Genomic DNA, 231,419 nt, shown 5'->3' with positions numbered 1-231,419 from the left:
AGTACTTATAATTTTGGTATTTGTAGTTAAAGTAATTATGAAGCTGTCTTCATTTTGTTGTCTGTATCATGCAGAATTCATTTTGAAAAGTACTATTGTAAAAAAAAAGCTTAAGACCTGACATGTTAATATAATAAATAATTATTTGTATAAGAAATTGAATTTCTTCTCAAAATAAATTAAACAAGATAGTATATAAGTATGTCCCATGCAAAAATCACAGTGGTTTCTGAAATTAAAATTTAATTGGACATCCTATATTTCATCTGCAAACTCTACACTAGTTCCTTTTCTGTCGTATCCTAAGCATATGTTTATTAGCCTCTAGATGACCATTTTTGGTCACTGATGAGGTATAACAAATTGCTATACTTTCTTTTGGTTTCCAAGGATTTTTCACGGGCAGATTATGATTGAATTTTAGAATTGGATTGGCCCTGTATATAATTGAAAACTAAAACTTTTCTGGAGGTGTTGTGTTCTTTTGATTGGACCCTGTTCCCACAGTGGTTAACTGCTTTCAGGAGTTCCCTCATATCTATCCAAACTTACTCTCAAATAAAAACATAAACTTGCCTATGACAAGCCCTTTGCAATTATGAATAAAGCCACTATAAATATTCACATGCAGCTTTGTGTGTGAGCATGTTTTCACCCTTCTTGGTTAAATACCTAGGAGATTGCTGGATTATACCACTGTTCTATCTTACATTCCTACAAGCAGTAAACGAGAGTTCCAGTTGCACTGCACCCTTGCCAGCATTAGATACTGTTTAATGTTGGGTGTGTGTGTGTGTGTGTGTGTGTGTGTGTGTGTGTGTGTGTGTGTGTTTTAGCCATTCTAATAGGTGTGTAGTGGTATTTCTCTGCTTTTAATTTGTATTCCCCAAATGCAGTGATGTCATGTTAGGTTTTTTAATGTCTGACACCCTCGAGGGTTGAAAAGTATGTAAAGAATTGCCCCCCCAATGAACTGCAAGTATAAAATTTATACATCTATTTTGAATCTGAAAGAATTTAATACACTAAAGAGAAGGCTTACCTTCTATAAATACAGTTCATTTGCCCTGTAGAAAATCTATGTATGTCTAAGGAGATTCGTATTAAGACTATTCTTTGCAGCATAGTTTGTGTCATCAAAAACAGGTTGGGGCTGGGGATGTGGCTCAAGCGGTAGCGCGCTCGCCTGGCATGCGTACGGCCCAGGTTCGATCCTCAGCACCACATACCAACAAAGATGTTGTGTCTGCCGAGAACTAGAAAATAAATATTAAAAATTCTCTCTCTCCTCTCTCACTCTCTCTTTAAAAAAAAAAAAAAAAGAAAAACAGGTGGGGGCATACACCTTTAATCCTGTCAACTTGAGAGCCTGAAGAAGGAGGATCTCAAGTTTGAGACTAGTCTTAGCAATTTAGTGAGACCCTGACTCAAAAAGACTGGGGTTGTAGTACAGTGGTAAAATGCTCCCGGTCTCAAGACCTAGAACCAGAAAAAAAGTTGGGGGTGGGGACCATCTTATGTGCCCATCAATAGGAGGATGGGTAAATAAGTTGTGGCATATTAATTAAAAGCATACTAAGAGCAGTTAATGGGCTAGAGGTAAATATATAAATATAGAGTGAGTTTCAAAAAAAAAAGCTAGTAGAAAAACCAAGTTGCTAAATAATAAATAAAAATAAATTATTTCTACATCTTCTTCCAGAAGATCAATAAAATTGATAAATCTCTAGTCAGATTGGGAGATAAAGAGAAAGAAAAAATTACCAATATCAAGAGTGAGGGACGTGGCATACTACAGAAGCTATTATAAAGTTGACAAAGGAATATCATGAATATATTTATGCTAATAAATTCAACAACTAGCTGAAATGGAGAAAATCATGATTACCAAAAGGAGGAGGAGAGAAAAAAAAAATTCAAGGTGTGCATGGCTACACTGATAAAGGAAGATATGATACTAATTCTATCCAAACTCTTCCAAAAAATGGGAACTTAGTCTACAAGGCCAACCATTATCCCCTCAGGAGCAACACCCCTAGTGACTTAACTCTTAAAGACTCCAGCACGCGCTGGGGATGTGGCTCAAGCGGTAGCGCGCTCACCTGGCATGCGTGCAGCCCAGGTTCGATCCTCAGCACCACATACAAACAAAGATGTTGTGTCCGCTGAAAACTAAAAAAAAAATATTAAAATTCTCTCTCTCCCTCTCTCACTTTCTCTTTAAAAAAAAAAAAAAAGACTCCAGCACCTCCAGATAGGGCCACAGTGACCCAGTCTTTAACATAATGGGCCTTTGGGGGACACTTCCAAACCACAGCATGTAAAATAACCAGTCAATGTAATTCACCATGTTAAAACAACCTTAGGATGCAGAAAAAGCATTTGACAAAATCCAATATTGGTTTCTAATAAAAGAAAACCTTGGCAAAGTGGAAAGTGGACTAAAAAGGAACAACCTCAACCTGATAAAGGAAAACTATGAAGAGCATACAGTTGACATCATATTTAATGAGGAAAGACTGAATACTTTTCCCCATGATTTGGAATGAGACAAGGAGATCCACTCTCATCGCTTCTATTCAACATTGTACTGGTGGTTCCAACCAGAGAGCATTCAGATAAGAATGCTCAGGTGCCTGGACTGGTGAGTTTAGCAAGATTGCAAGAGGTAAGATTAATATACAAAAATATCAATTGTAAGAATCACAGGTGCCTGGACTGGTGAGTTTAGCAAGATTGCAAGAGGTAAGATTAATATACAAAAATATCAATTGTTTTCTATACAGTAACAATAGTCAGCAATTGAAAATAAGGTAGACCTATTTAGACTGCATTTTGTTTTTTCTTATAGATAATTAAGGATTCATTTTTACATAATTATAAAAGCATGGAATATAATTTGCTCTAATTCAGTCCCCAGTACTGAATTCCCCTTTCCCTCTCCTCTTCCTCTTCCCTCCTGTTTCCTTCCCTCTACTCTACTGATTTTTCTGCTATTTACTTATAGATTTTTGAATTTATTGTCTTGTGCATTATCACTCTATGATTATACTAGTGGAGTGACTCTCTGAAACATGTGCAGCCAGAGGAATAAGAAGTTGTGCTCCATTTGTGCAATATGTCAAAATGCATTCTACTGTAAAATTAATTAATTAGTTAATTTAAAAAAATTTTTAAATAGTGTCTTGTGGATATACATGATAGTGAGATACACTGTGGTATATTCATATATGTACATAGGAAAGTTATGGTCAGATTCATTCCATTGTTCTTCCCTTATGAGGTCCCTCCTCCCTTACTGTCAATCCCTTCATTTACTACACCAATCTTCTGTTTTGATGGAATTCCCTTATTCTTTTTATCCCTTCTCTCTTTCTCTCCTTATTTTGGACTAGCTTCCACATTCATCCTTTGACTTTTTTGGGTCTGGCTTTTTTCACTTAGCATGATAGTCTCCAGATCCATCTATTTGGCAGCAAATACCATAATTTTATTCTTTTTAAAAAATTTTTTTGTAGTTGTAGATGGACAGCATGCTTTTATTTTATTTGTGTATTTTTTTATATAGTGCTGAGGATGGAACCCAATGCCTCCCACATGCAAGGCAAGCACTCTGCCACTGAGCTTCAGCCCCAGTCCCTAATTTCATTCTTCTTTATAGCTGAGTAATACTTCATTGTGTATATACACCACACTTTATACATTCAGTGTTGAAGGGCACCTAGGTTGGTTCCATAGCTTAGTTATTGTGAACTGTGCTACTATAAACATTGAAGTGGCTGTATCCCTGTAGTATACCAATTTTAGATCTTCTCAATATATACTAAGGAATGGGATAGCTAGGTCATATGGCGGTTCCATTCCTAGTTAGTTAAGCAGTCTCCATACTGCTTAACCAGTTGCATCAATTTAAAGTTCCACCAACAATGTATGAGTATACCTTTTCCCCCATATCCTTGCCAACACTTTTTAATTATTTGTTCTTAATAATTGCAATTCTGACTGAGGTGAGATGAAATCTCAGTGTAGTTTTGATTTGCATTTCCCTAATTGCTAGAGATGTTGATCATATATTCATATGTTCTCATATATTTGTTGGCCATTTGAATTTCTTCTTTTGAGAAATGTCTGTTTAGTTCTTTTGCCCATTTATTAATTGGGTTTTTTTAAAAAATATTTATTTTTTTAGTTTCAGGTGGACACAATATCTTTATTTCATTTTTATGTGGTGCTGAGAATCGAACCCAGTGCCTTACGCATTCTAGGCAAGTGCGCTACCATTTGAGCCACATCCTCAGCCCATTAATGGGGTTATTTAAAAAAATTTTTTAATTGTGGTTGGACACAATACCTTTTATTTTATTTACTTAAGTTTTATGTGGTGCTGAGGATCGAACCCAGGGCCTAGATAAACACTCTACCACTGAGCAATAAATCCAGCCCAAGGGTTATTTGGTTTTTGATGTTAAGTATTTTGAGTTCTTTATGTATTTTGGATAGTAATGCCTTATCTGAGGAGCAAGTGGCAATGATCTTCTCCCATTCTGTCAGATCTCTCTTCACATATTTTTTCCTTTGTTGTGCAGAGCGTTTTTAATTTGATGCCATCCCACTTAACTGATTTTTAGTTTTATTTCTTGCACTTTAGGAGTCTTATTAAGGAAGTCAGCTCCTGTGCTGATATGCTAGAGGGTTGGGCCTACATTTTCTTCTAGAAGTTGCAGTTTTCTGACTTTGATCTACTTTGAGTTGATTTTTATGTAAGGTGAGAGATAGGGGTGAGATTTCATTATTCTACATATGGATATCCAGTTTTCCCATCACCTTATTGAAGAGGCTATCTTTTCTCCAACATATATTCTTGGAACCTTTTTGTGGATAAATGTGATTATGTGGTGTCTTTGTGTCTTCTCTTCCATTGGTCATCATGTCTGTTTTGGTGCCAGTACCTGCTGGTTTTGTTACTGTAAATCTGTGTTATAATTTAATTTCTGGTATAGACAATCTGCAAGATAGTGACAAATTCCTAGACACATATGACCTATCAAAATTGAACCATGAAGATATAGAAAACTTAAACAGATCAGTATCAAGAAATGAAATTGAAGTAGCTATCAAAATCCTTCCAACAAATAAAAGCCCAGGATTGATGGATCCTCAACCAAATTCTACCAGGTCTTTAAAGGAGAACTAATAGTCAACTCCCTCAAATTAGTTCATGAAATAGAAAAAGAAGAAATATCAAAATTCATTCTCTGAAGCAGGTATCACCTTGATACCAAAACCAGTCAAAACACATCAAGGAAACAAACTCTGGCCAATATCCTTGATGAACACAGATGCAGAGATTCTTAATAAAATACTTGCAATTCACATATAAAAACACATTAAAAAGATAGTGCACCATGATCAAGTGGGGTTTATCCAGGAATGTGAATTTGGTTTGACGTATAGAACTCAATAAGTATAATTTACCACAAAAATAGAGTTAAGGACAAGAATTATATGATTATCTTAATAGATGCAGAAAAAATTTGACTAATGAAGCACGCATTCATGCGTAAAATATTAGAAAAACTAGGGATAGAAGGAGTTTACCCCAACATTGTAATGGCTACTGTGACAAACCCAAGGCCAACATTATACTGAACAGAAAAAAAATGAAAGCATCTCCCTAAAAATAGAAACAAGGATGCCCACTCTCACCATTCCTAGTCAACACAGTCCTTGAAACTTTAGCCAGATCAGGCAAGAGAAGGAAATTAAAAGGATACAAATAGGAAAAGAAAAGCTCAAATTGTCTCTGTTTGCTAACAATATGACCCTGTATTTAGAAGACGTAGCAATTGAAAATTTAAGAACACCATTCACATAAAATGTGAAATACACTGGGATAAATCTGACAAGGGAAAAGATCTCTACAATGAAATCTTAATATACTGATGAGAAAAAATAAAGACAATCTAAGTAAATGAGAAAATATACTTTGTTCATAGTCTTAAAACTTAATATTGTTGAGTTTCTTTTCTCCCTGAAGCTATTTGAATGAGTCCCTCAAAATTTAATGTGTTGGGGGCTGGGGCTGTAACTCAGTGGTAGAGTGCTTATCTCACACGTGTGAGGTACTGGGTTCAATCCTCAGCACCGCATAAAAATTTAAATAAATAAAGATATATATATATATATATATATGTATATATATATATATATATAAATTCATGTGTTAGAAACCTAATCCTCAAATTCAGACATTAATCATATATGGAAGTAGGGCCTTGGGAGATAATTAGGATTAGATGAGGTCATCAGGGTGGGGTCCCCACAATGGCATTAGTGGCTCCATAAGAGGAGATGGAGCTACCATGCTTGCTTGCTCTGCTGTGCCATGTAATATCTTTCACCATGTTATGATCATCCAAGAAAAGCACCCTTCAGATGTTGAACAGATGCCACCACCATGCTCTTAGGTTTTTCAGCCTCCAGAACCATGAGCAATAAAGCAATTATCTTTATAAATTACCTAATCTTAGATGTTTTGTTATAGAAAAATAAGTGAACTAAGACAATCCTCAATTTCAGTGAAATCCTAATAAAAATCCTAGGTGGTGGGGCTGGGGTTGTGGCTCTGTGGTAGAGGCTTGCCTAGTACAGATGAGGCACTGGGTTCAATCCCTAGCACCACATAAAAAAAATAAAATAAAATAAAGATATTGTGTCCACCTACAACTAAAAATAAATAAATAAATAAATTTTTAACAAAGGATTCTTCCCTCTCTTTAAAAAAAAAAAAATTCCAGGTGGTATTTTTGTAGAAATTAACAAGGTAATTATAAGACTCATATGGAAATACAAAGGAACTAGAATAACCAAAACAATTCTAAATAAGAGAATTAAGTTAGGGGCCTACCACTACCTAATTTCAAGAATTGTTATAAAGTTATAGTGATCAAAACAGTATGCTCCTGGAATAAGAAGCTATATCAGTGGAACAAAATAAGAGCCAAGAAATAGCTCTCATATATGTGGCAGAAAAGTAGTTTTTGACAAAGCTCCAGAGGCAATATAGTAAAGACAGGACAGCATGTTAAATAAACAAAACAAAACAAAACAAAAAAACAGTGCTGAAATAATTGGACTTAACATATGTTTAGAAAACGAAATCTAGAGGTTGGGGATGAAGCTCAGTGACAGATGATTGACTCACACATGCATGAAGCCCTGGGTTTTATCTCCAGCACCACAAAAACAAACAAAAATTTGGATTCCTACATTGTACAATATGCAAAAACTCAAAATAGATCACAATTTTAAGTAGATCACAAAATATATCCAAACTCTAAAACTTATAAAAATCTAAAATAAAACATGGGTAAACTTTTTTGTGACCTCCTGCCAAACTGGGTTAGGCTCAGATAGAACACCAAAAGCTCAATCCTTAGAATGAAACACAGGGATAAATTGGACTTCATCAAAATTAAAAACTTTGACTTCTTAAGATACTATTAAAAGAATGAAAAGACAAGAAACAGACTCTAAGAAACTATTTGCAAATCACATGTCAGATTGAGGATTTGTATCAAAAATATAAAAAGAACTATCAAAGCTCAATAGTCAAAAAACCAAACAATGCAGAGCCAGGTGCAGTGGCATACACCTGTAATCCCAGCGACTCAGAGGGCTGAGGCAGAAGGATCAAAAATTCAAAGCCAACCTTAGCAACTTTAGCAAGGCCATAAACAACTTAGTGAGATCCTGTCTCAAATAAAATTAAAAATAAAAAGGGCTGGGAATGTGGCTCAGTGGTTGAGCACACTGGGGTTCAATCACTGTACTTCAAAAGTGGACTCTTTAGTCCATGTTCTTCATCTAGGAATATACATAGATGGTAAATAATCATTCTAAAAAATGTGTTAGAAAGAGAAAGAGAAGAACCACAGACTGGGAGACAATATCTGCAAAAGATACATCTGTTAAGGGATTGTGTTTTAGTCCATTTTCTGTTGCTGTAACAAAATACCTAACATTTGGTAACTTATATAAGAAAAAGGTTTAAAAAGGGGAAAAAGGCTTATTTTAGCTCATGGTTCTGAAGGCCAGGAAATCCAAGAACATGCCATTGGCAAACCATTGGCATTGTGTTGCTTCAATTCATGATAGAAAGTGGAAGAAAAAAATAGGCACCTGCAGAATAGAGAAAATTTGAGCATCTCTACCTTATGTAACTAATGCAAGGTATCAAAAGCAAGAACTCACTAGATGTGAAGCTAGTCCCACAGGAGTGGCATTAATCTCTCTCAAACACCTAATCAACACATAAAGGCTCCACCTTCTCATACCACCAACATGGGAATCAACTTTCAACATGAGTTTTGGTGGGGGGAAAAAATCACACCCAAACAAGCAGGCTTATCCAAAATGTACAACTATTAAAATAACACTAAGAAAACAACCTGATTTTAAAATGGGGAAAATATTTGAATAGGTACCTCATCAAAGAAGTTATAAAGATTGAAATAAATATATGAAAAAAATTTTTCAACATCACATGTAATTTGGAAATGATGATTAAAACAATGAGGTACTACTATACATTTACTAAAATATAAACAAAAATCCCTAATACTGACAATATCAAATGCTGGTGAAGATATGGTGCAACAGGAACTTTCATTCATTGCTGGTAGGAATGCAAAATGGTATAAACACTTTGGAAGACAATTTGGCTGTCTTTAGTTTCCTGCTAAATGAAACAATTTTACTACACAATCAAGCATTTGTTTATTTTTTTTAATTTTTTTTTTAAAGAGAGAGGAGAGAGAGAGAGAGAGAGAGAGAGAGAGAGAGAGAGAGAGAGAGAGAGAGAGAATTTTTAATATTTATTTATTTTTTTAGTTCTCGGCGGACACAACATCTTTGTTGGTATGTGGTGCTGAGGATCGAACCCGGGCCGCACACATGCCAGGCCAGCGCGCTACCGCTTGAGCCACATCCCCAGCCCTCAAGCATTTGTACTCATAAGTATATATTGAAAACTTATGACCACACAAAAACTGGCACATGACTATTTTTAGCAGCTTTGTTCATAATTTCCAAAATTTGGAAGCAACTAAGATATACCTCAAGAAGGTGAATGAACAAATTGCGGTATATATAGGTACTAGGGTACTCCTCATCGAAAAAAACGAGCTATCAAGCTATGAATGGAGGAGACAAATGTACATTACTGACTGTAGGAAGGCAATCTGAAAAGGCAACATACCGGATGATTCCAACTGTGTGGCATTCTGGAAAATGCAAAACCATCATGGACTGGGGATGTGGCTCAAGCGGTAATGTGCTTGCCTGGCATGCGCGGGGCGCTGGGTTCGATTCTCAGCACCACATAAAATAAAGATGTTGTGTCCACCGAAAACTGAAAAATAAATATTAAAAAAAAAAATTTCTCTCTTCTCTATCTCTAAAAAAACTATCAAATCAGTAAATATCATTGTTTTCAGGGGCCCCGGGGAGTGGGAGGGATAGTTAGAGAAAGCATGGGTGATCTTTAAGACCAGGAAACTATTGTCTATTATACTACAATAATGGGTATATGTCATTATACAGTTTTTCAAACCATTATACATTTGTACACCAAGAGTGAACTCTAATACAAACTGTGTGTTCTGAGTAATAATGATGTGTCAATGTAGATTTATCAGTTGTACCAAATGTACCATGCTGATGGGAAGTATTGATCATGGAGTAGGCTATGCATATGTGTGGGGTTCATGTATAAACTGTACCTTCCAGTTAATTTTGCTAAGCCTAAAATTGCGCTAAAATTTAAAAAGTCGCTCATTGGGCATGGAAGTACATACCTGTAATCCCAGATACTGAGGGATTACAGTAGCTGAGATAGGAGGATTGTAAGTTTAAGGCCAGTCTGAGCATCTCAGCAATACCCTGTATCAAAATAAAAAGGGCTGGGGATATAGTTCAGTGGTAGACCATCCCTGGATTCAATCCCTGGTAACAGCCCCCCCTCGAATTGTTCATCATTTGGCATTAGGGAAACCATAGTGAGAGTCAACTACACACTAGAATAGCTAAAATTAAAAATATTGAGCATACCAAGCGTTGGCAAAATAGGGAGGAACTAGAATTCATATGTATTGTTGATGGGAATGCAAAATGGCATAACCAGTTTAGAAAAGTGTTTCTTATAAAAAGATACATACCCTTACCATATATTTACTCAAGGGAATAGGAAAAAGATGTATAGATGAAGCCCTCTGTGTGTGTGGGGGGGGGGTATAAGTTTGTACTATATATTTATAGTAGCCTTATTTGTAATAGTTTAAAATGGGAACAATCTAAATATCCATGAACATCAGATGAATGGTGGAACAAATATGGATATACTACTTACCGATGAAATTAAACTATTAAATCAGCCTGGGTGAATCTCCAAATAATTATGCTGAGTGAAATAAACCAGACAATAAAAGATGGAATTATATAATTCCATTTATATAATACTTTGGAAAATGCAAACTAATTTACAGTCAAACAGTGGTGGTGGCATGGCCAGGAAGGCAGTGGGGAGGAAGACCTTACAAAGGTTGGAGGCTGGGGATGCAGCTCAGGGGTAGGGCACTTGCCTTGCACATACAAATCTGGAAGTGCTTAAGGAGGTGCATGAAGAAAGCTTTAGGGATGATGGATATTTTGATTTTAGTGGTGTTGTCAAGATGTATGCATGTCAAAATTTATTAAATTTTATGCTTTAGATAGATTTAATTTATTGTATATCAATCATCCCTCAGTAGAGTCATTTAAAAGAAAGAGCTATCATCCAGCATAGCATGCTTTGGGTACAACTATTAAACTCTCTCAACTTGAACATGGCAAGTAGTATGGATACACCAAATTTGTGGCCTGCTGATCACCAAATAAGCTGAAGTGGTGTCTATATCTAAGAAGAGAATATCATTTACAGTGGAAATTTTCCTGAAAACATTTCAATTACTTTTATTCTTCTCTCTCTTTTTTAAATTTGGTAGCAGGGATTAAACCCAGGGGTGCATAACCACTGAGAAACATCCCAGCCCTTTTTATTTTTTGAGGCAGGGTCTTTCTAAGTTGTTTAGGGCCTCACTAAATTGCTGAGGCTGCCCTGGAACTTGTGATCCTCCTGACTCAGCCTCCTGAGTCACTGGGAACACAGGTATGTGTCACTGAGCCTGACTCAATTACTTTTCAAGGTCTCTGTAGCCATTTTAACCTCAGTAATGTGTTTAATTATAACTGCTGTAATAATTCTCCTCCCTTTTAATTCCACTCTTCACTTTGTACCTGAACATTGTCCCTGGCTCCAGTTTCTTTAGCCTCATTCCTCCCTTCGGACAGAGATTGATAAGGATCTCAGAAAAGGTTGAGAATTGAAGAGGGCAGTAGAGAGAAGACATATGCAGCCAGCCTAAAAAGCATGATCTGGAGCTGGATACACCCACTGCCAAGATTCTGAATCCAAAACTAGTCCCAGATCACCAGAAACACTACAAACTTCTCAACAAGACTAAGTTATCATAAGAGAAAACATATCTAAGAAAGCAGTGATCAACGACACCTGCTAACCCTGAAATGATATTTAACTTACACCTGCTAATTCTAATATCATGAGGGCAACAGCTACTTCTCAGACACACTGAAATTCACAGCAGTGAGGAGCACCTTGCTGTGCACACTATTAATATCACAAATGAGTAAACAACAATAGAATGATCCAAGAAAACGAAATAATTTAGTTCTTTATTTTTAAAAATAATTTTAAGGTGTTGATGGACCTTTATTTTATTCATTTATCTATATGTGATGCTGAGAATTGAACCCAGTGCCTCATACATGCTAGGCAAGCGCTCTTTATTGCTGAGTCACAACCTCAGCACTAATTCTTACATTTTTACTTTGCTTGCCTTAGTTATAAAAACTCTGGGGGCTAGGGTTGTGGCTCAGCGGTAGCCCACTCGCCTCACACATGCGGGTCCCAGGGTTTGATCCTCAGCACCACATAAAAAAATAAATAAACCAAATAGAAGTATTATGTCCAACTACAACTAAAAAAAAAAAAAAGAAAAAAATATTAAAAAAAAACTCTGGCACTGGGGGCAAGGTTTTACTTCCTTTCTTTCTGCTGTATCTGCTGGATAAGGTAAATATCTCAAAGAAAGACATCTAAGCAGCAGGTATCACAGGTCTATCTGAGCCCCTTTTGCTCTGGGACCTTTTGACTGTCAGGCCTAGCTCCGCCTAGCAAATTATCCGGTTTTTTTCTAGGCCAAATATTGCTTCAGAATGGAATTGACCAAATTATGCTGTGTTCATGTACCAATGTGTAACAATGAATCCTATTATTATGTACAATTATAATGCACCAATAAAAATATTATTACTTGGGCTGGGGCTGTAGCTCAGTGGCAGAGTGCTTGCCTGGCGTGCATGAGGCTCTGGGTTCGATCCTCAGCACCACATAAAAATAAACAAATAAAGGTATTCTTTCCATCTACAACTGTCAAAAAAATTTAAAAAATATATTATTATTGCCTAAAAATTCCTCCCTCTTCCCACTATTGGGTTAAGGTAGTTGGAGGTTTGCTGGATCCTTTCAGATGATAAGAGAGACAAGTTTGGGAAGTATGGGGTAGTGTTAAAAGCTGTTAACTGAGATGATCAACGCTGATGTCAGAGTCTATTAAGGTTTGTAGGTGAGGGAGCAGAGGTCTAAGGAGGTCCCATGTCCCCAGAAGCACCATGCCCAGCATACTGTGATTTGCCTCAAATAGGCATAGGGGCAGGGTGTGTCTGGAGAGGGGTTCAGAATTTGGAGTCCGATACACCTGGGTTGGAACGCAGCTCTGCTACTCGCTGGCTGTGGGGCCTCGAACACTCATCCTCTAAGACCCCCGGTTTCCTCATCAGTCCACAAGCCTAGCTGCAAGGAGTCAACGCGCCGCTGGGCGCGCCTGCATCGGGGCGCACGGAGGCCCCGGGTCGGGTCGGGCCGACACTCCTCCACCGCCCGGCGCGCGCCCAACGCCTGGCTCGCGAACCCCACGGCCGATGCCGTGCGTCCGCTCCTTCCTCGGCCTCCTGGGGGCCCTGGCGGCCGGCGGCGCCGTCGCCTTCCTCTGCTACTGTGTTTACTTCGACCGGAAGCGGCGTAGCGACCCCGAGTTCAAGCGCCGCCTGCGGGACAGTGAGTGCGCCGGCGGCCGAGGCGTCGCCGGAGGGGCCGAGCGGCCGCGGGGTGGGCGCCGGGCGGGCCGGGGCGAGCTGGGCCTAGGGCCCCGGGGCCCCACGCCGGCCTCGCACACCCCGCCAGCACGTGCTGCGTTGTGTTCGCAGAGAGAAGAGCCCAGCGGCCGAGGGCCGTGGAGCCCTGCGCGCAGGTGAAGAGCGTCGGAGCCCGGGCTGGCGCCGTCGGCCGCGCCGCGCCCCCACCCACCCGTGCCGCGGCCGGACGTTTAGTTTTTAATTTCTTACAGAACCGAGGGGAGGAAGGGAAGGAGGACACCAAGGGGTTATAAAACGGCAGCTGTGACACTGTAGGGCCACGCGCTTCTTTTAATTGAAGAGGGAGAAGGCGCTGTGGCCGGCCCAGAGCCCAGAGCTGCACGTCCCGCTGAAAAGGCGCCGAGGCCTCGTGATACCAACTTCCAGAGCCCGCCTCGAAGGGCCAGTCTTCCAGCTGGTTGCAGAAAGCATCTTCGTCTCTCTAGGAGAGAATTTGATTTGTCGCTTTAAAAGATAACCATTGCAGTCATCTCGGTGATTGGCTCAGCTTCAGTTAACTCCCATCAGCTGTAAAAGTGCCACTGAGCGTTCTTAGGCTTCTTGTGTCCAACTTAAGGAATTAAGCTCACCTTCATTTTTAAGAAGTACTTTTAGTTGTAGACTGGAACCAATGCCTTTATTTTACTTAACTTATTTTATGGTGCTGAAGATTGAACCCAGTGCCTCACACATACTGGGCAGGTGCGCTACCACTGAGCCACAACCCCAGCCCTCCACCCGCATTCTTTCTTTCAGTCAGTCAACACCTGTTTGAGAGCCTCTTAGGTATGAGGCATTCTCCTAGGCGGGGCAGGGATCTGCAATAGGGGAATAACAATAACCCCCAAAGCAAGGCCGTGGAGAGAGCCAACAAATGCACCAAGAGCTCAGAGGAGGAAAGATCATTTTCAGGGTAGGATTACTGTGGAAGGTGTGCAGTTCACTTATTGTTCTGCTTTAAAGTAACACTTTGCACCTGAATCTCTAATTTAGGCAGGGCTGGTGGGTGTTTTCCTGCCCCATTCAGCTTCAGTCAGGTGACTCCAGGGCACCTGGCTAGGATCCTGTGAAGACTCACTCCCTCACATTTGGCAGTTGATGTCTGCTGTTCCTTTACCTGGGACTCTTGGCCTGAGCACCTGAACATGTCCTCTTCATGTGGCCTGAGATTCCTTATTGTATGCTGGGCTGGGTCCCCAGGGGCGAGCAAGGACATACACATAGAATGTTACAGAGAGTGAGGGGAAGAGTGCCAGAGCATACAGGGGCATGCATTGGGGGATTTCTTGCATTATTGAGGCCTGCTTCATTCCAGGCAGAGGAAATAAATTCCTCTTGATAGGAAAGGTTCCAAAAGCATACGTGGAAGTGGGAATATTACTATGGCTATTTTAAATAAATGCAATTTTTCTGCAGAAGACTTTGGAGAAAAAAATGCCATTGAACTGAACTAGGAATTAAGTTTGGGAGATGGCATTGGAGGAATTTGGGTTGTGGGTTCAGGGATGGAGGGAGCTAAAGGCGCATAATGAGAAGTGGGGAATCTGCCAGACCTATCCAGTAAATCAGCTTGGCAAAGGAGCCACAGTGAGGAAGAGTGGGAGGTGAGGTCAGGGATGGAATGAGCTGAGTAGGGATGGAATGAGAGGCAAGGCTGGCTTGAAGGCAAGGTTAAGGAAAGACTCAATGGAGGGAGTTACTGAGCAGTTTCTGAGCAGGATTTTTTTTTTTTTTTTTTTTTTTTAAGGAGGAAAGAAAAAAATACTTGGATTGATCAGGCAGGAGTGTACTAGATGGTTTGAAAGAGAACAGGCTATTTCAGTAGTATAGGTGAGAAGTAATAAAAATTCTAAGTTATAGTGGTGTCAGTGAAGACTGGGAAGAATAGTTCATGCTGACAGATAAAAGGATCTGGGGGAAGCAGGAGTCACAGACTTCTGAGGTTTAGAAGTGAGTCATTTACAAAATAAAGGCCCAGATGCCTTGGTTAAGGAAACTGGCTGGGATTAGAGATGCCTTTCCCAGCCTGTTTGGGACAGAGTCTAGAATAGCTCCATGTCCTTCTCCTCCGTTGCCCTTATTCATGGTTGACCTTGAACCTTTGTGTGTGTGATTATTTAATGGTTTTCATTTTTTGTACAAAGGAGGGCTTTTTTTTTTTTTAACTGTCCATTCCCTCTGTGTCTACAGCACTGTTTGGCATATATTTATTGAATATTATTCATGATAGGCAGAAAGAAGCAGCTTGTCAATGCACAGACTGTGAAATTGCAGTCTTCAAGATGTGCTGGAAAGATAGCTGAGTGGTAGTTTGGTATCTTCTAATGGAGGCCTTAGAATGTCAAACTGTAAAGTCTCAACTTTTCTCTGTTATAGTGGATAACCAATGATGATGACTTTCAGAGAAGAGATGAAAAAACATTTTGGGGGGGATTGGTCCTAAGGGTGCTTTACCACTGTTATACCCCTATCCGTTTTTATTTTTTATTTTGAGACTGTCTTGCTAAATTGCTAAGGGATGGAATGAGGGAAAGCTGGCCTTCAACTTGAAATTCTCCTGCCTCAACCTCCTGAGTATCTGGGAGTAGCCCCTGCACCCAGCTTGTTTTGCTCTTTTTTTTTTCTCCCATACTGGGGATCAAACCCAGGAGTTCTCTATCTCTGGAGCTACATCCCAGTCCTTTTTATTTTTTTTTATTTTCAAGACAATCTCACTACGTTGCTTAGGTCCTTGCTAAATTGCTGAGGCTGGCCTCAAACTGGAAGCCACCATGAGTTTTTGAATAATATAAAGAAAGAAAATTTGAATAATATAAAGAATAACTGCATTTCTCATACGTTGGAACCAAGGAGTGCTGTACCACTGAGCCATGCCCCAGCCTTTTTTGTTTTTTGAGACAGGGTCTCACATGTAAATCACTGGAATTACAGGTGTGTGCCACCATGCCTGGCTTGTTTTACTTTTTAAAAGAAGGTTAGTCTGGTGCCACTGTGGAGATTGGAGAGGAGGAGAGAAGTTGAAGGCAGGAAAATAAGTCATTGGCAATCAGGAGGGGAAATAATGAAGATCTGCATTATTTCAGTGAAGAAGATGCAGAAGCAGACTTTTTCAAATGTTCTTTCATATAATCTTGCAAAAACTTTTCTTGTTTTGTTGATGAATAGCCCCCAGGCAGAAGAGAGATGTCTTTTCCTATTTCTTCTAGAATTTTTCTTCCTTCTCACCTCAGGACCTTTTGTTTCCGAAAGTATGTTCCATGGACCATCCTTATTAGATTCACCTGGATTATTTGTTAAAATATGCAGATATTTCTAATCCTAGCACCAGCAATTCTGTTTCAGCATGTCAGGGGTGGCCCAAGGAATTCTTATGGGCAACCAGGTATTTTAGACTTTTATTTTTATTTTTGCAGTGCTATAGGTGTTACTGATCCTTAGCATGTTTGCTGATAAAAGCTTAAAAGGTGACCTTTCTCCAAGGTCATCCCATTTAAAAAATATTATTCTTGGGGAAAACAATTACCTAAATCCTCTGGATATAAAAGACTAAAGGTGAAGTAACTGGTAGTGTAGTTGATATTTCTGGGCCAGGGTTTGCCTTGAAACACCAGCCCTAGGCTCAGTACCAATGATGATGCCATCTTATGGCTATGCTTACCTTAATGAACCAGGCTGCAGCAAACCAAAGCATCCTTCTAATAGTTACCAACTGCCTGCCAACCCCTCACCATGTCCTTGTGAGCCTGTGAGTACAGAATCCTTACTATAGCTTCTTGCCTCCCTTACTAGAGAGTTACTGCTACCTGAACAGACATCAACCAAATGACCAAAGTGACTCCACAGGCCAGAAAAATAATTACAATATAATCAATAGTCACTGTTGATCCAGGCAAGAAAATAATATTGCAACATACAAAGCTACCTTTGTTATACTCATTGTAGTAGTATTTCTGCTGTGGATTTAGTAGTTAAGATAAAATATGGATAAGAGTTATTGCAAGCATCTCAACCTACTTTGATACATTGCTGTGTATTTTTATCACTTGAAATTACAACTCCATTTTAGGAAATTGATTTGAATACAATAAAGAAGAACTGCATTTCTCAAAAGTTGGATTTAGAGACTAGGTTCAAGTTTTTTTAAATAAAAATCAATTTTGATCAGTAACCATATACTTTACAATCTTTACTCATTGTTAAAACATTTTAAAAATCTTTCAGTTTTGGGATCCAGCACCAAATGAAAAACTACAAGAACGTTTTTTTCAAGAGATACAGATGGGAGAACTTTGGCTGTCTAGAGGTAAGAATGTAAACATTCCTTTGTGAGTTATTTATGATAATTTATGTTCAGGAAATATTATTGATTAGGATTTGTATGTCAAATAGCTAGCTAGATGTGTTAATCAGCTTGTTGCAGTTAAATGGCCCAGCATTTTCACTTCATTACACTAACACCTCCCCCCAATCACACTACAATAATTAGTGTTCAAGTTTATGTTCTAGTCTGAGAAGTAGACAGGCAGGGAAACAAAGCCATGCATGTCTCATTTATTTTTATGTACAATTCTCAATATATGAATTTTCAAAATGACTTTTTTTTTTCTTTGCACCAGGGGTTGAACCAAGGGGTGCTGTGCCACTGAGCCATCCCCCAGCCTTTTTTTATGTTTTGAGACAGGGTCTCATTAAGTTGCGTAGGACCTTACTAAGTTGCCAAGGCTGGTTTTGAACTTGGAATCCTTCTGCCTCAGCCTCCCATCACTGGGATTATAGGCATGCACTACCTCACCTGGCACCCTTTTAAATTTGAGACAGGGTCTTGCTAAATTGTTCAGGATGGCTTTAAAATTATAGTCTTGCTACCTCAGCCTCCCAAGTAACTGGGATTACAGGTATGACTTAAATAATATAAACAGGAGGGACTTTTACACAAGGTAATAAAGCTTAAGACTTTCATTTACATAGCCCTTTCCCAAAACCCACTAACAATTTTTTTATTTTTAACTTTATGTACCTTTTCTTAAATTGTGTGTGTGGGCTCATAAAATCTCAATTCCTCTCTAGATATGGATACTTACTGAATATAGGGGCAATTAAAATATATAAAACCTTTCAGCTTTAACTGTTATTATAGTAGGATAGATGTAGGGAAAGAAAATTAGAATTATAACTTGAGAGAAAAAAATTCATAATTCATGGTCCACATAATGATGTTTAAGTCAACCATGACTGCTGGTATAATGGTATATACTACATAGCTAGGTATGTAGTAGGCTATATTTTCTAACTTGGTGTTAACTACACCGTATTTTTCACTAATTGTATTATTTTTGTATTTTACACAGTGATGCAGTAGTCTAATGGTGATGCATTTTTCAGAATGTATCCCCTTAGGATTGGAGGTGTGGCTCAGTGGTACATGCTTGCCTAGCATGCAAGAGGCCTTGGATTTGATCCCCAGCAGCTCAGGGGAAAAAAAAAAGTATCCTCCATATTAAGCAACATACAACTACTTATTTGATCATATTTTATTCCTCTTTATGTTCAAGTGCTACCATGTAATAATTTAGTTAGATTTAGAGGTGGATAAGTTATTGATGTTATTAGAACAAAAATTGCAAGGGTTGGTTTTACAATTTTGTCCCTCTCTGTGATCCCTAAAGTGATTGACTCTTTAAGATTATATCATATACTTCTGTATAATGTAGTTTGCAATTTTGGCTGCTAGTTTAAGTATCTTCAAACCCCAAACTGATTAAATCAGTCTCTGGAGGTGGGACTCTGGCATCACCATTTTTTAAATCTCCCTAGGTTAATACAGTATAAACCCAAAGTTAGAACAAGTGTTCTTTTTTAAAAAAAAAAATATTTACTTTTTAGTTGTAGTTGGACACAATACCTTTTTTTTTAATTTATCCATTCTATGTGATGCTGAGGATCAAACCCACATGTTAGGTGAGTGCTCTACTGCTGAGCCACAACCCAGTCCTATAGAACAAGTGTTCTAGTGGTAAATTTTCGCCCAGCTTTTTGCAGTTTTCTCAACTTTTCCCATTTTCTCAGCCACTAACTCCAATTTTCATTACTTTGCTGTCAGATAGAACATGCAGGTTGAGTACCCCTTATCCAGAATTCTTGGGACCAGGTTCTAACTGTGGAATATATACATATACATAACAAAATGTCTTAGGGATAGGACTTAAGTAAAAAAAATGGAATTCATTTATCCCATATACACCTTATACATAGCCTAAAAGTAATTTTATACAAAATTTTTAGTGCACCAGTATTTGAAATGTGACCTGCTACATGGAGTTAGGTGTGGAATTTTCCACTTGTGGCCTTATGTTGGCCGTCAAAAGTAACTTGATTTTGGCTGGGTGAAGTGGAGCATGCCTGTAATCCCAGCTACCTGGGAGGCTGAGGCAGGAGGACTTTAAGTCTGAGACCAGCTGTGGCAACTCTTCAAAATAAAAGCAAAAAAAGGGCTGGTGATGTAATTCAGTGGTGAAGCACCTCTGGGTTCAGTCCCCAGTACTATTAAAAAAAAAAAGTTTTCAATTTTGGAGCATTATGAATTTTCAGATTAAGGATGCTTTACAGTTCTACAACTATTTTATTTGTGGTTGTCTATGGAGCCAGAAATTTTGATTGGTACTTCTGGGGAGCTGGTGTAATTTAATTTATTGGCTGGTTGACTTAATTGACCAAATTGTTTTTGTATTCTATTAGCACCTCAATCTTGAGAGCAGGTACTGTATGTTTTTTCTTGTGGTATTGGCGATTGAACCCAGGGGTGCTTTACCACTGAGTGACATCCTCCACCCATTTTTTAGAATTTTTTGAGACAGAGCCTTGCCAAGTTGCTGAGGCTGGCCTCTGCCTCCCAGGATGCTGGGATTACAGCACTACGCTACCACACCCAGCTTTTTTGGTTAAAAACTCAATACAATAGAATAATTTGATTTAATGCATCACCTCCATAAAGCTATATTGTTATAAATAATAAAAGCCTTAATGGAAATTTCTAATGTTGGAAATGTAAAATTAACTATCTGGAAAGGCACAAAACTTGTCTTGCAACCTACATATTGCTTGTATCTACGTCAGGTCATGTCTTTGTGGTCTTTCAGTTTAAGCTTCTTGGGAATGTATTTTTACATGAATATGCTTTGTGTAGTTTTTATATGATCATTTATTTCAACCAATAAATGGAAAATTTGTTTCAGTTAGTGGGAATCTATTATTATAACTGTAGGGAAATGTATTTTTAAGTTTCCAAGTTGTATGAAGTGTGTCAAATTTCATTCCTTAGGATTATATAATACCTGAAGACAGGCAGCATACTGCCTTCAAAAGTCAAATTTAGCTTCTATTCCTAACTGTGGCATAAAAATAATTTTGAAACCTTAAGTCAGTTCACTGATCTTTGCATTTCCTAAAAGTAGAACAACAGAGTGAAACCAAGTTGTTCCATGTTCTGACTTGCACAGAAATACTACGGTTACTTTCCAATCTTCGAATATAAGCCAATCTTCCTTAATGCATTTAAAAACAACTACTTATACATTAGAGTTTATAAATCTCTTATTCTTTTCCCTCTAGATATTACTTCATGTTATGCTGAATCTTGCTTGAAGTCTTTGATAATAGGATCTGTTTTTAAAAAGTTTAATTTAAATCTCCATCAAATCCTAAAACAATTAAATCAGAATGTCTGGAGGTTAAGACTTCAGGTTTAGCAGGAACATTATATTTCATATTTTAATATTTCACCCGTCACACAGATAACTCATTAATAAAAGATCACAACACTACAATACTCATCATCCATCCCTTACATGTACAATATAAGAATGCACTTCCAACAGAAAGAGGACACTTGTTATAGTTTGCCTCACAAAATTATTCCTATTGCAGCTTTAACATTGTGACACTCAATATTTCTCCTCACACTTGAACTCTATTCTTCATGGAACTTGTCTAAATATTATTGATGTTTTTAAATCCAAATTGCTTTTGTTAGTAGTTTGTAGAATGTGTATTTTGAAGTACATTAATACTTTGCTGAAAACTTAATGTGTTTCAGGGGACTGTAGAATGGGAGTTGAACATCTTAGCAATGCCCTTTTATTGTGTGGGCAACCACGGGAACTTCTGAAGGTTTTCAGACATACACTCCCTCCTCAGGTATTTGAGATGCTGTTGCAAAAAATCCCCCTTATTTGCCAGGTGAGCACATTTTTAACTATCTTTGTGAAATATACACAGTAAATAACCATGTAATTACATAGAAATAGCAAAGTACGTGAGTGAATTGCCTGAAGTTTAAGAGTAAAATATCTTAAGTTTTGGTTGTTTCCTTTGCTTTAAGATGAAGCCAGCCTGTTTTTCATGTTTTGACTATAATGAATTACATATTTTTTTAGTATTTATTTTTTAGTTATAGGTGGGTACAATATCTTTATTTTATTTTTATGTGGTGCTGAGGATCCAACCCAGTGCCTCATGCATGCTAGGTGAGCACTCTACAACTGAGCCCCAGCCTCAGCCCTGAAATACATTATTTTGTTATTATACTTGTTTCAGCATTTCTGCTTTAAAGCAGAACAAACAGTATTACTTTACTTCCCACAAACATGATAAAACATATAAATCACTTTGGTAAATTTAAACATTTAGGCCAATTAGTGTTCCCTTAAATACAAGTTTATATTGGTAACAAAATCCATTTATAAGCCAATTGATTAAGATATTAGTTCTCTTACATTTACCAAACTCTTTGGTATATTTCTGTATCAACTAGAATTTCCTGAAAATACTGGGCTGTTTCAGGATAAATCTCAAGATACTACTTTAACTCTGGTTCGCTTTTTTATCTACTGATCCCATGTTAAGACCTGCAATAAAGTATATATTGTTGGTTAGATTCAGAACCATTCATGTTGGACTCTCAGCTTTTGAACAAGATACACAACAGTTCAGATTCCACTAAACTCAAGCTAGTCTTGGAATGTTTCTTGAAGATATATGAAAATGTAGCTAGGATAAGAATGTATGATGCCCATCCTGGCAAAGGAAGGGAGGCAAGAAAAGGATCATGAATTGAAATGATTAGCAAGTAACTGTTTTATGTATTTACCAGCAACTTGAGGCAGAAATGAATGAACAGGAATGCTTGGAGGATGGATGATCCTGATTGAAAAACATTTCAACGTATCCACAGTCCAGTCAGAAAACTATGGTTCTATATAGCATAAACAACTGCTTAGTGATATTTCCATTTATTTCACTTTTAGAATAAAAATTTTTCTATCTCATACATGATTGGACACATATTTTGCTTTAAAATTAACAGTCACAATGGAAGAAACAATGGTTTATTTTTCTAATCAAAGGACCAAGCTGCAGAATCTTAAGGCCTCAACAAATGTATCTTATTATTTTCTCTGAACAATAAGATCTTCTATTTTATTATTCTTGGTGAACAGCGATGTTGTTTCTTCATTGGTTTCCATTGCCAAAGAGTCACGACAGGTGGTTTAACATGGTGCCTACTGCTTTCAGGGGATTCCATCACATGAATCCTCATTTCCAGTGCAACAGCTGTTGGCAATCTTTCATTGAAAGTCCATCCATCAGGATTTCTCTTTATCGTGGTTGACCAAGGAGTCCTGCTTTGGCTGCCAGGGCTTCATTCTGCTGAATATGATATTCTTGAAATCTCATGGATATTCTTTGTGTCATTTTTAAATATTTCTGTAAGCAATGTTCTGAACAGGTGATCTAGAAAAGGGAAGATCCAAGAAGCAATGCAAAAATATCAGTTTTTAAAAATGTACATATTCTAAAAGAACAACCAGTAGGAACTTTGCTTTTCTTTAAATATTGGTGAACTAAGTAGCACAAATGGGTAGCAAGTGACCATAGCTTTAAATTGTTGATGTAAGAATTAACATATACTAAATGCCTACCAGTTTGTAGGCATTAAGAACACTGATAGGTCCTTGTCTTTATGAAGCTTCTGAACTAGATTTTTTTGTCAGTATATTTTAATATTAACTGAAAGCCCAAATTCCTATCCTCTTAGTGAATATATACTTAGTAGCAGGTTTGTTCCTTTTTAAATAAGAAACCCCATTCTCAACATTTTTAATTCTCAACCTTTTTACTTTTTAACAAGAATATTACATTAGCATCTCTCCTAAAATGTCAGTTATTTTAAGAAGTACTTATTGATGGCTGGTTATATGTTAAGTTCTTGTCATGAATGTTACCAATATAAATGTTTTAATGAGGATATTAAATGTTAAGACTTCTAATAGGATTGGGGTTCAGAACCCACCTATGCAATATGAACCACCACATTTAAGCTTTGCTTTTTCCAATGCCAACCTGAGTTGTCAGGGACATAGAAAGGCTGTATTGTTTCTTTAGCCAGGCCATCTCTACTGAAAGGTAATTATTGAGAATCTTTGTGGTAGAACAGTAACTCAGCAACCCCAAGTATCTTCTCTAAAAAGGTCTGTCTTGGTACAATGTGACTTTCACATTAAATTTGGCATCATGAAACATTCTATGCTCATAGATTCTTGGCAGCTTCAGTTCCTCCAAGCAGTGGCTCATAAAAGGCACATAAAAGGCAGCCCAAATTCTGTAGTAAGTAGGAACAAGTGAAATGCTTAGGGGCATCCTATTGTTATGACAAACTTAGAGAAATTTAGTGAGCAACACTTTTCATACCTCTTCAGGTTTTACTTCTCTTGTTGTAAAGTCTTTTACACAGTCCAAAAAGCAGGTTTCTGTAAGTTTATTGTAGGTTCCAAGGAATTCCCTAAACTAAAATAGAAAGTTCTTTAATACCCAGTTTTTGCAACAAAGATGCTTCGAAACTTTACCAATATTTTGTATTTAAACAAAATATCTTGTCACACTTGAAACCATAGATTCTCTTGCTAACTTAAATAGGTGTAATATGATCTATAAAATATTGTTTACTTGTACATTTCTGCTGTCTGAATATTGACCAGAATAAAAATATAAATGTGGTGGTACACTCCTGTAATCCCAGCTACCCAGGAAGATGAGTCAGGAGGATCACAAGTTCAAGGCCAGCCTGGGTAACTTATTGAAACCCTGTCTCAAAACAGAAAGGGGTAGGGATATAGCTTGGTGATTGACTAGCATGTGTGAAGCCCCGGGTTCAATCACCAGTAATACACACACACACACACACACACCCAGGTGCAGTAGCCAGTTGTACATGCCTATTGTCCCAGTTACTTGGGAGGCTGAGCCAGATCACTTGAGCCCAGAAGCTGGAGACCAACATGGGTAACATAATGAGACCCTGTCTCAAAAACAAAAACAAAAAATGCTTCATATAATATCTGTTCTTAGAGATGAAATACAACACTTATTTTGTGAAATCTCTGACTAACCTGGTTGCATCCAGTAGTGCTTTACATTTTGTTCCCCCCAAATCCTGTTCCCTTAATTATAATATCTTACCTGTTTTATCTGATCAGATTCTGGTATTTGTGCAGCCATATTCTTTTGGAATGTTTATTAGTCACCTGATTTAAAAAAAAAAGGTCAATCTACATTTTTTTTTTAAGTTAGGTCAAGAGTTAGCTAATCATCGTTCATATTTTATAAATTTCCAAGTGTGTACATAAATTATATGCCATCCCCAATCTCACAGATCATTAATGACAATAGAACCTCACAATTTACAGTGAAAATTTTCTAATGTTAGCTCTGGAATTCAGTTCTTGTCTTACCTAAATCTACAGCTTTAAGACAGTTTGCTCTGAACTCTAGTGTCTTCTTAAAATTTCTTAATTCTTCCACTGGTTGACAATTTAACTCTGACCTGAGCTGCTAATGATTCTTTTACTATATGTAAATGTGAAGTTTCAATTAATTCTTAACAAACACCACTCACTTTTAAATCAACAATGCTCAAGAAAGATACTCAGAATTCCAGGAAAATTTCTGAAGTTATACATTCTGGAGTTCATAAAGGGCAATCACAAAGACTTACTAGAAACTTACTAGAAACTTCTGATATAACTTGGGGGCAACAGAAAGGAAAAAAAAAACTTTCTAAATTACTGAGGTTTACACATATCCTAAATGTAGGACTTCAGTTAATCTAGATTCAAGAATGTGTATATTGTTTATTTACTGTATTCTAGCTAGTTCTAAAAAGTTTGAGCATATCATATGAAAGGTTTATATAAAATAAAGCTGTTTAAAACAGAAATTAGGGCTGGGGATGTGGCTCAAGCGGTAGCGCGCTCGCCTGGCATGCGTGCGACCCGGGTTCGATCCTCAGCACCACATACCAACAAAGATGTTGTGTCCGCCGAGAACTAAAAAATAAATATTAAAAATTCTCTCTCTCTCTCTCCTCTCTCACTCTCTCTTTAAAAAAAAAAAAAAACAGAAATTAAACATCATGTAAAAGGAAGAATAAGCAACTACTGATCAGATGCACTGTAATGTTATGCGTTATATTCAGCTTTGAGTTCCCTAATAAACAAAGCAGAAAAGATAAACTGTATGTATATATGTTTCTTATTGGATCGTCAATTATTTAGTTGCCTTGAAAAGCACAAAAACTAGGAAATAAAAGTTTAAGGCAAAGCATATGACACTACTATCAAAAAATTAACATTCTCATTTTTAGTAAAACATATAATCAATGTTAATTTCACTTTAACCACTCCCAATCATGTATATAATTTCCCCCCTTCTGTATTTACTTTTCCCTCCTCTTTTTTCCTTATCCTGAATATTTGTGATAATTACTGATATTTTAAAAGTCATAAGCAAGGGAAGGCATTAGTTCTTTTCTATTTGGAATGCTAGTCTCATTTTAGATGTTATAGTTCATAGTTTTCTTTGGAGTAATGATTAATAAAAGGTGTAACTGTGTCTATCAAAGAACTTTGGGTTTAGTAACAAGACAGACAACCCTTCCAAATCCCCTTTTTTAAAAAAATTTTTAATATTTATTTTTTAGTTCTCGGCGGACACAACATCTTTTGTTGGTATGTGGTGCTGAGGATCGAACCCGGGCCGCACGCATGCCAGGCAATCACGCTACCGCTTGAGCCACATCCCCAGCCCCCAAATCCCTTTTTATCTGCTGTTGAACAAACACTTAGTAGAAATTTTAAGTGAGCCCAAAGTTTAGGCAACTAGTGTTCCATAAACGCCTTGCAAGTTAACAAGAATGCTCTTTATTTTATTTCACAGTGTTATAAACAATATGTACATATATTTTACTGTAGAAACTACTTGGATAAACACCAAGAATTAATTGAAGGTAACCATTTTCAGATATTGCTGTATCACCATATGTTCCAGGTAAGGTACTATCCATTATATTTCCCCTCAGTTGTATGTAAATGATCAAACATAGATTCCAACCCCTCCAAATAGGCTTGCACAGAAATCCAAGCCTATTTAATCATCTTCCAGTATCATCATCAAACTTACAGTTTAGAATCTTGGCAGTTATGATTCTAATTAATTAATTGGTATATGTTCATTCAGTAAACACTTGGTGAATGTACTGAAGACAGTGGTAGTTATGAAACTAGCTTCTGACACTATGCTTCTGAGACAGGATGCATTTTTATGGCTGCTATAAAACACCATTACCCAGTTAAAGAAACAGGATTCCATACGTATATCATGCAGTGATATTGTTTAGGACATGTGCTTCCAGGAAGATGGCACAGCTGTTCCTTTCCTCATTCCTTTAACATGTACAACTAAAAATCCTACATTATATGTAAAGCAAATATAAGAAGACTTTTGAGAGGTGGATGGAAAGTAGCAGACTGGTTAGGACCTTGGATTCAGAAACACAGGGGTAAATTTTCTGTATTTTTTAGTTCTTTATATAGACTTAAAAGCTGAAGAAGCTGGCCACCTGCAAATGGGGGCAGAAAAAAAAACAAACAAACCCACCCACCACACACCAAAAGCTTGGTCTCTAACCAAAATTGCAAGACAGAAGACTAAATTTAGGCAGTAACCACTATATACCTAGAAAAGTCCACAGAAAAAACTGTCACTTTTATCCCTTCACACATCAGCTTAGGTCAACTGGGAAGCCTAGATTTCCATCTACAAGGAATGTAATGAGGTGCTCCAACACCTACACTGTAGTGCTGCTAGAAAAGGCTGGTTAGGGAAAGGGTCATTCATCCTACCAGGCAGTAAAAAGACCCCCATCCCACAACTAACACCAAGTGTCAGTGAAACCAGACAGGGAGACTAGCTTCCATCCCAATTTCTTTCCTCTGGGATAGTATCAAAGAAGGTCTACTTGAGATTCAGGACTTGCATTACTGCCCCATGAAGATTAGGCCATATGCCCTACTGTGGTATCAGTAGAGGCCACTGGGGAACAGTAATGAGGTACTCCAGTCTTTCCCAGCTAGGAATGCCTGAAAGCATTCCAAAATTCAGCAAAAGACATAAACCCAAAAAATCTGAAAGCAGCGAATGAAATACAACATCTTTCTATAGGTAAAAACTAATCAGGATAATAGTACATTTCTCATCAGAAACTATGGAGGCGAGAGGAAGAGGAACAAAATTTTTCAAGTGCTAAAAGAAAAGAATGGTCAAACCAGACAAATGTATTTAAGTATCCTTCAGAGATGAAGAAGAAACCAAGACATTCTCAAATGAAGGAAAACTAATAAGAATTCTTTGTCCACAAATCTGCCTGAAATAATGTTTAAAGATTTTAAACAGAAAACAATAAAAGTAATGTTGGGACATAAAGAAGAAAAATACAGTAATAAAAAAAAGTTCAGTATAATACATTTTCCTTCTCTTCTTGAGTTTCCTATCTTATTTTCATCAATTATAGCAAAAATCACAAGACCATTTAAGGTGGTTCTAAATATATGTATGCAATAGCTGGGTACAGTGTGCATGCCAGTAAATCCTAGCGACTTGGGAGGCAGAAGGATCACAAGTTCAAGGCCAGCCTTAGCAATTTATTGAGACCCTCAGCAACTTAGTCAGACCCTGTCTCAAAATAGAAAATAAATAGAGCTGGGGCTGTAGCTCAGTGGTAAAGTACTCCTGGGTTAAATACTCAGTACAGATATTCATTCAGAAAACTGTAGGTAAATCAAAATGGGTCACAGGACTGCAGGAAAAGAAACAAAAACAAAAAGTAACAGGTTTAAACCCCTAGTAGATGGAAAAAAAAAAAAACTCAATCTAAATATACCAGTTAAAAGACAGACTGGGAGTGAATTAAAAAATATCATCCAGGTATAAATGGTCTACAAGAAAGTCTTCATATTTAATGATACACACAGGTTGAAGACAAAAGGATGGGAAAAGTTATACAATCACAAGAAAGCAGGACTTTAGATTAGACAAAGGGGAATGAAGGAAAGAGAGAGGGGATAGGAATAGGAAAGACAGTAGAATAAATTGGACATCACTTTCCTATGTTCGTATATGACCAGAGTAACTCCACATGATGTACGACCACAAGAATGGGAAGTAATTACTCCATGTTTGTATGACATGTCAAAATATACTCTACTCTCATGTATATCTAAAAATAACAAAAAATAAAAAAAGAAACAAAGCTATTCTAGTTGTAATTTAAGTGAATTTCAATAAATGAATTTAATTAAATGTTTAAAATATATTTGTTAACAAGGAATAAATACTCATGATGTTACAAAAAAACAAAGAAAGCAGGAATAGATAATATCAGAGAAAGTAGGTTTTAGAACAAAGAAAATTATTAAAGACAGAAAGAGACACATAGGGGTTGGAGTTGTAGCTCAGTGGTAGAGTGCTTGCCCAGCTAGTGTGAGGCACTAGGTTCAATCCTCAGCACCACATAAAAATAAATAGATAAATAAATAAATGGTATTGTGTCCATCTACAACTAAAAATAATAATAAAATAAAAAAGGACATATAGACCAATTTATCAAGAGATACAGCAATCCTTAATATGTATGCATTAAACACAGCTATAGTTGGGTGGGGTGGTGCACACCTGTCATCCCAGCTACTAAGGAGGCTGAGGTAGGTGAATTGCAAATTAGAGGTCAGCCTCGGCAACTTGAGAGATATTTCTGTCTCAAAGGAGAAAGAAATAAGAGAGGACCGGGATGTATCTTAGTGGTAGGTGCTTGCCTAGCATGTGTAAGACCCTAAGTTTAAACCCTAGCACTGAAAACAAAACAACAACAACAAAAAACTGCATTTCTGTATGTTAGCAATGAATATAAATGCACACTGAAATTATAACACCAATGACAATTACTAAAAAAAACCCCTCAAAAACGATATGGATAAAAGTATGTTTATGTATAAAATGCTAATAATTAAGACATAATAAACAGACGTATCATGTGTTCACAGATTAGAAGTCTTTTTTTTTTTTTTTAAAGAGAGAGAGAGAGAGAGAATTTTTTAATATTTATTTTTTAGTTTTTTCGGCGGACACAACATCTTTGTTTGTATGTGGTACTGATAATCGAACCCGGGCTGCACACATGCCAGGCGAGTGCACTACTGCTTGAAAGAGTAAGGATGTCATTTTTCCCAAGACTGATATGTAATTTTAACCTTGAATTAAGTCTGTCACCTTATATAAAAATCAATTCAAAATGGATTAGGGACTTAAAGTAAAATATAAAATTATTAAAATTTTTAGAAAACTATGAGAACTCCTCAGACATTAGTGCTTGATAACATCAAAAGCATAATCTGTAACAGGAAAATTTTGATTAAATCTGATTTCAGCAATACTAAAAACTTGCTTTGTAAAAGATACTATTAAGAGGACAAAAAGATAACCACAAGGCAGGCATGGTGGTGCACACCTGTAATCTCAGCTTAGGTATTTTACCAAGACCCTGTCTCAAAAAAAAAAAAAAAAAAAAAAAAAAAAAAATATATATATATATATATATGTAGGGAGGGAGAGAGAGGGCTGACACTGTAGATGTAGCTCAGTGATACAGAATCCCTGGGTTCAATCCCCAGAATTTAAGCATAATAATTACATATCATTCACTCTACAATTCTGTTCCTAGGCATTTAGTTTAGAGAAATGCAAGCTTATATTCATACAAAAATCTGTCCCTGGTTATTTATAGAAACTTTATAACAGTTGAAAATGGAAACAACTCAGATGTTCTTTACTGAGTATTTGGCTAAACAAACTTCTATCTATACTATGGAATACTATTCAGCAACAAAAAAGAGGCATGAATACATACAGCAGCTTGGAGAATGATGCTGAGTGAAAGTCAATCCGAAAAGGTTACATACTGTATAATTCCTTTTATGTAACATTTTGAAATGACAGAATTAAATAAATGAAGTCCATATTAGTGGGTGCCAATGGTTAAGGGGAGGGGGGTGAGACTGGAGTGTTGCTTCAAAAAAGGTAACATGAAAAAGTTTTATGATGGAATGTTCTGAATCTTGACTGTATCAATATCCATATCCTGGATGTGATATTGTACTCCAGTTTTATACAGTGTTACCATTATGGAAAACTGGGTAAAGAGCATAAGATCTCTATATTATTTCTTATAGCTGCATATGAATTTACAATGATCTCAGAATCAAGAGTTTAATTTTAGAGAGAGAGATTGCATAGTATTATAATCCCTGCCCCCAAACAAGATGCAGCAAGGTAAATGTTGTTAGCAAGAGATCCAAATTGGGCTAGAGTGGTGGTGCATGCCTGTAATCCCAGTTACATGGAAAGCAGAGGCAGAAGGATCACAAATTTGAGGCTAGCTTGAGCAACTTAGCAAGATCCTGTCTCAAAAAAATCAAAAAGGGGGCCGATGTTGAGGTTGTAGCTCAATGGTAAAACGCCCCTGGATTCACCTTCAGTTCAGTGTACCTGTCTCTGAAATTTACAGAACATTTAAAAACTTTATATGTTCTCTATCTCTAACTTTTGTACTGAAGTGGGTGGGTAGAATTCCAAGTTAGACTTCTTTTGGATTCCCACTCAAAAAACAGTCTGGAAAAGATGCAGGAAATGGTAAGACGACTTTATGAAATTAGTATGACATGAAACTTTTTTGTGGGAACTTAAAAAATACAAGGACAATAAAATATGTATTAAGGAATTTGCTTTACCAGCAGGAATCTGGCTCAAAGTACAAAAGGCCATCCACCTGACCTGAGCTTTCTCACTGTATCTAGGACATGAGGCAAACTGGATTTTCCACACACACAAAAAAAGAGATCTGATTTCCTTAGAATTAAAATCTTAGAGGGCTGGAGATGTGGCTCAAGCGGTAGCGCGCTCGCCTGACGTGCGTGCAGCCCGGGTTCGATCCTCAGCACCACATACCAACAAAGATGTTCTGTCCGCTGAAAACTGAAAAATAAATATTAAAAAATTCTCTCTCTCTCTCCCTCTCTCTTAAAAAAAAAATAAATAAAATCTTAGAAAATTTATACGATGACTAACAATAATCTAGTTCTCTTATTCCTATCCTTGTATTCCCTCAGGTTAAAATTCATGTTTATTGATTTTTTCATCCAGAATTTAGAGATAGAGAACATTTGAAGTTTTTAAATGTTCTGTAAATTTCAGAGACAGGTACACTGTGCTGTCAGTCCTCCCAACCCCCTTACTATGCAATTCATGATGACAAATAATGGATATCATTGGGAAGTCTTTGGCAAGATATAGATGAGGAACACCCCAAATGATACTGGTATGAATTTCTTTTTTGAAATTTTTTTTTTTAGTCATAGATGGACACAATACCTTTATTTTATTTATTTACTTATTTTTATGTGGTGCTGAGGATTGAACCCAGTGCCTCACACATGCTAGGCAAGTGCTCTACCACTGAGCCACAACCCCAGCCCTTGTGGTTTGTTTTAGTTGTCTTTTAATGTACATTCCTTAAACAATCCCCTCCTTTAAAAAAAGTTTATTATACTATAAAAGTAATATAATCTACTGATTATACTGAAAGATCACTGCTAACATTATGAGTTTTTCCTAGAATCATTTGATTATGTATTTTATTTTTTTAAACATTTCCTGGGCCTACACTTAAACTCAATATCAGCTAATAGTCAGCATTCCCCCCCCCCCCATGTTTGGAATGGAACCCAAAGCTTTGTGCATGCTAGGTAAGTGTAACCACTGAGTACACCCCCAACCAGCAATTTTCTTTTCCTTTTTTTTTTTTCTTAAGATGTTGATGGACCGTTATTTTATTCATTTATTTATATGCGGTGCTAAGAATCGAACCCATGCCTCACACATGCTAGGTAAGCGATGTACCACTGAGCTACAACCCCAGCCCCAGGAGTTTTCTTAACTCTGCCTAAATCTCCATAGCTTATTTATTCTCTGTAGTGTTATTATTATCAAGATTATGATGAAACTAACCACAGACAACTATTCCTAGTAAACAGTGGAGATGCTCAAATGAATGATTTTCAGATTCACTCTATAGTGTAAGGTCTTCTAAATCTTTCACCATTCATTGTGTAGTTTTTTAATCCTGAGGTACACTGACTGACAAAGACCAATAGCCACACAAAACTGCTGATGGTGAGAACAGGTTGCAGCAATGTGGCTGTCTTTTTAATTGATTCTTTGTTTCTTTTCTTACAGAAAAGGCTTTTAATTCTAGAGGCAAATATCCAATCAGGAGTTAGTGTCAGGCTAAATCCCTGAAAGCTGGTGTAGGAGAGAAGGGATAGAACTCTAGCTTACCTCTTATGAATGATGATAGCAATGTTTAGTTTTGTGCCAAACGATATATATTATAGAACCAGCGAACTTAATAGTAAAGGGAGATCTTATCAGTCATCGAGCTCAAACCTTTTCTGATGCATGAGTTTCCTTTTTGTTCTGGAAAAGTAGTTGTCCAGCCTTTGCTTGAACGCTTGAACGTCTGTCTCCAGTGAGGCCTGATTTCTTACCTGAAAAATTAGGGTGTTATAGTATGACTGCTGAGGCCCTTTGGAGCTCTAACAGTCTTTCTGATGAAATCTAAAGTTCTGTGGCGATGTTATTTTTAAAAAAGCTTCTTCTTTTTTATTACCAAGTTAAATGATACATCAGGTATTTTTCCTTCTTGCTGTAATGGGGATCAAACCCAGGGCATTATGCATGCCAGCATGCACTCTACCACTGAGCTACATCCCCAATACCCCTCTTCCCCTCTATTCTGAGACTACAATTCTTTAGCATACTTAATGTCATCCTACATATTATTACTTCTTATATGATTCTTCTAATAACCCTGGGAGGGAAAGTTTAGAAATGTCTACATTTTTAAGAGACCACTTTACAAACAGTAACTGCAACAGTAGGGGCCTAACTAAGGTGTTGTTCAAACTTTAAGCAGTATTTTCCCTCTTACACCTTAAGACCTATGTTTCCAATAAGCTGTTATTTAGAATACCATTTATCTAAAATATATTCTCCAAATAGACAAACATGCTGTAAGCTCTTCAGATCCTTTCTTCAGCAACTGTTATTTTTGCTTACATTTTTTCACATTTATTAACCATGTCTATTATCTTTTCTTAATGCATCTAGTAACTTCCCTAAATTATTTTCCTTTCCTTCTCAGAAAGGAAATCCATTTAGCAAAGAACAAAAGAGATTTCAAAGGCCCCAGAAAAATTTTATTTCAGGTGAATATCATCACATAACAATTTCCAGAAATGCATAATACTAAATAAAATAAATTAACCAGGACATGATGGGGAGATACCTTCCATTTCTTTTTAAAAATCATATGCAGATTTGTACCAACTTTGAAGCCAAATCCTAATTCTGCTCAAACTTAGTTTAAAATAAATGATTCTTCTGATGTCCTTGGCCCTATCAATATAATTGCTCCTGGTCTTTGAGGATTGGTACTGGTAATTGGGATCTTATGGTTCAGGCAAAGATCATATAAAACCACTGAGTGACAAGTAGTTGAGGAACAGGATATATCTATGATCTTAAAGCAGCTCCATATCACAGAAAGAAAAGTACTCCTTCATGTTGGAAAGATCATAGTCACTAGTCATATTAACCAAGTAATTAAACCTAGCACCACATACATTGAGTCGTGGCATTAGGTATTTTATGATGGGACCCACTAAGGCACAGAGCATTACTTATGTGGCATTCTTTAAAAAAAAAATGCTCTTTGATCATTAGGGAATAATCAGGAAAATCCACAATACGCAATAACTGAAGAAAACTGGGCTGGTCTTTTAAAAAAAAGCAATAAAGAAAAGGTTGATGTAGATTAAGAGACTGAAGAGTGTTGAGAACTATACATAGTGTGTGAACTTTGATTGGAACCTGATCAAAGAAACATTAAACACTTCCTGGATAATTGAGAAATTTGAATGTTATCAAGTATGATAATTTATTGATGTTGTGTAATACAATGTCCTTAAGGAGACACATGCTGAATAAATTGTGGTTAAAGTTCATGTTTGCAACTTACTTGCAAATGGTTCAGCAGAAAAATTTTATCTATATATGCTTGGAGAAAGCGTGGGAAAGAAAAAGCAAATACATATTAAAAAAAGGAAAAAGGGGGGAAAACGCCCTTCTGACCCATTTTTTTTTTTTTTTTGTATCAGAGCTATCAGTGTCTTTGAGGTCAAATGTCTAAACTGTTTTTACTAACTTGTTTAATATAACCTAATAGATATCACATGACCCTTTAAATTATTTGTAGCAGATTTAGGAAGTTATTTTAGTCAGATTTAGGTTGTCTAACAATAACTCTAATAACCCTAACAATGATAACTCATTGTTAACCAGAGCAGTTTTGAGAGATAATCATACTGCTTTCAGACTGGAAAGACTGGCTTCAAGAACTGAGCCTTGGGCACTGGAGGATGACATTAAAGGGATTTTTAAGATCCAAATTATTCAAGTCGTATTAATAAATGTCTTTGTTTAATAAATGCCTTAGAGATAAGAGGGGCAAGATAAGGCCCCCCCCCCTTCAAATTCACACCCAAGTTTCATCCAGAAATTATGGAAGTTAAGTGATCATAAGGTCTCTGGCAGCTCTGACACTGTTATTCTTTTAATACACTTATGCAAACTGTGAACAAATAGGTTCAACAAAAGAGACCAATGTCAACGGGGAAAATGTAACTGACATAATAGTTGTTAATTACTGAAACTCATCAAGATGCAAAAATAAGTGAAATGTTCTCCAAAGCTGTCCCGTAGGTCCATTTTAATTCTAGACGTCTATGAAAGTAGGCAGCTTTTCCATCGGACTACATATTTTACTTTGATTAATCTATTTTAAAGCCTACACACAGCAAGGCGAAAAGGGAAGGCTCTAAGCAGTGCGTCTTCGAAAATGAGCAGACAGCCCTGGTAGTCTAGAAAGGACTGGAGTCTAGAAAGGATTTTGCAGTTAAAGGAGGGACTCCAGCATGTCAGCGCAAGGTCGCGGCACAGAAAACCTTACAGCCTAATTCTCTGTCCCCGCAAAAGACCCAGACTCCCAAACCTGAGCTTGAGGTGGCTCGGGGCCTCTGCTTCCCACCCTGGCAGGCTGACGAGGCCGCCGCGTAGGTCCGCACCGGGCCGGACGCGCTGCCCGGGTCTGCAGCCCCCGCGGCCCACACACATCGCGGCCGCTTTCTCGGGGACCCTGCCACCGTTCTGAAGCTGACCTCCGCCCCCCACCCGAGAGCCCAGGATTCTGAGGGCAGAGAAAAGAGACCATACTTAATCACAGGCTCTCGCATCCGACTGGTAAGAGGCTGGGGGGCTGCAATGCAGGCGGAGTCTGGGGGCTGAGAGTCGGGGTCAGGGTGCCGCCGCCGCTGGATCGCACAGAACACGTGGGAGCGGTGATGTCAAACAGTACTTAAACTCTTTGACGCAGATTCTTTACAGCGTGGGGAAATCTAGGGAAAAAATCCAGTACCATAAATGAATTCTGAAATCCACTAAAAATTAACTTCGTGGCTGTATGCTTAACCAACGTCTCTATTCCTGACTGACTCTCCCTACGACCCGAATCTATTGAAGCTGTTTGAAAGACTAATTTACTTAATCCCACGGTCCTAACGGTCTTCAGGAACTACAGTGAAAATAATCCCTAATAAACACGAGTAGTGTTACCAGTCAGGTCAGGAGCGCTTCAGTCGAAGATGAGTCCCTCGAATTTTAGCCAATATCTTAATCTTGTAGGGAGATGTGCTGTCTTTAAAATAAAAATAAATTCACATCTCTTTTAAGGTTTTAACAGTGTAAGTTTGTTTCCACCCGGACTGGGATGGAAGGGCACGGGAGAGTACTTGCGTTTTGGTTGGATGTTTTGGACGCTTTTCTTGGCGCGCATGCGTGTTGTGTCTCAAGGGCGGGCTTAAAGGGAAGTGGGTGTTGAAGCTGTTGTCAGATCAGACCACTGACTGCGAGGTTGCCGGGTTTACTGGAGACGCAGAGTGAATTTAGGCGTCCGGTGATTGCATCTGGAGGCGTGTGTAAGACTGTCGGTGAAGAAAGCTTTTAATCTTATGTGGGTGATTTTTTTTTTTTAAACAGCATTTCGATTTTGCCTGCTTGACTCCCTCTTGAACAAATTTTAACCCCGTTTCCACATTTGTTTGTCGTTGCACTGTCAGCCCCCAGGTTGGGGAGGGCATTAACTTTGTTGTTGCTCCGTGGCCATTCTATTGTCATCCCCTTTTAGATTCATTGGCTTGGTGCATTAATAGACTCAGTGAGTTTTATGGCTAAATATGACCTAGTCGTCTTTGGTCCTGGATTAAGTACCAAAAGTTAAGTTCCAGCTTTGTGAGTATTCTCCTTAGACATTTTAATTTTTAAGTTAATGACTGCATATTCATAATCATTTTTGGAATTCACGTTCTTCTTTTTTTTTTTTTAATATGCCCCTTTTCTCTTCTTGTATTCCCTTAGTCCTCAAAGAGGTGGAAGTTTTATTCAGGAGTCTTATGAATACAGAAGAAAGTTCTTCCATTCAGAATTGTGGGACTAGGTTTCTTGCTAACAATATGAAAAGCTCCGAGTTTAGCCCGGGAAAGAAAAAAAGGGTTAAAATGCCCGCGAGGAGACTTCGTGAGGTCCTTTCTCCGAATCAGGAAGACAATTTGGCTTTGTGGAAAGATGAGTTGCCCCGTGTTTGTCCAGTGTTGTCTGCAAATAAACGTCCTCCTGTTCGAATGGGGACTAACATGAATGGAACATTGCATGGTATGTTATTCCATATACTGTAGTTTTTCAGCCAGTTTTCTTTTTTGTAAAACTTAATCTTTATTTTGGTTATTGTGCATCAAAATATAGGGGATTCTTAATGTTTAAAATCAAAAGTGTAAGATATTTCCGGCTTATACCGATGTTTAAAAACTGACCCTGTTCCCTGGGAAAATGGCCAGGCATAGAGGGTCCACAAAATGAATGGTTTCGGTAAATGAAACTTTAACTTTTCCTATTGTGCTTTTTCTTCGTGTCATGTTTGCACATTATTCTTGTTCACATTTATGTTAGACATGCTTAACTTGTATAATAAATTAAATTTCCCCCAGTAGTGCTCTTTACCAAGTGCTCTACAGTACTATCCACTTTGGCATAGCATAAACACAACTTAAGTCATTTGATGACTTCTTTGTTTCAATTCATTTATCCTGTCTGGAGCTCAGAGAAAATGAAAACATTATGCTTTTACACACTTTACTATAAATTCTACTGGTTATTGTAAGGATAAAATTAATGAATATAAGCTGGGTGCAGTGGCACACACCTTTGATTCCAGCCTCTCAGGAGGCTGAGCAGGAGGATGGCAAGTTTGAATCAGCCTGGACAATTTAGCAAGACCCTGTCTTAAAATAATAAAGGGCTGAGGATGTAGCTTAGTGGTAGAGCGTCCCTAAGTTTAATTCCCAGTACTGCCAAAAATAAATAAATAAATAAATAAATAAATAAACAACAAAGTGCTTTAATTTTATTTTTATTTTTGCAATGCTGAGCATAGACAGTTGCTCATCCCAGGCAAGCACTCTACCACTGAGATATATCCTCAGCCCTTCAAAACACTTTTATAATGCTGGGGTTTTGGAGGTACAGCAATGGCACCATAACAGGCTTCTGTTAAATCAGGCTTTTATATCATGTTCATATTTTGCTCCTGGTAAATCCCATAGTTTGCCCATATCCAATAGTGAACTGATTTTTTTTTCCTTTTTGTACTGGTGATTGAACTCAGGGGCTTAATCACTGAGCCACATCCCCAGCTCTTTTAAAAATTTTATGCAGAGTCACGGTCTCACTGAGTTGCTGAGGGCCTCACTAAATTGCTGAGGATGGCTTTGAACTCGTGATTCTCCTGCCTCAGCCTGTGGAGCTGCTGGGATTACAGGCATGTGCCATTGCTCCCAGCTTAAACTGATGTATTTTAAAACATTTTATACTTATGTCTCTTTATTGTTCATACGGACTCCTATTTTCCCTAATTATTTTTTCATCTAAAGTATCTGTCAAATATAGAGCTTATAGTTCTTGAATCATGCCTATAATTATAGGTAAGCTACTGTTTTTAAAAACACTCAAATTGATTCCTTTATTTTGTTAGGTTCTTCGGATATAACTTCTTCTAGAAAATATCACAAGCCTCCGTTAGAAAATTCTGCTATATCAGAAAGTGTAAGCAAGAGTCCTTAAATATGTTAATCATGTTAAAATTTTCATTATTGTCAAACAGTATGTTCTTATGTTCAGTTAGCAACATGCCTTGTTTTTCTTTATCATGTCTGAAGAGAAATGTTTTATATACTACAATTGGAACTTGAATATGTTTGAGATATTAAATATGTCTACTGGATTGTTAGCCTCATTGTTTATTTTTTAGAAAGTTAACACCTGCTAACTTTCATCAGTGGCTATCCTTGAACAATTTTTTTTGTATGATATTTTTCCTTTCCCCTTTCTGATTTATCAGGAAAAAAAAAAAAGGGTGAAGGACAATACTGAGTTAATCTAGTACTGTAAAAGGTCATTGTGTTTTAATGCTGAATAGAGTCCTAGAGATGAAGTCTAGAATTGCACACATGAGCAGAAAGCTATTTGCCAGTAGGTGTCAGAGAAGCTTTCTGAGACTACATAAGAGCTCAGTAAAAAAAGAGATCAGTGATTAATTTGTGATGTTTTGTCATTCATTGATCATTCTTATCTACTCCATTTGATTAACAAAGAGTCAGATTTTCACATTTGAACTGAAGCAACTGAGATGTTAAATATTTATTTATTTAGTTGTAGTTGGACACAATACCTTTATTTTATTTATTTATTTTTATGTGGTGCTGAGGATTGACCTAGGGCCTCACACGTGTTAAGCAAGCACTGTACCACTGAGCCACAACCCCAGCCCCAATAATTTATTTTACTACAAGTGGCAAATCAAGAATTGAGTCTGGATCTCAGTGCCACATTTGCTTGTTTGCCCATTTGCTCATTTATTCACTTCTCTGACAGTATATTACTATTTTTTTTTTTAAAGAGAGAGGGGGAGAGAGAGAGGGGGGAGAGAGAGAGAGAGAGAGAGAGAGAGAGAGAGAGAGAGAGAGAGAGAATTTTAATATTTATTTTTTAGTTTTCGGCGGACACAACATCTTTGTTTGTAGGTGGTGCTGAGGATCGAACCCGGGCCGCACACATGCTAGGCGAGCGCGCTACCGCTTGAGCCACATCCCCAGCCCCTGACAGTATATTATTGACTCATTGAACAAATCCTTGGGTAGCTTCAAAGTACCTAAGCATTGTGTAGTGCTGGGGATGAAATATACAAAACACACTCCCAGAGCACAGTAATCACAGTTAGTAAATGGTATTGGTAAGGAATAAATCGTAAAGTTTATTTAATTTTTCACTTTTTCCTCTTATATCCCAAAGGATTTTTCTAAAGATGTTGTAGTGCAGAGGTTACCTTTGGATAAAACAGAAGAGAGCAACAGACAAAACGGTAAAAGAATAGAATTGACATTTCTTACTGTGGTAAAATATACATAAACTTTCCATTTTAACCATTTTAAAATATATAGTTTGTGACATTAAGTATCTTTACATTGTTGTGCAACCATCGTCACTGTCTATCTCCAGGACTTTGTTTTTTTAATCTTTCCCAACTGAACTCTATGGCCATTAACTACTAATTCCTGCCTCTATGAATTTGACTATGCTAGGTACCTTGTATAATTGGACTTATTCAGTATTTATCCTTTAGTGTTTGGCTTATTTCTCTTAATGTATTGTCTTCAATATTCATTCTTTTTTTTTTTCATGTGTCAATATTTTCTTTTTAAAGGTAAAATTGATTTCTGGATATTCATTCAACAAACAGGTTTTTTATTACTGTTACTATTATTATTATTTTGAGTGCTGGGAATTAAACTCAGGGCCTCATGTATGCTAGGCAAGCACTCTACTACTGAGGTATACCATGTTATTTTAATTTTAATTATTCTCCCAAATTAAGTTATTAATACACTCAAAAATCCAGAAAAGTGTCTGCAATAGTAAAGATTATTTTAGTATTACCAATCTATTATACAGGTTTGGTATTGGATATACATTTATTATTATTTATTTATTTTATTTTTTGTGGTGCTGGGGATTGAACCCAGGGGGGCTTTGTGCATGTGAGGCAAGCACTCTATCAACTGAGCTATATCCGTAGCCCCCATTTATAATTTTTTTTTATAAATTTAGAACTCAGGTTTTGTAGGGTCAGATAATAGATTAAAAATGTCCTTCAAAAAGTTTTATTTATTGACAAATTTTAAAGCAATTTTTTTTTATTCTAAGTAATATTAAAATTTTATCAAATTTTCCTTGGTCTTTTGTAGTGGAGATTGAACCCAGGGCGCTTTACCATTGAGCCACATCACCAATCCTTTTTTTTTTTTTCCCAAATGTTTTTTAGTTGTCAATGGACCTTTATTTGTTTTATTTTTAAAGATTTATTTATATGTTGTGCTGAGAATTGAACCCAGTGCCTCACACGCTAGGCAAGTGCTCTACCACTGAGCCACAACTCTAGCCCCTAGTCCTTTTAATTTATATTTTAATTTTTTTAAAAAAATATTTTTTAGTTTTACCTGGATGCGGTATCTTTAATTTTTTTTTTCTTTTACTTTTATGTGATGCTGAGCACTGAACCCAGTGCCTCACATGTGGGAGGCTAGTGTTCTACTGCTGAGCCATACCCCAGCAGCCTATATTTTAAATTTTGAAACAAGGTCTCCCTAAGTTGTTGGGGCTGCTATTGAACTTGTGATCCTTCTGAACCTCCTGAGCCTTCTTTTTCTTTCTTTTTATTTTTAAGAAATCTTTTCCATGTGTAAGATTTAATTCTCAAGCATAATAAAAACAATTCTCTATAACACACGCTCTTCTCTATATAAATCTGGTCGAAGGAGAGATTCATATAACGTAATATCAAATATTTACTTTGGTTTGCATAACAATTATAACACCTTCAATTTTCTCAGCATTTTCTTTTTTTAAAAAAATGTGGCAAAGTACATATAACATGACACATCTCATCTTGACTATTTGTAGATGTCCTTGTTTCTCAGATATTTTTGATACAAATTTTTCTAGTGTCTAGGGTTATGACTATTCTTGCCTTTTTAAAAAAATATTTACTTTTTAGTTGTAGGTGGACACAATATTTTTATTTCATTTTTATGTGGTGCTGAGGACCAACCCCGTGCCTCATGCATGCCAGTCGAGCGCTCTATCACCTAGCCACAACCCCAGCCCCTATTCTTGCCTTTTTAAATTCAGAAATCCTATTATTAAATCCTAAACATCCCCCCACCCCCAATAAATACTTATGATTGAACCTAGGATATCAAGCTTGCTAGAATGAGCTCTTCATTGTTGAGTCTATCCCTAGCCCTTTCAGAAAAGTTTGTTTTTAGTTTGGGACAGGTCTTATTTAAGTTGTCCTGGCTGGCCTTGAACTTGCAATCCTCCTGCCTCAGACTTATGAGGAGCTGGAATTATAGGCACATACCATTGCATCTAGTCCTAAACATTTTTTTTTAAGTTGTTGATGGACCTTTACTTTATTTATTGATATTTGGTGATGAGAATCGAATCTAGTGCCTCACAAATGCTAGGCAAGTACTCTACCACTGAGCTACAACCCTAGCCCCCTAAATATTCTTTTAGTTTTAAAAAGTGGGGTTTTTAAAGCTGATTATGGTGGCATACCCCTGTTATCCCAGCAACTTGGGAGCCTGAAGCAGGAGGATCACAAGCAGGAAGATCACAACCCCAGCTCCTTTGTTATTTTTTTCATCAGTATGGCTAGAATGAGACCAGCCTAGGCAATTTAGTGAGATCCTGTCTCAAAATAAAAATAAAAAGACTGGGGGTGTGCCTTGGTGGTAGATGGCCTCTGTGTTCAATCTCCAGTACCAAAAAAAAAAAAAAAAAAAAAAAGGTCAGGTTTTGTGAGTGGCTTATTAAAATTTAATGAATTTTTGTTATCTTAATTTTGCAGCAAATGATATCTGTATTTCTCAGTATACCATGGGACAGAAGGATGCTCTAAGAACAGTTTTAAAGCAAAAGTAAGTTTCATTTACAGAAAATAGTTGTACCATGTTTGTGTTTCAAATCAACTTCCCTTATACTTTGGAAATACAAAAACCTCTTCACTACATAATGTATTGTGTGATGATATATAAAGCATTTCTCATAGTTCTGGGCACTTAAGTACTCAATAGCTATTAGTTGTTGTTACAGAAGAGGTTCTGTGCTAAGTGTGTTATTATATTAACTCATGTAACACTCTCAAATCCCATGAAGTAGATTCTGTTATAATCCCAATTTTATTGAACACGTGAATATGGATAACATAAATCCTGTGACAGAGATTCTGTTACATCCCAGTTTTACAGAATCCCCATTTTATGGATGAGGAAACTGAGACATTGAGCTTTTCCCAGGGTCTGGCAAATTGTTACTGGGCTGGCATTTAAACCCAGGCATTCTACCTTTAGAGCCTGTATTCTTAACCAAATCATGATACTGCTTGTAGCAGTGGTAAAGTAGTTCCTTATACATAATACTTATTATTTACTATCAAAGAACCTTTAGGTTTTTTCGTGATCAAGATCTGAGGAAGAAGCAAACTTCATACCTTGATGGAACGAAATACAAAACCAACCTGACGAGAACTCATGATAAACATGTAGCAAGAATACATCTACTAGTATGAAGGCAGTTTTTGTTATTTTATTTTGTTTATTTTAAAAAAATTTTTTAGTTGTAGATGGACACAATACCTTTATTTTAATAGGTGCTAAGGATTGAACCCAGGGCCTTGCACGTGCTGGGTGAGCACTCTACTGCTTAACCACCAGGCTTGCTCCCCAAATGCAGCTACTTTTAACTGTTACCTATTTCTTCTAGATAGTATTTCATAAATTAAAATTATATGCCTATGTTCCTATTCTTGATTTATTAAATTTAGACTATACTCATCCTCATATGATAATATTTAGCTGTCTTAAACTACTCTCTCCCATCCTTTTATTGTAGTTATCTAATACTTTTAATTAAATCAACCATTGATTATGTGGACATTACGCACTATATTAAGTGGAACAAGAGCCACAGATTTACAAATACTGTTTTGTTTAAAAAGTTTTAGTATTTACAAAAGTAGAGAGGATAATTTAATGCACTGCCATACTCCTATTGTTTAGCTTTAGTTGTTAGCATTGTTTCATTTTAACTTCCCCTCACTCCCCTACCCAAGTATTATTTTTAAACCTATCTCAGAAGTAATTTCATTTTATCTGTATTTTAGTAGGTGTTTCTAAAAGATTAGTATTTTTTCTTTTTCTTTTTAAAGTTTGTTCTCAGGCTGGGGTTGTGGCTCAGCGGTAGAGCACTTGCCTAGCATGTGCGAGGCCCTGGGTTTGATCCTCAGCACCACATAAAAAGGAATAAAGGTATTGTGTCCAATTACAACTAAAAAATAAATATGAAAAAAAATGTTCTAATTAGTTATACATGACAGTAGAATGTATTTTGATGTAAAAGATTAGTTTTTAAAAAGGCAATGCCACAATACTATTAATATACCAAAGACATAATACTGGCTATTTCTTAATATTATCAATCATACAGTTAATATTCAAGTTTCTCTGATTGTCCCATAATTTTTTTTTTGTTCATTTCTTTGTATCAGGATCTAAAAAAGGGCCACATGTTGCATTTGATTGATGTGTCTGTTTTTTTTTTTTTTTTTTTTTTTGGTACTGGGTATTATTTCAGGAGCACTTGGCTACTAAGCCACATCCCCAGCTATTGTGTCACATGACTAAACTGGTCACTCCAGCTGAATTTGGGGAATAAATAAAGATACAGACATAGAAAGTACCTTTTCTTTAAGTTCAATGACCGCTCCTCAGCCACAGCTCCCACAAGGGCAGTGCAGGCAAGAAAGAGAGCTAGGAGCACATGCTGAATCCTTTTATTGGGGAGAAGCCATTCAAATGAGGCAAGGGGTCAGGCAGCGTTGGTTCAGTCCACTTTGTGTGCTCAATGCTCATAGTTGACACACACACAGCCTATGGCTGGTTTGCCAGTTCTCCACATTCTCATCGATGAAAGCCAAGGGGCACTTGGTTCCTATGTGGCATTTATTTATTTTAGCCCTACTTTGTATTTTATTTAGAGACAGGGTTTCACTGAGTTGTTTAACACCTCGCTTTTGCTGAGGCTGGCCTTGAACCCAGGATCCTCCTGTCTTAGCCTCTTGAGCTGTTGGGATTACAAGCGTGTGCCACCACTGTGCCCAGGGATAAATGTGTCTTTTAAGTCTGTTTTATTTATTTATTGCTTTTGTGATGCTGGGGAATTAAACTGAGGGCCTCATGCATACTAGGCAAAAAACCTGAATAAGCTGGGTGAGATGGTGCACTCCTGTAATCCCAGCCGCTCTGAAGGCTGAGGCAGGAGGATCTTAAGTTCTATGCCAGCCTCAGCAATTTAGCAAGACCCTAAGCAACTTAGCAAGACTATGTCTCAAAATAAATAAAAAGGGAAGGGGTGTGACTTAGTAGTTGACCACGTCTGCATTTAGTCCTCAGTACCATAAAAATTAAATGAACAAACAAAACTTGAACAATAGAGAAAAGGCAGGGAAAAGAGAAGAAATCAATTATACCAGATAAAAATGAATCCAATAAAGTAAAAAACATACACAGTAAAATGTTTTTAACTGGTTCTTAGAAGTTTAGAAGTATAAGCAACTTCCTGATAAATTTAGGTCAGAAAAATGATGGTAGAATACATGAATTAGAGATAAAAAGAGGACAAATAATAGATTTAGAGGAGACAAAAACAAATGAGAGTACAATGTAGTTATATGCCTCAAGTTTAAAATTCTAGATGAAATTAGATGATTCACCAAGAATAATCATAGAGCTAGATTTTAACAGACCAATTGCTAAAAAAATTGAAAATGCTTTAAAGAATAAGCCTTCTAAAACAGTGATGATTCTGTTTGAATTCTTGGAAAAATATTAAGAAACAGATTACACTTATGCCATTCTGCTCCAGTACAGAGAATGCTATCCATGTCATTTCCTGAGGCTAACCTAACCCAAATACCCAAAGCTAAAATTTAGTTTTATCCTAAGTGTTTTTGTTTCTATCATGGTAATTTTTCCAAAAAGTTCTTGTAATAAAATCATTAAATCAACTATTCATCTGATAGCTAAAGATAACAATTTTATTGATGTGTTATTTCTCAAGTTATAAATAAGGTATGTCTTTTGTGTTAGAAGATCAAAACATAATAATGAAATAGAGTTTGGCTCAGAAATGCAGCAATGTTTTAAAAATAATAATTGAATTTTTTTAAGGTACTAAGGATTGAACCCAAGATTTCACAGATGCTAGACAAGTGCTCTGCCACTGAGCTACAACCCAGCCCACTTTTAATTTTCACTTTGAGATGGGGTTTCACTAAGTTGCCCTGGCAGGCTTCAAACGTGGAGTGCTCCTGCATTAGCTTCCCGAGTATCTAGGATTATAGGCTAATGTCAGTATACCTGGAAATAATTTTGAATTCTAATATAGCAGTTATTATGCTCTCTGCATTGGTTTCTCGTTTTAATCTTTACAAAAGCCTGGAATGTCTTAAAATGTTCCCATATTAAAAATGAGGTTCAGGCTGGGGTTGTAGCTCAGTGGGAGAGCTCTTGCCTAGAATGTGTGAAGGTTAGATTCTCAGCATTACATAAAAATAAATAAGTAAGTAAAATAAAAGTCCATCAACAACTAAAAACAAAACAAAACAAAAAAGAGGCTCAGGCAGTTTTAAGCTTTGCCTCACTAATAATTCATGATTCATTATATATTTATCATTGGAATAAATAAGAAAATATGTATGACAAGCACTATGGATCACATTTAATAAAATTGTCATGCTCATTTCTTACTTACCTTACCATGCACACAAACCTCTTTAAAATTAACAATAGAGTGATAGATTCAGATTCTTAATATGAAGAAAATAGTTAATATCCTGTTTAATAGTAGAATTGAGAGCTCATTGTCTTTTTGGTTTGGTGGTACTGGGGATGGAACCCAGGGCTTCATGCATGTTAGGCAAGCACTCTCTCACTGAGCCACATCCCTAGCCTTCATTGTTTCTTTTTGTTATGTTTGTTTATAATTTGGAAGTCCTATCTGTGGCAATTAGAAAATAAAATGAGATCAGGTATGGATATTGGAAAAAAGGAGGAAAAATTTACATTGTAGAAGATATTCTGTACTTAGAACAAAAAAAGTTATAAATATTCATGATTAGAAATCTGTAGAAACTATGTGAGGAAGTATGAAACTTTCCTTGGGAACTGACAAAAGCTAGGATATATTGAGATACTCAACATGTTCTGGATGGGAAGACTTAATACTATAAAAGTCCAAGTTTGTCTAAAATTAGCTTATAGGTTTTGCTATAGTCATTGAATTTTGTTTTAGAATAATTGGTAGATGGAATTTAGCCAACTAATTTTAATGTTTACATGGAAGAACATACAGCTGAGAAAAAGTATATGTGTTTATCTGTTTTTATGTGTGCCTGAAAATTCTGTTTATTTTTCCAACGTTAATTTTCCAAAATTATTTAAAAATTAATTTTCTAAAAGTATCCTAGCTATTCTCAACTGTACATATTCTTTATGTTCATATTCTTTGTTTTTGGTGCTGGGGATCAGACCCATGGCCTCATACATGCTGGGTAAGGGATCTTTGACTGAGCTATATCTCCAACCCCTATCTTTATGTAACTTAACTGTAGAGTTGTGACAAAATGGAATGATGTAGTACTTGTCCTATTTGATATTATCATGTCCTTTAAAACTGTAAATAATGCAAGGTAATAGACCAGAATCTTTGAGAAATGAAGAATCTGGCCAAGTTGTCTAGTACAAGGAAAATATGAATTCTTCGGGCTGGGGATGTGGCTCAAGCGGTAGCGAGCTTGCCTGGCATGCGTACGGCCCAGGTTCGATCCTCAGCACCACATACAAACAAAGATGTTGTGTCTGCCGAAAACTAAAAAAAAAAAAAAAAAGAATAAAAATAAAAAATTCTCTCTCTCTCTCTCTCTAAAAAAAAAAAGAAAATATGAATTTTTATAAAGGAGTTTGGACTTTAAGAGGGATGGCAAATCATTAAAAAGTTGTAAGATACATTTTTAAAAAAATGTTTATTTTTTTAGTTTTATGTGGACACAATATTTTATTTTTATGTGGTGCTGAGGATTGAACCCACTGTCTCATGCATGCTAGGCGAGCATATATATATATATATATATATATATATATATATATATATATATAAATATATAAATATATATATATAAAATATATCAAGATTTTATATATTATAGAACATATATCAAGATTATACATATGTTTATATACGTATATATAATAATCTTGAGAGAGATTATATACACACGTATATATACATGTATACACACATATATATACATGTGTGTGTATGTATACACACACACATTTATATTTTATATCTGGACAGAGCAAGCGAGAGCGAGCAAGAGTGAGCGCACGTGCACGCGGGAGAGGGAGAGAAGTGATGGTTCCTTTCAGAATCATGATAGGAATAGAGCTTTGCATTCAATATATTGTTAAATTGTTCTGTACAGATATTTAAACAATGGAATGCCTATGTTTCAGTCCTAAGTGGTATAGGCCATAGATACAAAAGTACTTAATGAAGGGAGAGATCAATAGAAACGGTTATAAAGATAGGCTTATTGGGAGAGGTAAGATTTAGATTGCATCCTGAAGAGGAAGGATATCATAATGAGTTGAGTGGAAGAAGTTTGAGAGAGCAGAGAAAAAAGCATCGAGTCAGTTGTGAGCATAGTGCTGTATGTGTAGTCAGTAAGGAGAGCAGAATGATTCCAGAGAGAGGTTGTTTTGGGTATATATAGGAGGGAGGTATATATAGGAATGGAGGATAGGACCAGAGTATGGAGGGTATAGAAAGCCAAACAGGAAATTTGCTTATTCAGTTTTTTATAAGGAAATTTCTGAGATTTTTGAAGAATGGAGACATGAGTGGGAAGTTTTTAAGCAAATAAACCAAAGAATGAAATATGTGGTTGGTAAGAAGTGATGAATTTTCTAGTAGAGAAGAAGAAAGAAGGGAGAAGTACTAATCCAAGAAAGTTTTAGAGTCATGGGAAGACCTCTGGAATTGGGCCTTGTCACTAAATCTGTGATTTCCATCAAGTACACCCCATTACCTCTGTGGACCTCAGTTTCTTCATGTAAAAATTAGAAAACTAGGATAGATGAACCACCTATGAGATTCCCCCAACTCTATAGTTCTATGACACTTTTCATGTAATTGTGATGAAATAATTGGCGAAACTTGATGACTCTGTTGAGTATGAGATGATAGGAAGATAGAGAAGTAAAGGTGACTTCAAAATTTTGAGACTTAGAGAAGAATGATGCTCTTAGTAGAAATGGGGAAATATCAGAGGGGTAAGTTCAAAAGTTCTGAACTGTCTTTAAAAATCAAGCAAGGGAATAAAGCCTCTGGATATGGAATGTATTCCTGTTGATTTTATTTATACTTATCTAGCGATTATTTGATTTTGTCCATGTTCCTTTCATTTTTTCTTAGAGCCCAAATATAGAGCATAACTAGACAGATTTTTTTAAAATATTTAGTTAATATGTGTCTATATACTGCCCCCCTCCTATTATTTATTTATCCCTCCATTTATCTGTCTGTCTATCTGTTTACTTACTTTTGGGGACAAGATCTCACAAACTTGCCCAGGCTGGCTTTAAACTTGGCAATTCTCAGCCTCCAAAATTGCTGGGATGATAGGTGTATACCATGGCATCTGGTTTAGGTCCATTTTTAATCCAGGCTATTTAGTGATGTCTTTGATGCCCATTGGATGATATTTAATTTAATCTAAATGAGTTAAAATTCAGAAAGTTTCTTTCAGCAGTTTTAATAATTGTTTTTGGGGATTTGTGCTAAATGAAATAAGCCAGGCACAGAAAGAGAATTACCACATAATCTCATATGTGGAACTGGAAAAAGTTGAATTTACAAAAGGTAGAGAATAGATTGGTGGTTGCCAGGGGTTGAGAGTAGGGAGAATGGGGAGGTGTTAACCAAATGGTACAATTTCAGTTAGGATGAATAAATCCTAGAGCTCTATTTTATGCCATGTGGTGATTGTAGGTAGTAATATTTATTGCTAGGAGGGCACCTTTTATGTTCTTATTCCCCCCCTCCCCACCACCTGCACATACACACACAGATAATTATGTGAGGTAATGGATATGTTGAGTAGCTTGATTGTGGTAACCTTTCACAATGTATAAATATATCAAAATATGTTGTATATAGTAAATATATATAATTTTTATTTGTCAGTTATGCTTCACTAAAGCTGGATTAAAAGGGGGTAAAGTATACATCAATAATGATATATTTCTTTTTTCTTTCTTTTTTTTTTGTTCTGGAAATTGAACCCAGGTACCTCACACATACTAACTACATACTCTACTACTAAGCTATACTCTCATCCTCTAATGTTACAATTCTTCTAAAAGTATTTAGAGAATAAAATTATCAGTACTTTAAAAACAGCAGTAATCCCTCTTGGGTTGTTTGTTTTGGGGGAATAAAACTTGGTATTTAAATTCTTAGAATGTTTTTCTTCATGTCTTAAATTTACCTTCCTCCTCCCCCCGCCCCCAGTGGCACTTTACCATTCCCAGTTCTTTTTTTATTTTGAGATCTTATCAAAATAATCAAAATATCTTATCTTTTGTTTTGAGAACTTATCAACTAAGTTCCTGAGGGTCTCACTAATTTGATGGGGTGGGCCTCAAATTTGTAATCCTTCTGCCTCAGTCTCTCAAGTGGCTGGTATTACAGGCATGCATCACTATGCTTGGTTTATATTTCTTGATTACATATCCTTATAACTGTGACCATGCCTTTTCCACATTTATATATAAGTCCTATTTTCTGAAATAACATCACTGCCTTCAGGGAATTATCTTATATCTTTAGTCTTTAGTGACTCAAACCTTGATAAACTTCATTAACAAAATGACTTTGTTTGATATGCAATTTAATTTTTTTTCTTTTTTGACACCAGGGATTGGACCCAGGGCTACTTTATTACTGAGCTATATCCACAGCCCTTTTTACTTTTCATTTTGAGACAGGTCTTGCTAAGTTGCTGAGGGTCTTGCTAAATGGCTGAGACCAGTCTTGAACTTATAATCCTCCTGTTTCAGCCTCCCAAATCACTGGGATTACAGGAGTGTGCCACCATACTTGGCAGGTGATTTAATTTTTAAAAATCAAGAAAATTACCTTCAGCAGATGACCACTTACAGGTATTTCTTGAAGTGGTTCAGCATAGCTTATTGAATATATTTTATTCCTTTTTTATTGATAGAGCGCGAAGCATGCCTATCTTTAAGGAAGTAAAGGTACATCTTTTGGAAGATGCTGGCAGAGAAGAGAATACTGTTACACAGGAGGCCAGAACTTCACCCAGTGCCATTGATTCTGCTACAACTGTAGCTGCAGCAACTGCTGCTGCCATTGCAACAGCAGCTCCACTGATAAAGGTATATTTTTCTCTCCAGATATTCTGAATATACTTTGTGAAATTTTATAAAAATAACTGTTAAGATGCTCTAAGTAGTTGTGTCCAGCTATAGACTAAGAACATTCTGGTTGATCTCAAGTTGAAAAAAATTTACCATATGTGGTTGTGTATTACTTCTCAGAAGTTATGAAAATTACCCTTTCATTGCTTTGATGGTGCTAGTGAATCCAGGACTTTGTAGCACTGAAAGTCACAAATCCTAGGAAGCCTCTTAGTTCTAGGCAACTTGGTTGATTGGTCATCCTTATTTGAGAACTAGAAGACAGATTAGATTACGTAGACCTAACCTGTTAGTTTGTAATGGGAAAGGAGAACCACGGCACAGGAGGAAAAAGATTTTAGAGCTAATAGGTGGGAGAGCCAAGATGAGAACTCAAGACTGCTAACCTAACTCAGTTTTACATTAGTGAAGTATAAAAAGTTGTTTTCTTGCTATTTCTGTCTCTTTAATTTCCACTTAAGTATTTCTTATTTCTTCATTATAAACTTCTATGAGGCAAAAAAAATTTTTTTAATGAGGGGCTGGAGATGTGGCTCAAGCGGTAGCGCGCTCGCCTGGCATGCATGCGGCCTGGGTTCAATCTTCAGCACCACATACAAACAAAGGTGTTGTGTCCGCTGAAAACTAAAAAAATAATAAATAAATATTTAAAAAAATTTTTTTTAATGAGAGGAAACAGATCTAAAGATTATGATCTCCTACCCTTTACTTTTTAATTTTTTTCCTGCCTTTTACTTTTGTGACTAAAAATAAAGGCATCAAATCATCAGAGATACAGTGAGTAAAGGTTCTACTTTGACAATTTCTCAAATCACTTGCTATAAATAACCTTCTTTGTAATTGACCATATTTTATTGTTTTTCTGTATTATAATATAAAAAATTATTTTGTAATTTTTATCCTTTTAGGTGCAGAGTGATTTGGAAGCAAAAGTTAATTCTGTTACAGAATTACTTAATAAGTTACAGGAGACGGATAAACACTTACAACGTGTTACAGAACAGCAAGCAAGCATTCAGAATAAAGAAGAGAAAATACATTGTCATGATCATGAGAAGCGAATGAATGTATTTATGGAGCAGCAAATTAAGCATCTTGAAAAATTACAACAGCAACAAATAGATATTCAGGTATCTATAAGAAAGCCAGTATACATTTCACGATTTTTTTTAATCACTTGCATATCCAAGTTAATTTTCATTGCTAATTGTAGTAGTTCATTAGATTGTAACAGTGTTAGTTTTTAAATCATGATTTGCTTGCCAGGTGGACCAGAGTATGTATGTTCTAGCTTAAAGTATTGCTTAGTTATTTTTCCCTCTTTTTGTGGTCTTTTTTTTCACACTTTTTAAAAAAAAATTTTTTGGTAGTGGTGATTAAACCCAGGGGGTACTTACCACTGAGCCATATCCCCAACCCTTTTAATTCTTTTTATTTAGAGATAGGGTCTTGCTATGTTGCCCAGTGCTGCTTTGCTAAGTTGCTGAGGCTGACCTGGAATTTGTGATCCTCCTGTCTTAACCTTCCAAATCACTGGGATTATAGGCATACACCACCACGCCTTACTGTTCACACCATTTTTTTTTTTTTTTAATTTTTTTTTTTTTTTTAAAGAGAGAGTGAGAGAGGAGAGGGGGGGAGAGAGGGAGAGAGAGAGAGAGAGAGAGAGAGAGAGAGAGAGAGAGAGAGAATTTTTAATATTTATTTTTTAGTTCTTGGCGGACACAACATCTTTGTTGGTATGTGGTGCTGAGGATCGAACCCGGGCCGCACGCATGCCAGGCGAGCGCGCTACCGCTTGAGCCATATCCCCAGCCCCTGTTCACACCATTTTTAAAGCAATGATTTGTTTATATAAGCAGTTCTTAGCTTGAAAATGTGATCATAATCACTTGGAGAGCTTTATAAAAGTACACGTGCTTGAACCTCTCAGATTCTGAGAGAGCAAGTCTGAGGTGGTACCTGGCAATCTTGAAAACTTTGATTCTAATGTGCACTCTTGGATGAGAACAACCTTCTGTACATATTTGCTTCTGTATATAATTAATTAAAAGTGACAATTTTTTAAATTTAATTTTTTATTGTAATTTGTTATATATGACAGCAGAATGCATTACAGTTCCTATTACACATATAGAGCACAATTTTTCATATCTCTGGTTGTATACAAAGTATATTCACACCATTGGTGTCTTCATACATGTACTTAGGGTAATGATGTCCATCTCATTTCACTATCTTTCGTACCCCCATGCCCCCTCCCTTCCCCTCCCACCCCTTTGCCCTATCTAGAGTTCGTCTAATCCTCCCTTTCTCCCCCTCCCAACCCCACTATGAATCAGCCTCCTTATATCAGAGAAAATATTCGACATTTGGCTTTTGGGATTGGCTAACTTACTTAGCATTATATTCTCCAACTCCATCCATTTACCTGCAAATGTCATGATTTTATTATCTTTTATTGCTGATTAATATTCCATTGTGTATATATACCACAATTTCTTTACCCATTCATTTACTGATGGGCATCTAGGTTGGTTCCACAGTTTAGCTATTATGAATTGTGCTGTAATAAACACTGACATGGCTGTATCCCTTTAGTATGCTGTTTTTAAATCCTTTGAGTATACACTGAGGAGTGGGACAGCTGAGTCAAAAGGTGGTTCCATTCCAAGTTTTTCAAGGAATCTCCATACTGCTTTCCATATTAGCTGCACCAATTTGCAGTCCCACCAGCAATGTATGAGTGTGCCTTTTTCCCCACATCCTCGCCAACACTTATTGTTGTTTGTATTCTTAATAGCTGCCATTCTGATTGGAGTGAGATGAAATCTTAGAGAGTAGTTTTAATTTGCATTTCTCTAATAGCTAGAGATGTTGAACATTTTTTCATATATTTGTTGATTGATTTTATATCACCTTCTGAGAAGTGTATGTTCACTTCCTTGGCTCATTTATTGATTGGGTTATTATTATTTTTTTGGTATTAAGTTTTTTGTGTTCTCTATAATATCCCAGAGATTAGTGCTGTATCTGATGTGCATATGGTAAAAATTTGCTCCCAAGCTGTAGGCTCTCTCTTCACCTCCCTGATTGTTTCTTTTGCTGAGAAGAAGCTTTTCAGTTTGAATCCATCCCACTTGTTGATTCTTGATTTTTATTTCTGATGCTATAGGAGTCTTGTTAAGGAAGTCGGGGCCTAATCTGACATGTTGAAGATTTGGGCCTCCTTTGTCTTCTATTAGGCGCAGGATCTCCAATCTAATTCCTAGGTCCTTGATCCACTTTGAGTTGAGTTTTGTGCATGGTGAGAGATAGAGGTTTAATTTCATTTTTTTGCATATGTATTTCTAGTTTTCCCAGCACCATTTGTTGGAGAGGCTATCTTTTCTCCAATTATGTTTTTGGTGCCTTTGTCTAATATAAGATAATTATAATTTTGTGGGTTAGTCTCAGTGTCCTCAATTCTGTGCCTTTGGTCTACCAGTCAAGTTTGGTGCCAAAACCATGCTGTTTTTGTTACTATGCTCTGTAGTACAGTTTAAGGTCTGGTATAATGATGCCACCTGCTTCACTATTCTTGCTAAGGATTGCTTTAGTTATTCTGGGTCTTTTATTTTTCCAGATGAATTTCGTGACTGCTTTTCTATTTCTATGAGGAATGTCATTGGGATTTTGATTGGAATTGCATTAAATCTGTATAGTGCTTTTGGTAGTGTGGTCATTTTGACAATATTAATTCTGCATATCCAGGAACTCAAGAAAGATCTTTCCATCTTCTGAGGTTTTCTTCAGTTTTTTTTCTTTAGCATTTGGTAGTTTTCATTGTAGAGGTCTTTCACCTCTTTTGTTAGGTTGATTCCCAAGTATTTTATTTTATTGAGTCTATTGTAAATGGGGTAGTTTTCCTAGTTTCTCTTTCAGAGGATTTGTCACTGATATACAGACATGCCTTTGATTTATGGGTATTGCTTTTGTATCCTGCTACTTCCCTGAATTCATTTACTAGTTGTAGAACTTTTCTGGTGAAATTTTTTAGGTCTTCTAGGAATAGAATCATATTGTCAGCAAATAGTGCTAATTTGAGTTCTTCTTTTTCCTATGTGTATCCCTTTAATTTCTTTCGTCTGTCTAATTGCTCTGGCCAGTGTTTCAAGAACTATGTTAAATAGAAGTGGTAAAAGAGGGGCTGGGGTTGTGGCTCAGAGATACAGAGCTCCCCTACCATGTGTGAGACTCTGGGTTCGATCCTTAGCACCACATAAAAAACAAAAATAAAAACATTTTGTCCACATATAATTAAAAAATAAACATTAAAAAAAAGAAGTGGTGAAAGAGGGCATCCCTGTCTTGTTTCAGTGTTTAGAAGGAATGCTTTCAATTTTTCTCCATTTAGAATGATGTTGGCCTGGGGCTTAGCATAGATAGCTTTTATAATGTTGAGACATATTCCAGTTATCCCTAGTTTTTCTAGTGTTTTGAACATGAAGGGGAGCTGTATTTTGTTGAATGCTTTTCCTGCATCTATTGAGATGATCATATGATTCTTATCTTTAAGTCTATTGATGTGATGAATTACATTGATTGATTTCCATATGTTGAACCAACCTTGCATCCCTGGATGAACCCCACTTGATTGTGTTGCGCTATGTTTTTGATATGTTTTTGTATTTGATTTGCCAAAATTTCATTGAGAATTTTTGCATCTATGTTTTTTAGAGATATTGGTTTTTTTTCTTTAATGTGTCTTTGCCTGGTTTTGGAATCAGCATGACATTGGCCTCATAAAATGAGTTTGGAAGTGCTCCTTCCTGAAATAAATTGAAGAGTATTGGTATTCTTCTTTAAGGGTGTTATAGAACTTGGCTGTGTATCCATCTGGTCCTGGGCTTTTCTTGGTTAGTAGGATTCTGATGGTGTCTTTTATTTCATCACTGTTTAAATTGTGTGTGTATATCATCCTGATTCAATTTGGGCAAATCATGAGACTCTAGAAATTTGTCAGTGCCTTCGATATTTTCTATTTTATTGGAGTACAAGTTTTCAAAATAATTTCTAAGTATCTTCTGTATTTTTGTAGTGTCTGTTGTAATATTTCCTTTTTCATCACGTATATTAGTAATTTGAGTTTTCTCTCTCCTCTTCGTTAGCATGACTAAGGGTCTGTCAATTTTATTTATTTTTTCAAAGAACTGACTTTTTTTGTCAATTTTTTCAGTTGTTTCTTTTGTTTCAATTTCATTGATTTCAGCTCTGATTTTAAGAATTTCCTGTCTTCTACTGTTTTTGGTGTTGATTTGTTCTTTTTCTAGCACTCTGAGGTGTAATGTTAGGTCATTTATTGACTTTTTCTTCTTTTAAGGAATGAACTCCATGCAATGAACTTTCCTCTTAGTACTAAATACCTTCATAGTGTCCCAGAGATTTCAATGAGTTGTTATCTGTGTTCTCATTCACCTCTAAGAATCTCTTAATCTCTTCCTTGATGTCTTTTGTAACCCATTGTTCATTCAGTAGCATATTATTTAGTCTTCAGGTGTTGGAGTCGCTTTTATTTTTTTATCATTGATTTCTAATTTTATTTCATTATGATCTGATCAAATGCAGGGTAGTATCTCCACTTTTTTGCATTTGCTAAGAGTTGCTTTGTGGTATAATATATGGACATTTTAGAGAGGGATCCATGTGTTGCAGAGAAGAAAGTATATTCATTTATCGAAGGATGAAATATTCTGTATATGTCAGTTAAGTCTAAGTTATTGATTGTATTTTTGAGTTCTCTAGTTTCTTTTTCAGCTTTTGTTTGGAAGATCTATTCAGTAGTGAAAGAGGTATGTTAAAGTTACCCAAAATTATTGTGGTCCATTGACTCTCGAACCTGAGAAGAGTATGTTTGATGAACGTAGACGTACATTGTTTGGGGCCTATAAATTTGTTATTATTATGTCTTGTTGACGAGTGGTTTCCTTAAGGAATATGAAATATCCTTTTTTATCCCTTTTGATTAACTTTGGCTTGAAGTCTACTTTATTTGATATGAATATGGAAACCCCTGCTTGCTTTCGCATTCCATATGTGAGTGGTATGATTTTTCCCAACCTTTTACCTTCAGTTTGTGGATGACTTTTCCTATGAGATGAAAGAGGTGTGTTAAAGTTACCCAACTTGACTTGCTTTCTCCTTTGATTAGTTTTTCCTTTAGTGTAATAATACCTCCCTTTGCTCTGTGACTTGCAGAGCCTGTGTGAAGTTCCCAGGTGCAGGCAGGCTAGTGCACATAGGGGACTATGTCTGCTGCTGTAGAGTCCCAAGATGGGGGCAACCCGGGGAGCCCCACATTGTTAGATCAGGGTCCACACAGGGGTGGCAGTTGGAGTTCCTACCCTGCTGGGTGTCCTCTGTGGGGGCTTTGTCCATGATTTCTGCTTGAATGAGTGGCCAAAAGTTTTTTGCGGGTTCTGCTGTCGACCTCTGGTCTCACTTGGGTATCCAGTAGTCCTGCGTGGATGAGTAGTTGGGAGACCTACTCAGATGCTGAGGCCTGGAGCCCTAGATGGGCAGGGTGCTTCCTGGGAGGGTGGGGAGTGATAATATCATTGGCAGAGAAGCTGTATTCTCACTACTTGAATCCCACATCACGGAGCAATGCAGAATGCTGCCTCCCTCAGCCCCGCCATCTTGGATCTCCTCAAGAATGACAGTTTTTAATGTCTTTTGAATATGAGGTTCTGGCTTATTACAGAAAGAAGAATTATTTTCTCAAAGAGCTGAGTACACAGTTACTTGTTTTGTTTGGAATTTCCAAGTCTTGGAATACTGTTCAACCCTCAAGCTTTATTTTTTTTTTAAAGAGTGAATGCCATTGGGACTGGGGTTATGGCTCAGTGGTAGAGTACTTGCCTAGCGTGTGTGAGGCACTGGGTTCTATCCCCAGCACCACATAAAAATAAATAAACAAAATAATGATATTAAAAAATGACACCATGTTTTAAAAAAAAGAGTGGATGCCATTGTATATTACTTTTTTTCCTGGTTAACGCACAATTTTAGAACTCAAAAAAATTATATTAAGTTAGAACATTCAGAAGAAAGTACAAAAATAAGTTTATTAGATCTTAATATAGTTTCACAAAGTGAAGATTAAAGTGCTACAATTTTTAAAATTTAATTTTTTGTAATTACTATGACATATTAATTGTACAAATTAATGGGATTCACTGTCATGTTTCCAGACATCTTTTATTGATCAGGTCCATCCATCCTCCTTCTAACTGTCCCTTTCCCCACCCCAGCATGTACTTTTCTCAGTCCTTAGTAATCCGTCTTCTTTCAGGTAATTTTTTTTCCTAATTTCCACATATGAGAGAGAACTTGTGATATTTGTCTTTCTGTGTCCAGCTTATTTAGCTATATCCCCAGTCCTCCCATTCAATCCATTTATTTGCAAATGACGGGATTTCATTTTTCTTTATGGTTAAATAATATTCCTTTGTGTGTGTGTATATATATATATACATACATACACACACACACACATACACTGTGTTTTCTTCATTTATTCATCTGTTAAACAGGCATCTAGGCTGGTTCCATATGTTGACTGTTGTGAATAGTACTGCAAAAAACATGGGCATGCGGGAATTTCTTTTGAATGCTGACTTCATTTCTTTTCGATATATACCCAAGAGTGGGATAGCTAGAGCATATGGTAGTTTTCATTTTAGTTTTTTTTTTTAAAAGAGAGAGTGAGAGAGGAGAGAGGAGAGAGAGAGAAATTTTTTAATATTTATTTTCTAGTTCTCAGCGGACACATCTTTGTTGGTATATGGTGCTGAGGATCGAACCCGGGCCGCACGCATGCCAGGCAAGCGCGCTACCGATTGAGCCACATCCCCAGCCCCTCATTTTAGTTTTTTGAGGAAACTGTGTCCTGTTTTCTATAGTAGTTGTCCTAATTTCCATTTCTACCAGTCTGTATATTAGCATTCCATTTTCTCCACATCCTTGCCAGCATTTAAAAATTTTTGGTAATAGCCATTTTAAATGGCTAAGATGAAATTTCTTCCTTCCTTCCTTCTTTCCTTCCTTCCTTCCTTCCTTCCTTCCTTCCTTCCTTCCTTCCTTCCTTCCTTCCTTTCTTTCATTCTAGGGATGGAACCCAAGGCTTTGTGCATGCAAGGCAAGTACTCTACCAACTGAGCTATCTCCCCAGCCCTGATGGTATTGTAGTTTTGATTTCCACTTCCCTGATGAGTAATATTATTGAGAATTTTTCATATATTTGTTAAACATTTTTCTTTTGAGAAGTGTCTATTCAGATCATTTGCCCATTTTAATTGGATTACTTATTTTTTTGTTAAATTTTTAAAATTCTTTATATATTCTTGATATTCTTGATATTATTAATTCTTTATAAAATTCTTTATATATTCCTCTATCAGAGGAATAACTAGCAAACATTTTCTCTCATTCTGAAGGTTGTCTCTTCACTCCATTAATCATTTACTTTGCTATGCATTAGCTTTTTAGCTTGATGAACTTCTGTTTGTCAAGTTTTGCTGTTGTTCCTATGCTTTGAGAGACCTATCCAGAGAATCATTTATTTATATATATTTTTTTGTACTGGGTTAGAACTAGTGGCGCTTTACCACTGAGCTATATCTGCTGTTTATGGATACCCAGTTTTCCCAGCATCATTTGTTAAAGAGGCTGTCCTTTCTCTAGTTATGCATTTGGTCCTTTTGTTGAGGATCAGTTGGCTCTGGATGCATAGGTTCTTAAGTTTGTTCCAATTTTTTTTTTTTTTTTAATGTCAATACCATATTGTTTTTATTACTGTGGTTCTGTAGTTTATCTGGAAATCAGGTATTATTATGCCTCTAGCTTTGCTCTTTTTTTTAAGGAAGCTTTGTTTATTTAGTTTTTTCTGTGCTTCATATGAATTTTAGGATTGTTTATTCTAGTTTTATGAAAAATGTGATTGATATTTATATGGAGGTTGCACTGAATCTGTAGATCTCTTTGGGTCATAGGTAATTTTGGTTGTGGGCTTTTTGTATATAGCCTTTATTATGTTGAGGTATGATCCTTCTATATCTAATTTGTTTAGAGCTTTTGCCATGAGTGGGTATTGAATTTTATCAAATATACCTTCTGTGTTTGAGATGATTTTGAAATGAATATGTGATTTTTCTTATCCTTCATTTTATTTTTGTGATATATTATTTTATTGATTTGCATATCGTTTTTTTTTGAATAATTATTTTTTATTTTTTTTTTTGGTCCTGAGGATTAATAGCCAGGGCCTTGCACATTCCAGGCAATTGCTCTACCACTGAACTACATTCCCAACCCTTTTTATTTTTATTTTTTTTATTGTTGGTTGTTCAAAACATTACATAGTTCTTGATATATCATATTTCACAGTTTGATTCAAGTGGGTTATGAACTCCCATTTTTACCCCGTATACAGATTGCAGAATCACATCAGTTACACTTCCATTGATTTACAAATTGCCATACTAGTGTCTGTTGTATTCTACTGCCTTTCCTATCCTCTACTATCCCCCCTCCCCTCCCCTCCCCTCCCCTCCCCTCCCCTCTTCTCTCTCTATCCCCTCTACTGTAATTCATTCCTCCCCCTTGTATTATTTTTCCCTTTCCCCTCACTTCCTGTTGTATGTAATTTTGTATAACCCTGAGGGTCTCCTTCCATTTCCATGCAATTTCCCTTCTCTCTCCCTTTCCCTCCCACCTCTCATCCCTGTTTAATGTTAATCTTCTTCTCATGCTCTTCGTCCCTACTCTGTTCTTAGTTACTCCCCTTATATCAAAGAAGACATTTGGCATTTGTTTTTTAGGGATTGGCTAGCTTCACTTAACATAATCTGCTCTAATGCCATCCATTTCCCTCCAAATTCTATGATTTTGTCATTTTTTAATGCAGAGTAATACTCCATTGTGTATAAATGCCACATTTTTTTTTCCCATTCATCTATTGAAGGGCATCTGGGTTGGTTCCACAGTCTTGCTATCGTGAATTGTGCTGCTATGAACATCGATGTAGCAGTGTCCCTGTAGCATGCTCTTTTTAGGTCTTTAGGGAATAGACCAAGAAGGGGAATAGCTGGGTCAAATGGTGGTTCCATTCCCAGCTTTCCAAGAAATCTCCATACTGCTTTCCAAATTGGCTGCACCAATTTGCAGTCCCACCAACAATGAACAAGTGTACCCTTTTCCCCACATCCTCGCCAGCACTTGTTGTTGTTTGACTTCCTAATGGCTGCCAATCTTACTGGAGTGAGATGGTATCTTAGGGTGGTTTTGATTTGCATTTCTCTGACTGCTAGAGATGGTGAGCATTTTTTCATGTACTTGTTGATTGATTGTATGTCCTCCTCTGAGAAGTGTCTGTTCAGGTCCTTGGTCCATTTGTTGATTGGGTTATTTGTTATCTTATTGTCTAATTTTTTGAGTTCTTTGTATACTCTGGATATTAGGGCTCTATCTGAAGTGTAAGGAGTAAAGATTTGTTCCCAGGATGTAGGCTCCCTATTTACCTCTCTTATTGTTTCTCTTGCTGAGAAAAAACTTTTTAGTTTGAGTAAGTCCCATTTGTTGATTCTAGTTATTAACTCTTGTGCTATGGGTGTCCTATTGAGGAATTTGGAGCCCGACCCCACAGTATGTAGATCGTAGCCAACTTTTTCTTCTATCAGACGCCGTGTCTCTGATTTGATATCAAGCTCCTTGATCCATTTTGAGTTAACTTTTGTGCATGGTGAGAGAAAGGGATTCAGTTTCATTTTGATGCAAATGGATTTCCAGTTTTCCCAGCAGCATTTGTTGAAGATGCTATCCTTCCTCCATTGCATGCTTTTAGCCCCTTTATCAAATATAAGATAGTTGTAGTTTTGTGGATTGGTTTCTGTGTCCTCTATTTTGTACCATTGGTCCACCCGCCTGTTTTGGTACCAGTACCATGCTGTTTTTGTTACTATTGCTCTGTAGTATAGTTTTGATTTGCATATGTTGAAAACCATCCTTATATCTCTGGAATAATAACAACTTTATCGTGATTATATGATCTTTTTGATAGGCTGTTGAATTTGATTTGCAAGTATTTTATTGAGGATTTTTACATCTGTATTCATTAAGGGATATTGGTCTTTAAGTTTTCTTTTTTTGGTGTGTTCTCATCAGGTTTTGTTAACAGAGTAATGTCAAGACTTCTTTACAAAGCTTATCTTGAGCTTTTCATGAGATTTTAAAAATTAATTTATTTATTCTAATTTGTTATATATGACAGCAGAATGCATTTCAATTCATATTACACATATAGAGCACAATTTTTCATTTCTCTGGTTGTTCACAAAGTAGAGTCACACCATTCGTGTCTTCATACATGTACTTAGGATAATGATGTCCATTTCATTCCACCATTTTTCATGAGATTGAAGATTGTATTTTATTGGAATGACTATAGGCATACAAATTCAAGTTTTTATAAGTACTCACGCCTGACTAAAATTGCGTGTGCATCGTATTTTCTAGAGAGAGGCTGGAAATGATTTGATCAGAATGCCAGTACACAGTAGATAAATAACTTTCTTCTCTGAGCCTTGAGTTCTTTGCCTGAAAAATTTTTTTTCCTTTCTCTTTACTTTTCTTTTTGTTCACAATAAAAGGAGATGACACACTTGAAAAGCACATTTATTTCTTGATTTCTGTTTCTGTGTGTTTTGCTGGGGCTTAAATCCAGGGCCTCCAGCATGCTAGGCAAGTGCTCTACCACTGAGTTTCACCTCCAGCCCAGCTTGATTTCTTAAGGACAGGGTCCTGCTTTGTTGTAAGTGCCCATCCTTTCATAACTAAATGCATAGTTTATTGACTCTGGTTTTGGAAGGACAGAATCTTTGCTAACTCAGTTGTGTTATGTATAAAGCTTGTACTTACAGAGAAAGTTGAAGTTGTGGTGACATAGTAGATATATTAATCATTCAGTAACTGCTTAAATGAAATTAGTTATCTGTCCCATCTCATTTATTTAAAGGGAACTCAACCTACTTTTAGGAATTCTATAAAATGATGTCTATTTTAGCTCTTGTTGATCTGACTTAAAACTCTCTTTTGAAATCATTTTCATTAGTTAAAATATATATTTCAGGTATTTAAATTAATGGGGCTGAAAACAATGTTGTCACTTTAATTCCCATTATATATAAATGCATATACTGTTGCTGCTACTAAGCATAAGCATGGCTTTTATTTGAGTGCTTACTATCAAACCTTTTTCTAACCTTTACTTCAAATGATGTCTTACACTGCAGGATTTAAAAGATGAAATGCTATGGTTTTAAATTATTTGGTGAAAGTAGAGGTCTAGAGTTAGAGCCCTTCCTTCTTGGTCCTCTCTTAGGCTGCTTCCATGATTCTAAGCCCTTTCTGAGGTAGAAAGGAAGGCACTGAGGCTAGAATGGTTAAAGAAAATGATTAACAGCACAGAGTAGTTAGACAGCCCAGTCTTTACTCCCTCCTTCCATAGTATTTCTGTTACTACTGCAGTGATAGTTGCTGTGTTAGAAATATATTCTCACGGGCTGGGGATGTGGCTCAAGCGGTAGTGCGCTCGCCTGGCATGCGTGCGGCCCGGGTTCGATCCTCAGCACCACATACCAACAAAGATGTTGTGTCTGCCGAGAACTAAAAAATAAATATTAAAAAATTCTCTCTCTCTCTCTCTCTCCCCTCTCTCACTCTCTCTTTAAAAAAAAAAAAATATATATATATATATATATATTCTCATTGTTTCATAAATGTAATAAAATTGTTTACAAGTCCAGTAAGAAATCTCAATATACTTTATCATCATACTAAATGATATTTGAAATTAATAATTTTATTTTTTCTAGACTCATTTTATTAGTGCTGCATTAAAGACTAATAGTTTTCAGCCTGGTAGCATGCTTCCTTCCAGAGCAGTGGAAAAGTATTCTGTAAAACCAGAACATCCTCATCTTGGTAGCAGCAATATGTCTTCACATCACACATGTACTTCCAAACAAGGTAAAAATATTTAATTTCTTATGGACTAAAAATGTAAGGATTTTCTTTGTGCTATATGAACTGAAAACTTATTTACTAAGTGGTGAGATTCTTACAACATTTCTGAGTCTTTGTTTTATAAAATTCTTTTTATAGATTAAGTAAATTTTAAATTATTTTTCAACTTGTTCAAATTATGAATCATGTCCTAATTTATGGTTTTAAGTAATAGCCTTTATAATTTATCAGAAACCCTTAGAAATTTAGAAAAATTTATTTACTAATAAAATTCTCCAATTTCCCTGACAAACTGCATATTTACTGTTTTTCTTGATTGTGTCAGGAAAAAAACAACTGAGTTAAAATTATAAGCTATTGTAATCCCCTCTTATTTGTAGTTTTGCTTGTTGAGGTTTAAAATTGTCCATGGTCACCTGTGGCCTAAAAATATTAAATGGAAAATTCTAGAAATAAACCAATTACAAATTTTAAATTGCATGCTGTTTTGAGTAGCATGATGAAATCTCATACTGTCTGGCTTATTAGTTTTGCCAGCACATGTGAATGATCCCTTTGTCCAGTGTATCCACACTGTACTGTTTGTGTGTACAGGTAAAAGATAATACATATAAGGTTTGGCATTATCTTTAGTTTCAGGCATTCATTAGGGTCTTGGAACATATCTCCCCAAGAGTAGGGGAGACTACTATATTTCTAAATATTTTCAGTTTGACTAATAAAAATCTGTTTATAGAATTAAAAAAATTATAATAACAAAGAAATACACAGCTAATTTCTTAAACTTTTGGAATTTAAAATAAATGAACAGATATTTTTCCAAATTATTGATGTTTTAATAACATTAATGAAAACCAAAGGACTCTTCATTTAATGATGTACAGGTCTATGTATTTCTAATATTTTATTTGTTACAACATTGTTGTATCACAGTCATTAAACACTTCTTTTACTTATAAGGTACGTTTATTTTGCAAATGAGCAGTCCTTACAACACTGTTGTGAAGTAGTGTGAGTCAGTTTTTAAGTTGTAAAAAGGAATATGAAATACAGAAAGGTTATGATTGGACTGTTTAAGGTTACTACATTGAGAGTTAGGGCATGAGAGCAAGGTCAAGAGCTCTGATTTCAGTGTGACCGAGCCTTGATCCTTCTACATAAGTGAACACTTTTCCCCCTAGTATATTTACTCAATTCCACAGAATAATTTTGTTTTTGTAGACTTAAGCTGTAAAGAAAAAAATATGACTGTTTTATCGATTGCATACTTAATTTATTTCAGTGTTTATATTAGTTATGATAACAGAAATAAATGAAAAACTTAGTTTAATTCAACAAATTCAACAATTAGCCCTGCGAGGTGACACACACCTATAATCCAGTGCCTAGGGAGGCTGAGGCAGGAGGTTGAAAGTTCAAAGTCAGCCTCAGCAAGAGTGAGGTGCTAGGCAACTCAGTGAGACCCTGTCTCTAAATAAAATACAGAACAGGGCTGGGGATGTGGCTTAGTGGTTGAGTGCCCCTGAGTTCAACCCCTTGTATCCCTCTCCCCCCAAATTCAACAAATTAAACTTTTAATTTTTCTGTGTTTTTTAATGAGTATGTGTCACTTTTAGATTTTTTTTTTTTTTTGAGAGAGAGAGAGAGTATATTTATTTTTTAGTTTTCGGCAGACACAACATCTTTGTTTGTATGTAGTGCTGAGGATCGAACCCGGGCCACATGCATGCCAGGCAAGCACGCTACCGCTTGAGCCACATCCCTAGACCTACTTTTAGATAGTTTTAATTGCAGCACAAATACAGTTTTGTATTTTTTCCAAAATAGGATGGGTAATGTGCTGACATTATAACAAGTTTGTAGAGAGGCACATCTGATACAACAGTGTGAATACACAGTCATCACACCTATGACCTGAAAAGGATCTGTATTTCTTTTTTATTAACATATTGAAAGCATTTCCTATGTTTTACATATTATTTTCACCAGTTTAATTTTTTCTTTTTTCAGTGTTGGGGATTGAACCCAGTACTTCATGCACACAGTCAAGCATTCTACCATTGAGCCACACCCACACCCTATAATTTTAAAATTTAATAACTAAAAGTCTGTTGACCTGACTGTTACCTTGGGGTTGGACAGTTAGGTAGGTTTTAGGGTGTTTTTTTTTCTTGATAAATAATACAGTAATGAATATCATCACATATTTAACACTTTTTAAAGTTTTTTTCCTTATGATAAATTCCCAAGGGTAATGTTATTTAGGTGGTATATTGCTACATGGTTTATCAATTTTCATTACCATGAAAAATGTCTAGATATACCATTTTCACCACAACTTTAATAGTACTGAATGTTGCCAGGCCTGCCAGCCTCAGCAATGGCGAGGCACTTATTAGCAACTCAGTGAGCCCCTGTCTCTAAATAAAATACAAAATAGGGCTAGGGATGTGGTTCAGTGGTTGAGTGCCCCTGAATTCAATCCCCAGTACCACACACAAAAAAATGTTATTATATTGATTTGTGTTTATTGCTTTAGTGAAAAATATTTAGTCTATTTCTTTTGACTTCTAGTTAAGAATGAAGTTATTTTTCTACTTATTTGTTAATAATTTATGTATTTATCAATCCTGTGTACTTTTGGTTTTATTTTTAATGTACAGGAAAGAATAATACTCTCTAATTTTTAAATTTTAACAAGCAAGTTAAATTTCTTATTTATTTTCTATTAAAACACCTTTAATAGAGTTTGAAGATATGGATTTTAATGAACAAAAATCTCCTTTGGAGACACCAGCACCTCGCAGGTTTGCTCCTGTACCTGTTTCAAGAGATGATGAAATGTCAAAGAAGGAAAATCCCATAGAAGAAAAAGAAAACATGGAAATGTTAGGTCAGAGAGGTAAGAAACAATTATAGACATACCTGCCTTGACTAGACCTATTTCAGATTAGGAAATTGTCCTGAAATTTTGTCACTCATGATTTGGAATTCTCTGTGTGCCCTGTAACTAGACTGATATCTCTATTTTCACTACTTTTCTGTAAATGATATTTATGGGACAAATCAGTCTTCTTTAGATTATCTGTAGGAGTTGATGGTATACATTTATAGTTATTTTTACTATCTCCTACAGGTTATTACTTAAGCTTTTATTACTATAAAAAATAATGCCTTGTTGAAGGTAAGACTGATCATTTTTAGAATGTGTTTCCTTATATTGTTTTTAGGTGTGAATTTCAATAATAAAACTCAGGGAAGTTAACATTTATCACCATGTTTCGCTGGAAAAAGTGCTAATATATGAACTATTTTACTAGAAAACAAGAACTTTTATAAGTGACCTGAGATAATAGTGTGCTACAAAGCCTTAAAATGTAGCCCTTCTAGTAAAAGTAAGTGAAAATATTAAGCTGTAGGTTTTTATTCTTAGATTCCTTTAAATGCATTCAAGTCTTACCTTAGGCAAATTTCAAGAATTTAGAAGATAATATTTATTAAAGAAACCAATTTTACGAAAAGTAATTTCTTATATAGTCTCACTAAAAACAATTCCAGGAAGATCCAAGTAATTGTGAGGAAACAAACCTCCTTTTTACTGATTTACAAAATAGTTCAATTTCTGGAGTTTTGTGATAATGATAGTTCCCTCTGTGACAGAGACAAATTTAGTCTTTTTGCCTAATATAATTCATGTTTTTACCAGAGTGGTTTATATGAGGTATAAATATTTAGTGTTACTTGGTGAGTGTATTTATAGTCTACTCTTTTGTCTTAATCTGTTTTATGTTGCTATAATGAATTCCTATAGGTTGAGTAATTTGTAAAGAAAAGAGGTTTATTTAGCTCATGATTCTGAAAGTCCAAGAGCATGGTGACTTATATGGGATTGGCCTCTGGTGAGAGCCTGCTGGTTCTTGACATGGTGGAGGGCATCGCATGGCACAAAAGGAAACTAGTCAGAGAGAGCTTGGTTTTATAATGAACCCACTCCCTTGAAAAACCTGGTAACCCATTAATACATGAATGGATTAACTCATTCATGAGGACAGAACCCTCCTGACCCAATTACCTCCCAAAGTTCCTGGCTCTCAAATACCAATAACATATAACTTTAAGGATTAAGTTTGTAATGCCTGAAATTCAGAGAACACATTAAAACCATAGCAATTGTGGAGTGAATTAAGTAGATAGTCATAGAAGCTGATTTAGGCCAGAGTACAGACATAGTGAGATGTTATATAAAGGAGAAATTAATTAATATTTGGAAAATGATACTGTATTTTTTCTATTACAGGAAATGTAAGACTGTTGGAACAGATTTTGAATAATAATGATTCTTTGATAAAGAAAAATGAATTGTTAGACATAACCTCACTAACTAGGCCGACAATGGAATGGAAACTTGAGAAAAAAAACAGGTAAAAATAAGAAATTGGAATGCAAACTAAACTAGAAAGAGTTTTGTTCATATTTCTAAAGTTTATTTAAGAATATTAATAAATTATTGTTTTTAAAAATTATCTTCAATTTAGGTACTATTTTCTGATTCTAATGTATCTTTCTCTTTTTCTATAACATAGTAGGACAGGGAATGGGTTGTGAGTATAGAAGAAATGAGGACAGCTATGAGAATGATGTGTTTGATGTTGTTAGAGAAGGGACAAATAAAGTGTCATTGTACTATTTTTACTTTTGTATATGTTTGAAATTTTATGTAAGAAAGATTTTTTTTAAAAATCAAGTAAATCTTGGCCATAATTATATTTCCCTTCTATATCATGAAAACTACAGTAATAAAAATTTAAAAGAGCCACAACTGGAGTATTTTTATGTAAATATGTTGTACAATTTTAATTTATTTACATTTAATGCACTTATTGCTAAGATATTTATGCCTGCCATATTGCTATGTATTTTCAACATGTGTCAGATCTTTTATTCCACCACTCTTCCATTAGTGCTTTATTTTAATTAAATAGATATTTTCTAGTGTACTATTTTAATTCCTTTGTTTCCTTTACTACATTTTTTTATAGTAATGTAGTTATTTATTGGTTATATAGGAATTAAAATTGACATATTAGTTTAAAACAAACTAGTTCAGATTAATATCAATTTAATTTCAGTAGTATTAAAATTTTTCTCCAATGTCTCTCTTCCCTCCCCCTTTTTTCCAGTATTGTCAAATTATATTTTGATCAATTATAAGCCCTTCTATACAGCTTGATAACTTAAAATTTATACAGCTGTTTTTTGAATCAGAAGAGCATTACAAAAATAGATGTTATTTTTTATGTGCTTATATAATTGTACCCTTTGTTTCTTCTTATTGATTCATGCTAGAATCTAATGTCTTTTCATTCTAAAGGACTTTCTTCAGTATTTCTTATAGGTTGGGTCTTTTTAAAAAAATATATATTTTTAGTTGTAGATGGACACAACACCTTTATTTTTATGTGGTACTCATCTCGCATGTGTGCCTTCCACATGCGAGATGAGCACTCTACCACTGAGCCAAAATCCCAGCCCCGTAGGTTGGGTCTTCTAGCATTGAATTCTCTGTTTTTGTTTATATGGGATGGTTTTTAGTTTCTCCTTCAATTATTCTTGTTTGTTTGTTTGTTTGAACATAAATTTATTTTCTCACATTTGTGGAGGCTAAAATCTAAAATCAAATTGCCAACAGGGCTGATTTCTTCTGAGACTTCTCTTCTCAGTTTGTAGATGGACTCCCTCTTTTGTTTCTTCTCGTGATCAACCCTCTGTGTACACATGCATGCCTCTATTATCTTCTCTTTCACTTTTGAAGGATAGTTTTGCTAGATACAGAATTTTTGGTTGGCATTTTTTTCCCTTTCAATACTTTAAAGTATCATCTTACTTCCTCTGGACTCTTACATAAAGACTGATTAAAAGCCAGGTGTTAATCTTTTTGAGGATTTTGTAATATGATGAGTCACTTTTCTTTTGATGCTGTTCAGATTTTCTCTTTGCTTGGGATTTTGGACAGTTTCCCAATGATGTATTCAAGTATGGATATTTTTTAGTTTATCCTATTTGAAGTTTGTTGAGCTTTTTAGATGAGTAGATTAATTTTCATTATACTTGGAACATTTTGGCCATCATTTGTTTCTTTTCTTTTTTTCCTTTTTTCTTTCTGTTTTGATGATAATAATTTAGATACTATTTTCTTATTCTATTATTGTTTTGCTAGCCAAGGAGAAACACAGGGACTCCTGTCCCAGAGTTGGTGATTTTTGGACCATCATTTCATTGTATATTAAATAGTATCAATGATATATGTGATGATATGCTTGATGGTATTCCATAGGTCTCTGAGGCTCTGTAAATTGAAATTTTCAATTACAGAATTTATATTTGTGTTTTTTTTTCTTTTTGGCAAGACTTCATTCTTAAATTTAACTTTAATTTTTTGAGTAGGTTTCTTTAGTAATAGCTGATTTGTAATCTTTACCTAGTTAGTATAATATCTGGGATTTCATAAGGACAGTTCTACTGACTGTCCTTTTTCCTGTGTTTGTGCTTTTTTTTTTTTAAAAAAAATTTCTTTGTGTGTATCTAAACTTTTGTTGAAAACTGGACATTTTAAATAATACAGTAAGGCAACACTAGAAGTCAGTGTTGTTTTGCTGTACTGGGAATTGTTGTTCATACAGCTGGTTATTTAGTTACTTTCCTGGATTAATTCTGTAAAGTCTGTATTCTTTGTCATATGTACCCACTGAAGTCTCTGTTTTGTGAACTTAGTCTGCCACTGATTGGAAACAAATTTACTTATCTTGATAGTTCAAGATAAGTAAATTTGTAAATAAGTAAATACGTCTCTTTATTTTCATGAATGTACACGTGCATTTATTTTTTATAAATCTGTCTTAGCCTTTACTTCCTACTCGCAGACAGCCTCAAAAGCAGTCAGATTGAGAGAGTTGGACCTTCTTTGGTCTTTTGGGGTGTGTATATAGCCCCATATATGTGTACTATCTTCAATATCCCCAGGAATATGGTAGAGCTTACTCAAACTCCACTATGGATGTCTCATTCCTCAGTTTTTTGAAGTTCATTGTCCACAGTCTTGTTTGCCTCAACTTATATCCGTATCTCAGGCAGCTGAGATTTTAACAATTTCTACTTTTAAAAAATGCTGTAAGGATAGAGTTTCTTACTGAGCTCCTGAGTTAGGTCAAATAAAGCCAAACTCAATGAAGGAGATTTTTAGAGGACCTCCAAACCTGTTATACCCTTTTAAGTTGTTGTAAGGCCATAGTTTTCAAGTCTACCACAGAGTTGAGGAAAAGGTCCTGATAATGAAATAAGTTAAAGTTATACCATGAAGTTTACTGATCTTTACTAAGAATCAGCCATTTATTTCTTGCAATAAATGATCCTCGGGTTGTTGTAAGCCTTTCTTTAATTTTCAAAGTTCTGAAATAAAATTGACTTTTTAAAAAAATATTTTTCTGTTGTTGATGACCTTTATTTTTATTTATATGTGGTACTGAGAATTGAACCCAGTGCTTCACACATGTGAGGCAAGTGCTCTACCACTGAGCTACAACCCCAGCCCCTAAAATTGATTTTGATGTTAGTGTTCTCGTTGCTTTTATGGAAGAGTGACTTTTCAGATTTCTTTCTCCACCTGTCTGGAAATACTTCTGAATATTAGTTTCTTGAGAGTAAAACCCTTTCTGCTCTTTTCCTATGATACCTAAACATTTCTGGTAAGATTAATTTTGTCTCTTATGATTTCTTGTGTTTCATATATTTATCATATAACTGGTTAATTACATGATACAGTTTGGTAGACTACCATTTATTAAAGTATGCCTAAGAATGTACCAAAAGTTCATGTAATCAGTTGTTTACTGAATTGATGAGAACTTGGGAAACTTTTCTTCTAGCATTGGAACTCTTCCTTCTCAAAGATTTCCATCCTATGAAGATCTAGGCACATCTAAAATGACTATGCAGAAGTCTAATGATGTTCTTCATGATTGTGGCCAAAAGAAGAAAGAAACAAATGACATGCTCCAGGTAAAGTGGGAATAGTGTTAAAATTGATGATTAGCAAGGTAAAAATTGTGAAGGAATAAAAAAGTTCTAAAGACAAATCAGGAGGAAGGATGAAGATAAAGGTCTGAAAAAAACAAAAACATGCAGCCAAGTCTATTCCCTTTAAACATGTTTTCAGAGGCCTTCACCAATGATTTTTACTTACTATTCTTTGTCCAGACAGAGCCACATGGTTATCTGTGGCTTTCCAACTTCTGTTGGAGAGGGAGAAAAGGAGAAAGAGAGCTGTGAATGGCTCTTGTTTTTCTAGTCCACAGTGTCTTCTATATCACCCTACAGCCAACTTGCTCTTATTTTGTTTAGCTGTCTTCAGCAATAGAACTGTCATTGGCCACTGGACTGCCTAGCATTGCTATGGATATCCCATCTCTGTTTGACACTGATATTTGTATTCCTAAATGGGAAAAAATTGGTGCCGTATGTTCTCTTGTACCTCTTCAGTTTGACAGATTGAGTCTGAAGAACATGTTGGCATGGTTTATGGGCTCAACAGTAGTAATAGATCTTATTTGGATTAAAGTAATCAATGTAAGTTTAACATGGTAATTTTTTTCCCTTTTTTCTTTTAAGCAGAAAGACTTGCCAATTATGATGAGGCTTGCTGATCTTCCACAGAATTCTGTTAAGCTTCAAACAGCCAATACCACAAGATCTGTATTGAAAGATGCTGCGAAGATTTTGAGAGGAGTACAAAACAATAAAAAAGTACTTGAAGAAAACCTAGAAGCCATTATTCGTGCAAAAGATGGAGCTGCTATGTACTCATTTATCAATGCTTTATCCACAAATAGGTGAGGCAGGATATTTGCATCCCAAAGATACTTGTGAAGCTTCCAGTTCTGCTCCATAAGTTTTTTCTAAGCATGTCACTTAATGTGTTTTGATATTTAGAAGTAGTTCCTTAATGCCTTTGAAGATATAGAACTTATTATAATGTTGGAATTTGGATATATACATGATAGGGATACTTTTTAAAAAATTTATTTGTTTAATTTGTTATACATGACAGCAGAATGCATTTAAATTCTTAGTACACAGAGCACAATTTTTCATGTCTCTGGTTGTACACAAAGTAGAGTCATATCATTCATGTCTTCATACATGTAGTTAGGGTAATGATGTCCATCTCAATCCACAATCTTTCCCACCCCATGCCCCCTCCCTCCCTTCACCTTTGCCCTATCTAAAGTTCCTCCATTCCTCTCATGCTCTCCCGACCCCCAGTATGAATAAGCATCAACATATCAGGGAATACATTCGGCCTTTGGCTTAGCATGATATTCTCCAACTCCATCCATTTACCTGCAAATGCCATGATTTTATTCTCTTTTATTGCTGAGTAATATTCCATTGTGTATATATATCACAGTTTCTTTATCCATTCATCTATTGAAGGGCATCTAGGTTGGTTCCACAGTTTAGCTATTGTGAATTGTTCTACTATAAACACTGATGTAGCTGTGTCACTGTTTTTAAGTCTTTTGGGTATAAACCGAGGAGTGGGACAGCTGGGTCAAATGGTGGTTCCATTTCAAGTTTTCCAAGGAATCTTCATACTGCTTTCCATATTGGTTGTACCAATATGCAGTTCCACCAGCAATGTATGAGTGCGCCTTTTTCTGAACAGCCTCCCCAGCTCTTATTGTATATGACAGCAGAATGCATTACAGTTCCTATTACACATATAGAACACGATTTTTCATATCTCTGATTGTATACAAAGTATATTCACACCATTCGTGTCTTCATACATGTACTTAGGGTAATGATGTCCATCTCATTCCACTGTCTTTCCTACCCTCTCCCTTTCCTGTCTGCTTCTTCCTCTCCCATCCCTTTGCCCTATCTAGAGTTTATCTAATCCTTGCTTGCTCCCCCTCCCAACCCTGCTATGAATCACCCTGCTTGTATGAGAGAAAACATTTGGCATTTGTTTTTTTGGGATTGGCTAACTTCATTTAGCATTATATTCTCCAATTCCATCCATTTACCTGCAAATGTCATGATTTTATTCTCTTTTATAGCTGAGTAATATTCTGTTGTGTATATATACCACAGTTTCTTTATCCATTCAGCTACTGATGGGCATCCAGGTCCACAGTTTAGCTATTGTAACTTGTGCTGTAATAAACAGTGATGTGGCTGTGTCCCTTTAGTGTGCTGTTTTTAAGTCCTTTGAGTATACACTAAGGAGTAGGACAGCTGGGTCAAAAGGTAGTTCCATTCCAAGTTTTCCAAGGAATCTCCATACTGCTTTCCATATTGGCTGTACCATTTTGCAGTCTCACCAGCAATGTATGAGTGTACCTTTTTCCCCACATCCTCGCCAACACTTATTGTTGTTTGTATTCTTAATAGCTGCCATTCTGATTGGAGTGAGATGAAATCTTAGAGAGTAGTTTTGATTTGCATTTCTCTAATAGCTAATGTTGAACATTTTTTCATATATTTGTTGATTGATTTTATATCACCTTCTGAGAAGTGTATGTTCACTTCCTTGGCCCATTTATTGATTGGGTTATTTGTTTTTTTTTTTTTTTTGGTGTTAAGTTTTTTGTGTTCTCTATAATATCCCAGAGATTAGTGCTGTATCTGATGTGCATATGGTAAAAATTTGCTCCCAAGCTGTAGGCTCTCTCTTCACCTCCCTGATTTTTTTTGCTGAGAAGAAGTTTTTCAGTTTTCCCTGTTTTTTTTGCTGAGAAGAAATTTTTCAGTTTGAATCCATCCCACTTGTTGATTCTTGATTTTTATTTCTGATGCTATAGGAGTCTTGTTAAGGAAGTCGGGGCCTAATCTGACATGATAAAGATTTGGGCCTCTTTTGTCTTCTATTAGGCGCAGGATCTCTGAACTAATTCCTAGGTCCTTGATCCACTTTGAGTTGAGTTTTGTGCATGGTTAGAGATAGAGGTTTAATTTCATTTTTTTGCATATGTATTTCCAGTTTTCCCAACACCATTTGTTGGAGAGGCTATCTTTTCTCCAATGTATGTTTTTGATGCCTTTGTCTAGTATGAGATAACTGTATTTATGTGGGTTTGTCTCTGGGTTCTCTATTCTCTACCATTGGTCTACCAGTTTACTTTGGTGCCAAAACCATGCTGTTTTTATTATTATTGCTGTATAGTGTAGTTTAAGGTCTGGTATAGTGAGTGATGCCACTTGCTTCACTCTTCCTGCTAAGGATTGCTTTGGCTATTCTGGATCTCGTATTTTCCCAGATTAATTTCATGATTGTTTTTTCTATTTCTATGAGGAATATCATTGGGATTTTGATTAGAATTGCATTAAATCTGTATAGTGCTTTTGGTAGTGTGGTCATTGTGACAAGATTAATTCTGCGTATCCAGGCACAAGGAAGATCTTTCCATCTTCTGAGGTTTTCTTCAATTTCTTTCTTTAGCGTTCTGTAGTTTTCATTGTAGAGGTCTTTCACCTTTTTTTGTTAGGTTTATTCCCAAGTTTTTTTTTTTTTGAGGCTACTGTAAATGGGGGTAGTTTTCCTAGTTTTTCTTTCAGAGGATTTGTCACTGATACACAGAAATGCCTTTGATTTATGCGTATTGATTTTATATCCTGCTACTTTGCTGAATTCATTTATTAGTTCTTGAAGTTTTCTGGTGGAACTTTTTGGGTCTTCTAGTAATAGAATCATATTGTCAGCAAGTAGTGCTAATTTGAATTCTTCTTTTCCTATGTGTATCCCTTTAATTTATTTTGCTCTGGCCAGTGTTTCAAGAAGTAGGAATAGAAGTGGTGAAAGAGGGTATCCCTGTCTTGTTCCAATTTTTAGAGGGAATGCTATAAATTTTTTTCCATTTAGAATGATGTTGGCCTGGGGCTTAGCATAGATAGCTTTTATAATGTTGAGACATGTCCCAGTTATTCATAGTTTTTCTAGTGTTTTGAACATGAAGGGATGCTGTATTTTGTTGAATGCTTTTTCTGGATCTATTGAGATGATTATATGATTCTTATCTTTAAGTCTATTGATGTAATGAATTACATTGATTGATTTCCATATGTTGAACCAACCTTGCATCCCTGGGATGAACCCCACTTGATTGTGTTGCACTATGTTTTTGCATTTGATTTGCCAGAATTTTACTGAGAATTTTTGCATCTATGTTCATGAGAGATATTGGTCTGAAGTTTTTTTCCTTTAATGTGTGTTTGCCTGGTTTTGGAATCAGGGTGACACTGGCCTCATAGAATGTGTTTGGAAGTACTCCTTCTTTTTCTGCTTCCTGAAATAAATTGAAGAGTATTGGTATTAGTTCTTCTTTAAAGGTGTTGTAGAACTTGGCTGTGTATCTATTTGGTCCTGGGCTTTTCTTGGTTAGTAGGCTTCTGATGGGATCTTCTATTTCATTACTTGAAATTGATCTGTTTAGGGGCTGGGGATGTGGCTCAAGCAGTAGCACGATCGCCTGGCATGCGTACGGCCTGGGTTCGATCCTCAGCACCACATACAAACAAAGATGTTGTGTCCGCCTAAAACTAAAAAATAAATAAATGAATATTTAAAAAAAAAAGAAAAGAAATTGATCTGTTTAAATTGTGTGTGTATATTATCCTGATTCAATTTGGGCAAATCATGAGACTCTAGAAATTTGTCAGTGCCTTTGATATTTTCTATTTTATTGGAGTACAAGTTTTCTTTTTCTTTTTTTTTTTTTAAAGAGAGAGTGAGAGAGGAGAGAGTGAGAGAGAATTTTTAATATTTATTTTTTTAGTTCTCGGCGGACACAACATCTTTGTTGGTATGTGGTGCTGAGGATCGAACCCGGGCCGCACGCATGCCAGGCGAGTGCGCTACCGCTGAGCCACATCTCCAGCCCCTGGAGTACAAGTTTTCAAAATAATTTCTAAGTATCTTCTGTATTTCTGTAGTGTCTGTTGTGATATTTCCTTTTTCATCACATGTTAGTAATTTGAGTTTTCTCTCTCATTAGCATGACTAGGATCTGTCAATTTTATTTATTTTTTCAAAGAATCAACGTTTTGTTTTGTCAGTTTTTTTCAATTGTTTCTTTTGTTTCAGTTTTATTGATTTCAGCTTTGATTTTAAGTATTTCCTGTCTTCTACTGCTTTTGGTATTGATTTGTTCTTTTTCTAGCGCTCTGAGATGTAATGTTAGATCATTTATTTTTTGACTTTTTCTTCTTTTAAGGAATGAACTCCATGCAATGAACTTTCCTCTTAGTACTAAATACTTTCAAAGTGTCCCAGAGATTTTGATGCGTTGTTATCTGTGTTCCCATTCACCTCTGAGAATCTCTTAATCTCCTCCTTGATGTCTTTTGTAACCCATTGTTCATTAGTCTCCAGGTGTTGGAGTAGCTTTTATTTTTTATCTTATCATTGATTTCTAATTTCATCCCATTATGATCTGATTGAATGCATGTTAGTATCTCTACTTTTTTGTATTTGTTAGGAGTTGCTTTGTGGCATAATATATGATCTATTTTAGAGAAGGATCCATGTGCTGCTGAGAAGAAAGTGTATTCACTCGTTGATGGATGAAATATTCTATATATGTATGTTAAGTCTAAGTTATTGATTGTATTATTGAGTTCTACAGTTTCTTTGTTTAGATTTGTTTGGATGATCTTTCTGTTGGTGAAAGAGGTGTGTTAATGTCACCCAGAATTATAGTGTTGTGGTCGCTTTGACTCTTGAACTTGAGGAGAGTTTCTTTGATGAATGTAGATGCTCCATTCTTTGGGGCATATATATTTATTCTTGTTATGTCTTGTTAGTGTATGGTTCCTTTGAGCAGTATGTAATATCCTTCTTTATCCCTTTGATTAACTTTTGCTTGAGGTCTACTTTATTTGATATGAAGATGGAAACCCTTGCTTGTTACCGTAGTCCATATGAGTGGTATGTTTTTTCCTAACCTTTCACCTTCAGTCTGTGGATGTCTTTTTCTATGAGATGAGTCTCTTGAAGGCAGTATATTGTTGAGTCTTTTTAAAAATCCAATCTGCCAGTCTATGTGTTTTGATTGATGAGTTTAGGCCATTAATATTCAGGGTTATTATTAAAACATGATTTGTATTCCCGCTTATTTTTTTAAATTTTTGATATTTAACTTGACTTGGTTTCTTCTTTGATTGTTTTTCTTTTAGTATAGTACCTCCCTCTGCTGATTTTCATCATTCTTTTTTATTTCCTCCTCATGGAATATTTTGCTGAGTATTTTTCTGTAGTTTAGTCTTTCTAGTTATAAATTCTTTTAACTTTTGTTCTTCTTGGAAAGTTTTAATTTTATCATCAAATCCAGCTAATATCCAGCTTAATTTTGCTGGATATAAGATTTTTGGTTGGCATCCATTTTCTTTCAGAGCTTGGTATATGTTATTTCAGGATCTTCTAGCTTTCAGGATATGAATTGAGAAATCTGCAGAGATTCTTATTGGTTTGCCCTTATATGTAATCTGATTCCTTTTTCTAATGGCTTTTAATATTCTCTCCTTATTCTCTGTTTTCATTATAATGTGCCCTGTTGTAGATCTGTTGTGATTTTGTACATTTGATGTCTTGTAAGTCTCTTATATTTGACTTTCCAATACATTCTTCATATTTGGAAATTTTTCTGATATTATTTCATTGAATAGATTGTTAATTCCTCTGGTTTGTAACTCTATGCTTTCCTGTATCCCAATAATCCTTAAATTTGGTATGAATTCTTTTTTTTTTTTTAGTTTTCGGTGGGCACAACATCTTTATTTTTTTTATGTGGTGCTGAGGATAGAACCTAGCGCCCCGCGCATGCCCAGCGAGCGCGCTACCGCTTGAGCCACATCCCCAGCCCATGGTATGAATTCTTGAATGTTCTGTTCAAGATTTCTCATCATCTTCACTGTGTGGTCAACTTTATTTTGAAGATTATATATTTTGTCTTCATTCTCTGAGGTTCTGTCTTTCAAGTGATCTAATCTGTTGGGGTTCTTCCTATTGAGTGTTTTTTTAAAATATTTTTTTCGTTGTAGATGGACATAACACCTTTGTTTTATTTGTTGTATGTGGTGCTGGGCATCAAATCCAGCTTCATGCATACTAGGCAAGCGCTGTACCACTGAATCAGAACCCCCGCCCCTCTATTGAGTTTTCAATTTGGTTTATTGTTTTCTTCATTTCAAGGATTTGTTTTTTCTTTTTTTTTTCCCCTAGAATCTCTATCTCCTTATTGAAGTAAGCTTTTGCTTCCTATATTTTTTTATGTAGCTCTTTATCGAAATGATCTTTTGTTGCCTGTATTTGATCTCTTATATCATCCTTTAATTCATAGAACATTTAAATTATGTATATCCTAAACTCCTTCTCTGTCATTTCTTCTGCTGTGCTGAACATGGATTCTAATAATAGTTTAGAATAATAATTGGTTTGTTTGGGGCACTTTCTTTCCTGGTTTTTTCATGTTCATGTATCTTCCCTTCTACCACTGTGGATCTGAGGTATTACGTTTTTACCCTACAGACTTATCTCGTTCCTGCAGGATTCCAATGCCTCTCCTTGATATTGCTTCTAGGTCCCAGCGGTGTCCCAAGCTGGGAGTTATCCCAACTAAAGATGGTGACAAAGGCATCTCAAGATGGAGGTGGCCGCTTTCAGAGATAGGGTTTTAGGTCAGGTTGGGCTGGGGTGGTGACATTGGATGACATGTTCAGAGTTGCAACTCTGTAGAGTGCAGTGTTGTAGCTGGCAGCTGTCTCCAGACCCTGTCCAGTACCCCAGGTGCAAGCTACAGTGTGTAGGGGATTATGGCAGTGGTTGCAGTGTCCCAAGGTAGAAGTGACTGGAGGAGTCCTATGTAGGTAGATGGAGGTCCCCACAGGACTGGCAGCTGGAGGTCCTGCACGCGGCCCCCAGGTTTCCTGTGTGGGAGTGGTGGCTATGATTCCTGCGTGGGAGAGCAGCTGGGAGTCCTCTAATAACTAGCAGAGAAACAGTATTGCCACTACTTGAATCCCAGGTCATGGAGTGACACAGAATGCATCCACCCTCTAGCCCGCCATCTTGGATCCAGTAATACTTTTTATTGATGGAAAATTTCCCTCTATCATTGGAACACATCTTCTTCTTTTCAAACATTTGTCCTTCAAACATTTAATTAAAACTAAATACCATTAGTTTTTCCTTTTCAGATGAAAGAGATTGAGCTACACAGTAGATTTAGAACTAGTTAAGAATGATATTTGATTTAGGTCCTGTTCTCAGGGCATTAAGTATTAATTTAAGAAAATTCGTTTTTCTCTTTTTTAGAGAGATATCAGAGAAAATTAGGATCAAAAAGATAGTAGATGAGTGGATTAAAACTATTTCGGCAGAAATTCAGGTATGTTTTGGTAAAATTTAAAATTAAGTTGAATTTTCAGAATGTAGCATTAATTCCAGTTTATAATACTTGTTCTCAAAATATTCTTTACATCTGAGTTCACTGAAAATTCTTTATTTCCCTTTATCACTGTATTTACTTAGAAGTGATAATTTTGTTTTTTATTTTATTTTATTTTTTTTTTGTAGTTGTAGATGGACAGAATGTCTTTATTTTATTTGTTTATTTTTATATGGTGCTGAAGATTGAACCCAGTGCCTCATGCATGCTAGGAAAGCACTCCTACCACTGAGCTACAGCCCCAGTCAGGGATAGTTTTATTTAACAAATGTTTTATCTTAAAAATTATACTGTGACTCATATCTGGAAAATTGTTGGTCAGAAATATGAGTAACTTGATAAAAAATTTAACAAAAGCATTTAGAAAAGATTTATGTTTGCAAAGATGTTTTCAAGTCAGCATATTTAGAAGCATTGGCTCACTATCATAAAAATAGCAAAGTTACTTAAAAGTGACAGTTTTTTCCAATTTCCAAGATGACTAAGTGTACAGAAGTCACTTCCAGATAGAAAAACAGTACCTTCTCATATCCACAGAGGGCATGGTATATCTTTAGTGTCAGCATTGAAAAGTCTGGAAGTCATTTTTATTGGGGGCCAGTAATAGGAAATTATTTAAGTTTTATATATATTAGGAAGAGCAGAACAAGACAGAATATTCTGGGGGTTTTTTGTTTGTTTTATTATGTTTTTATCTTGGAGGGCAAGGTGGTTTTTTCCTGACTGTAAGAAGTACTTACGTGCTTACCTATAGTGGTAAGAAGGTAAAGTATCAGTCCATTTTTAGAGCAATAAATATGGAAATACATTTTTAAACTTTCTTATGTTGAAGTATATATCTCTAATATAGTTATGAAGAATTTATATTTACATTATATTTATATGATGCCTCAGAAAAAAAGTCAAAAGATTCAGAATCTAGTTCTGGCTTTGTAGCCAACTGACAATATATATTCCTCTATTGCTATGAATTCTGTGCAAAATATTTATCTTAGTTTTATTATAAATTAAATTTACTAAATTCCTATGGTTCAAACATCAAAAAGAATAAAGTTGCTGGGTGCAGTGGCACACTCCTGTAATCCCAGTGACTTGGGAGAACCGAGCAGGAGGATCACAAGTTGGAGAGCAGCCTCAGCAACTTAGTGAGGCTCTAAGCAATTTAGCAAGACCCTGTCTCAAAATAAAAAATACAAAGGGATGTGGATGCAGCTCATTGGTAAAGCACCCCTAGGTTCAATCCCCAGTACAAAAAAAAAATGAAGTTTATAATGAAAATTTACCCTTCTATCCCTATATCTCATTCCCCTTGCTCCATAAAATACTAGTCATTTTAATTTTTTGTTTATTCTTCCAGAGATTTTTTTTTTTAATTCATGTGTAAGCCAGTATTCTTTCTTTTAAAAGCATTTTAAACTGGTAAACTATATAACAGCAAACAATTTCTGGTGTGAGAGCATTACTATTTTTGTAGGTTTAAGTAATTTTAATTTTGTTTACCTTAGGATGAATTGGCAAGAAAAGATTATGAAAAAAAGAAATCTGATCTTAAGAATCAAAGGACCAAGAAAGCTCAGAATATGAGTAAAGATACTAAAACCAACACAAAAGACAAAACTGTGAACAGGCCTATAATTCCAAGACAGCATTCTCAAAAACAAATAGAGGAACATTTTAGAAGTCCACCTATGAGGAGAAGCATGCCTGCTTCAGGTGTACAGAAAGAAAGAAAAGAAGTAAGATCCTAATCTGGTTTTGTGACATAAATGCTGCATTATAATTATTTCCTTTAAAATATATAAAAAGAATTTATGAATAATGAATTAAACATGAAGATGTTTTTAAAATACAAAGCACCATACAAGTGTAAACTATCTTTACACTATCAACATTTAAGGTTTTGAATTCATAAAGTGGAAGGTGTTATACAAAAGCTGCTTGTTGTTCCTTCCTTTTCAGATGTCGTACTTACTTTTTAAATATTTTTTAAAAGGTAGGTTTTGCTGTGTTACCTATACTGACACCAGACTCCTGAGCTCAAGCTGTCCTTCCTTGGCTTCTGAGTAGCTGGGACTACAGGCCCATGCAACCACACCCAGCTTTTCAGATCTCAGAATCTTAGCATTAAAGTCATGGCAGGTTTACCTAGAGATCATCTAGCTCCCAAACCAGATGATATCAAAAGTGTGTTTCATCTTTGTGTTTGTGTGGTTTGTTTTTAAATTTACTTTTTGTGCTTGGTGAGTATAAGTCATGGTAATAGATGTTGTAGTGGGAATTTTTGTGTGTGCTCTAAATAGGCTTTAATTTTCTTAAAGTCAAATGTAGTTTGTTGGGCAGATCAGCAAAGCATCTAGTTCTTGCCACTTAGTAAATGTTGGATAAATGCTGCCTTTCTGTGGCATTTAGATATGGTTGAAAGTGGGGTCAGGGATGTATGAAGACTAGGTTTGTTGTATTTTATTGTACTGGTATATATATTGAATATAACAAATATGTAAAATGTATTTAAACATTTATTTTTGGTGCTGAAGATATATTAGTTATGGTAAGAATTTTTGTGTTTCTTAGGTAGATGAAATGCATATTTAAATTTTGTGCTTTTTAAAACGTACATTTGAAAATTTCATCCAGAGTTTAAGAGCTATTTAAAATACAGGATTTTTCTGACCTGTATTCTTATTATAGGGCTTGAGCTAGCAAAAGGAGGCTCTAGAAAAATGAGGCGTTTGATGTCTACTTTTTTCTGACTTTAATAATTTTATATTCATAGGGGCATTTAAAATCAACCACAGTGATACAAGATGATGATTATATGTTACAAATATATGGAAAACCTGTTTATCAGGGTCATCGTAGCACTCTTAAAAAAGGACCATATCTCAGATTTAATTCTCCATCTCCTAAGTCCAAACCACAGAGACCAAAAGTAATAGAACGAGTTAAAGGTAAGGAGCCCTCATTTTTTTTAATCTTTTTTTTATGGTATCAGTTTAATATGTCATTTCCTTTTGCTTGCTTTTTGTTTCTTATAAATATAGTTCAAATTATATAATGCTTAGGGATGGAAAAATAATTCTTTCTAGAGATTTGGGAAGAAATGGATGAGAACTTAAAAGATGCAGAAGATAGGAATAAGTGGGAAGAAATGTTGTAGTAGATGATATTTTCAGATAAGGAGGCATCATAAAATTTTAATTTAATTTTTTTTTAGTTGTAGTTGAACACAATACCTTTATTTTATTTACTTATTTTTATGTGGTGCTGACTATCAAACCCAGTGCCTCGAACATGCTAGGCCACAGCACCAGCCTGAAGGCATCATAAAATTTTTATTTAGGGGATAATGAGTCTTGACAATCCAAATTATAATCTAGGAAAAGTAGGCATTTCCTTGAAGACCTTGGTCCATCATGTTTTTTATGAACGGAAAGATCAGCTGCCATAGCTGTTTATTATTGTGTAGTATTTATAGGCCCCGTTGAAGTTTTGTTTGTTCTCAGAGAAGCTTAGGTAGCAAGGTGAAAATGTTTTTGTCTCTTGTTCACAAATAAAACCATGCTCATTTATCACTCCACATTTTGACTCACAACAACCATTTCACTGGTACCCTTAAATATAACTTAGTTAAGTATTGACTGTTGACTGTGTTACATTTTGAAGTTTTTCAGCTTTATTTAGCAATCAATAAGCTATTTTGACAATATGTGATAATTAGTGAGTACCAACCCATTTCCTTTTCTTTCTAGAAGTTGGAGCTGTGACAACTACTTTAGTTCTCTTTTTTTTTCTAAAAGTTATCTTTTATGATGTGAGGTTATTTACAAATTATACTGGTATTATTTTAGTAAACATATAGCTTATGTTACCCCAACCCTAATGTTTCCTATTATTTATTGGAGACTTACTATTAAATTATAAAAAAATTAAGTAAAATAAAAATATATTATATTTGGAGTTTTGAAAGCCTTCTCAAAAAATAGCTTGAGATTTTAAAATACTTTCATATCAAAAATATGAAATGGGGGGGTGTACCAGGGATTGAACTCAGGGAGATTCAACCACTGAGCCACCTCCCCAGCCCATTTTTAATTCATTTTGAGACAAGGCCTCACTAAGTTGCTAAGGCTGCCTTTGAACTCATGATCCTCCTGCCTCAGCTTCCCAAGCCACTGGGATTACAAGCATGCACCACTGTGCCCATTCCAAAAGTAACTTTTTCAGTAATCCTTTTAATGTAGAATTGAGTGAGCCTGTGGACACATGGTCATTCTGAGGCTTTGCTGCCAGCTACTCCTCTCCTTGGAGAGCTTTTCCTTCAAATACTCAGGGGGCTCCCTCTTAGTCCCTTCCACTTCTGCCTTAGATGTTATCTCCTCAGAGAGGTCTACTGGCCATCCTATCCAAGAGCTGTCTCCTGTCCTTCCTATTCTCTTGCCCCACCTTACTGTTCTTCATAGCATAACATAACTCTTACGTTATTTTTTATTTATTGTTTTCCTTACTACACTCACTGTAAGCTCTGTGAGTACAATTGGTTTATCACCTTCAGATTCTCTGTGTATGGAACAATGCCCAACACTTATTAACATATTAATGCTGAACATATTCATTCAATAGAATGAATGAATATCAAAGATGTAAAAGTATGGCACTAAAATTTTTCTTTTTGGAATCATAAACAAAGGAAGTTTTAAAAAATCTAGATGTATAAACCTACCCATGTGTTAAAATTTATTTTTTTTAAATTTTTTTATTAAAATTTTTTTAGTTGTATATGGATGCAATATTTTTATTTATTTTTATGTGGTGCTGAGGATCGAACCTAATGCCTCATGCATTTGAGGCAAGTGCTCTACCACTGAGCCACAACCCCAGCCCCAAAAATAAAAATTTATAATAATGCCAGGAAAGTTTTAGAAAGTAGTTTAGAAAGTTTAGTCTCTTTTTCCTTGATTTTCTTTTCTTTCCTTTTTTTTTTTTGTTTTTATTTTTTTATTTTGGTACTGGGGATTGAACCCAAGGGTATTTTACCATTGGTCCACATTCACAATCCTTTTTTATTTTTGAGACAGGGTCTTTTTGTGTGGTTGCTGAGGGCCTCACTAAATTGTTGAGGCTGGCCTAAAACTTAAAGTCCTTCTGCCAAGTGACTGGTTTACAGGCATGTTCCACCATGCCTGGCTTCCTTGTATTTTTAACTAGACAGGGGTGGCAAACTATGGTTTACAAGTGAGCTGTTTTTATAAATGTAAGTTTTATTTGAACATAGCTATGTTCATTCATTTACTTACTACCCATGGCTGCTTTCCTGATATATCAGCAGAATTAAATAGTTGTGACTGAGACCACATGGCCAACAAGGCTGAATTATTTACTCTCTGGCCATTTAAGATGTTTGCCAACCTTGAGTCTATAGGTTTCTTTTGCTTTGGGGCTCTGTAACTCTTTATTAAATGGGATGAAATATTTCTGTAAAGAAGAGTTACTGTATTTCCAGATGGTTAGATAATAGATATTTAAGTAATATTTTTATTTTTTAATTTTTATTTTTAAAATTTTTTAGTGTTGACGGACCTTTATTTTATTCATTTATTTATATTCGGTTCTGAGAATTGAACCCAGTGCTTCACACATGTGAGGCAAGCACTCTACCACTGAGCCACAACCCCAGCCCCAAGTAATATTTTAAAATATCTACTGTTGATTGTTATAGGCACTAAAGTAAAATCAATAAGAACACAAACTGACTTTTATGCAACAAAATCTATGAAGATGGATTCTAAGATACGACATCCCATTACTACACCACCTCATGGTGATCAGCAATATTTGTTCAGCCCAAGCAGAGAAATGCCTACTCTTTCAGGTACACTGGAAGGTCATCTAATTCCTATGGCAATTCTTTTAGGTAAGAACCAACAAAATATGTAGGTGAATTTTAATTTTTTAATCAGAACTGTTATTGAAACTATAGTCACTTGCCTTTTCCTGTATGTGTTGTTTTTAGATGTGGAGAGGGCCTCAGTATCTTCTGCTATATAATAGCAATCTGAAATAAGGGATTCCTGCCATAGTTTCACTCACAGGAAACTTTTTTTATTCTTTTGACATTTGATAGTACATGTCATAGATGAAGTGAAACTTTATAATATGTCTATATATGTAATTGACATTCATAATAATTCAAGAATTAGGAAACCTGATTGACTTGTTAATTTTGTTATGTTTTTAAAGTACTTTAAAGCACTTTTATATACTTTTGTACTAGGCTGGGATAAGTAGAAGTCATGTAATTATGTATTATAAGCTGATAGTTGTTATTTACTTATTTGAGGTTTCTGGTCATCATGTTAAAATTGAACAAATAATTTTTGCTGTTCAAATCTAATTAGCTTTCTTTTTTTCTTTTGGTGCCATTGCCATTTTGTCTTAATTTTGATGGATGATTTTAATATGAAATTTTTAAATATAAGAGTTATTTATTTTTTATGGTGCTGGACATTGAACTCAGGGTCTTGTGTATGCTAGGCAAGTGCTCTAACTTTGAGCTGTATTCCCAGCCCAAGAATATTTTTGATGTTATGGTTAATGACATGTCAACTTGACAGCTAACGTGTGTTTAAACATGCCTTCTAGTATAATAATAACTAACATTTTTAAAGCTTAAGCCCTTTATATATGTTCATTTACCACAACAAATAGAGCACTTAGTGTAATATACCAGTTTTATAGGTAAAAAACCTAGGTACAAAGGGGCTAAGTAGTAATTTGTCAAAGACTATACAGGTGGAGTGGAGCTAGGATTCAAATCCAAGCATTCTACTTCAGAGTTTGTGCTTTTAATGAGTATATCATACTCTCTCTTAACGTAGAAATGTAGAAAACAAGTGGGATTTTGAAAGGAAAGCTGAGAAATTTGGGACAATATGTCATAATATTTGTGGTAATATTAGTGCCTAGCAGACTTTGTTTTGAGAATTAAATTAAATAGTACATCTAAAGTGGTTAATGCTAATAAGTATCCCCACTGCTAAAAGAATGACATGGCATTTAGACAGTGGTGATGATGGAGGGAGATGAGTGCTTTCCTTTCGTGCAAGAAAATAGCCATAAAATCCAGACAGTGGGTTGTTTCTTTATTTTTTGAAACAATTGACTTTAGTTTTTTCCCCTAAACTTCTTAGGACAAACCCAAAGTAATAGTGATTCCATGAGGCCTACTGGAGTAATGGTAAACAAGCCACACCCTATAACTGTGACAACTTCTATTCCTCCATCATTTCGAAAATCAGAAACTGGGATAAAGAAACCCAACATAGCAGTTGTGGAAATGAAGTCAGAAAAAAAAGATCCTCCTCAACTTTCTGTACAGGTATGCCACAGTACATGAGCAGAAAATTTTAAGGCAAAATCTTTGGCTTAATATGTACTTATAATCCATTATAATACTTCATGAGAACTTTCATCATGGCTCCTTCATTCTTTAAAATTGTGATGTTAATATGATGTCCCTATCCTTGTTGTGTATGATTTAAACTACTTTTAGGCCAATGACTTGTATACAGGTGACTTGACAGTATCCGGAGGGAACAATTGAGTAGTATATTATAATTAATTTAAAAAGAATGTTGAGATTTATATAATACTTCAAACTTTATGCAAATATATAAGAAAAGTTGAATGAATGTAAATATAACTTTCTTTTTGTGGCACCAGGGATGGAACTCAGGGCCTCATACATGCTAGGTAAGCACTCTATCACTAAACTATATCCCCAACCCTTTTTTTCCTCACAGTGTTTGGGATCAAATCCAGAGTCTCATGCATGGCTTGCAAATGCCCTACCCTTCCCAAGCCCTTCTTATTTTGTTTTGAGACAGGTTCTCCTTAAATTGCCCAAGCTGGCATCAAAATTAAGGTCTTTCTACCTCAACCTCCTGAATCACTGGGATTATAGGTGTTTGCTACCACTCCTTGCTAGATAGAACTTATTTTTATATTCAAGTTATTGATTCTCTTCAATTTAATGTATAATTTTAGTGAAATTCTAATTTAAAAAATACTCATGATTTTTTTCTTTCTTGAACCATAGGATCATCATTTGGATATCTGAAACAATAAAGGGTTTAGAAAAGTTAAATGTTCGAGTACTGATTCAATATAACAAGACTTCAGAATTAGCCTTGGGTATTTAAAAATAATGTAATGTGATAGAGACTTCATTAATCAGTGGGAAATAGAATTCATGTGACTAAAGCAATGCACTTATAAATGACTTAACTCAATTTTAGAGTTTGAATTCCTATTGCAACTATCAATTGAGTTCTGAATAACCAGACAGCTAAAGTTTAATTACATAATATAAAAAAAAATCAGAATTTTTACAAAGCTGAAGCTAAGTATAGCTAGATATGAGGGAAAAAAAAACCCTAGATATGATAGAAAATTAGATTTGAATCTGTAAAATCTAAAGGTTTTATATTTTTAAAAACATCTAAATAAAAAATAAAAAGGAAAACAACATACAGTGAAAACATATGAAAAGAAAATAGTAGTGAATAATTAATTAAAAAATATAAAGACCTTTATAAATCAATAAGAAAACATGTAGGTCTAAATCCTGAAATATTCAAAGGCTATGAATAAGAGTCTACAAAGGATGAAATACAGCTAATCATCAAGGAAATTAAATTTTGCTAATAGCCAAGATAATGCAAAATAAAATAATAATACACTTAACTGTTACTAAGCCGGGCATCGTGGTGCCCACTTATAATCCCAGTGGTTGGAAGGCTGACGCAGGAAGATCACAGGTTTGATGCCAGCCTCAGCAATGTAGCCAGGGGGCTGGCTGTAAGGACCCTAGTGAGGTCCTGTCTCTAAATTAAAAATAAAAAGGGTTGGGGATGAGTGGTAGGGTACAGAGGTGGGGTTACTCAGAAAGTGACACGTGACTTCCACTGTTGCCCAGTCCCCTCCAGAGGGGATGAGGACCCTGGCCCTCTGTCTGCCACCATACCAACAGCAGCACCAGGTCTGTGTGTCACAGGACCAGCTCATGCCCTCAGCAGAGCAGCTGGAAGCAGTGCTCCCACCAGCACACTCTCTGGCCCAGCCACCAGCCAGGTCTCACTATGGTAAGGATGAGTGACAGGTTGAGTTCAAAGTCCTCCAAGCATCAATGAATAAATAAATATGAGGATGGGCCCCTAAGCTCCTGCCTCAGAGGTGTGCACAACCCACCCAACCCCTAGGAGACTACAATGCAGTATTTCTGTTCAAGTTGTGAAATACACATAAACACACACACACACACACACACGCATGCATGCGCGCTAGAAAGGGCTGGGGATGCGGCTTAGTTGTTAAGTGCCCTTGATCCCCAGTACCAAAAAATAAAATAAAATAAAAAACCGTTACCAAATAAGCAATCTTATTATCTAACTTTTGTTGAAAGTTGGATAAAACTTGGGATTAATTAAATTTGAATTATGTAAATAGAGATTGTTTTGATTGCATTTGCCAGTAATTGCTAAGAATCTGAAATATTTATGTCCTGAGGCCCAAGAAGTTATTAATCTGATAGCAAAGTTTAGGAAGAAAAGCCTGTGTGTGTGTGTGTGTGTGTGTGTGTATGTGTATAAGTTTTTTTGTGGTGATTTTTGTATAATCATGGAAAAGTTGGAAATACCCTAAATGTTTATCAATAGGAATGTAATTAAAATAATTAAGGTATTTATATTTGTTGAAAAATTAAAATATAAAAATATAAAGTCCATACAGAGGCATGATAAGGTGTTTATGATCTAATAGTGAAAAATCAGAAATGAAAACTATTTTAGATTTACCTATGGATATATCTATAGATAAATCTATATATAAATATAAAATAGGTAAATATAAAAGGACAAAGAATATAGTAGTAAAATGGAGTTGGCTTAAGATAGAATTTTCTGTTTCCTCCTTTACTTTTTATATTTTATAAAATAAGCTTTCATAATTTAAAAAGTTTGTTAGCCATTGACTTTACAATAAAAATTTAGAGGGCACATTTTCTATCTAGCTTTTTGAAGAATATTTGAGTCAGAATGATGCGGAAAATTAGATGTTGTGTTCTGTTGTAGGTATTACCCAGTGTAGACATTGACAGCATTTCAAATGGTAGTGTTGATGGTGGTTCATCTCTGTCAAGTCCCAAAGAAGCCTCTCTTCCTCAGCTGCAGACTTGGATTCAGGTATATTTCAGAATTCTATCACTGTTTTGAGTAATGTCTGAGTGTAGGTTTTATTCCATGCAAAAGCATTCTATCATAATCATAATCTATTATAATTAGATTTTTTTGAAGAAAAGATTCAGAATAAATCTCAAATTGTTTATGAACTTGAAAGAAAATTTGTTTTAGATCCTTACGTTTGTAAGTATTCAGAAAGTAATAATCCGTACTATAACATTTAAAAAAAATATTTATTTATTTATTTTTGCATTACAATTCTTAATACACCATTATATCATAATTTATCATAACTCCGATTATATATAAGGTATGTTGACACCAAATTCACATCTTCATACATGTATTTTGAATATGAGGGTCTCCTTTCACTATCTATGCTATTCTCCTTCTCCCTCCCTTTCCCTCCCACCCCTATTCCCTATCTAGAGGTAATCTTCCTCCCTTGCTCTCCCTCCCAACCCCATTTTGAGATACCCCCCTTATATCAGAGAAGACATTCGGCATTTATTTTTTGGGGATTGGCTAACTTCACTTAGCATAATCTTCTCTAATGCCATCCATTTCCCTGCAAATGCCATGATCTTATTCTTTTTTATTGCTGAGTAATATTCCATTGTGTATGAATGCCACATTTTTTTTTTTATCCTCATCTACTGAAGGACATCTAGGTTGGCTCCACAGTTTAACTATTGTGAATTGTGCTGCTATAAACATTGATGTGGCTGTGTCCCTGTAATATGCTGTTTTTAGGTCCTTTGGGTATAGTATGAGAAGAGGAATAGCTGGGTCAAATGGTGATTCCATTCCCAGTTTTCCAAGGAATTTCCATACTGCTTTCCAAATTGGCTGCACCAATTTGCAGTCCCACCAGTAGTGTATGAGTGTACCCCCCCCCCCATCCTCGCCAGCACTTGTTGTTTGTCTTCATAATGGCTGCCACTCTTGCTGGAGTGAGATGTTATCTTAGAATAGTTTTAATTTGCATTTCTCTGATTGCTAGAGATGATGAGCATTTTTTTGTATATTTGTTGATTGATTATATATCCTCTTCTGAGAAGTGTCTGTTCAGGTCCTTGGCCCATTTATTGATTGGATTATTTGTTTTTTGGGGTGCTTGTCTTGTTGAACTCTTTATATACCCTAGAGATTAGAGCTCTAACTGATGTGTGAGGGGTAAAAATTTGTCCCCAGGATGTAGGCTTCCTATTCACCTCACATTATTTCTTTTGCTGAGAAAAAACTTTTTAATTTGAATCTATCCCATTTGTTGATTCTTGGTTTTAATTCTTGTGCTATAGGAGTCTTATTAAGGAGGTTGGGGCCTAGCCCCACATGATGGAGTTTAGGGCTTACTTTTTCTTCTATTAGACGCAGAGTCTCTGGTTTAATCCCTAGATCCTTGATCCATTTTGAGTTAACTTTTGTGCATGGTGCGAGATAGGGGTTCAGTTTCATTTTGTTGCATATGGATTTCCAGTTTTCCCAGCACTTTGTTGAAGATGCTATCCTTTCTCCAATGCACGCTTTTGGCACCTTTATCTAATATAAGATAGTTGTATATTTATGGTTAGTCTCTGTGTCTTCTATTCTATCCCATTGGTCTACTAGATCCTTACATTTGTAAGTATTCAGAAAGTAATAATCCGTACAATAACTTTTTGATAACTTGTGAGACTCTCATATAAATAAAGAATTTCTCTTTGGTAAAGAATCTTTGATTTACAGGAAATTATATATTTCCTTAATATGAATTATCTAGTGACAATTGGAGTTTATAGTTTAGGATGTTACATTGTCATCATGTTGTCATGATACAAAAATATGCAATCTAGTATGTATTTTCTTCTGAATAATTAAGTTATGCCTTTACTACACAGAAAAATAGCACTGTAGATGGTCCTGGTTTTATCTTAGTCTTGCTCTGTTGTGAGCAAATTTGGTCATTTGGGGGTAGTTTTAAAGAGGAGAAACACCAATGATCTCTCATAGTTACAATTAATAGAACTGACTCTAAATGAAATTTATACCTAATTTTAATTTTCACTGGTAATTTTTTTCACTAGAATTTTATTGAAACATATATGACAAATAAAAAACTTTTTGAAATGTTTATCATTCTGTTCTCAGCAAGAGGTTATTGCGATTTTTAGTGACTAGCCTTTGCATAGCAAGGTTTGGAAACTAAATTTGTGAAATGACTGTTTATGTAAAAAAAAAATTACTTGATTCTGTATCTTTTTTGAGTTTGTGTTTGTGTATAATTATATACATATAAACATTCTTCTTTATCTTAACTATGAGAGAAATCATAATCATAACATTTTGATGGAGTCCTTTTTTTTTTTACATATCTTTATTTTATTTTATTATTTATTTTTATGTGGTGCTGAGGATTGAACCCAGGGCCTCATACATGCTAGGTGAGCACTCTACAGCTGAGCTACAACCCCAGCTCCTTGATGGAGTTCTTTAAATGTTAAAACTGATATTTAATTTTTTATTGCTTTGAAATGATGACCTAATGGCTTGGGACTAGCTTGATTTCATTTTCTAATTGAATAAATTGAGAACAGAATATTAAAATAAAAAACAGGGCCATGTAATTGCAAATTTATGCTACATGTGGAAATATAAATTACATATAAGATTTAAAAAGTTGAACACAACAAAAACTTTCTTTAAATTCTTTCTTAGACTCCACAATTTATGAAGGTAGATGAAGAAGATGAGAAGTTTCCAGGGAGTAACTTTGATGAAGTAATCGATGTTATACAGGTAACAAAGGTTAGAAACCATGAACAATTGTATGTCTACTAGTATTTTCCAAGTGGTTGAATATCTTTTGACTATCAATATTATGTTTCAGTGCTTTGAGAAACTAGCTTTTACTTTTACTTCAAGTTGTTCACTTTTATTTTTAAAAAATTATCAAGTTGTTATTCCATAATACAATGTTGTTTTAATCTGTAGTACCTTTCTGCCTCCATGAAATTTTATGATTATCTGCTGTTTCTAACCTACATCTTGTCTTGTTTGCTTTTTACTTTTCTTTTTTCTTTCCATTGCTTTTGGTTTCCCTCTTTTGAACCAGTCCTTTTTTTCATTTTATGACATTTATCTCTTGATTTCGAAAAGGTCATCTGATAGTTTATACTGAGAAAAAAAGTTGTGAATAGTTTAAAATTTGAGGGAAAATCCCATATGCAGGCAGAGTTATAGAAATAAAGGAACAGAAGTAGGGAAAAAGTAGGAGGAAGTAAAATATAAAAGATGGAAAAAAGGATGATAGATCAAAGAAACTACTTGAATATTATATGTCATTGGATTTTAGGGAAGATATTTTTTGTATTTCTTTCAGAGCTGAGACTAGTGCTATTAATCAAAAAATGAAAGCCTACTTTAAAATATGCAGAGGTATGTGTTATATTAATGCTTTTTGCTCACAGGTATGTCTTCTTATCTGAGCACCATATAAGTGTTTTGGAGACAAGAACCCTATTTATTTTCATATTCCTCATGCCTAATGAAAGAAACAGTAGAACTAGCAAGGGACTTAGAGTTCAAAGACAAGGGTTCCTGCCCTATGTCTACCACTTATTAGCTGTGTACTTCATATGTCTGTAATTGCTTCAAAATAACACGTGAAGGGGGAAACGGGTGGGAGGTTAGTTTATATTACACAGAGTTGGCCATGAGTTGAGAGCTGTTGAAACTGAGAATAGATAAATGTGATTCTGATTATTTATTTATAACAAATAGTATGTGGGAACTATTTTATTTTTTTAAAGATGTGTGACATTTCTCATCATAATCAGTTTAAAAATTCCAGAAATAACTCTTTTGATCATGATGATATGAATAATGTATAAGGTGATCTTACTGCATATTTATTTATTTATAAATATTTTTAGTTGTAGATGGACACAATACCTTTATTTATTTATTTTTATGTGGTGCTGAGGATTAAACCCAGATCCTCACCTGTGAAAGGCAAATGTTTTACCACTGAGCTACAACCCTAGTCCTCTAACTGCATATTTAAATTGTAATTTTTACAAGAGGGAACAGTGATAATTGGGAGCATCAGTTTTTTTATGACAATAAATTCAATATATAAATTTCTACAAGGAACTGTTAAATGTTTTATGAAGTAATAATCAAGTTTTCTAGGTTTTTTTTTTTTGACTATAGGGAATGAACATTGGATTTTTTTATTTTGTTTTTTCTTTTTCTTTGTCTCACCCCCCTGGCCCAAATTGGGTTTTAGAGACACATAATTTTGTAATAAATTTTCTGCAAAGTGATACATATGATTGATATGTTATAATAATGTGCTCCCACATTAGAAATGCGAGTTAATTCACCCAGGTAAGTTCCCTGTCTATACATGGCACTCAGTAAATGTTCATATTCAGATACGTGAACATGATAATTTTATTTTTATTCTTACCAGGAAGAGGAAAAATGTGATGAAATCCCAGAAAGCTCTGAACCATTACTAGAATTTAACAGAAGTGTTCAAGTTGCTTCTACAAAGTATAATGGTCCTCCATTTCCGCCAGTTATTTCTACTTTTCAGCCCACTACTGAAATTCTGGATAAAGTAATTGAGAGAAAAGAAACGTTGGAAAATAGCTTAATTCAGTGGTGCGTTTACAATGATTTCAATATGAATAGATAGTAGTACATATAAATGGGAAGTATTAAATTTTAGTCAAAAAATCTTCCTTGTCTCTTTTTGTTTATTAAACTTTTCCTTTGCTAATTGATGTAATGCTAAAGGCATAACTAACTGATAGAGGTATTATTTTGGTCCTTGAATATTTACACTTTTGCTGTGGCAAGAGGCTTTTCTGAGTAATTAAACCTTTAAAATGTACATGTTCTTTTATCTAGTGACTCACTTTCAGAAACTTAGCCTAAGGAAATAATTATGGATTTGCTAACAGGCCATATAACACCTAGCATTAGAAACAGGTCACTGTTTTAAGTTTATCACATATTTACAACAGTAATTAGTAATACTGTTATTACATGTAAATATGAAGTGAATTCTTATTATATTGTGTAAAACCTTAAGGAATTTATGGAGCAAAATAAAGCAACTGGATATTAATAGAGTTATTAAACTTAGGTTTAGAAGACTGTGGAGGGACATTGAAAGATACTAATAATTTGCTGGTGTATAAATGATACTTACAATGGAACCCCAGCTCATAAGACCTTATTCAAAAATAAGTGTGCATGGAACAGAAGTTCAAAATGTATATACCAAATTGTTAATTATGTTTATTCCTGAATCTAGAATTATTAAGTGAACATTATAAATTTTTAAAAGCTTTTATATATTTTCTACTACAAATGTCTGTCATTTGTATAATAATAAATTTTTTGTGGGGAGGGTACCAGGGATTGAACTCAGGGGCACTGGACCACTAAGCCACATCCCCAGCCCTATTTTGTATTTTATTTAGAGACAGGGTCTCACTAAGTTGCTTAGTGCCTCACTTTTGCTGAGGCTGGCTTTGAACTTGCGATCCTCCTGTTTCAACCTACTGAGCAGCTGGGGTTCAGGCGTGAGCCACAGTGCCTGTCTTAATAATATTTTCTAAGAAGTTTGTTAGCTACTCTAAAGAAATGTACTAACAGAGGTTTTCTATTCTTTTCCCCTTTCCTTTCCCTTCTTCTTCTTTCGAAAATGACTTTGGAAAAAACCTTTTCTTTCCTTTTTAAGAGGAAAACTACTCTTCATTATAGTCAATGGAAAGGGCAGATGGATATTTTTCTCTAATTTTGATCTGATACAGTTTTATATGTGTATTCTCAGAGTGGAAATCAAACCTAGGTATGCAATGTGCTCAACAATCATTAGGCAAATCTTCAATTTAGGGGTTCTGTTAGCCTTTTTAATTTTTTTATTTTCAGACAGGGTCTCTCTAAGTTTCTTAGGGCCTTGCTAAGTTGCTGGGGTTGTCTTTGAACTTGCAATCCTCCTGTTTGAGCCTCCTGGACTGCTGGCGTGGGCCACCATGCCTGGCTAACATGAAAGATTTTAATTTGATTTCTTTGACTATCTGAATACTCTCCCACAAGGAGATTCTGTTTCATGTGTTTTATCTTGTTTGAAGGCACATTTTTTTCTTCTTTCAGGTGTAACTTTCAAATGACTGCTTTTACATATAATATTTGTGCCCCTGGGTAAAGGTTATTTTTAAGGTTGATATGTGTAACATTTTATATATTTCAATCAAATTTAGAAATCCTTAATTTGTATTTCCCCACCTTCCAGGGTAGAACAAGAAATAATGTCAAGGATTATCTCTGAGCTCCATCCAATCCAGCAGCAGGCCAGACTTAATGCCAGTGTTTCAGTCAGTGAGGCAAGTGAACCAATGACCTCTGACATTGGTAAGTGAAATGGAATTTTTTGTTGTTATTATTAAAGACAGAATCTTTTAGTTCATTGTGATTTATATATCCCAGAGGTCATTTGGCTGACAAAAGCTAAGATTTTGTTGTTGTTGGTGGTGGTTTTTTGTGGTACTGAGTATCAAACCCAGGGTCTTAGGCATGCTAGGCAAGCACTTAACAACTGAGCTCCATCCACAACCCCCCAAAAAAGATGAGGTCTTACTTCAGATCTTACTTCTTAGTTCCTCTCTAGTACTCTAGGGGAGGTCAGTTCTCCCTCATTCCCTTATTTCGTATTGCAGCACTCAGATTATTAAACTACCCCTCTCCTTCCACCCCCAAACTCTGTTATTCTCCCAGAGTACTTTATATATTTTTTATTATAGTATTTAAAAGATTATATTATGGTTGTTTTACTTATCTTTCTCATTCACTAGACTGTAAATTACTCAGGATTTAAGTTATTTCTCCTAATCTAACCTATTTAAATAACTTAAATTTTTAAGTATTCACTGAATGATTTAATGAGCCTCTTTCTGTGAGGAATCCCATACCATTCTTCTCCTTCTTAACCTTCTTCTTCTCCTCCTTTTCCTCTTCCATATTTTTCTTCTCTTCCTCTTTCTCTTCTCTATTTCCCTTCCTCTCCTAACACTTGTCCATCAGTTTTTTGAAAGCCTTAAATTCAACAATTCTCAGTGTACAATTAGACAGTTGTTGACACATGTATGTAGCTGTGCATTAGCCACACAGTCATGCTGTAGAAAGGCCTTTTTGACATCTTACAAAGTTCCCTTAATGCTGCTGCCTCCTGCTTCACCTTCCTGATGCTGAGAATTCAAGCTGGGGATGTTTAATCACTGAGTTACATCGCCAGTCAATTTTTAAAAATTTTATTTTGAGAAAGGATCTTGCTGAATTGCCCAAACTTGTGATCCTCCTGCTTTAGCCTCCTGAGTAGCTGGGGTTTCAAGAATGTGCTACCTTTCAAGATCCTTAATGCTACTTTGCAGAAAATTTCTATCCCCCACCTATGCCTGGTGGTCACAAACAACTACAGAGCTGCTTTCTATCACTATTTTTATCTTATCTGGACTTTCATATATAAAAATCATACAGTATGGATTTTTGTTTGCTGACTTGTTTTATTTGGCTATGCTGAATATGCTTTGGATTCAATCCCCAGTACCACTTATACTATTTCATGTAGTAGTATTATACTCTATGGATATACCAAAATTTGTTAATACACTTACCAGTTGATTGATACTTATAGTTTTTATTTTGGGACTATTATAAATAAAGCTGTTATGAATATTTGCTGACAAATATTGTGTAGACAATTTTTTAATTTTCTTGGTCACATGTTAAATAAATGTATATAAGAAGCTGCTAAATGTTTTCCAAAGCATATGTACTATTTTGTATTATAACAGCAATGTACAAAAGTTTTAATTCTTCCACAATTTCAATAGTACCTGGTATATCAGTGTTTTTATTTTAGCCATTATACATATGAGGAGATATGTCATTGTGTTTTTAAAAATTTACATTTCCCTAATTATACTATGACTGAGTAGTATAATTACTAATAATGATTAATGATGTTTCGCAGATTTTCATCTCCATATTTACTTTGGTGAAATATTATTTCAAACCTTTTTTTTTTTTTTGCAGAGGGTGGGTACTGGGAATTGGACTCAGGAATGCTTAACCACTGAAGCCACATCCCCAGTTATTTTAATATTTTATTTTGAGACAGGGTTTTGCTAAGTTACCTAAGGCCTTGCTACATTGTTGAGGCTGGCTTTGAACTTGTGATCCTCCTGTTTCAGCCTTCTGAGTCCCTTGGATTACAGGTGTATGCTATTGCACCTGGCTTATTTGAAATCTTTTGCTCATTTGTAAATTGGGTTTGTGCCTTCATACATATTATTGGGTTATAATGTTTTTCATTCTAGATGCAAACCATTTGTTTTTGTTTTTGGTACTGGGAATTGAATCCAGAGGTGCTTTACCACCAAGCAACATCTCCAGCCCTTTTTATTTTGAGACAAGGTCTTGCTAAGTTTCTGAGGCCAGCCTTGAACTTGCAATACTTTCTCAGCTTCTTGAGTTGTGGGATTATAGGTATATGCCACCACACCCAGCCAAATACAAGTTCATTATTGTTTATGTGTTTTGCAAATATGTACTTCTAATTTATACCTTGCCTTTTTATTTTCTCAACATTATCTTTTGAAGACAAATGGTTTATTTTGATGAAGTCTAATTTATCAATATTTCTTTTGTAGTTTGTGGCTTTTGGGGGGACATACTGCTTAATTAATCTTTGCCTAAGTAAAAATCATTAAGATTTTTTTTTGTTTTCTTCTAGAAGGTATATGGTTTTAGATTACATTTAGTTCCTTAGTATTTTTTTTTTTTACTCAGGGGCTGGGGTGCTGGAATGTGAACACAGGGCTTCTTGCATGCTAAGCAAGTGGTCTACTACTGAGCAACATCCCCAGCTTTTTGTTGTTGTGCTGAGAATGGAACCCAGGGCCTCATGTATGCTAGGCAAACACTACCACTGAGCAGTTGTAGCACTCTTTGTTGCAAAGTTTTTCCTTTTGCTATTGAATTACCTTAATACCTTTGTTGAAAATTAATTGGCTATATGTCTAGATCCATTTGTGAACTTTCATGAATCTACATGTCTTTTACCAATATCACATACTTCATTATTGTAATTTAATAATAAGTTTTGAAACTGGGAAGTATTTTCCAACTTTGTTGCTTTTTTAAATTTTACATTTCTATGTATTATTATCTATACTGTCTTTCTTCTTTTCAGTCTCAGAATAACCTTCTATTCTCCTTTTATAGACTGATCTTCAACTGACCAAATCCTATCCTTAGAGTCTGCATTTACTTTCTCATTGTCCACCTTCTCTTCAGTCCTGATGGGTTGGTTTCCTGGAGTCTCCTTTAAGAAATTTCTTAAATTTTTCACAGGCATTTAGTTGTCAAAGATGCTGCTTTCAAATCCTTATTCTAGTACATGGCTCTAGCCTGGACACTGTTGCCTGCTTCTAATCCTTAAAATGTTCCCTGGGTTTTAGCATAACAACTTTATGCCATTGTTATCTTTTCAGCTTTAAGACCTTCATTTCTTCATTTATTTTCTGCTACTTGAGTAGTTTGTATGCCTTGCCCCTTTTCTATTTTTCCAGTTTCCTCTTTCATTGTCCTGTGTCATTTGATGACTCTTAAGCCATGCATTTAGGCTGTAAACTTAGAGTTCTGCCTATTGATGGATATTCTACTTGATGCTCCATTGGCATACCAAATTTGGCATATCCAAAGTACATGTAATTTTTCTACCTAGACTTGTTCTTTGTTCTCTATTTCTGTTAATGATTACACAGATTTTTCCCAGCACCCAATTTTCAAAGCCTTGGGGTTATTGTTTGTTTCATTCTCTTTTCTTTGCTCTTCCTCAGCCCCAGGGACTCAGCCAAAACCTGCATCTCAGTTTCATACTCTTTATTGTTGCATTTGGTTACTTCTTCCTATTTAATATAGCTCGAATCTGTCCCCCACACTGCTGTATCCCAGATTTTCTCTTATCATTTAATTTTTTTAAAGAAAGAAAAAAAATGATCAACAAAGTTACAAGAAAATTGATATTTCCCTGGATAAAATTTTTTCTTTTCTTCTTCTTTTTTTTAGTTGTAGATAGACACAATACCTTTATTTATTATTTTATGTGGTGCTAAGGATCGAACCCAGTGCCTCACACATGCGAGGCAGGCACTCTACCACTGAGCCACAACCTCAGCCTCTGGATGAAAATCTTTAAGATTTCCAAATTTGGTATTTATATCCTGTTCTCTTTTTTTATAAAACTGTGTTTATTTGCATTTTTTTTTTTAATTTTGCCAGTGTCTAGGGAGGACTTTTTTGGCTTTTTGACATAAATATTCTGATTCTTGGTCATACCAAACAAACAAACAAACAAATGATTATAGAAATTAAAAGGGAGATTTTGTTGAATATGAGTTTTGGATTATTGATATAAAAATAGCCCTGGCTTATGGAAACTATAAATTTTTATTTTTTACCCTCAGCAAGTGATCCTAAGACATCTGTAAATAATCCCATAGATTGCTGTCATTGTTGTACTACTAAAAGAATACTCTTTGGAGAGAGCACATCTCCTTTGGGTTGTACAGATCATCGTTCATGTATTTACACTGTTTAGAAATACCACTTCATGGTCAGTAAAGTCTCGAAAAGCTTTACTTAATTTTGTATACATTCATGTAAATGAAAAGTAAAACCCATTGGAAAATTAATATATCTACAGAACATCTAATAAGTACCTAAACTGCTGTAGACTTTTGAGGAGCCCCAGCCTGTAATGTTGATAACAGGTGTATCTGAAACTAGATGAAGGAAAATTCGCCTCATACTTATTACATCCTTTTGCTTTGGTCAAAATTGGAAATGTTAGTTTGTTTTCAGATGAGGACATTTAATAAGAATGCAGGTCCTTTTTATCATTAAATTCTGCAGTGGCAGGGAAGAGTATAACTAGGTTTTCACCTATATGTTTTCCTTTCCTTCTTGGTTTATTAAGAGAAGATTTTCATTAAGTTATTGTCTTGCTTTCTTTCCTGGTAAGTAGGTGTGTTTGTATTTTCACCTTTACTTCTTCTCCCTTCCTCACAATATATATGCATCTCTAAAATCTTTTAGGAATTAAGTTTTGGATTATAAGTGGTGTCTTGGCCACTTATTCCAAAAGTTTTTTTTTTTTTTAATTTTTTTAGTGGAAGGAACAAGCTATGGTGCTCTCCAGCTCTTTGTTGATGCGGGGGTTCCTGTCAATTCCGACATGATTAGCCATTTTGTGAATGAAGCTTTGGCTGAGACCATTGCTGTCTTGCTGGGTGACAGAGAAACAAAGAAGCAAGATCCTGTGGCTACAAGTGTTTCTGGTGATGTTTTATCAAAGGAAACATGTTTTCCGGTAGGAGTGCCTCTGCTTTCATGATTAAAAGAGTTCTGTGGAGTTTTTTTTTTAATATATTATTAAAGAATGATAAAATAATAGATGAATTTTAAACTGCATGAGATAATTGTGTATGGCAGAAATTTTATTTCTTGTTGCTATGACTAAAGTGTAATATTTTTCCTAGCATTTTATTTTAAAAACTTAAATCTAGAAAAAAGATGAGAGTATAATACAATGGACATTTATAAACCCTTTACCTATATTTCAAAATTGATAGTATTTTGGCACACTTAAAAAATAACTCTATAACCTAGACTTAATTGACATATATAGAATATACCACCCAACATCAAGCAGTTACACTTTTTTCTCAGCAGCACATGGATCCTTCTCAAAAATAGATCATATATTATGTCACAGGGCAACTCTTAGACAATATAAAGGAGTAGAAATAATACCATGCATCTTATCTGATCATAATGGAATGAAACTGAAAATCAACGATAAAAGAAGGAAGGAAAAATCATGCATCACTTGAAGAATGAACAATAGGTTACTGAATGATCAATGGGTTATAGAAGACATCAAGGAGGAAATTAAAAAATTCTTAGAGATAAATGAAAACAGACACAACATATCGGAATCTATGGGACACATTGAAAGCAGTTCTAAGAGGAAAATTCATTGCTTGGAGTTTATTCCTTAAAAAAAGAAAAAACCAACAAATAAATGATCTCATACTTCATCTCAAAATCCTAGAAAAAGAAGAGCAAAACAACAGCAAAAGAAGTAGAAGGCAAGAAATAATTAAAATCAGAGCTGAAATTAATGAAATTGAAACAAAAGAAACAATTGAGAAAATTGACAAAACTAAAAGTTGGTTCTTTGAAAAAATAAATAAAATCGACAGACCCTTAGCCATGCTAACGAAGAGAAGAAGAGAGAGAACTCAAATTACTAGCATACGGGATGAAAAAGGCAATATCACAACAGACACTTCAGAAATACAGAAGATAATCAGAAATTATTTTGAATCCTTATACTCCAATAAAATAGAAGATAGTGAAGGCATCGATAAATTTCTTAAGTCATATGATCTGCCCAGATTGAGTCAGGAGGATATAGACAACCTAAACAGACCAATATCAATTGAGGAAATAGAAGAAACCATCAAAAGACTACCAACTAAGAAAAGCCCAGGACCGGATGGGTATACAGCAGAGTTTTACAAAACCTTTAAAGAGGAACTAACACCAATACTTTTCAAGCTATTTCAGGAAATAGAAAAAGAGGGAGAACTTCCAAATTCATTCTATGAGGCCAACATCACCCTGATTCCTAAACCAGACAAAGACACTTCAAAGAAAGAAAACTACAGACCAATATCTCTAATGAACCTAGATGCAAAATCCTCAATAAAATTCTGGCAAATTGGATACAAAAACATATCAAAAAAATTGTGCACCATGATCAAGTAGGATTCATCCCTGGGATGCAAGGCTGGTTCAATATATGGAAATCAATAAATATTATTCACCACATCAATAGACTTAAAAATAAGAACCATATGATCATCTCAATAGATGCAGAAAAAGCATTCAACAAAGTACAGCATCCCTTTATGTTCAAAACTCTCGAAAAACTAGGGATAACAGGAACATACCTCAATATTGTAAAAGCAATCTATGCTAAGCCTCAGGCTAGCATCATTCTGAATGGAGAAAAATTGAAGGCATTCTGTCTAAAATCTGGAACAAGACAGGGATGCCCTCTCTCACCACTTCTGTTCAACATAGTTCTTGAAACACTGGCCAGAGCAATTAGACAGATGAAAGAAATTAAAGGCATAAAAATAGGAAAAGAAGAACTCAAATTATCACTATTTGCAGATGACATGATTCTATACCTAGCAGACCCAAAAGGGTCTACAAAGAAACTATTAGAGCTAATAAATGAATTCAGCAAAGTGGCAGGATATAAAATCAACATGCATAAATCAAAGGCATTCCTGTATATCAGTGACAAATCCTCTGAAATGGAAATGAAGACAACCACTTCATTCACAATATCCTCAAAAAAAAAAAAATACTTGGGAATCAACCTAACAAAAGAGGTGAAAGACTTATACAATGAAAACTACAGAACCCTAAAGAGAGAAATAGAAGAAGATCTTAGAAGATGGAAAAATATACCCTGTTCATGGATAGGCAGAACTAACATCATCAAAATGGCTATATTACCAAAAGTTCTCTATAGGTTTAATGCAATGCCAATCAAAATCCCAATGGCATTTCTTGTAGAAATAGAGAAAGCAATCATGAAATTCATATGGAAAAATAAAAGACCCAGAATAGCAAAAACAATGCTAAGCAGGAAGTGTGAATCAGGCGGTATAGCGATACCAGACTTCGAACTATACTACAGAGCAATAGTAACAAAAACAGCATGGTACCAAAACAGGCAGGTGGACCAATGGTACAGAATAGAGGACACAGTAACCAATCCACAAAACTACAACTATCTTATATTTGATAAAGGGGCTAAAAGCATGCAATGGAGGAAGGATAGCATCTTCAACAAATGGTGCTGGGAAAACTGGAAATCCATTTGCATCAAAATGAATCTGAATCCCTATCTCTCGCCATGCACAAAAGTTAACTCAAAATGGATCAAGGAGCTTAATATTAAATCAGAGACACGGCATCTGATAGTAGAAAAAGTTGGTTATGATCTACACGCTGTGGGATCGGGCTCCAAATTCCTCAATAGGACACCCATAGCGCTAAAGTTAACAACTAGAATCAACAAATGGGACTTACTCAAACTAAAAAGTTTTTTTCTCAGCAAAAGAAACAATAAGAGAGATAAACAGGGAGCCTACATCCTGGGAACAAATCTTTACTCCACACACTTCAGATAGAGCCCTAATATCCAGAGTATACAAAGAACTCAAAAAATTAGACAATAAGATAACAAATAACCCAATCAACAAATGGGCCAAGGACCTGAACAGACACTTCTCAGAGGAGGACATACAATCAATCAACAAGTGCATGAAAAAATGCTCACCATCTCTAGCAGTCAGAGAAATGCAAATCAAAACCACCTTAAGATACCATCTCACTCCAGTAAGATTGGCAGCCATTAGGAAGTCAAACAACAACAAGTGCTGGCGAGGATGTGGGGAAAAGGGTACACTTGTACATTGCTGGTGGGACTGCACATTGGTGCGGCCAATTTGGAAAGCAGTATGGAGATTTCTTGGAAAGCTGGGAATGGAACCACCATTTGACCCAGCTATTCCCCTTCTTAAAAAAAGAGCATACTACAGGGACACTGCTACATCGATGTTCATAGCAGCACAATTCACGATAGCAAGACTGTGGAACCAACCTAGATGCCCTTCAATAGACGAATGGATAAAAAAAAAATGTGGCATTTATACACAATGGAGTATTACTCTGCATTAAAAAATGACAAAATCATAGAATTTGCAGGGAAATGGATGGCATTAGAGCAGATTATGCTAAGTGAAGCTAGCCAATCCCTAAAAAACAAATGCCAAATGTCTTCTTTGATATTAGGAGAGTAACTAGGAACAGAGTAGGGACGAAGAGCATGAGAAGAAGATTAACATTAAACAGGGATGAGAGGTGGGAGGGAAAGGAGAGAGAAGGGAAATTGCATGGAAATGGAAGGCGACCCTCAGGGGTATACAAAATTACATACAAGAGGAAGTGAGGGGAAAGGGAAAAATAATACAAGGGGGAGAAATGAATTACAGTAGAGGGGGTAGAGAGAGAAGAGGGGAGGGGAGGGGAAGGGGGATAGTAGAGATAGGAAAGGCAGCAGAATACAACAGACACTAGTATGGAAATATGTAAATCAATGGATGTGTAACCGATGTGATGCTGCAATCTATATACGGGGTAAAAATGGGAGTTCATAACCCACTTGTCAAAGTGTGAAATATGATATATCAAGAACTATGTAATGTTTTGAACAACCAACAATAAAAATTAAAAAAAAACTCTACATAATTATATCCTTTAAAAAAACATTTGAAAGTTTTAGACTTCATGATACTTCACCTCAAATGCATCAGCAGTATCACCTAAGAATAAGATACTTTATTACAAATGGGCAAAGAAACTAAACAGACGCTTCTCAAAAGAAGAAATATGAATGGTCAACAAATATATGAAAAAATGCCCAACATCTCCAGCAATTAGAGAAATGCACATTAAAACTACACTGAGATTTCATTTCACTCCAGTCAGAATGGCAGTTATCAAGAGTACAAGTAACAATAAATATCATCGAGTATGGGGGGAAATGGTACATTCATACATTATTGGTGGCACTGCAGATTGGTGCAACCACTCTGGAGAACAGTATGGAGATTCCTCAAAAAACTAGGAATGGAATCACCATTTGAACCTGTTATCCCACTCCTTGGTATATATCCAAAGGATTTAAAATCACCATACTACAGTGACGCTGGCACATCAATGTTTATGACAGCACAATTCCCAATAGCTAAGCTATGGAGCCAACCTAGGTGCCCTTCAACAAATGGATAAAGAAAATGTGATGTGTATATACAATGGAGTATTACTCAGCAATAAAGAAGAATGACTTCATGACATTTGCCAGTAAATGGATGGATCTGGAAACTATCATGCTAAGTGAAATAAGCCAGTCTCCCTAAACCAAAGGTTGATTGTTTTCTCTGATATGTGGATGCTAACCCACAATAAGGGGGGGAGGGGAAGAATAGAATTTCAGTGAATTAGACAAGGGGAATGAAGGGAAGGGAGGAGGGATAGGAAAAGGAAAGACAATGGAATGAATCTGACATAACTTACATATGTTTATGTATGAATACACCACAGTGAATCTCACCATTATGTACATCCACAAGACTGGAGTCCTAATTATTAGAATAAGATATATTCCATGCTTACATAATTATATCAAATGGATTCTACTGTCATATGTAATTAAAAAGAACCAGTAAAATAAATATTACATAAATAACATATATTACATAAATAAAATACCATTCTTATAACTCCCAACTTTAGCATTGCTAATTACATAGAATATGGAGACTGTATTCAGATTTCTCCAGTTGTTCCAGAAATGTCTGTTCTTAAAAAAATTCAAGATATAGCCAAGGAAGGCCATTTTGCTTTAGGTTATTATGTGAAGTGATGTTTTTATCTTTAAAAGAAAGTATATTTGCCTTATTATGTTAGTTGGAATTTTTAAGCTTTTATAGCATTATAAAATTATATCCAAAATTTACTTGACATTACCAGCTGCTTAAAATTCTTAGTCACTTCTGAGCCTTTTGATTACAAAGATATATAGGTGCAACATCGATTTGGTACATAAACATAAAGTTATAATTTGATGTTTTTAGGGATTGGTGTGGTATAAATTTGTCCAAATCTGTGCTTTATTAACTCCTTGGTAGTGAACACAGTGTTGAAGTGGTCAGGGTTGTAGTTTTCTCTATGGCAATTACTTTGGTTTGTTTTTAGTCTATATGCTTTCATGAGGGTGATTCTATGAAAAAAAATTAGAAAAAATCCCCCAGTGTGTAAATAGGCACGTTACAAAATTTAAAAGCATTGACTTTGGAGTTCATAACACCTGATTTTACCCCTCAGCTCTATTATAGTAGAGATAGAATAGAGTTTAAATGACTGTGACTTTACCAAAATCTGCTTACTGAATATCTAGTAAGGCAAGCCCTCCCACATGATTTATTCTTTATCTTCACAATTGCCATGTCTTTTTTTTTTTTTTTTTTTTTTTTACCCTTGGGCCCATTTAATATGTTTGTCCAAATATATGTTAAAAAGAGTTTTTTGGCGTTTTTTTTTTTCTTTTGAAATGGGGTTCTACTATATTGCCTAGGCTGTCCTCAAACTCTCAAACACCTGCCATCTTCTTGCCTCAGCCTGGTGACTACAGGTGCATACCACCACACCTGACTTTGTGTATGGTGCTGGGGATTGAACCCGTGGCCTTATGCATTTGAGGCAAGCATTCTACCAACTGGGCTTAATCCCCAGCCCCACACTTAATCTAAGTGCCGTAACAAATCAATCAATCAATCTCTCTCTCTCTCTCTCTCTCTCTCTCTCTCTCTCTCTCTCTCTCTCTCTCTCCCACAGGGGGGAGCTTGCAGTGCTAGGTATTGAACCCAGAGCCTCATGCATGCTAGGCAAGTGCTGTACCATTGGGCTTCACCCCCATTCTTTCATCATTAAAAAATCCCATTGAGATTTTTATGAAAATTAATCTAATTTTGATTTAATTTGCAAGCGATTGATGCCTTTATCATACTGTGAGTTCTTAGTCCTCATATAAAGTTTTGTGGCAGATTAAATGAGATGATATATGCAAAGAGCTTAATCTAGTATATGGAACTTAGAATAGTCAAAAATAGTTTATCATCATCATTATCCATTATTATGTCACTAGAATACCTTTAGATCTTGTCATTATGATAAAGTAGCCAATGACATCATATTTGAAAGCAGTATTTTTATGCTATATGTTTATGTAGTCAAGACGGGGAAAGGCATAATATATTTCATTCATTCTAAAATGAAAGTTAAGAATATGCCAATTATGGCCAGGAGTAATTGTGCACGCCTGTAATCCAAGCAAGTTGGAAGGCTGAGGCAAGAGGATAGAGAGTTCAAAGCCAGCCTCAACAACTTAGTGAGGCCCTAACCTACTCAGCAAGATCCTGTCTCAAAATAAAGTATAAAAAAGGTGCTGGAGATGTGACTTAGTGGTTAAGTGCCCCTGAGTTCAATCCCTGGTACCAAAAAAAAAAAAAAATAGTAAGAATAAGAATAAGAATATGCCTATTATGATGCAATATTATAGAATTTCTCATATGCTTCATTTTTAAATTGTATATTAATTTGCAACTCATAGAATAGAGGCTAATCCTAATTTATAAAGATTTTTCAGAATGAAGAGACAAATAATCTATTTTAAGAATGGGTAAAGAATATGACCAAAGAGTCCACAAATACTGAAGAAATATAAATCATGCATATTCATGTAAAAAGACTGTCAGCCTCACTGATAATAAGGAAAAAAATCACTGAAGTTCCATTTTACTTATCAGATTGGCAAAAATCTAAAAGTCTGATAAAGCTATTGTTTGGCAAACCTTGGGGAAATAGACATTCTCATACCTTCTGGTGGTAGTATGAAATGTACAGTTCTGTAGAGGGAAATTTAGTGAAATAACTATTCAAATAAAAAACACAGCTCTTTAATCAAGAACTCTACTTCTGGAGTTTTATTCCATAAATAAATTTATATGACTATGTAATGAAGCTTTGCAAAACAGTAGTATCATAGCCAATGAGATTTATCCAAGGCATGATTATTGCTAATTGAAAACTTTTCCCAATAACCAGCTTTGACAACTTGGAATATACTTGGAATTGGCAATAAATAAATAAATAAATAAATATGAAATGACTTTTAAGTCTAGAGTATTTGATAACTCTGAGGAATAGAACTATGTAAAAAAGGACACAGGAAGGAGACTTAATTTTCACTGTCATTCTTTTTTACCTTAATTTTGAGCCATTTGATTATGTATTCAACAAATTAGTATGAAAATGTTCTCTTTTTATTCCCCTAGTAATTTCTATCTCCCTATTATTATTTCTCCCCACCCACTTTTAAAAATCCTTCTGTTCCTTTTTATATACTGTTTCTTTGTGCAAAAGGGCTTAGTTTTTTTTTTTAATATCTTGACAGTTAAAATGCTTCCTTTTTGTTGCGTGGCCTACTCATCAAATTTATAGTTGGTTTTGATCTTCAACTGTATGGATAGTCTTCATCTCTACATTAAAATAGGGTGCCTTAGTTTTCTTGGAGGCCTGTTTCAGAGGCAGGGTTTTTCAATTGTAGAGGCTTTCTGTAGACCAGCCTTATACTGGTATTTAAGTCTCCTTTTTTTTTTTTTTGCTGTTATTTTGCGCCCCCTTCCCCCCCCCCCCCACCATTTAAATTCGATATAGTCTATGAACGAGCTTGCAGTACTTGGGTGATTATAAACCATTTGTCTTGTTGTACTACTTTATTTTAGGCAAGAGTGTGTACCCCTGTGGCTACTCCACAGCCTACACCTCCTCGATCACCTTCATCACCTCCTAAGGACCGGGTGTTAGTGAAAACTCCAGATTCTTCTCCATGTGATTCAGATCATGATGGGGCTTTTTCTGTAAAAGATGTATTTCCTGAAAAAGGTAGAAACCTTATTTCTATAATTCAGTTTTAATTTTAGCAAGTAGTAATTAAAATTTTATGATGTTTTATTAGATGCTTTATACATACTTGTTGCTTACCAGGTTTTAGTAAATCATTATCATATGAGAAAAATTAAGGAATTGGTGGCCACTTGTCTGTTTTATATTACTATATTAAATTACTACAGAGTAGATAATTTATTCAAAAAAGAATTTTATTTTTTTAAAATTTAAATTTTGGGAAGTCCAAAATTGAGATGCTGCATTTGGTGAGGGTTGCTCTTTTTTTTGTCTGTGTGTATCTGGGATTGAACCAAGGGACGCTTAACCACATCCCTAGCCCTTTTTTTCTTTAATTTTTATTTTGTTACAGGGTCTTTCTAAGTTGCTTAGGGTCTTGCTAAATTGCTGAGGCTGGTTTTGAATTTGCAATCCTCCTGCCTCAGCCTCCCAAACTGCTGTGATTATAGGCATATGACAATGCACCTGGCTGGTAAGGTCTTCTTGCTGTATCATACTGACAGAAGGCATTACACAATGGCAAAAGCAGGAGCCTGAGAGCCTTGGTCTCTCTTATTATAAAGCCACTAATTACATCATATGTCTCCCCCTTCATATCTTCATCTAACCCTAATTAGCCTACTCCAAAATATCCACATCAATTTGTGGATTAAGTTTCTAACACATGAACAAAAATTCAAACCAAAGTACCACCTCTTTTAAAAAAAACTATATATATATATATATATATATATATATATATACACACACACACATACATATATCAACAACTAAAAATATATATATATATATATATTTTAGTTGTTGATGGATCTTTGTTTTACTCATTTATATGCAGTGCTGAGAATCGAACCCAGGGCCTCACACATGCTAGGCAAGTGCTCTACCACTAAACTTTAGTCCCAGCCCCAAAATACCACTTTTTTTTTTTTTTTAAGGTGTAGATGGACACAACACAATGCCTTTATTTTTATGTGGTGCTGAGGATCGAACCCGGGTCCCTCCCGTGCTAGGCGAGCGTTCTACCTCTGAGCCACAATCCTAGCCCAAATTACCACTTCTTAAAGTATATAAAGAAATAGACTATTTTAAGTATATGGTAGTGTTAAAAGTGCCATTTTTTTTCTAGTTTTTTTATACTTTATTAAATTAATTTAGGAATTCTTTTGCTAATGGTCACCACCATCGTCATTGTTATTACTATTGCCACTATTTGTATCCCAAAATGTTAAGGTATTTGAAGCAACGTATTGTCTTATGGGAGTTGTTGACTGACTTTTAACATTTTCTTTCTTTTTTAAAAAAAAAAAAAAAACTCTTTAGGACATGATATGCCTGCCATTACACTTGTGAATACTCCAGCAATTACCCCTACTCCTTCGCCTCCTCCAGCAGCTGCAGCTGCTCTTACCCCAACTTTGTCAGAGATTTCCATTGATAAATTGAAGATATCAAGCCCAGAGCTTCCCAAGCCATGGGGGGATGGAGACCTGCCACTGGATGAGGAGAATCCTAACTCTCTATTAGAAGGATTTGTTCAGCCAAGTGCTATGTAAGTAAGAATTTATAGTCATCCCTCTGTATTGGAGGGGGACTATTTCTAGGATCCCATCTCCTCATGCCAAAATTCACACATATTCAAGTCCCTTATATGAAATAGCAAGGTATTTACATATAATCTACATACATTTTACATCATCTCTAGATTATTACCTAATTCATTGAAAATGCTTGTACCATGTTGTTATAATGTATTGTTTAGGGAATAATGACACACACACAAAAAGTACAGACGCAAATATTTTGAAAAAATATTTTCAGTCTGTGGTTGGGTGACTCCTGGACATGGAACCTGTGGATATGGAGGGCTGACTGGATTAATTCTTAGTAACTGTATACTCCCACTTATGTTTCACTTGTATGACCTAGTGAAACATAGAGGTAATGAAGAGCTTTATAAACCACACTATACTTGGAAGATGTTTTATAAGTTTTAAGTTTTTAAAATTATCAATTTACTTATATCTTCACCTCTTTTTTAAAATGTTGGAAACAGACTTAATAAAGGTATCTGTCTGATAATAAAATAGAAAATGATTTCTCTTTAGTATGGATCATCATTTACTATGATCACTTAACTTATGTTGTTGTTTATCCCATGTAGATTTGTTTTTTGACTAGAAGAGGTTTCAAGATGGCCAATGACTAAAGCATAAAAACAATTTTAGAAGAATGAATCTTATTAATTATAAAAATATAGTTCTAGAAATACTATGCTAAAGGAGACACAGCACCTTTGAATCTGTTTTTTATATAAAAATGAATATAGGCCTTTAGTGACCTAATAAATTCAAAATATGTCCTTATCTTCTTAGTGTAATGTCTGTAGCTAAAGATGAAGAACCTGAGAGTGTGGATTTTCCTGCTCAGCCTGCACCTCCAGAGCCAGTTCCCCTTACACCATTTCCTGCAGCCACCAAGGCTCCTTCTCCCTTACAGATGCCAAGTTCTGGTTCCTCTACAATGGAGAGCACTTTGAGCATTACTGTCACTGAAACAGAAACTTTAGATAGACCCATCTCTGAAGGAGAGGTTTTATTTAGCTGTGGTCAAAAATTGGCTCCCAAGAGTAAGTTCCTGTATTAATTGATTTCATTGGTAGATTGTGATAAGTCCCTTAGTAAGACTTTTCTTTTTAAAGTGTTTTTACCTAATTTTCAATATTTATCATAGTATACTAGAAAGAATAGGTTCTCTATATAAGTAACTTCTGGATTTTAATTTTAGAAAATGAAACTTCCTTATAATCTTACTCTCTAGAACTAATATCCTTCCAGTATACTTTTGTCTGTGCATATATAGACACCTAAATACATACATGTGTATGTGCATTTACCTTTAAAATGGGATGAAACTATGCATATTATTCTGAAACCTGAATTTTTAACTTAATAATGATACACTGTAGGCATCTTACAGTATCAACACATATAGGTCTCTGTCAGTTTTTTAAGTAGTTGTTCAGTCTATTTAAATTGTGTCTTAGTGGAGTGCATTTAAATTGTTTTCAATGTTTCTAGACTATGCACAACTCTTTAATGACCATCCTTAATGTGTGTGTTTGTGTTTCTTTGTGTACTAATGTAATAATTTCCATAGATTACATGACTAGAAATGGAATTGCTGAGTCAGGGTAGTTACCTTTAAAATAGGCATCTATTAAAATAGTAATACATCTTTAAAATAGTAATACATCAACAACACAAAAAGATTCATCTCTGGAAAAATTAATCTACTTTAATTTAATAATTTAAAAATTATTAAATTAAAGTAGATTAATTTAATTTAATTTAAAAATTTTATAATTTTTAATTATACTAATATATAGGAGAGTCTATTTCTCAATTTCATATCTGTAGTGCTACTTAACAGTTCTGTTAAATTTCTGACAAACTTGCAGGTGAAACAGCAATCTTATCTTTGTTTTAAATTGCATTGTTTAAAAAACTGATGTTCATGTCTTCTTTTTTCTAACCTGTTACATCTTAATTTCTAGTTTTAGGAGCTGGAGAAATATATCTGACACACCTAAATGATAGCTTATCTAGCACTTTGCAAGATGCTCTTGAAATGGTAAGGAATGTTTCTAACATTGAATTCTGACAGGAAGAATATCTTGATGAACTTGTTGCAACTGATTAGATTTTTTCTCAATTATTTGAGTTATAGGCACACAATTTAGTAAAATCTTATCCATGAAGGAATGTAGGGTTTTTGTACATTTTATTATGTAATATTATCATAATTGTGAGAATGAAAAGTTGTTTTTAACCTCTGTGGCCCCAGTAGTTAAAAAATATACAGTTAATATAATTAGGTAATAAAATCTATCTCAATGCAAAGTGTCACCTAGCTGTGTTGTCTTTACAATATTTATAATATTTTCTGAAAAATCTTACCTATTTTAATCAAATCTCATTTAATACATTTGTTTTTTTTCCTTAATCGTGATTATAATTGTTTGTGTTGATAAATATATAAATTTAATGACCCAAAAAGAAAAACTAAAATAGGATCCAGGGATACTAATTCTTCCTAGTTATTATCTAGCTCTAAAAAAGGAAAAATTAACATTTTAAAATGTCATAATACGTGCCAGGCATGGTGGTGCACGCCTGTAATCCCAGTGGCTTGAGAGGCTGAGACAGAATTGCAAGCTCAAAGCCAGCCTCAGCAACTGTGAGGCACTAAGCAACTCAGTGAGACCCTGTCTCTAAACTAAAAAAATAGGGCTGGGATGTGGCTCTGTGGTCAAGGGCCCCTGAGTTCAGTCCCTGGTACCAAAAAAACCCCCCAAACAACAACAGAAAACAGTCATAGCATACACACACACACACACACACACACACACATAGACACACAGGTCTATGTCTTTTTTGGGGGGAAGGGGCACTGGGGATAGAACTTAGGGGCATTTGATCACTGAGCCACATCCCCAGCCCTATTTTGTATTTTATTTAGAGACAGAGTCTCACTGAGTTGCTAAGTCGATTTTGCTGAGGCTGACTTTGAACCCCAAATCCTCCTGCCTTAGCCTCCCAAGCCACTGGGATTACAGGCATGCACCACCATGCCCAGTCCCTATGTCATTTTTTAAAAGTGTTGTAGTCTGTTTAAACAATGCCTTGGTAAAGGGATTATTTATATATTTTTTACATAAATAAAATATATAAAATCGGAATAATATTGGAAATTTTCTTTTGAAGAAAGTGTTAAAAAATGGAAATAATTACTTTTTATGTATTTTCAAATCACGTAAGCAAAGAAAGGTAATTATATTTACCATATTTTTTGCTAAGCATTGTTATTATTACTGATGTGTTTACAAGATAAAATTTCACAAAGGAGTAAGGAAATAATTAAGAAAATTTTTGATAAGATTTTATTTGAGGTCTGGGGGTATATCTTAGTTGGTAGACTGCTTGCCTTGCAAACACAAGGCCCTGTGTTCAATCCCCAGCATCACACACAAAAAAAGGATTTTATTTGAAAATTATTTTTTTAGGAATGATTGGGGGTGGGCAGTTCTGGAGATTGAACCCATGGGTGCTCTACGCACTGAGCAACCTACCCAGTCTTTTTTTTAATTTTTTTTATGTTTATTTTTTAGTTTTAGGTGGATACAATATCTTTATTTTATTTTTATATGGTGCTGAGGATTGAACCCAGTGCCCCACGCATGCCAGGCGAGCGCACCACCACTTGAGCCACAAACCCAGCCCCTTTCTTTAAAATTTTTGATTTTGAGAAATGATCTCACTATGTTTCTGAGTCTGACCTTAAACTTTTTTTTTAAATTTTTTTTTAGTTGTAGGTAGACACAATATCTTTATTTTATTTATTTATTTTTATGTGGTGCTGAGAATAGAACCCTGTGCCTCACATGTGTGAGGCAGGCACTCTACCACTGAGCTACAACCCTAGTCCCTGGCCTCAAACTTTTGAGTCCTCCTTTCTCAGCTTCTTGAGTTGCTGAGATTACAGGTGTGTGCCACTGCACCCAGCTAGGAGTGACTATTTAATACAAGTAATTGAGTCCATTGTAGAGACGGTATAATCACTTTTATAAAACAATACAGGAAGAAGGCATAAATGAGATATCTTTATTTTCTGAGGAGCTTTATCTGGCCTACTAATATGCCATTATAGCATTTTTATCCATTCTTAGCCAAAGTATATTTAAAGTTCTATAAAGTAAATAGTTAACTGAACCAGGACTAAATTGTAACTTCTTTCTTCTTCTACATTTGAAACTGATTTCTAATTTTGATATTTTTACTATACCGAAATGATATGCTACAAATTCATAATAAAATCAAATGCAAAGGAATAATCTGGAAAAACCCAGAATAATTTGAAGTCATGTACCAAAAAAAAGTCATTAGACATTTATCCATATAAAACTGGAAGATATGCATTTATAGTCCAGAATTAACTTCATTTCACTAAAAGGAACTAATTAAAATGACTTTTAATGAATGTACAATCAGATTCATACCTGTCTTTATGAGGGAATCCAGTTTGTCTGACTCTGACGCCCACCTGTCCCTCATTTGGGAATAGGTCTGCTTTGAAGTACAGTGAAGTATCAAAGGCAGGATGTCTTAGTGCGTGTTTCAATACCTGCTCTCTAGCTGAGGCAGATGTCAGCACAAAGGCAAAAGGACATTGAAGGTCTCTGAGTTCTGTTGCATATTCTGCAGTTTTCCATTTTTGCCTTAGATCTAAGGTTCCATTTTTGCCTTAGATCCATTCATTACTCCAGTGCTTTGTCCTCATTGCCTCAGTGTGGCATTGCTTTGTGCACTGAATAAAGGTGAAGCAGGAAACCACGTAAGCCCAAACCCTGATGACATATATAAGACACTTGTGAATCCTTGTGGTTTTGACACAGAGGTCCAATTTTCATGTTTTTACAAGAAGTCTCCAGTTTGTTACCAAATTATAGTGTTGTTTGTTTGAAGCAAACGTGTTTTATTGTAGTCAGATGGAAATAAGAATTAAATGAGGGGCTGGGGGTGTGGTTCAATGGTAGAGTGCTTGCCTAGCACTGTGAGGCATTGGGTTCAAATCTCAGTACCACATAAAAATAAATTAATAAAATAAGGGTATCGTTTCCATCTACAACTAAAAAATATTTTAAAAAATATTTTTATTAGTTATTGATGGACCTTTATTTGTTTATATGTGGTGCTGAGAATCGAACCCAGTGCCTTTACACATACTAGGCAGTGCTGTACCACAGAGCCACAAACTTGGCCCCAAAAAATATTTTTTAAAAAAGAATTAAATGAAAATGAAGAGTTTATCTTTTTTTCCAAAAAGGATTGATGTAATTTGATGGCTAAGTTTTTGTTATTCATAATTGAGAAAAATGCAGATTGATAAAGTTTTTTGATGTGTTAATTGTGTTTATGTTTCTTTCAGGAAGACGATCCTCCCAGTGAAGGACAGGTGATTAGGATGCCCCATAAAAAGCTTCATGCAGATGCAATTCTTTCTCTCCTTACTAAACAAAATCAAGAATTATTAGTTTCACAGCAATCAGTCTATCACTCAGAGGTATTATCTAATCTTAATTATTTCTTGGTTAGATACAAATCAGGAAAAAATAAAAATATTCCCACTTTTAATTAAGGCATGTTAATATTTCAGTTATTCAAAAGGAACTTTAACCTAAAGTCATAGAACGTAGGATTTTATAACTGGAGAGAATTTAGAACATCTTTTCTACTCCTTTTGTTCTATAGTTGAAAAAACTGAAGCTCTTTAAAATGATTTATGTATCACTCATTCATTCTGTGACCTTTTACTGAGCATCTACTATATGCTACACACGGCCTTGAAAAAGATAAAGATGAATGGGACATAACCTTTACCTTTAAGCAGTAACATAGCTACTGTGAAATATTTCAAATTAGTTTCTGAAGAAAATGTCTGCCATTATTCCAAATATTGCCCAAGAGTCTCCAAGGGATAATATATTCCTCACAAATTAATATTTTTCAACTTAAAGGATGTGAGACACTTAGTATTCCTAAAGAGGAGTCAGGTTAAAGGAATGGGGGATATACAGATGTTTTAAATAAAATTTTGGAAAATTGTAGAGAATCTGAATGTTAAATTTATAGGTTTAGATTTTATTTCATAGTCAATAGAATCATCAAAGATGTTGGTTGAAATTAAGCCCCTTTAAAATAAGAAACAAGCATTTGGGGATATAGTTCAGTAGTAGCCATTTGCCTAGCTTGGGTGAGACCCTGGGTTTCATTCTTAGCACCACACACACACACATACACATACACACAACAACAACAACAAAAAAAGCAAGAAAGAGAATCCTGGGAGCATTTTGATGTTGGAATTCCTATTCTATTCTTGATTATTAAAATTCATTAGATCATCTGTAAGTTACAAAATGTACTAGTGTATTAATTTTTAATGCAGAATATGATTTATAACTTTTAATACAGAAAAAATACATCAATGTTTTTTAGCTTTCTATTTACTTCATATATATGACAAATGTGTCATATATATGAAGTAAATATATATGTCATATATATGAAGTAAACTTTTTTTATTTGTTTGTTTTTGTGTACCAGGGATTGAACTCGCTTAACCACCAAGCCACGTCCCCAGCCCTTCCTTTTTTATATTTTATTAGTGACAGGGTCTCGCTAAGTTGCTTAGGGCTTCACTAAGTGGCTGAGACTGGGTTTGAACTTGCAATCTTCTTGCCTCAGCCTCCTTAGTTGCTAGGATTACAGGTGTGTGCCACCACAACCGGCTTCACATTTGTACTTTTTTTATTTTCGTACTTTCATGGGGAAAAGAACTTTATTAAATATGGTTTAAATAGTCTTAAATCTGCGTACTTACAAAAACCATAATTATTTATATATAGATAATCTATATACTACTTAAAAGATATTGTTTTCCTCATTAGTTGTTTAATTATAAAGTTCACACTAACAGCTTTAGAGAATTCTGTTTCATGAAAAATGAGAGATATATTTTCTATGGTTCAAATGTTAAGTTGTATGAACAATGTACAATGTGTGGCAGTATTTATTGTTTTAAATTATTATAGAATTTTTCTTATATTTTATTGATATTTAATTATAAGTTGAAAAACATAATGATTAACCTTATAAAACATATTCAGGGCTGGGGTTGTGGCTGAGCTGTAGAGCACTTGCCTAGCATGTGTGAGGCGCTGGGTTCGGTTCTCAGAACCACATAAAAATAAATAAATAAAATAAAGATATTATGTCCAACTACAAATATATATATATATATATTTAGAAAAAATAAGGTATTCAGGAGCTGGGGTTTTTGCCAGTGGTAGAATGCTTGCCTAGCATGCATGAGGCACTGGGTTTGATCCCCAGCACCACATAAAAATAAAACAAATAAAATAAAGGTATTGTGTCCATCTACAACTAATATATATGTGTGTGTGTGTGTGTGTGTGTATGTATATAAAATAAGGTATTCAAAACAAAGCCTACTACTGTATGTTTTACTAAAGTACCTTTTAAAATTTATTTTCCATGTAATGTATATGTGGCATAGGAATCATTTTATAATGTACCTTCCAAGCAAGTGAGTGGTATGGACCATGATATTTATCAAATATTTGCTGTTTTGGTTTGTTTTTAATATTATGGTTTTAACAGTTGTTTCTTTTGAAGGACTTGGAACACAGTGTCGGTGAACTCAGTGAAGGACAAAGGCCCAAGCTGACAGCAGCAGCAGAAAAGGTCCTGAAGGGACAGTCTCTGTTTATGCAACAGCCTGTTGCTAACGCAGAGTCTGTGGATCAACCATGTGATCCAAAGCCATTTTTTCAGCAGTTTGACACAGTTTCAGGTATATAGCAAAATGTTGTTTCTTGTTGGATCATCTAATAAAATATTCAGTTTCTATCCTATTCAGTTTTCTTTTAACTCTTTCCATGCTGAATGCTATATTCTGTTTTGTATTATAATCTATAGTACTGTTCCAAAAATCTGAATTGAGAAAAGTATAATTATTTTCAGATGAAGCCTTGAAAATTTTTTTTTTTGTTGTTGTTAAAGGTAATAACTTTTCTATGGGATATAGAGCAAGGTTTTCCCAAATGTGATTCATGTATCAGTGTTGGTACATGCACTGTTGGGTGGCACATGAGTTAATTTTGGTAATATATGTGCATTTAATTGATGCATTTATTTTAATATATACTAGAAAAATATAACTACCCCATCAAAACTGACATAATGATATCACTTAGGACAGGTTCAATTAGATAATACTGCAAAAATTAACTGATTTTCAGTTCAGGAGTCAGTGTACACAGGACTCTGCTTTAACACTTTCTGCTTTAACACTTTGGAAATAAGGATAAAATAGAATATTGATCACTAGCATAGTTAATTCTCGTTATCTGTGGTAGTTATATTCTATAGTAGCCACGAACATTACTAGCAGATAGTGAACCATTCTCCTAGGAGAAATTTAGGCTTAGATTCCTGTAAACTTCTCACAACATTGTCAGTTGATCAATATATAACCTGGTTTCTCTATGAAGCCATCTTATTTTGTGTGTGTGTGTGTGTGTGTATACATATGTATTAAATATATAGAGGGGTGTCTTTTTTTTTTTGGTAGTACTGGGTTCAATACCCAGTACTACAAAAAAATACTCCTGATACTAGGCAAGCACTTTACCACTGAATTATATTCCCAGTTCTAATATATATTGCTGACTGACTAATATCGAACTCACAACCAACAGCATTATAACTCATGCTCGAAGCATGCTTATCTAGCACATGTATTTTTTCCACAAGGCGGTTCAGAGCCTTTTTATGCTCTGGAACACTAGACAGTATTTTAGTATTTTTAAAATGGCCAGGCGACCATTTTAAGCAGCAAAATTGCGCGCACACACACACACACACACACACACACAAAGTCACTTGTTTATAGTATAAAAGATGAAATAAGAATGCAAAGTCTCTGTTCACTTTCATGTGGGTGAGTGTGTGCTGTGTGATTTTTCCTCCTGCACATGTCCATAAATGACCACCATAGGTACTATGAATATTAATCTTGGAGATACAAATAAATTTTAGTGAGTAAATTTGCAAATGAGGCTTGACTATATTCTTATTACTTGTTTTTCTATGCCTATTGCTGCATTCTCAAAGCAAAAAGAAATGTCTTTTGGTGTGCAGATTTTCCAGAAATCAGAAAAGGAAATGGCTGAGGTTATAAAAACACAGGTATAGAGAATTTATAGTGTTAGTTTTATATTGAGTGAACATCTTATATTAATTCAGTCGTTAAGACTGAATTTTCCATGGGAATAAATGTAAAGATTGGCATTAGTTCTCATTTTGTGCATATGCTTAGACTATAAGATGCTTTATATTCTTTCAAGTAAGTTTATTTCAAATAGCATAAAATGTGGCTTTATTTATATTGTAATTGTGCAGATTGCAATTAAACAGAATTGACACTAGATGGCTCTCGCAGATCAATTTAGAGCTGCTGAGTACTTGAGAAGAGCTAGGTTCCTGTTAAATTATTATAGAACAAAATCCATGACGATGTAGCTCATCTAGTCCTTTATATCTCTGGTAGCACTCGGAAGATTACCTATAGTACAGTTTATGTTTAATAGTAGATATATTTGTAATGTTTGTTTGATTTAATTGGAAAAATACTAGGTAATGTGGCATGATTGAGCATATACATATATATGCTTATACACACACATATATATGGCAGTGTAGCAAAGTAGCTTAGAGTTTGGCATTTTAGAATTTCATATGGACAGAATTATAAGTAAATGAATGACATAATTTTGTTATAGCCTTTTATTTAGCAAGATCATCAGAGGTGCAATGTGAAGGTTGGATTTGGAAGGGTTAAGACTGGAGACAAGGAGCCTGATTAAATGACTGTTAATGTAAGCCTGGGGAGACATTATTCAGCAGTGAGGATATATGAAAAGGGAGATTTGAGAGATAATTAAGGAGGATGGACAAAGCTTAATTTGAATTTGAGAGGTGCAAAAGATATGGAATGTTTAAGAAATACCCAAGTTTCAGACCAAAATGCTTGACTCGGTGGTCATCCCATTCATCTTAGGAGTGGAAACATGGAGGAGGGACAGACTCAGGGGGAAATAGGATGGTGGGGTTTTATACATGTTGGATTTGAAGTGCCTTCAGGTTTTATACTAGTGAAATAATCTATTGACAAACCAGGCAAAAAACTGTTGCGAGCACTGGTAATTTCAGGTGAACTTAGTTTTCTGAGTTTAGTGTTTTCTGAAAGTCTGTATTGGTTCCTTTCTCAGTATAATAAGGTCCTTAGGAAAGTGGGGATTTCAAATTATTGTACATTATGTTGACTTCAATGAAGTAATACTTTAAGTATCACTGTTACAAAGGTCTGACTTGCATCATATGAAAAGTCATCCACACTTTTTTTAAAATTTTTTTTATCAGTTGCTCAAAACATTACAAAGTCATCCACACTTAATGAGCATACTTTTTAGAAGTGACACAGCAAATTCAGCATTTTTATGCTGTCATGGAATTCTTTCCTGAACCCTTATTCCTGGTTTAGATACCTGTCATAGGTACTCTGAGTAATCCTCTAACGTTGGCTAGTGTCACTTTTATGCTGTTTGTAACCTCACATAAAGATAGTAACTATCTTGTTTACTGTTGTATCCCTGTCATCTAGCAAGGTACAGAGTACATGGTATATAGTAAATATCTGTTAATTGATAGGTGTTATATAATTTGAAAGGTATTACGTACTTTGGGGGCGCCCTCCATACCCTCTACCCCCAATTTTCTCAAACTTTCTCATGTTCTGCCTTATCCCAAGTGATCCATGTTAAGATTCTGGTATGTAACTTTGCTGGTTTTTTCCTTACACACATAATTATGTATGCACATACGTGCACATGCACCTACATACACATAAACAATACATATAGCCAGTATTTTTCACTTGCCTGCATTTTGTTTACCCCAGGAAACCCTATAGATTACTGCAGGTCAGTTGTTATAATTAAACTCGATGATTATATAAAAATTCCAGGGTGTAGATTTCAAGTAATTTATTTAGTATTTCTCTGTTGATTAATATTTACTTTATTACTATTTTCCTCTGCTATTAACAATTCTAGAATAAATGTCCACAAACACTTATCTAGTAAATTGTTGCATTTTATACTGATAGAATAGCTTCCAAAAGTAATTACTAGATCCAAGGGCAAATATAGTTTTAATTTAAAAATAGGGGCTAGGGTTGCAGCTCAGTGGTAGAGCACAAGAATTACGTGTATGGGGCACTGGGTTCAATCTTCAGCACCACATAAAAATAAATGAAGGTATTGTGTCTACCTAAAACTAAAGAAAAGTTTTTAAAAAGTTAAAAACAAATAGTGCCAAGTTGCTTTCTTAAAAGTTAAAACCAATTTACTTTTATAGGCAATTTATTAGAGCTTTTTCCCTGAATTCCCTCCTGAAATTGTGTTTGTAACTTGTCATTTGACAGATAAAAACATGTATCTGACTGCTAGCGAGTCATTTGTATTTACTCTTTTTTTTTTTAGAGAGAGAGAGAAAGAGAGTTTTTTTAGTTTTTGGTGGACACAACATCTTTATTTTATTTTTATGTGGTGCTGAGGATTGAATCCAGCACCCCACGCATGTCATGCGAGTGCACTACTGCTTGAGGCACATCCCCAGCCCATCTTTTTATTATTATTATTATTAAAGTATTTTTTAGTTGTAGATGGACACAATACCTTTATTTATTATTTTTTATGTGGTGCTGAGGATCTAACCTAGTGCCTCATACATGCTGGGCAAGTGATCTACCATAAGCCACAACCCCTGTATTTACTCTTATTAAGTTCTTTTCCCATTTGTTAAGTTCTAAATTTTCCTAGTAACTTTTAAATCTGTTTCTATTATCTGTATTACAGACATCTTTTTCCAGGTTTATATTTTGTTCATTGACATTGTTTATGATTTTTTTTGCCATATAATAAAATTTTTTATACAACTGATATGTCTATCTTTTATGCAGTTCAAATATCCCTTGCCTTAAATGCTTGAGATCAGAAGTGTTTTGGATTTCAGATTTTTTTCCAAATTTTAGAATACTTGCATTTATATAATGAGATATCTTGAGGATAGGACCCAGTCTAAATACATAATTTCTATTTCATACATACCTCATATACATAGCCTGAAGATAATTTTGTGCAATATTTTCAGTGCATTTTTTTTTCATTTCTTTTCCCCATGGTGTTAGGGATGGAACCCAGAGCTTCATGCATGCTAGCTTCACCCCTAGCCCTTTTCATTTTATTTTGAGACAGGATCTTGCTAAATTGTCTAGGATGGTCCTAAACTTGCAGTCCTCCTGCTCAGCCTCCTGACCTTGAATTTGTAATTCTCCTGGGCCTTGCCTGATCTTAGAAGCATTTTCATTTTGACTGAAACCTGTCACATGAGGTCAGGTGTAGAAATTCCATTTGTTGTGTCATGTTGGTACTTAAGAAGTATGAGATTTTGGAGCACTTTAGATTTCAGATATTCTGGATTAGGGATGCCAGCCTATACTTTGTTTTTATAGTTTAGTTAGGTTTCTGCTAACACAAGCTTATACCTGCAGTTTTTTAGGTTTTTGTATGTGCAGTATTTAATTATTAAGTATATATTTATGTTAAAGTTTATCTGGAATTTGTTTAGTAAATGTTATAAGATAAAAATCCAATTGGAGCTGGGCACAGTGGCACACACCTGTAATCTCAGAGGCTCAGGAGGCTGAGGCAGGAGGATCGTAAGTTCAGAGCCAGCCTTAGCAACTTAACAAGGGCCTAAGCAGCATAGTGAGACCTTGTCTGGGGATGTAGCTCAGTGATTAAGAGCCCCTGGGTTCAATTCCTGGTATTAAAAAAAGAAAGAAAGAAAGAAAGAGAGAGACAGAGAGAAAGAAAGAAAGAAAGAAATATCTAGTTTGATTTTTTTTTTCAGATAAATAGCCATTTGTATCAGCATCAATTATTTGAGCTATCTTTTTCTAACTGAATTGAAATATCAGTTTGCATATTAAATTCTCATAAATGTAAGGCTATTTTTCTGGATTATTCACTGTAAGAATTCAAGATTATTTATGATCTAAACCATTGATTAAACTCTTTTGACTTTATGGTATATTTTGTTATCCGATAAGGCAAGTCTTCCTTTTTTTTTTCATTTTCATACTTTTCTTGACAATTTCCAGATACTTATTTTTCCATGTAAATTCAAAAGGATTTTATCCAGCCAAAAATTACCCAAATTTGGAATTAAACTAACTTATGTTTTAGAAGTACTGACAATTTAGTATATCTTACTATTTGTTCAGATCTTATTCTAATTTTCTGAGATTTTATTTTAAATTTTTCAATAATGGATTTTGCCCTTTAATAAGATTTCATAAATTTTCCTCATATGGATTCTGTGCCTTTTAAAATTTTATCCTTTATTTTTTTATAATTTAAATATTTTGTAATTATATTTTATTCTTTGTTGTTTTATAATTTAATAATTATTTTATAGTTTTTGTTCTATAGTAAGTAATTTTTTTTTTCAATTTCTAAATACTTATCGGTATAATAAAAAGAAAAACTAATCATTTTTGGATGTTTATCTAGTACCAGTTATGTTACCAAGTTCTTTTATGAATTTTAATAGAGCTCTTTTTCCTCACTAGAGTTTCTAGGTATATGCCATATTGTCAGCAAATAAGTTTTTAATGTCTTCTCCTTCAACATTATATGTACTAATTCTTCTCAGTTTCTTTGACAATCATAGGAAAATGTTAGACAAGTGACATAGGAATAGAAAAAGATGTGTCAGAATGTAAAGCAAATATAAGGCCAGCAACATTGGTTATTCTAAGTTATGGTATTATTATCATTATTTAAATTAATCTTATACTAGAGAACAAAATGAGGTCATAGTTTTCATGAGTTGTTTTGTATGAATTGATACTATAAAACTCAACAGACACATTTTACATTTACTCAAATTCTCCTTTAAAATCTTGATTAACATAAAAGATCGGAGTATGATTATTTTCTGTACTTGGGAAATTGTCACTTGTGTAATTCCAATTTGTCTTTAAGTGGAAAATATTGTGTCTTTAATGTATTCTTTCATTTAAAACAATTTAGTTTATGTGTGACTTTTCAAGTCTATCTCTGTCAGTTAAAATGAGGTATATTAAACGTTGCAGTATTTAAAAGGTGGCTATTAATTAGAAAAAATGAAAATTTCTTAGAAATATTTTAGGAAGAACATGAAATAAAGAGCAGTGATTAGAAGTTGGAAGATGTTAGGTTTTAATTCCTCTGTGCCTCTTGCTAGCTTTCTGAGTTTTAGACTTCAATAAACTTTAGTTTTATCAGTGAAAGACAGTTTTATCAGTGAAAGACAGTCTCTGGCCTGCTTATCTTACAGAATGATTGTGAAGTTCAAATTAAATGAAATAATGTATATGAAAGTGCCTGTAGTATAAAGTGCAATACAAGTTTATAATGATATTATTATCAGACTCTGTTCTTTATTTTCTTCTTTTTATCATTTTGATTGAGATGCTATTTAGATGAGAAAAAGGAGCTTGATCATTTGTAGAAAAATATAAGCTTTTTCTAGACAAGAAATTGCCTTTTGTCTTTCAAGGACATGGAGAAAAATCACTTTCAGAATTTGAAAACAAAATTTCTATAAAATTTATTAAAATGGAGGAGAAGGAACATGTATCAAGCTGTAGGCAGATAGAAAAACTATTACTTTTGTGTCACTTTTGTATGTTAATAGATTAACTTTTATTGAAAAAAGGGGTATTGCCCTTTGCTTTAAGATTACATTTTAGATAGAAAATACTATATTAACTCTTAGTGATAGAAAGGTAAGAAGGAATATTAGAAGTTGGTGTGTGAGGAGAGGAGTAGGAGGAACTGCATGGGTGACTAATTAATTGGAACCTTACTTAGAATATTCCATGCACTTGTTTGAACATAGGTATTTTTTGCATTGTCTTTGAGTTTTGGTTTTACCCTTGATAACCAGGTGGTTTTGGTTGAAGTACACTGCTATTTCTAATTCAGTAGGTAAGAAATATTGGTAGTTTTAGTCAATCACTTGTTCTTTTTCTAAGATAAATTTGACTTTTAATTTTTGTTTTACATGTTTGGTAACAGGTGGTATTTATGAAGATTCATGTGCTAGTCATGGTCCAATGAGTTTGGGAGAGCTGGAGTTGCAGCCAAATACTAACCTCGTCCTTCCCACAACACTTTTGACAACACAAAAAAATGATGTTAATTTACAGGAGGCAGCCGAAGATTTTTCTCAGGTACCAAATTAAGAATATTTTTTTATTTAAAATGAGAATTGTGACAATATTATCTTTGCATGGTATACTGTCAAAAACAATCTCTGTAGTCAGTTGGGTTCAAATCATGCCTCTCTTATTTGCTAACTCAAGCCTGCATATAAATCTTAGCTCAGCCAAAATCTAGCTGTGCCCTTGAACACATTATTTAGCCTGTACTAAGTCTAAATTTTCTTATCTTTAAGTTAAAGATTAAAAATAATAGATATAGATATGTGACATCTAATTAGGTAGCTATTATCACTCACATTCCTGTATCTCCATACCTAGTTCAGTAATTTGTACATAGTGGGTACTCTATAGATGTTTATTTCATGAAAATTTGCAAAATATATTTCATGAAAAAAATATGAAATTTCATAATGATCGAAGCCAGTGTTCTTTGAAATTGTGTGTACTGAAAAAAAGGCTACCTTCTCTAAGACAGTAATCCATAAAAGCTCATGTTATTAAATACAGTTTTGAATTCATGTATTGGCAGTTTATTTCTTATTGTGGATTAATTTATATCAGCAAATATTCATTGCATGTTATTCGAGCAGTATTTTATTGTGTTGAGGAAGAAAATTTTAAAAATAAAGATTATTTATAGAACATACCATTATATAGGGTTTAGTATTGCTTACATGTGACCAAGCAAAGATCAGGAAAAACTTGTTAATTACGAATAAATGTCTGTTAATAACTTACGTATAAAGGAAAAATTTTGTGATCATTATTAAGGAAAAAATAGATATGTACCCAAAGCACTATCCATGAAAAAGCAAATTAAAAAATCGGTCTTATCAAAATTAAGAACCTTCTGCTCCTCAAAACACAGTATTAGAAGACTGAAAAGAAAGACCACAGAAGGAGAGGAAGTATGTGCAGAACATTTATCTTCTAAAAGATTTATATAAGAGTATATAAGAAACTCAATGTATAAGGAACTCACAGAACTGAATATTAAGAAAACAAACAATTCAACTAAAAAATAGACAATATTTGGACAGATACTTTATCTAAAGAAGATAGATAAATGGAAAATAAGCACATAAAAAGATTCTCAAACTGAGTGTGGTAATGTATGCCTGTAATCCCAGTGGCTTGGGCAGCTGAGACAGGAAGATTGCCAGTTCAAAGCCAGCCTCAGCAACTTAGCAAAGTCGTAAGCAACTCAGTGAAACCCTGTCTCTAAAGAAAATATTTAAAAAGATTGGGATGTAGCTCAGTGGTTAAGAGCCCCTGGGTTCAATCCTTGATACAAAAAAAAAAAAAAAGATTCTCAATATTGTTAGTAATTAGGAAAATGCAAACCACAATGAGATACCACCATACACACTCAATAGAAATCTATAACACTTAAAAGACTATCATGTGAACCAGGCATGGTTGTGCATATACCAGTAATCCCAGCTACTCAGGAGGCTGAGACAGAAGAATAGAAAGTTCTAAGCCAGCTTCTGCAAATTAGTGAGACCGTTAACAATTTAGTAGGATACTGTCTCAAAAAATTAAAAAAAAAAGGTCTAGGAATATAGCTTAGAGGTAAAGTACCCCCTAGGTTCACTCCCCAGTACCCACCCCCAAAAAGAATCACTGCATTATTTTATATATCAATAGTTCATTTTATTTTTATTTTCTTGCTGAATATTACATTGTACAGAATTTATCCATTAGTATTTGATAGACATTGGCGTTAGACTGGGAAACCCAGGGGTGCTTAATCACTGCACCCCATCCCCAGTCCTTTTAAAAATTTTTAATTTTGAGACGGCTTCCTACTAAGTTACTTAGAGCTTTGCTAAGTTGCTGAGACTGGCTTTGAACTTATAATTCTCCTGCCTCAGTCTCCTGAGTCCCTGGGATTAACTGTGTGTGCCATCATAGGTGGCTCTGTGGTTGATGCTTGCAAAAATTATGTTGAGTAAAAAAAAACAATCCCCCATAATAATTATGTTATACAATTTTATTTATATAAAATTCTAGAAAATTCAAACTACTATGTAGTAATAGAAAGTATTTCAGTTTTTGCCTTGGGTGGTGAGAAGTAGAGGTGGACAGGGCAAATGGGAATGAATAAATACAAAGGGGTATGAGAAAATTTGAGATTGATGAATGTGGTCATTATATTATCTTGGTTGTGGTGATGGTTTCATGGAATGGATACACACATACATACATACATACATATATGCTAGAATTTAGTAAGTTGTTCATTTTAAATATATGCAGTTTATTGTCTATTACTTACACCTCAAAAAAGCTGTTTAATAAAAAGAAAGATTGCTTGCCTCTAACTATTGGTCTATTTTACAGTAAGACTATGAAGTGTTACCAGAAGAGTAGACCTCAAAAAATTCCTTCATTAAATGTCTTTAGGGGCTGGGGATGTGGCTCAAGCAGTAGCGCGCTCGCCTGGCATGCGTACGGCCCGGGTTTGATCCTCAGCACCACATATAAACAAAGATATTGTGTCTGCCGAAAACTAAAAAATAAATATTAAAAAAAATGTCTTTAGCTAAGATTTCTTTAGTACTGTTAATAGCAGCACACTTATTTATAGTGCTTACTTAGCCAGATTCTGTCATAAATTCTTTATGTGTTTTAACTCATTTAATCCTTATAACAAAGTAATGAGAGATAGTTGTTATCTTCCTGTTATGAATGAGGAAATTGAAGTATTGAAGAGTTACATAATTTGTTCAAAGCCAAAGATAGAAAATGGCTGAGCCAGATTTGAACACAAGTAGCGCAGTTCCACAACACCACTCTTATTTGCTATGGTAAGGAAAGGAACCGACAAGAAGGTTCTAAATCAGAGTCTAAGATAGTTACAGATTGAGAATCCCATATCCAAAATGCTTACAACCAGAGTGTTTCAGATTTCATGTCTCTGTTTTTGGGATTGAAGCATATGGCATATGCATAATGAGATATCTTGGGGATGGGACTCAAGTCTAAACACAAAATTCATTTATACTTCATATACATTTTATACATACAGCCTGAAGGTAACTTTATACAATATTTTTAGTGCACCTACATTTTGGCTGTGACCTTCCATGTGAGCTCTCAGATATAGAATTTTCCACTTGAGGCATTCATGTTGGTGCCAAAGAGTTTGGGATTTTGAAATATTTCAGATTTTAGATTTTTGATGCTCAAGCCATAGTACCTGTCTTAGAAATACACACCAAAGTAGTATTTCATTCAAGACCGAAAGCTACATGACTAGTGACTCTAAACTTCAAGACAAGAGTTAAGGCTAGTTGTTATTACTCTAATCTAAAGCTGTTCATTTTTACCTCTAGATGAAGATGTGCCTGTCAGTGCTTTTGAGTATACACACACACACACACACACACACTCTCTCTCTCTCTCTCTCTCTCTCTCTCTCTCTCTCTCTCTCTCTCTCTTGAGTATATGTAGACAGGTGTTTCAGATTCTTTGGTTGTAGTTATTGGTAAGTATCCAGGGATGTCTTTTTTAAAGTTCTATTAAAGTATATCTGCTATTTGTTTTAGAACTCATTCATAATTAAGCTATAAAACAGGAAAGGAAAGTAATTGGCTAAAGTTATCACAGTTTATGAAGTTGATTGTGAAGAAATTTGTGACTCTTGTAAATTCAGATTTGCTTAAGTATGGGTAAAAAAAAAAAGACGATGGGGCTTATGGTGGAGCATACATTCTTTGAATGGCAAATGGAGGATAACAATCCCTCCTCACACTTTTGAGAATTAAATTATGTTACTATATATAAAAGCTCTTTGAAAATTGCAGTGCATTATGTAAATTTTCATTTTATGCAAAAGTGGTTATGTGGAAGAGCTTACAGCCAAATTAAGTTCTTATTCTAACTCCATCATGTGTGTATAAATCTAGACTGGTTTGCTTTATAAGTAGCTCTAAATTCTCTAATAGAAATTGTAAGAAATGGCTTAAAATAATTAAAATCCATGTATATTATTGAAATCTTTTAAAGGTTTTTTTTTCTCTTTTTAAAAAAAATTTTAAATAAGTACTGGGACTGAAATGAAACAAATTATATTCCATGCTATATGATTATGTCAAAGTGAACCCCACTATTATGTATAATGCACTAATAAAAACATTAAAAATATGTATTGATAGGTTGAGGATGTAGATCAGGGACAGAGCACTTGCCTAGCATGTGTGAAATTCTGGGTTCTATCCCCAGCACTGCAAGAAAAGGAAAAAAGAAAAAAATGTACTCTATCACTCATTTGTTAGAAGTGCTAATAAATAACAAAATGATTAAAAGGTAATTTGAAAGCAAGCATATTATTAAAAATTTTTATAATAAACACCTGAATAACTGCTCAGATTTTAACTTAGAAAAATAATATTGTGACTTTATGTCTTAAATTCTTTAGTATCAACAAAAGCAGGATGAGGATGTTAAAGAAGTTGAACACAAGCCAGTAAAAAGTCGTTTAATACATGTGAGAAGTAAATCTGATATTACACTTTCACCACAAGGTAAGAATTGTTTTTAAAATAGGTAATAATATAAATTTGATACTTATCCTAATAGTAAACAGATATATCCTGAGAGTTCTTTTCTTTTACATATATCTTACTCTTATTTCTAGGATAATTTTTTCCCTCATTTTGTCTGTTTGGATGAAGAATCTTGTATTTTACTATAAATTTGTTAATTCTTTTTACCAGTAAACACTATTTCTATTTGATTTTTAAAACTCTTAGTTAATGTTTTCCTTGAATGTTAACTTTTGGTTTTTATATAACTAAATGTCAGGTTCTTTTTAATTAGACATAAATCTATATATCATAGTTGTCTGTCTTAAATTATAATACATTTAAGGCAGGAATCATGGCTGTAGAAAGGACATTTTGTATTGTGTAGTGAAATCAACTAAGTATAACAACAACAACAACAAATGATTCTCATGTTACATGCTATTATCATGTGGATGCAGTTTTCTATATTATTGTAGTATCAAAATTGTGTAACTCCACAAATTAGCACTGAAGCATTTTGACATTGTTTTTATGTTTCCGTGAATTTTTGTGCTTTTTTTTTTTTTTTTTTTTTTTTTTGCCTTCTTGCTTCTTGGTCTTTTGTATTTTATATAACCGAGATTGAAATTTGGAGTAGAAATTAATATCACTTTTGCTTAAAAACTTTTTGTCTATAATCCAGGAAGAAGTGTTAGGAATATTTTGAATAATTGAATATTTTTTTCTTGCTTTTATGAGTAATGGGGTGATTTTTTTCTATAGCTAATTTTTATTTAATGTTATAATATATGAATGAATGCATATTATTGAATGCCAGTATAATTATAAATATAGCTATGGACCTAAATGAGAGAAGTGCCCAAGGTAGTTATTAGGATTATCCTGGGGCTGAGGGTCAGTGGTAGAGCACTTGCCTATTGTTTGAGAGACCCTGGGATGAACCTAGTACAACAACAACAATAAAAAAGAGGGTTATATCATATGAAATTTAGGCTTTAACTCTTCCATTTTTTTGTTTCTCTCTTAATCCAACTTTTCAGAACACTTGAACACTTTTAACCTATCCATGGTACATAAGTGGTAAATTTTATTTTAGAATCATATGAAAAATTGCCTATAAGAATTTCTTGTGGTGATTTAGAAATTAATCATGGCAGTATATTATATATATGAGCAAATAAATATTCTTAAGGTAATAACATGACTGATTTGATATCCCTTCTACTGAGTGCTATTGCCTTTAATTGTCAGTGTAGTTCATTTAGTGTTTTTCTTTTTTTCTTTTTGGTACTGGAGATTGAATCCAAGCATACAACCACTGAGCCTGTATCCCCAGCTCTTTTTTTATTTTGAGACAAGATCTCATTAAGTTGCCGAGGGCCTTGCTAAATTGTTGAGGCTGACTTTGAACTTGCAATAAACCTCTTCCTTAGTCTCCCGAACTTCTGGGATTATAGGCATGTGCTGCCACGCCTGGCTAGTTTAATTTTTTAAAAAACATTTTGGCTGGACTCAGTATAATCCCAGCTCCTCAGGAGGCTTAGACAGGAGAAGAGTTCTGCCTGAACCATGAACAAGGTTCTGGGTTTAATTCCCAGTACTTGGTAAAAAGAAAGAAAGAATTTCTTAGTTATAAATGAATTGTATTTTCTTGAGGGACATTTTACCTAATAAAACAACTGATTTAGCTCATAGGAAGGTAACTTTGGTATGATTTTACTGTCTTTAGGAAAGTGACGATGTTTTCAGTTTCACTTTATGTGAATGTTTCACCACAGGATGGCAATAGTTACATTTTTGTTGACTTACAGCAATGCCATTAAGTAATGTCCAGTTGACATTTAATAGGTAAACAAGTCATAAGAAAAATAAAAGAAACCTAGAAATTAGCCAGTAGGAGAAAGTTTACAGCTGTTAGACTTAATATGTTTAATTTTTTTTTGCGTTTAATATTACATCTAATTCAAAAGTTAGGAGAGCAGACCTATTTCAGCCTCAACTAAGACACATAAAAACCCAATGGGTTATAAATAGAGTATTTTAAATAGAAGCCAAGTCTTTCACTCTATAGTTGATATATATCTCTAGACTGAATATTTCTTGAATGGGATATAATTGCCTTGGCAAATGCAGACAGTTATGACTTTTTCCCATAAATTTTATGTTTTTTTTTTCTTTTCTAATGAAATTCTGAGACTTTGCCAAATATTTCAGAGAATAGAAAGCCAGAGTGCCAAAATAATCCTCTAAGGCTCTCAGGACTTGGGGTGACCTTGAAGAAATTCAATCCTATCTCTTAACACTCAGAGGCCTTGAAGATAAGGAAATTCATCCTATCACCAGGGAATCAAAACCACATCTTTTCTGGGAGATAAATGTTTCTAAGCATACTTGAACCCCAAATTATTTCAGGGGGAAGTATCATGTACTTTACTTTGAAATGTATAGTAGCTTAATATGCAAATATAAAAAATCAAAGCAGTTTACTAGAAATAGCACCTTTTTTAATGCTCATTCATTCAAAATTGAGGCTATGGTAGAACATAGATTCTAACACTATGCTGCTAAGAAATCTGCAATATCCTTGTTTTTTAAATTTTCCCCTCCTTAGCTATTACTTTCATATTTTAATATAAAAGAGACAAATTGAATTGATTGTTCTCACAGATGACATCTTTGGAAAAGGGTTGTTTCATTTGGTATTGAATTCATAGGGTATGTTTTTGACTACATGATACCACTTATCTGATTATATATACTGATGAATGTCTAACAATTTTGTAGTGAAAGCAACTTCTGAGAAAGTGGTTTTCATTTCTATTATTTTCCCTTTAACTGTTCAAGTTAGCTATCTTTAATACAAGTGAGACTACTTTGAAATCAGTTTGGATGAACACAAGAACTAAATTCGATAAAGTGGTATGTTAAAATAGCTCACTTTTTTTTCCCACTACCACTGAGCTACTGGGCTACATCCCCAGCCCTTTTTAAATTTTAATTTAAATTTTTGAGACAGAACCTCACTAAGTTGCCCAGGTTGACCTTGGTTTTGTGATCTTCCTGCCTCAGCTTCTCAACTAGCTGGGATTACAAGCATGTGCAACAGTACCCAGTTTGAAATAGTTTGTTTTTAAAAAAAATACTTTCCTCTTTTAGGTTCTCTCTGAAAAATTTAAAACTATCATGATAAATAATAATTAGAAAGTCAAACATACTATACAATAATGAGAAAAAAATTAGATCATATGTTTTATGGTTAAATGCTAGGATGGATTGGATTGGATTGTCAAAGTCATAGTAATTTTTAGTTTTCTTATTCGTAGATTATGTTGTTCAGAATGTGTGTGTGTGTGTGTGTGTGTGTATAAACACTAAAAACAATAGATGTAATTGTAGTAATTAATCAACATCAGTTTATGTTTTTGTGGGAAACGAGAATTATGAATTTTTTTAGCATTATATACTGAGTTCAATGCCTAGCGACCTTACCACCTTCCTACCTCACATACTATGATTATAACTTTAAATATGTAAGAATTAGGAAATTCAAAGCTTATTCTTTGTAGAAGCTATTTCTGACCATGTATGCAAATAAATCATTTTTGTTCTTTAATAAAGTGATAGAGTTTTTGCCTTTGTATTTTAAAATATGGCTAAATCCCAATAACTATCAGAATTATAATTAATCTTAATAATTTCAAAACTATAGCTAAATGTTTTAAGTTTGTTTTGTTTTTTGGTTTTAGTATTAGGTATGATAGTGATTCCAAAAAATGTAATGTGGGGGAGCAGGGAGTTTTGCTCAGTGGTTAGCAAGCATGAGGCCAGGGTTTTATTCCCAGCACTACAAGAAAAAATAAGTAAAAAAGAAAAGAAATATCTGAGAGAGGGGTGGATGTGGTACCTACTAATGTCTATGAAAAAAAAAACCCCATAAATTTAAATGTTTAACAAGCATTATCTGAATAAATGTGTCTTCTGCAAATTATTATTGATTAGCAAAAAAGAAATTCCCTTTGAAATGTTGCTGAATTTGGGGATTTTGTTTCTGCCCAGGATGAGGAAAGTGGAAGAGTATCACTGCTACTCAAATTATAATAAAATGTTAGATAAACCACAAAATCATAACATTTCTTAAACTCATCAGAGGGCTTATAATGCTTATGACATAAAAGCTAAGTAGGCTAAAGTCCAAAGAAAAGCAGAGTTCTCCAGAAGAAGGAATACAAGTACTGTCTCACCTGTGCCAGAACACAGTCACAGGAAGAGAGGTTGGGCACCAGCCAAGCAGACAAGAAGCATTTGGCTAAACTCTCTTAGTGGGTTGCCAAAGGTCCTGTATATAGGTAGACACATTGGAAGTTACAGATACAAGGGAATTTATAGCCACTTGTGGGCTTCCTCCCCACAGATCTTTAGAGAAAAATTAGGGGAGGGCAAGAGAATGGAAAGAATCCCCTTCATTGGTAAGGCCTAGGTGGCTGTCAGTTCCAGATAGAGGAGACCCTGTTTTGACTCATTGTCTATAAGAAAAAAGGCCTTAAGCCACCCAACAGGGGGCCGCATATCTAATACATCCAGGGTACAGGTAAAAACTCATTGCTAGGGGAAAGGTAAAGAAAAGACTGTCTACCCTTGGGAAAGAGGAAGGAAAGATTGGGCCCACAATCTTATGTAAATACCATTAAAAGTTTTCTGTTGCTGTCTGGTACGGTGGCACATGCCCGTAATCCCAGCAACTAGGGAGACTGAGGAGGCTGGAGGATCTCAAGTTTGAGGTCAGCCTCAGCAATTTAAGAAGACCCTCAACAACTTAGCAAGACCTTGTTTCAAAATTTAAAAATGAAAAGGGCTAGAAATGTAGATCAGTGGTAAATTACCCCTGGATTCAATCCCCAGGATCAAAAAAGAAAAAAAAAAAGTTTTCTATTGTTGGAGGAGGGGTGGGAAAATCCTTCACAAAACTTGCCAAAGGGTCAAGGCAGAATTTGGCTGCCACAGGAAGGAGAAGCAGGGTCACTCCATCATGAGTTCTAACATGGGCCCCAGGCCTACTGAATCTGCCTGGGACTGACATGGGACTAGGATAACAGAGAACCATGCCATTCCCCACCTTGAGAACAACTGGATAATGAGCAGCAGTAGCCGGATCTCAAAACTCATGCTCTGGAGCAGGTAGTTGCACAGTGAAGGCCAAAAGCTGATGGTGGAAAAGAAACACTGAGGAAAACTCTTGGGCATCCTAGGGCCCACTCTAAAAACAAAGTAACACTAGAAGAATTTGAAATGCAGCAAGGGCAAATCTCAAAGCCAGCTTAATTCATGACTTTGTTGACTCAACCCTTCCCACTAGTGGCCTACTTACAGAAGAGGTATTTCCATTTTCATACATTAATATCTTTATTTTTGTCTCTATTGTTTTACCTACAATAGCAGTTAATAAAAATTAAAAGAAAATAAGAAAAAACAATGACAAATGTACTTCTTTTTCTTTCTTTCTTTTTTCCCTGTGAGATCAAATCCAGAGCTTTGCACGTGCTGGGCAAGTACTCGATCACTGAGTTTCATCCCCAGCCTTCTGTTTTTTATTTCTTTTCTAAGAGTTGGGGTTTCACTGTGTTGCCCAGGCTATCCCTGAACTACTGGTTAATTCTCTTGTCTCAGCTTTACTGGTAGCTGGGACTATCAGCACGTGCCACCATGCTTAGCACAGTCTTACTCTTAAGAAACCAAGCAATCAACAGAACAAGGATCAGTGGTCTCATATGTTGATATTGTTAGTAAATTAGCTATGTAAAGGCCCCAGTAGGAAAAGTCAACAAAATATGTATGAACAGAGTATGAAAACTTGAACAAAGAGGTGCAAATAAAAAGAAAGGGTCAAATTATCACGAGCCCTCTGTGGGCTGTGTGTGGACTGTTGTGCATCATAGCCTAATGAGGGGATAGGTCTGGCATTGGGAACCTCCTGTGGCACCCCCACAGGGATTGATTGATTGCCTGTTGCAGGTAAACTTCCCCCTCAAGCTTTGCCAGAGATCCCACACAGCACCTGAGATGGGTGTGACCTGAGAAGATGCCAACCAACCTGCTGACTACTAGACATCATGAAGCAAGATTCTGCCCTTGAAATCTTATCCCTGCCTTTGATGTACCCCCTTAAATAAATCACTGGAGCCATCTTTTCTTTGTCTAGTTCTAGAGCCCATGTGGACTAGATCTATCAGGGCTTTCACGATAAGTATGTTTCTGAATATTTATGTTTTTGTTATTCACTAATTTTTAAGAACTCCCCAATGAGACTCTGGCTGTCACTCCCATTATCAAGTAGAAGTCTTGGGGTGGAGTATAGTCATAAAGAATGACATCCGTGGTCTTATCAGTAGACTCAACATAGCCAAGAAATCAGTAAACTTGAAGATAGCCAATAGAAATTGAAACACAAAAAGGCGACTGAGAAGAAAGACTGAGCATTCAAGAGCTATGGGGCAATACCAGACAGCCTAACATACTTATAATTGGAATCCCAGCAAGGAAAGAAAGCAGATGAGAAAGAAGTACTTGAGGAAATCATTCAATAATTTTATGGGAATAATGAATATAAACCATAGATCCAAGAATTTCAGAGAACTCTATCCAAGGTGAAGAGAAAAATATATATATACACATAATATTCAGAAAGGTAGAGCAACTCTAATTCTGTTACATTCATGGTGGGAATACAAAACGGAACAGCCACCTTGGAAAACAGTTTGGTCGTTTCTTATAAATTACATATATTTACTGTATTTACTCAAAAGAAATGAAAATTTATGTTCACAGAAAATCTGTACTAAAATGTCTTTTAGTGGTTTTGCTCATAACTCCCCAAAGGTAGAATCAACCAAATGTCCTTCTACGCGTAAATAAGTAACCTGTGATACACAGATACAGTGGAATCTATTAGCAATTAAAGGGAATGAACTTCTGGTATACACACAACAGAGCAAATGAAACTCAGCTCCTTTTTATGAAGTAAAAGAAACCAAATCAAAAAGATACATATATACTGTATGGTCCCATTTACATGACATTTTAGAAAAGGCAAAATTATAGAGGCAGATCAGTGGTGGCCCACCAGGGGAGTTCAAATAACAGGAAGGAAATTTCTAGGATAATGAAAATGATTGGGGTAGTGATTATATAATCCAGTGAATTTGTCAAGGGTAAATTTTACTGATTATGAACTATATTCAAATGACATAAGTAAATATTGCTGAGTTTATGATATTTCTTTTTCCATTATGAGTTTTCTTAATTAACATTATGAAAATGTATTATTTGGGAAGATATGAGAGATTTTGTTGTTAAAAGGTATGTAAATGTGGGGGCTGGGGTTGTGGCTCAGTGATAGAGCACTTGTCTTGCGTGTGTGAGGCACTGGGTTCAATTCTCAACACCACATATAAATAAATGAATAAAATAAAGGTCCATCAACAACTAAAAAAATATTTTTAAAAAGGTATTTAAATGTGGCGCTGAGTATATTGTATATTACATTTATGTATTCTTACATCTTTTTCTTCTGTTTAACACTTCAGGAGGGAATAGTTTGATATATTTTATAGTACAGTATATTTTCAGTATAATGTACACTGAATTTTAGGTGTTTATTAAAATTAAATTCCATTCATCTGGGTGTGGTGGTAGACTCAGGAAGCTGAGGCAGGAGGCTCACTTGAGCTCACAAGTTTAAGACCAGCCTAGGTAACATTGCAAAACCCCATCTCAAAAATAAATAAATTCCATCCAAACCAAAAGTTCCGAACACTTGTGCTTTGTAGTTAGTAGCAGTTATCTAGAAACAAAAAATGGTATTGTATGTGCTAAAAAATCCAAACTGCCCAATAGAAATACTCTCATTTTACAATGTGATTTTTAGATTTTAGAAAGGAAAGAACTGTCAGCCCCTAACTTATGGCTTTTTCATGCACATCCAGTATAACTAATTGATCTGGTTAAATGAACAATAACGGAACGCTCTCCATTATCCCTACTTCAAATCCTCAATGCTTTTGTGCATTATTGTCCTCCACCTGGAGTTACCTTCTCTCTGCACCCTGTGTGCCTACAAATTATTTATTCTTCAACATTTAATCCCATCTTTCTGAGCCTTTACTGAATGTCTGATTAAAAATAATGCATTCAGGGGCTGGAGTTGTAACTCAGTGGTGGAGCACTTGTCTCGCACATGTGAGGTACTACGTTTGAACCTCAGTACCACAGAAAAATAAATTAAAAAAAAAAGATATTGTGTCCATAAAAAAAATAAAAAGTAATGCATTCATTTTAACCTACCCTTCCCCCCATCTTTTTTCTTCCCTGAACATAATCATTATCTTAGTAGTAATCTCCATTTACTGAAGGCTTATCAGGCATTGTATCGTTGTTTCGTTTATTCTTCAAAATACCATATCAGGAAGGTAGTTTTATTTCATTTTATTACAGAGTGAGAAATACGGTTAACTAATTTTCCAAAAGCACACAATTTAGAAATTGTAGCTCTGGAATTCAAGTCCATAATAGCAAAACAAAACAATCCAGTTTTAAAAATGGGTCAAAAATTACAAAGCTGATGCTTTTTTTTCTTGTTTTTTTTTTTCAATATCTTTTTAGTTATAGGTGGGCACAATATCTTTATTTTATTTTATTTTTTTTAACTTTTTTAGTTGAACATCTTTATTTTACTTATTTATTTACTTTATGTGGTGCAGAGGATTAAACCCAGTGCCTCACAGATGCAAGGCAAACGCTCTACCATTGAGCCTCAACTTCAGCCCCATTTATTTTATTTTTATGTGGTGCTTTGGATAGAACCTAGTGCCTCACGCATGTTAGGCGAGCGCTCTACTTCTTGAGCCACAACCCCAGCCCTTTTTCCTTGTTTTATACTGCATAATGAATAAGCATTTGACAGGTACTTATCATGTGACTTAACAGATTGTTGGCAAGAGCTGCTTTTATCATTTCTGTAATCCCTAGACCTATTATTTAAAATTTAAGGAAAAGTGATATATGGAATGATTTAGTGATTATTTTTTGTTAAGATAATGTTATCTTGTTTTTTTAGAGTTTCTTTCCCAATGTAGCATTGTGCATAGCACACAGTTGATGATCCGTAAGTGTCCACTAAATTGAATTTGATGATCACAGTATTTACTATTGACTATGAATCACATTTTTTTTGAGAGAGAGAGAGAGAGAGAGAGAGAGAGAGAGAGAGAGAGAGAGAGAATTTTTTAATATTTATTTTTTAGTTTTCGATGGACACAACATCTTTGTTTGTATGTGGTGCTGAGGATTGAACCCGGGCCGCATGCATGCCAGGCAAGCGTGCTACCGATTGAGCCACATCCCAGCCTTATGAATCACATTTAATTCTATCATTTAGTAATAAGATAGAAGGAAGGCAAGAGAGAAAATTAGAATATTTCATTACAGTCATTTTTTAAGTTATTGACACTCTTGGTACAGAGTGGAATAATCTAAAGTCATTTTTAATTGCTTTTCTAAAAGATTTGTGATTTCTTTTGTAGTAGTAATATAAATTTTCATCTTCAAGGTCATATTAGTTGAACAGAGGGTAGGGGAAGCTAAGAATGTGACCAAAGGTGAGGAAAATAAACGTCAGGTTGTATATTAGAATGTGGGCAGTTTTTTTGTACTTCAAGAAAAACACTGGTCATTCATTCATTTTAAAAATTGATATATAATTTAGATACTATCTATATACTTCTCCCTTATAAAAGTGTATTGTTATTGTTTTTACTATTCAAAAAGTTGCAAAACTATCACCAATCTCTAATTCCAGAACATTTTCTTTTACACCCTGCCCCCCAAAAAACAAAAAAACACATCCATTTGTTGTTATTCATTCTCACCTCCCCCTGCCCTGGGAACCACTAATCTAATTCCTATCTTTTTGGATTTACCTTTTCTGGACATTTCATAGAAATAGAAATATACCCTAAGTGGTTTTTTTGTTTGATTTCTATCACTTAACCTAATGTTTTCAAGGAACATTCATGTTGTAGCAGTTATCCACTGTAGTTGGCTATGCGTTGTCCCCCATCTGTTTACGTGTGGAAGCCTTGATCCCCAGTGCAGCAATGTTCAGAGGTCAGGTTTTTAGGAAATGATTGGATCATGAGAGCTCTAACCTCATCAGTGGATTGATCTATTGATGAAGTAATAACTTAATGGCATTATTGAGAGACAGTGGAACTCACAGGAGGTGGGACCTAGCTGGAGTAAGTGGGTCACTGGGGGTGTGCCCTGGGGGATACATCTTGTCCCTGGCCCCTTCCTCCCTCTTTCTCTACTTCTGGGTAATCGGGAGGTGAGCAGCTTTCATAGATCATGTCCTTCTGCCATGATGTTCTGCTTCACCTCAGGACCAAAGCAGTGGAGCCAGCTGACCATGAACTGAAACTACTTGAAACTATGAACCAAAATAAATCTTTCCTCTGTTATTTTTCTTTCAAGTATTTTATCATAGTAACCAAAAGTTGACTAACACAATTATTTGATTTCTTTTTATGCTTGAGTAATATTCCCTTACACATTCATTTTCAGGTCAGCCTTTTTTAGTATCCCTATTATGCAAAGTTCTGTAGGTAGTTCTGTGGATCTAGAGATCTTCCTGCTTCATCCTGCTGAGTAGCTGGGGATTATAGTCATGCACCACTATGCCTGCTTTAATTTTATTTTTGTAGCATTAATTATACATTGTGTATGAAAAGCTTAGATTTTTCTCAAATCTATCATTAAATGCATCTCACCAGAAGCATATACCGGGATTATTTTGAAGACTCACAAACATTCCAAAAAAACTCTGCAACCCTTTTATTGTTCTTAGCCAGATTTTCTTAAACCTGACTTTAAATTTTTTATTGATGTAAAATATAAGTCATTAGATCAATTAGTAGCCTTTATTTAACAACCACTAAAAATAATTTAACCTTATAAAAATAATAATCTCCGAGGTAAATGTAGATTTGATGACATCTTTATACATTTATATTGATCAGATAAATACTTTAGTCTTTGGGAGCAGAGGAATCATCTCTAGTTCAATAGAACCAAAGGTCATAATTGTGGCTAGTGGTAGGATGTGATCTGACTTATAATTTAATAATATTTTTATTATACCATGCTGCCCTCTTCCAAATAAAATTACATATAATTGCAAGTTAATATATTATGTATGCTGTTCTTCTAATCATCATAATAATTGTTCATTTAACTGTTGTAGTGATTTTAGTTTTCTATAAATAAAGTAAAATCTAAATAGACTATTTTATCCAAGAGAGTAATAGATTGTTCTACTAACCTAGTTCTACCCGTTTTCTTCATATATTGGAAATAAAAGAGAAGGTTGACTAATTTCAATTTAAAATTATTAGAACAAAATAGTATTTATAGGCTTATTATACTTGTAGGAAGTGCCACTAATGGATAGTTTGTTAGTCTCTAATATAGTGTTTCTTAAACTTTAATAGACATGAAAGTACTTATTTAACATGTAGATCCTAGGCGTCTCCTGAAACTCTGCCTGAGGCAGGGCCTGGGAATAGGAAAGTTAAACTCTAGTACCCCTGTGAGTCTGGCACAGGAGAGGGAGGATTACCCTTTGAGAAACTCTGCTTAGTGAGTGGCTCCAGTTGTTTGGCGGACTTGGTTCTCCATGGAGTTAGAGGTGTTACAGCATAGAACATGCAAGATACTTAATCTCTCTCTGCTTTTCTTGTTTGTGATATAGTACATATTTTTATAGGTTGATACAGTAATTAAAAACAAAATGCACTTATAATAGGATATGACATATATTAAGAGTAATAAAAGTATTATTTATTAGCATGGCTGTATCTAGGAAATCTCTTCTTTTTAATACTCATGTTGTAATCAACTCTCCTTTAACAAATAGGGATTGAACTTGTATTAGTCTTAAGCTTTATGAGAAAAACCTAAAGGTGGTCTGTGTAGTGTTAGGGCGATAAATTGAACATTTTGCCTCCTTAGTGAATATAATTAAGACTATAGTTATACTATAATTATATATGCTACATACCTCAGATTCTTTACATAATTTTCTGTTGATTTGTATGTTTGATAGCTAAGGTGAAGGTTATTAACCAGGGCAATTTCCAGCATAATTCTAGACATTGAAAGGTGGAGGTTTTAGTAAATTGCATTCTGTCAACAATTCTCTCATCTTTAAATCCCAAAGAGACTGATAATTCAAGAGTTCAACATTCATGTATAGGCTATGACATACTGATTAGAAGTGTAATTAAGACTTGAGGGCAGTATGTGTACACATGAAAATATTTAAAAATTATTATTAGGGGAGAACCCTTTGAATTTCTAACAACAAAAGATAACACAATTTCATTTATTATCCTTATAAACATATGTTCTTGACAAACATTTTTTCCCTTTTATTGTCCTTACATATTTTATTATGTAGAAAAGTTAATGTTTAATTTGATTAAACTTTCTTATCCATAATAATTTTGCTTTTTACCACTATTATCATTTCATGTTATATAGAATAAGATTTTGTTTTTGTAAAATGCCCCAAACTTGTGCCTTTGGTTGAACATTTTCCCCATCCCTACTTTAAGCAAATATCTAACATCATCTAGGAAGGTCTGATACTGGTAGCTTTATGGAGGAAGGAAAAAAAAAACACTAATTTTTTTTAAATGGGAAAAAATCTCCCAAGAATTGTACTTTGCCACAGAAAACAGATAACATTAAGTAAATGCCATAGTCCATGTGATTCATATGTAAAACACATAATTCAAGCTTAATGGAAGCTCTTAAAAGACCTGTCATACCAAAGCAAACCTATGATGATTTAGAAATGAAATGCAAATGAGGGTGCCAGACACTGGAGGTGAGAGGAACAAACTAAAATTTGGATTTAGGCATGTGAAGGTCTTCTAGGCTTGTTTCATTGATTTTGGATGATGTTTTAGTATCTGTTTATGAAGAAGAGGTTCTAAGGGAATTGTCTTTAAACCTAGTTCCATTGCTTACAATATCTGGTCTTAGAAGAATTCAAATATATTCTTTCCTGTGTAGAGCCATCTTTTTTAAGGAATAGATGAGATGTAGACTGAGATTTAAATGATGCTGTGTTGAAGCAATAGTGCACTGATTAGCTGGGACTATGATTTCTTTTTTTTTTTTTTTTAAGAGAGAGTGAGAGAGGAGAGAGAGAGAGAGAGAGAGAGAGAGAGAGAGAATTTTTAATATTTATTTTTTAGTTCTTGGCGGACTCAACATCTTTGTTGGTATGTGGTGCTGAGGATCGAACCCGGGCCGCACGCATGGCAGGCGAGCGCGCTACCGCTTGAGCCACATCCCCAGCCCTGGGACTATGATTTCTAAGAGGGCTTTTTATTACCTTTCATTATATATGCTACATACCTCGGATTCTTTTACATAATTTTCCATTGATTTATATGTTTGATAGCTAAGGTGAAACTTCTTCTTTTGTAAGGTCTACTCTTTCCAATGCAAAGAGTTCTGGCTGCTCTGCCCTCAACTTCAACACCTCCGTTGTTTTTGAAGTACCAATATATTGAGGAATGAAGAACAGCTTTACTATTTAGAATATGTGGGGGTAACTGTTTTATTAAGGATATAGCTTTTTTCCCCTCTTCCCTCCCCTAACTAACCTGGTTGGTTTTGAATAATGAGACAAGGATGCAGGTATTTGGAAGTGGCTAGTGCATTAGTTAAATGGAGCCACTTTGGTCATATTTTCTCCCATGTGTGGTGGCGTCTCTATTTATTCGATCCTTTTTCTTCTTGGCTGTCTATTCCTGGGGCTCCATATGATTTTGGGTGGGGATACCAGGGATTAAACCCAGGGGTGCTTAACTACTAAGCCACATCCCCAGCCCTTTTTTATATTTTGAGACAAGGTCTTGCTAAGTTACATATGGCCTCTAAAGGTTGCTGAGGCTGCCCTTGAACTTGCGTTCCTTCTGCCTCAGCCTCCTGAACTGCTAGGATTACAGACATGTGCCTCTGAGTCCAGCTCCATATCATTTTTGACCTATAGTTACCTATTGTTTCAGTCCACAGACAGAGTAATTTATAAAAACTAAAAGTTGACTCAGCTCATTGTTCTGAGGGCTGGAAAGTTCAAGATTGGGTAGCTGTCTTTGGTGAGGTCCTCCTCGTTGGGGGGGACTCGCAGAGTCCCAGAGTAACACAGGGTACCATGTGATGAGACAGAACATACTAGATCTCTCCTCCTCCTTTTTTAAAGTCACACCCCTATGGCCTCATTTAACTTTAATTACCTCCTGAAAGTCCCACCACTAAATAGCACAGTAGGATTAATTTTCTTCCCCTGAATATCTCACAATGAGGATTAAATTTCAATGTAAGTTTTGATGGGGACATTAAAACCATAGCACTTGTGTAAGTACAAGTACAGTGTTTTCACCATCCAAGATTTCAATGTCTCCTTGATCTATACTGATCTCCATTCTGTATTCTATTTTCAAGTGTTTCTGATTTTGTTCCTTTGGAATTAAGATGTAATTTGTCAGTTATAGCCAGTTAGCTACTGGGATGTGGGACTTGGACTGAACTTTTGCTTTTTTCCAGTGATTCTTTTTATTGATTGATCTTATTTAGCTTTCACATAGCACTTATTTCAGTTCTCCACCCCAAACACTAATTTCAATTTTATCTCCTCAATTATTTTTTAATATAAACTTCTTCTTTTGTAAGGTCTACTCTTTCCAATGTAAAGAATTCTGGCTGCTCTGCCCTCAACTTCTTATGGCTCTACATTAATCTCATTTTTTTCTTTCTTTTTGGGTTGAAGAGTGAGCTGTGATTCCCTCCTTACCCTTCTGTAGAGGTAATCTTTCCACCTGCAATTTTTAAATTTTTTTTTAGTTGTAAATGGACACATACCTTTATTTTATTTATTTATGTTTATGTGGTGCTGACGATCGAACCCAGTGCCTCACACTTGCAAGGCAAGTGCTCTACCACTGAGCCACAGGCTCAGCTCTCTACCTGCAGTTTTGATCCTGTCTAATTTCTATTATTGGCACAGGGAGAGGGGGAAAGATGTAGTCACGAGAGAAGAAAAGAACAGTTGCAGAGAAAGGAAGGAAGTGTGTAAAAGGAAGGGAAAGGTGGGGGTAAATGTGATAGTGGAGAGGATAGGGATGATGTTCAGGCAAGAAAGGGAAAAGACATAATGTGGGGGTGGGATGAGAAAGGATCAGAATCACTTCTTATCTACAGAATGAGATGGGGTAGGTCACTTGTAGCTATATACACTTAATAATTCTCTCTCTCTCAACCCCTTCCCCCAGCATACCTACCAGTATCCCCTAATGTGCTAGTGAGATTATTTATTTTTTAGTCAAATTCAAGCTCCCCTTGTCCTACCCCATGCCTTTCTCAATCTCCCCTTTGAACCTTTTCTTCCCTGCCCTTTGATAGAACTTCTCCATCTCAGAAACATATTCTTGGTTCACTGGGTGTCCTTGAAACATCCATGCCATTTGGTATTACTTCATTTTTAGCCCTTGTTATCATATCTTTTATGATTTTTTTAACAGCTGCCATCTTGTCTAGAGACAGTGGCCTTGCTTCATTCATCTAGGTACCACCTACTCTCTACCACACTGTCTTCAATGGCAGATTCTCAATAAATGTGTATCCAATCAAATGCAGTATGTATCCCTATTCCCCTGTCTAGTTCAACATCCTTGCTAACAGTTTTCTTCCTTCCTTCCTTCCTTTCTTCCTTCCTTCCTTTCTTCCTTCCTTCCTTTCTTTTTTTCTTTCTTTATTGCCATTTATGCATTAATTTTGAGTAACTGCTATGTGCCAGACATTGTTTAAAGCCTCAAGGATACTGTGAAACATAACAGGTAAAATTCCTGCTTTCATGGAGCTTATATACTTGTTAACATAACAGATAAAAAACAAACAAATTTACAACAATTTCAGATAATGAGAAGATAAGAGAAATAAAAGGTTTCCCGAAAAATGGTAAGTATCAACTGGCAAATATGGAATGAGTACTAATATTGAAATATCAACATTTTCCAACTGTCATATTAAAGTTAGGCAATGCAAAGGTCACTATGGATGCTAAATGCACAGGGAAAGTTTGATGAGGAACAGAATATTTGTATGACCTTAAAGTATCTCCTTGAAAATTAGCTCACTCATTCAAAAGGAAAACAAAAAACAGTATCTTGGTTGAGTGATTAAAATTAATATTGTCATAGAGGGTCAACTGAACATTGTAACTCCATATGTGATATCTGAGCAGGCCACAGTATCTGAGAGTTAATAGTATAGATGCCATTGAAAACAGTGAATATGAGTGAAATACCTAAAGTACTGAATATAGTCAGGAAAGAGAAACTTCTAGGCTTGAGGTAGACACTCTCAAAGATTTAAAGGTAGGGAAAGAAGGGGGGCCAAAAAGAGGACATTAGACCCAACAGGTGATAATCCCATAGTATCAAGAACATACTAGTTTGCTCTACATTTTATGGACAGAGAATCCATAATTTTCTTTCTCAGTTAACATTACTTTTTTAACTTCTCACTTATTGGTTCTAGTTTTTTTTCTATGAGTGTTAGAAGTCTTTGAATGAAACAATCTTTCAAATATTTGATGACAGTAATTATAATTTAAAGTCTGAATGTCATGCTCCTTTTACTATTCCTCATAAAATATTGTATCTAAGCTCTTCACTTAGAAGAGCTTCTGTTCTACAAGTCAATGTATCTTGTATAGAGTTACACTAGGACAGACACAGCCACTGCCAAGTCTGGCAGATCCGTTTCTTGCCCCAAACCTATTATGGTGAAACAAACATTTCTCAAATGGTTTCCTGCAGAAAGAACTCTTCTACATTGTGGTTTTCATTCTCACAGCAACAGTAAAGTTGTCAGTATGTAAAGGTGTTATTTTGTTCAGGTAGGAAAACTGAAGCTCAGAGGGAGTTGAATAGTCTCAGTACTGGTGGGTGTGGGTGTTGTGTGTATGTGTGTGTGTGTGTGTGTGTGTGTGTGTATGTGTGTGTACTAGGAATTGAACCCAGAGGTGCTTGACCACTGTGGTACATTCCCTAGCCTTTTTAGTTTTTACAGAGTCCTACATGATGAAGTTCTTGTCTTCTCTGAAGTCATATTGAGACTTTTATGAGCGAAAAACAAACAAAAAACTTTTACTAAGATTTTTTTCTTAAATTTATGTTAGTCTTTTAGGTTCATGTCTGTCTCTCTATAAGCACCCCATAAAAGTAGAAATGGGCAGTTTCATTGAAGTCTGTAAATAATTGTCAGTAAGCCTAAGAATGATAATTGCAAATTTAAGACTTTTTTGAATATAGTTTTTAAAATTTTTTTAATTTTTATTTTTTGGTGGTGCTAGGGCTTGAATCTAGGACATGTACATCACAACACACACTCTACCACTGCTATGTCCCCAGCATTGTGTGTATTTTTAAACTAGTAGTAAATGCAGAGGCCCAAATTATGCTGGGATTTCTAGTGGAAAATACAATTACTTGTGAATTATTTTAAGCTAGAATGCTAATTCCTCTGTTAAATACTAAAACATAAGTATACATGAATATATGGTATGTGGAATACATATCTGTAAAAGACTGTAAGTGAAATATTATTGCTGAAAGTATTTTAAAATCAAATTGTTAGTGTTTGTTTATACTTATCTGCTCAGAATATACAGGTACAGAACTTGGGTACTTTTTTCCTGTGAATATAAGTACAGTAATATTATATCGCCTAATGAAGTCAGAAAAAAATCATTTAGGTAGAAAAGTAGTTCTGCTGAAAGCCCTGTGATTATTGCCTTTAGAGTCATTCTGACTACATTTTTTTTTTTTTTTTTAAAATCAGGACTTAGGAAGTCCTGGAAATATCATGTTAGATATTTTCTAATTATTGTGTCAGCATGATCAATCATTTTCTAAATTTACCAGTTTCCTGAAATGGTTTAGCCAATGTTCATAACACTTTACAGGAAGTAGCACAAAATTATTTTCGGTGTCCCCATATATTTCTCTTGGTGTCATAAAAGTATATATTGTACAAATGAAATATTTGTCTTTGACAAAAAGGCCTGTACACCAAACTACAATTAATGAATACAAGAATTAGAAATCAAAACTTTGTTTAGTCTGAGGAAAAACAATTCTTTAAACTATAACCACATGGCTGTTTCTTGTTTGCATCAACTCTGGGTGACTGTTACTGTCTTCTGTGAATTCTTGGGCAGGGCCCTGACTTTGTTGAATGAGCCAATTGTTTTCCTTTGTGTTGCCCATCTAGTAAGTTCCCATCTGGTTTGTATCAGACTATTTTCACAGCCAACAACTGCTGCCTTCTCTATATCCTGACACTTTGGGGCCCCATGCTATCAAAGCACTGCTGTGATGGCCTTGCTGGCAGGGCTATACAGCTGTGCCTCACAGCTTGGAACTATTACCCAGAGTAATGGTAACGTAGAACTTGGACTGGCCCTTATTCCCATTGGTGTCGTGTGTACAGTGAGCAGAAACCTACCCGCCCGACCCTCCTCCCCCACCTGAAACTTACTATTCAACAGAAAAATCTTTAAAGCTCTTATTCTACAATATGAAGTGGTGGTGTTCTTATTTTCTAGTGGCTTCCTGTATTTGAAAGCTCATTTTTCATTCTTTCACTTTTTTAAAAGTTACCAGGTCTGGCCTTGGGGAAGTGAACTAGTCACTCTGTCAGATTTAATTTTTCTTTCCAAATGTAGTTAGAAATGGCTAGATATAGCAAAGCCTATTGTAAAGACTGCACAGATAAGGTAGTGTATTTTTAGTGATAATCACAAGCCATAATTTGAGAGAAGTTTCCATATTTAGGAAGGAACTCTATTACAGAAAATGGATTTTTCTGTGGATAGGTTAATAGGGGTCCTTAGCTTCAAAGTGTTTAGTAAATATTAGGAAGTTACTTTGCCTTCAGCCCTTGGTAGCTATCAGATGTCATTTATAAGAATGTTATAATAGTATCCTTCTCTGCACATTGTAGCCTGGTATAATATGGCCAAATTAGAATTATAGGAGTTATTGTTGAATAAGAATTACAGTTATGTTTAAGTGTAGTTACAGTGTCATTGCTTTATAAACTTTATTGGCACCCAGAAAAAGAGGGAATTACTGTGCATTTATAGGACATATTAAGATTTCAGAAACACTTTCAAGATTGGTTGAAATTAGATTCCAGTTTGTGTTTCCGTAAAAGAAAAGGGCCAATAATCAGAACATCGGATATTTTGATAGTAAGCTGTTGGAGAGCAGAGCAACCTCCACAAAAGCTCACTTGCTTCTGACAAGGTTCAGCTTATTGTGTTTCCAGATTTATTTCCTTATAGTAAGCAATATGGACAGTGGCTTAGCAGTAACTAGTCACTTGATGTTAAAGGCTATCTGGTAAGATTAGTGTTTTGCCTAACTCATCATTAGAAAACCATTAAAAATTACAAAGATACTACCTTTTAATTGCTGAAACTAATTAATTGTTTTTTTTTTACAATTTTAACGTTTTATGGAAAAATAATATACATAAAGAAAAGTATACAAAGCCTAAGTGTACAGATCAAAGAACTGTCAACAAGCAGAGCACATTTGTCAACCAGTACCCAACTCAAGAAACAACATTGCCAGTGACTCCTTAATCCCCTAGTGTTCCCTGTCATTCACAGCCCTGCTCCCATAAGGACGAAACTATTATTCTTACTTCTGAGAGCATAAGTTTAGTTTTGTTATTTTTGAACTTAGGTAAATGAAATCAGAATCCATGGCTTCTTTCACAAGGCAAACCTATTGTAATTTTTAAGATTCTTTTAGTTTTTAAACCATTATGGCATACTTTTATAAAGAATTGTCTGAGAAGAATTTGTTTTAGCAGTGGTTTCACAGTCTGTTGAACCAACAGGAAGTGAACTGTAGATAAAGTTGTCTACTGAAACAGAGTCTCACAGTTCTCGACCAGATTTAATGCTGGAATGTCCCCCTAGACATTCTTGCCCCTAAAAGGCAGGCACTCCATGTCATAACACTTAATAGCAATACATTCAAGTACTTAAATGCTTTTTAATGAGTTTTAATAATTAAATGTACATTATTCAAATAAATAATGGTCTACATTTGTGGATAGGTGGGTCATCTATTTTCTGAATTAATTTACTTCTTCGCGGTTGGATGATACAAGCTTTTATGTTGCCAAGATCCTATTTCTGAAAATGCTGTTATTTGAGAGAGTTTATGTACATACTAGCTTTGTAGCCAATAAGCAACTTAATTTGGAATATTGTTTAAAGAGTGCCAACTTCTTTTAATATGGTTTTAAATGCCCTAATAATATTCTTTTTTTTTAAGTGAACTTAAAGTGGTATAAAAAAGGCAAGTAACCTGAGTGTTACTAATTTTAGATACCTCCTTATTAGATTTTACCTTAAATTTTGAACACCCATTTAAAAATTCATGTTTTGACTGGGCGCAGTGGTGCATGCCTATGAACCCAGCAACTCAGGATTGACGTAGACAGATCACAGGTTGGAGGTCAGCCTTAGCAACTTAGCAAGATCCCGTCTCAAAATTTAAAAAAATAAAATAAAATAAAAAAGGGCTGGGGATGTAGCTCTATAGTAAAGTACCCCTTGGTATTTCAATCCCCAGTAATAAAAAATAAAATAAAATTTCATATTTTATTTTGTGGGTTTTGAGGGACTTCATCCTTGTTTTGCTGTTAACAGCCATATACTACTATGTAGTTTTCTTGGATAATTTATAAATACTTTGTTAAAAACAATAGTATAAAGAGTAATAGATTTAAGTATTACTCTCAAGTCAAAAATAAAAAAATTTAAAAATATGAGTACAACCATTTTAAATCCCAAATTCCTGTCCTCTTGCATAACAATTTTTGAAGAGCTTCTGCACAAACTATAACACAACAAATGGTTCTTCCATGGGTGATACTGATTGTGATACTGTGACACTGCCTTGTTGTTTCTGTATTTGTATCCTATGACTGTATGTGCTCTGTAAAATCTGAAAGGCAGCAATATTGAGCCACAGGGACCAAGCAGTATCTCCTCTTCCTCTCTAATTCTTGAAACTTAGTGAGTGTGAGAGTTGAATAAAGATAGTATCTAATTTTTATACCACAATAAGCATAGCTAGTACATTTGAAGGTTTTTTTAAAACTACCACAGTTGGAGTTCAATTTTGGTCTCTGTAGATTTCAAATATACGAGTATCTTGTATTTGCTGCTGATTTTCTTTTAAAGCTCTTCTATTTCAGCTTCAGTGTTTTCTTCATTGATTTGTGTTGGATATTTCATATTTTAACATTCTTAATTTTTGTAAGTTTTCCAATAACTATAATAGTTTGACATGGTTTGTTGTTAGTGAGAATATACTGCCCAGTGTAATTAAATATGTTTTGCTTATAATTTTGTTCACTTAAATCTTATCTTCTTGAAAAAGTCACCTGAAATTTTTGTTCAATAAAAGATGTGATTTTTTTTATCTTAGAAAAAAATGAGAAAATAAATGCTGTTCCATATTATAAATTTTTCCTTATAATTCTACCCCAAAGAATTTGTTTGAAAAGAGTTATCAATGGCTATTAATTGACTGTATTTCAGAATACAGGTTAATATCATGCCATCAACATGGGCCTATACCCTTAGTATCCAGGGTATTTTGTTTGGCCTGAGAACTACAGTTGTGTAACCCTTATCTGAAATGCTTGGGACCAGAAGTTTTTTGGATTTAGGGTTTTTTAGAATTTTGGCATATTTGCATACATGTAATGAGATATCTTGGGAATGGGACTCAATTTTAAACATAAAGCTTATTTATGATTCATATATGTCTTATGCACACGACCTGAAGATAATTTTATACAATATTTTTTGTGTACCTGTGTGTTCACTGTGATTCATCACATGAGATCATGTGTGGATTTTTCACCTGTGGTTTTATGTTGGCATTCAAAAAGTTTCAGATTTTGGAGCATTTCAGGTTTTTGGATTAGGAATACTCAATTTGTATATGTGCTACAGATTTTTCTCTTTTATTTATTTAACTTTTGTCTGCTTCCTAATTCCCTGGCCATGAAAAGACTTTTTTCCTCCAGCCTATTTTAAAATTTTGTTGGTTTAATAGTATATTGCTCTTCTTTGCTCCTGAAAACTTTATTGGTTGTTTTATGTAGATTGTGTTGAACAATATGTCCCAGGCTGGTCTAGAGAGAAGGGAGATTCTCAACTACTTTTTGTAGTGGTAAAGTATTTTTCTATTGACAGTCATTAAATTTAGTTGTTTAACTTCCTTCTTTACATTAAAGTCACTAGGCCGGGCTTCAATTTATCTAGTTTTATGAGAGTAACCAGAAGTGCATTTGGTTTGTGTTCTTTTTATTGAATAGGAATGAATCATGATTATTTCTATTCTTAAATAAATTTCTTCCGATTTTTTTAATTGCACCAGGTGATATGGATCGAACACAAATTGAGCCCAGTCTGTACCTTGCATCTGTATTTACAAGTAAGATCTTTACTTTAAAAGTTCTTGAACTTGGAACTGTTTAGTTTTTTTAAAATTTCCTTAGGATTTCTTTCACATAATAATACAGTAGAAATAGTACTATCAGTTTTAAATTTTTCTAAAATGTGTATAAATTCACCCAAGGTATACAACTTTCTCCATGTACTAAATTCTCCAAAAGGCAAAAGTTTGAGGACAGAAAACAAATCTATCTTTTCCTTTTGGAAAGTTTATAAAATGTTGAATTAAAAGGCTGCAGGTGTGGTATTGAGAGCACTGAGGATAGTATTCAGGATAATTCCATCTGGGGAAGGTTATTTGTTGGGACAGGATAGTGTTTAAACTTTGAAGTCAGTTTTAAACAAAGTGAAGCAGCTGGAACCTGGCGTAAGAAGAAACAAATCTTTCAGATTAACTATTGCTTTTTTAGAGGAAAAAGAATTAAGAGTTGTTTTTACAGGTGCTGGTACATTTATTCTTCCTATAGGAACTACTTTATTTTTATCTGAAATTATAAATTTAAAATAAGCATTTGTCAACTCATTTGAAAAACAGAAGCAATAGTAAACTCAAAAAAGTGTAATAGGATTTATATGTCTAAGACATATTTTGGGATAAGAATATTGTAACATTTTAAAAACATTCTTTTAAACATGAAAGTAAGAAATGTTTAATAGTGACTAATTCTGGAAAGCAGAGGCAAATAAAATATTACCTACTATACTTAACATCACCTTTCCAAGCACCTTCTCTATCAGGAAGGATTCTAGAATTTGTTCAGTTCTCAAGCACTGAAGCTATGATGTTGCAAAATCTGCAAGGCTGGGTTAAGTAGGTGAGGAGAATGGAATACAGCAGGACAGTGTACACAGGAATTGAAGCAAGAGTAAATGAGCTCAGGGTAGAAGGAAAATGATTCAAGAACCCCCAGCTGAAAAACTGTAACATTCTCACAGACAGCTGGGAAGCAACTACATTGCTGGAACTCAGCTCATTTTAAAGATAAGATCTGGTAAATGTGAATCTAAGCTTTTAGCAGGAACCACAAGACTGGTTCAGCAAGCATTTCAAGGTCCAGTGTGGGCCCAGCATCATGCAACAACTTTGAATAGAAACAAGATAGTCACTGGCCTAGGGGAGCACCTATTTAACGGGAATAGCAGACTCTCAAGCTAGTGTACCTACTGTGCAAGTCACTGGGAAAACAATAACTGTCAGTCCTTGTGTGTGCTTTCAAGGAGTATGTTATCCACAGGAAGTGAAAGACACATAAAAAACAATTACAGTGCAATTCAATAAGTGCTGCAATCAAGATGACTTTGGAGAATAAGGTGTTCACAATTAACAAGAAAGGAACTCCTAATATTTTATGACTACTGCTGGAAAAACAACTCAGAGAAGAATGTGATTCACTTGTACTTGGGCCTGGGGTATCTCTTAAGTCCATAATTCTTAAAAACTTGGGACCCATAGACCCATTTAAGATGCTGAAAGTTATGACCACATATCTCTTTCCCAAATTCTACCTATATGAAAATAATTTGCATGAAGTTTCAGGGTATTCACAGATTCCCCAGTCACCTGTCAATGGACCCTAGGTTAAGATTCTTTCTGTAATTGGATTAAAGATTATTACATTTTGTTTCCTTTTTAATTTTAATTTTATTTTTAAATGCACAGCATGTAAGAAATGAAACTTTATCTGAATGTGGGAAAATCCAAAACCCTGGCAATTAAAAGTCATTCCCTTACCTATTCATCTTGTAGAACACCAGAAATGCATATATATATATAACTTGTGTTATGTGTAATCAGTCAAAATGGGGAGTTTGAGGTGTTGTACTCCTCCATGGAACTACTGAGAAAACTTGCTTTCTCTGCTTCTGTCATATTGTCTTAGGAGACAATGCTTTGTTTGGATTCTTCTCAGTTTTCGAATAAGAGATATAATAGTGGATCACTGTGTTTAAGGATTAGAGTCAGATTCTGAAACCTGTTGATGAAATAGATTATTTAGCTTTTAGAAGCCTATGGTAATTGTATTTTTAAAATTATGTAAAATATACAAGCAACATCTTCAATGGATATTAAAAATTCCATATTGCTACTGTGTTAGAATAAATTATTTTTAATTTTTCTGTTCTTTAGTCTCCTAAATCCAGTATCAAAGAACAGAAAACATAAAAAAAAAATTTGAATTTGAAATGCTCTTAAAGCAAAAACTTGGTATTTAGAATGTCTAAAAAGTATATTAAAGTATGTCATAGGAAGCATCAAATACATGGTCTGACTCTATGGCATTCCCAGCCTAAATGTGTGCCAGGTTAAATGACATTCTACAAACCCATGGAATCAAGGAATCATCTTTTTTTAGACCTGAAAACAGCTGTTGAAACAATTACATCATAGAGTAATGACTTGGCTGTGGAAATTTTAAAAGTCAAACTTTAAAAGCATCAAACTATATTTAATATAGGTAGAAGATTTATATTTGCTTTCCTGTGATTTATTAAGATATTATGTCTTTTCTTTAAAAAATGGAATTTAAACTCTGTGTGGACCATAACTGGATATGAATGTTAACTTTCTTTGCCTGTTAACAGTAATTGAAGTGATGCTTTTCTTTATGTTCCTAGTAAAAAAAAAATTTCTTTGAAAGTTCTGAAACTGTGATTTTTAGTTTGTTTAAATGAATGCATTTTTTGAAAGTCTTCCCAAAATGGACATTAGCAAACACCTTTAAATAAGATGGTGAATTTTATTGATATAACTTGATTAAAACACAGTTAAATAGAGTTTAAAATAACAGGATAATTATTTGAAGGCCTTTCATAGTACACTTTTTTAAATTGATTTTTTAAAAATGAATGACAGCAGAATGCATTACAATTCCACACATATACAGCACAATTTTTCATATCTCTGGTTGTATATAAAGTATGTTCACGCCAATTCGTGTCTTCATACATGTACTTTGGATAATTATATCCATCACATTTCACCATCCTAGCTAACCTCCTGCCCCCTCCCTCCCCCTCCCAACCTCTGCCCTATCTAGAGTCCATCTATACATTGAAAACTACAGAACTCTAAAGAAAGAAATCAAAGAAGACCTTAGAAGATGGGAAGATCTATCTTGCTCTTGGATAGGCAGAATTAATATTATCAAAATGATTATATTCCCAAAGGCATTATAAAGATTCAATGCAATTCTGATCAAAATCCCAATGGCATTTCTCATAGAAATAGAAAAAGCAATCATGAAATTCATCTGGAAAAATAAGTGACCCAGAATAGCTAAAGCAATCCTTAGCAAGAAGAGTGAAGCAGGTGGCATCACTATACCAGACCTTAAACTATACTACAGAGCAGTAGTAACAAAAACAGCATGGTATCGGCACCAAAACAGACTGGTAGGCCAATGATATAGAATAGAGGACACAGAGACTAACCCAAAAACTTATAATTATCTCATAATACATATGCAACAAAATGAAATTAAACCCCTATCTCTCACTATGCACAAAACTCAACTCAAAGTGGATCAAGGACCTAGGAATTAAACCAGAGACCCTACGTCTAATAGAAGAAAAAGTAGGCCCTAATCTTCATTATGTGGGGTTAGGCCCCAACTTCCTTAATAAGACTCCTATAGTGCAATAAATAAAACCAAGACTCAATAAATGGGATGGATTCAAACTAAAAAGTTTCTTCTCAGCAAAAGAAATAATCTGTGAGGTGATTAGAGAGCCTACATCTTGGGAGCAAATTTTTACCCTTCACACATCAGATGGAGCACTAATCTCTAGAGTACATTAAGAACTCAAAAAGCTAAGCATTTTTTTTCTTATAATGTTTCATTGAAACATTTTTATCCCTTTGCTTAAACTAGAGTACCTTCTGCAGTCCACCCTGAAGATCACTGCCTCTTAGTTCTTTCCAAGTTTTGTAAAAGCCCGAGTTGATCTGCATGTGTGTTTTCTGTGTGCCAGCACTGTACAACAACACTTCAAAAGCATTACCTCATTTAACCCTCAAAAACCCTCTGAGGTTATTTTATAGATGAGAAAATTGGGGTCCAGAAATTTTCCCCACATCTTTTATCATTCTCTGTCCCTTTTACATCCTACATGCTTTTCTTTATACTATGTATTCACTTCTTGACATCATATTTTTATTTCCTTACTTTTGTGTCATTTGTCCTCTGCATCCAACTAGCATGTGAGGTTATGAGATCAGAGCTTTTATTCTCTTCTTTGCTGCATTCTACAGATTCTAGAACAGTGACTGGTACATAGTAGATGTCCTCTTGATATTTGGTGAATGGATGGATAGATAAGCCCAGATCTGCCCTAATCCAGAATCCATGCTCTCATCCTGTCTGACCTTAATTCCCCCAATCACACCCACAGTCTTGTTGGATCATTGCTAAGTGACTGCACAGAAGACCTCTTTTGGACCCTGGCCTTGACCTGTTATAAAGGGACTTGTACTTGAAACTTCATTCTCTCCTTAGCTGCCCCTACCACTGCTTAAGTAAAATTTTCTTCCACCACCTTTAAAAGTCATAATTTTTGTGGCAAATAATTAAGGTATTTAATATAGTATAAAGATAATGAGTTACAGAAGTTATATTCAATTGTGAATTTGACAAATTATTTCTAGACTCTCCACTTTGAAAATTATCTCTGTTTGTCTTTTCTGCATGTCTTCCTACTTATCGATCCTGACACTTCCCTTTTGTTCCCTTTAGGTTTTCTTTACTCATGTTTCTTTGCCCTTCCCCACATTTTTGTCACTGTTTCTGCTCTCAATCTATTTTCTCTCACCTAGGTTATTTCAATTCCTATTAGTTTAATCAGTATGTCTGTATAGATGACTACTAATTCTATATCACTAAAAGTACCTTACAAGGAAAAATCCATTTGTACATCTTGCAGGCATCCATAGTCATCAGGGATACAACTGGTGCCAGTATCTCCCTATCTCTGTTTACCTCTGTAATTCTCAAATTTGTTAGAGTTTGTTATTGCTTACTTAGCCAGATCTGTCATTTCAGCACCAAATTCAGTTTTTAAGTACTGAGTCTTCCTCCAAAATATCTTGTCTCTCTTTCCATCACTGAGAATCATTAGTTCTGTGTGGACCACTGCCATAGACCTCTCTCCTCTCTCCTTATTTTCCATACAGCTATTAGAATTATCTTTTTGAAAATATATATACTTTTCTATTCAAAATCTTTTGTGACTCTCCATTTTCAGGGGACTTGCCCTGGCTTTTAGAGCCTTATCTCTCACCATTCCTTCAATCCAGTCTAAGAATACTCAGAGTTCCTTAACACATTAACAAATCTTGATTTTATTTTGTTGTTTTCCTTTATTGTCTTATTTTGTCTTTTCCTTCTTGTCTTCCCATCTTTTCAGTCCATCTGGTTTAAACTATATCCCTGTACATGTTTCTCTCCACTAGATATGAGCATCTTGAGCATGGGGGCTTGTGTCTCTTTTCTCTGTATCCTCTGAGCACCATCTTAGTTCCATACATACAGTAGATTGACATAGATATTTACTTAGTCAGCATATGCCTTTTGAAAGCTACTTTACTCTCTCTATCTGTGTCTTAGTTACCTTGTCTGTCTCCGAGAATTCCTGTTAGATAAGGTGTTTGGGGGGAAAGATATTTATAAAAATTGAGTTGCTATATAAATATAAGGCAGTAGCTGCAAGTAATGACTTTTCAATGACTGAATTTATTATGTTCTATGGATATTTCCTCAAACAAGCTACATCATTGAGCAATTTAATCAGTAATTTTTATGTGTATTGTAGAAAATGAAGGTATGTATAAAGCAGTGTTTTGAAATTAGTTAATGGACAAATATTTGGCATCAGTGTAGTTTTTGGCAGATCAGTGACTAACCCAAGGAATGATATTTTTCTTAAGAATGATTGGGGGAAGGTAACATTAAATTGATTGTATGGGTAAAATATTAATTTGCTATAGGCTTTAGTTGTTATTTCTGTTAATTTTTTACTTTATTGACAGGATAATAAGTTCTGATAGTGGATGCTTTCCTAGTTATTTTGTGTACTGTGCATCATGACTTTGTAAAATATAAGGTGATATTAATAATTCTTCTCCTTCTCCTTCTCCTCCTCCTCCTTTTTTTTTTTTTATAATACCAGGGATTAAACCCAGGGGAACTGAACCTCTGAGCCACATCCCCAGCCCCCCCCCCCTTTTTTTTTTAACTTTTCACTTTGAGACAGGGTCTCACTAAGTTGCTTAGGGCCTTGCTAAATTGCTGAGGCTGGCTTTTACTTGTGATCCTCCTGCTTCAGTCTTCCGAGCTGCTGGGATTACACATTTGCATCACTGTGTCCAGCAGTTTTTTGGTATTTCTTTTTTTGGGGGGCAAGGGAGTACTGGGGATTGAACTCAGGGGCACTCAACCACTGAACCACTTCCCCAGCCCTGTTTTGTATTTTATTTAGAGACAGGGTCTCACCAAGTTGCTTAGCATCTCATTGTTGCTGAGGCTGGCTTTGACCTTGTAATCCTCCTGTTTTAGCCTCCCAAGCCACTAGGATTACAAGTGTGTGCTACCAGGCCTTGGCTAGTATTTCTTAACTTTAGTTTTTATCATATCTTGAGAGAGCTAAATTTCAAGTCTTTCTTTTTAAAATATTTATTCTATATAACAATTACCTTCCCCTTAAATAAAATGGTACTACAGTTTGTGATATTGTTATAATGATGCAAAATCTACTCTCTTCTTTTTATAAAGAAATGAAATTGAGGGGCTGGGATTGTGGCTCAGTGGCAGAGCTCTTATCTAGCATGTGTGATGCCCTAGGTTCGATCCTCAGCACCACATAAAAATAAAAAAACAAAATAAAGGTATTGTGTCCAACTACTTATAAAAAATAAATATTTTAAAAAATGAAATTGATACAATGAAATAAAAGGATAGTGAAGTATTTAAAATAGTCTTTGTGACATCAACAAATTTCTAAGACATATGACCTACCCAAACTGAATCAGGAGGACATACACAATTTAAACAGATCAGTTTCAAGCAGTGAAATAGAAGATGCCATCAAAAGCCTACCAATCAAGAAAAGTCTAGGAACAGACAGATTCTCAGCCGAGTTCTGTAAGACCTTAAAAGAAGAATTAACACAAATACTCCTCAAATTATTCCATGAAAATAGAAAAGGAAGGGACCTTTCCAAACTCATTTTGGAAATCAAAGGGATATGAATAGGAAAAGAACAACTCAGACCTCAGACTATCACTATTTGCTGATGACATGATTCTATATTTGAAAATCCAAAAAATTTCACCAGAAAACTTCTAGAACTAATAAATGAATTCAGCAAAGTAGCAGGATATAAAATCAACACTCATAAATCAAACTTGTTCCTATATGTCAGTGATGAATCCACTGAAAGAGAAATTAGGAAAACTACCTCATTCACAATAGCCTCAAAACAACAACAACAACAAAAACCTTGGGAATCAATTTAACAAATGAGATGAAAGACCTCTACACTGAAAACTACAGAATACTAAAAAAAGAATGAAGATCTTAGAAGATGGAAGGATCTCCCATGCTCTTGGAATTAATATCGTCAAAATGGCCATACTACCAAATGCATTATACAGATTTAACTAAAATACCAATGACAGTCTTCATAGAATTAGAAAAAGCAATCATGAAATTCATTTGGAAAAATAAAGAGACCCAGAATAGTTAAAGCAATCCTTAGCAAGAAGAGTGAAAGCAGGAGGCATCATAATACAGGACCTTAAATTATACTACGGATCCGTAATAACAAAAATGGCATGGTGTTGGCACCAAAACAGACACATAGACCAATAGTACAAATAGAAGACAGAGATAAACACACATAAATACAGTTATCCCATACTAAACAAAAGTGCCAAAAACATACACTGGAGAAAAGATAGCCTCTTCAACAAATGATGCTGGGAAAACTAGAAATCCATATGTAGTAAAACAAAATTAAATCTCTTTCTCTCACCCTGCATGAAACTCAACTCAAAGTGGATCAAAGACTCAGACACTAGAACTGAGACCCTACGCCTGACAGAGGAAAAATTAGGCCCAAATCTTCATCACATCGGCTTAGGACCTGACTTCCTTAACAAGACTCCTCAAGCACAAGAAGTAAAATCAAGAATCAATAAATGGGAGGGATTCAAACTAGAAAGTGTCTCAGCAAAGGAAACAATAATGTGAAGAGAGAGCCTACAGAATGGGAGAAAATCTTTACTACATGCACCTCATAATCTTCAATATATAATCTTAATTAAGCAATAATCTTCAGGATATATAAAGCACTCAAAAAAAACACCAGAAAAAAATAACCCAATCAATAAACAGGCAAAGGAACTGAACAGACACTTTACAGAAAAAGAAATACAATTTATCAACATCTCTAGCTATTAGAGAAACACAAATCAAAATTACTCTAAGATTTCATTTGACTCCAGTCAGAATGGCAATTATCATGAATACAAGCAACAATAAATGTTAATTAGGATGTGGGGGGGAAAGGTACACTCACACATTGCTGGTGGGCCTGCAAATTGGTGCAGCCACCCTGGAAAGCAGAAGGAGATTCCTCAGAAAACTTGAAATGGAACCACCATTTGATCCAGCTATCCCATTCCTTGGTTTATACCCAAAGGATTTAAAATCGGCATACTACTGTGATGCAGCTGCATCAATGTTTATAGAAGCTCAATTTACAATAGATAAAACTGTGGAACCAACCTAGGTGTCCTTCAAAAAAATATATATATATGAATATTACTCCGTTTTAAAGAAGAATGAAACTATGGCATTTGCCAGTAAATGGATGGAGCTGGAGAATATCATGCTAAATGAAATAAGCCAAACCCAGAGAATCAAAGGCAGAATGTTTTCTCTGACATGGAGATGCTAATTCACATTCAAGGGTGGGGTTGGCTAGGGAAGAATAGAGATACTTCAACAGAGGGGAGTGAAGGGAGAGGAGGGGGTGTGGGGGTAGAAAGGATTACAGAATGAATTGGACATTATTACCCTATAAACATATATGATTACATACTGGTGTAATTTTACATCATGTACAATCAGAAGAACGAGAAGTTATACTCCATCTATATATGATGTATCAAAAAGTGTTCTACTGTCATGTATAACTAATTAGAACAAATAAAAAAAGAAAAAAGAAAGTATTCATGAATGCCTATGTTTCAACTTAGTAAAATTAATATTGTCAAGAAAATAAATAAATGAAATAGTCTTTGTTAGACTTCCTTTTATGAAAGGAATTTGCCATTTACAAGTGTTTTAATGATCTAGGACAATTGTGATTGAGTCATCTCCAAAACTGTCTTTTACTGTATCCCCTATAAAAAATTGGTGCAAAGTTCCACTTTATTACTTTGTAAACAACTTAAAAAACAAAGGGATTTTAGATTGACTCTCTTTAAAATTGTTTAAGAAGTTGGGCATGGTGTTGTACACCTGTCATCCTAGTTACTCAGGAGATTGAGGAGAATGATCACAAGTTCAAGGACAGCATGGGCAAGTTAGCAAGACCCCGTCCCAAAATAAAATAAAAATGACTAGAAACATAACTTAGTGAAAGTTCTTGCCCAGCATGTAAAAGGTTCTGGTTCAGTTCCCAGCACCCCACCCCACCCCACCCAACACACATACACACAAAGAGTTGTTACAAGAATTTGTTTGTAAGGTTCTTATAGTAAATCCATGAAATTTAAAATGAGGATTTTTGTAGTTGTAAATAATACCAAGGTGGCATTCTTTATTTGTTAATTAATAACGTGCTAAAAACTTAGAAAAGTGAATTAGGGTAAAGGCAGATAGAGATACATATGTAATGAACTCTGAATTTTTTTTAACATAGGTATATTCATCTCAAGCTGGCTCCTCTCTGCCTACCAACCATCTTCTATATTAGGCAATAATAATATTGCTCTCAATCATGGAGTGGAATTTTTTTCCATATTTGATTAAACATAAAGATAATGAAAAATCTGTTTTTTAGAAAAATGCTTTCCAAATCAAATGTCAATAATATTCGAATAACCACTTAAGTATTTTTCTTTCATATTGTTTCCCTTATATAAGTTCTGTTAATTAATAGCAGACACTCAGTAATGATTATTCGTGGCATGATCCTGAGTCGAAGGTCCATCTCTGTGAGTAGTAGGAAGAGCAAAGTGCCTGGGCAACCTTTGCTTTCAGATGCTTTTACCTAATTTATATTTTTTAAAACATCATATTTTCTCTATAACCAATAACAAACCCTGTTTTCCAGCTGTTACAATGGGTTTTTGTAGTTGGACTAGCTATTTACTTAATGGTGACAGTGGTGATAGATAGCAGTGATATCCTTCAGTGGTAATGGTGGCTCTCAGTTTTTGAGCACTTACTAAGTGCTAAGCTCTGTTGTTGAGCTCTTTACCAATGTTATTTTTTCCTTATATATTATCTATTTCACATATGAGGAAACTTAACATGAGGTTAGAATAACTTCCCCAAAGTCACACAGCCAGTAAGATCTTTGGTCTGGATTTCAGAGACTAGGTCTTAACTATGCTGCCTGGTCTTATCTGGCATTTATCATCTATACCACCACTTTTTATTTTTTTAATTTTTTTTAGTTATAGATGGACACAATACTTTTTATTTATTTATTTTTATGTGGTGCTGAGGATCAAACACAGTGCCTCACACATGCTAGGCAAGCACTCTACCACTGAGCTACAACCCCAGCCCTGTACCATCACTTTTTAAAAAATATTTTTAAAATTATTTTTAGACATACATGACAGCAGAGTATATCTTGACATACATACATGGAGTATAACTTATTCTTATTAGGATCCCATTCCTGTGGTTGTACACGATGTGGAGTCTCACTGGTTGTGTATTCATATATGAACATAGGAAAGTTATGTCAGATTCATTCCACTGTCTTTCCTATTCCCACTTCCCCTCCCTTCCTTTCTTTCCCCTTTGTTTAATTCACCGCACCATTTTTAACACTTGTATACTTTTAAATGTTTTCTCTAACTGCTTAGAAGCAAGGGAGGAAAAGAGGGGAAAGTGTGTTTTAGTTCTTTGATGGATGCTGAGCACCTAGAGAAAAGTATTTCTCTCACGTGCAGTCCTTGTTTTGTCCCCCACCCCTATTATTTAGAAGGGGAAAAGCACCTAAAATAGTCAAAATTTGCTGGTGTCACTGAATACACTTCTTCTTTGTGCAGGTGGTGAGGCAATGCCACTCTTCACTCCTCAGATGTCTCCTGCTAAGATGTCTGTGACGCTGCCCTCGATGAAACCTGAGGATTGCTCTCAGTCCCTGAGCATCAGCACCATACAGGGGGATGTGGAGTCCTCAGGGGCAGATACCTTCTGAGTGGGGAGTGAGAACCAGCATATTTATGAAGGCATTTCACTTTGGCTTAAAACTACCCCCTCAAGCTGTTTTGGTCTTTGAGCATATTCTGAAAAAACATTTCTAACTTTTTTTTATTCAGATGAAAAGTACAATTTTGGAATTTAGATAAAGGTTTTGAATAAAATAAATATAAATCATCATAAGTCTGGCTGTGAGTTGTTTCTCTGAAGCCTAAAGTAAAATGGAATAGTGGGGAGGGCATGACTTTTGACATCTAAGAATATATTTTACAGGTACAATTATCTGTCCATACTTGTGAAGTCATGTAACTCAAGGTTCATGCCTACATTTTTTTAAAAACAGCAAATAACTAGAAGTAATATAGAGATTATCAATAATAGACTGGTTAGTAAGAGTAACAGTAGAGTTGTACAATGGAATACTACATGTTACAAAAAAATTGTTTAAACATATACATTATATGGGATTTTTTCTAAGATACAATGTTAATGTTGAATAATCCATACACAAAATGGTATGTGGACTATGCTGTTCTAGTTTTAAATGAGGAGGGAGAACCCCGAATGTATGGTGTCTATATACACATATGCTTACAAGGATTGCTTGTATTTACATTAAGTAACTTTGGAAAGATAAACAAAAAACTGCTAACATGGTTTCCAGGAGAGGAATTTATGGCTAAGTGATAGGAGTTAAGGATGACTATAGTTTCTGTGTATTTGAACTTGTTTGGTTACTGGAAAAAGGAGTCTGAATGAGATTAATTATTTATATGCCTTTTTTCTACTTGGTAAATATTTATACATCATAAACCTGTGAAACATGTGGCTGAACTACCTTTCAAAACATAAATACATAATATTAAAGGCATGGCTTTTTAATTAGACATGTGTGGGTTTGTATTCCAGTTTCTCTACCTACCTGCTCTGTGATGGGCAAATAAGCCCTCCTCATCAGCTGGCTTGGGTTAATAGGTTTTATCATTGTTTTTGCAGAATAATGGAGATTAGTGATAATGTGTTTATGGAGGGCAGTAAAATGGGGTAGGGTGAGGTGTTTCGCACCAGGTAAGTGCTTGATAAATGTTGTTATTAGAATCTTGAGGGGTCTTAGCATCCAACACTACAGAGTAAACACTTGAGAAGAGCATCCTAACATGAGTTAAAAAAAATAAAAATATCTCCCTGAAATATTACTTTCTATCACCACACAGTTCAAACACACAGTAATTACAATCATCCTTGACTCAGTTTTTCTAGGTTACTTAGTGGGTCTCAGCCCCGGCTGCACATTAGAACCACTGGGAACTTTAAAAAATTACTAATGCCTGGGCTACATACCAGGGATTCTGATTTAATTGATCTTGGGTAGAGTCCAAGCAGTGGTATTAAAAATGAAAAAAAAAAAGAGACCTTTTCAGACTATTTTAGTGTGTATGCACTCAAAGTTGAGAATTACTAAAGAGCCACGTAGAATTCCTTAAACTTCTAGTGTAGCCCATGGTCTGGGGATTTCTTTTCCCTGAAGACCTTTGGAAACTCAGAAATGTGTCAGCTCTCCACATGTATTTCCTTTTGTGTTACGGCCTCTCAAGCTTCTCTCCAGTATTTGGTTAGTGAAATGCTTTAGGTTTCATTTTAGAACCTATTTTCTTTACTGTGGCACTTAAAATAGTTTCTGCTAAAAAATAGTTTCTTTTAAACAAGTAGATGAAAATGCTGCTCTGTGGATCTTGATTTTTTTTAATTGATTGATGTAAAGCATAGAGCTTTGTTTACAATGTAGATAACACATTCAAGCTTGATTTGTTTTTGATGTTCCTTGACGATACTTTGGATAGGGTAAAAGCTGGGGAAACCTCCCTAAGTGCTATTTTGTTTTAAATATTACCTGCTTCATTTCCTGGTTTTAACCCAAAGCATATTTATTTTAATTTGGGGGGAGAGATGCTATAGAAGATAGAACTCAGAGACACCATCCACAGCCCTTTTTATTTTGAGACAGGATCTTGCTGAGTTGCCCAGGATGGCCTTGAATTTGCATCCTCCTGCCTCAGCTTCCTGAATCACTGGGATTATAGGTATGCACCACTGGGCCCGCCTGGCTTCCCAAGGCTTTTTTTTTTTTTTTTTAAAGGTGTTAGTAGTTTCTTTTCCTTCCCCTGAACCATAGAAAGCCTGCTTTCTCTAACTTTAGGGTAAAAGTGTAATCTTTGGTTTATTCTACTTCTAAATACACCTAAGTATTTCTTTAAAAAAAACTTAACTGTTCACCAGCATTGTGTCTGATAGGACCATTCCTGTTCATGGTTACTCCTGTACATATTCTTCTGCCAACCACTGCATATCCTTTTAGAATAATACTATATATGTAAAAATAAATGGCACTTTTGATTTTGTAAGTTTAAAATTTTATTTTATAATTTCAACTTCTGGAATACACTAGGATACCTGCCATTTAGAGGTCACGTGTATCAAGATCAAAGTTGATGTTGCTGGACAAATGTACCTTAACACTAGGGTAATCGTAAGATAAATTTGCTCTTCATATACTTTAATAGAATGTAGAATAAATACTTTTATTTTCAGAATATGAATATTCCAGTGGATTTCTTATCACTTGCATATTTCTGGTATCTTATTTTTTCTTTTTAAACTATAAACATATATCTTTATATCTCATTTTTCTATTAAAAATTTTAGATATTTCAAATATTTTCCTAAAAAGAAAAGAAGCATTTCTAAGTTCATGGTGGACTACTATTTCCAGTCCAAAAACGCTATATTTAAAAGATGCTGTGATGCTATCACATTTCATTATAGATTAGTGTCTTGGATAATAATGGCAAACAGAATTCTTAGTATTTGTGTAATATTAGAAGAAATTCACTGAAGTATTCTTTTCTACCATATCCATATATGCATCTGTTTAATAAAGGTCTGAAGGAAACTGGCATATACAGTGTGATATAGATTCTTGGGGGCCACGAGGGCTGCCACATTGGGATCTTTCATTCCCCACTTTTGGTCATCTGTTTTCCCTGGAGGACAGTTGACCATAAGGAATTTTGTCCCTTGCTAGTATAGAATCATCATTTGATCATCAAACATCAATTGCACAGTGGTTTTAAAGACCCTATGAAAAATGCAGTAGAGAAAAGCAAACAATGAGAAATTCTATTTTTATAGTTAAGAAAATTTCTTAAAGCCAGTTTTTTATTTGACCTACCTAGGAGACTATGACAATATCTAAGACTCAGACTGTCAAACCTTTGTGAGTTACCTGCTTGTGTGGTGTGTGTGTGTGTGTGTGTGTGTGTGCGTTTAAAATTTTTTTCTTTCTGAAGGGTTTACCTAGAAATAATAGTACATATTATCCACAGTAAAGATGCCCTCTTTTGATGCCAATAAACATAAAGTTATGTGATGGTCCAATAGTTACCAAAACAGTCATCAAAACGAAGCTGTTTTTCTGGGGCTTGTAGCGTGAATGGTTTACACTTAAAATTTCAACCATTTATCTCTCAAATTCAGGGGTTTCTAACCAAGGTTAAAAATCTCAAGCACATCAATAGACTCCTCTTTCTCTGAGAGGTCACCCCTGTGAGACTTCTCAAGGAACTCAGATGGTAAGACTGAACAAGTCTTCAACTCTTCAGAGTTGCTGGTGAGGAGTCCCAGAAATAGTTTTTGGTGTCCAGAAGTCACAAAGAACAGGCCTGGTGCTGCTCACTTGATATGATCTGTATCTTAAGAGTTGAAAGTGTGTCTTTTTCTTATTTATTAGGACAGTGATGACTATTTTAGTGAACATTTTGTATCCTATTTTTTCTGAACATGGCCATTCTGCTTTTCACAAGGTGTTACATTATAAGTAAGCATGTAAGTTGTAATCTAAGAAGTATTTTTACCATCAGGATGGTTGTATGGGATTTCTTAGTAAGCTTGCTAAATATTTTTATTTTCTTTGGTCATATTCCCTAGTGGATGGATTATGGAAATATACAGATATTATAGATACTCAGGATAATTTTAAAAGGTGATTAGGTTGACTTTTCTCTGTGGGCATAATATTAACTGTGTGTAATTCTGTATACTTATAACAACCAAGCTGAGCCTAAATAAATTTGTTGCATGTTCTAATGTGTATGTGAAATGATCAGGTCATATACTTGATAGGGTAGTTTATTAGCATTAAGCAGAGCTATTCCTGTGATTCCCACCCCCCCCCCCACCCAGCCCCAGTTCTGGGGATCAAACTCAGGGCCTCTTGCATGCTAGGCAAGCACTCTGTCACTGATCTACATCTTCAGCCCCAGTCCTACTCCCATGATTTGAGTGATGTCTGGAGTTGGAAATAGGTAACAGGTCCAGAAAGAGGTAGGGTTAACAGATGAACTCATGATCTCACTCATTCTTAAAAACAAGAAATGTATTTTGTTTAAAAGTGTGTGGGGGGACGGCTAAATAATAAAGGAAGAGAATGATGGGGAAGGATAAAGAAAATACAACAGACAGGATTGAGTTAAATCAAATGTAAAATAAGTGCTGGGCTATGTAATTTTAAGGACCTTTCCAGCTCTGAACCTCATCATTATAGTATTTTGCTGATTCTTGGATCTCCGTAACTGTTATTCTGTGCTTTATCTGGATTATAAATGTTCTGTGATCAAACTATTCTAATTTATAATTAGATATGTGTATACTGAAATCAAATAGAAGCCTCTCAAAAACTAAGACAGATCTCATGCTGCTTAAAATAGTGAGAAGTTAATCTACAAAGAGACAAAAGACAGCCCCAGAGACAGTGGTGCCCAGGAAACTCCAACACACCTCGAAAGAAAGAAAATACAGGTGTTACATTAAACACATCTATTTTTCTTCCATTTGTGATGTCAGCAAAAAAATGAAGTTATGTCTTGATCTGAGGTTCCTAGCAAACGTACCAAGAATGAAGAGTAAGGATTATTGATATAAATACTGCAACCATTTATTTCATCTCATACAATTAATCATTCTTTCCTACTTTAAGCTTTGGATTGTTCCAAAGAACTATGATAACTGTAATAATTGGTATATAGAGCATAAAAGGTAATTTTGTTTAGCAGGTAAACAAAATTGGTGTCACTGAGAAGTAAAACGATAAGCTCATTATTACACATTAACAAGAAGTCGGTTTAGACATAACAAAAAGTTCTGGTTTGTTCATTGTTTTGGGTAGAATTTGTAATTTTGAATTTTTAACGTGAAGGTCTCAGGTATTTGTGCCTTGAAGCAATCAGCTTCTGGAGGCTTTGCATTTAGCCTCAATTTGCATCCACTCTTGGATACAATGGATGTCCAATGGATGTCCATTGGTCTGAATTAGAAATTCTATTTTTTTGTGACATGTGGACTCGTGGGGTTAATTGTACCTGTTATTAAGAGGAGTTGAAATTGCTCTTTCCAATAACATTCTAAAGCATCTTTGCACTGGATCAGTTTGCATCTTCTATAGGAAAAACTATCCCAAACTAGCTATCTTAAAACAACATTTATTTACTCATTCTATGGATGAGCAGTTAGGCTGGGCTGAGCTAGGACATCTTTGTTACATATAATGTTGTCTGGCCTCACATAGGAATTTATAGTCAGTTGATGGCTGATGGTGTTACATGTCTGGTAGTTGCTGGCAACTGGCAACTGTTTATTTCTAATCATATAGAATATTCTACAAATTATGTCCTCAGGAGAAAATGAAGGTAACTAGGCCATATGTTTCTCAATGTCCAACAAACTAGTCCAAACTTATTCACGTGAAAATGATCTGAGGGTTCCTACAGGCAGCAAAAGAGGCAAACTCCAATATGTTAGTGGTTTTTAAGTCTTGGCTTATGTCATGTTGGTAATGCCTTATTGCCCAAATAAAGTCATGTGTCCAAACTTTTGCTCAAGGAGTAGAGAATTAGATTCATCTCTTGATGAGAACTGTAAAGTCACAAGCAAGGGAACATGCATATGGGATGGAAAGAGTTTGTACATACTGATTTCTAGTACACTATAAATCACTGACCTAAAAGTCATATAAAGGTCTGGACAATGTCTTGGTTGGAAAGTTGATTTGTACAGATTGGGCATAAAACAATATACTAGATTAGCTTCTGACAGTATTTAGCTAGAACTACATGTGACAAAATATGTATTACCATGTAGTTATTCTTAATTGCTTAGGACATCCTATACATGATGTCCTATGGAGAATTTGTGTGAGCTCTAAGGAAGGATTGAGAGACCATTAACACTGTTAACACTAGTGGCAAAACATTAAGACCGATTAAGAATTTTTGGTGGTTTAGACCTGGAGTCAGCAAATTTTCTCATTAAAGGGCCACATAATAAATATTCTCAACTTTGCAGGCCATCCATGATCTCTATCAAATATTTCATAGTGTTTTTAGGGTAATATTTATTTTCTTTCTTTTATTGGTGCATTATAATTTTACATAATGGAGAGATCTGTTGTTACATATTCATATGTACACACAATATAACAATATATTTTGGCCAATATCATTCCCTAGTATTTCCCCTTTCCTCCCTCCATCTGGCCCCTTTTCTCTACCCTATTATCTCCCTTCAACTTCCATATTTTTTTTTCCTACAAACCTCTAAAATATATAAGAAACATTTTTTAGCTCATAAACCAAATGAAAACAGACTGCAAGCCAGATTTGTCCCACGGTTTATAGTTTGCCAAATTCTGATTGGGACAGTTTTAGTTTTATTGTCTCCATTTGTTCTTTTCTACTTTTCCTGAGTAGAGAATAAAGTTTTTGTGTTAGGAAAGAAATTTGGCAGAGTTCCTTATGCCTATTATAGTAAAATGAGTTCTGCAATCACTGGATAGGAAAGGAGGAATTCCCTGTGTTGGGAATATAAAGCCTAGCAATGTTTTCCTTTTGTAACATCTGTAGCATTTCATCAAGGAATACATTCTATCCATTTTGATAACTTGCAGACTACTGCTAATATACATTTATAGCTTGAAGACTTGGGTATTTTTATCAAGTCCATTTGTAAATGTTCAAAGGGCTTTGAGGAGTTCCTGAATTTTATTTTATCAGAAATCCTGGGTTATGTTAGTTATAGGTAAGACATGAGTCTACTGCTTTGTGTGATCAAATTTTGAATTTTCCCCATCACTTATCTACTGTAGAACTTAGTTTTATTAATTCATGATGCAAAAAATAATGAGTCACTTTTACCAACACTCGTTGGATGGATTATGGTACTTACAAGGAGTATCAGGAGATTGCCAGAATCCGTGGTTGAAGAAAATGCCCTCTAACTGCCTTCATTGCTTTTCAGAAGGTTGGGCTGATTGTTATGAGGCAATTATATCCTGTCTAAATTGAGCCAATTTTCCCTCCAAGTTTGTTGGGGATAGATGTTGATTTGGTGGAACTTTTTGTAGTTGAGGTAATAAAACTTGTTTTGCATGTGATTTAGCAAGGGCATTACGATTGGTTTCCTGGGTAGTATTTTGTCTATGAGCTTCTACCTTAACTGATATGTATTTTCCAATGTTAAATAACTTTTAACAAATCATTAATGTCTTCAACATTTTTTTATCAGATTGCCTTTGTTTCCATTGTATCCCAAAGTTTTGAGCAATTCCTGAAGAATTTCTACTATCTGATCAATGTTTACCATCCCTTCTTTTGTCAATGAAGTCAGAGCAATTAGGTCATCACTTGGGCAGATTGAACATTAGCCAGTGGAGCAGCTTTGATAGCTGCATGTTCTGTGGTGACAGCATCTGCTATCCAGGAAATGCCATTCTCATTTTTTAAGAGAAATGCCATCTATAGTACTAAGTCAGGATGGACTAAGGTCTGGGCATTCTTGTTTATCTAGTTTATGCTTTTTCCTGAAGTGTATAATTTATACAGTAAAGTACCAATCACATGGAAAGCTCAATGAATTTTCATCTATAAGTATATATATATATATACCTTTGAAACTACTTCCTAGATAGAAATAAAACATTTCCTAGCACCCCAGAGATTTCTTTGCTTCCTTTCAGAGTCAGTACATACCCCTCTTCCCCATTCTGATTTCTGTCACTATCAGTTAGTTTAGCTTCTTCTTGAATTTCATGGTTTCTTTCATAAACATGTCTGTGAGATTCATACACATTTTCTATATATATCAGTAGTTTGTTATTTTAATTGTGTGTGGCAGTCCATTGTGTAAATGTACCATAGTTCATTTATTTATTCTGTTGATGGACATTTGGGTAGGTACCACTCTTGGTTATGAATAGAGCTGCTGTTTATTTTGGTGGGCAGATGTACTAATTTCCCTTGGGTACATTTCTGGGTAATAGGGAGGCATATGTTGAGCTTTGTAGGAGCTGGGTATTCTTAATCCCTGAGGTACTACTAAACAGTCAAGGGTTCTTCCTTATGTAGGAGAGGGGTAAATGGTGACATTAAAATCTGAATGATATTAAATTGTAAAGTGGACATAGAAGACATTCATAATGAATAAGGCAGCTGACAGAGAAATGCTGAGTGTTGCCTGGAAGTGCCTGGGATTGCAAAGCATGTGGAATGTGAAGAGCTACATGCACTACTCAGCCTGGTACTGGAGGTGGACCTTTAAGCTGTTGCTGCCCCCAGGTACAGGCAGGAAGACTATGCTGTAGCCAATAGTCAAAGGGATTTGTTCAGATAAAGTTTCTGGTATGATCCTCTTTGCCAAATTAACATTCCTCCTAGGTAGCCTGGTCTTTTCTGAACAATTGGAGAGAGATGTTGGCATGGTGAGGAATATGGAAAATGTATGGTTGCAGGAGGAGGCTTTTGCTGTTTTTACATCCCATGGGAAAGGTTCTGGGATCATTCTTAGGAAGTTTTTTTTTTTTTTGGAGGGGGGGTGGTGGAACCAGGGATTGAAGCCAGGGGCACTTAACCACTGAGCCACATCCCCAGCTCTTTTTATTAGACAGGGTCTCACTGAGTTGCTTGAGGCCTCGTTCAGTTGCTGAGGCTGACTTTGAACTTGTGATCTTCCTGCCTCAGCCTCCTGAGTGCTGGGATTATTGGCATGTGCCACCATCACCATGCCTGGCTCTTCGTAAGCTCTTTTTTTTTTTTTTTTTTAGAATTTAACCTTTATTTTGTTTGTTTGTTGTTGTTTATATGTTGTTGTTGAGGATCGAACACAGAGCCTCACCAGTGTAGACAAGTGTTCTGCTGCTGAGCCACAACCCCAGTCCCTCTTAGTAATCTCTTTTAAAGGCAATCTTGAAAAATCATTTCATCATCTTGCAGTTGGGGCCTTGAATATAATGGAATAGTTTTTGTTCTGGAGGATAATGGAATGCCTACAGAGAGATCATGACCAAAATCATGTAGTTACACATTTTAATTCATATAGACCCAAACTAGGTAGAATTGTAACTTTTTTGTAGATACTTTGTGTTCCTTTCCCGACAATTTTTATTCTTTAATTAATTTAATTAATTAATTTATTTATTGGTACCAGGGATTAAACCCAGGGGATCTCAACCACTGAGCCACATCCCCAGCCCTTTGTATTTTTTATTTTGATACAGGGTCTCCCTAAGTTGCTCAGGACCTCTCTAAGTTACTGAGGCAGGCTTTGAACTTGAGATCCTCCTGCCTCAGCCTTCCAAGCCACTGGGATTAAAAGTGTAAGCCACTGTGATTAAAGGTGTAAGCCACAGGTGTAAGCATGCCTGGACCCACCAATTTTTTTTTTCCTAAATATTTTTGTAGTTGTAGATGAACACAATACTCTTATTTTATTTATTTATTTGTATGTGGTGCTGAGGATCAAACCCGTTCCCCATACTTGCACTCTGCCACTGAGGCATATCCCAACCTGCCCCACCAATTTTTATTTTTTTTTAACTTTTAATATTATTATTATTTTAAAATGATGAACACAACATCCTTATTTATTTATTTTTATGTTGTGCTGAGGATCGAACCCAGTGCTTCACATGTGTGAGGCAAGTGCTCACCACTGAGCCACAGCCCCAGCCCCCCACCCCCCATCAATTTTTAAAAGAGATATTTGAAGTGTTAGAGCAGGAGAACACGACAGTAAATTATCTACATGTAATAGAAGTATGGATCTTAATGGAAAAACTGAATCCTTAAGATCATTTATTTGGACACTGAGAAAAATATGAGGGTGATTCCACACATGCTCAAGTCCCATGATTTTTGCATATGAAACACATAGCACCAATTTCCCTTAACTGTACTGGTTACTGAAGAAATGTGTGTGTATATCCACTGCCATGAAGGAATGGAAAACAATATAGTATTTGGGTAGAAAATAGTAGGATTCCAACAATCATAATTCTATTCATTGCTCTGAGTTTTTAAACAAATCTGTGGCCTTTTCTTTAGGTTGAGTCATTAGATATCAATGTGAACATTGTAAAAAGCAGTGCATGTAGAAGTAGCTCTTGTTCTTAAAACGACAGCAACAAAATAGGTTTGGATATGAGGTATTAATGTAGGAGTATTCAGAGGTGAAATGATTGGATTGTGAGAACTGTAACCTAATCAGTCCATCCTAAGTCCATCCTAGTTTGAATGAATGATTGGGTGGTAATTTTAAGCAGGTGGGCTGTGGCTGGAAGAAGTGGGTCATTGGGGGCGTGCCCTAGAAGAGTGCATCTGCCCTGCAGAGTCAAAGTCTTAGTGTCTCTCTGTCCACCCACCCCTTTCCCCTTCCTGATATTCTCATGAGCAGAAAAGTTTTCCTCTGCCTGGCCCTTCCCCCATGAGGTACTGCTTCATCTTGGCCTCAGACCAATGGAGTCAGCTATCTGTGAACTGAGACCTCTGAAACCTTGAGCCCCAAACAAACTTTTCTTCCTTAAGTTGTTTTTATTGGGTATTTTGGTTGCAATGGAAAAAAAAAAAAAAAAAGACTAAAATGATGGAATTGGTTCCTGAGATCTCTTCAGATTTAAGTAAGTCAGCAGGGGGTTGCAGCTCAGGAGTAGAGCATTTAACCACAGGTTTGGCTAATTTAGCCAGGAGTTTATTAGGATCGAAGTGAATCTTAATAGGGTCAACATTAATAAGCACAGTCCTTAGCTTTTGGATGTGGTTCTTATTCTTAAGCTGTGTCCCTTCTAGAGTTTCAATAGAATGTTCAAACTGTTTACCAATCCCCTCTAAACAAGGGATGTGAATCCTTAACTCTGTCTTTCCAGTATCAGGCTGCAGCTGTTGCCATCTCTACTCAGCTCTTTCAGACTTCCTGCTGTTGATTTTCACTGGCTTGCTTGGATTTTTGCCCAGCACATGTGCACTTCAGGAGTCAACTAAGGATTTGAGAGTCTGTACGCAGATATGAGGGATTCCCCCCACCCACTCATCCATGGCTTCTTTCTTAATGGGATTTCCCTGCTCAATTTTCAGCCCTTCAGAGAGCTCTGATCAATGATCACTTATTCTAGCTTCCAAGCCCATCATGACTACCCCTGTCCCTTGAGTGTGTCCTCCATATTTGGGAAGTGCCTTGGATAAATGTGTATATCATCAAGCATATTTTTCTCCTTTAAAGTGTGAATATTTTCAGTTTCTGCCTGATTTTGGTCATTCTTGAGGTGATAGCTTTTAGATTTGTCCAGAGTTTATCATTTTTACTGGCAGGAGGAATAGTCTGGCTTAAAATGAAGATGTTCCTTGACTTATGATGGGGTTATATCTAATAAACCAATTGTAAATTGAAAATATCATATTAAAAATAATTTAATTCCAGAGGCTTGAGAGGCTGAGCAGGAGGATGGAAAGTTCAAAGCCAGCCTCAGCAAAAGCTAGATGCTAAGCAACTCCGTGAGACCCTTTCTCCAAATAAAATACAAATAGGGCTGGGGATGTGGCTCAGTGGTTGAGTGCCCCTGAGTTTAATCCCTATTACCCTCCCACCCAAAATTCATTTAATATACCTAACTTCTTATGTTAGACAGCTTTTTGTCATTGTAACCAAAATACCTTATAAGAGCAACTTAGAGGAGGAAAAATTTATTTTGGGCTCATGGTTTCAGAGGTCTCAGTCTGTGGTCAACTGACTTCATTGTTCCGGACCAGAGGTGAGGCAGAACATCATGGCAGAAGGATGTGGTAGAAACTGCTCACCTTGTGGCAGCCAGGAAGCACTGAGAGGTGTCAGATGCAGAGGTATACCAGTGACCTCTTCCTCCAGCCACACCCTACCTGACTACAGTTATCACCCAGTATAGTAGCTCTTCTGAATTACTAATTCATCAAATGGATTCGCTGATTAGGTCATAGTTCTCATGATCTAATTATTTCACCTTTGGACATTTCTTCATCAACACATGAGCTTTGGGGAAATACCACGTATCAAAACCATAATACCCACTGAACATCGTAGTTTAGCTGAGACTACCCTACACATGCTCAGAATACTTACATTAGCCTATAGTTGAGCAAAATCATCTAATAAGAGAGTTATTTTATTAAGTGTTGAATATCTCATATAATTTGTTGAAAACTGTACTGAAAGTGAGGAATGGAATGGTGGTAATGTACACTTTTATACCATCATAGAGTTGAAAAGTCCCAAGTTGAATCATCTGTATTTCACCCATTCCTGGAAGCTGGATGAGAAACAGCAGTACAACAGTAAGATAGAGGGAATCACACTTTAATTTTTAAACCTTCTTCTCCTTTCTTCTCTTCTACCACCTCTCTATCTTTCTACCACAGACCCCGGTCTCGAAATAGAAGAACTACATAAGGAGAAAGAGAACATGTAGACAGATGTGGTGGCGCACCCATGTAATCCCAGCCTCTTGGAGGTTGAGGCAGGAGGATTGTGAATTCAAAACCAGCCTCAGCAAAAGTGAGGTGCTAAGCAACTCAGTGAGACCCTGTCTCTAAATAAAATACAAAATGGGGCTTGGATGTGTCTCACTGGTCAAGTGCCCCTCAGTTCAATCTCTAGTATCCCTCACTACCCCCCCCCCCCGCCCAAAAAAGAAAAAAGGATGTTGGATTGAAAAGGTAGCTCAAGAGTTTCGAGGAGAAAGATGGCCTCCTACTGCATGTAAGCCTCGTTTCTTAATGAACTCAGAAATTACTAAAGGAGTAATTCCAAATCTGACTGTGAACCATGTAAACTAAGGCACAGGCCCTACTCCATACCCACCAAACCAGCAGGTAGAGGAAGAGCCAGGTGATTCTGATAGTTAGCTGGGATCGGAAACCATTACTAAGGACATGAGGCCTCAAGTATTTCTCGAGTGCAGGAATGAATGAATGCCACAGTGAGATCATTCACACAAGTTAAAATTGCCTCCTCTTTTGCAAGCTGCTTTTCCTGCATACTGCATTTTTCAAGACTTGTCCCAGTGCTGTGGAAAGCATCAGCCAGCACTCGTTTTGACACTGATATATGATGCCTCACTTCATGGGAAATAGTTCAGGAACAGCCAGGAAGTTGAAGTCCATTGAGAATGTGTTAAATGTGAGGTGTCCTGTTAGGTTTCTCAGTCTCTCAACAGTCTTGAAATTTGTTTGTCATTGTTCCAGTTTATACGCTCCTGAAAAAAGGCCTTTTATTGTCCTACATCTGTCACTTAAAGATATCCTTAACTCAGGAAACAAACCTCACTTATCTTAGAACTGTTTTACTTGGATCAAAAAGCAGCTGAATTCAAATGCTTTATGATGCCTGAAAAATAACACCCTATGGTACAGTTCTAAAGTGACTTTGAAATCCTCCCCTTTTAATAAGAAACTTTCTCCTTTGGGAGGATAATTTTTTAAGAGGCAATAATCTTGTTCTTGGCTTAACCTGAGACTCTTTTGCCATCAAATATTATAAATAAAGCTCTTGCTTATAGGATGAACATACATCAAGTTTTAGGGACTTTCGACCCAATAAGAAAAGGGACATGCGCTTCACAATGAATTGATGTGATTGCATCGAAGGGCTTTGATTCAGGGCAGGGGGACCATCCACAGAAGGGCTGATGCGGGGTCGGGGGGACAGGCTATGGTTCCCATTCTCCAAGTACTAAAGATGACTCTTTGTCTCTTAATGGATTTCTGGAAGGTCCATCATTATATCTTTACTTTCAATGTATATTTATTGCAGTAACTGTAATCAACAAAGAGAAACTGTGGGTATGTGTGTTATGATTTTTTTCCTCCTTTGAAGTACAATCAATAAACTGTGGTTTTGTTTTTAATTGATTCTTCTTTTTCTTGCTACACATTTAGATCTGGATTTCTCTTTTAGAATGTAACTTTCTGTAAAGCAGTAATGATGATTGTGTGTGAGTGTGTGTGTGTGTGTGTGTGTGTGGTGCTGGGGATTGAACCCAGGGCCTTGTGTGTGTGAGGCAAGCATCTACCAACCCAGGCCCATGATGATTTAAAAAAAAAATTTTTTTAAGTTGTAGTTGGACACAAAACCTTTATTTATTTATTCATTTATTTATATGTGGTGCTGAGGGTTGAACCCAGCACCTCGAACATGCTAGGTGAGAGCTCTTCTGCTGAGCCACAACCCCAGCCCCATGATTTCTTTTTTTTTTTTTTTTTTTTTATTGGTCGTTCATAACATTACATAGTTCTTAATACATCATATTACACGGTTTGATTCACGTGGATTATGAACTCCCCCTTTTACCCCGTATACAAATTGCTGTATCACATCAGTTTCCCTTCCATTGATTGACATATTGCCTTTCTAGTGTCTGATGTATTCTGATGTCTGTCCTATTCTCTACTATCCCCCCTCCCCTCCCCTCCCCTCCCCTCCCCTTTTCTCTCTCTACCCCTTCTACTGTAAATCATTTCTTCCATTTGTATTATCTTGTCTTACCCCTCCTTTCCTCTTGTATGACATTTTGTATATCCCTGAGGATCGCCTTCCATTTCCATGCAATTTCCCTTCTCACTCCCTTTCCCTCCCACCTCTCATCCCTGTTTAATGTAAATCTTCTTCTCAAGCTCTTCGTCCCTACCCTGTCCTTGTTTACTCCCCTTATATCAAAGGAGTCATTTGGTATTTGTTTTTTAAAGATTGACTAGCTTCACTTAGCATAATCTGCTCTAATGCCATCCATTTCCCTCCAAATTCTATGATTTTGTCATTTTTTAATGCAGAATAATACTCCATAGTATATAAATGCCACATTTTTTTTATCCATTCATCTATTGAAGGGCATATAGGCTGGTTCCACAGTCTTGCTATCGTGAATTGAGCTGCTATGAACATCGATGTAGCAGTGTCCCTGTAGCATGCTCTTGTTAGGGCTTTAGGGAATAGACCGAGAAGGGGAATAGCTGGGTCAAATGGTGGTTCCATTCCCAGCTTTCCGAGAAATCTCCATACTGCTTTCCAAATTGGCTGCACCAATTTGCAGTCCCACCAGCAATGAACAAGAGTGCCCTTTTCCCCGCATCCTCTCCAGCACTTATTGTTGTTTGACTTCCTAATGGCTGCCAGTCTTACTGGAGTGAGATGGTATCTTAGGGTAGTTTTGATTTGCATTTCTCTGACTGCTAGCGATGGTGAGCATTTTTTCATGTACGTGTTGATTGATTGTATGTCCTCCTCTGAGAAGTGTCTGTTCAGGTCCTTGGCCCATTTATTGATTGGGTTATTTGTTATCTTATTGTCTAATTTTTTGAGTTCTTTGTATATTCTGGTTATTAGGGCTCTATCTGAAGTGTGTGGAGTAAAGATTTGTTCCCAGGATGTAGGCTCCCTGTTTATCTCTCTTATTGTTTCTTTTGCTGAGAAAAAACTTTTTAGTTTGAGTAAGTCCCATTTGTTGATTCTAGTTGTTAACTCTAGCGCTATGGGTGTCCTATTGAGGAATTTGGAGCCCGATCCCACAGTGTGTAGATCATAACCAACTTTTTCTTCTATCAGATGCCATGTCTCTGATTTAATATCAAGCTCCTTGATCCATTTTGAGTTAACTTTTGTGCACGGCGAGAGATAGGGATTCAGATTCATTTTGGTGCAAATGGATTTCCAGTTTTCCCAGCACCATTTGTTGAAGATGCTATCCTTCCTCCATTGCATGCTTTTAGCCCCTTTATCAAAAATAAGATAGTTGTAGTTTTGTGGATTGGTTACTGTGTCCTCTATTCTGTACCATTGGTCCACCTGCCTGTTTTGGTACCAGTACCATGCTGTTTTTGTTACTATTGCTCTGTAGTATAGTTTGAAGTCTGGTATCGCTATACCACCTGATTCACACTTCCTGCTTAGTATTGTTTTTGCTATTCTGGGTCTTTTATTATTCCATATGAATTTCATGATTCTTTTATCGATTTCTATAAGATATGCTGTTGGGATTTTGATTGGCATTGCATTGAACTTATATAGGACTTTTGGTAATATCGCCATTTTGATGATGTTAGTTCTGCCTATCCATGAGCAGGGTATATTTTTCCATCTTCTAAGGTCTTCTTCTATGTCTTTCTTTAGGGTTCTGTAATTTTCATTGTATAAATCTTTCACCTCTTTTGTTAGGTTGATTCCCAAGTATTTTATTTTTTGGGGGGATATTGTGAATGGAGTAGTTGTCCTCATTTCCATTTCAGAGGATTTGTCGCTCATATACAGGAATGCCTTTAACCCATGATTTCTTTTTAAATAACTTTTTTTTTGGAGGTTCTGAGGACCAGGTATTGCACATGCTAGGAAAGTACTCTACCACTGAGCTACATCCCAGTCAAGGGGAAAACAATCAAAGAACAACAACAAAAAAGAATAAAACCAGCATAAGACTATTGACAGAAAAAATTTGTATACTTATTAATAATTGTCACATACATCATTTGATACCTTATGAAATCATGGATTATATAAATAGTATGGCTAGAATTTACACTTCTTTTTTTGAATATTTATTTTTTTAGTTGTAGTTGTACACAATGACTTTATTTTATTTATTTATATGTGGTGCTGAGGATCGAACTGAGGGCCTCACACATACTAGGTGAGCACTCTACCACTGAGCCACAACCCCAGCCCTCACACTTCTTTACTACTTTGTTTTCTTATAGAAAAACAACTAGGTAAGAGAGAATATTTGAAAACTTTATTAACATATTTTGTTTCTCATGTTAAAGTTTTCTGAAACTTTGCCCAACATTATTGCTTTATTTAATCATCCTCCTAGGATGAAGAATTAAAAAATAGAGAAGCTGAATGAGATTGAAATGTGTTTTGGGCAACTGAAGAATTTTAAATATATTCTTTAAACTCAGATTACATTGTTCCTTTTTACATCTATATGAACATAAAGTTTCATGAAAGGGTCCCTCAATTCCCTGTTTTAATGAAATTCTTCGTCATCTCACTCTTTTTCCTTCCTTAGAATGTTAAATGTCCAACTTCTCTGGAGACTAAATTAGGTGCATCTTGAATTTATTTCTTAGAATGTAAGAAATCTTTCTCTCCCCCATAAGCTGTCAGTACCATTTATATTTTAAAAGAAAGGCAACCTTTTTCCTGAACGAGGGACTCCAACTTTCTTTGGGGATTATCTAAACAATGTCACGTGTCCTCTTTTCTCTGTTCCATCTTTACACGAGAAAGCATAAATCATGTAACCCAACAAATAAACACAACTGACATGTTATTTCTTTTTCTATAGAGACATCAGTCCTTTAATCTCTTATTTCTTGTAAGCAGACCTATTTTAGAGGACCAAAATCCTAATGTATACACAATGGCATTCTGTAAGAAAGAAAACTCCAATGGAACTGTATGTCAGAGAAATGTAATATAACATGACTATGTGAATACTTCTGGCTGTTTTGCTTCTCTCATCTCGTTTGGCTATAAAAACCAGAAAGCATTCCTATTGAAAGGAAAAGAACAGCCAGCTCAGAGGAAAAAACCTCACCATGAAGTGCTGGCCATGCTCAGTGCCAAGAACCCGAGACTCTCTTTCAAGCATGATGTTTTATTGTTAAGGTTTCATAAGAAGCTTAGCTTTCACTTATTAAGAAAAGAGTGATTCAGAAATAAGGGGAAAAGGAACAACTTTGCCCCATTCATTCTTCTTTAGTATAAACATAGTATGAAGCTAATGCTTTCTTGGCATCACATGAAGCTCTGAACTAACAAAAGAGGTGCCATTAAAGTTCACCTGGTCTCAAAGGTCTTCTATCCAATAAAAGTTAAACTGCAGTGGCTGGCACTCAGTGGCCAAGTTTGGCCCAGGGGATATTGGCAGGTCCTTTAAATTGGTACGGGGTAGCTCTACCAAAATAAAAGTCGTTAATCTGACTAGAGGAAGCCTGGGGGGGGGGGGAGCGGAGGGGGGGCGGGGAGCCTGTTCATGTTTCTATTTTGGGGAGGAACCCTGTAGATAGGGGTCTTCTTGTGTCAATGCTTGATTTGTGAGCCTCTCAAGGCAACCCAGGGGTATCTTCTGGAGTCTGATAAAGACAAGAAGGTGAATATTCTTACCAAGGAAATGGGTTTTGCTGTGATTCTTTCTCTTTTACTCTGGTTCAAGTGAATTCCCAGCATTCATCCCTCGGGCTGTGCAGCAAGGCATACTGGGACTTAGGTTTGTCATGGCAACTATGCAGATAACCTCTGGGATGGACAAGGTCCTTGCTGTGGCCTCCTGCCACAGGAAGATAAGACCCAGGCAATAGGTGGTAAGCACGCCTGCATTCCACACCGAGGTGCTAGGCTGCTAGCAGAGGATGTGCCAAGTGAGCAGTGATGACCTGGAGCCCAAACCCCACCTTAAAGACAGAAGAAGCTGAGGCTCAATAATAGAGTTTCCCGGGAGAGGTTGTTCTGGGGTAAAGTGATGGTGCCCTGTGCGAGAAGCTGCGAGGATTCCACCTACAGAGCTGTGTCCCTGGAGTTGGGGGCCTCCTGGGACTGTTGCCTTAGGAATCTAAAGGTGAGGAGTTGTGGCTATGTGATTCCCCTGAGGCAGCAGGACAGAGAGTGAGAGCAACCATGCTTCTGGGAACTTGCCACACATCAAACAAGGGGAGGGGAAGGTCTAAGGATATGTGAGCATTTATTTTTTAGAGCAGAAGTGGGCCACGTGGGGAAGAGCCCTGCTCTTCATTTTTAATTTGCCCAAGAGGCCTGCCTAGATGACTGATGTGACCCTGAGGGAAGAAGAATTAAGGGAAAAAGAAATAAATACAACCAACCAAAGGCAATGCGTTATTTACCTTAGGATAATCCTGATCTGATGTTCCCCCTAGGATCTCTAAAGAACCCACAATGTACCCTAAGAAAAGTGTTCACGTTTATTCATTCACCCAATTGGGGAACATCATGTTAAAATACCAATCCTGCTAGACAAAATCAACCCCAGAGGATCCTGGGGGTTAGTCAAGATCTTTTGTAGCCCTTTCCCTTCCTTGCACCATGCAACCAACCTTCTGGAGCCAGAGGCACCTAGTGTGTGTGTGTGTGTGTGTGTGTGTGTGTGTGTGTGTGTGTGTATGTTTATGGAGGGGAGGTGGTGATGGCAGAAATAGGAGAAGCACACTAAGAGGCAGAGAGGAATCTTCTCACAGTGGGGCTTCCAGCTGCAAAGCCCTGGCTTCTAAGTAGGGAGAAGCTTCAACTTAAATGTAGCTCAGAATTCTCCCCATTATGCAAGACTTGGGATCTGTGATGTCTTTGTGATTGTAACTGATCAGAGGACTTCTTCTTAGGTAGGAATGGGTGGATTCTTGCCTATATTGCTTATGATGATTTTACTTCTCTGAGAATTAGTGATAGTATAATTATGTGACTATGACATTACCATGGAGAGTGAGTAGCTTGGAGATTCCACCCAGGAGTCAAGGGACAAGAAGCCTCATACAGAGGGCTTAAATGGGCAGCAGGTTGAAAAAGAATACATTTGTTTTCTAATTGTACCATACCACGAGCCAGATCTGCTTCATTGATGTCCCAGGAAAAAAATGAGAAATTACTTTACTTTGCAAAAGAAAATATTTAACAACTCTCCTTCCACACCTAGCATAGAGCTTTGTGTCTCTTTTCTTTTTCTTTTTTTTTTTTCCGTTTTCTTCTGAAATGCATTTGGGTGAATGATCAAATAAATGATTTCTGGAGCAGCTGAAAATGTAATTAGAGAATTCAGCATACATAGTCAGGGAAAATGAAGACATGCAGACCTTCTGTTAAATGTCGCTTTGTGCAGGATAGAGATGGGTTTCTTAATGAACATCCCACCAGGGGGATGTTCTAGATGTAAAAAATCAATATGACTACTTTTATCTGAGAGAGACATTATGTGTAGAGCTATCGATGGCAGCACACTGCCACTTTAATAGTCTCATTTTAAACATTCCCCAACACTTTGTGAGATCACTTGTGGCTTTTTTTTTTTTAATGATGTGTTAAGTTCTAAAATATCCAGTCAGTAATCTGTTCGTGAAGTAGGTTTCCTTAGAACCTGACAAGGTAGTGACACTGCTGAGTGGTGCTATCTGAGGTCCAGTGGAACATCTGTTCTTGAAGAATGTAAACTGCTAAAAAAAAAAAAAATGACAAATAAAGTTCAACCTGGTTATGCAGGAGGAAGGACACTAGCTCTGCTAAGTTCTTGAAAAGCATCATTTCCCTGTGCATCCTAGGGAGTCCCCTTAAGGAAACGGTGGTTAGTACAAAAGTTGAAGTCTTATAATTAACGTTTTACCTATGTTTTATGTGACTAGCATCTACTTGTCCACTCAGTTTCAAGAGATTGGGGAATCTTTCTCTACCATTTAAATTGCTGCCCAGGCCTATAATCATTTGATCACTCCTCTTTCATTTTCAAAGGTATGTCTCTGAAAAGAATATTGTCTGTTTCTGTCTTATCAACAACTCCCCCGGCTGGCCCCCTGTGGTCCCCAGGGTGCCAACTTTTATCTCCAGGCATACAGTGTGACGGTTGTCTTAGGCATACACTGGCATGCCAGGGAATGAGCAAGGTCAGGCAGTACTGGCCCTTTTGAATTTTGGAGGTGCTGTGTCTTCCACACACAGAGAACCCCTAGATTGAGCAAATCTAGAAATGGTAACTGAGCCCTGGTGAACAGCCAGCCCTTCAGTTTTGGTTTACAGATTTTTACTGGTAAGAGCATACTTAAGAGTTGCAAATAAATGTAAGCATTCTTACATTGTACCAGGGTTGACTGGTACATTTCAGAAAATAGAGTGCAAGAATGAGAACCAGCAGTGGGTCTTTATTATGGGGTCCCTTTTCTCTTTAGCACTGACAATCCTGCCAGGTTACTGTTCATTTTTTAAAAAGTGAACAGGCTGAGATTTATAACTCGGTGGTAGAATGCTTTCCCTGAGTTTGATTCCCAGCACAACACACACAAACACAAAAATAAATAGACTATGGTGGTTTTTTTTTTTTTTTTTTTTTTTTTTTTTTTAAAGAGAGAGAGAGAGAGAATTTTAATATTTATTTTTTAGTTCTCGGCGGACACAACATCTTTGTTTGTATGTGGTGCTGAGGATCAAACCCGGGCCGCACGCATGCCAGGCGAGCACACTACTGCTAGAGCCACATCCCCAGCCCTGTTGTTGATGTTTTGAAGCAAGGAATAGTCTAAGAAGATAATATTCACCAAGAATCCAAGTACCTACTTCTAGAACCTGTTTTAAAATCTGGTATTCACAGATTCCTATTCTACAACTTTCTTCACCAGAATTTGCTTTACAGCAAGTTTGTATTCATCCGTTATCCATCCCTCTAAATTGTTTTGGAAGAGTAAATGACTTCTGGTTGTAATATTTTGGTTTTTATGATTGGCAACTGTATTAGAGTTCTCTAGAGGATCAGAACCAACAGAATGTACATATTATTATAAGAGGATTTTTTTTATTAGATTGATTTATATAATCAGGATAGTCCCAGAGTGGCCATCTGCAGGCTGGAGAGCCAGGAAAACCAGTAGCTGCTTAGTCCAAGAAGCTAGAGCCTCAGGACAAGAGGGACCAATGGTGGAGCCCCAGTCCAAGGCTGAGGCCTTGAACTCCCTAGAGAGCTGCTGGTGAGCCTCCATGTTGAAAGACCGAGGAAGATGTAGTCTGATGTCCATAGGCGATGACGATAACAAAAGATGGATCCTCTCAAAATGAACCCAGTTTGTGGTCTTCCTCCTTCTTCCTTTCATGTTCCATCCAGGACCTCGTCCACATGCAGAATGGGTCTTCTCCCTTCAGTTCACTGACCAGTGTGCCACTTGTCTCTGGAAACACCCTCGCAGACACACCCAGAAGTGTGCTTTACCAGTTTTCTCTCAATCAAGTCAAGTTGACAACCAAGATTAACCATAGCAGCAACTAAACTAGAAAGCAAGAACAGGCCTCCCTCCTTGGAATGTGTAAGTAGGGGACTGGCCTTTCTACCTTCAGAGAGACACCTGGTGAAGAGAACTTTTAACAATTGTTCATCTTAACACACTTGAAAAATTTCAAGTAACGTGTATGTTTACACACACACACACACACACACACACACACACATTGGTTTTACTCCTGGGAAGGCAGCTTTAAAGCAAAGGCAATGAGATCTTTTCATTCCTTCCAGACTGTGGTCCACGGTGCATACATTAAATGCAAAGCTTGGGATTTGCCTAATGGTTTTAAGAAGCCAAACCCATAGCTTTGATTAATGCTGCCGCCTAATGCCAATGATGTGTACCCCAGTAAATCATTAAAACATTTTCCCTTTGGTAATATATTAAAACCATACACTACAGGCTACTGTGGCTCAGGTGATATATTGCTTGGGGGGAAAATAGCCCACTCCTAAAGGCTGTGTTGTGTGTACATGGGTAGAGTACGCCTGCCTACTTTTCTGCAGAATCTATTTGCAGCTTGAGAGTGTTCAAAGAACTTCTGTGGTTTTTTTTCTCTAAACACCAATGAAATACTCCTCAAAAATGTATGATTCCTTTGTTCCAAAGAACCAAAACACTGCTCAAGTGCAAATGAGGGTGAAAAATGTTGTACACAGCTTAAAGAAATGGGTGGAGCCATCTGGGGTTATGTGGACTTCTGCAAAGAAGTCATTTAGATTTCTGGTAAACTGGGGAATGTGTTTGTAGGGTGTGTTTGTGTGTGTGTGTAAATTCACTTTGCAGGGTCACAAAGAGGATGAGCTGAAATTGCATGTATAAAGTCAACATCCTAGTCATTGGTTCCTCATAAATTAAGTGATGGATAGTTAAGGCTTCTAGCAGGGACACATAACCAAGAATTTTATGCTCAACTTGGAATTTTCCCAAAACAATTACTTTATTTGAGTTGCTTTGAGTAACTAGATTTATACAGAGTCAAGGTCGATGATCCAGATAATGTCCTCCCATTTAGAAATCAAAAAGCAGAATTGCAGGTCAGTGCTAAGTAGCTGGCCTAGCAGGCTGTCCTCCTTGGGTCAGCCTTCTTGCCTGTCAGTAATGACCAGGTTAACATGTGATTCAAGCACGGAATATCCTGTGGGATAGTGTGGACCAGTTCTCAGGCAGAGAGGAAGAACCAACCATCTTAGTTGTTGACCCTGTGTTTTTGGCCCTCAGTACTGGAGGTGAAAGAAAAACATGAAACTGGGGAGACAGCTCTTTACACCAAGTTTAGCTAAAATAATTTAATTTCAAGCATCCCAGTTTATCTGCCAAATTTTAGTCCCAAAGGAAGCTCTACTTGTCTGATCTCTCAGTGAGCAGAAGTCATGTTTCCTGTCTTAATTCATTTGTTTTGCTATAAATCACAAACTGGGTCCTTTGTAAAGAAAATAAATTTATTTCTCACAGTTTGGCAGGTTTGGAAGTCTAATATCAAGGCAGCAGCAAATGACAAGGGCTCTTTTGCCATGTTAGCCCATTGCAAAAGGAGAGAGAGAGAGAAGAGAGAGAAGAATGGCCAAACTCACTTTTTTCAAGCCCACTCTTATGATAACAAAGAGTTATCAAATCCCATGATAACAGCATAAATCCATTCATGAGGGCAGAGTGGGACCTCGGTCTGGTCCCACTTTTCAACATTGTTGCATTGGGCATTAGGTTCCCAACACTTTGAGAGATACATTCAATTGAAAATTGCCCCAGCTGGGTGTGGTGGTTTGTGCCCAGAAGTTTTAGGAGGTTGATGCAGGAAGACCATGAGTTCAAAGCCAGTCTCAACAACTTAGTGAGGCCCTAAGCAACTTAGGGAGACTTTGTCTCAAAAAAATGACTGGGGATGTGTTTCAGACGTTAAGCATTCCTGGCTTCAATTTTCAATACCCAGTGCCACAAAAAAAAAAAAGTCGCTCCACTTTGTTTGTTTTAGAAATCTACATGTGTCTCATACGAACAACTTGTGGGGTAAAAATCATATTTGTTGTACTTTCGCCAACCTGACATACCCAATGTTCATTTTTCTAGAATCCTCTCCAAGCTTTATCCTATGCAGACACAATTTTATATAATTACATTATTGCATAGTATAATATTAATTTAGATTTATTTTATTAGGTAAGTAATATGAGTATGTACATACTACAAAAATTCAAGACAAGACTATAAGGGTTAAAAAAAAAACACTATAAGGGTAAAAGTGAAAGTCTCCATTATCTCACCCAATTGTTTGTTGTTGTTGTTCTAATTTCATTTTTTTTAAATGAGATCATTCTAAGTGTTGTCTGTGACTTCTTTTTATTTACTTAACTATCTTAAAGAGAGTTTTCTATGTTAATACCTAGACCAAATGTTCCAGTCTACCCATTTCCACTTAATAATTTTACAAATGTTTCTTCATGTTGCCAGATATTTCCATAATTGTCATTTTGATCAAAGGGGTATGAGCAGGGTTGAGACCCAGGTGACTTATTTATGGGACATGATCTCTCCACAAAAGGCATTGTCCCAAATGAGCAGTGCTTATCTGCTACTGAGTTGGTTGGTGAATCAGAGAATGGTTTGGTGGGAAGGGAGCCAGCACCTTCCCATCCCACAGGAGGCAACTGAAGCTCTTTCCCACTCCCTGGATATAACATGGGAAGGAGAACATCTTGCAGATCTGAGAATGAGGACCACATGCTAAGAAGGGCCTGGATTAGTGTACCCTAGAGAGGAAAAAGAAAAAGAAAGGTGGGGGCTTTTCTCATGAAAATCAGAGGGAGATCAGTAGAAGAAAGTGGGGCAGGTGAGTGGTCCAGAGGGAGGGGGGAGTGCTAGGGAGTGCTACTGGCCAAATTATATTGTTATATTATATGCATGTACAAATCTGTAAAAACAAATCCCATCAATATGTACAACTATAATGCATCAATTTTAAAAAAAAAAGAGGAAAAAAAGGCAGGCCTGAGTCCCTGCTAACTCCTTCGAGTGGTTGTGCCAACCCTGGGTTGTCTACATCGGGACTTCTTATGACATGAGAAAAATTCCCTTTTGGTGTAGTCACTTTGGCAGGGTTTCTATCACATGCAACCAAACTTGTTCCTCGCTGATACTGCTATGTTCACTCATTTATTTATTTGTTCACTAAACATTTACTTAGCTCTGGTCATGAGCCTGCAGTGTACAGGCTATGCTCATAACAATAGATAGCATTTATGGAACACTTACTTCGTACAATGATTGGCTCATGAGTTTTACACGTCTTCTCACTTACTATTCACAACAACCCCTCAAAGCAGAAGCTATTTTCCTAATTTTACAGATTAAGAAACTGAAACTCAAAGAGAAGAAGCAACCCACTCAACAGCACCCATATAGGAAGCGCCAAAGCTTCTCTGACACTTCATGGTGAGAAATAGTTCCCTATTTGTCCTTCAGGGAATAGGAACCCACACGACTTCTTTTTTGGAGAAGGCAGAGAGTCTGATCGAATAACACTCAGTCTTTATATCCACACTGTGAAGTACTTGTGATTCTTACTATTTCCAAATGAGATTCAGAGACACCAAGTACTTTGATGTAATTGATTCAATTCGATAAACATTTATTCTGGGTACTTTGTCAGTGCTGAGGCTGCACCGCCCAACTCGGCAAGCCTGGCAAAACGGCAAGGGAGGCAGGGCTCTTTTGGAATTACAGCCGTTGGAGAGGTCGTGCTTTCTCCGGCTGGCATCAATTACTGACTCTCTGTCAGCAGAATATTCCAGATGGGCTGCTTTCTATAAAATCCCCAGGGAGAATCCCAGGGTTTAGATTCTGGGGGAAGGGAAGAGAGGAAATTGGCAAAAGAGACTGCTTGAAAAGGCTGTTTTGCAGTCTTCCTAGACCAGGTACAAAATAATGAATGGTCGCAGAGCATTTCCTATTAATTGTTCAATTTTCCTAAGCAAGGAGGAGAGTGAGAGAATGCCAGCTTTTGCCACATGATGGAAGGCAGACCTGTCTTCCAGGAGCCACAGAAACTTCAGAGGTGGAGAGGTGGAACCTCAGAGCGGGGCCCACCGTGTCTGCTCGGCTGGCTGTCACATTGTGTGTGTTCTGGAGCTTGCATGGCAGTGCTGTGAAAGGCCAGCTCTCCCCACACTTAGTCACAGGAGGCCCCAGGGTTGCTGGAACTGCCCAGGGACTCTTAAGAATGTGCATAGAGTAAAGCTACTGAATCTGGATCAGGTTCCCCTTGTGTAATGTGGACATCTCCTGTTTCTCAAGGGAAAAGTGACATGTTCTTGGTTCCCCTAACACGTGCGTAGCTAATATGGAAATGGTGAACATTTCCTGGTGATAAAAGCTTTCTGAAGGGCTCTTTGTGTATCCAAGGGTTTTTAAGGAAATCTATACTGTCATGATTTTACTAGAAGCCAAAAGAAGCACTTCAAGATCATAATTAGAAATGTTGAGTAAAGGGGAAGGAAGGAAGCACCACAAATTGATGTCCTCATTTCTTCCAAGAAAGGAAGGACCAGGAGAAGATAGCCAACAAGACTCTTTCACTGGGTCACTTGAATTTTTCTTTGTAATGAGTCTATACTAATGTGTTACTTCTGCAATTAAACTTTTTTTGGCTAAAAAGAAAGATCTTTTATATCATCCATAAAAAAATAAAGTAATTCTTGAATTCAGTTATTTCAAACTATGGGATTCTCATTAATTTTTTAAAGAAATAATTTAGTATAATGCCATGTCTTGAAAAGAAAATTTAAATAACAGGATAGTTTGGGATTAGAATCGCATTAGAATGCAGAGATTGTTTGCAATGGGAATGGACAGATAATACTTTGCAAACAGTGATTGAATGCTCTGTGATTGCCAAGTGTCCAGAGGATGAGCAGCCCCAACACAGCCTGGCATGGTTATTAATATACCTTTCATCTTGTGTGGACTCTGCAACTATTCTGCAAATATGTATTCTTGCTGCCATTGGAAAGTGAGGTGCACACATAGGTTAAGAGGTATTTTTTTTTTTTTCATTATCATTTTGGATTTAGCAGTTGATAGAATAATGAGGGACTAGAAGATGAGACTCTGTGATTACAAGCAGAATGTTCTTCCTGATTTATGTTCAGAGTCTGCACTGTGGGCCATGCCTGTGGTGTGGACATCTTTGGTAAGGCTGGAAGTTCTTGTGTGTAGGGTCTTGTTGGAAACCCACTGAAGGTTAAGGGTTTTATAAAACTCTTTTTCTTTCTACATGAGATTTTCCCCTTCAGTTAGCTTTCTATTTCCCTTGCAAATCTGACAGAGGTAATGTGTCAACTGTGTTACTAGATATAGTAACTTAGAGCAAAAATGACAGCTTCCTGGTAAACTGCATTTGGACTGAGAGAAATAAAAACTTCAGAGGAAGCCATAGCTTTGGGATTTTGTGAAAATAAGAACTTTTTTTTTTCAGGTGCTTAAGCACTGAACCATACATATTCCCAGTACTTTTAATTTTTTGTTTTGAGACAATGTTTTGCCAAGTTGCTTAGGGCCTTGTTAAGTTGCTGAGGCTAGCTCCTGCCTTAGCCTCTCAAACCACTAGGATTACAGGTATGCACCATTTTGCCTGGAAAGACCAATGGGGCCTGTTCCCTGAGAGGACTCTGGAAGTTATTCTATGAAGTAGTTTTGAGAGATATTGGCTCCTGTGGAACATGAAGCTCCCAAGCCAAGGAGGATCCCATATGTACTTGATGAGGTCTTTGTTATGGTTTAGAAGTGGTGTCCCCCAAAAGCTCATGTGTGAGACAATGCAAGAAGGTTTGGAGGGGAAATGATTGGGTTATAGCCTTAACATAATCAGTGAATCTCCAATGGGATTAACTAAGTGGTAACTGGAGGCAGGGGGTATGTGGCTGGAGGAAGTTGTTTATTGGGGGCACAGCTATGGGGTATATAATTTGTGTCTGGAGAGTGGAGTCTCTCTTTGCTTTTGGATCATCAGTGAGCTGCTTTCCTCCACTACACTATTCCACCATGATGGTCTGCCTCACTTGAGCCCCAAGGAATGGAGCCTGCTGTCTATGGATTAAGACCTCAGAAACTGTGAGCCCCCAAATAAACCTTTTCTCCTTTACAATTGTTCTGTTCAGATCATTTAGTCACAGCAGTGAAAAAGCTAAGTAGTTTCTTTCTTGGGGAATCCTAGGAAGCCAAGGAGAAGAGGCCATTGATGGCTGAGAGGGTACTGATGGACTACTCCCATGGTGTCCACTTCCTTTCTGGCAAACAAGAATTCCCAGATCCTATCCAAAGACCAAGCATGATTGACTGCAATCTCATGCGTCTGAATATTTTGCGGAATCAATGAAGGCCCTCAGGTGTGTTCTGCAAATCTACTCTGTAGCTACTTATTGAGAAATCTGCCTTCCAGGAGATTGTTAGGGAACCAGGCATGGGCCCCTTTTGTTTCTTATAGGATCCACCAACCTTTCCCATCCCTGGTATGGGATTCTCTTCTTTAGAATCTCTTCTCCAAGTCTTACCGATATCCCTATTTTTCTTCCTGCTCTTAGCAAGATCTCTTTGGTGATCATAGTTCTTTTACAAGACTGGAAATTCCATGATTTTCAATTATCTTTGCCTTCTGCCCTATAAAAACTGCCACATTTCCTATAGGTAATGGTGGGCAGTGGAGACCAGAAAATAAAATCCCAATTAATATGGGAAAAAGTCATGTCATTATACTTTTTTTTTTTTTTTTTTTTTTTTTGGTGCTGGGGATTGAACCCAGGGCCTTGTGCATGCGAGGCAGGCACTCTATCAACTGAGCTATATCTCCAGCTCCACTTGTTAATATTAATAATAAAAATTCCTTACATTTCAACAGGACTTAGTTGTTTGCAAAGGGTTTTCACAAGCGTGTCATTTCAGTATGACAATTCCTTAAAGCGGAAGTGGTATGGTAGCAATGATGTGGAACAAAGAGGGAATCCATGGTGTGTAACATTGGCCTCTTTCCGTGGCATCAGTGCTCCCACTATGGCCAGTTTCAAACTATCAATTGTCTAATGATTCTGGATATCTGGATACTTAACAGTCACTCAGGAGAGCAGGCTCTAGTATCCCTTTGGAGGCAAAATAGGTCTAATCATCCTGATTTGAAAATGATAAAGTGAGGATCAGAAACTTTGTCCCAGGACATAGAAGTAGTAAAAAAAAAAAAAAAAAAAAAAAAGACACTAGGAACTTGAATCCCTACCTGCTATTGCATGTTTTCTTTGCTGAATTAAGTCTATCTTTCAAGCTATGTGAAGAATAAAAAAAAACTGAACTCACTAACCACCAAAAAGAAATGCCTAAAAACTCCTTTCAGATATCTGAACACAATATCTTTATTTTATTTATTTATTTACATGTGGTGCTGAGGGTCGAGCCCAGTGACTCACACATGCTAGGCAAGCTCTCTGACACTAAGCTACAACTGCCGTCCCTCCTCCATTTCTCTCCGCTGTTTATATCCGACCAGACACTTAGTGGAGCTGACCTGACAGCCTTTGAAACACCATCAAGTTCATTTTAATTTATGTGCCCATGACCCTGTGAAGAAGCTGCACCCTGCTGGGTGTGGTGATGCATGCATGTAATCCCAGCTACTAGAGGTTGAGGGCGTTTGAGGCAGGAAGATGGCAAGTTCAAGGTCAGCCTGGCAACTTGAGATCCTATCTCAAAAAATGAAAATAAAGAGGGCTGGGGCTGCAGCTGGAATTGTGGATCAGTGGCAGAGTGCTTGCCTAGCATGTGTGAGGCACTGGGTTCGATTCTCAGAACCACATGTAAATAAATATATAAAATAAAGGCCCATTGGCAACTAAAAACATATATATTTAAAAAAAAAAAGAGGGCTGGGGATGTGGTAGAATGTTTGCCTAGCATATGTAAGATCCTGGGTTTGATCCTCAATACTTAAAAAAAAAAAAAAAGGAGAAGCTGCGCCCATCATGTGCATGAATGGGACACAGGGGAGGCAGCCTCTGTGCAGGGAAAACCCAGGACAGGTGACCTGATGGACCTGGCACCTGGGCTCACCTCTCTTGAGCTCCTGATCCTTGACTTAACTGTTCTCCCACATTTCTTTTGAATCCTTTTGATTTCCACAGCTTGACATTCTGGAGAGAACATGGACTTTGTAGTGAGAAGGATTTGGACTTGGATTCAGGTTCTTTCTTTTCTTAGCATTGTGGGTCTGGATCTGCCATGTAACCCTTCTAAGTCTGTGTTGTCATCTGAAAAATCAGTCTTGTTTGCAAGGGCACTATGGGTTGTGATTGAGACATGGTGTGAAAAGGCTATAGCATGGCTGTCACTCAGCAATGACCACTGTGGACATAGCCACGGACCTCCTGCCCTTCTTACCAGGCTTGTCAATGGCTCTAGTTCTCAAAAACTGCCATTGATATTCCAACCAACCTGGTGGACTTGCAATGCTCCTGTCTGCAGCACCCGTCTCACTGATGGTGTTCTTATTTAGTCCCTAGCTTCTTGCTCTTGACTCTAGTTTATCCTCAAAGTGAAAACATATAGCAGTGCATTTTTCACTGTGTTTCAGTTTCATAGCTTTGACTGGTTTAGAACATAGTGGGGACACTTTTTGATTTTAAATTTCTAAATAAATTATTGTCAATCTGGAAAGTTCTCCTCAAGGTGGTATTTATAGGTATGCATGTATGTATTTGTTCAAGTTGGTTCATTTTTTCCCTTGATTGTTTATTGATCTTTTGAGATCTGTGAAAAACAATCACTTCTTTGTTTGGAAAGAATACCTGTCTTCTGCATGCTCAACCTGTGAGTGTCTGGAAGCTAATATGTTTGGCTCAAAGAATTTTTTGTATTATTTTGTTTAAAAACACGTTTTCTGATGTGGGGGTTGAAAAAAACAGTTTCATGGTGACTTCTGTTTGGGGGACAAATCAACAAGTGTAGAATTTCTGTACCTACTATTATTCTATCAAAATTTTGTTCATTTGTTTATGTTTATACTGTACTCAGGACCACAAACATTGTAATGATGCGTCAAGCATAGTCATTATCATGTATTTTTTTTCTTTTTTTTTTTTCTGATACCAAGGACTGAACCCAGAGGAGCTTAACCACTGAGCCACATCACCAGCCTTTTTTTATTTTTTATTTAGAGACAGGGTCTTGCTAAGTTATTTATGGCCTTGCTAAGTGGCTGAGACTGTCTTTGAACTTGCAATCCTGCCTCAGCCTCCTGAGCTGCTGGGATTACAGGCGTGCACCACCATGTCTGGCTATGATCATATATTTTAAAATTGCATAGTTTTATAATATTCTTATTATTTCAAGAATAATGTATACTCAACTTCAAACAGTACAGAATCTTCAAGATGCAACACTGTTAGCAGTTAAGCGCTTTCCAGGTAGCATTTTGTGCATATGCTTACAAATGTACATGTGAAAATGTGTGTGTGTGTGTGTGTGTGTGTGTGCATTTTTCTATACTGCATTGAAACTTGTTTTTCTCACCAAGAGTGGACTACCATTCCTATGTCAGCAAATACATTTTAATAAACTGTACAATAATGCCATTCAAAAGATTTGCTTCTAGTATGATGTAGCAAAAGTGGTCACTGTCACTCCATTTATTTCATTACATTATTTAAAACCATCTTTGTTGATTGTATCTAGAGACTGTGTACATGATCAAGTGGCCACGTTGGAACAGTGCAGATGGTAAGGAACTAAGAGTGGCTTCTAATAACTGGGGGTCATCTAGGACCTGAGGGTGACCTCCAGCCAACATCTAGCAAGAAGTTGAGGCCTTCAATCATACATCTACAAAGAAATGTATTCTGCCAACAGCTTGAAATAGCTCAGGAATGTATTCTTCTTTAATCAACACACCAGATGAGAATCCAAGCCAGTAGACATCTTGATTGCAGCCTGTGGGACTTGGAGCAGAAGCCCCAGTGAAGCCATGCCTAGATTGCCTACTCACCTAAACTGAAATGATAGATACATGTTGTTTTAAGCCACTAAGTTTGTAGTAAATTGTTATGTAGTAATAGATAACTAATACAACATGTATATCAAAGCTGATCAAATTGTGTACTTTACATATATGCAGATTATTGTACTTAACTAACATTAAGTTGGACCAGGGAGGTGAAATCTGGGCAGAGGTCTTATGACATGGCACCAGACCAGTAGATTAAAGGCTTGGAAAGAGCACAAAATATATGAGACAGGAAGACAGGAAGGTAGGAACCCAGAAAAAAGGATAGAATGTGGTAGAGGTGGCAAGGCATGGATGGAGCATATTTTTAAAAATTTTTAAAGCTGGTGGCTTTTCAACAATTTTGAAATGAGTAGACAGTACACTTGTTGAGATGATGATAGAAGGAGGGGAGTGAAATGGAAACCACCAGAGTAGGAAGATTGCAGATAAACTGATAAGATGATGATAGACATCCATGCTAAATATGCTTTTAGGTTATCAAAGGTAACACTGTGAGCTATATAAAAACAATTTGGGAGCTGGAGGTACAGCTCAGTGGTAGAGTACATGCTTAGCATGTGTGAGGACCTGGGTTTGATTCCTTGCAACATTAAAAGAAAAGAAAATCTTGATGTGGAGGCAGATGCCTCTAATCCCAGTGACTTAGGAGGCTGAGATAGAAGAAGTTCTAGTTTGAGGTCAGCCTCAGCAACTTGGAGAGACCCTGTCTCCAAAAATGTTTCAAAAGGGCTGGGGGTGTGGTTTGGTGGCAGAACAGCTCTGGGTTCAATCCCCAATACTGCAAAAAAAGAAGATTCTTGAAGAAAGCCTTCTTTGTATATGCCCACTCCCTCAGCAATCATTTATGTGGCTCTGCTTGCAGGCTCTCTTCCCTTAACACTGGAATGTGACTATACCTTCCTTATGGAGAGGTTATTGCACATACCTAGTGGGCAGAAGTAGGAATCTAAGCCCAGAGGCTCAGAATCAGTCAGCATGGAGACAAGGAAGAACAGAGCATGGGGATGTAGCAAGGAACATGACAAATCTGAACGGAGCCTGGTGAATCAGTCACAGGTAGGTAAGGCTCTTGAGAACAAGAGGGGTACATAAAAAAAAAAATGACCAGTGGTGTCTGTTTAGTAACATTAAGCCTGAGCAGAGTGTTATGAAACCTTGATACCACAATGAAGTTGTTATAGTCTGGACACCTTCTACCTTCCAAATTCCCCTGCCATAGTTAAATTTAAACATGTTCCAGAAATGTGTATGTTTAGGTATGGTCATGGAGGGAAGTGGAATGGAAACCGTCAGGGTAAGAAAATTGCAGATAAACTGATAAGATAAATTGGAAATATTTTGAAAAGGTAGAGGAGAATTTAGTGAGGAAGTAGAATTTGGCATACTTTCTTGCACAGGTCCCCCCTCCCCCACCATGTCAATGCCTTGGTGCAAAGCAGCATGCTAGGAATGGATAGTCATGATTCTTTTGGCTGCTCAGTACATGTAACTCCTTACAGTATGGGAAATCATTCCATGGTGTGGGGTGCTGCTTCTTGCTATGGAATCTGAAAAAAAGCCAGATTTCCCACTTTCAGCCCCCTGGAAGCTGCGGGGGTAGGCACACGGTCAAGGCTTAACAATCAGATGTGTTTTCTTAAGTCTGAATCCTGAACTGATGATGTAAACAGGTAGGATTATTTAGACTCTGTTCACTGTGGTGGCATCCAGAGTCTGGAAGCAGCTGTGACTGGGGCTGCTGGGCAGCAGGGGTCTTTACCATCTGCTCCAGCAATGATGTGGTTTTGGCTGTGGTTCCTGCTGGTTAGCCTTGAGTTCTGGCCATTTTCCCAGTCTGATTCTTCAGCCTTCCAGATTATTCTGTGAGTCACCCGATACTTTTCTAATAAATTCCTGTTCTGGGGTCAGTTTCTATAGTTTGCAAGCAAGTACTCTCACTCATTCAACAGAAAGCTTTCTGGAACATCAGGGAAAGATGTTCATATGTGTGTGTCTTTTTTCTTAACGCTCTTTCTCTTTTGTCGAAACGGTAGGATGGGAATAAAGAATCCTCCTTGGGTGTCAGCCTATGTTTAGGAATTTCCTCCAGTTACTACTGTGGAGCTCTTCTCACTTCAGAAAAAAAAGAAACAGAACTTATTCCGAGGGCTGTGTTTTTCAACTGGGAAGTTTATTTTGACTCAGAATGTATTAAAAATAGCTTTGATTTGGTCAAATCCATTTAGCTTATTTTAAATGTCTTGACTATTAATTTCCCCCTATATTTCCAGAATAAAATGCAGCAATTAAAGACCAGTGAAAGACTCCTAAGGCTGAATCTTAGAAAGAAGTAAGCCAATGAGAGATAAGCCTCCTGATTCAAATATGACATCTTGGGGAAGAATGATGACTGACAAGTTAGCTTTATTAAGACAGGGAAACGGACATGGCAGGGGTGGAGAGAAGATGGGGAGTTCAATAAAAGATCTTAGTTCTGGACAGAGCCAGCCTGCCTCTGTCACCATCACGTGCATGATGATATCCTGAGATGCACCTCTGTCACTCCAAGTCTCCCAGAAGCATGTGAGTGGCAGGTGGCCAATTCAGTCATGGTCCAGGGGTCCATAACTAAAATGCTGTCATCAGATTCTCCAAAAAGTGAGAAATCTATTTTAAGGAATTAGCCCATGCAATTGTTCTCAATTGGCAAGTCCTAAGTTTACAGGACAGGCTGGTAGGCTGGAGACCTAGGGAAAAACGGATGTTGCAACTTAAATCTGCAGTGAGCTATGAAGCAGAATCCTTTTTCCTTAGAAGACCTCATTCTTTTCTCTTAAAGTCTTTCAACTGACTGGACAAGGCTCATTCAATTATGAAGTGTAATCTGCTTTACCCAAAGTCTACTGAGGTGAATGCTGATCATCTCTTGCAAATGCCTTCACAGCAACGTCTGCAGTGGTATTTGTGTGCCAGAGTGTAACCAAATTAAGATGTGTAATGAACCATCTCACATGCCTATAGATGCAAGCAGATTTGGCCACCCAATGCCTCTTAATGTTTCTGATGAAATCAGTGGATATGAAGGGCAGTAGGCTCATCAACCCATGTCACCGAACTGGTGCCGTTGCATCTTCTCTGCCTGTGGGCATGGAGTTAGGTGTGGGGATGCATTCCCATATTTTGTGACCATGGAAGGAGTTCTCATATCACAGGCATGAAACCTAGCTACTTCTACTTTCTATTTCTTACTGGCTCCTGAGGCCCACTCACAGTTCTAATGCCACAGGCCTATTTGGACCCACCACAGAGAATTGTAGTATGGGTTTGATGAATTCTCTCAGTGCAGTGCCTGGCACAGGCCAGCTGCTCAAAAATGCTCTAGGGGGAAATGTCCGATTTCTTAGAAATATTTGATTTAGCTCCCCTGTCATTTTATAGGCTTTTCTTCTCCTAAGCATACCTGGTTTCAGTCCCAACTCTTTGTATCCTTGAATGTACAATGTTATTTGGTGGGGTGGGATGGGAGGAGGAGAAATCGGAACTTGTTCGAGCACTTTCTCATGTTAAAAGACTTGCAAGTGAACAATGTAGCTGAATCCATTCCTCATATAGGAAAGTTATGTTTAAGTTGAATTATAAGAGTAGCTTATTTATATTCACTCAAAGCGCTGCCTCTATAGAGGAAAGGAATCATATTTTCACCAGGAAGGCTGCTTTTGTAGGTGTGAAGTTCCCTCTCATTTCTCCTGAGTCTGCTATGGTGACAGCTCATTTCATAGACAACGTGGCTGAGGGAATATCAGGTCGGAGGACAGGAGGGGAAGGAGTAGCTCTGTATGCAGTTCAAGTCGAGTTGATGGGGTAGGAACATAGATATGAATATAATGTACTTGTGATTATATATGGTGATTTCTTCTCCTACTTGCTTCCTTCTTTATGCCAAATAAGTCTTATATTAAGGGAGAGATTAGTCAGATGAAAGAACATACTTCAGAACTTAAAAGAAAAATATATACATCTTCAATTTGAGACTTCCCTTGGTTTCCACAGCCCAGCTGTGGAAGGCCACCCAATTAGTTTAGAAGAAAAGGGGCCTGACATCATGGCTGGCTATTTCATGTGTACTAAAATAGAGGAGATGGCTACAATTACTTTGCCAGGGGTGTTCACCTCCCCCCCCCCCGCCATTAGACTAAAAAAAGCATTTTATAGCACTAGACAACCTAAAAAGATGTAATAAGGAAATAGCCTTCTTGCACATCTGTTAAGAACATCTGGCTCTGGCCTGAGCCCTGGTAACTTGGCAGTTAGTCGGTTACCCAGAGGTTGAAAAAGCAGCAGAGCCTCATGTTGCCAGTCTTGTCTGAGTTTCCTGGTGGCATAGTCACCAGGCCCAGGGGTGGGAAACATCCAGGAAACACTGCAGATGCCACGTTGCCTGCACTGGGCTCCCTCTCCGACCACAGGGGCTGTTCAAGTCATGCTGGCGTCAGAAAGCAGAGCTCTGTCCCAGATGGCTCTTCGTCTGAATATTATGGGGATACAGGGGGTGCAATCCCTCAATTCCTGCTTCACCGCTTTTGTGGCACAGATACATTATACATCAAGGGACATTGATGAGATATACCTTGGGACAGGTTGTATTTTCTGAAGATGACCACAACAATTTCTCTCATCCCACTTGCTCATCTGCAATATGATCTTGTGCTCCCACCAATCATAAAGCAGTCTTATTTCGGTCCCCTTGAATCCAAGCTGACCAAAGTGACTCTCTTGCAGCCAATAAAATATTGTAGCAGGCTGGGATGGTGGCTCAGTGGTAGAGCACTTGCCTCACACATGTGAGGCACTGGGTTTGATTTTCAGCACCACATATAAATAAGTGGACAAAATAAAGTTCTATCAACAACTAATATATATATATATATATATTTTGATGTTGTAGAAGTGATGTGAAGGTTAGACCAGAAAAGGCCAAGTGACTTTCACCTGGCTCCTCTGACAGGCTTACTCCTGTACATCCTGTCCTGAGCTGCTCTCTCCTGGGACCAGCAGGAAACCTAAGCTGGAAAGCCTAAGTCACTTGGAGAGGCCTCATGTGGGTGTTCCTGTCCAGTCCTAGAAGAATCTGGCCTTTGGTCATTCCTATACACCACACATATAAGGAAAGAGGCTTCCAAGTGATTTCAGTTCCTGAGTTTTTCAGCTGAGGTCTCAGACAATGCATACCTGTTATTCTCTAACCAATAGCCCGATCCACAGAATCTGAGAGTGCAACAAAATGGGTTATTTTACATAAGTTTGAGATAGTCAATTATATAGCAGTTGACAATCAGAGCATATCCTTGAGAGAAACTTCTGGAGGGATCTGAAGGCAGACTCTTAATCAGAGTGTCCCATTCCCCTTAGTCTCTCTTTCCACACCAGGACCCTTTTCTCTATGTTCAGCACTATGATACACAATGTGCAATTTATAAGACGTGCAGAGCTACCCTCAGCTCTGTTTTGTAAGCATTGGGGAAAAAATGCCCTGGAGCGAAGTGTGGGCTCCATTCAGTCCCTCTCAAACCCAGCCAGATATCTTTGTGCAGTGTACAAACTGAATAGTTATACACAGTAGCCTTGGAGAAATGTAAAGTCAAGTCTCTGCCCCTAAACAAATTACATTTTTGTTGATAATATATGTATAGTTTCAGATAGAGAAGTTTCCAGTGCCAAACAGTATGATAACACTGAGGCTGGAAAGACTTTTATGAGCCAGGTGTGATGGTGCACACCTGTGATCCTAGCAATTCGAGAGGTTGACACAGGAGGATCTCAAGATCAAGGCCAGCCTGGCAACTTAGCCAGGCCCTGTCTCAAAATAAAAAAATAAAAAGGGCTGGGGATGTAGCTCAGTGGTAGAGCATCCCAGGGTTCAATCCCCAGTACCCAAAACAAATAAACAACAACAAAATAAAACAAAAGCAAAGAAAAAAAACAAAAACAAAAACAAGCAGACAGCTATGTGAAAATAAAATAAAACTGTGTGGTGGACCCCAACAGACAGATCTGGAATCAATTATAGTTCATAGTTAGATAAATAGAGGTGTGAGTCCCTTTCTTTATAATTTCTTGAATATGAAAATAAAATATACAGTTTTCAGAAGTCAGTGTTCTTATCAGAGTTTAATATATTCTGTTTGTCTTTTCGTGAATTATTTTAATGTTTCTATGATCCCGAAATACCTTCCCTTCAGCTTGCTGAGAAACTTTTGATAGCTTGCCTGGTTTCTCTATGCCACATTTCATCACCAATTAAATAAAAAGTAAAATTTCTTACCATTCTTGTGGGTAGAATATGAATTAATCAGTTAATATTTTATCATAAATGTTAAGGATGTTTGTTAATAAAATCTATCTCACAGGCCAAAGAAATAAAGAAAGAACTTTGTAAAAATAAGAAAAAAAAATGGAGCTATATAAGAACCACTAAACTTTTAAATAGGAGACTTGGGTAGAAGAGCTGAGTTCAAGCTATCTGCTGCTGCCAACTAGCATGACCTTACATGGTGCCTAGAACAGGCACCTGAGTCCCTTTAGGCTTCAGATTCCTTTGTCTAGGGAATAAAGTTGGCCTTGTTGGTGCTGCTCAGACTTTTCTGTTAGGATATCTTTATGGCAGAGCAGAGTAGAGTCTGAGAATTTAGCCTAAATTGGCTGGCCAAAGCTGGCCTCAAAAAGGGTATCCACTTTTTTTTTTCCTTCTTTTTATGGTGGTACTGAGGATTGAGCCCACGGCCTCACGCCAGCTAAGCAAGTGCTCTACCACTGAGCTGCAGCCTCAGCCCCTGCACACACATTTGATTTGTTCATATGGCTCACTTTTCACTGTCTTTGGTTTTCAGAAAAAAAATATAATCTTAGTAGAACAATCTTCCCTAACTTCACAGCTCCTGCACCACTACTTTTCTCTTCTTTATCACTGGTGTATGAAAGGAGCCCACAAATTCTTTTTTTTTTTTAAATACTTATTTTTCAGTTATAGTTGGACACGATACCTTTATTTTATTTATTTATTTTTATGTGGTGCTAAGGATTGAACCCAGGGCCTTGCATGTGCTAGGGGAGCGCTCTACTGCTGAGTCACAACCCCAGCCCCAGCCCATAAGTTCTTTGATAGAACTTCTGTGGAGAGGTGAGACTACATCCACTCAAATTTAGGCAAGTTCAGGTGTTACTTTGAGCAACAGAATGTAGCAGAGGTGACTCTGGGCCAGTTTTGGGGCCCAGGACTCACCACTTCTACCTCTTCCTTCCTGGAACAGTTCTCAGGGAGCCCCGTGTTGGATTTCTTGAGGCCACTGTGCTCTAGTGGCCCTGTGCTCCAGCCAACAGGTCCAGCTGAGCCCAGTCTTCTAGTCATTCCCATCAGACGTGAGCAAAGCCATCTGGGACTCTCAGATGAATCCATCTCTAGTTGATGGCCCTCTAACGGAGTCCAGTCAGAATGTCTAGCCCATGAAAACTTGAGATATAATAGAACAGTTCTTATTTTGAGGTCCTTTGTTACACAGTGGTAGATATCACTATGGCTCAACCTACTGACTTTTCTTCACCACCACAGATGTCCTGGATTTGACTGACCCTGGCTCATAAGAGCTTGAGCTGACGTGACAAATTTTCAGGAATTTTGTGAGCCAGTTGTTAAACAAAGCCATCATTCAAATTTGAATTCTTTAACTTATAATTATTAAATTAATTATATCAAAAACAAAGGTAATAAATTCTAAATACATAATACTTTCTAGTTATTCTACTACGTTTTGCTCTTCTCTGTGCTTTTGAGGATTTGTATGTCTATTTCATCTCTGTAGCGGGATGACTCCACCACAGTGCACTACCACACACCCCTTCCTGACTTACTGTCTGTGGCGCTGTACTGGTAGATTGAGATTGATCACGATAGAAATTGTCAAGTGCCCTGCAGAAATTGTCAAGTGCCAGTTCCAGTATTCACTCCATCTGAAACCAGCGATACCTTACACATGTATTGGTTATATGTTTATTGCTTTTCCACAGCAGAATGTAAATTTCCTGAAAAGGGGAGCTTTGTCTTTTTTGTTGTTGTTGTTCACTGCTGTCTCCCTCGAACTGAGAAGAGAGCCCAGAGGGATAACTATGGAGTGAGGGCAACTTCTCAGGGTCCCAGCCTGTAGAACATTATATTAATTAGTATAATATGAATTGAATTGCATTTTGCGGTCATATATAACAAATAAGAATAAATAATTTTTTTAAAAAAAAGGCAATTGTGGCTCAATAAGCAAACATTTTTCTTTTGCACTGATTTACAATTCACATTAGGGAAATGACTGTGGAAAGGATACCAAGAGCTAAAATGGTATGCAGACCTACTTTGGAAGAAGTTTTGCTTAACTATATCTTCATATCACAAGGTCAGCTTTGGGAGGAGAGAAAGTCTGATTTGAAGCAGTCTCTCTGACTATGTCACAGGAATCTTGGACAAAGGACTTTTTTAATAAACAAAAATGACTTATGGTATTATTCCTTATTTTGCCACTCACCTTGAAATTTTTATTATGGATAAATGAACTAAAGGTCTCAAACCACACATAGTCCCCATAATCAACACTTTGGGGCTCCGCAGCAGGTTTTGTTTTTCTTGAAGCAGCCATCTTCTGTGCAGGGAAACATTTCCAGTGTGGTCTGAGCTTGGTGATGGGAGAACTTGGCCTTATGACCGCAAGCCAGCTTTAGGAGGCGGGCCCATGATCGGTTGAACTTGGAGTTCTTTGTCCCCATCCTGGTTTTTCCTCTTGACTTTCTTTTTTTTTTCTTAAATTAATATTTATTTTTTAGTTGTAACTGAACACGATATCTTTATTTTATTTATTTATTTTTATGTGATGCTGAGGATTGAAGCCAGGGCCTCACACGTGCTAGGCAAGTGCTCTACCACTGAGCCACCATCCCAGCCCCTTCCTCTTGACTTTCATGTTACCTTTCTCCCCTACGTAAACAAATATAATCACCAACTCTAAACTTGTATTTTCTCTTGATCATGTCAGCCTGTTTTTAGGAAAAAAAAAATTACTTTTCACTTGGCCACCACTTTGTCTACAGTGATGAGAATCCAAACCATTGTTTTGTTCTGGTTGCCTATTTTTTAGATGATTTAAAGTTACATTTCTTTACCTCATGGAAATCAAGAAAGAAAAAAGAGTGAACTCTGTGAGGAACCGCTGCGGGGCAGTTCAGGGGTGCCACCCCCTGTGCCAACTTCTGCTTTTTATAATCAAAACAGCTTTGGCCACATCCAAGTTTTCTGTACCAGCTCTGCACCTTCCAGATCACTCTTATTTACCTCAGAGGGAGCATAGGGCCCTCTTCATGCTCTCACTTCATTTATTTTCTTTTCATTATGCTATTCTTAGCCAGAACATCTCCCTTTTAGTTGCCAAAAACTCTTTGCTTTTCCTTCAGAATCAGCATAATTATTTAAAAACACTGTGAAATACTTTCCAGCATAGAGCCAAGTACAGAGAGAGAAAGTCACCTGACAAATACCTGTGACTATCCATATGTATTTAACAAGGATTTACCTTTCTCCCATAATTGCTTTCAGTTCTTTTTTCTTAAAGAAACCCAAAATCACAGAAATAGAGCCCCTTTTGTAGCCTCCCTTTTCCTTTTTCTCTTCCTTTCTCAAGACCGGTTTTGAAAAGTCACTACAAGAGTGATGGCTTCATGTCCTGATTCCTCAGGGTTTTCTTACCTCCAAAACACTAAGATTTAAGCCCATCTACAGGTACAAAATAATAGCATCCAATAGTAGCCTGTGCTTTGTAGATCTACTGCTTCCTAGTGATACACTCGGGCTATTCTCTTCTATTTCCTATGTATGGTGGGCATCCTCAGGCACCACATGTCTGTGAGAACTGTTGATGGTTCCTTTCAGTTCTGAATTTCTCCTCTATTCCATAATTTCAGCTGTGTCCAGTTACACTTCAGTTTTCCCCAACCCATGTTCCTAACTGCAATTCTCTACACTTCTAATAAGGTAAATGAAGAGTGACTAAAGTTACAAAAGCCAAGAATTTGGAGGATTCCTTCACTAAGGGAAACTCCAGAGGCCTTTGGTAATCCAGGCGAGAGGAAAAAAGGCCAAAGCTGCATGTTCTTATACCCTTAGAAGTGCGATTCCCTGCATAGACAAACATGCCACAGTGTTTCATCTGTAAATCTGAGCGGACAATGTGGCTACCTTCCTATTCAATTTTAGGAAGGTAGAACCCATTTAAGATAAATGGAAAAGCTGGAGAAAAATTGCAGACAACCTGCCATGGGGAATAACTTATCTCTGAGACACAGTCTACCAACTCTCTGATTGTCAAGCTTACAAAATATGAGAAGTGTGTGGGAAATAGACGAGCTAATTCAAATGGCACCCATCCCTGGCATCCAATATTAGCAAAAAGGAACTTCACTTCTCTAGGATGGAAAGTTGGACTTGACTTTTAGAGGTCTTTGTGCCAAAGGACAACTTTCTCTTCACCACAAAGCAGGTGGCTTCCATGCCCAGACACACTTCCAGGGCCCATTCACTTGTCATCTGGGTAATTCTGGCCCATTCACATAGGCAAGGTGCCAGCACCGGGGTGGGGGCCAGTTGGAGGAGTCACAACCACAATAGCTAACTAGAGTGCTTAGCATGTGCCTGTCACTGCCCAAAATAATTTATGTGAGTTATTTCTTGTCATTCCTGAAACGACCCTATTAGGCAGGTACTATTATTATCCCGAGGTTACACAGGAGTAAGGTGGCTCTGAGAAAGTGTAACCCTGGAGTCTGGGACTGAGGGGTGGTATTTCTGTGTTCTCTTCCACTCAGCTCTAGTCCAATTACCATAAAACCATCTCGGCAGCCAGACACTTCTAATAGCTAACTGTCTAGCAAAGGCTGCATTGTCTTTGAAGCCTTAAACACAGCCCTTTTAATTGGAATTGCTTCCTAATTCAGCTTCATATATCTTCTCTCCCCTTACACAAAAGAATCCATTGTGTGGATCTCAGAACAAACTGGATGCTCCTTTGATATACTTTGCATGTAAATGTAAGGAACAAGACTCATTTGATTTCATTATATCCTTTATTGATGTGCCTGCAGCATTTTATTGTAGGTTTTTGTGACCAGAATTCCTAACAAAGGAGGGAGCGGGCTTCTAGGCTGGCAGCTCAGAGAGAGAGGATTTACCACCACTTCAAGCTCTGAAGGGATGCGCACTTATTGCTATTGTAGTTCCAGGCTTTTGAAAGGCTGGGTGTTTTCAGGAGCTGATGCTACTCTATGATCAGGAAAGTGTTATCAAGGCATGAGATGAATACAAAATATCATCCTTGCAACTATGCATTGAGTGGGGAGTTTACGAAAGCTGCCCCCAAACAGTCTGGCTCACATATCATATCATTGCAGAGAATGTGCTTGCATGCCCAGTACTGAAAAAAAAAAAAAAAATCCTGTGTGTCTGCTCAGTAGAGAACACACAGAGCTGGTACCTAATCCTTCCTTCCTGCAATGACAGGCTCCTGGGACTACAGGGTGGGGTTAATTATTCCCAACATTCTTCATTATACAGTTGCTCTTTGACTTACAATTGGGTTCTTTCCTGATAAAACCATTGTGAGTTGACAATATTGCTTATTTTAAAAAATGCATTGAATACACCAAACCTATAGAATATCAGAGCTTATCAGGCCACAGAGTCTTGGTTATTTCCCCTGAATCTTCTGGCTGACTGGGAGCTGTGGTTCACTACAGCTCCCCAGTATCAAGGAGAGGATTGGACTGCATATTGATAGTCCAGGAAAAGATCAAAAATTCAAAATTAGAATGTAGTTTTTACTGAATGTGTATCGTTTTGTAACATCACAAAACAAAAAGTGTCATATGTTGAACCATTGCAAATTGGGGACCATCTGGAATTCTAAATGAGATAAAGATTAAAAATAGTAGGAAGCCATTGAACTGCAAATGCTCAAGACATTCTGCCTCCAGAGAAACTGACACATTTTCCCAAGCCATGCTTATTTTCTTCTGTGCTATCTTTTTTTTTAATGTAGTCTTTTTAATAATTAAAAGCTCTTACAACTCTTTTGTGCTAAATAGTGATAGCTTAGAATGATTAAACACTTAGTAAGCACTGGATACTTTATTGCATTTTTCCATTTATCTTCACAGTAACCCTATAAAATTGGGATTTAATTTTTCCCATTTTACAGACAAGAAATGGGCACAGAGTGGTTAAGAGCTTCCCCTTGTGACACAGCTAGTACCCAGAGTTTCCAGAACTTCATCCCTTGGAGTCTGATTGCAGTCTTGGGGGTTGGGAGTATAGCTCAGTGGTAGAGCATTTGCCTGACATGTGTGAGGCCCTGGGTTCCATCCCTAGCACCAAAAATAAATAAATAAATAGATAGATACATATGACACTATTTCCTAACACTTGAGGTTTCTTTCTTTTTTTTCTTTTGATACCATGGATTGAACTCAGGAGCACTCACCGAGCCATATCCTCAGCCCTATTTTACATTTTTTATTTAGATACAGGGTCTCACTAAGTTGCTTAGGGCCTTGCTTTTGCTGAGGCTGACTTTGAACTCCAGATCCTACCTCAGCCTCCAGAGCCATGGGGATTACAGGCATGCACCACAATGCCCAGCAAGGTTTCTTTCCTTAATATCCTGGCTTGAAGTTTTATCCATATCCTACCAGAAGCCTCTACATTTTTACCAGAAATTTAGCACCTTGAGAGTACACTTAAGATCCCTACAATCTATAGCTCTCCTGGAGGACATCGATTTCCAATGGCCCTTCAGGCTTTTCTCCTTAGTACCCCAGATCTGTTCCTGCTGCCTCCTTCCCACAAGGCCTATCTTACACGAGTCAAGGTTTCTCTGGGCACTACACTTCACAAAAATGAATCTAGCGTAATTTTTCTTACTAATTCTCCACCTTAAGAACTCCTGATAGGCACAAATCCATATTAATATAGCAGAAGGTTTAGATTGCCTAATTAAACATACCACAAAAAGCTAATTTGCGTTACTGCAGACTTCCTCCAAATGCTGAGCTCCCTGATGCATTGAAAATGAGATTTAATTGATGACAAAATTGATTCACAGCTTTTCAGGAACTAAACGATAGAGTAAACAACAGACAGCTTTAAGTAAATTCTTTCATATAAATTTATATATTTCCTAGAACCCAAGAGCTCCAATACTAAAAGTCATTGAAGATTCTTCAAGGTTTCTGTGTTAGTTAGGTTTTCATTGCTGGGTGACCAAAGTATCTGACCAGAACAACTTAGAGGAGGAAAAGTTTTTAGTTTACTGTTCAAGAGGCTCTGTCCAAGTTCGGCAAACTCCATGGCTCTGGGCCTGAGATGAATCAGAATATCATGGCAGAAGGGCAGGGTGCGGAAAGGTGGCTCACCTCATGGCAGACCTGAGAAGTAGAGAAAGAGAGAGTGGCAGGGGGTAGGGGAAGAAGGGGCCACAGAGAAGATGGACCTTTCCAGGCCCCACCACCACCACCAGTGACTCACCTTCTCCAGCCACACCCCACCTGCCTATAGTTCTCCCAGCCAGTTTGTTCAAAGTAGGATGGGCTGATTAAGTTACAGCTGTCATAACTGAATCATTTTACTTCTAAATATTCCTGCATTAACACAGGAGCTTTTGGGGTGACTCCTTATATCCAACAGCTTCATACATTAGTGGAGCCCAATTTTTTTCCCCCTTTCTCTTTATAAATGGAGTTAAAAAATCAGTAATTAGATCACACTACTAAGTGATACCAGGGCCACATACTGCGGTCTCTAACTATTTGAAAGAAGTGATTCACATTTTCTAGCTGATTTGGAGAACTGGATGGGAGCAGCGCAGCAGCATCTAAATGCTATTACCTTTCAAAGACATTGCAAAGGAGAGTTGCTGACTAATGCACATAGATACTTTGGAAGATAATCAATAACCTTGAGATTACATTTCTGTCTTCCCTTTGCTCTGCAACAAGAAGTCTGACTTGAATAGCAAACCAGCTAAGATTATGGAAGTGCACTGGATGATAATTAAATGAGAGGTGGCTTTTATTTCAGACCTGAAAAGGAGTCTATTATTTCTTTTCTCACTTCTGTTTCCCTGTGAAGGAATAGGGCTATGCTGGGACTCTCAGCGGCTGAGCATTTTCAGTTGGTTAATTATCATCTAGCTCACGACTTCCTTGGTAGGTCGATAGGTTTCCTATTTGGCCCTTACCTTTGGTTTTCTAGCCCTGTCTATTAGGTTTTCTTTGGCTGTGTAGCAAATTACCAGAAATTTGGCACCTTGAGAGTACACTTAAGATCTCACTGTTGCATGGTTCAGGAATCTGAGCACTGCTGTGTTAGTTTCTCTGCTCAGAGACTCTCAAAGCTGAAAATAAGATGTCAGTTGGGGCTGGGATTTCACCTGAGGTTTGGGATCCTCTCCTACATTCATGTAGTTGTTGGTAGGATTTATGGTATTGTATTGTAGAAGTTATGGCAGCTTGCTACTCTAAAGCCAGCATTTTTGACCTTTGGATCCTCTTTGGAAGGGCTTACCAGATTGGGTCAGGCCACCCAGGACAACCTCTCTTAGATTAAATAGTCAACTGATTACAGACCTTATTTACAGCTAGAAAAATCTTATATAATGTAACATGATCATGAGAGTGATGTCCCATCCCCTTTGCCCTATTCTGCTGTTTAGAAGCAACTTATGGCTCTTGCTGCCACTCAAGGGTATGGTCCACTGACAGTCACCTTAGAATTCTGCCTACCACATCCTCTTTCTGGATAAGAACTGGAATGAGGCTGATGAGTGTCAAACATCCACTCCCTCCTGCACAGGATAGAACAATGAGATAATGCCCTAGAAATGACCTGCTTCTATTTACATCACCATATCAAAACCTAAAGTCAAATATCCGTGTTTTAAGAATTTAAGGATTTCGTATTGGACAAACTTGACATGAATGTGAAGTAAAAGATGTATGTGGTTTATTTTTTCCTTTCTACAGGATAGCAGTGTGCAAAGAAAGCTGAGTATATTAGAAAGATTTTTGTTTCACCTCAAATGGAAAAGCAAATGTGTTTCAGAATAAGAAAATTGATATAGGCCGAAGGTCCAAGAGAAGTATTCAGCCTCTCCCAGGTTTGGAATAAAATGAGTTCTTTCTGTTCCCTGGTATCCTCAGAGGGAAAATGACCCCGATTGTGGTTGATGTTCACAGTGAGGCTGGGCCACAGAGCTACTATTTGTGTTAAAAATATTTCTCCATAAACACATTAGAGCAGTATTGTTTTCATTGCTCTACTTTCCAATTAACACTTTCTTTTCATTGTCAGTCTGGCCCTGGAAATTCTGGTAAAACTAAAATAGGCTGTTATGAGAATATCATTCACAAAACAACCAGAAACACATCTGTAAATAAGATCTTGTAGCTCTTCAGAGTCCAGAATTTATACATCTTGAGATATATTATTTGGAAGAGAGAATCAGAGAAGCACCAAAAACACATGTTTATTAGTGCTTATTCATGTGCAATCATACTTTCTCATTGCTACTCTAAATATAATTCTAAAGAGATAATAATATTAGACAATTTTGCAATATATTATACTGTCTACTTATAATAATATAATACAGATGATGTTGGGGTTACCCCAGTCTTTGAAAATTACATAAAATTGATTTGGATCTCCTAATATTCTGTGGGAATCCAATGATGTCACTGAGGTTGGGATAGATCACTTGATCTAAGTTACCACTAGCTCTGATGTGTTCCTTCTGAATTCTTACTCTCACTGACATTTGGCCTTCTGACATGTCCCTTATCTTCACTGACCCATGGACTCCAAGAGAGAATACGGATCCTATTCCTAAAGCAGGGTTGGCTACATAATTTAGGGCCTTGTGCAAGATGAAAATAAAGAGACCCTTGGTTAAAAAAAAATTATTAAGAAGTTCAAGATGAGAGCTGGGGTTGGGGCTCAGTGGTAAAGCACTTGCCTAGCACATGTGAGGCACTGGGTTTGACTCTCAGCACCACATAAATAAATAAAATAAAGGTATTGTGTTCATCTACAACTAAAACTATATATATATATATATATATATATATATATATATTTTATATTTTTATTTAAATTTATTGTAAACTAATACATTAAAACATAATTTGTACATATTAATGGGGTAATGTGTTTTTTTTTTATTGTTGGTCGTTCAAAACATTACATAGTTCCTCATACATCATATTTCACAGTTTGATTCAAATGAGTTATGAACTCCCAATTTTATCCCGTATACAGATTGCTGCATCACATCAGTTACCCTTCCATTGATTGACATATTGCCTTTCTAGTGTCTGATGTATTCTGCTGTCTATATTATTCTCTACTATCCCCCCTCCCCTCCCCTCCCCTCCCCTTTTCTCTCTCTACCCCTTCTACTGTAAATCACTTCTTCCATTTGAATTATCTTGTCTTACCCCTCCTTTCCTCTTATATGTCATTTTGTATAACCCTGAGGATCGCCTTCCATTTCCATGCGATTCCCCTTCTCGTTTCCTTTCCCTCCCACCTCTCAACCCTGTTAATGAAAATCTTCGTCTCAAGCTCTTCGTCCCTACCCTGTCCTTGTTTCCTCCCCTTATATCAGAGGAGTCATTTGGTATTTGTTTTTTAAAGATTGACTAGCTTCACTTAGCATAATCTGCTCTAATGCCATCCATTTCCCTCCAAATTCTATGATTTTGTCATTTTTAAATGCAGAGTAATACTCCATTGTGTATAAATGCCACATTTTTTTAATCCATTCATCTATTGAAGGGCATCTAGGCTGATTCCACAATCTTGCTATCGTGAATTGTGCTGCTATGAACATCGATGTAGCAGTGTCCCTGTAGCATGCTCTTATTAGGTCTTTAGGGAATAGACCGAGAAGGGGAATAGCTGGGTCAAATGGTGGTTCCATTCCCAGCTTTCCAAGAAATCTCCATACTGCTTTCCAAATTGGCTGCACCAATTTGCAGTCCCACCAGCAATGAACAAGAGTGCCCTTTTCCCCACATCCTCTCCAGCACTTATTGTTGTTTGACTTCCTAATGGCTGCCAATCTTACTGGAGTGAGATGGTATCTTAGGGTAGTTTTGATTTGCATTTCTCTGACTGCTAGCGATGGTGAGCATTTTTTCATGTACTTATTGATTGATTGTATGTCCTCTTCTGAGAAGTGTCTGTTCAGGTCCTTTGCCCATTTATTGATTGGGTTACTTGTTGTCTTATTGTCTAATTTTTTGAGTTCTTTATATATTCTGGTTATTAGGGCTCTATCTGAAGTGTGTGGAGTAAAGATTTGTTCCCAGGATGTAGGCTCCCTTTTTATCTCTCTTATTGTTTCTTTTGCTGAGAAAAAACTTTTTAGTTTGAGTAAGTCCCATTTGTTGATTCTAGTTGTTAACTCTTGCGCTATGGGTGTCCTATTGAGGAATTTGGAGCCTGCTCCCACAGTATGTAGATCATAACCAACTTTTTCTTCTATCAGATGCCGTGTCTCTGATTTAATATCAAGCTCCTTGATCCATTTTGAGTTAACTTTTGTGCAAGGCGAGAGATAGGGATTCAGATTCATTTTGATGCAAATGGATTTCCAGTTTTCCCAGCACCATTTGTTGAAGATGCTATCCTTCCTCCATTGCATGCTTTTAGCCCCTTTATCAAATATAAGATAGTTGTAGTTTTGTGGATTGGTTACTGTGTCCTCTATTCTATACCATTGGTCCACCCGCCTGTTTTGGTACCAGTACCATGCTGTTTTCGTTACTATTGCTCTGTAGTATAGTTTGAAGTCTGGTATCGCTATACCGCCTGATTCACACTTCCTGCTTAGTATTGTTTTTGCTATTCTGGGTCTTTTATTATTCCATATGAATTTCATGATTCTTTTATCTATTTCTACAAGAAATGCAGCTGGGATTTTGATTGGCATTGCATTGAACTTATAGAGAACTTTTGGTAATATCGCCATTTTGATGATGTTGGATCTGCCTATCCATGAGCAGGGTATATTTTTCCATCTTCTAAGGTCTTCTTCTATGTCTTTCTTTAGGGTTTTGTAATTTTCATTGTATAAATCTTTCACCTCTTTTGTTAGGTTGATTCCCAAGTATTTTATTTTTTGGGGGGATATTGTGAATGGAGTAGTTGTCCTCATTTCCGTTTCAGAGGGTTTGTCGCTGATATACAGGAATGCCTTTGATTTATGCGTGTTGATTTTATATCCTGCCACTTTGCTGAATTCATTTATTAGCTCTAATAGCTTCTCTGTAGACCCTTTTGGGTCTGCTAGGTATAGAATCATATCATCTGCAAATAGTGATAATTTAAGTTCTTCTTTTCCAATTTTTATCCCTTTAATTTCTTTCGTCTGTCTAATTGCTCTTGCCAGTGTTTCGAGGACTATGTTGAACAGAAGTGGTGAGAGAGGGCATCCCTGTCTTGTACCAGATCTTAGAGGGAATGCCTTCAATTTTTCTCCATTCAGAATGATGCTGGCCTGTGGCTTATCATATATTGCTTTTACAATGTTGAGGTATGATCCTGTTATCCCTAATTTTTCTAGAGTTTTGAACATAAAGGGATGCTGTACTTTGTCGAATGCTTTTTCTGCGTCTATCGAGACTATCATATGGTTCTTATTTTTTAGTCTATTGATGTGGTGGATAACATTTATTGATTTCCGTATATTGAACCAGCCTTGCATCCCAGGGATGAATCCTACTTGATCATGGTGTATAATTTTTTTGAAATGTATTTGAATCCGGTTCGCCAGAATTTTATTGAGAATTTTTGCGTCAAGGTTCATTAGAGATATTGGTCTGTAGTTTTCTTTCTTTGAAGTGTCTTTGTCTGGTTTCGGAATCAGGGTGATGTTGGCCTCGTAGAATGAATTTGGAAGTTCTCCCTCTTTTTCTATTTCCTGAAATAGCTTGAAAAGTATTGGTGTTAGTTCCTCTTTAAAGGTTTTGTAAAACTCTGCTGTATACCCATCCGGTCCTGGGCTTTTCTTAGTTGGTAGTCTTTTGATGGTTTCTTCTATTTCTTCTATTGTTATTGGTCTGTTTAGGTTGTCTATATCCTCCTGGTTCAATCTGGGCAGATCGTAAGACTTAAGGAATTTATCTATGCCTTCACTATCTTCTATTTTATTGGAGTATAAGGCTTCAAAATAGTCTCTGATTATCTTCTGTATTTCTGAAGTGTCTGTTGTGATATTGCCTTTTTCATCCCGTATGCTAGTAATCTGGGTTCTCTCTCTTCTTCTCTTCGTTAGCATGGCTAAGGGTCTGTCAATTTTATTTATTTTTTCAAAGAACCAGCTTTTAGTTTTGTCAATTTTTTCAATTGTTTCTTTTGTTTCAATTTCATTAATTTCAGCTCTGATTTTGATTATTTCTTGCCTTCTACTTCTTTTGCTGTTGTTTTGCTCCTCTTTTTCTAGGATTTTGAGATGAAGTATGAGATCATTTATTTGTTGGTTTTTTCTTTTTTTGAGGAATGAACTCCAAGCAATGAATTTTCCTCTTAGGACTGCTTTCAATGTGTCCCATAGATTCCGATATGTTGTGTCTGTGTTTTCATTTAACTCTAGGAATTTTTTAATTTCCTCCTTGATGTCTTCAATAACCCATATGTCACTCAGCAACCTGTTGTTCATTCTCCAAGTGATGCTTGATTTTTCCTTTCTTCTTTTATCATTGATTTTCAGTTTCATTCCATTATGATCAGATAAGATGCATGGTATTATCTCTACCCCTTTATATTGTCTAAGAGTTGCCCTGTGACATAATATATGGTCTATTTTTGAGAAGGTTCCATGTGCTGCTGAAAAAAAAGTGTAACTACTTGATGTTGGGTGGTAAAGTCTATATATGTCAATTAAGTCTAGGTTATTAATTGTGTTGTTGAGTTCTATAGTTTCCTTGTTTAACTTTTGTTTGGAAGATCTGTCCAGTGGTGAGAGAGGTGTGTTGAAGTCTCCCATGATGATTGTATGGTGGTCTATCAGACTCTTGAACTTGAGAAGAGTTTGCTTGATGAACACCGCTGCACCATTATTTGGGGCATATATATTTATGATTGTTATGTCTTGTTGGTTTATGGTTCCCTTGAGCAGTATGAAGTGTCCTTCTTTATCCCTTTTGATTAGCTTTGGCTTGAAATCTATTTTATTAGATATGAGTATGGACACGCCTGCTTGTTTCCGCTGTCCATATGAGTGGTATGATTTTTCCCAACCTTTCACCTTCAGTCTATGGATATCTTTTTCTATCAGATGCGTCTCCTGTAGACAGCATATTGTTGGGTCTTGTTTTGTGATCCATTCTACTAGCCTGTGTCTCTTAATTGGTGAGTTTAAGCCCTTGACATTTAGGGTTATTATTGAGATATGGTTTGTACTTCTATCCATATTTGTTTGTTGATGTTACTAAACCTGATTTGTTATCCTCTTTGACTACTTTCCCCCCTTTACTGTCCTACCTCCCATTGTTGGTTTTCAATGTTATTTTCCATTTCCTCTTCCTGCAATGTTTTGCCAAGGATTTTTTGAAGAGATGGTTTTCTAGCTGCGAATTCTTTTAACTTTTGTTTATCATGGAAGGTTTTAATTTCATCTTCTAACCTGAAGCTTAATTTTGCCGGATACACGATTCTTGGTTGGAACCCATTTTCTTTCAGTGTTTGAAATATGTTATTCCAGGATCTTCTAGCTTTCAGAGTCTGTGTTGAGAGATCAGCTGTTATCCTGATTGGTTTACCCCTAAATGTAATCTGCTTCCTTTCCCTTGTAGCTTTTAAAATTCTTTCCTTATTCTGTATGTTGGACATCTTCACTATAATGTGTCTAGGTGTGGATCTCTTATGGTTTTGTACATTCGGCGTCCTGTAGGCTTCTAGGATTTGGGATTCTGTCTCATTCTTCAAGTCTGGGAAGTTTTCTCGTATTATTTCATTGAATAGGCTGTGTATTCCTCTGGTTTGGAGCTCTGTGCCTTCCTGTATCCCAATGACTCTTAAATTTGGTCTTTTGATATTGTCCCATATTTCTTGGATGTTCTGTTCATGGTTTCTTAGCAGACTTGCTGAGCTGTCTATGTTCTTTTCCAGTTGAAATACTTTGTCTTCATTGTCTGATGTTCTCTCTTCTAAGTGATCTACTCTGCTGGTAGTATTCTCAATTGAGTTTTTAAGTTGGTTTATTTTTTCCTGCAATTCTAGTATTTCTATTTGTTTGTTTTTTATTTCCTCTATCTCCCTGTGAAATTGATCTTTTACTTCCTGGATTTGTTTGTCAATGTGATCTTTCATTATCTGATTTTGCTGTCTCATGTCTTCCTTGAGACTCCAGATCATCTGAAGCATGTATATCCTGATCTCTCTATCTGACATTCCATCTGTTGCACCTATTACCTCTTCTAAAGTTGAGTTGACCTGCATTGCCTGTGGTCCTTTCTTTCCTTGTCTTTTCATACTGCTGGCGTTTCTTTCTGCTTGGTGAAACTGTTGTGTTTTGAAATTTTCCCTCTATTTATTTATATTGCTCTTGTATAGTTGAATAATCACCCTTGCAGGGCATGTAGTGGCTGTGATCCTCCTCCAATTGGTGTGATCCGTCTACCACGCTGGGAGGCCCTAGGTCTGCTCTGCTGGTCGGTCAAAGGTCCGCCTACCCAGGAGGCACGAGGGGCACCTCTATCACTCCGCAGGTTGCTGGGCCTAACCTCCCGATGGGTCAAAGGTTCGCCTAGCTTGCAGGGGGCTGCTCCCGGAGCGAGAGCTAGGCCTCCCGGGGGAGCCCGGATGGTGGAGGCCGACTGCCGGTTCAGGCGGGGTGGGCCAAGCCGCACTGGGTGCCGGCGGCTTGCAAACGCGGCTGGTATCAGCAGGACTTAACTCCTGCACCCGCTGCGGGGGCACCTTTATCGCCGAGTAGCTGCGGTCGCGTGGTTGGGACCCGGGCGGGTGGGGCCGCTTCTCCCAGGGCGAGAGCTGGGCCTCCCGGGGGAGCCCGGATGGCGGAGGACTGCCGGTTCAGGCGGGGCGGGCCAAGCCGCTCCGGGATCCCGCGGGTTGCAAAGGTGGCTGGCGTCTGCAGGACTTAACTTCTGCACCCGCCACGTGGGCACCTTTATTGTCGAGTAGCTGTGGCTGCCTGGTTAGGAACCGGGCGGGTGGGGCTGCTTTTCCCAGGGCGAGAGCTAGGCCTCCCGGGGGAGCCCGTATGGCGGAGGACTGCCGGTTCGGGCGGGGCGGGCCAAGCCGCTCCGGGATCCTGCGGGTTCCAAAGGTGGCTGGCGTCTGCAGGACTTAACTTCTGCACCCGCTGCCGGTTCCGGCGGGGCGGGCCAAGCCGCTCAGGGATCCCGCGGGTTGCAAAGGTGGCTGGCGTCTGCAGGACTTAACTTCTGCACCCGCCACGAGGGCACCTTTATCTCCAAGTAGCTGAGGCCACCTGGTTAGAAACCGGGCGGGTGGGGCCGCTTCTCCCAGGGCGAGAGCTAGGCCTCCCGGGGGAGCCCGTATGGCGGAGGACTGCCGGTTCGGGCGGGGCGGGCCAAGACACTCAGGGTTCCCGGGGGTTGCAAAGGTGGCTGGCGTCTGCAGGACTTAACTTCTGCACCCGCCACGTGGGCACCTTTATCGCTGAGTAGCTGTGGCCGCCTGGTTAGGAAGCGGGCGGGTGGGGCCGCTTCTCCCAGGGCGAGAGCTAGGCCTCCAGGGGGAGCCGCCTGCCGGAGCGGCTGATGGTTGGGGGACTAGACCTCTGTGCCCGCGTGGCCTTCCAAGATCCACTTCTCTGGGGCAACCTGTCACTTCGAGTAAACCTACCAGTTCACGGCAGCTCTCCTCTTAAGGAAGTTATGCTAGAAGTTCCTCCGTAGCTAGGCTGCAGCTGTTTCGATGAGTCTTTCATATCCCGTTAAAGTGGAGACGTTGGAGTCGCTGCTTCCTTGCCGGCCGCCATGTTGAAACCTATTTTTTTTTTTTTTAAAAGAAGAAGTTCAAGACAAGATGGGGGTATAGCTAAGTGGTATAGCACTTGTCTAGTATGCACAAGGCCCTGGGTTCTATCCTCAGCACTGGGGTTGTAGGGAGGGAGGAAAAGAAAATGAAAGACATTCAGGATGGTGACAGGAAGGCAATAAACCAAGCATAGGGCCTTTTTAAGCTTCGGGCCTTGTGTGACTGCACAGGTTACATGTCCGTGATGCTGACCCCATCCTAAAGTTTCCCAAAATACCATTTCTAAGAGGCAATCAAATGGACTACAATTTTGTTAAAAGTGCCTGGGGTAATAAAGCAGAGGGGTGAGTCTGGGGATAGAGAATTTCAGATTACAGAGTCCCTTCAAATGTCTGTTTATTTACTGAAATTTAGCTTAGCTAGAACTCCTCCTTTTTTCCTGATAGGTTTCCAAACCATGCCCTCTGCCCAGGGTTTGAGCATTCGGTGCTAATCAAAGGATTTCATTGGCCAAAAAACTTGACCTAGGGCTGGGGGTGTGGCTCAAGGGGTAGGTAGCACTCTTGCCTTGCATGTGTGCGGCCGGGGTTCAATGCTCAGCACCACCTACAAACAAAGATGTTGTGTAAAAACCTTGACCTACTCCTGAGCAATTGTTTCCTTCCTAAGGGACAGAAGCAAGAATAGTGAATTGTATTTTAAATAGCAAATTGTCCTCAGGCTGCAAATTCTATTATGTCTGGGTATTATTATTATCATTCTTATTGAACAGATGAGGAGTTCTGTCTATAGCCATATCTCCCTGAATACTCCAGATCTTGTCTGATCTTGGAAGCTATGCAGGGTCTGGCCTGGTTTGTATTTGAAAGAGAGATAAGGAGCTCTGATGTCCAAGAGAACACATCTGGTGAAATGGTATCTAGCATCAGCATTTACATTCTTTCTTCTATGCTTGCTGCTTTCTAAACCTAGAAAGGTTTATGTGAAATTACGAATTAGGCACGGAGGGCTAGGGATGCAGCTCAATTGTAGAGCACTTCTCTAGCCTGTGTGAGGCCCTGGGTTCAATCTCTGCCCCCACCAAACCCACAGCAAGCCCAGCAAATTAGCTACAGAATGTACTAAGGCTATGTCTATGGGATGCAGCTTGATATAAATCTTTCAATGCCTCTACCAGAGCCCAGAAGTTGGACAATAGAAGTTAGATTATTATGTGAAGCAGGGTAAGCCAAAAGGGTATCATGGAAGAAAGTTGTGGCTGTATCCCTCTTCTCTTCCTGGACAGTGTGGGATTTAAGGGCTGTGTAGGAGCTCCTTTTTTCAGCTCTTTATGAAACTGAAGACCATTATTATAGTACCTTTATGCTCTATGAACATGGAAAACATAGCTATCCTCTTGCAACTGCAAAGCCACTGTTACTTGACTTTCCCTTTTTCTTTTTAAGGAAGAAGAATCCTGTAATATTTGGTAGACATCATTAGAGACATTTTCTTCATTGTCAGTGTGGTACTGCATTGTATTCAGACCATCATCCACCATTAGGAGAACTTAATTCCAAGGCAACTGACCCACCAAACCATCTGTGTAATCTCTGCATGAACATGCTACAGTCTGCTTGTTGAAACAAAGATTAATATAAAAGTGCCTCCTGAATAGAGTGATCATTTAATTCATCTTTCAGATTTGGACACTTCTAAGAGTGATACTAAAATTGTTAATTATACACTTTTTAAAACTATGTATTTATGTGTGGGGACTAGCTTAGCACGTGCAAGGTTCTGGTTCAGTGCCGAATCTGCTCCCCTACAAAAGCATCTGTTGACCAACAAATTAGTTTTGTTAGAATAGTAGACTTAAAGATGGGTACAGTAGTGCCAGTACTCAGGAGTCTGAAGCAAGAAGTTCAAGGTCAAACCAGGAGTTCAAGGTCAGCCTGGGCAAGATAGTGAGATCATATCTCAAAAAAAAAAAAAAAAAAGAATGGTAGACTTATAAAGTGTGCCTCAAACCTATTTCAAAAATAACATTTTTTTCTAAAGAATAAAAAAGAAAAATTTATAATTATTTATGTTGATTATCAGAATTTAAAAAATGATATCAGAAAATTTATTCTTATTATGTTAATATACTTTAATCAGTTTTTATAGTATTCTGTTTAATATTAAGTCACTGGTAGTTTTCTTTTTTATTAGAGCATTTATTAGCTATACATCAAAATTGGGTTCATTTTGACAACATCATACAGCATGGAATTTAATTTACTCCTTTTCAGTTCCTGTTTCCCCTCCCTCTCCCTGTTCTGCTTACTCTACTCATTAATAACGATCTTCCTTTCACTCATTTATTATTCATTTTAATTGGTGCTTTCTACATATATATAAAGGTAAAATTTCCTGTGGTATATTAGTATATGCGCATAATGTGATTTTGTTAAATTGATTCTGCATTTCCTCCCCTCCCCTTTCCTATCCCTCTTCACTCTCTTAATCTCCTATTCTACTGATCTTCCCTATATCTTTATGATATACAATCTTTCCCTTATTTTGCTCCAGTTTCACATATGAGAGAAAACATTTGCTCCTTGATTTTCTGAGACTGGCTTATTTCACTAGGCATGAAGTTCTCCATTTCCATCCATTTACCAGCAAATGCCATAATTTTATTCTTTTTTATGGCTGAATAGAACTCCAATGTGTGTATGCATTTTTCTAATTCACTCATCTATTGATTGTAATCTGGGCTGATTCCATAATCTGGCTATTGTGAATTGTGCTGCTATAAACATCGGAGTGGCTGTATTGGTAAAGCATGCTGATTTGAGTTATTTTGGATAAATACAAAGAGATGGCATAGCTGGGTCATAGGGTTGTTCCATTCCTGGATTTTTGAAGGACCTTCATGTGGCTTTCCAGAATGGTTGTACTAGTCTGCAGTTCTACTAACAAGGTACAAGTGTACATTTCCCCCCACATTCTCACCAGTACTTATTGTTTGTATTTTTGATAATTGCCATAGTGACTGGAGTGAGATGAAATCTTAATGTAGTTTTGGTTTGCATTTCCCTGGTTGCTAGGGATGTTGAACTTTCTTCATATATCTGTTGACCATTTGTGTTTCTTCTTTTGGGAAATATCTGCTTAGTTCTTTTGCCCATTTATTTATTTATTTGTTGTTTTGGTGTTAAGTTTTCTGAATTAATCAATTTTTGTAATATTCTGCTTAATATAGTGTCACTGGTATTTTTCTGAGGAATATATATTTTAATATGGTCTTATTATGGTAAATTAATCTATAAGTGCTTGCAATCAACTTGAAGATTGCATTCTAAGGTTAATACATTTTAAAATTGTTATCACCTTAAGTTGCCTATTGTCTGAAAAAATAACTCTCTCTCTAGGTACTGAAGCACTTAGTGACCTCAGAACAAATTCTGCTAAACAGAATATATTTGCAATTTAATTTTTGACTTTTCACCAATGAAATATTCAATTTTCAAATTGAACATTTCAGTCCAATTATTTTCACAAGTACTGTATTTTTGTCTCTAGAGTATTTCGACGAATGATTTTCTCTTTTTTTCTTTCTTCTTCTTTTTTTTTTTTTTTTTTTGGTAGTGCTGGTGGGGGTTGAACTCAGGGCTTGCTCATGACAGGCAAGTGCTCTGCCACAGAGCTACATCCGCAGCCCTTTTTGTTTTATTTTGAGCCTGGCTTCAAACTTTCCATCCTTCTGCCTCAGCCTTCACTGTGTCCTGTTTGACAAATGATTTTTTAAGCAAAAATTCATTGAATAAAGGCCTTTATGAATCTTTTGAATGTCTTGCCAAGTGTAGATGCCCCCAAACTGAATATACACTTACCTTGGATTGTTACCAAAAGATATTTCCCACAAGATATTCCAAAATACAACTGTTGAATTTCAAATTATACCTGAGGATTATTTGAGTTCTCTTTTCTAATTTATTCACTCTCTCTCTCTTGCTTTTGTAGGGATACATTTCAGTATCTTTCCATTTGCAAGTTTTATTACCAATAACAGCAAATTCATTAAAGCTTCAAAAGCTGAAGTCTTTGGCATTCTAATCAATAAATACTTTACATATTTCTAACATTTTGAATAACATGCAAACCAAATTTAGAATATTTGTTTATAAAAATGCTCAATGTCATTGATAGGTTAATATATAAAGTTAATATATAAATTCAGAGGCTCAAACACTTCTAACATCCTATACCTATCAGGAAGGAAGGACAGAAAGCATGTGGCACCATGCTGGCCTAAGTGAGTGCTCAAACCAGCTTTGTAGTTCGGCAACACTGTGCATTAGGTCGTATTTGTCCACTTTGTCAATTACAGCTTCTTTTCCCAGCTTGTCTGGACATGGCTATGAATTCTATGACCAGCTCACCACTTCTCAATGCATTTCTGCTCACAGCTGGAAAATACTGTTTTTTATCTGATGTTCTGTTCCACTAAAACTTGTTATTGTCACCATAAAAAATAATTTTACTTTCAATGTCCCATTTTTGAGTGGAATTTCCAGTTGCATTCACAATAACAGGAGGTGTAAAAGAATAAACATTTGAAAGCTCTACTTTGATACCATGAATTGGGTAAAATATATTGAGCCAACATTGCAATGAAATTTTTTTCTGTTGAAGTAAATGATAACACTGGCCAGGCATGGTGGTGCATACCTGTAATCCCTGCAAGCTCGGCAGGCTGAGGCAGGAGGATCACAAGTTCAAAGCCAGAATCAGCAACTTAGCTAGGCCCTAAGCAACTTAGCAAGATCCAGTCTCTAAATAACACATAAAAGGGCTGGGAATGTAGCTCAGTGGTTAAGCACCAGGTTCAATCCCTAGTACAAGGAAAAAAATAAAAAATAAAAGATAACACTGAATAAAATTGGCAATTATTCTATTAATGGAGACAACATGTAACATCTCTTGTTTTATTTATTCTATGTGCATAAGAATGCTTGGAATTAAAAATATCTTAAGAGATACTTAAAAAAACCCAGTCACTTGATTTAAGCAAAAAATCAAGTTTCCAGAGTAAGAATGATAAGTAAATGCATTTTCTAAAGTTTTAATAGTTAACTTTTCTGTCAGCACATTCTTTTTTTTTTTTTTTTTTTTTTTTTTTTTTTTTTGAGACAGCATCTGGTTAAGTTTTCCAGACTGGCCTAGGACTTGTGATCCTCCTTCCTCAGCCTTCCAAGTAGTTGGGATTACAGGTGTGTGCCACCATGTTTAAATTGGATTTTTAGTGCTTAATTTTTCTATGATATTCATTTTTATAGATCTCATTGCTATTAAAAGAAATCACTGCCATATACTTTTGTTATCAGTAAAATGAATAGTTGTAGATTTTAGACAGCAAAACCACCATGTAAGAACTTCTTCTAGGCTTTCTCATGCATCTTACTTACACTAGGGTGTCCCCATGACCCATGTTTCTCATTGACCCTGGCACTGGCTGTGGCCTAGCCTGCTGACGTACCAAGTGGCCAGCAGAGCAGCAGATTCAAAAGAGTGAGTTAGCTATGTGTCCCAAAGAAAGGGTCAGGAGAAGACAGACAAAGTGTCTCCAGGAGTCTTTCAGATTTAATCACAGGTTAACGTGAGAACTCTGTTCACCTCACATGAGTGTCCCGGACTATGAAGGGTGTGACGTGGCAGAAGGTAGAAACTGAGTGTGGAAACCTCTTACACGTCTACCCTAGCTTATTTGATTGTAACAATTACTACTGATAGATACTTCATTAAAAATTGAAAAATCCAGAATAAATGCTAAACCAGAAGGCCTATTAGTCAATAGGCATAAACCAGGACTGTCCTACAAGCAAAACAGAACACAGAGACACCCTACTGATCAAGAACTCCTGTTTGGATCATCAGTATTCTAAGGTCTAGCCCTAAATCCTGGATACTTTTCAAAATATCTTCCATGAACGTACTTACAATGTGACATCAAATTGAATGAAATCTCCATGCCAGATTGAACTCTTTCATATTTTTTTTAGATAAAATAAAACAAAGTAGTATTTAATGGGGGGGTGGTTAGATTCTTATATAAGAATTATACAACACAACTTTGAATATTAAATTGAAAATTATAAATTTTTTAAAGCAAGCAGGAAGTCTCATTGTCTGTCTCCACCGTTTCTTCTGAGATATTGTTGCTGTTATAAATGTTTTTTACTTAAAACAGCTAAAATAAAAATAGCCATAGCCAGGCGCTGTGGTGCACACCTATAATTCCAGCGGCTCAGGAGGCTGAGGCAGGAAGATCCTGAGTTCAAAGCCAGCCTCAGCAAAAGTGAGGTACTAAGCATCTCAGTGAGATCCTGTCTCTAAATAAATACAAAATAGGGCTGGGGATGTGGCTCAGTGGTCAAGTGGCCCTGAGTTCAATCTGGGGTACACACCTTAAAAATTAAAAAATAAAAAATAAATAAAAAATTTTAAAAATAGCGTTAACATCAAATACTGGTGAGAATGAGGAGAGACCGGATTTCTGGTACAGCTGCTCTTAAAAAACATTTTGGTAGTTTCATGAAAGTAATTGGACTCACAAGAATTTGTCCTAAAGAAATGAAAATGTATAGCAGGCACAGGGGCTCATGCCTGTAATCCCAGCAACTCTGGAGGCTGAGGAAGAGAATAGTGAATTTGAAGTCAACCTCAGCAATTTAACAAGGCTTTAAGTGACTTAATGAGACCTTGTCTCAAAATAAAAAACAAAAAGGTCTGGGATAGGGCTGGGGATGTGGCTCAAGCGGTAGCGCGCTCGCCTGGCATGCGTGCGGCCCAGGTTCGATCCTCAGCACCGCATACCAACAAAGATGTTGTGTCCGCTGAGAACTAAGAAATAAATATTAAAATTCTCTCTCTCTCTCTCTCTCTCTCTCTCTCTCTTAAAGTTCAGGGATATAGTTCAGTATGCTGGGTTCAATCCCTGATATGAAGAAAAAGAAAGAAAAGGAGAAGGAGAAGAAGAAAAGGAGGGGGGAGAGAAGGGAAGAAGAAGGAGGAGGAGGAGGAGAAATGAAAACTTACGTGTAAACAAAAACAGGCACACAAACATTCAGATTAGCTTTATTTTTAATAACTCCAAATCAGAAACAACTATCACATCTTTCAATGGGTGAATGCTTAAACAAACAATGGCAGAGCCCTACTACAGAATACTATTCATCAAGAAAAAGCAATGAACTATTAATCCATGCAACAACTTGGATGATCTCAAGGATTTATGCTATTAAAAAGTTAATCTCAAAAAATCACATACATCATGATTCCAGTCTTATGATGATTTCAAAAAGACAAAATGGTAGATATGTAGAACATATTCACGATCATCATGGGTTACAGACAGAGGCGAGGATTATAAAGATGTAATATTAGGGGCTACCTGTAATCCCAGCTACATGGAAGGCTGAAGTAGGAGGATCACATGTTAGAGGCCAGCCTCAATTTATCAAGACCCTGTATCAAACAACAACAACAACAAACTGAAAAAGGGCTGGGGAGGGGGATGAACTTAAATGGTAGAGTGCCCCTGGGTTCAATGCCCAGTACACCACCAAAAAAATAAAAGATCAAAGGGTCCACAGGACTCTGCATACTATTTATTTTTTTGCAGTCTAGTGTGAATTCATATTTTCCAGATGAAATGTTAAACATAAATGCCTGGGCCACTTTTATATTATATCTTTGTTATGATCTCTACTTGCCTGAAGAGAAAAAGTAATGATGAAATTATTTCAAATTTCAATGATTTTCTTTCTTTTTTCCTATATTTCCTCTTTGTTCTGTGATGAGCATATAATATTAACATAGTAATTATGATAATATTGAGGAATTAAAGATTAACTACTAATGTCAAGGTTAATTAAGAGAGGGCTGAAGGAAAGAATAAGTACTCAAAAGTACTAGACAGAGCTCAGAGTACACAGAAAGAGAGAGAGGCTGAAATTCAATGCCCAATAATAGGAGGTCCTCTCCTTAAGCAAGGGCACATAACTGGAATCTGTCAAAGAAAAGATTGATATTCTCCAAATGTGAGAGAACACTAGGTCAGAACAGTTTAGACAGAGGCTTTAAATGACCAACAGTCTCATCTGGTCCCTGGAATAAACCTTGGGTCACTAAACTTACAGAGTTGATAAACCGAGATTATGTCAGGTAGGAGGTGGCTTTGTATGCTGGGTTCAGTATGAAGAGCTGACCAGGTCTGAGATGCTAAGGCCCTAGTGGGTGTGGGTGCCCTAAGAGGAAATTTCCTAGTCTAAAGAAGAGAAATTCCATCTCTCACAAAACAGAGCTGTGAAAGGTTCAAAAGCGAGTTGAGGCCAGGCACGGTGGTGCTTACCTGTAATCCCAGCAACTCTGGAGGCTGAAGCAGCCAGATGACGAATTCAAGGCCAGCCTCAGCAACTTGGTGAAGTACTAAGTGACTTGGTGGAACCCTGTCTCAAAATACAAGCTAAAAAATAAAAAAGGTTGGGGATGTGGCTCAGTGAGTAAGCACCCCTGGGTTCAATTCCTAGTAACCCCCGCCCCGCAACACACACACATACAAAGTGAGTTGAGGGCACCTTGGAGTAAATCATTATCTTATTCCTAAAGGTCAAGTTTAGCCTGTCACAGGGAGAAGGGAGATTGGACTCTGCTGGACCTCACTAACACGTAAGGTCCACCAAAGAGTTCCTTTAGCGCTGTGCTCACTCATGCTTCCCCTACCACTGATCTGTGCCTCTCTGTGTGTCTTCCTGGATGTCCAGGTACTCATTACACATACCGAGTGCGGGGTGTGCTTCTCCATTATTCTCGGGCGTCAACTGCACAGGCACATTTCAATGCCTGTCTTTCCTCTGATGGTAATTGTTATTATGTAAACAATCTAATTTGAGCACTAATACATGTAATTTCAACTGATCTGACAGTAATGAATCTCGAGTGTGCTGTTCCCTGATGTGCTTCTTTCCCAGGTGAGGGGCAGCCAGCAGGAGCATCCCCATGCTCTGGCCAGATGGAGTCTGGGGACCATAGGGGTATTGGCTGGGGTCTTTGAAAGAGTATTTATGTCTTCAAGATTGGTACCCCTTTCCTTCATGTAACTTTGAGTG

At 36.3% G+C, this 231,419-nt stretch overlaps 3 protein-coding genes and 2 non-coding genes across 7 annotated transcripts; 3 read left to right on the top strand and 2 right to left on the bottom strand.

The window, feature by feature from the left end:
- Window positions 1–13,003: 13,003 nt before the first annotated feature.
- Window positions 13,004–22,543, top strand: Tomm20l (translocase of outer mitochondrial membrane 20 like). Its single transcript, XM_026384099.2, has 5 exons — window positions 13,004–13,234; window positions 13,384–13,427; window positions 17,533–17,614; window positions 21,404–21,546; window positions 22,460–22,543. The coding sequence occupies exons 1-5, from the start codon at window positions 13,099–13,101 to the stop codon at window positions 22,505–22,507; spliced, it is 453 nt and encodes a 150-aa protein (XP_026239884.1). The 5' UTR covers window positions 13,004–13,098; the 3' UTR covers window positions 22,508–22,543.
- Window positions 22,544–22,613: 70 nt separating this feature from the next.
- Timm9 (translocase of inner mitochondrial membrane 9) lies at window positions 22,614–36,197 on the bottom strand. 3 transcript variants are annotated; one of them, XM_077800344.1, is made up of 5 exons: window positions 36,085–36,195; window positions 33,199–33,299; window positions 24,826–24,890; window positions 24,058–24,153; window positions 22,617–23,100 (listed from the first exon to the last, which is right to left on the bottom strand). In XM_077800344.1, the coding sequence occupies exons 3-5, from the start codon at window positions 24,862–24,864 to the stop codon at window positions 22,966–22,968; spliced, it is 270 nt and encodes an 89-aa protein (XP_077656470.1). In that variant the 5' UTR covers window positions 24,865–24,890; window positions 33,199–33,299; window positions 36,085–36,195; the 3' UTR covers window positions 22,617–22,965. The 3 variants fall into 3 exon arrangements, with proteins under 3 accessions (XP_077656471.1, XP_026239887.1, XP_077656470.1); XM_077800345.1 differs by lacking the exon at window positions 33,199–33,299 and having other exon boundaries at window positions 22,614–23,100; window positions 36,085–36,197; XM_026384102.2 differs by lacking the exons at window positions 33,199–33,299; window positions 36,085–36,195 and adding an exon at window positions 33,091–33,107 and having other exon boundaries at window positions 22,614–23,100.
- A 554-nt stretch (window positions 36,198–36,751) lies between these two features.
- Window positions 36,752–166,900, top strand: Kiaa0586 (KIAA0586 ortholog). Its single transcript, XM_077800343.1, has 32 exons — window positions 36,752–36,857; window positions 37,285–37,578; window positions 38,954–39,024; window positions 40,270–40,339; window positions 42,890–42,959; window positions 51,386–51,560; window positions 52,511–52,732; window positions 64,514–64,667; window positions 67,411–67,566; window positions 68,962–69,085; window positions 72,587–72,719; window positions 73,329–73,549; window positions 81,034–81,106; window positions 82,672–82,902; window positions 83,940–84,114; window positions 86,883–87,077; window positions 88,354–88,541; window positions 91,294–91,404; window positions 94,099–94,188; window positions 95,858–96,051; window positions 97,694–97,812; window positions 102,633–102,832; window positions 110,955–111,114; window positions 112,459–112,687; window positions 113,511–113,764; window positions 114,692–114,768; window positions 118,123–118,257; window positions 120,393–120,570; window positions 127,967–128,121; window positions 132,539–132,644; window positions 155,249–155,305; window positions 166,616–166,900. The coding sequence occupies exons 2-32, from the start codon at window positions 37,320–37,322 to the stop codon at window positions 166,765–166,767; spliced, it is 4,734 nt and encodes a 1,577-aa protein (XP_077656469.1). The 5' UTR covers window positions 36,752–36,857; window positions 37,285–37,319; the 3' UTR covers window positions 166,768–166,900.
- LOC113197637 (small nucleolar RNA U13) lies at window positions 66,487–66,589 on the bottom strand. The gene has a single exon (XR_003302730.1). It is a non-coding gene; the product is annotated as a small nucleolar RNA U13 (small nucleolar RNA).
- Window positions 110,190–110,326, top strand: LOC113197635 (U4 spliceosomal RNA). The gene has a single exon (XR_013343865.1). It is a non-coding gene; the product is annotated as a U4 spliceosomal RNA (small nuclear RNA).
- Window positions 166,901–231,419: the final 64,519 nt, after the last annotated feature.

The sequence above is a fragment of the Urocitellus parryii genome, chromosome 6 (assembly GCF_045843805.1).
Source record: "Urocitellus parryii isolate mUroPar1 chromosome 6, mUroPar1.hap1, whole genome shotgun sequence".
Classification (NCBI taxonomy): Eukaryota; Metazoa; Chordata; class Mammalia; order Rodentia; family Sciuridae; genus Urocitellus; species Urocitellus parryii.
Note: the sequence above shows the minus strand (reverse complement) of the source record. Positions and strands in the feature narration are given on the sequence as shown.

Bases quoted from the DNA above. Each gene is read 5' to 3' on its own strand.
- Tomm20l (XM_026384099.2), top strand. From the start codon at position 13,099: ATGCCGTGCGTCCGCTCCTTCCTCGGCCTCCTGGGGGCCCTGGCGGCC. The intron at 13,428-17,532 runs GTGAAGAGCGTC...AAAATCTTTCAG, and splicing joins CCGTGGAGCCCTGCGCGCAG to TTTTGGGATCCAGCACCAAA. The intron at 17,615-21,403 runs GTAAGAATGTAA...AATGTGTTTCAG, and splicing joins AGAACTTTGGCTGTCTAGAG to GGGACTGTAGAATGGGAGTT.
- Timm9 (XM_077800345.1), bottom strand. From the start codon at position 24,864: ATGGCTGCACAAATACCAGAATCTGATCAGATAAAACAG. The intron at 24,154-24,825 runs GTAAGATATTAT...TTTCTATTTTAG, and splicing joins AATCTGATCAGATAAAACAG to TTTAGGGAATTCCTTGGAAC. The intron at 23,101-24,057 runs GTATGAAAAGTG...TCCCTTTTCTAG, and splicing joins GAGAAGTAAAACCTGAAGAG to ATCACCTGTTCAGAACATTG.
- Kiaa0586 (XM_077800343.1), top strand. From the start codon at position 37,320: ATGAATACAGAAGAAAGTTCTTCCATTCAGAATTGTGGGACTAGGTTT. The intron at 73,550-81,033 runs GTGAGGCAGGAT...TCTCTTTTTTAG, and splicing joins AATGCTTTATCCACAAATAG to AGAGATATCAGAGAAAATTA. The intron at 111,115-112,458 runs GTAGAAACCTTA...AAAACTCTTTAG, and splicing joins AGATGTATTTCCTGAAAAAG to GACATGATATGCCTGCCATT.